General features: G+C 37.4%; 1 protein-coding gene across 1 annotated transcript; it reads left to right on the top strand.

The window, feature by feature from the left end:
• The first annotated feature begins 63,248 nt into the window (after nt 1-63,248).
• On the top strand, nt 63,249-263,465 carry LUZP2 (leucine zipper protein 2). Its single transcript, XM_075094953.1, has 12 exons — nt 63,249-63,414; nt 156,160-156,277; nt 157,710-157,780; nt 158,630-158,711; nt 165,725-165,787; nt 194,752-194,814; nt 197,964-198,026; nt 217,446-217,520; nt 221,395-221,559; nt 249,715-249,801; nt 262,076-262,153; nt 262,840-263,465. Exons 1-12 carry the CDS (start codon nt 63,353-63,355, stop codon nt 262,942-262,944), a joined length of 1,032 nt encoding a protein of 343 aa, XP_074951054.1. The 5' UTR covers nt 63,249-63,352; the 3' UTR covers nt 262,945-263,465.
• The last annotated feature ends 24,893 nt before the right edge of the window (nt 263,466-288,358 follow it).

Below are 288,358 nucleotides of genomic sequence, written 5' to 3'. Positions count from 1 at the left end.
TACGCCAGTCTTTTTAGATGTGTTGTGATCCTGGAAAACTTGAGCCAACAAAGAGCAGGAGCTGGGGCAGGAGAGGCTGAAATAATTGCTGTTTAGGTTCTCCACAAAAGGGCAACAGAAACTCTATTGTTATTTTTGCCTCCCCATGAGGAAAGAAATACCTTAAGCATACATCTCTTTCAAAGTTAGGATATAAGATGGTTAGTATCTGGGACTGTAGTGGCCTAAAGCAATGTGAGGAAAGCAGGATTCAGTGGGTTATGTGGATATTTTAGTCCTCTGGTTTTTAGTATGGTAATTTTTTAAAGAGCATGGGTTGCAGAATGTGGCAAGCAGGAAGAGCCCTGTGAATTGTTTCAGCTAATTGTAAAGGCAACTCAAGTCTGAATGTGTGAATGTAATCTAACAGTGGCCCCGGGTTAGAGGATGTTGCAGTGACATAATCTAGAGGTCACAAGCAAGGCAGTTCCAAAGTGAACCTGTGTCACAAAATATATTCTGAAAGACAATCCTGAAGGCTTAATCTAGCACTTGTCTTGTAACAGTGACCTCTGAAAGGAGCTATATGCGATAACGGTGTGGTAGATGGCTGTAGCCATTCAGTGAAATGCTTCTGCACCTGTGATAGAGAACATCAAAGAGTTTCTTGCAGCTTTCAAGGTCTTTGTAGAGCAGATGTGAATTTTCAGACAGTCTGTTTAGTTTAATAACCCCAGCACATCTTTCACCTAATCATGCCTTGACTGGCTTTTAGCTCTGCTCAGCTAATTTAAACTGCTACAGTTTAAGGGCACAGCCTTGTAGTCTCCATTAAATAAGAAGTCTGCAAGCTGAGGATCTGGAGCTAGCAGTTACATTATCCTAACTAGCAAGTGAGCAAATTTATAAAATCTAATCAACCCCACTGCATCTGCTATTGCTCACGATCAACACACTGTAAACAAATAAGATTTTGGCAAATTGCTGTTGGCAGAAAATCTATCAGGGTGTGTGGTGTGTGTATGTACATATTTTTTTCGGGAGGAGTGAACTGTACATGTGTGCTGATTCCACTTACTCTGTGGCCGGCTTGTTGATACTTTACACTTTGTAGAATCTTTAAAAAAAAAAAAAGGCTGCTTATTTTTCAGCCATTATTTCATTACCACAGTTATTGGTTTATAAGGCAATTCACATATGAAGAACAGTCATGGCTGTAACTGCATCGTGTGCTGGAATCGAAGCAGACTGCTTCACAGTGCTTTGCTCATTCTGCTGCTTCTCTCTGAACATGCCATTTTTACTAAGCTTCTAGTGTGATTTTTTTTTTTTTTTCCCCTTGACAAAGAACAAAACCCTTCCTGAGAGTAGTTGAGTGTGAAGTCTTAAAATGTTGTTAAATTTAAAATGTTCTGGATTTTCTAGTAACAGCTCTATTACACTGGTTCATGTGCATGGTTAACAAGATGGAAGAGCTTTGATATCTAATCAGATATCATTAGATACTTGCTGTTACTTACCCAAAACAAAATGTATTCAAATCCATCGGCAGTGGTGAAAATTGTTGCTGCTAACATAGGGTAGGAACTGACATAACAAGAAGTAAAAGGAACTAATGCTTTATTAGAGGAGGGTCTAAACAGAGACCATGCAGTCTTAGCCAGATATATATTTAGTCAAGTAAATGTTATGAAGCAAATATTTTACATACTTAGATTCCCTTTGTTATTATAAAACGTGTATATATATTTCCACCTACCTAGCTGCATAGTAAATAACACGTGTTCATAAAATATCACTCTAATTTTATAAAAATTGTATGGGAAGATGATATATTGCATGGTCTTTTATCTAGACCAGTCTCAGTGGGCTGCAAGGGCATCATAATGGAGCGTACATGCCGATATCCTTACCAAATTTGGGAGAAAACTTTCTCCAATGTTCTTCAGTTTTCAAAAAGTGCACTGTTTTGTGATGGCTTTGAATTATCTATTGTCCAAATCTTAGTGTCAAATAGAAGCATATGATTTTTGTGAGGTGTAGGCCAAGTTCTTTTTGCATGGAAGGACTTCAAGGTGGCCAATTTTCTGGCTGTTGAAGCCTAGATGACTCCATACAGGTATCCACAAAAGAGGGGGGGGAAGGTGTATTGTATAAAGAAGTTGTATTACAAAATACACCATTGCATTGAAGGAGGCTAAATGGTCTTCTGTGCTGTAGTAGGAGGAGTGTTGCCAGGAGGCTGAAAGAGGTGATTTTTTTTCCCCTCTACTCAGACTGCAAAGGCTGAGTAGTTTCCAGTTCTGGGCTTCCCAGTACAGCAGTGATAAGGAGCTACTGTAGAGAGTCTAAGTCAGGTGCTATCAGGATTGTTAAAGGATTGGAGCATCTCTTGTATGAGGAAAGGCCAAGAGGGCTGTGACTGAGTCTAAAGAAGAGAAGGCTTGGGGAGGTCTTGTCAATGTGTACATGTATTTGAAGGGAGTGTGTAAAGAAGATGGAGCCAGGCCAGTTCTGCTAGAACAATTTGATAAAGCCAGTAATTTCAGGTGCAATCATAACTCTGCTTGAAATTCCAACAGTGTCCTGAGATTAGCATTCTCCAGAGAAAGTCATAGGATCACTAATGAAAATGGCCAATACCATTTTTAGATATGGAAAATATTGGTATCATGCTAGTCACTAATGTCCTCTTGATCATTGGATAATGAATCTCAAGGGGAAGGAGAGCAAGACTTCACTGAAACACAAAATGCATACTAAACTTTGAGGGTTCCCACATGATTCGTGGTTTGGAAGTTGTGGCAGGATCACACTGTTGCTGTGTAGTTGCAGCTCATTCTGATGCATTTTTATTTTCTGCCCAAAATATCTGAGTTTTCCTAATAGATGAAGAATATTTTCCCTGGCCCTCAAGAACAGTTGTAAGCAGGACGTACAAGGCAAAAAAACCCAAGGTCATACTTGCTGGATATTTTTTGAACGTAGCTTTGGGAAGATAAAAAAAAATGGTATTACTTGAGCTCCTCTGTGAAGAGCTAACATTTTTGCGGAGTAAACTTTCATTTTGGAAAAAAACTAACAAGAGCAAGTATGTGATTTTCTGGAATGACTTCTGTGTTACATAGAACATGATATATGAAGTAGCATGGCAATAAAATTCACTTGAATTGGCCCACCAATGTGGGTTGAAGTCTAATATTTTGGTCATAGTGCCCATTCATTGACAAGGTCTGCAGACCACTGATGCTTTCTCCTGAAGGCATAAGACTTTTTTGTGAACTAAGACTTGCACCACAAAAAAGAACACAATTTGTTGATCTACTAACCGGGAATAACAAGTGTATCTTGATGCAAAGGAAGGCATGCTTTATTTTTCCATAAGAAATATGTAGATGAAAATATAAATTAAAAGCTGTTAAATTGCATTAAGATGCAGAAACATTGCTAAAAATTCTGTTTTTACAAGTGGCTCTTTCACTTAATAACAGAAGTGTCTAAAGCAGAGTTGGCCTTTGAGCCAGCCAACCTTCCTGCTGTGATAATGTAATTTTTCACTGGTTGAGTATATAACCTCAACCTTCAATCTGTTTTCTATATGAATATTTTTCTTGTGTCAGACTTCTTCAAAAGAATTAACCTACTCTGATTTACACTTGACATTACAGCTGAGATTCTGGCCTTTGCCTTTTGACATATAAATTAATAAGAAACCAGAATAAGGAAAGTGACTTCTGAGTAACTCTACAAAAACTGTGGGATAGCGAATCTTTTCATTTAATAACCATGGAAGATAGTTAATATATACTACTTCTGGTTTATATATGTATCTATATATAAGTAAAAATCTACCAATCTTTGAGGGACACTTGGATATTTACTGGCTTAGTGTTTAAATGCTCTCTCTATTTCAATACCTGGGATAGTTTTTACAAGCTAATGTCACTGAGCAGTAAATCTGAGTGGGTAATTCAGCGGCTAAATTACTTGCTACACATAGCTAGTCAAAATATCCCAAAGGGTATTATTTTCTTTCTTAATTGCTCTGTGGCTTTCCTTCAGATGAATTTTTTTTTTAAATCTATGTGTTAGCTGCTCTTCAATATCCTCTGCTCTGTGCTCAAATTTAGTTTCGGCTGTTGTGTTCCATCAAATGACCTGTTATGACTGTTCAAATGAGTAATGACTGCCACTTGTTATTGTTACGCTTGATGTGCATCTCAGATTAGGTTTAGTTTAACGGTAGCAAATAATGAAATGAGTAAATTTTAGAAACGCCTTTGCTGAACCATAAACAAAAAAATAAAAACTCTGAGCTATATGGTCAAACCCTATAGCCAAATCCATTTGTGCCAGCTAAAGGTCTTGATCATTGCCTCAGTAGTGGTCAGAAGGTAACTGTAAGATATGTTTCCTTTGTCTCATGCTTATTCCACTACAGTTAGGAAATAATCATTAATACTTGTTTGTGGGTATGTTCATTGACCAGGTAATACATGGTTCTGCTTGACCACTGCTTTGACTGGGCCTTGGCAAAACAATTGCCAGCTCCACTGTATTAATCCCTTTCATACCGTTGTCCTGGTTTCAGCTGGGATAGAGTTAAATTTCTTTGTAGTAGCTAGTATGGGACTATGTTTTGGATTTTTGCTGGAAACAGCGGTGATAATGTGGAGATGTTTTAGTTGTTGCTAAGTAGCATTTACATGGGTCAAGGACTATTTCAGCTCCCCGTGCTCCGCCGGGGGCACAAGAAGCTGGGAGGGGACACAGCCAGGACAGCTGACCCCAACTGACCAATGGGATATTCCATACCATATGATGTCATGCCCAGTATATAAAGCTGGGGGAAGGAGGAGGAAGGGGGGGGGACTTTTGGAGTAATGGTATTTGTCTTCCCAAGTCACCGTTATGCGTGATGGAGCCCTGCTTTCCTGGAGACGTCTGAACTGCCTGCCTGCCCATGGGAAGTGGTGAATGAATTCCTTGTTTTGCTTTGCTTCCGTGCGCAGCTTTTGCTTTACCTGTTAAATTGTCGTTATCTCAAACCACGAGTTGCCTCACTTTTACTCTTCCAATTCTCTCCCCCGTTCCACCAGGGGGGAGCGAGCGAGCGGCTGTGTGGGGCTTGGCTGCTGACTGGGGCTAAACCATGACAATCATGCAGGTGAGTTTTAGTGTGAATATGCCCGACTTCTTTCTCTTCTATCAGAATGACTTATGTTCACTTACCACTCAAATTATAAAGGGACAAAAGCTCAGCCAGTGTTATTTAACTGTTAAAATTTGATCAAAGGCTTGAGAGAAGTGCACTCTTCTCCCAACTCTGTGGGGAGATAAAAAGACCTGGGGCTGCTGGTGAACTGTGTTTTGCATCAACTCTTTTGAAGTCTGTGGTCTCGCTGAAGGAATAAAGCCCCTTTGCCAAAGCTGGGGTTGTTGTGACAGCGAGCCCCCCCTTTCTCAGCTCCTCAGACTCCTGGGCAGATGGTGCCTGGGAGGAAACCTGCTGATAGTGCAGGGCTGGGACTCCAAAGGGACACTGGTGAGCTCCTACCCTGCTTCTCCTTGTGAGAGCATATCTAAAAGCAGCTTATAGCCAAACTGAGGGAGATAGTGAGCCTCATCTTTCAAAATTGTTATCCCCCAAGACCCAAGGATCAAAAGACAAATGGTGTTTTATTTAGGGTTAAAAACAGGGCATGGGATATTAGTGCATGGCGATTTAAAAAATAAATAAAACCCTGTAACAGAACGGCTTTGTATATGGTACTTTTGTACATGTTACTATTACTTTGAGTAGGAGGGATGAGTAAATTTTCCTCAAGACTGTTATGCAATATGCCTGTTAGTGTTACTATAGGTAATAATGTTACTTTGCAGCCAGGCGTGGTATGGTTTTTAGGGTTGGTTTCTGCTTCCTCAAATGCAGAAAAAGCCATGGCTTGAATGGTTGTGTGCTCAGAGTGGATTTAAGCATAGCAAGGAAGATGATTTACTTCCTAAATGTGTACTGGCATGGGAAAACCAGTTACAGTTCTGGCATGATATGTGTGCCCTGTGGTACTTTATTTAGATCTTGTGAGTATAACCATATACTTCACTAAAGCTTATTAAAAATGCTTTCTTCAAGTGAAGAAAGTGCCTGTTCCTCTAAAAGGAATTAAAATGCTGAGTTAAACACTTCCTTAGTGCCTAATGACAAATTGAAACTACTACTTATAATGCAGCACCTCTCCATCCCATATTTGGCTAGAGTTTATCAAGTATTCTTTCATTGCTGTAGGTTCTGCTATGAATGAAGGGTGGTATGTATTTTGTAGTTGTTGGGTTTTTTATTTTTTTTTTCTGCTGACTTCATAAGGCAGATTCTTAAACATCAAAATACCAGCATATAGGACCAAAATAGGGATGAAAATATTTGTATTTCTTATAACCAGGTTAGGAAATGAGAAAATTACTGTTTGTGGAACCTTCCTTATGACTAAATATCAAAATAGTTTCTGAGATACAGTGCTGTAATAAAAAGATAATTTTGAAGAATACCATGTTCAGAGCACGTTTCCTTAAACTCTTCTGAAATTCAAGTGCAAGCAACAAGAACAAGAAGCCCCATCAGCAGCCAGTTCTTATTGGATGTAAATCAGTAAGATGGTTTTGAGGTCAAGAAGCCATGCTACTTCATGCCAGCCAAGAAAGCAGCTCGAGATGCCTTCAAAATACCATTGCGTTTCATTTGGGCACCTAAATGAAATATGCTAGGTATAGCGTACTCTGTAGTTTACAGCTTCTGCACGTATCTTGAGGTTTTTATCTCTAAAAGCTGTGTTTGCCTGTGGCATGTTTGGCAAGCAGCAATGCTCCTACATTCCCCTGAGGTTGCAATCGGGTATAGAGTTCTCTTTCATTTCTTTTCCTGTAGGCATTTAGTGGGACATGACAGGACTGCTGGTGCCCGCTTAAAGGAAGCTGGGGCTACATTGATGTCATTTCCATATAAACAGGATTAAGATATTTTTGTGGTATCTTGGTACTGAATGTGGTTTGCAAGTAGTGAGAATATTTTTTATAAAGCAGAACTTTGCAGAAAATTTATTCCATGTGTCTCAGGATGGTGCTGAGTGGGACTCTGCATATATTATGGTTTTACTTGCTGAGGTAAAGTAAATTTATTTTGGATCATAGGAAGGGAAGGGCTTAACAGGATGTTTGCCATGAAGATTATATCCTTATTAGGTACCTCTTTTATTACACTTACTTGCAGGATGTTCGATCTGTAGCTACTCAAGCAACTACAGAGCAGGGAGAAGATAGTTTGTTATGGTCGGTAGAATAAAGTGATATAATGAGAATGCTAAAGGTCTGCGATGTGATTTAAGCAGCAGAGTAGAAATCTTTGCTTGTGAGTTTGACACCTCAAATTTTCATGGTTCTTGGCCCTAAACAAAATTCCAGGATCATTTTTCATTCAATAGAAGTAGCACAGTAATTTTGGCAAAATAAATTTGGGGTAAGTAGGAAAGAGTGATGCAACTTTAATTTTAAATGTTTTTTGTACACGTCTTGTCCGGGAGGCAGCTTAGGTTATTACAGAATAAGAGATTTTGAGTCCGGAAGGAATTTCACAGCAAGAAAAGGGCACTTCAGTAGATAAGCTCATATCATCCACAAAGTTTATCATAAAGTTCATGTTACAACATATCTATATTAGATTGACGATGATGGCCAGAACTGTTCATATCAAGAAATAACTGAGGACAACTGGAATGCTCAGGGAGGAAAGTGGAGATGATGGGAGAAAGAAGTAGGGAAAAAGCTACTGCAGTTGGACTGGGTGCTAAGGAACATCCCAAGAAGCTGGAAAGATCACACAATTTCTCCTGTACACTGAAGAGACATGACTTGAGCTATGATCATATTAGTGTTTATAAACAAAACACACCTCTAAGCATTGTTTTCTTTTATTAGGAGTGGGGGTGCTGAAGGAATATGTAAAACTGGCTTTGCAGGGAATTGAAATAGTGTTTTTCTAGATGGTGCTCCTTGAGCTCGATTTTTGTTATATGAAAGTGCTGATGTGGGTCTAGGGAGGACTCTGATGCTGGAGAAAGTGTATGATTATACTTAATCAGAGAGGGGATTTTTCTTTCCATTCTTGCTTTACACCATCTGAACTATGAATGAATATGTGAATTAAAAGACCCGTAATTCACATATAAGAAGGGGGAGTTCCTCAGTGGCAAAAATGACTGCTTAGGCTTGAACAGCAGGGAGCTGAATCAAAGTTGTAACATGCTAATTGGACACAGTGGAAATTCCTGGGATTTGCAAGTGGATCATTTGAAAATGCATGGAGTGATAATTGGAGGCAAATTAGCAATTTGGACACCAGGTGTTCTGAATTTGATCAACAGAGAGAGGAGACAAGTATCTTTCTGTTCAGAAAAAAATAGTTGGAAGTGCCAGACTACAAAACTCTCACAGATGAAGCTTACTTGTGATGAGTCTTAAGTTAATGAAGAAAACTTGCTCACTTGGTGGAATAGTACCTGGTGTTTTTATTGTAACAATAATTCCAAAAGATTTTCTTTTGTTAAACTTAGTATTTATGGATGCAGCTATTGCCTATGTTATTGACCAACCTGCATAGAAACTGCTGTTGGTTTTATATCACCTGCAGAAGAAATGCAAACCCATGTGCTTTTTCCTCATTTTTCAGTTATGTGGCTGTATACAAGGGTAAGTACGAAGGAACCTAGTGAGTTGAAGATACAGGTTGTTTTTTTTTTTCCTCACAAGATTTCTCTTAAAATCATGGCAGAACTGTCTTTTGCAGAACACTGTAGCGAACAATAGCGCAATGTAGTCTTAAGAGGCTCTTGTGCTCTTAACTTCTGGAAGGTCTGTTGCTTTTTTCAAGGGGCTTTTATACATCTTTTTTTCAAAATACATATAGCTTTTGATCTTTTTGCAACAAAGTGAAAGTTTTTGTGAAGAACAACAAGGGAAAGAGAAAGAACAGGTCGTAGACCATTATTTACTACTTTGTGGTTTTTGCTTGTATGTGGTTTTTGTTTCAATGTGGTTAGTCGTGGTTGAGTTCTAAACATTGTCAAGTAATGTCGCCTTTGATATACCTAAAATGTTGAATTTTTTTCTGATTGAGTGCCCAGATCCTAAGCTTTAACAGTCTAAGTGCATTTCCATCTGCATAATTCTGAGCACTACTTGGCATGCTTACGATGAATATAAGAGGGGTTTGAATAATACAAGTATTTTTGTTCTATTAAATTGTTTTCATTTGTGCCTCTGCTTCCCTTCTGTATAGATCAAAATGAAGTTAGTGATTGCCATGAGCCTGATGAATCTTATTTGGGGACTTTTGCTTAAATGTTGAGAGGAAAAACTAAGAGACGTGCTGTTGGTTTTAAACTGTTTCATACCAAGCCAGATTATTCCTGTAGCATTGCTTTATGAATAGCAATTGTGAATTAGGGCAAAGCATAAATCTGCTAATGTGCATTTAATCACAGAGATGCCTGAACTATATTCTGTAATGTTTGTGTAATGGTACCCATTGAATGCAAATGAAACAGAAGGAGGATGATCATATTTGGATCTCCTCTGGTTCTGATTAAGCTAAAACCTTATTTGTGACACAGTGGCTGTCTGTCCTCTGACTGTTTCAGTGCTCAGACTTCAGCTCTCCTGCTGTTCTAATATTTATTAATGGCGTTCCATTATGAGAAACATAGTGATTGACCTAGGCTGATTTCACAGCCTGACTGTATAAATCATACGCAGTTTGATTTATTTTAAAGTATTTTAACATTTTTCTCAGATTATCTATGTTAAGTGGACACATCGATCAAGGAATGCATGCTAATAGAGAATTGGTATTGCCACTGAGTATTTTTTGAAATAAATACTTGTGCAGAGCTGGGTCTGAGCCATTTGTTAAGCAAATTGCAAAACTAGATCATAAGCAGGAGTCCATCTCTATGTGATCAGCGTAGGCATTGCTTATTTTCCTCCCCGCTCTAAGCTTTGGTAATTTGAAAATTTGTTCCTAAGTTTAAGAACACCCAAGGCAAGTCAGCTGGCAAGTCTTGAAACAGTTTGAAAGTGGAGAAGCAAAACAGCTGATTTACTGAAAGCTTTCTTGCTTTTATCTATCTTCTCGGTTTTAAATTTAGTGTTCTTTGGATAGATTTTTGTTGTCTCCAGTTACTTTGCAGTGAGGACCTGGGCTTACATCCCTTTCTCTCCCTCAAGTGTAGTGTAAACTCTAAGTCCTTCCAGTTTGCATTTTGGACCTGAAGACCTCTTGGTTAAATTGCTTGGCTTCTATCTTGGTCAGGAGCAACTGAAAAAAAAAAATATTATAAATTGGGTGTAGCATTTCATTGGTCATAAGGAACTGCAGACTATAAACCATGCTGTACAGAATAAACCAATACACTCAGTACAGAATAACGTCATCTGTTGTAGATGACCCTTTGCATTAAAACCTTGGAGTACTACCAACCTATTATCAGCCCTCATGTGATAGAGGTGGCTCAGGTAGGAACTGCAGAAGAACTGAAGTATGTCAGGGTCAAACTTGAAAACAACTGAGGGTGTGTGTTCTTTAGATGAGAGCTGGATCTCTCCACTAAACAAAAATATTCCAACACTACTGATAGTAACACGCCCATACCTCTTGAAATCCTCTCATACCTGTTAATATTTGCATAGCAATATTGGCGGCATGCAGTCTGTATCTCAGAATACCATTTCCATCTAATTTTATTCAGGTTCATCGTTAATTTTAGTCCTTTTCAGAGGTCAGTATTACTTTTTTCTTTCTTCATCCTTTTCCTTTCCATTCGGTTAAAATGTATCCTTGCTTTACTGCCTATCCTCTCAGAGGAGTGTGGTCTCTAATTTGCTAATCCTGGCAACACTCCTGCAGGGCGCTATGTTTCCACGTATGTCACGTTACATGCCTTCACACCATATGCAATCTGTTTGTCCCATGAAGACATCTTTCTGACCCTTCTTTATCAGGTTTTATTTTTATTTTATTTGCCTGGTTTTCCTTTGTTGTTTTCAAGTTATGTTTCACATTAGGTAAGCACTTTTTCTGCCTGGAAATTATCGTAGGCAAATCTTGTCAGGTTTGGGTAATTTTGAAGCTTGTATTATTATGCCCACTGACAGGGTAATAGATGTCTATACCAATTTGTTTAGAGTAACATGGCAGTTCGTAGTTTTTAATTATCTATTAAATAAGTCATAGATTTAATAATTTTAATTTTCATAATCATGTCTAAAAATGAAAATCCAAGCAACTTAATTCTCCTTCATTTTTAGTAATGCTTAAATCTATTATGAATGAGATGCAACATATTTCCATGGGTAATAAATAATAATTGGAGGGAAAATGAAGTTAGTGTTTTAATAGCAACATTTCAAAACTAAATGAAGGCAAATAAGCTTTTCATCTGAAGAAAGCTAAACACGAATTCTTACTGACTGTTTTGTTGTTTTTTGATTGTTTTCTTATGTTTTGACTTTGACTGTCTAGCATATTAGAATAATGTTTTCTACCTGTTATGCATTGTTTTTGCCCAGATGATATAATTTTGCTACAGTCCTGTCATGAGATAATATGGAGATGCTGAGTGAGGTGTAGAGCTTGGAGGTAATTATTCCTGAGGCTCAGCAAGCTTTGGGGTAATAATTGGCTCTTATGTTTGCAGCATGTTGAAAACTTACTAGGCTGAAATAGGTATTCCTTCCAATTTCCGCTTGATTTCCAGCAGGTATTTGGCTCATAGAGATGGAAGGGAGAGATACAAATAGGGGAGAGGAAAAATGTGAGGGGAAGAGATGCACAGTGTGAATTGGATTTTTTCATCTGCTTTAAAAAATTATTAGTGGGAGGGGAAGAAACAACTTAGATAAGGCACTGACAGAGATACTTAACCCAGCTGCATAGACTGCTAACATACATTCGTAGATTAAAATTAAGACACTCTGACCTGTCTTTCAACTGTTAATTTAGCCCATTGTTACTGGAGTACCTAAGGATTTGGCCAAGCTTTTTTAGAGTGTCCATATGAAGATGCAAATTCATCCTATTGACTTTAGCAAGATTATTTATTGTAGGCCATTAGGGAAAACTCTTTTTTCAATTCCTCTGATTTTCTAGCATACGGCGAGTTAAGTTTAGACTGAACTAGCAATAGATTAGTGGAGATACTGACTCTCTACAACAGAAAGAAGTTAAAGGGAAGAGAAGCCCCTCAATAAGAACATAGAGAACTTCTGATGTGAACATCCATACTGTTAGGGGATTTGATGCTAATATTTTAACTCCTGCTGAGTTTTCAGCTGGCTGGTTCTCTATGTGGGAGTTCATGACAGAAGGTCAAACTTTGACCTTTATGTTTGGAAGTCTGCACAGGTCTAATTGCACAGGTCTTATTGCACAGGGCAGAAGATTATAGCATAATTTTGCTAATCACAATGTGAGCCCCCTCCCCTTTGAATGTATTGCTGTCCAAAAAATATTTCTGTTGTCTTATACTTAAAGCACGATGCTATCTTTTGTATATCTTTTGAAGATTGGTTATTTCTGAAACCAATGAAAACTTTGACATTTTACCCTGTATTATGATCTGTCTCTGTGGACTTAGAGACTCATACAGGTCCATATGCAGAACTAAAGGAAGCCTGAAGTTTTTAACTTTTTTTTTCATTTTTCATGTAGCCCAAAGTTCAAATACACCTGTCTCAAACTTCTTCCAACTAGCTTTCCTTTCATCCAAGATGAAATATTGATCTCTTTAGCAAAGGATTTCAGGAAAAGGCATGAAATAATCCCCAGATAGACATAGAGATTTATAATGGAAATACCATGTCAAATACCACAATTGACCACAAATATTCTACTGTAGACTAAGGAATAGTGTGCTAATGTATATGCAAGTATTGAAATATCAAACTTCAATTTAAAGGGCATATTTAAACCTCAGAAGACCTTTTAAGTATTATCAACCCTTACGTAATATGTGCTTCCAAAATAGGAATGTGCTGAAATGGTCAGTTTCGCATAGTTTGCATATTATCTATTAGTCATAGTTAATGTGCTTAAGGCATATTGGTGTGGTCACTTATTAGCTTGAGTTGCTTGATCTGTTTCAAGGGTCTTTAAGCAAATAAAAACTCTTATCTTGCAACAGAAACACTTATCTTCTAATGCATGAAGAATTTACCAGCCTATGAAATATGTTCACATTTGATTCGATTGGTATCCAACCAGGCTTGCACAGGCTTACGTTTTAAAGTATCTTTGTAGTGAACTTTCAGTAAGTGTTTCTTACCATTGAAGTCAGACATCTTGCTGAAGCATTGGCATCCTTTATATGGAAAGTGCCATTGTGGATCATAAGAGCATATTTGTATTATTTATGGTACTTTTAAGTTGCTGAATTCTCAAATAATAAAAAAATCAGTACATGTAATTTGAGCTATTTGTAGCTGTAAATCATTTTTGCAGCCCAAGGACGTGTGTTCTGGGTTTTTATCAGGTATGACTGTCTGAGAATCTAGCCTACTAGCTCTCAATGTATTGACAAACTGCACTATTGCACTGAAGGAATGTTCTTTGTTGGTTTGACTGCTGCTCTAAAAAACGATCGTTCCTCATTTAAAATCCTTTTTGTTTTAATTAAAAAAAAAAACAACAACACGCCCCAAATCCTAACAGCATAACCATTGAAGCCTAGTAATTGTGTTCAATAGTCAAAGACTGAGCTGGTTATAAAAGAATGCAGAACAGAAAAATTTGAATTTTTTTAATTTTTAAAGGCTGTGATTCTGGCTTGTCCTGTAGCAGTGAAGCTGGGTTGAACTCCTGCTCTTTAGCCTGTGTTTTGTCTTCTCAAGCTATCGTGATACAACTGTTTGCGGGCTCAGCCATATTCACTAAAATTAACTTGATTCTTAATGATTTCTCTGAAATAGTTTAGCTGTGCTGACATAACTGATTTCTTTAATTACTCTGTAGCCTCAACCTGCAGAACAGGGCAAGTAGTAGGGATTTCCTCAGCTTTGCTTTCAAAGAAATCATGTCATGAATCTGCCAGAGTCTGTACCTGTCAGTAATTTACAAACTATTTCTACATCTACTTGGAAGTGAATCTGTATCCATGCCCTGTTCCAAAACAAATTGGATAAATTTGACATTTTCTCGTTGTTGAGAGATGACACTAATTTCATACAAATGGGGTCTCTTTGGTTACTGTGCAAAAGGAAATGTGTTTTGTCCCCAGATGACAACTGGGTTAACAGATGCAATTTAAATGTCATTTGCAGCCGCTAATGAAATAATTTAAATTGCACTTGTGTATATAAATTACTGCTGTATCTCTGGGGAAAATGAGGAAATCATGGGCAAAGCTGACTAAAAGGCAATTTTTTTTTTCCCTTAAGAGACTTTACCTTTTCAGCATCTCTTCACAAATCAGAATAAGCAGCTACCATCTTATAGCTAAATTATGAGAAATTTTAAAATATCACAGAAAAAAAAATGATTTACAGGGGAAGAAGGAAGAGTTGGAAGTGTCAAACTGTTGTGAGAAATGCTGTAGCTGCAGAACAGCCTTTCCTAGAGATAAGGAACAGCTGTGGAGTGAAGTCTGCCAGGGTGGAATCGAGCCACAAATTGCCAGAAATAGACTTTCATGAAGCATCAGGTGGATCTGATACAACGTTTTTGTTGTATAGCCTGTATTTCCTTGGAGAGGGCACCCATTTTACTCTCCCCAATCTCAAAAACGGGTATATTTTCCCTGAATCTGTTTTGCTTTGTGTTTGGGGATTTTTTGGGTTTGTTTTTTTTTTGTTTGGTGTTTTTTAATCTGCTGGGAAAGCCATTAAAGATCATTTCCATTGAACTTATATTTGGGTGGGCGACTACATGAGCCACATAAGAAATGTTATGCAATACTTACAAAAGTCTGATGTCAAACACTGAAACAATGAACATTTTACCTCTTTATGGATTTAGTATGAAGGAAGTTCTGTTAATGAATAGAAGTGAGTATCTGTGTTCTCTCTTCTAAGAGAAGAAATGTGGAGCAGGTTTTGCTGCTGTTACTCTTGAGTGTTCAGAGAAGGGCCTAAATGTTTGGGGTTTTTTTCTGCTGTATTCTCCTCCTTAGAACTGTTTTGTGAAATGGGGTTTTCTGGTCTGCTGAGAAGCAGATATGTTGCTACTCCTTTCCCCACTCTCCAGCCCTTTTATTTCTGGCGTAGAGAGGGGATATAGCACACTCAATAAGTGAACAACTGATGTTTCAACAGCATAATTCAGTAATTGGGGGATGGTTCAGTTTGTTTTTTGGCTCTTTTACAAGAGTAGGAAACACTAAAAGTTAATTTCTTAATATTTAGAATATTTAGATTTACAGTATTGCATTACAACACAAATCCACCAGAAAATATTCTGGTTAATCTGCAATTAAAATCTAGATTTATGTTATTAAAGTATGTCTGCTTTTCTTTCACAAAACCTTTGAGTGATATGACCAGCTTGGCTGAGGATTTGGTGGGGGGGGGAAATGTGTGTGCAATGTATAGATGATGCCCAAATACATCTGCTTACTACAGCCCATTCTTCTAAAGCAGAATAGTTGTTTGTATATAAAGAATTAAGTATATGAAAGCAGCCAGCTGTTGTAAACTCACATAAGATTTGTTGTTAGGCTATAGGAAACTGGGTGAATAGTTGGTTAAATCGATATTTGCATCACACTGATAACACTAGTGGTGGTTGAAGTCAGCAGCTGTTTGTTGAGTATGGTGCGTGCTTTGTTTCTTCAAAACAGAAGGTTAAACGAAGTTAGGGCAGCTACTAGATGGTCTAGTTTACTCCACCTCTGTTCAGAGGAAAGTGAGGTGTGCGTAATCTTGCTCAACCTACCTTTATTTTCAAACTACAGATCTGCAATAGGTTGTTTTTAAAGTCAATTCACAAGCAATTATAGAGTATGGCAGTCTGCTTCTTGAGCATGTTTTATATTGACAGCAAATGTCACTAGTTGTGTTAAATGTAAAGTGCTTTTTAAATTATAGCCTAAATGCCTTTACCTTAATTTCAGGGTTTGACTGCATTGTAAATCTGAAAGTGCTCTGGTTGGTTTATCTATTGGGTGACTGTTCAATAATAAACAGAGAGGCAGTTTTGCAGAAAGGTGGGAGGCTGAGGGGATTAGGAAGAGGAATAGGAAAACATGACTATTGAATTGTGGCACTTTGTCCTTTTTTAATTTGTCAGAGCCTGTATTAAGTTCAAAAATAAGTTGCAAAACACATAATCTTCCTTTTCCCCTTTTCTGTGCTGGCTGAAGCTTACCTCAGCTTCCTTTCTGATTCCCATCAAATACACATTTGATGTATGGACTGTCTCACAGTTGTAAGGATAACGCTTCTTATGAGCCTCCTCCTTTTTGTGTCAATAGGGAATTTTATAGCTTCCATGACATTGGTGCTAAGCTAGAAATGAACACTTGAGTTGCAAGTGGTATGAGAATTTTTTTGCGTTTTGAAGACATAAGGTGTTGTGTTTCAGCGTGTTTGGTGTCCTTACTTTCTACTAACAACAGAAAGCATGGATGTGCAGCATCTGTATCTCTGCTTTGCTTTTGCTTTAGAAGTTTTCTTACTTGATGGAAGAGTTTATAGGTAAGGAAGGAAGGGGTAGAAGAAGAGATTTCACAGGTTTATTTTTCTTCAGGTTGTTTTCAGTTACAAAGCAAAATATACACCTTTCAGTGATGCAAAAACAATCACAGTAGCAGGCATCCTATTTCCACTGTTAAACACTCTGAGACGTGATGATGATTTCTGTCTTAAATCTCAATTACTGGGTAGAGAGAGTAAAACCTTGTGCTGCAGCTGCTGATGCCTGGCTGAGATTGTGTATGTAGAGCTGCAAGTTCCGAGTCCCTGATGTTAGAGCTGACTAGGAACTTTTTTCCCCTGAGGTCTTGTACAGTTTATCTGTGAATTAGAGACTGATTTGCAATGCAAAAAGCAGCTAAAGATGGAGAAGCTGACAGGGAACTTGAACTTCCTGAAAAGAAGTTTCCACTTCTGGAAAATCCATAGATGGAGATTTAGGTTTTCTTTGCAGGGATCACTCAAATCTGTGATCAAGGATCCAGTCAAGGGTGTTCCCCAAATGGACTTGAAATTCAGTTCAACATTAGAGTTTTAGGTAGTGCCACTAACTAAACAGTATCATTAACAGTATCAGAGTTTTACATCCATCCTGTACTTCACAGATGACTGAAAATCAATGACTCTCACTACTCAAGGGACTGGAAGAATGAAGAACTCTGCAGTCACAAGTAGATAGTTTTATGGAGACTGTACAAACTGTAAAATAAACTTGACTTCTCCTTCAGTGATTTGATTACAGTTTTCCATTATAACATGAATATATATTTGTTTGAGCACCAGCTGAATGTAAAGTACCATTGAAGCGCTTAAAAAATGAAAGTTCACTGTTTGAACAGTGAAAGACACAAGGTGTTGCATGTATTAACTTCGAGAGTCTAGTCATATTATGACTTGTCAAACTCATAGTTAGGTATCTGCTTGATTACTCAGAAGACCTAGCCACGTCGTACAAAAATAAATCATGTAAAATTTCAACACAGCAAGGAAATACATGTACTGTGTGCAGCTTCTTACCCAGAGTAATTTGCAAGCAAATGTAGAAACACTGTACTATATTGTAGGGTTTTATAAATAGTTTTTCAGTTTTTCATGTATTCAGGTGTAGTAGTGTGCCAAAAGCTGCCTTCTCTGAATATCAGATTTAGTCTTCCTGTATCTAGAAATATAAATATGCAGTTAGAAGCTTAGTTCTGTGGACCTGCTTAAGTCACCTTATATTTACTCATAAATTTTGTAACCTCTTTCTTTTAACAAATGAAACTGGGATTGTTCTAGGATATCTATTTGCTTTTAAAACTTGAGTGTTGGCTCTTGGGTTTCAATATGTATGACAACTCTTTCCTTCCCCACTCTTGCCTAGGTGTGGGCAAGCTTGACTATTTTTAAGATCTGAATAAATCCAGGCCAAGACTGTTTCAGTTACAGCAGAAAGTTTTTTTTGGCTTTCTCTTTTTTATTCCGCCCCCCACCTCTCCCCCCCTCCCCATGATTCCCCACTATGAATATCATCCTTAGAGTGTTTTCCAAAGAAGCCCATCTTCTAACACTGGCCTTACGATAGAAAGCTTCTAAATGGTTACAGAGCTGTCAAGTATCTATGGTAAGAAGTGAAATTACAGAATAAACTTACATCCAGGGAAGACTCCTGGAATCCTACTGCTAATGTATGCACGAAGAGCATCATAGCTCTGTTAAACACAAAAAATCCAAAAAGCAACCCCTGACACACACACACACACACACACACACACACACACACACACACTTTTCTGACAATCTGTGAGGCTCTAGTTGAACAAGCACTATGATAGAGGAGCCACCTATAAGAACTTTTGAATCTCTGTTAGAAGCAGGATGAAGGTAAAATAAAGCACCAAAGTCAATTACCTGCCCAAGCTATTCATCCAGCGAGGAGATTCACACAAAGTTAATTAGCTTTTTTTATAAGTGTTCATTATTTTAGGAGGAGTACAAATATCTGCATTGATTAGTCCTCAGAACTGGCGGATTAGAATCCTGTTTAGTTGACAAAACTTAATCTATTTGCTGCAACTTCAGACATAATAATCTTTTTTGTTTAACCTTACACCTGTTTAGAGAAAAAAGAAATTTACTTGTGCTACTGACTAAATGAAGTGCTAGAAAAAGAAAGTAAGGTTCTTGCATGCATACTTTGAACCAGAGCTACAAGATGAACAAATGAAAGCTTTGGATGGAAAAAGCTGTTCAGCAATGCTAAGCAATTGACAGAAGTTAATAGCCAACTTCTGGCCTCACTTTCAAAAAGGAGGTTTAAATCAGCATACCTGAGCTTACATAAGTGCTACCGTACACTATGGTAGAGTCAAGAGGAAGGCTTTTACCTGCAAACATGCAGTAGACTCCAGGGTACTTTACATAATATTTTGTCACCAAGTATGAAGCTGAATACTTCTAGTGACTGTTAGTGTGCTCATAGTTCTATAATAATCATGTATAATATAAAATGGACATAACTGAAAGAGCACTTCTTCCACGACTGATATGGCAGAATATTGTACCTCCTGTATAAACCGCAAAATGCAGAATTCACCACCCCCTCTGCACCTTAAAGGTCTAAAACTAATTGAATTTTGAGTGATTCTTGATCACTTCTAAGGGGAAAAAATCCTGATTTCCAGGCATCACAGTACCTGTAGTTTTTATGACCCTGGGATATTGTAGAGTATACTTATCTAGGTGCTATATGTAATTGAGGTATTTTGTGAGAAATATATACCTACTGATTCAAAAATATCTGTTTACTGTATGGAAATATAGAACAGGTTAATATTTAGATGTGTTCAAGTGTAGTTTAAGAAGGATGTGGAACTGCCTGAGCAAGTCCAGCAGAGAGCTACCAAGACAGTCAGGGGACTGGAGCATCTCCCTTGTGAGGAAAGGCTGAGAGACCTGGGTTTGTTCAGCCTGGGCAAGAGAAGACTGAGGGGGGATTTCATCAATGCCTATAAATATCTAAAGGGTGGGTGTCAGGATGATGGGACTAGGCTCTTTTCAGTCATGCCCAAGGACAGGCCAAGGGGCAATGGGCACAAGCTGGAACACAGAAAGTTCCACCTCAATATGAGAAAAAACCCCTTCCCTGTGCGGGTGCCAGAGCAGCGGTACAGGCTGCCCAGGGAGGGTGTGGGGTCCCTTCCCTGGAGACATTCATGCCCCGCCTGGACGTGGTCCTGTGCCCCTGCTCTGGGTGTGCCTGCTCAAGCAGGGGGGTGGACAAGGTGATCTCCAGGGGTCCCTCCCAACCCCCACCGTTCTGATTCTCTGTGATTCTGTGTTTCAGAGCAGAGTATATTGTGTCAAAATAAATTGAAGAGATAAATTTTCTCCAAAAGAATTTACAAACTAAACCTATCTGTTCCCTTTCCCTGTAAGGAGAGGAAAGAACAGGTATCAGAGGCTAAGCGAATGAAATCAGTTTGCTGAAGATCCAGGTCTGCAGTCAGGGCAGGAATTGAACCTTAATCTGAGTTTATTGCTTTACTGTCAGAGCATCTGCACTCTCAATCCCAGATAGCTATTTTCTCAGATTATTTAATGAATTATTTCATTGATTTCCTTCAGTATTTTCACTATTTGTTGCTTTGAATAGGCTTCAAGAAACTTTGAAGGCAAACTTAAATTACTGTTCAATTAAGTATGGCAATAACCCCTGGAAACTTGCACAGGATGTATGTAAATATGCATGGCACATACAGTCCTGTTTTTTGTGACTGGTACAGAGTTCAGAAGCTGGAGTAGATGACCTCTACAGATCTGTTGCAAGCTAAATTATGTTTGAGACTCTTTTGACAAATATTGACAGTATTAGTTGAAAAACCTGAGTAATTGTGGCAGTTAGTAACTTTCTTTAATGTTTAGATGATTTACAAAAGCCTGTCTTTGAGAGCAAAATCCCATAATGTGGCACTGCACATGTATTGTACCATGTGAAGTTTGCATAATTGCTTGGCTAATTTATAATTTTTTTTTTAATTTTAATTTGGACTAAGTTGCTTTGTGGTCTATTAATCTTTCTAAATTTGCTTGAAAAGACCTGTAGATACAGCCGTACTGGGGTAGTCTGAGAAAACAACTAACTTGCCTTGGAGGCAGATAAATAGTTTTGGGGAAAATCTGAACTAAAGACTGGTCTTGAAAGTACGAGTTAGGTGTGAGAGTGCTACGCTTACCTGTAGGAATTATTTTGGTACCAAGTTCAGAAACAAGAGTGAACTAATTAGGACTGTGGATTGCATGAGTGGGAGAAGGATATGACAGGTACAATTTTTAAAATCATAAAGGTTCATTTAAGATACTTTTCTTATCAAAACTAATGGGTGAAACTTTTGTGCTCACCCTGGAAATGGAGTTTGTCAAGACCGCTGTTATGAGCCAGCTTTGGGCCTGTGACACTGAGTGCTGCATATCCCAGCATTTTTGATGACATAATGCTACTTAGCACTATTTGGAAGCTGCTCCTTGAGAATCTGACGTGAATAGAGATTGTTGTGTATTTCTTCAGCTTCTAGGAGTTTAGAAGACATGGAAGGATGTGTAAATACATGTTAAAATATTCTTGCAGTGTCCTTGCTTGGTTTGCAAAATGTTTCATGGTCTTCTGGTAAAAAGTTGAGCTCTTGGCTGCTGGATTTTCTATATGTTGCCAGTTCAGTAGGAATTTACTTTTGTGACTGAACAGCAATGCAGATATCCTTGATAGTCGATGAGCTAATTAAGTTGGCTATTTCCGTAATGAGTCTCCTTTCAAATACAATGTAAAGAAAGAGTGATGGTGCAGAAATCCATAAAATTGATGTGAGTTATTGTAGTGATCAAGCCTCTTCATCAAAAAAAGGGCTGCTCTGACTGTGCTTATATATTACGACGTCACCTCATTTGCATAAGGAAAGCATCTCTAATTTCTGGCTTTCCTCAGCACTCAGTCCTTTTCTCAACCCATTTGTTACTCAGCACTCTGTGCTTCTCCACTAGAGATACAAGCTGCAATGAGAAAGGAACAGACTACATGGTGGGAGCTCTGACCTCTGAACACTGAATATATTTTTCTATGTTCCATCTTATAATTTTTTTGGTGGGGCAATAAAAGGCTATAAGTAAATGGTGTGATCAGTGTCTGGTCCTCCTCCCAGTCAGTTATACAGTTAGTTCCCATTTTCCACTTTGCGAGTTTAACAAAAACTTTCAAGGCAAATTTCTGATTATGCAACTTGTCAGATAAATAAAAGAAGATGTCTGAGACTTGTGGCAGTTTTATGGAGAGCCTAGACTCTCCAAAACAAAACCAGATAAATAAAAAATAGCTGTAACAAGGTATTTTGAGTTGTTTTCATTCTAATGCTTGAATTTTGAGTGAATTAGGATGAAATTAAATGTAGAAAGGGGTATGCAGTTAAAATCCTTTAGGTAAGGGGATCTTTTAGTGTAGCTGGCTAGTGTGCTGTCAAATTCACACAGACCTAAAGACAGTGAGCCATATTTCAGCTTTGACCCTCAACTTCACCTTCGCTGTGTGAGGGTGTTTTTTTAGGTTGGCAAAGCTAGCCAGAGCTCTGTGATGGAGATGGAAAATGGGTGGGGAGCAAGTAGCAGGCTTCTCTCACAAGTTATAATTAAGGGGGAGGTACATGAACCAAGACGCCCCTAGCACAGTTTCATTTCCTTTTGTAGCAGCTCTTTTACTGTGTACAAGGAGAACTGCCTAGATTTTTTTTTTTGTAATTCAGCAGGTTTATTCTGAGCTCTTCTAAAGGGCTCCTGGACTCCCTTGCATACTTCCATCCTAAATCCAAAACAGCACTCTACCAGCTGCTAGGAAGAACATTAACTCTCCCCCAGCCAAAACAGGGACAGTCACCATATTGATGGTTTTCCAATTGGATAAAACTTAATGAAATGCTGAGAATGGATAGCAACAGGGCAGAAGGGTTTGGATTAGTATATGCCGTGCAACAGGAAATAATGGTAAACAAAGGAATGGTGTTTTAACTGGAAGAAAAGCATTTATTTTTAATGTTATAGAGCCTTCCTGAGAAATAGGGGATCCATTTGGGGAATTATAAATAAGACTAAACAGCCAATAGAAGGTATTATTTAAAGAGAAGTTGCAAATGAGCATCACTTAAGTATTTTCTCTGGTTAATTTGTGGATTGATTTTTTTTTTTTAACTGCATTTCATCTTGACATTGGTCAGTGAATTGTGCTGTTGGTTTGGAAAAATACTGTTAGTATACCATGGTTCTCAGTCTCAGCAGTGCCCCATATTTAACCAAAGAGTACATTTTGATCTCATATGATTAATATATTTCAGGTATCTGAATAAATTTAGTAAGGTGGTAATTAACATGATTAGTGTACAAGGGTGAATTCTGTAACGTCAGGTGCAGGTATGGTTTACCAAATATGCAAACATACAGCATGTGTGTAACTATTTTCAGACGTGCTTAAAATGGACTCTTCATAAAAAGTGTTTGGTTGAAGAAAGGTACCGTGTCAAGCCACACAAGTTCAGTGGCACTTCAGAGGCTTTTGTGAAGTTGATGGTATAGAGAAATATGAGCACTGTATCTCCTGACTCTGAATCCTGAGCTTTAAGTACTGTCAAACCCTGATTAAATATGAATGCATCTTCAGCAGGCGAGTTAAGACTGATCTTTAATTGCCCTGCAGGCTTTTGTGAACCAACGTTATATTTGCTGTTGTTTACTTGGTTTTTCAGATTCTGGGCCCTTCCTATTAATGGTTCTTTTCCTTAGCTTAAGATCTTCAAGCTAGTGAGGAGAATCCAGTAAACTGAAATGTGGTTGGAAAAACAAAACAAATCAAAGCCCAAGAGCTTTTAAACCTACATCAGGTCCTTCTGTTATCAGCTGTCTTCATCATAGCTTGATATTTTCTGTAGAAATTATATTTGTTGTGATCTTGGTAAGCAGAATAAATATTTCAAGCTATGCATTTTGTTACATTATGCATATACCCTACTATCATCTTATTTGCAAAAATCATTTAATATACATAAAGAGTACTATGATCTCAAAATATATACTTAATTATAAAAAGTAACAATTGAAAAATTCCCAGTGAGGTATTTTTGCATTTGTTCAGACAGTCGTTGTCCCTGCAGTAACTGAGCATATGTTGCTGGAATAGCTGATTCTTGTCAGGGCAGCTGTGTGAGAGACAAAGGAGGAGAAATGTGGTTTTATCTCTTGGGCGAGCAGAGGGGTAGCGATTTTATTTCAATTTAAAACTAGTCTTGCTGCCATTATGCTAATAAGCATGGCAGTGCTAAATTACAGCTTCATTCAGTTTCGCTGAAACATTTTTGGTGTTACTTAAGTCATTAATAAATATACATAGATGAGGTCGCATAAAATATCAGTCCTGACTCCCAAGGTCTTGACGTTAGTTTTGATGTCTAATTGTATAAGATGTAAAAATGGGTTATCCTACTTGTGCTAGTTATCTGAGATTGTATTCAGGTCAGCTGCTGCCTCTCATACAGCACTGAAATCGAAGCACATATGCAGCAGATCAAAAGGTGGAGGTTAGTAGAAAGCTCTTGTATCTGTTCAAGAAACTTCTTCATACAGTGGGTAGCTCTTATTCAGGTGGATTTTATAAAGATATGTTTACATAAATTGTGAAGTTTAATGCAGTTGCTATTGCCTGGTTGTATGGTCGTTAGGGTCTTGAATCTGCTCTGAAAACACAAAGCACAGTAAGTTTCTAAACAACAGTAAAACTGATGTTCTTGCACCAATGCCTTGGCCAAGTGTTATTTTTTGGCTAATCAGTACTTTTTATGACCACAGCTATTAAAGTTCTGGAGTTCGTCACTGCTCACGAGTTGCTTCATCTGTGTATGAGGCTTGGTTTCTTTTTTAAACCCAGGTAGCGTGGTGGTGATAACCCCTTTAAGAAAAAGGGTAGGGGGAGGGAAGCCTGTGGGCCCTTAATTCTGCTGGATTGCAGTTGGAACTTGAGGTTCTGTAAGATTTTTCAGGCCTTTCAGTCTTTTGACAGTTGATACTGGAAAAATTCTGATGCTTAGAATCTATTTAGTGTACAGATAATCAGTTATTTGTATGCAAGACAAGTCCTGAATATAACAGGGTCTAAATTAAAAAATAATTAAAAAAAATCTCAACAGTGGAACTAGCATGTGCAATCAGCTCCAAGAGAAGTGTGTGCCAGTAAAAGGGGATTATAAGAGCAGATTTATCTATGAATTACTTTGTGTAGGAGATTAAATAGGACATAAAGATACACTGGTATGGAAAGAAGGAATAACTCTAGAAGAAAATGATCCTGCAGAGTCATATTTTTATGATCGAAATGCAACCAAATAACACAGAACATAAATACTTACCCAAGAATGAGAGAAGAGTTATATATTGTGAAGGTAGGTGACTGATTGTTGCTGTAGATCTAAACAGCTCAGGATCAGTTGGGGTGTGGTAGCTTGCCTATTTCCTCCACCCTATTTTTTAGCATGTTTGAGTTGAACATCATCTTATCACAACCTACGTGGCAAATGAAAATTACTTGCGTTTATCTGTGAAAAGTTAAACAAAATAGCTAAAAATGCAATATTTTAAACTCTATTGGCAGTGGCAGGCTTTGTTTTCATTATTTGCACTTTATTGCTTGTGTTTGGAAGATATTTTAGCTGTCTAGATGGTTTTGTGGCTCTTCTTGGACCTTCTGACAGATGTACAGTTGCCAGCAACTGTGAGGGATACAGTGCAGTTGTAACAGACCATTCGAGTTTTGTGCTTCTGGTCTCTTGTAGGTGACTACCTACTTACAAACAGTGCTAATAGCTGTCAAGAAAAATAGTAGGCTTAACTATCAGCACCAGAACCGATATTTATATGGAGGTCTAGTTCTGCCCTCACTTACACTCTTTCTACAGTAGGACATATTTTGAATAATACCAGAGACCCAATTCTCAGATTGTCATAGAATTTCAGCCTACATATAAAACTTGGATGTTTCTTCTCTTTGACCACAGTTTAAGGCACTAAAATAGTCTGGAGTGTGCTGTGTTGGGGTACAACAGGATTATTGAATGTGAAAGTACCCTTGACCAGGAACAAATTTCAGTTATGATTAAAACATATTTTGCCCTTTACTCTTGGTCAGTCTATTGCCATGCTCTGAGCTTTCAAGTGAGCTGAGCAAGTAATAAATTCTATATACACACGCGAATGCCTGTATTAAAAAAAAAAAAAATACCCAACAAAACAAAAGAATCCAAAGAAACAAAACTCAGAAGCATCAAATGGATGGTATAAAAGAGCAACTAAAGAGGACTTAAAAATTGCAGGCTCAGAAGACTCAAAGGGAAAATAAAAATACAGAAAGTAAAGGTGAAAGATGAAGGTTGCACAAAAGGTTATGGTAAAGAATAAGAAATTTATAAGCAACCAGAGGTCAGTGAAGGAGACAGCTAGGCCTCTGTTCAAAAGCAGTAGTAAGTTATTGACAAAAGAAAGAAGAGTGCTAAGAAATAAAATGAATTCTGTTTCAGTGCTTGCAAAGGAGAATCAGAGTGAGATGCCAGAACCAGTCATAAATTCCCCCAGAGTGAAAAGTAGTAGTGAATAAAATAGGGGTTGTGCCAAAACAAGTGCTCTAGAAATTAGAGGGTCTGAACTTGAGAGCTAACTAGATTGCACAGCTAAGGCTTGTGAGTCTTCCTCAGAGCTGTGCTTAGCACAGCTGGGGGAACCTTTGTCTGTTTCTTGATTATTTTTATTTATTTTTCCCTCCCCTGGAGGCAGCATCACTCTGATAATAGAGAGGAGGTTTTTCAGGGTCCTCTCTGTCTCTTTGAGTGGAGTAGCAGGAAGGAATGTTTTTATCTTCCCCTGTTTTCAGTCAAAAGCTGATCTTCATTTTTCTTTTTTTTTTTTTTCCCTTCCCTGAATCACTAGTTTTTAGTGGCTTGAAGACAGAATAAGACAAGTACTGTCTCAAAGACTAAGGATAGTTGTAGGGACAATGATGGAAACGTGAAAATATGGGAAAATCTTGGCAAATAGGAAACTGAGGAAGAGTCAGCATAGGGGAAGGCTTTTTTGAGAGAAAATTGTACAAATTATGGGAGATATGATAGAACCTTCTGGGATTAGGATGTTGAAGGACAAGCATGGGCATCATCTAATCCTTAGTGTCTTGGCTGGGTTTGGCTGTGATGGGAGAATACCCAATGGACAGTGGAAATCCATCTTGCAGAAAAAAAAATTGACAACGGAATGTGTAAGTAACCCTCTTCAGCAATTATACTAATCAATGCCTTTACATACTGGATTTGGAGAGCTTCACAGCTGAGGGAAGGATTATTTGCACTCCATGTAGTCATTTGTTTTGAGACAGAGTATCTGTAGTTATAATCTCAATGCTACTGAATAGAAAGGTTGCAATATGAAGGTATCTTATATGAAGGTTATTTCATGTGGGTTTTTTTTCTACTACAATAGTTGTGACAACTGTGTTATTGCTGTAGACCTGCCATACTTGGTGGGTCCTTTGGACTTTGTGGGCTTGACAGCAGTTAGAGAACAGAGTAATCTCTCCAGTGAAGTAAAGAAAACATGACTCTCTATCTGAGAGAGAAATAGGGTAGATGATGATGAATAACTGAGTGGGGAGCGTGACTGTGTTGAAAACAGAACAAGAAAGCTGGAGTAAAAATTAAGTAGAACTTCAGAGAGGTAGAAAATGAGCTGACAAGTTAGGGGAGGGTAGAAGGTTTTTCTAAGATAACTGGCTTCCTTAAAAGGGGGAAACACGAAACACACGGAATGCTTTAGCAACATATCACAGGTGCCTGCTGCAAGTTCAGAGGCAGGCTCTTCACTACCATTAGCTGTCACCCTTCTTGTTCTTGAACTAAAACAGAACTGCTCAGGCTTAGGAGACATTCTGGTGATCTGAAGCTGCTCATCAGTAGCTTTCCAAGCATACTGCTTCCCACGAGTGGCTGTGGAGAAGTCTAATGAAGCTTGTAGCACTACCAGCTGTGGTGGAAAGAACTTACCAAAGGACTAAGTACACTCATCATAGACTAGGTTTATGAATGAAGCAATCCTAATTCACCTTGTATCCTCTTCTGTAAAGCAGATATTTTTTAAGGTATCTATCTGTGCAAACAAAATGTACAATACTTTAAAATTGTTTCCCACCTGAGTAACAATACACAAATTTATTAATAAACTTGATCACATGTTTGTGATCAAATGTGATAGCTTTGAAAAAAACGTACGTAATTTTGTCTCTGGAGCAGACACAGCTTCATCTGAAGAAGTTGATCCATGCTTTGATAAGACATTTAGAGGGGAAAATATTATGCAAATTATTTGGCATTTGCCTGTACTCAGGAGCTTCCAAAGCTTCTCTTAAACTTCAAGTGCAATTTGCTATATAAGGAACAAAAAAAAAAAAACCCTCCATACGTCTTTTAGACAGTCTTGAAATTATTTGATCCGTCCTGATATCTGATAGCTCTCTTCAGTTAGTGAACTCGCAAAGGAAATATATTTGGCTTTTTGGGAGAGATCTGTGGGAGGGGAAGGGGGGTATCTCTCTTTCAGCAAGAGACCTCTGAATTCCTTGCGACACTAGAAATATAAGCTATGGCCAGGTAAAACCTTACTCCACAGAATATTAAATAAAATATATGAAGGTAGGCTGACCTTAATTATAAGTTTTGGGTTTTTTGATAGTGGAAAAAGTCAAAGTGGTGTCATGCTATTGTTAAACACTTAAAACTGTATCACCAGACAGTCTTTTGTAGTGTGTAATAGCACATGCATCTACGTTATCAGCAGACTGAACAGGTTGTGTGTTTTTACCACTGTTAGTATCACATTGTGTGAATATTATATGTACACACATTTTTTTATATATATATATGTATCGAACCTCTTGTTTTTGACAGGAACAGCGCCAATCTTTGGTTAAAAGCCCTGGACAGTGTTGGTTCTTATTATCCATTGTTTTGATAGGTAATATAAACGCTACTCTTCAGTGAAGGAAATCAGACCGTATGTTGGAAAGCGGAACTTGATGGGAATGTGATGGGAACTTGTATTCTGTCTTGCTGATGCTGAACTGCTTTTTTTTTTATTAAAAAAAAAAAAAAAGTTGTCTAAGTTTAAAATTTTGACCTCTGCAATGTAAAGAATGGTGTTCATGCCAGTCATCTAATTGATTATACCTGATGCAGGGCTAGGGACACTCTAGAAAACCTCTTGTCCTGAGTCAGTGTCTTATGTGCGAAAGAGCCATTCTGTATAGACACTTATTTTCATTGACTGCATTAATTACAGGGAGTGTTTAGACTCACCCTCGGTGCTTATAGTGTAGATGCCTCCATTGAGCTAATATATGTGTCGCAATAACAGCTTGCCTCTTTGGGATAGGAAGAACAGAGTTGACCGTGCCATTATAACTAAGACTTTCCTGATGGCTACCTCACAATCATTAAACATTACCAATGTGAAGCTAAATAGATATAGATACGGGAGACTATACCAGATGAGGATTTTTTTCTTCATGATGAGTAGCACTTAATAGTTTTTTTTCCTCTCATTATGAAAGAAAATTATTTTTGTTTTCACTGTTTTGTCATCTGTCTTAGATAATTTTTTTTTTAATCTGTCTTGGTTTAGTTTTCTTCCCGTACTGTTCTTTTCTGCTTTACCCTTTTTCTCTACTTTTTTATTTTTTTCCTGTCCTGATAGCTGGAACATCCAAATTGGTGTTGTGGATGAACTTAAGAACTGCTAAGTAAATCACAGGCTTCTACCCTGCAAAATTAGCTATGTGTATGTGCCATGGAGGAGAATGTTGGGAAGAGTGTGGATAATGTTTCAGTTGCTGTTTAATAAATGCAACTTTGTGTGCAGCTAACAATTGCTTGGGTTTCCTTCTGGGCATCAAGAGGAGAGGGAGTTCCATGTGCAGTGTTTCCTTCCCCAAGAACAGCTGGAAGATCACAGTATTTAATATTTCAATTTTCCCAGCACAGATGCCTGAAAGCTCTTATATTGGTGTTATGTTATTTTGGACATAATTTTCTATGTAGGAAGACTTATTCCATTTGTTTTCTGAAACATTTTTTAGTTCTGGCAACTGAGCTTGTAGCTTCAATTTTCTTTTCACAGCATTGATTGGGAAGCTGCTGCCCCTACCACATACTAATGTCTGTCAAACACTTGATTCATTCTGCAGTATGAGAAAGTTTGAGCTCTGCGTTCTGCCAGCATTCCCAGAGTGCTGTGGACTCTCATTCCAAGGAACTGTCATGCCATATATCACGCACGGCTCTTGCATATCCAGCCGCTTCCCATGTGATCCTCTCCTTAGAGGGAGCTTCCAGTTGGTAGCACCTGGTCCTTAGCACCAGAGATGCCACTGAAAGAAAACAGGCAGTGAAACATTTGCCAAAAGTTTTAAATAAGAGAGCCATAACTGAATTGACCAGTGGAGCTATGCTTGGGTAACAAATAAACCATTTCATTCAAATGCAAAACTTATTGCCTTATGCAATTCGTTAATGAAGATGATGTGTGATACTTAACTCAATTGAAATGAAGTATGGTATACGTCAGCTGAAATAGAGGAACTGGGAGGATGGCTGTAATTTTGCAGTGTTACAGGTGACATCTTCTGATATGCAACCAGGGTATACACTCGGGGGAGCTGGGCAATAAGAAAGGAGAAATGTCCTCAACAGTGGCCAAAATCCGTAGTATTGTGATGTAAACTTCTCATCACTGGAAAAAGAACCAACCCACCCAGAGGTTCCTAATGTTTAGTATATTTTAAGCTGTCACAGTATAGAGTATTGTTCACGTAGTGCATTACTTCTGCGTTGTCAAAGTTTTTCAGAGGTTGTTGCAATCACTGGTGGGGAGAATCATCCTGCTACCCTTTTAATCTTCAGCGCATATTTGTAAGACCTAATTAATAATTTTTTAAGGCCAGATCCCTTGCAATAATTGGTATTTTGCTGATTCAGGTGTTGACCATATTAGTGAATAACTTCCTTAGCCTTTGTAAAGACTATCTCAATGTTCTTCTCAATAAAGCTGTTGCGGAAGTGTTAAAAATACTGTTGCATAATAATGGAAATATTCTTAAAAGGTAATCCTATGTTTGCAGCCTTCAGTAATGGTATTTTCTACCTGCGTAATAAGAGAGTTCAGGTCCATTTATCTCCAAAATTTACATTTTGGTGACAGTATGCAGAAGGGCAGGGAAGGAATGTCAAAATTGTCAACAGTTTCTGGATAGCCCTTAGGGGAACTCTAGTTCCCAAATTACCTCTGGTGATGAAGAGGGGTATTTTCTGTTTCCCGCAACATGTTTTCCTATTATAATGACTTAAATATGAGCTACAAAATTTAAAATCTATAGGGCCAAGCTGCCTGGTGTGAATTAGTTGTGTATGTGTTTTGAAGGACTTGAAATATGGCATCTATATTTTGTCTTGGATAACTTAGGTCTAAAAATAGTACTTATGTTGCCAGATTATGTCTGGAAGGACATGACTTGGTCTAAAAAGAAAAGGTTTGTAAGGGTGTCACTGTGGTAAATTCACTGTGAGAAGATTCAGGGAAAACTTGTTGGGTAAGTCAGGCATTTCAATGTCATTACGATAGTGTTTTTTTTGTCTCTGTATAAGGACTTAAAGGAAGAATGTTTCCTGGGAGTCAATTTGAGCTTAGGGAGTGCTCAGCCTCTGGACGTGGATGTGGCAAAAAGTCCATCTTCAGTGTTTATAAAATATAAGGTTCTAAATATGAATATAATAAATATGAAGTTCTGATGATTGAGTGAAGTGCTCCACTTGCTGAGACCTTCAGAAATAGTCCTCGATTTAGGTGGCATAATTTTAATCTAAATTTTGCTGTTGGCATTTCTTTCTAACTAGATCTGCCTTTCATCTATTAGAGAGCTACATCTAATAATTGGAATTAGGCCTATTGATTTTTTAAAATAGGTTTTGAACAACCCCAAGCAACTCTGAGAACATCAGTTAAATTGGAGAGCTGCTTTCAACTATAATTTGTACTAATCATATTATTCACACTGAAATGGTATCAATATGCAGCTGTCTGGTTGAGTGGCTTGCTAGTTGTATGTCTCAAGTTCTTCCTCTGTCAGTAAATTCTAAGAACCGTACAACAGAGAAGTACTGCATTTGTTGTTCACTCCACGTAATAAAATAATGTTTTCTAAGAGTTGTTATGTGTTGCCTTCCAGCATCTTTGTGATTTACAATCTTTTCTCAGCAGGCTTATCCCAAGTGGGCTAGGACTAGGAACACCAGTATGCTTAGGAGGCATTGTTTGATTAATGAACACCTATTGTGAGTTATGCATTAGACTTCCTGCCTTTAAGACTGTCTTAATTAGCTAAATGCAAAGGCTCTCCTATCAGTACACAGACAGATTGTGATATTTTAAAATCAAAAATATGATAAAAAGGATGTTAATCGTGTTCAAATAACTAGCAAAAGGATGGCAGATTGTTCAGGGTGTTATTCTTTGGGGACTTTTTGGTCCACATAGCTCTTGCTTTTTTGCATAGCTTACATATAAGAGGGGTTAGGGGTATTTGAAGCTTGTCCTAGAAGGCTGGTGGAAAAAATGGGGTGTACTTGAAATGCATGGCAGTTTTCCAAAGGTGGGACCAAATCTTAAACCCTAACCTAAGGACAGACAGGTGAATCTGACAGAGAGTGCTTACTATTATCGTGTTTTTCAATACTGTCTTAAGGAGAAGGGAATCAAAATCCAATCTAACTCATAACCACCTTAACTTTATGAGAAATACCAGGGCTGCTTTGGCATTAGACAATTTTATTTGCTAACTTAGTTTGATTAAGAATCTAGTCTCTAGTTCTTCTAAATAGAGTTAAGTAAAGTAAGTTTTATACTTTGTTAACTGCTCTGTGCACCTCTCATTTTGAGGGCAGAAGTTCTCTTTCCTAATGCACAAGGGAAAACCTGCAGGAGCGTTGAAGTATCCCAGAATTTCTAGAGTAATCCTACACAATCCTGGTTGCAAACCAGGAGCATTTGGGCAGCAGTTCTTGCCAAAATGATTTCTGGGCATTCACAAGAATGTGTGCGCCTTCATGTAAGACTTTATCTGCTAGAAGAACTATTCGCCCTGACTCGGGTTGGTGTTTGGTTTTTGTTTGTTTGTTTTTTGGCTTTGTTTTGTTATCCATATACATATTATGTAAATTCTTTGTATTGAATAATCTGTAGTTCACTGCAGTTCATACATCGCTCGCTATTCCCTCTGTCACATTTCATTTTTCTAATATATTGGGTTTGAGCTCTATCAATCAGTCAAAGTGGGGTAGAAATTTCAAACAAGTTTAGTAGTTGCTAAAAGTGGTACACAACATGAATATTCCTCTTTACTCAAATTAGTTTTCTGTTGTGAATGTAAGTATGCCAGAAACTTGAATAATGCTTCTGGGAAGCTTACAATTTATAACTGCATTTGAACACTTTTCTGAAATCAAAGGCTTGGAAATAATTATCATCAGAATTGAGAGCAAAGCATTTTCTGCTTTGCTCTTCATTAGATTGAAGAAGCTAATCTCCTTTTAATGACTTATCTCCTTAGTTTGATCTCTATTTGAAGCTGGAAGAAAGCTAAGCTGTTAGATTTTTGAGGTGTTATCTACCACCTTTTTACCAGTAATGTTGCAAAAATAGTTCAGTTCATGGCTGTACTAAATAGGATTAGAAGAAGAGCAGAGAACTTCCATTTCAGCTTTTTTGTATTACTTGTATTGAAGCGCTGAATAGATATATATATTCCAGAAATACTTTAACAGTCTCTAGAACAGCCGAGAAGCAGGGGAGTGAAGGAGTAGCTGTGAAGCATTCAAAATCAAACTTCAGTTCTCCATTATAAACAATAAAAAAGCCTAGTGAAACCACCTTTAATCTGGACTAGTAAAATATTACAACTAACAGAAATGTGTTGATAGTTGTAAACATGCACTGATAAGGTCTTGCATCCTCAGTATTGGGTTTTTTTGGCTCCAGTGTATTACTAACAAAAAGGGTAACACTGCTTTTAATTGGAGAGCTTTCTGATTCAATATTTCTTTTTTTATGGAGTAATTATTGAGATTTTCAGCCTGATGAATGTCTCTATTCAAAGTATGTCCAGACCTGCTTTCCTCAATTCCTTCTTAATCATGAAGTGCGTGCTTGCTTGTTTCATGATTTTCAGGTCCGGTGCCGAGTGCCCTGTCTCAGTATATGCGCTGTCCATCTCACGTATGTTGTTAATGTCTAAACCTCAAAGGAATAAAGAAACTCATACCAAGACTTTAGGAGGAGTTTGTCTGCCTTGGCCTGTACTGCAGAGGAGCACTTCAATAGCGTTCAGCTTCCTATAAACTGGAGAGTACTGAGTCATGGAAAATATGCTTCTGAGGTGAGAAACGATTTGAACAGGAGTGACCCACTGCCTGGTCAAGCGCTCTGGCCTTTAATTTGCTTCACAGGGGTTGTGGAGGGGAAGCTTCAACATCACTGTATTGTTTGCCATCCTACAAGAGGATTTTAAGCCTGTTTGGCTCCTTTAAAAAGCCCATTTCCATAGCCAAGTTGCAGTCTTTCTTGAGTGGATAGTGGTGCATCTTCTTAGGCTGAAGAACTAGGAAGCATTTTATACCTTTCTGTGTTTAAGTTGTTTGCAAAGACTGTAAATATTTTTTTTAGTTCATTAGTTTCCTGGGGTACAACTTTGAGGAATATATCCTTTTCTATTATTATTTATTACTCTTTTGTTAGGTATGTCTATCTCTTTTAGGAATACGGAAAATAAAGATCAGTAGGTATGTCCTCACTTACATGTAAAGCACCATGCAATAAATATAGTCCAGGCTTGATTATCAGAATTTGAAGTCTTGCCTATACTGGATTTTTGGGTTATCTAAATGAAAATCTTAACCGGCATGTCTTTACCTTGCCGTTCCATCAGTTCTTCAACACTGAGCAAAAAAACCCCCAACTGTAACCTTGGAACACTTTTGCAGAAATTTTTGAATCCATATCACTATGATAATGCTAATTATGTGGTGCTGATAGCTGCCCTTGGTGACCGCAGCAACTGTCAGGCAGACTGGGTAAGCTGGTTCCCCTTTTATGGGTCTCTCCCTGTGTGAGGAAAGATGACATGACTAATGAACTAATTCACACCTTTCCTCTCATTTCATATCATGGGTTTTGATCTGCTACGGTTAAGGGTGTAAGGAGTCTGTATGATGTTAGCTTGGAAATTCAGGAATACTTTAACGGAACAACAGTACAGCTCTCTGAAGCTATTTTTTTAAAGTGTGCTCTTAAGAGAGAAAATATATGCAAAACCCTTAAAATTTTTGTCATTCTTATGAAATGATAGGGAAAGAAATGTTTTGGATGGGATATTGAATTAATTTCCTGTTAAAATTCTTGATCCTGAATACTTTGTGTTGTTATGTCTCTTTGAGGAGTGGAAGAAAATCATCTGTTTCTCAGATTCACGCTATATTTTCCATCTCAGTTAATAATTTCTCAATGTTCCTAACACTGTGCTGGGTAACCGTGACAGTTGCTCATCAGTCCTCATACATTTTACATTGTAATGGGTCTGTTACCCTCAAGTATTAATTTGCATTCAGAAACCTGGATACATGTTATTATTGTTTTCCTTTGATGCAGTACATTGCTAATGAAAATCAGATCATTAGTTGGTTTTATGGACCATCAGCTCTATCTCTTAAGGCCAGAAATAAATCTTTCCACTTGCTCTTTTGAAACTGGTTCTCTTTGAGCAATTTGAGTACACTCAACTAACACCAGCAATGGAGGTGACTCGTCATCAAGCATCTGGTTTAGTTTTGGGGGTTGTTACTGAAGTAGATAAAACAGACTGAGAAAGCATTTCAGTAGTCCATTGCTAATACAGCAGTTATTTAAGTAAAATTCATGGTGGCAGCTTCCTATAAATTAATGACTCCTACATGTATATTTTAAAATGAGTTGAAGGTCTTGTCCAAAGCACAAAAAAAAGTATAAGAGAAGGAAGCTTTTCTTCCTCATCTGTAGTTTGTCCTCAGCACATCACGAATAACAGGCCAAAATTTTTTATTGTTACTAAAGGAGTAAAGATGCAAGTGTTTAGGAGGACTACGTGCTGAACGTGAATCCTTTAACTGTGTCATGGGAGGGCTCTTAGGGTAATAAGGAAAAAAAAGTCGTCTTGCCCACTTGCATGCTTTCGTCAGTGGAAAAGCCGAGAGTAGATTTCATAAGGAGTTCTCCTACATGACTGTTTTCTGTGAGATCATTCTGATGGGATGTTACTGAAAAGCTGCTTGTTTTAGAGGTTGTCAACAACACAAGCTAGCCCAAAGTCAATGCAGTTCTGAATAAATAGCTGCATAAATTAGACACTGATCTAGCTATATACAGATGGTAAATGATGCTGGAGACACAGTTTTATTATGGATACTGGTCCACGGGCAATCTGGATTCATCTGCAGTCAGCCTTGAAGACAAAATTAAGGTTTTTCTCTTAAGTTCTTCAACGTTAAGATTAAATATTATAATTCTTGAAATGCCACAGGTATGCGTGCCAAAATAAACTATTTAGATGTTACAGAGGAAAGGCAGGATTGCAATGAGGTGTTTGTCGGCTTATAATAAGCAGCGGCAGTGGCTTGTGGCATAAGTTGGCGGGGCAGTGAATTAACCCCTAGATTGTTGAGCCCTGCGCAGCATGATGATGACAATGCTTTTGGAAAGTTGCCTTTGCTATTAGCGAAGTGTATTGTTAAAGTTAAGTTTTCCACACACAAGAATAAGTAGATTTGTATGATAACTTGGAAGAAAAAAGTTAGCCATAGGCAGACTGAAAAAGCTCCTAGTATCCTTATACTTATGACTTCTGAGGGAAATAGCAACGGTTATCCAGGCTGTAAGGAAGTTAAGTGACTGGGGTTGTCTATCTGCTTTTTGCTTACCAATGCATCTAAAGAAGTAACTGCAAGATGGAGATAACTGGATGGCATGGCGATGATATTCATATAGACACCTGACAGATCAGAACACGTAGTAAATACCATAGAGCTGGTATTCGTCACCTGCTCCGGTAAGCAGATCACTGACTCTTTTGAACAGTATTCTGATTTAACATGACCATCACTGTAGGTAAATAAGGTGAGGATAGAATTATTACAACCACCAATTTAAAAGATACACCGTGGACTATCACAGCTGTCTAGTGTTATTTGTTTCTGTATTCTTAAAGTAACAGAAGCAGAAAATCTTAATTTATTTCAAAATTCAGCTAAACTGATAATATGCCGTATGATATCAGCCAGAATAAAATGTTAACGATAGAATTCCTCTATATTAAAACTCTTGCTTCTGTCTAGAAAGACAAAGTCTAGAATAAGGCAAATGACTTACATTAACATTGTGAGAAGTCTATGCCTAATCAAATGTAAGATAACATAAAACCTGCGTGTACCAGTTTTTTTGCATGTAAAAGAGGCTTTTATAAAACGATCTTTACAGGATCTGAGAGAAATTATTAAATTGCAACCTGGATGTTTTAAAGGTCTAATCTCTAGGCGTTAAGAATTGTAATATTACACAAGGAAAGTAGCCCTACATCTTATTCTGTCACTTAAGCCTCTGTGTAATACATCAGCAAGTATTCTGGCACTTCTTGCAAAAGAATTCACACTGAATTGGTGAGAACTGGTGCAAAAATGGGAAATTCAGCTCATTGGTTTAATTTAAAATAATGTAGGACTGATGCATAGCGCCTCCCTTTTTTTTTTTGGGTGTGAAATGCTGTTATTACTAAAATAATGAACAAAGAATGGACAGCCCAGACAGTTGAAAGGAATTTGTGAGAACCACTATTTCATGATGCATCTTTAATGCATGAACGTTATAAGCCACATTACTGACATGGTCACTAACAAAAAATGACAGAAAGTTGCTCTGAGCATAAGGTGAAGTGATGTTCCAAGCAATACCAAGCATCTCCTGAGTTCTTCAAAAACGCTTTCATTATTGCTCCAATACTCGAATAACTATGAACCAATAAGGTTGAAGGAGGAAAGCAGAACTAAGATGTATCCACTTCACAGATGGGTAGGCAGAGCACTAAAGACTAAGTGATGTACTGGAGAACCCTGTACAAGCTGGTACCCAGACAAAATGGTTATATTTGGGTTGCTAAACATGCTGCATCTCAGAACTACTTGTTCCCAGTGTGGGTTTGTTCTCTGCATGTTTTTGTTTTAAAAATGATATGGTCTTCCAGTCCTTTTTAAATAGTTGTAGCAGGATTATACCCTCTAAAGGTTCTTCATAACGATCTATATTAGCTTTTCATTATTGCTAGCTGTCAGTGGTTTTTTGGTTTGGTTTTTTGTCCATGTAGCTATTACACTAGGAATCTGACATAGTGTAGGAGCTTTAGAGTTGTTATTGTTATGTGGTAGTATGTAGATTTGGTGTCATGTACTGTACTTAATATTTGTTATTGACTATGTCTTTAAAAAACGCTAAAATTATCTCTATAATTAAATATAAACAACTGTATTAAAGAGTAATAGAACCTGACAATGTAAAATTCCTTCTTCCTGACTGAAATACTTTATCAAATTGTCTGTAAGAGAAACAAATATCATCCTGTTGTTACTGCACTGTATAGTGAGGGAGGAATGACTAAAACTGGGAATGTCTAAGAGTGGTTTTGCCAGCACAAAGTACTTGTTTGCTGTGATGGTATGTACTGCATACAGTGCAAGGTACTTGACAGAAACAGTAGGAAATGTACTATACAGTTCTGTATTAGTTTGCTCTGGATGCGTCTTAGGGAACAGTACTACGAAAGCAGCTTCTGTCAACAGAAATGAAGCGAAGCTGAGGGACAAGTGTGGGCCCAAGTAACACCAAGCAAAGGTCATGGATGTAGCTGAAAGCAGGGTAAGGTGGGCCTTGTGTCTGCTGCGTGTTTGTGTAGCTAGCAGCTCCTCTATTTGATGGGTAGTCTGGGTCAGTTCTGCAATAGGTGACTGCAGCAGAACTCAAACAGATGTGTGAGCAATATCCGTCTGGTTGGAAAATCTATCCAACTAGGATGAAAGTCTGTGGGTCCAGGGAAGCCCTGGAAAAGCTGTTGAAAGAGAAATCCAGTGAGGGCTGCATAAAGATCTAGGAAGTCTGTTCTTCCAAGCTTTCAGTGGCTTGCACTTCTGTTGGGGGAAGTTCTTAAGTGGTCCTTCCTCTGGTGTCCTTTTGCAATTATTGTCAGAAGCAGGGATGGGCCGCGTGTCTGTGGAACTATTCCTGTGTCCTTGTGACTTGTTTTGTGTGCTGGATTACTGTGGTGTTTAATAAACGGAAGCAAAACCCAGCTACCCTAATACTGAATAGAGTAACTCATGGAAATGTAGAAGCAATTTAGATCTGTGAAAAGGCAGTTACTGCAGTACTGCAATCATTGCACTAAGAGTGAAACTACCTTCGGATTTAATGGAAGAGAAGCTAATGGTTTCTTTAATCAGTGTAATGAAGTGATTTGTAGCAATTTTGCAAGAGTTAATTGTTGTCGCCTACTGTGTTGTACACTAAGGTTTCTTGGGGAAAAATGAATACATCTAGATAGAGTATATTTAAATATACATTAAATATATATATTGATTTACAGTTCAAACGCTCCATACAAACATGTTATAGAAGTAGTTGTGCTCTATTGTTATAAAAATTTTTTTGCTTTCTGTTCACTTTTAACAAAATGAGGTCTTCTATACGTTTCTTTGATCAGCACAACTTACCAAGTTCTAATCTTAACTGACACCATTAGTAAGTCAGACATTTATAGTGAAGAACCATTTGGCTTTCTTAATGACAGAAAAAATAAACTTCCTCTTAATTGTGGAAAAAGTCATTAACATATCTGTGCAGTATAGAATCAGCCAAAAGCACAAATTTGATCAACGGACACAGTATACAACGGGGGTGTTGATGAACAGTACAGGGGTTGATTCTGGGGAGGGTTGAACTTTTCTTTTTCTTTTCATGTTATTGAATATGTAAATTCTTCACTTGTATTTTGTTGGGGTTTTAGCTAAATCTAATTTAAATAGCTTTGAAGAAAAGATACAACTAAACTATCCACACTTTTTGAAGAACTGTCAATGGAAATGTATAACTTGTTTCTGGTTTAGTGGAAAATTTTTGCCATGGACTAGAAACAGTGTAGGAAAGACATTTAAATTCTTACTGTCATATTAGGGATGGGAAAATTGTTTGCAAGGCAGCTGTGCTGAAGTACTCTATAATAATATTTCTCAGAACTATAAGTAAAAGGATGACTGAAGTGGCAAAATTACAGCATTTTTAATGCATAGATCTCAATGTCTATAAAGAAATCTGCTTTGAAAGAAATTAAATGTAAAGCAAGTCGTGCTCAAAGATGTACAGAATGGAAATTATGGGCTTTTCTCAGTCTCGAAAAATCACATCTACTGAGTATCTGCTGAATTAACTCTCTAAAGGACTTGATTCTGCACGCAGACCCTTAACTGCACCAAGATACTACCCAGAAATTTTAATTAAGCCCCATCCCTGTCCTAGGCAAGTTTGCCACTTCTACATCTGATGACTCATCTACATTATGTGGAATAACGCATCTGATGATGATGCATGCATCCGGTGACGTAGCTGCATTACTTGAGTGTCTCCATTGTGTAATAGCAGACTCGACGTGGTTGCCTCCAGCCGTAGAATTTTGGAGTTGCAAATTCCCTGAGCATCCTGGTAATGATTCATGCAGTTAATGTTTGTACCCTCTTATAGAACTTAATTTCTAGTGTCTAGCAGACTAATATTTGTATCGCTGGCAGCGAGGGGGGAATGACTAAAATCACAACACCTTCTTTCATATCAAGTGTTCAAACATAAAGATTAGTCCCTTCCTGAAAACTTGACATATATGTAAAGAAAGTTTTGGACTTCTCCTATCAACCTTAGTTCTCTCAAGGCAAGCTCATCCTTGTTTTATTTGTGGATTAGTCAGCAGGCATTTTATTGAAGATCTGCTACCTAGTTACATGAAACAAAAGATACCAAGAGCCATAACTGAGGAAAAAGTATTTTACTTTTCCCTTCCTTCTCTGTGGAAATAGTAAAGGGATTAAGACTCTGAGGTAAAGAGAACATGTTGAAAATAGCGTTTCATTTTTTTCCTTTTTCTTCTTGTGAAAATCTGACTATTGTACCTTCAAATTGCAGTTTGCAGAGTTTTAAGTTGTAGACAGCTTATGAGATTTGGACAGGAATTTAGCATTGTCACATATGGTTCACACTGTTTTAAATTAAATAAACTTCAGGTCTGCAGTCATCAGCAATTTAATCTAGTTCTCAGGGCAGGTAAAGTGGATGAGCAGAGCTTCAAAGCATTCTTGTTGGCACTACTTCAACCTGATCCTGCATGATAACTTTAACAAAAAATAGTACTGAAACAAACAAGCAAAAAATATCTAAGGACGTATCAGCTTGGAGCTAGTGCTCCCTTAAGCAAGGAGGCTCTTTTGAAAAACTCCCCATGTCCCCCCACCCTTTCTAAGGCGGCAATGATAAATTTCAAATCATCAAAACCAACTTTGTAATTTTAGATTTTCTCTTACCTTTTGGAATATAAATACCCTGAGCAATGGCTACTTCCGTAAGTCTCTGACTGTGATTTCCTTAGGCCTATTTATTTATTTATTTATATTTATTTATTTTAGTGTGGTTTTTTTTTTTAACCTGATGACTGGGCTTGCTCCCCCAGAAAAGGGATGTATACATGGAGAAAGAGGAAGAGCTTGATTAAAGCAAAGAAATTCCTCCGTGATGTTTTAGGACACATAATTGAACTAGTAATGTGTATTTATTTTTCAGTATAGTAATTCAGGTGTAACTTATCTTCCAAATATCTGTCCTGAATATTGGAGAACAATTGAAAGTCTGTAGTCCTTTTTGGTCACTTATTCAGCTGTTGTGTTAGCTGTTTGCAAGAGACTGACAACTGCTGGAGCCGTTGAGAGCCTGTTCCTTAATTGCTTTAGACTGCACATTAGAAAGATTAATCACTAACTTGAACAAACTGCTTTTGGAAGAGAAGCTGCTTATCATGTCTTATGCAACAACACAGTAATCAATAGTGATATATGCTGTTTAAATAAAGCCAATTAGAACCCATTAAAATATCATTTTACAAGGAAAATCCTATCAGTATTTAAGTGACAATTGGATGTTTCTTTCTTAACTGGAGCATTATTATTCACAAGGAACAGCAATGTATGAACATAGTTCCCTTTAAAGCCTTCAACACATGCATGCACTAAACACTCACTTGTATTGGAATGGAGGTGTAGATTTCTACACCTGAATCTACTAAACATTTCTATTTTACAGGTATACAATAGAATCACACAAATGAATCTGTAAATTGGTTGGCTTTCAAATTCTTGTAAAGAACTTGATTTCTACCAAGTCTTCAGGCTACATGACTTTCATAGAAGTTGCATGCTATGTGGAGGTTCGGGTCACCTGGGAGTGGTGCTTTTGTTTCAGTGTGGCAGGTAAATGCTGCAGGTAGTTTGCAAAACAAGGAATCTTGCATAGAGAGTCATGCTTCTAAGAGTGGTATGTGCTCCCACAGCAAGATAGGTTTTGGAACCAAAACTTGTTTACACAGACTGCTCTGCATGTGGATCTGAATAGATTTGAAATTGAACCTGGGTCAAGTTTCTGGAGACTGTGGAACATGTGAATTGATATGTTTGTGTGTGTTCTAAAAGTCAAACTTCCCACAGACATTTGGAAAGTCTCAGTGTAGGGAGCGACGTGCCTCTGCTGTGATCTAAATCTAAATGGTCTTGCCTATCCACTGCTTGACAATATATCACTGAGAATCTTTCAGCTTCAGACAGTGTGTAGTTAGCCTTCTACTCTCCTCCCCTCCATGAGGAGATGAGTAAGGACATAAATTTGTCACAGTGAATAATCTAGTAATTGCAGAGGAGAACTGGCTGAACATTTTAGCCAGCCAGTATTGCCTCAAGATAAGTTAACTGAGGTGCATGCTACTTCCTTCCGTGAATAAAATTTAGCGAGTGGTTTTGTGATTCTGTGTCTTTGACCTGGCCCACTGCTGAATAAATTGTGTATACATGTGTGATTCCATCAAAGAGACATAAATACCCATATGAAAAGGCTAAAAAACTTAAAATGAGTGAATAAATTATTTGACCTCATAATGAAAGGAACTCATTACTTTGTTACTTATTTTTCCTTTGCTGCTGTTGTCTGATCTGTGATTTATTGGAGGTGTAGCACTTACCTGTTTTGATGGGTAGATGTGAACTTATCTCCTCAAATGGTCAAAAATGAGAAATGGGAATGTACTTTTGCTCTTGTGTACAGAGAACAAATAGAGATGAGACAAAATCCAGTGCACTGTGACTACCACTGTAAGGCATGATGAAACAGTAATCTCTGAAATAAAACTTGTACTCTAACATATAATATCTTTTAGATCAATATTGGAAACTATAAAAAGCATAAGATCACTTATAATAATGGGACTATTGCTCTGCGTTTACAGTGAGAAGAATTCTCATGCTTAGCTTTTGTTGCCTTTGCCAAAATGATACCTCGGTTATTTTGTTAGTTTAATTTCAGCAAGAATCAATATGGGGACAGAATAGCCTGAGATCAGCCAGTTCTGCCTCGAGAACTTCCCGTCGGCTTTACAATAGGTAACCGTGCAAATGCTTAGTCTAGCTCGTGATGGCTTTTATAGGCACAACCAATTAATTTATTTGGATAAGTCTATTGAAAACAAAACTTTTGTTCCTCCTTCTGTTTAAGGAGCACCAGTTAGTCTTAGTCATGTTGACAATAAATGCAGACACAAGATTAAAAATAAGACATCTGATGTTTAAAGGGAAGAACTGACATGAGGAAAAAGTCAGCACATCTGTTAGGAGAGAAAGGAACAAAAGGAGAGGGAGGAGGGGTGGTAAGAGGGAAATATAGATTAAAAAAATTGATATGCTTTTAAAAATAGAGCCAAAACACTTTTGTTAGGATGGAGGAAAGTTATTTGTAAGTCTGAACTCCTAACTTGGAGAGTAGTATTAGATTTGGGGGTATTTGAAGGTGAGAGCTGAGTTGTCTTGCAAAAATGACTCAAGGATAAAATATACTTTACGTATCTCTCCTAATCAGACAATGAGAGTCCAGATGGACTTGATTACAAGGAGACTATAAGGTGGTTCTTTTTCTTAACAATCCACAATGAGCAATAGCTGCTCTGTCACCTTTCCATGCAGTCATGCATATCTGTAAATGCATGCATGCATTTCTATCTACAGATAAAAATGTAGACACATTAATAAATAATTTAGAGATATCACCCAACCATTCTTTCAAAAAGAATTAAATTTTCCTGGGGTTAACAGGTGTATACTGCAATACCTCAAAGCAAGATACAAGCTAGAAAATGGTTTCATATACCTGTAACATAACAGATCAGTAAGCTTTTGAATTAAAGTATAGTTGCAGCAGAAAGTAATCACAATTGCTCTGATTATTGAAGTATTGATTGTAGAGTTTTTATATTGTAAAAGCATTTGGTAAAGCTCTTATGAATTAACTTCAGGGAGACCAGACAGATTGTTGCTCTCAGTTAACCACAGAATTTGGAAATGATTAGCTTTCTTTTTGTTTTTGCACAAGATGTCTGAGACCAATAAAGCACAGAGGAAGAAAATATGTCCCTAAGTGTCAAAGGACTTGAAAATAAATGAAGAAGAAATAAAAAATACAAAAATGATAATGTGCTGAAACCGAAGCATGACAGCAAACCCACAGTGGTTTATGTAACCGTGAAAGAAATATACTGACTGTCAGAATCTACATTCCTTTAGGAAGAAAAAATATGGTACAAAATAGAGAAGTCACTAATAAGCTAGGAAGCTTGCAATTGCTTTCCATTGACCTTCGTGAAGTCCACTTGATTTCCATATAGGAATTGAGAGGGAAAGGTATCTCAGACAGCTAAGTTTCAGAGGTTCTTTGTTTATTTGACACTTAAGTCATTTCCCCTATAGAATGGATGTTGGGTTACTGTATTCTCTTTAGCTCTTTTAGGTGAGTAATATAGACTAAGTCAATGGTAATGTTTACGTTTATTATGATCCTGGCCCACAGCAGCTTTTCTGCATTAGGTATCAGAGGAGCCAACACAGCGCACCTACAGGGCCTTTCAATCCTGTAAGAAAATCCAAATCAAGGATGAAGTAAATTGGTGGTGTAGTATTGACACTTAGTCTAATGTTCTCTATGCTTAACCTTATGAATAGGTAGCTGAAAGTATTTTGAGAGCAAGACCAAACACTTGAAAACTAGAGGTTAAAGATGAATTTTCTATAGACACTTTTTTCCCCTCACAAGTTCCCTTTGTGTTTTGATCACAAATTCTCCATTAATTTCAGTAGGCTTAGCTTCTTAGGGCTGCCTTCTGCTGCCTTTTCCTTTTTAGTAACTTCCTGGCTAAGGAATACAAGACCTGTTGGTTACTGTTGCGCTCAAAAAACCCTTCACTTGAGATCCTGGCATTAATCGTATATTTTAAAAGAAGACTTTCCTGAAAATCTTATTTACAAAATCTTTAAAAAATATTTTAGAGATTAAAGCTACTGAAATATTACTATGAAGAATTTTCTCCTCTCTCAGGCAATTTATTGTTGAAAGAAATAAAGTTTGAGGTTTTCAAGTGAACTTTAAGGTAGGTACTTACTTTAACCTAAATTTTTTGTATCATTGGAGCAATCGCCTCCTCTAAACTGCTAACAGAGTCCCAGTGTAAACAGAAATGATGAGACCCTTAAACCCTCAAAGTCTCCTCTGGGCTAGGACTATAGATTTTCAGGGATAGTGTGAAGCCAGCTACTTTGCAGAGTTAGTAGCATGGAGTGCAATAGGATGGTAACAAAAAAGCACTAAACCTATTTTCCTGAAATTGTTTCTGGTAAGGCCAAGCACTGTGTCAGTCCAAGCTACCTAAATTACAGTTTCTGTAAATGTGTCACTTAACAGCACTCACTGACCGTACATAGCGGTCCGGCTACCTCCCCAGCTGCAGGCATCCCAAAAATGTAAGCGGACTCACCAAAAGCTAAGCCCAAATTTTTGGTCCAAAGTACTCTAGAGTGTTTCAGGGGCAGCACCCTTCCCCTTCCTTCTTTGAACTTCAAGATGAAATTTTCTTTCAGACATAATGATTAGTTTCTGCTTCCTGTTATAATTTTTTCACATGCATATAAATTGAGGCTGTCTACCTAGGTTTCTAACCAGCAAAACGTAAGAATTGGTTTTTGTTTGGGGTTTTTTGGGGGGTGGGGTTTTGTTTTGTGGTTTGGGGCTTCTTTTGGTGTGTGTTTTTGGTTTGTTTGGTTGGTTTTGGTTTTGTTTTTTTTCTCGCCTTTTGCCCAAATCCATGGGAAAGATTCCCCAGCACTCCTCTTTGCAGCATGACGGTAATATGTGTAAGGCAGGCCATCAAATGGTGATCAAAATTGTATTTTGAATACCGTAAGTATGTAACATTCTCTCCAGTGTGCCAGTCTGTGCTTGAAAAACATGTACCTAATCACGAAGTCTAATAAGATGCATAATGGTTATGTTTGTATTGTGGTGCAAGGCTCAAACTAGCCTGTGAATTTGTGATCCTGGCAGAAATAATAACCAATTAAATTCTCTATAACATCTTGTAGATGAAGCATGTTGAACTAATAATAAAGAAGCCTACCTACTTCAAAAATGCTAGATATCTTTCAGTGTAAACATAAGTCATATTAACCTTCTAATTCACATGCTGTGGTTTACTGATCTATTGTCCCTGTACCTAAGAGTGGGAAAAGTACTTTATTATTGGGTTTGAGAATTGCTAGAATAATCGAGAAAATACCTTTTCACGTATCTTGATGACTTAAGTTGGACTGAGAATCAAGGTTATGGAAATGTCGGGCACAAACTTATCCTACTTTCCTTTCGCTGAATAGCTGTGGCTCATGAATACAGATGACTGATGCTACTGGAATCTTATCCTGTGAGGCTAAATATCCAGAACTGCTGCTAGTCACTGCAGCTTCACGAAATCCTGATGTATGCTTCTACAAAGAAGAATGCTTTTAAGCACAAAAGGTGTGTTTTGAATTAATTTTCAGGGGTTTTCATTATTAGAAAGTTAGGAATGTTTTATAACTAGGGTTTTTTGTCTTGTGTTTGTAGGAAGGCATCTGCAAATCCTAATATGATAGTTCATGCTAGGATTCCAGGGTGAAATTTTGTATGGTTGTCAGTCTAGGCATTTTAAGCAATGTCAAATTTTGCAGGCTATTTTTTTATGTGACTCAAGGGCCTGGATCCTTGAGGGTCCATATAAAGGATGATCATCCCCAGAAGAAGTATTGTGAGGGTGTGGAGGCAGATTTCCATCTTCCTCCCAGCACCTCTTGCAGCTGATACAGAGAACATGGCCACGAGGGTCTGCCTCAGCCCTAGCTCTTGAGTTCCTTTAAATTACATTGGTTCAGCCTCAGGATCTCTAGGTAGAGAAGTCATCTTGGCATTCTCCCCCTGTCCTGAGCCATTCTGTATATTGTCAAGCCACAGCATTATGCAATTTTGTCTATTAAAATAAATATATAAAAAAACCCCAGTAGATAAAGTAGACAATATATCAGTTTCCTAAAAGTGTTTGGTGAAATCCCTCTAAGTAGCTTTAAAGGGGGAGAAAAAATAAATTGGCTTTGAGTAGTAGGGAGCTTTCATGGATCAAAAACAAGTTAAGAGAAGACGACTTCTAAAAAAATATACAAACGGTTACAGCATAGGGAAAATATGTTGGAATAAGACAAAGATAAATTTATTAATGATGTAGGAAGGTGTATTAATGGGCGGTAGAAAAATTGTCACAGTAGGTGACAGACTATTTGAAAAGAGCAAGGAAGCTATCCCAGAAGAACTCAACAGAAGCAGATTTAGGGGTGAAAACTGAGATCAAAACCTGCATGGTAAAATTTTATAAACTCTTAACTAGTAGGTCTGCAACAAACTCGGGAAAAGGACTTACTGCTGCTGTAAGAGAGCAGTAATCATATCAACGGCTCAACAATGCCTCCAGAAAGCAAGGTTACCAATACAAACGGAAAAAGAAAATTGCTTAAATCATGGAAGTTACTTTATAAGAACTATAGTGGGAGTACACCTATGCTACTCTTTGACATAACATAAGAATAGTAAATCAACTAAATTGAAAATTAATGAGTTGAGATGAGTTTTAATGCTCCATTAAATGAGATTTTTTCTTATACAACCTTTTTTTCATGGAACTCATTTCTGAAGAACATCAGATTTTAGGAATTGATTAGGGAAAAAAGCTGAGCATGAATGAATATAGCTGTTATTAGAATATGTTAAGAAAAATAAATACAGGTTTTCAAGTTTGTTTTACTCTGACATAAACAGTAAGACCCAGACAGGAAATCAACTGTTAACTGAAATTAACCTGCCTAGGAGACCTACATGGGGATTCCTGAATATCCCTCTGAAATAATCAAAACAAGCAACTATCCAATGGTTATTCTATACCAGTCTTAACTAAACAATGTTTTTACGCTCATGTATTAGGAGCTGTTGTCTTGTAGTTTCTAGCTTTGAGAACACATATGAAAGATGATGCTCTGAAGTGTATCACTTCTAGGACTAGTCCATATCTGAGGCTAAGCATGTTCCTAAGTATTTGCTGCAGTGGTACCTATGGTTTAAAGTTCTATAACAGCAGATTATTTTCTACTACAATTTCAAGATTGCAAAATCCTGGAATAATTGGGCCAATTTGATTTGCATCCTGCGTGCGTTAATATTTGACCATTGTAAGATGACAAAGCAGAGATGATATATAACAATACATCTTTTAGATTTATATATAGACCATATTTACATACATATATTGAAGTCTCACTAATGTTTTTTTTTCCCCCCCCCTGAAGTAATAGATGCTTTCTGTACGTTTTGTAAAGTTATCAAGGAAATGTGTACTTTGCAAAAATCTTCCTGGGAATTATTTATCTGCTGGGGAACGGGTGGGGAGGTGGAACAGGACACACATGGACAGGATGAATGGAAGAGGAGGAGAGAAGAACTGACAGTCAATTACACTGACATTTGATGAAGCTGTATTTGTGTTAGTACAGCCTGAAAATGCTAAATTGGACTGTGGGGGGACAAAACCTGTATGCTATCCCAATAGTTTAGTTACACTAAACATCCGTCTCTTGCTTAGATGCTATTTACAATGAGGTTTTTGTGCAGATGACTGGTACAGAGCTATGCCTCTTCCAAGGAAGTTATGCAGCAGTGTTTATTCATCACCACCTGCTGCTTTGTGAGCAGCAAGACATATAGCTGGTACGTGGCTGAGGAGAATAAATAGCCAAAAGAGAGAATGACTAAAGAAGGGGGAGGAAAAAAAAAGCATAAATCACAGACAGAATTATCTTCTGTCATCAGTATCCTGTCAGGTGGGTTTGGAAGGTATACTGCAAGGCTGTATGAAAAATATAAGCAGTATTGCCTTGTTTAAAACCAAGTTAAGCTAACTTCTTCAATCTGTATTTCTATAAAGAACTTAATAAGTTAAGGCAAAAAGTGCCAAGGTTTTAATACATAATTTAACAACGGTTATGTACGAAGATCACTGGGCTTCTCCACAGATCGCTTTGTCTTTTTCGTTTTTGTTTGGTTTATTTTTTTTTTTAAGACCTTACTTCAAAACTTATTGCTTTCTTGACGTTTTCCTCTGTACTGTTATGTTAATGTCCCCATTCCCCCATTAATTAGACAGCTTCTGATCATTGGAAAAGTTGATGTGCTCTTATTACAAGAGAGATACAGTTAAAATTGTTTGAATCTGATGTATGGCATAATCCTGCCAATAGTTTTGTTTGGGATTGGGACTGCTAGTTCAATGGATGCCACATAGTACTGTTTCTCTGAGTAAAGTACATATACACGCTTTAGATGCTGCATATGTACTAGACTTTGGATATGCTCAGCCCTGTTTGCTTCCAGCAAGAGCTATTAACAGAAATGCCGCGGTGAGTACCTGAAGTTCAACAAGGTACTATTCTTCATGTGATGGGAAAATAGTGCTTAGAAAACGTTAATTTATAGGAACTTGAGCCAAGTGGGTAGATGCCTTCAGAAAGCACTTTCAAACTGGATAAAAGTATGCAGGGATATCAAACCTAAATTACAAACACTTGCGTTATAAGCAACGGTTACCTGTGTGTCCTGCCTGTGACCACCTTTGCAGAGGGCTAGGTAACGTGTCACTGTAGATAGGCTTCAAAGTTAAGAACAGTCAGACTACTGAGGATATCAAAGAGCTACCCAATGGAGCTTAGTTTATCGCATTTTTACATCAGTTTATTTTTCTCACTTGCTTCATAAGAAAAATAGTGACTTTAACGCACAAAATGATACTTCTTATTGGAGTGGAATTAAGTGCTTTTCTAAAGGAGGATAGCATAATAGCAGGGTTGAGGTGTTTTGTTTTTAAGACACCGTAATTACCCTTATTGTGAGTATATTTAAATGGAATGGAAAATGGAATGAGTATACTAGTTCTGTCTCCTGTTACCTAAAAGTCACTGTGGTTACCTCAGTTATCTAATATTTACTTGCCTGAGAGCATTTCTGCAATCAGGATCAGTCAAGCCTACTGAAATTATAGTCCCAAAGGCTTGCCCGAAATTGGGGAGAAACAATAACATTGTATTGCATATTGAAGATAATATCTAAGTGTAAAAAATACGGCTTGAAGGCTTCTGTGTTCAGTACTGTTAATGATTCTGAAGCAGGCTGAGTAGTTCCTCTGTGGAAGGATGCAAACAGGGAAAAGTCCGTGATGGCTTTGAGGAGTTTAAAGGTCAGTACAGTGATATCTGGAAGACTTTGGTAAAGGAAGGCATCTTCCTCAGAGGATGGCAAACAACAAAACCAAAGCTAACTACCCTAAATTCTATACACCGTGGTTCTCACTCATGTAGCCTGTTATCAAATTAACTTTTTCGTGGGCTTCACCTTGCACTTGCGCTGCCATATCAGATTGTGCAATTAACATTTTTTGTGTGACAGGCAGTTGTCAGACAGCTGGGGGTAGCAGGGAAAAGCAGATAATTATGTGCCTCGTTTGTGACCTGCAAAACCTCTTTTTTTTCTGTTAAAATCTATGACAGAATCAAGCCCAAATTAAGGAACTATAATAAGGAAGTCTTCAACCATCAAATATTAAAGGTCATTTAGTACAAAACTGTACCAGTCAAGGAAAATACAGGAAAGTTGGTTGGAGAGGATTTAACTACTTAATGTGGAACGTTATAAGTTGTGATGTTTCTTAGAGGAATGAGTAAACTAAAGAACACAAAGCATTTATTTGCATTTTGTAGATACATACCAAATTTTTAAGTTAGTCCTAGCATTTTGGAACTTTCCATGGATAAACATTGATTTTAAAAAAAAAATTAGCAGTTTTATACATTAGCCTTCGCTAGCTAACAAGGGATTATATAAAAAATTATTCGTAATTAAATAGATTTCACAGGGTAGCCAGGGTGAAGATTTAAAATGTCATGGTTTGTCCTAGATTAATAACAAATCTCAATAGAAATGCTCTATAATGTATTGAGTGAGTTAATCTTTGTCACGCCTGTTCTGTTATAGGTAAAAATCACCAGCCAAGAAGGTCTCTTTACAGTACAAATTACATGCTGATAATTCTTTTATACTTCAGAAATGGTAAACAAACACTTTCATCACTTTCCTTTTATTGGACGATATTAAAATTTTGTACATTGCTTCATACTATGATTTGCATGATCTTGATAATAGACTTATGCTTTGGAAAGTCACAAAATAAAAATCAGTTCTGATGACAGTTTAGCTGTAAGTTTTTGATATTTGCAAAGGGATACAAAGACTGCGTTTTTTGATGTTACTGTAGCCTTAAAATTATAGTTCAACCTTACTCTCCAAAAGGCTAAGCCATTTCCTTCCTTAACTGCTATTTTATTTAAAAAGCAAAACAAAACACTCCATTATACCTTCCAGCATAGACAGAATACAAGACTAGAAGATGAGCAGAAACACGTTCCAGTAGGTTTGCAGACAATGTCATTGTCCACATACTCTTTTTTTAATAAAATCTTTTAAAAAAATAAAATGACCTGCTACTGTTGGGTGTTTTTCCTGCTTTCCTTAATTTAATTTTCCCAGTTCAGTCCTCCTCATATAGCCCAGCCTTACACTGGGTACCTTGGCTACAAAAAAATGAGCCCCATTTGAAGTATGCATCTTGTTTTACTGATCTCTCAGCAGCTTATTTAAAAATATGAAACAATATGCTGCCCTCAACTGAGAGTGATCTGCCCTCTGAGAACGATGCAGAACACAACTTCAGAAGGATGGAGCTAGAAATTATGTCTGAGAAATTATTGGTTTCTTTTGGTGTCCTTTTAGTGAAGGTGATGTTAAAAAGTGAGTAAAACCACAAATTCAGGTGAAAAAGGAGGAGTGGATGGTTCTGAATACATGATATAATTGTATACTATGTATTTAATATGTGCAGAAGCTGAAATGTGTCTTTAAGCAGACCTTTAGGAAGCTCAATATCAGTGGGTCTAGCAATGTATTGTCACATTTGAAGTTCTGTCTAAATGCATTCTGTCTCTATTTTAGACAGAGGCGGCTTAAGTATCTCAAGTGCCCTTAATGTATAGTTCTTTATATCATCATAGGTACTCACTGGTTTTTCTCAGCTTAGGCCAGAATGAAGACTCAGTTTTTCTAGTGAATTATACTGTAAAATGCTTTTTCTAGAGGTTTTCATTGAAATGCCAATGCGCTTAGGGCCACATCATCCTACCTCATGCAGAGTTCAAATAAATGACTTTTCCACAGAACCTGTTGTGGTTAAAGAATGGGATTTGAAAGCTGCATAGTTATGTGTGTAGATGCCATGTTGCATGCTGTGCTTTAATGCTGACCTTCTTTGCATGAGCTTTTTGTGACCCAGTTCATTGCTATGACAAAAAAATATCATATCCCTTCTCCAACTTTCCAGCCAGTGGTTATTCAACAAGAATACTTGTTCGATGTATTCCCCGTTGCAAGAATGCACGTTTCTTGAAAGAAAAGCAGTAATGCAGTCAGCCTTAAGGTGAATAAACAGAGGTTGGCTGGTAGCTCTGTGCCCTGCCAGGCAGCGTCTCATGTCGATCTTTGGTTCTCCAGCTGAGCTTTCTGGCCATTAGTACCGGTACATCTTCCTTTTACTTCCATTGGTAGAAAATTAGATTAGAGGAGGGACACGGGAATGGACAAAAGATCTCTATAGATAAGGATTGTTGCTCTGTTACTGCTCAGTGATTCACCTGTGAATGTTCTGATAGATATTAGTATTAAAATCTGAAAAGACAGCTCATGAATGAATGAAAATTCATATTTTTAAATGGAAGTAGTAAAGCAAAAAGTTTGTTCCTGTGGAAAAAACATGTATCTATCTAGAAGAAAAAAAAAAAATCTATATATCTATATAGTTGGTTATCACAGGGTTTATGTTGCTATCACTTTAGCATCCATTTAAGTGCAGAAATTAATTCTAGCTGGATTTGGAAAATGTATCTGAACTCTGCTCTTGATATCTTGTCTACTTTGCTTGTTTAAATTTTCACAAAATGAGTGTGCATGGGATGGTGCCTTCCGCTCTCCTGAGTGTGTTTCCCTTCTGTCCTGCAGCCGCCTCCATGTGGCAGGAGAAGGCTCTTCTCTTTGCCTTTTTCAGTATGTTGGTCTTCTGAAAAAAATTTGTTAAATTTTCTTTTAAAATTACTTTTCTGCATTTATAACAGGTTTTGTATTTATGTGAACATAATTTTATATTCTGTTTCATCCAAAGAAAAGAAATTGGGAAACATGGCTTGGAAGCATGTTCAAAACTCCCATATTGCTTTGGTGGCAAAGTGAGCTGGAAGACGGAGAGCTTTAAGGGCTGCAGTTTTAGCCTCTGGGCTCTGCAGAAATCCATTCACTGAATCAAGGTCTATTAGGTACTAGACCTCATAGGTGACATATGGCACACCCTATGCTTGACCAGATTCCTAGTAACATGATGATAAAATGCTGCATGCTATGAAATTTAGCAATCACATGAAAAGGTGAATAGAACAAGAAATCTTATGTTATATGTTATACCACTGCTTGGAAATCCTTTGAAATAGGCTTTTTTTTTTGTGGTGTTGAAAAATTGCACCAGTGGAAGATTCTTAAACAATCTTAATGTTGTTTGGAAAAAAAACCAAACCAAAACAAGACCAAACACAAAACCATATGAATTAAATAATAGAGTGCTCATTTTTTGTTCAATCTGAAATCAATTTTTTCAAACTGAAAATTTTATTCAATTTTTTGTACTAGTACTTTTTAAGGTATGGCTAGTGTTTGCTACTTAGGTGCCTAATTTGATATACACACTGGCTTTAATGTGAAACTGCAGATCAGTGAAGAAAACATGAGATAATTCTTAAGTGTTATGAAATCTTTTAAGGCCATATTTTAAGGAAATATAAAGTAGTGGTTTCTCTGAGGTCAGTGGAATCGTAAGGGTTTTCACGAGCTCAGTATCTCTGCTCTGAGCTTAATTGTTTTTTATTGTGTGGTTCAGTTTTCACTGTAGATAGGATCGCAGGTAGCTGTGGAGAAGTACAGATGCTGTTTTCCTACTGTGATTCCCAGCACTGGATGGGGACACAAAATCAATGAGTTAGCGTCCGAAGTTTTCCAGGTAAACAGAACAGAAGTGTCCTGGTCAGACTTGTTTGGTCCCCTTGACAGAAAGTTTACTCTGTTTGGTACCATGCATTTGTGTGGACTGCATGTTTTAGACCATGAATGAGACATGCGATAAGTGTACATACAACGAATATGAAAAACAATAGTGACATGGTAGTCTGATGTGACTGCTTCAGACCTTATTTGCTTATTCAGTGCTTATTTTGTGTTTTAAAGAAAGTGTAGTTGTTCCATGACAATGCAGAGATCTACACGATTTCTTAACTGTGCAATTATAACGTAATTTCAGTGTGACAATCTTACTGTTGATATAAAGTAGCAATTTTGACTAAGTTCCCATTAATTCTGTATTAATGACATTTTGATATGATCTTGATAGTATAACCCTAATGCATGTCATATCTAATAAGTGTTGAATTAGAGCTCCATTCCTGCTAGCTTTTCAAAAATCTGGTCTTTAATAGGGTGTAACAGAAAACAATTCAAAATATTAGGAAATTCTCATTATTTCATCAAGGAAATCCAGTTATCAGTTAAAGCCTTACATTCCTACTTTATTAAGAGAAGCTATGCAGACTTCTTTATGGGGATGGGAAGGGGTAGATATATATAAGATCACTGGTGTAAATAAAAGCACACAGCATGTTCTATTTGTAGCTTTGTAAAGAAACTGTGGAACATACTCCTTTGCTTGCAGCCTATTACTGTAACCTTTATTTGGCCATAAAAACACAGTAACAACTTTTATATTATGAAACAACACAGTAAAGCAAGCCAAGTGTAGAATGAAGTGAAAAACATATCTATGCCCGTCATAAAGAGCTAGAGCAGTTTCAGAATGACGTGGCACTGGTATGGGTTATGTGTGTATCTGCTACACTGCTAGTCATTATATTGCATGTTATCGACTCTCCATTTATACTTTTGAGACCCTACTCCTGATATTATTTACCATGAGGTCAGAAATACTTATTATACTGCAAGATTCCTTGAGAGGCTTTTCAAAAGTAACTTCTCTGTGTGATTTCCACACACCACCACCCCCCTCCCCCACCTGCCCCAAGGGTCTCAAATTATTTCACACAATAGGTTCCCAACAGGTAAATGGTGATCAAATTATATATGAATTTCATGAAAATGCTTAAGTACTTTGTGTGCAGGAGTCTGAGTAGTACGGATACCAGCTCTGATACTTGGATCATCTATTTGAGATGTTTGTAAGGTTCAAGGCTGAAACATCCTAATGACTTTGTAATAATTTTCTCTTGGATCACATTCAATCTCATTATAGCTGTAGAAGTCCAAATGCTTTACTGATTTAATTAGATTTAATTTCTTTCTACACATGGCTCCTTTTTCTTTCTTTTTTTTTTTTGTTTGGTTTTGTTTTGTTTTTTGTTAAAACTGGTGGTCAGTTAGGATCCAAATATACTGGGAGAGATCATCTGCCCTACATCTAAGCGTAGGCACCAGCCTACCTTTAAATTAAGGAAGGGGGAAGGGAACAGTGAGAAAAGTAAAGAAAAACTTCTGTTAGGCTTTTCAAGGCACTATTCATTTGTGTCTTATTTTCTAAGTGAAAATTTTTGGATGCTCTAATGAATTGATGTAAAAAGAATTGGTGCTAAATATGCTAAATTCTGACTAAGGGGAGACAATTCTTTAAAGACTTTTCTTCCATAATAAAAATCCTAGTTTGTTATCAGACAATTTCAGTCTTATTTGATGTTCCAAAAAAGCCTTAGAAAAGTGCTCTCAAAATCCAAGCTGATTTTAAATTAAAATATATGTAATTGAAAATGAAAATATGTTCTTAAAGCAATTTTTAGCATACTTCTGAGGTCTGTTGAACCTGATACCCAGAATAAATTCCATCCACTGTGAAACCAATGATTCCTGATCTCGCCAGGGCTACTGAGATGTGACTGAAATTTGTTATTCTTTCCTTGTTGTGTTAAAAGCATTGCTAAAATACTGTTGCCTAGCCTTTTTAGTTTTTAAACCAATTAGTCACAGAAACGGAAAAACCTGTTTTTTCTGATACTTGATTTTTATTTTGTCTGGAAGGATTATCAAGTAGCTCTTTTTTATAGAAATCAAATTTAAGCAACCTAACACAACATTTATTAAATTAAACAAGAAATTATTTCAGAGTTAAACAATAAATAATGGACCTGTATGTAGATTGTCAAACAACCTTGGTATGCACATATTCTTTCTGCCTTCAGTTCTGAATGAATGCTGACTTCAACAGCATCAATTTCAGTATGAGAAGACAGATTTGCCCTGAGATGTCTGCTGGATATAAGGAAACTTGAGCTTTAAGGTGCTCAAAAAGGAGTTTTAAAGTCAATGACTGCTGACTGAAACACTCTGTTGCTGAAGGTATCATGACTCCTTCTTTCTGTGACCTGGGTGAACCTGGTGGCATGTTTGATTTAGGTCTCCATTCACGTAGCTACAAAATGAGAGAGGTATCTGTGAAATCTTGGACTACAAGTGCATCATAGTCAAGTCCAAATAAACACCACACATGACAGCATCAACAGGTTATCAGGGATGACTTGTTTTAGATGTATAAGGAGAGACATTTGTAACAGCTTCTGAAGAAGAAGCTTCCACAAAAAAAATTGTTTCAAGTTTCCTAATACCAAGTAATATACTGCAGGTCATCTGTAGATTTTGGGGGTTGATCTAGTTCTTGTACTTGCACAATTTATGCAGCAAGAAGTAGAGGACTGGATTTCCCTCGTACAGTTTTCTTCTCCTCTCTTCCCTCCACCACATACAAATTTAAATGTAAATTTATGGATGAAGAGGCTCAGCACTGCTCCCTCTGTGGTCAACATAGGTTAGTCCAGAAATTCCCAAGTGAGTTGGTTTTGATGTTCTGTTTTCTGAGGTCCTAGAACTGCTTCTTATCATGTATGGAGTGGGTGGATCAAGTCTTGTCAATACCAGAACTACTGCAGTTGTAATATTACATGAAATGTAGGCCTTCAGTGTGGAATGAAAGTAGGTAGCCCAGATATGTTAAACGTTAAATACATAATCACTGCTGTTTTGGATAGTGGGAAAAAAGAGGTGTTTCACGGTAAGAAATCAAACTTGTTTTTACTGTAATCACATGCTTATGAAATTGCTGATTTCTCTGTACTTTAACAGCAAACCTATGTGGGCTGTATGTATTTCCCAAAGGTACGAATGATAATTTCAGTTGGAAGTCTAACCTGCTAAAAGCAGGGTTAACAATGAGGTTAAATTTACTTAAATCTACTTCTTTATTATTTTAATGAACTTGCTTCTGAATTGGCTGGTTCTTAGATTTAAAAGGGGTTACCTTGGAAATCTCTTACGAAGTGTAAATGACCTCCAAGAGACCTTTGCAGCAGCTTTTACTGAACTCTGACGTTTAAACTATAATTCCAGTACTGTGGTAGCAAGAATTTTTCTCCTTTTTTTTTCTGGGTACTGAAGTTAGGAACCTATATAACAGTTGCATCATTTCATATTTTTTTTTTTTTTCAGCTGAGTACAAATGAAGTTGATATATCAGTGTGTTGTAGGCTGGTATTCTAACCACTCTTTTGTTATGTGATATGGATTTTAAAAAACTTATTGCTGAAAGTTTATTTTTAATAACTAAGAAAATTGAGATAACAGCACATCAGACTCCCTCTGAGATGCTGTGAAAGTTGGATTAGCAACTGTGTGATTCTGAATATTTCTGCTGTGTGTGTACTTGTAAGAGGTAATAAATATCCTGTCTCGCCTGAAATATATACTTTTAAATGGAAGTGTAATATACAGTTCGACAGAAGAAACTGCTAGGAACTTTTCCACACTTTTTACACATTTTCGTCCCTCGTGAACCTTCCTTTGCCACGCAAGCAAGTCTCCAGGGTTCACCATCCAGAGCAAGTGGATTACTGCAGTGTTTATAAAAGCGTGCATGTTGAAGATTGTGTTGGGAATCAGTCACCCCAAACCTATTATCTCACAACATGCTATTGTTAATGTGTCAGGTTTCAATCAAGAGCAATAATAAGCTGCATGCATTAATTCTTTGTATGTATTTATGGTGATTGTGTTTAAACCTGTGGTTATGAACTGTTAGGCCAGGTATATTGAAATACTTCACCCTGAGACTTACGCTTTGCCTTCCTACTTTGGTAAGAATGTTTTACCCTCTGGTAGCTTAACAGATTAGTAAAGAGTTTAGTTAAATCAAGGAGGTTTTCCAAAGGCAGAGGAGGGCATGGAGGGGGAAGGAAGGAATGAGAAGATGGAGTACAAAAAGCAGGAGAAAAATCGGGAAAGGGAATGACAAATCTATTTTCTAAGGTAAAGAGAAATCTTTCTTTGAGGGGACAGAGAAATGTGAGTAAGAGCTGAAGAAGTGTCTCCTGTTACTCTTGTCTCTTCTACTCCTGCTCAACCAGTACTGTTGTCTCAGACCTACACTTGCACTCATCTTGCATCACTGAGGTCTGCAGTGTGAACTAGTTCACAAAAATTATCCTTAAGAAAAGAGTGCTGATGTCTCTGGTTTTGTACTCCTTCCATTATTTACCATGTTGTTTAGCATACTGTATTTCAGATTATATTATTGGGAACTCATTGTGTCTGGCTAGTCTTTTTAAGACACAGAAATGCAGTATACAGTGCAGAGCATAAAAATGTGCCAAGTTACTGTTCTAGTTATCTATAATGGTGCTACAATTCAAGAAAAAATATATATACACGCCTGTACATTTGTATGTATGTCTATGTGTATACACACACTTACAAAAATATATTTAAAAGCTGGCATTCTCTGCACTGCAGTGGCGATAGGATATCTACATCTTAAAGCAGTCTGCTTCACACAGCACTGGACATGAAATTGGGATAGTTGAGTTCTACCTGTAGCTTTGCCTCAATTGTAGGGGCTTTGTGGTTTTTTGTTCTTTTTTTTTTTTTATACGAAGGTATTTACCAATTGCATTTGTAATGTATTATATTTTTTTCCAACAGTTGTGCCCTTATTCTTCTAAAAGTCTTTTGTGCAAAGTCTTGTGAAGGCTTCAACATCTACAATTTTGGTGTTTGACAGAAAGATACGTTAATGGTCTGCTTTGTTAAGTATATTCTTAGAATTTTCTCCCTATTATAACACATACGCATTCAAAATAACTGAATATAATATGCCACCATTTCATGATTCCTTTTTTATTACCATTATTTCCAAAGAATGAAAACAAAATTGGGACCCCTGCTGTAGTAGTTACTATATAAATACAGGCGTAAGGGGGTATCTTTCTGCTCTGGCAAGCGTAAGCTTGTGCTGCATTTTGCAGAGGGAGACAGTTGATGCATTTTCCTCTCTAAAGCAGGCAGTGATGTTCCTACATTATCAGTGTATTTAGCCAAACTTGCAAGAACCTGTGTGACAACTGGTGTTTGAAATGCTTTGGAATTTTCCAGTAATTTCCTTTGTTTTCTTCTTGTATTTTCTCTGTATGGTTAATTGTAAAAGGGCATGTATAGTCACCTTACTTCTGCTTGCGAAACTAGGAGTAATTATTTACTTAGTAAAAGTGTCAATAAATTTGGGCCAAGAAATGGAAAGTCTTTAATTAGAAGAGTGAAAAAATATTTAAGTGTTCCGCACGTCTAATATATGAATATTTCTATCCAGGGTCTTTGAAGCTGTTATACATTAATATTTGATCTCACTTTAAGTGTATGCAGCACGAAACAAATTGACTGTATAGTCTAAGTCTACAAAAATCTGCAAACAATTCTCTCCCATTTTTTGGTATAAATGTATTACTTTTCTTCTTAAGATGCACGTGGCTCTGTTAAAATACGTCTTTAAAACATAAAACAAAAAAGTCCCAAACCCTTCAAAACAATAGAAAGCTCCATATATCAAGGTCAGTTAGTTAAATATGAGGGGGCATAAAGATGCTTTTTTTTTTTTTGTCTTCAAGCAAACAGCTTGAGCCCAATCAAGTCTGACAACAGTAACATTCAAGATTAAGTGCCCAGTCCTTAATTATAGAAGTTTGCCCCTAAACATACAGCTTCTTCTTTTCTCCTGACTGTATTTGCTGCTGAGCGTTTCTCTTCACAGTAATACAGTTTTATCTGTGCATATCTCAACATTGTGGATTGTAATTGCTGCAGTCCCTGCTTAGCCACTCCTGCCCTCTTCTAATGACCTGGCTTCGAGCAGGCTGTGCCCAAGCGGAGTGGGAGCCCCTGCTCCCATGTTCTGAGATGGGAAATCCTTTATACTGAGCCCTTTAGGTGTTCATAGGCTGAAACTGAGCTGTGACAACCTTTATAGGATATTTGCATCAGATCAGGACTAAAGCAGCAGTATTGGTAAGCATGAAAGCTTCCTAATTGTTCAATCAATTCTGATCAAGATGGAGAAATTATGTAAAGAATGATGATATGCTGTCTGGGTGGTATAGCACTAATATAGCTGCAGGTACCTGTACTGGAGCCACTCGACCACTTGTGGAGATGTTCTGCCATGCAAGCATGGTACAGCCCTTGAGAGGAAACCAAAGATTTAGCAGTAGGCCCGTCTCTTCCACCTCCCGTCCTCCAAAAAAGAGGCAGAGCCATAACAGAATTGAAAAAGAATTCCTCAAGTTGCAAAATTTCATTATTTTTCTTAAGCTCACTCAGCATTACCAGGCATAATTTACTCCCTTGATGTACCAGTGCCTCCCCCCGCCCCTGTATTTCCATACTTCTATCTGTATGTCTGCACATAAAAGGAAGATGGGAGAACTATCAGCTGCTGTTACATGGCTGTGAGGTGCCTGGTAGCCTGGGAAGGATACTTTTTTCTGGAAGAGAAAATGACAAGCTGACTGCACTTTTTATGACCTTTTTACCGTTCTATCATAAGTATCCATGGTAACATGACTGTTTCTTTCATGCTGGTATGTAGCATCAAAGAAACAATTAATGCCGATTATAAATTAATGTAGTTGAATAGAACTTGCTGCCAGGTGTTCTAATAAAAAAATCCTACAGTTGGGACACAAGGAAGAAGAGTCAGAAATACATTAATTTATTCTTCTTGGCTATGTTTGTTGCCTTTTCTTTTTCTTATTTTTCTCTCCCCTCCCTCCCTCTCACTTTTTTTACAGAGGAATGTAACAAATAATTTATTAATTCTCTTTGCATGCCATGTGAATGTCTTATTAAGGGTCAATAGTGAGTTCAGAAAAGTTTCCGTTCATTTCAAAGAATGAGTTTCTATTTGCCTTGAAGGAATCCAAACTTACTCCTCAATAAATAGTTGAATCCAATGACACACCAGCTCAAAGTATGGAAACTATTTTATGCATGTAATGTACAGTGTCATTTTTTGATGCCTTTCATATGACCGGGGAGCACAGAGATTACCACAACTCATTCTTGTAACTATCACGCTTCATTCACTTGTAGACAAGTCTGGGGTTTGTGTTTTGGTGTGGGTTTGTTTTTTGGTTTTGGGTTTGGTTTTTTAATTATTGTTATTCTTTGGTATTGCATAGAGAGATGTTTCTTGTTTCAATGTTATGCTTTGGTATGGTTTGCTATCAGATGAGCTTAACTTCTGGCAAGGTAGGAAACAGATTCTGAAAACATCTTTAACCAACACTGTCTCACTTAAATCAATATTAGGATCAGGTGAAATACAAATGTGGAAAGCAGGAAAAACAGGCTTAATGGCTCTGACGCTCTTAACAGTTGCTCGAGGTGATGAAGGGCTTCTGGAGATGGCATCAGTGTTTCAAAATACCATTTGGGAAGCTGTTTCTCCTCTTAACTTCAACTTGATGTGGTACTGGGGGGAATGAATACCTGATTGAAATAGTAACTTGTGCATTCGTGCTCTGAAGAAATTATACCTTTCTAGATGTAGGGGCAGGAGAATCTGTAACTTGGCACCTACTTGAAACAATTCCTGCCTCGGTATTTTCAATCTGGTCTAGACTGACTTCAAATAAAGACACTGATTGCAAATATGGGTGGTGTTTTCCCTGTAGTTTTTTTGTTTTGCTGTGTGATATTTTTGTGTGTGTGTGTGTTGTTTTTTCTTTCTCCTCCCCCTTTCCTTCCAGGAAGACTTTCTCAGCTATGTTCTGCCCTACCTTAGAGCGAGGTGCCAGGCATCGTGTGCCCATCCCTCCCTGCCGCCACCTGGGCGGCGAGGACCGGCGCATCCTCCCGGACGCGGCTGGCAGGGAAGGCTGGCGGGGAGGCAGGAGGCAGGCAGGATCCCCGGCAGGGAGGCTGGCAGATCCCAGGCTCGCAGGCGGCCGGGCTGCGATCTTGCGGCGGCAGCAGCAGCTCCCTGTGCCTCGTGACATCACTCCTGGAGCTCAAATCCCCCTGGGAGATCCCTTCCCCGCTCGGTCTGTTGGTCCGTCTGCTCTGGCGGAGCCAGGACCCTCCCGCAGCGGGGCGGGCCGCTCCCCAGGCGAGGCGAGGCTCCGGAGCTGCTGGAGGCAGAGACGAAGAGAGGGGAAAGAGTCGGTGCGAAGGGGTAGTGAGGAACGGAGCAACATAGAGGAGCTCCAGAATGAAATTCATTTCTGCTTATTACTTGCTGCCTCTCTTTCCTGCGCTGGTCTTCAGCACTAGGTGAGTACCGAGAGCTATTTTGCTTAGAGTTCTCCCGTTTTGCTCGCTTTTTTTTTTTTTGTAGGTTTAGTGCTCTCAAGAGGAATAATACAGATTTCAGCTTTTACTGGGGTAGTAAGTTTAGAGCAGATAATCTTCTCTGATTCTTATCTCTCCCCCTCCCCCTCCCGATCCTCTGAAAGATACTGAGTCTTGTCTTGGTCTCTCTAGGCTTTTTTTATGATGTAAAAGAACTGCTCCTGTATAAGTTGACCCACAGCTCGTGTGATGTAGCAATACGGTAACAAATATAAGCTTTATATAGAGAGCAGTAATAGCAGATAGACTCTGCTTCACTGGAAATAAGGAAGCCAAACAGCTGAAACTGAGAACATGCTAATGTTTTCTGTTAGAGAGTGCAAAAAATAAATACTTGAACAATCTCATCTGAGTTTACGTTTCTATATCTGAACGTAGACCTAGGGCTTACTTATTTTTCAGTGTGAAATGCAGGTGAGATGTTGCAGTGTTACCTCAATGCCCAGAAACCTGGTAAAAAGTTGCTGCAATCTAGAAGCATTCCTTTCTGTGCAAGTATGATAAATCAGTGATGAAAATATGAACAAAATCTATTGCAGCTTAAAAATAAAACCTGTTCTGATCGTGCAGTGTTCTGATAAGATAATCTGTACTGCTCAGTTGCTCAGAGATAGTATAGTCTCTATGCTGTAGACATAACATGTTTAGCTAAGAAAAGATAAAGCTGAGGCACTTTATCCCGTTGTCTTGATGTACACAGATGGAAAGTTAATGCTGGGTACAGAGCAGATCTGTTGTTATAACACTGCTTGCAGTTGAGGCTTCTTAACTTCCAGTCCCTTATCAGAAAATCAAGCCCAGATATGACCGTGGTATTTCCCTTCTGTGTTAGAAGTTTATAGAGCACTCGGTAATAACCCTGTGAAGCGCCTTAGCAGAGGATAAGTGCATGTGCATTTATCAGGGAAATGTGTCTTTTCCCTTATTCTTGCTCTCTTCCTGTAAAATCAGCATTGAAGCAGTTTTTGCAGCAGTACTGCATGTTTTAAGCCTTTATTTTTTTACTGAGACTTAAAAGAAGTGCGTGCCTAAGTACTCTAAGTCAGGTACAGCAGGAGCAGCACATCTCTGTATGTTCCCAAACACAGGCAAATAATAACTGAAAATCTCTGAGTGGGAAAAGGCCCGAATGAATGGGGAAATCAGGACTATCAAAATGCTTCAGTTACTCGATTACTTCACTCCTTTGGAGGGGGTTATTGGCGAGGGTGGGGTACCTTTTTTTTTTTTCCTAATACTTCTGAGTTAGGGACTCTGTGGTGCTAGTCCGTGTGAAGCGCTGTAGTGCTCCCTGAAATGTAAAACTTGGAGGACAATTATAATAAAATGCAATTCAGCAATTATCCCTTCTGATTTAATAAGTGGTCTAAGGAAACTTTCACTAGCAGTTCAGTGTGAAACTTCTTGTCAGTCAGATCAATAATTTTGCCCTCGTTTAAGAGTGATGCGTTCTTGGCTAAATTATGCCAGACTTAAAAAGGGGAGGAAGAACCAAGCCAGCTTTTGCAAATGTAGCTTTGTATCTCACATAAGCTTCTGCAGATTAAACTGTAGTGAAAAGAGATGTAGAAAACTATTCTAAATTTTCATGTTTGGTTGTTTTTATGAAGTGTCTCATAAACTACTTGAACGTTCAGGGAACTAAACTGGGACGAGGTATCTAGTGTGAAGCCCTAAAAGCAGGTGCCTTGTCTTCTTGGAGAAAATTGTTACCTGTATGAAAAATGAACTGTGGCTTATTCTTGATAACTGTAAAAAAAGAAAAGTCCCTCCCTACCTTTTAAAAAATAGTTGGAAAGGGTACGGAGAAGTCGGCATGTGAATACGAGTTATGAACAGTACGACCCTGAGGAGCGGATATACTTTCATATGAGTAAAATTTTGTAATACTTGATGATTTAGGCTTTTATGTAATTGAGGGACGAAAATGATCAATGTGAGATAAATTCCACCCAAGTACAGTACGTATTGCAAAGTGAAGTTTTCCTTTTAATACCAGATTGGTCATCCTGTTAAAAAGGAGAGTGAAACGCTACATTGCATTGGGAGATTTATAGAAGTCCTGGACTGCTCTGTTCAGCATTTGCTTTCAGTCACTTGATTTTTAACTGGCTGCATAGAAGATAGAGTAATTTCTCAACAGCACATGATGGAATTTTTAAAAATGATATGGTGCTATCAATGTGCCATCTACTGGAAAGAGATTATGCTTTAATCTTCTTCAGCAGAAGGTAATTCTGTCTGTGGCAGTTAGTATTTCTTGTAAACATATGGTCAATTCATTGGCTGGACCCAAACAGAGCAGGCTTGCAGGAGCAGTTTTGTTTGCAAAAAGCAGGGTCTAATATCCTGCTGTGTGAAATAGCTTAGCTAAGGTAAAGTGTCAGCCTTGCAGGGCAGAAAGTTTTCTATCATGAGGATTTATTTATTTTTTTTAAGTTTGTACAGAAGCACAGTATCTCCGTTTCCTACATTGGTGCAGAAATCAGTGAGCACAGCAGAGGTGGACAGCTGCTGCTTTTTGTTCCTTGCCATGTGGTGATGCCATCTTCTTTGCATCATGTCATGGTGATAGTTTTGGAAGACCTCAGCATGTCTCCAAGCCTAATTGTAAACAAATATGAATTGATGAGCTCAACTATGTTAACACAGCATGTCGAGTTTTCTTGTTTTACAGTATTATTAGGAAGAGGAAAGTACACAGCTATCAATTTTAAAATTGCATTCGTTATTAACTTCTGATTTTTCAGAACTGTATGCAGCTAACTTCTCTGCATGGTCTAAAACCATACGCATGAATCAAACTCCTATCAAATTACAGAAAGTTCATGATTTGGAAATATATTTTCTGTATCACCTAAACTCTGTTTTGGTGGGGCCTTGAGACACAACGATTGCTCTTAATCGCATTTCCAATTAGCTGTAGTGCCAAAGAGGTAACGCGATTGAGGCGTATTTGCCTGTCTGGTTAACTACGTATATTTTGATGAAATAAGTAAAAATTACGCTCTAAAAATTAGTCTCATAAAAAGGTAAGGAGAACAAATTTTTGAAGGTGAATTTAACTTGGTAATAATATTTTGAAGTTTGTGATTCCTGACCACTTTTGTATTTCCTCGGACGTCTTGGTTTTGGCACATCTCATGTGACAGTTGAGTATGTTGCTTTTTTCATACTATGCTGAAGAGACCATAGTTGTTTCATATGACTTCAGAAATGAGTCCCACCGTACTGAGTGCTCAGCGAGTACACATAGTGTATAATAGGCTCAGGGTCTGGTTCTGGAGCCACCCGCATGCTTTTGTGACTCCAGACACCTAAACATTCTGCCTGGAAAACTACCTGTAGAAGGGAATGCTTACATGAAGTCAGTCACTGGCGTCAGTAACTAAGGTCTGATGTCCAGATTACATTGGCGCTTGCTTTTAGCTAAAAGGAGAGTTTTCTGAATATTACTTCAACATTACTATTGAACAGCTGGATACTTTAATCTCTGCTCGCTGACAAATTTGTTTTGTTCAAATTACAAAAATTTGACTCCTTAGAAGAGGCTTGATGTGAAACAAAGCTTTCCTCTTTTTTTCTATGACACCAAGTTCCTTTCTGTCCACGCATGAAATGTGACAAAGATGAGAGACATTGAATAGTTTGATTGAAGCAGAATGTTTCATAGCTGAGAACGGAACCATAAACCCAACAAAGTGCGCTTACTACTACAGCAACTCGTTAAATGGATGTACAAATAACAGGGCTGTAAAAGGCTAAGCTTATATTATTTTAATGACAGAGAAATGGCTGGTGGTTGTTTTATCTAAAGTGCAGTTCAGTGGCATTCTTACTACTCTGACGTTACAAAGCAATCTGAAATTCATTGGCTTCAGAAGAATCCCACCTCTGTGTTTATAGCAGGATAAAAGTAGCGTGCTCATTTCTGGGAGGTGGATGCTGCTTGATGAAGGTATGGGTTTTGATCTGGTGTAGATCTATTGTTGGGAGCAATAGAAATATAATGAATTTGCTTACCTTATTAAACATGAAGACGTGACTTAAATACTTTTTCCCTGGATGTATTTTCAAGGTTCTCTATTTTCTTTGTTTGTTGGGTTTGGTGATTATTTCTTAGGAAATATGAAAATACTAATATCTTTTTGTCCTCTCTGATAAAGGTGTGTGAAGGATTTAGTCTGAGACTTGAGGAAGGGTAAAGGGGAACATCTTTGACATTATTATTCTCGTGGCAGCGCGGCAAATGTTGAAAATACTTGTTTCTAGTTCTTAAGATCTTTCCCATCTTAGAAACACTGCTTAAGCTATAATGATGTTGAAAGAAGCTGCTTTTCATTTAGACTGATATGACACTGGAGGGAACCCTGCCCCTTCCTAGATTTCCAGGTGGAAGAAAGAGCCTCACTGTGTGCTCTTACCCTTGGCTGTAGCCTCACCGTCGTTACATGTAGCAGGTAGCCAAAAGTGGTTCTCACTCTTGAGATCTCAGGCTGAGGTCCAGCAGCATCTTTCCTTTTCCCCATGATTGAAGGTGAACTCTGTGGTACAGTAGTAGGCTGCTTCTTTGGCAGGAAAGAGGATGGGTTTTTGCTGTGGGTTTGGTGGATAACAGACTGCCTTAATGTGCTTTCTGAATTCTTCTGGAAATGTGGGGGCATTAACTCTGTCATTTGCCTCCTGCTTAGAATTCTTTTCATACTTATGTTTGCCGTGAAAGCTTTCTGATTTCTATCAATGAGATGATGATGATGCATGCTTTTGTTAATGGTTTGTAAGGACTTACGTTTGCGGTAGAGAAGTGGCATTTAGCATATGACTTGTGACCTTACTGTACCTGAATAAGCATGTGTTTTGTTGTGGACTGTGCTTAAACACAATGGGACAACTTTACCAGTAGCATAACTCCATGATTTCAAGGAATGTGTTTGGCCTGATGGCTTTATTTTGATGACTTATAAGCAAGTGCCTAATATAGCGAACTAGAAGCCACTTGGTGAAACAAAGCCTTTTCCTTCTTCTATGAGAAAATTTTTGAGCTCCAGTGATATATTTAAATAGAATAAAACCCGAAAAACTCCACAACCACCACTCCTCCAAACAAAAATAAAAATCCAAACCCAAACAAACAAAAAAAACCGCAAACCAACCAACCAACAAAAACCAAGCTGCCAGATGTGTAGGCAGGAGGAGCTACATCTGTTTCTCCTTCTCCCCCCTGCATGAAGCCCATGGCCTCAGGGATGCAGGTGCTGGACTCCAAAACTGGCAATGGCAAAATGACGAGACTTCTTACTTGGCACAAGCGCGGTCGCCAGCCATACTGCCTTAGCGTATGCAGCCACGCTGAATCTGCAGGCTGCAGCACAACGCAGAGATTTTCAACGTAGCTTTTCGGCAGGGGAGGTAGGGTACCTCTATCTTGTGTAGAAAACTTAACAAGTGCCTGCTGTAGGTGGACTTCTTTGACATCAAAATGAGATTGCTTAAAGCTAATTTGGGAACCCTTGTGCTTGAACTGTGCTATATGTGCATATAAGAATATGTGTGTGTATATACACATCTATTCTTAATGCCGGCTTCACATAATAGACAACCTTCTCCGTGTTTGCAGCCCTTCTGCAATAGGGCAGCCACACATTGATTCTACCTGTTTGTCTTGCAGTTGGAGGAACATGTGATCTCAGGTAAATCCGGAGGGTCTCTAGAATTCAGTTTTAATGTAACAGAAGAGTTGGAATTACGCTGGTTATGCTATGTGTAATACATTTCTGATCAGGAGACTTGCTGTGGAGTTATTTTTGACATTTGAATGTATTCTTTGTGGTTAGAGAAATGATCATGCTGATGCTTTCCTGTTTCTTTCTCATTTATTAATTTATAGCTAGGGCAGAATATAAGGATATCTTAACCTAAACTTGTAGTCCCTCTTTCTGTGAGATTGTGGGTTCAATATTATTTTATCTATTTAACAGAAACCTGTTCACAGATAGCGATCCTTACGATGTACCACTCTGCAGACAAATAAATCTCACTTATGCCACTTGTCAAAAACAGCGTTTCTTCTCATTGTCTGGTTTTGCACAGGGGTGCGCCAGCTGTCTTGTAAGGGTCAGATCTGTAAATATTCTGTGTATGTAAGACAAGTAATGTGTTTGTCAGAAAGAATAAAGAAGTTTCATAGCATCCTTCAATCTTAATATTGTGCAAAGGTTTAAGGTGTCTATTTTTATATTTGCTATTTCAAACACATTGGAGTGGCAAGTACTTTTCAGAAGTGCTGAAGAATAGATATGACATTGCATCAAATAGCAGGTTTTGTGTGCCACTATAGATTTTTCTCCCTTTTTCTTTGTGCTCTTCCTTACTCATCTTACTCCTTACCTCATATCACTCCATGTAGTATGTACAACATACATGTTACATTAATGCAACAAGCCACACTGTTTATTAATATTTACTTTTATTACATATTATCTTAGCAATGCTTTTTGTAATGTTCCCTCTGAAATCTCCGCTGTATTTCTTGAAACAATACTTTGTTGAATCATGAGAGAAATCAATGTGAATGACCCTTACAGGCTGAAGAAATAGGTGTGTATGGAATTTCTCAGTATCTTACTTGTCGATATTGATTGATAGCTGGTATGGAAAGGAGTAGAGAAATGTCAAATTCTGGTGTGTTTTGTCTCCCCATGCTATCTTAGGAAAGAAAGGCTAGTATGCTGCCAGCTGGTGTGTTTTACCCAAATTGTTAATTTTTCCAGCCATTTATGAATGCTCATATTTTGTCAAGTTATGGTCACAGTTTCCTTGTGGGAAATAGGTAGGTTTGCACCTCATTTGCTGAATAGGAAAGTGGAAGCTGGTAAAGAACATATTTACCCATTGTCAGCCAAATTGCAGCACTTGGAAAGCGAGCGCATATTTGCTGAATCCCATCTAATCACTGAGCTAACTCTTTGCCCTTTTAGTTGGAGATGGAGCTGTAGCATAACAGCCTTCTAACTTCTCCATACGAACTTGTTCCTGGCCACCACACTTTTACTGAGCAACGTGTGTTATCACTGACTTTGCTACTATCTTCTCTCCTAGAGAGCATCAAAACACCTTCTGTGAAAGGACAGGCAAACAGAGGTTTATGATGGGATACAGTCTCTGTAATTTCACTATAATATAACCCTTTAACACATTTTCAGTAGGTGTTAGGGGGCTTTATAAAACTTGGTAGTGGGAAGGGGGGGGGGAAACAAATTACGTAGTGCTATAATTGGTAAATAAGATGTGGTTGGCTACTAGTACCATATAGTTGTTGGATTCTCAATACTTGGCACTGCTTTTCAGACATTTCTGTGATTTTGCGGATGTGGAATGGCTGCAGAAGGAGGAGCTGTGACTTGGTTACCTCAGAATTGCTTGGGAAATTGGGGGACCTAGAGTGACAACAACCACAGTGAGACACTTTGGCCACTTGATATATGCCATCCTCATCATGTCTGAAAGATTTTGCAGTCATGTGTTTGTTTCAGACTAGCCTGTGGCAACAAACAAGGAGACAAAAAAAAAAAGTGAGATTTTACTGAAATGTGGAAAAGAAAAAAATGTGTGGAAAAATTGAACTGACAAGACTGAAAAGCAGCTGTGCCCTGAGTGGCATGAGATTGTTGAGGAAGTTTCTTCCTCCTGATGAAGCGTAATGAAATGTGTGCTCAATGTGCAAAGAGAGAATATCTCTCTTGAAAATGGAGAAATAAAATCGATTTTACTACTGCTTCGCTTACAGCTTTTTTGTAAAGAAATGTTTTTCAGGGCGGGGTGAAGCTCAGCCGGGGTGCCAGGCAAACAACTGTGTTCAATAAGCGGCTGAACCTTTGAGTTGCTTTGTTGAAACCAATCAGTTTATGATCAACTCTTAGGTTCTGTCCCAAATTACACAACATAGCCATTGCATTCTTACTACTTCTTAGAGACTGTCAGAGTCCATCAGCCCGCTGCAGATGTACCCCTCTATTCTACAGAGAGTACACGAGTTCCTGGCGTGTGCTCCTCTGAAAACAGGCACTGTGGCTTTTTTGTTGATTTTGTTTCCTTCTTCCTTCCATGAAGGGAGCCAAGGTTTGCCCAGGGGCCAGACATTTTACAAAGGCTTAATACCTATAATCTGCAGTGGATTTTCTTTAAGTGAGCTGAACGAGTTTAAACTGATGCCTTTTGAATTTCAAAAAGGGACAGCATGTTGGCTGCACTAACCTTGTGAAAATTTGAACATAAGCAAGAGCTGTATGCTTTGAAAATTAGACTGTTATTTAGCTGCTGTTCTATATGGGGGATACCAAATAGTTGTGATTGTTAGCAATCCATCTTGACCTCTTTTAGAAAGTCTAGCCTTGCAGCTTTCTTTGTTTCACTCTCAGTTGAGGAATAAGGTTATTTGGCTTAATGCAAATGGTAAGGCTTGGGAAATGAATCTGTAACCATGGTGCCTAGATGACAATGGGGCGAGGGGGGGTCAGAACCCACCGCAGTGTGGCTGCTTCCCTTCTGTTTCCCTCATTAAGCATTTCTAACTTTGCATTCAGTGCAGCCTGTGCTATTTAATTTGGTGAAAAATCAGCCTCAGATACTGCTTTTTGTGAAATCTCTGCATTCATACATGAATGATGTATGAAAAAATACACTCCTCAAGTGCACAGAGAGTGAATAGAGACTTCTCTGCAGTTGCCTTTTTTTATTTACTTGTAAGACAACTGTCTGCTGTTCAGTATACACAGATATGTTGTATTTAGCTCAGGAAAGCTTATGAAAGCAGACAGTTAATTTAATATCATTCTTTAATTGATACCCCTTTCTCTTTTCTTGTTTCAAACATCCTAACTCCTTCCCTAATTTCTACTCAGCTGGAGCTCTTTTGGCTCAAGGGAAGATTGTTATCTGTTCCTGGAAGTAGAAAGAATTAAATTGTTGTAAAAACTAAATAGTAAAATCTGTTTTAAAGAAATACTAATCACCTTCAAAATGGACTCAGAAAAACTTGCATTTCTATGTATTTTAATGGGATAGTATATGGTATCGCCTGTTTCATCTGTCCCTTGACTGACAAAATTTAAGAAGCTTCTGAAATAGCTAGGAAGAAATACAGGACATGTATACAAGAACTTCGTGTTTAAAGAATGTACATTCCCTTTGTATGATATGAATCCCCCATCTACTGGCTTGTAAAATGGAATCGAAAAGGCTCAACCCATTTCCATCAAATAGGTGATGCACAGAAGCTGATAGTGCAGTCAGGGTTAAATATTATAGCATTCACTCTTCTTTACTCTAGGGACATCATATGTTTCTTTGCTTAAGCTTGATGATTATATCACATGTTAAATGGTACTTTAATGGTACACTTAAATGTGTAATGGAAAACCTTTCCCAACAATACTTAGTCATTACCGGATCATGAAGTTTTTGTTGCAGTGGATTAAACCTGTAGAACAACCTGCTGTCGAAAAGAGTGGTTGCTACCAGAGGGACATGAAAGACATTGGAAGAAGCAGTATGGAATAATTTCATCTGCCTTAAATCTTTCCACGTTCTAGGGAATGAAATGATCCTTAAGCTAGCATGAGCCATTCCTGTAGAAGAATCTTCAGACAGGTAACAGAATCTTTGTTCTTGTGACTATTTGCAAGGACCCATCTGGAGAAGTAAGTAGATTTGTTTTCAGCAGTTCTGTTGGTGACTGAACTGGAAGCAAACATATGAATCCAAGCAATCCCCCCCAGCCAGCTGATGTGCAGGGAAACAGTTGGGAAGCTTCACTATATGAAGTCAGAACTGAGAAATTGCCATAGCCATTCTGCGACCTAATAGGATGAGATAGGATGTCAGAGGGAGAGGATGGGAAAACAGGCTAATTTTTATATCTGTTAGAAGGAGGTTGATAAAAAGGAGCATAAAGTGGTGAACGAATGAGTTGGAGCATTGATACTCTTCTGGAGATAAGCTATTCACCTATATCTTACCAGAGGCTGCCTACATCCAGATGCTGCTTTTTCTATACAAAGATGAAAAAAAGATGCTCTGTATGTAGGGCGTGAGACAACGTTGGACGGGAGATGTCTTATTCTGTTCTGCTTGTAACTGCTCATGACCTAGAAATTATGGTATTGGTGTAGGTTTAGTTCTTTCAAATGATTTAAAAATGTGGCTTAAAAGTCTTCTAATAAGAAAGCAGTAAAAAGCTAGCACTTTCACCTGAATTCTAAGGCAATGGAACAGATTCCTCCAGTGCTATGGATACCTATGCTCCATATACTTTAAACCTCATAAATGATGTACACCTAGTGCTAACTTAAGGGTAAATCTTTCAGTTTTCTACAGATAACACTGTTTTATAAATAGTGTGTGCATGTGGGGAAATCCCCTTGGTGCTCATTACTTACCACACATTAATGAGGATGGAGAGAATTCGTACCTGTTTCTTGTTAATTTAATGAAAAAAAAGTGGCAGTGGGAAAGTCTCCGCATCTGGAGTAGATGCTAAAACATCATTGTGGGTGCTGATAAAAAGAAACTAAAGGCTGCAAAATCATATCCAATTCCATAGTGTATTTTTTTGAATGTAAAAGGTCTCCTTTGCTCGAGGGAAAATACATAAATATGTATAGTGTATGGGCCTCTGTGTAAAGGATTTCTAGTTGTAGACACATAATGAAGTATGAAAAATTGATTTTTGGCTATCTTTTCTGTGGCTTGAACAGATATGTATGCTTCTGCTTGTATAGAATGAGATGATTCAAAACAGCTTAATTTTTTTTTTTCAACAGCTAAGGCATCAAATTTGGATACAAGTTTTGCAGATAAAAATATTAAATTATTCCTACAGATACTATTGGGCTTTAATTTTTTTATATCTTGCTACTTCCTTCAAATGCAAGAAATTATACTGTAGACAAGCATTGTTTCTGGGAAATAATGATAATCTCGATTTTTTTTCTGGTAGCTTCCACTTTTGCAGTCTTTTGGTTGGGCAGTCTTGCACTTCAGTTAAAAAAAAAATAATAAATTGCTGTAGACTCCTTGTATGTCAATGGAATATTATATCTATGTTGGTAATGCCCGTTAGTTGCTGCCATTATGGCATATGTCTAATGCTACTGAAAAAGTAAGTTGAGAATTTGGTGTTTGTGTTAAATGCTTACTCAGCAATCTGTTATCTCGGCGGGTTTTTCCTAGCGAGGCGGGGTTATTACTGTAATCGCCTGTTGCAGTAGCATCGGACACATCCTCACAGCTGTTCCAAAAAACTCATATGTGTGAAACAGCAGGTGCTTTTGCATGCTCTCTTCTTTAACTGGCTCTGAAGCTTCTGCAAAGTTTACATGGCAAGTACCCCTTCAAGTCTACTTTAGGGAAAGATCTGAACCTTTTCAGGCCTCAGATCCTTCTATGAACTGGCAGCATTTCATATAACCTCTAAATCCATCCTAAGAAAAAGTTAGTTGCGCTTTTGAAAATGGCTAGGCTTGTAAAATTGGATTTCAAGCATCATTAGACCAATAGGTGAGATAAGCAGAATCCTTCGGTGGCTTTTGAGTAGTAGTAAAAAGAAATAAACTGAGGCGAAAGATCAAAAACAAACAAAAAATCATGCTTACGCTACTTGGGGTGTCTGTGCTTCCAGGTTATCTCTGTATTACCTTTGATAATGAATGAAAATGTCAGTCCGCGCTATTTCTACATACAGAGATGACAAGGCACTGAAAAAAGCAATCTGTGATCACAGACACAGAACTACATAAATGACAAGACAATGATATTATTGGAAAAAATTGTTATGAAAGTTTAGGCAGACTACTTCCTTTGGACAGATATCCGTTGTTATAAACTGGTACCTCTACATTTAATCGATATGCATTTCAGTACTTATTTACTTTCTTGAGAGTTGCTGCTTTTACTGTACTGTAATCATATAAGAACTAGAGAAATAGTAGAAAAAGTAATAACCTATGATTAATATGTTTGTATTTATACTGATTTACAGTGGCTGAGGATATAACACTGTCTTTTGAATGGTTATTCAATGATTATTTTCTCATTCCAGTACTCTAGCCTTTTGACCCATGTTACAGCACACTGTTCCTCAAAGGAAGAGAGTAAAGTAATGGAAGCTTTCAGTCATCAGTGAGGATATATACTTACAGAAACCACTGGGATTAGAAGATATTGATCTATAAAATTGTATCAAACAATCGTAGCATTAACTTCTGGAAGGCAGGTGACTGCAGCCAAGAACGGTGTTCATTCTTTTACCAACATTACTATGCCTTGCAGCATCGTTTTCAATTGAGGTAATTTGCAATTGATGAAGTGGTCTGTGTTAGGCTTCACATTTTTATTTGTGTGGAGGAGAAAAGTGGGAAGATTTTGTTTTCTATTTGCTTTCCTTTATTCTCTTCCTCCAAAAGCCTGTGTGGGAATTAAGACATAAAACTTGATTTAAGTGGAAAAATGGATGAAGTCCTGCCTTCATAAAAAGCAGCTGTGGGTGGTTTTGGACAAGGTTAGGGTCACTACTGCTTCATTTGGCCTGGGTTTTCATCTTGGCACTAGTGTAAGGATCATTCTTAATATGCTTGTGTAAATACCTATTTCTTAAAATACCTGGATGGTCTGGATTTCCATTACAGCTTCATTTGGAGTATTGGAAAGAATGGATGGTATAGAACAAAATTGGTGGTTTTGGTACATTTCTGGCTGCTAAAATAAACTGAAAATCTCCTTGGTTAAACCTGGATAATGAATGTGTTGTTGCTACAACCTAGGATATGTATAAGGAGTGGAGGTTGGGTTTGGAGGTTCAGTTGTCTTCCAGATGTTGAAACAGGAATAAGACAAGAAAATAACTCTTTCAGTAATACATGAAAATATGTATGTATATATTCATAGTGAACATCAAGATGCAATATTTTACAGATTAATCTTAAGAGAAGGAAAAAAAAAAGAAAACAAAACCCAAACAACAAAACCAAACCAAACCCAAAAAGAACCCCCAAGAACTCACAAAGTGATTACGTAAATGGGTATTACAGTGTTAGAAACGTGTTTGGCCTCACCCTTAATCTCTGTTTGCTTAACAATTGCTTAGACATTTTAAAACTTCAGGCCATGTTCGCAATATCACTCTGTTCACAACTATAGACATCCTCCCATGTGACCATGGGCTACTTCAGTGAAATTGATTTCAGGGTAAATAGACTTTCAGTGAGTCCATTTATATACCCTCACACCGCAGCAGTCCTTTGCCCACCTTCGGTTTGAATTACTATTTTTGTGATACTGAGTAAGGGACTTCCTTTTATATACAGAAACCATTCTCAGCAGCTAAAGTGTCTGTATTACAGCGCATGTAAGGCTGCGTTTGATACCTGGTTTCAAAATGCTAGTGGAACAAAAAAATATAGAACTTTCTCTGTTACAAGAAATAGCAATAGATTGTAAGTGTATCTTACAAATGAGGGAGGACCCTGGACTAAGATATTTTATCTTAAAACAAACAAAAAACCAAACAAAAGAAAACCCCTAAAACAAACACCAAAACTCTACTGTTTTGCAGTCTCTATGGGTCAAGGTTGTAGAAGTTTGCCTTGTTCAGCAGGCATGGGAATATTAACTGGCTTGGAAGGATTCAACTGGAGTAAAACTTGTAACAGACTGTAGCTTCAAATCAGTTATTTGCTCACCTTCAGTAATTACTGACAAAACCACCCATTTGGCACCTTTGGAGTCATTGTACCGTTCACTGAATCACTGTGACCGCCTATGGCTCCCAGGGGCATTCTCCTAGTACCTGTGAAAAGAGAACAAGAAAAGAATAAGAAATTGGCACGCAGTTTAGCAAAGATAGAACGGAGACAGCACTAAAAGATTTTTTTGGATGGAGGTTCTTCTCTTATTTATATACAAGACAGTTACAGATTATTTTTTCAATTCAGCCCTGGCTATTTTGTTCTGATTTCTCCAAAATAGAAAATCTCACTGGATTAAGGCTTCTTGTGTAAGAGATGGTTGACTTTTTAATTCTTGTTGTTTTCACTTATCCCCACTAGAAGAATTTAAGTATTAGGTTTTACTTGAATTTGCTTCATGATTTAGATCCTTGAAATACTGACATACAGTGAATCCTTGTTCTTATTTCTTTCTTTCAAGCTTTTTTTTGCTAATGCACACCTGATTTATTACTCACTTTAAAGTCTATGGAACCACAGTAAAGGTGGAATGCATAATATACAGATCTGCCTCCTTTTTTGTTCAACAAGTTTCTTGTGTTACAGCTTGCTAGCATTACTCTGCTGTTCTTGGTTCAGGACCTATGGAAAAAGTTCACGCCTCTTGACTCGATTCTGGGGCTATGATGAGAAAAGGCAGACTCCTGAAACAGACCGGAGTGACTGCCACTTGTGTCACGGGAGTAATCTTTCAGGCTTTGCCCACTTCTCCTATTACTTTTGGTATGTTTGGTACCCTGAAGGGCACTGTTCTTCAGCAGTTTTATAACTTCCTATTTGAATGAAAAGTACAGGAATTAACTGTGTGTCCTCACTGTCACAACTTTATGGCATCCTGCTGCCAGACACACAAGGGCGCTCAGGTATACAAAGCAGTCAGACTCAGCTTCCTTTTATCTTTCTCCAAGAGCCATCTCATTCCATAAAATAAAAACCATTCTGCCTTCAAGTTTGTGGGGTTTCTTTTTATTTTCTGAACATTTATGACTATCTGAAATGTTTGCCCTTAATGGATATTGAATGGATATTATAGTAATTGTGAGAAAACTGAAATCTACAGTGTCCCAGATAAATCTTTAACAACTCTAGTTTGTTTGTCACTTGAATATTTCAAGCCTTTGATGCTTTGAAAGTTGTTTTCCTTTAGTTTTTTCTTAATGTTTGCTACTGAGAGTGGTTAATAGCTTATTGCTCATCCTCTGCATAACATGCGTAGTGAAAATGATGATTGAGAGAATGTTCCAGTGCTCATCAAATTAGTACTGATCAACTTAATAATGTGCCTTCTAACGTGCAAAAGTGAAGAATACAGGCATGGCAAGCCTGTACTTCAATTTATCTTAGAATTCAATAGGCAGCTCAAAAGAAATAAAGTGTGTATCTGTAAGTAATTGGACACTGCGTGTCAACAGGAAGAGTTGTACTTCATAGCTGAAGGATAGCTCTGTTGAAAACCGAATCTGGATATTTTAATGTTTAAATTGTGGCTGGATCTGTGCCACTGCGAAAAGAAGAAAACAATACTCCCATTTAAGAGTCTCTATCTGAGGTCAGTGACTACACTACAATGTAAGAATTGCTGTAGTTCCTGTGTAAGAAAGAAATGCAGTACTGTGTTTCAGAGTGGAACTGGCTCAGATCATCAGCTGGCATCTGCAACTTGATTCCAGCTATGGATCTGGCCACTAACCAAATGGAGACATCTTCTAATTGTGAGCATTGTATCTTTGCCAGTTCAGTTAGCACTTTCAACATTTTGATTCAAATCGGTCTTTAAGACTTGATTCTTAGGCTGAGTTGTGTAAGAACAGCCAGTATTTAATGTCAAACATGAAAAAGAATAGTGTTAGATGACCTCTTGTTTCCAAAGCTAAACTAGCCCCTTTGAGAAAACTGCAACATATTTTAAATGGAGCTGCCTCCAGACTCCTCATGCAGGAACATGCCTGCGTGCAGGTTTCTGCCCTTCCAGACTGTATTCACTGTGTGTGATATCAATCAGTCTAGTGCCTACCTGCCTTCTTTCTTACTCACCTGCATAGATGCTTCCAAAAGGTTCCATATTTCTTCTGCAGCAGGCAGAAGGGATGGAGATGAAGGGGAAGGCAGGTGTTTATGTGGGATATAACAATATCTAATACTCTTTCTGATCACTCACTCTCTTTCACTAATAGATAAAACTTGGGTGAAGAGTAGGCTGTTCTGAGTCTGCTTTTGTGAGTGATGCTTTTTTTCCTTTACGTCCTTAAGTATTTTCAGAATCTGGAAACATGTTCAGACTGTCGGGATTAGTCCCTGAGGTTAAATCAGTGGTGTAAGGGTGGTGGAGAGCACTACGAGCAAGTATTTATCTTGAAAACTTCAAGGTGATTTGGGTGGAAATCCATTTCTGTTTGTTCCAGAAAATGGTATGAAGACTCTGAAATAAAGAGTAATTTACTTTATAATCTATTATTGCTGTCATCATTTTTAATATCTTGAGAACTAAAAGATAGTCTTCAGTGTTTTGTGAACTTACTTTACATGCTGTATGGAATGCTTCATGCCTGCTGCTAAAGAAGCAGTGACTAAATGAGTAGGGCTGTAGGGCTCTGTATTGAACATGGTCTGAAGGTAGAAGCGAGGCTCTGTTTTACCCCATACTGTTTTACTCCCATACTCTGGTGACAAGTGAGATCTCTCTCAGGACTCATATCTTTTAGGTTTGCTATCTTTTTTAAATTTTTAATTAACATAGTTCCTGCGTAAAGGAGCTAATAGCATGTGTTTCTTTAAGTGAATTGTGCGTGCTTAAGCTTATGGGTATTGCCATCAGTTGGCTTATGCCATCTTTCTTTTTGCTTGTAATGTTATCATTGATGCTGTGTTAGTTTTTAGTCTGATGTACTTGTAATTTTTACCATGCCTCCCTTCTGAGCGTCAGGAAAGAAAGCATACTCTTCTAATTAAAAACATGGCTTTATATTGCAGTGTGAAAATAACAATTCTCAGATTTCCCCTAGCCGTGTCAGAATGGATACAGATATATCTGGGATAGTGGAATGTAAATATAAGATGCAGTGCTTGAGGGGAAGTGTAAGGTAGGATGGAGGTAGTTGAGATGTCATATATAGTAAAAACGCTACAGTGCACTGGTACTACAGTACCACCTTTGTGCTGCCTTGCAGTCCTGGCCTAGCTCCATTCTGTATCACTGAGATTCAGTGTGCATGCCTTTGCCTTCAAACCCAGCATTGGCTAGGAGGAAAGTGGTTTTGGACTTCTACTTTATTTTTTTTTTTCTGTGCCCCCAATGTAGTAGGCAATATTGTACGCTGCACGTCCACGAGTCTCAGAAATGTACAGGAAAGAACTGTATCACTGAATTATCTTATGTTCAGGGAACTGAGTTGAAAACATTTCTGGTTTAGCTTTCATTATAGGATGAGAGGAACAGGGGTAGGAAATCAGTTCAGCTTTAGAAGAAGGAGGACAGAAGACAGGTAATGGAGTGAGAAAGAGAAACAGTATTTCAATCTCAGTCTAACAGTCCTATGATACTCAGTGATGTCATATGTATTAAATACTAGTGTCAGGAAAAAGTCACATGGTTTCACTAGATGACTAACATATGTCGGACACACCGCAATAAGAGAGAAACAAATGTTTTTCTCTGAAGCTAAGACTGTAACTTTGATTGTAATTCCTGCATGAGCTGAAGCATGAATTGTTGAAGAACTCAGTAAATGCAGCACGACTCAAACAGTGCAGGTGCAGAGGAATGTGTCCTGTTTGTTGCTCTCCCATGGTTTAAGCTTCATGGTTTATGCAACGTGTCTAGGACCTCTGCATTTGATGATTCTCATGGTGAGTGTGAAAGATCGGCTCAGATGCTGCCTGGAGAAGGAAGCGGTGCTGACAAGGTAACTTGTAGAAATAGAGCTGTCTTGTGCAGTGGAATAACTTCCAACAGGTAACAGCGACAAAGTGCAGTAGCACTTCTGGAGGAACTGATAAGTAGTGAAGGATGAAGAGGAACATTGCTTGACAGGAAAATAGAGATCTGGAAAGAAGTGACTGAGTCATAGTATTGGAGTTTTCTTTGAGAGTGACCAATTACATTTATAGGAAGAGTTGTAAAAATAAGAAAGAATGGAAACATGAAGCCGTAAGCATGTGTTTCTCTATTTCAAATAGTAAAGGAATATAAATGCCTTGAGTTTTCCCATAAAATGGCAGAAGAGCCAGTTTACTACTTAATTATACTTTACCTTGATAGTGTTCAAGTATTAGGTGAGAAATGTAGCTGTCATAGCTATAGACCATTGTCTGGATGGATTTCAACCCATGATCAGAGTCAAGCAAATGTAACTGATCCAAGGGAACTGGTTCCTGTACCAATAGATTTGTTTTGCCTTGCTCCAACTTGTCAGATGTCTGTCTGCACTAGAATCCCTGTTAGCCTTGCAGAATTTAATGTCGTGCTGCTATTCTTCCCTCCAAAGGAACTCATGGAAAGAGGATGAGGGAGAAAGGCTTTGGATGAGCAGAACGTGTGATGGAAATTATGGACTCTATCATAAAAATGTTGAGAAGGATTCACTGATGAAAAAGAATCCTTGTTTTCGTCTTGGATTATTCCACTGGCCTTAGAAAATTACCTTTCTACATGTTTTTTGATAAATGCTGACATAATAATCTGAGCAGTTTCATTAGAGCTGTGCTTTGAAGGATAATGAGCAAAACTTGTAGAGAGCAAGGCATCATAAGTTTGGGTATTTAGAAGCAGAAAAAGAAGAAAATTATGCCCTCGGTTTTGAGATAGAAACATTAGGGAGATACGATCTGCAGGAATTAACTAAGAAGCAGAGAGATGCTGCATTTTAAATGCATCTTGGCTCAAACCTATGTGAAATATCATTCTGGACTAGTTGTTACTGCGTGACGTTTTCAACAGTTGGCAGTACTGTCCAAGTAACGCCTGCCTGGGTGAAACCAGAAAGAAGTTATTTGCGTTATTGAAGGTGGTCAGTGTGTATTTTCCTGCCTATTGCATTTCTCAGCATTATGCTGAAGTCAAAATCCCTCCAGCTGCAGTTCCCCCCTACTTTTGCACCCCCTCACCTGCAAAAATCCAACTCAGTCAGAATCCCACTATGACAAAACAGTGAGGAAGCTGTTACGCTTGACTCACTTTGCCATGAAAGCCTGTACTACAACTGAAGGACATAGCTTTACTGTGGATGCTGTCCTTTTTAGAAAGCCTTTGCACCAGTTGAGTCAGGATTTTTGGAGAGTGTTTCAGCAGTAATGGGGGAAATGGTATGGCTGAAATGGTGCCTTCTAGATACTGATGTGTCTTTGTAGGAAATCTCCCCAGAAAACCTGTTTCTTCATCTTTATGAGGCCTTAACTATGCTTAGCTAAAATAATGGAAAGCGTTGCTGGTGGTGCTGATGGAAGTACAATTGGTCACCTGGTGCTTTTCATTGGCCTTCCTCTTGAAGGGCTGAGCACGCTGAAGTTAATACTTCTATCATGTCAAGTAAAAAATTGCAGACACTGAAAACAAACTGTGGTCTCCAACCAATAAATTTTTAGATACTGGTTAGTTAAAACTTATTCTACGGGGGGGAAAAAAAATATTACTAGCTTAGAAATTTTAGCAGTATTGAGAGTCTCTTATTTTGCAAGTATAAAAGGTACTATGAATATAATCATTAGCTATTCCTTAAGATCAGCATTCTTCATGGGATATTTCCTTTGAGTTACAAAGAAGAATTGTAATGGAGAACTAAAATGCATTTTGAATAGCCCTTTTTCTTCCTGAAGAACATTAGTAGACTCTGGATAGAAATTATGGGGATCTTTCTGAAATATATACTGCTTACCTCATCTTTGTCTCTTTATGTCATTTTATATATACACAAGATAGCATAGTATTTGTAGCTTTGTATCGTAATTTATATTACAGGGTAATGATGTTTAAGTAACCAGGTGTTTTAAATGAAAAATCAATAGCTAGCTCTTCTACGTTAGCTTTTGATAATCTGATTGCACTGTAGCAGGTGATAATGAAATAGCAGCTAATTTACATTTCAAAACAAACCGCCTTTTTCCTTCAGCCCTAAGGGTGTTTTCTCTTGAGGTATTTCTTTTTGGAGATTCAATAGGAAGCTGCAGCATGATGGACATATAGTGACTTGCAGCCTGGTGTAAAACCCAGAAAGGACTGGCGCCCACCTCTTCTAATCACTCACAAATGTTTAATTGTTCACTAGTTTATTCCTGAAGCCTCCAGTTTAAATCAGTACATTGAAATAGTTTAATCATATGTACCTTTATAAAATACAACATGTTTTAGTGAAACATACTTTCTAATACAATTCAGTGGTAGTAGGTTACTGTTGTACTCTTTAACAAAAAAACATGGGAAATATTTCTTAGAAGGGCAGTAATTTTGCATCAATTAACATGCAGTGACATAATGTAAATTTTCTGCAGCTCATCAGTTGGAATTTAGAGACATTTTAGAATAAGCATATAATTTTCAGGACAAAATATTGTGTTAGAAAGAATCCTGTTGTGAATGAAAATTACATAATTATTTTTACTTAGCTGGTATATTTGTAGAGATTGGTAACATATTAGCTGCTGCTTCCACTGTTTTAAAATTATCCCTGGAGTTTTGTAGTTTAAAATCGTGTTTCTTTTAAGTGGCTATGACCCTAGTATAAAAAAGAAAATACCCTTCTTGTCAAGTTACTGTACTCGATTGCTAACAATTAAATATTTCATTAAACAAGAGATGGTCTCTAATAATTCAAGTAATGGAAACTTGGAAATATAAAATAAATGAGGTTAGGAAAGTCTAGGAAAAGGTGGGACCTGATTTTGTACAGAACATGGATTTGTTCCCCCTTAGTTTGTTAAATATGATCTGTTTGTACTTTTAAAGAGAGGTGTTGCAGTTGTGCATCTTTTAATTTTCTGTTTACAGGCCCTATGGTGAAACACTTATGTTGTTACTACAGAAACAGGAGATCGTGAAGTATTAAACTATCATATTGGGACAACTTTTAAGACTTCATCTCTTGTTTCTTTTCTGTTGCGTGATTACTTGACTTGGTAATAGTGGGCACACTATTTCCTGGGAAGAAGGGGAAAGAAAAAAAGGCACAAAACACGCCCCCTCTGCAAACAGACAGAAAGGTTTGGAAGATAATTTGGAAGATAATAGGTAATGTTTTGAATCTGGCAAATTAATAGTTTTTAGAGGGACACTTAAGCCTGTAATGTAAGCCCCCATATATGCATAAGTAAAGCTAACACAAATAATGAAACTATGCTATTACAGTAATACTTTGTTTTTGCATTTTGTGGACTGAACGGTGGTCTTGCTTGAAATCAGAAAGAAACCATGTCATTTACTTGACTGAAATGAGAACTTGTTGCTCTTATTAAGAACTGTGTGTTAACATTTATCGGACAAATCCTTCCTGACGACACTTGAGAGAGTAATAGCAAAATAGAAGCTTGTTTCTTGTTTTACTGAAGACAAAACAAGGTTTCAGCTTCTGTGATCGAGTTACATTTCAGACAGTGAAATTAGATTTTTCCATCAACTTTCCTGTTGTGAATTAACATCTAGATGTTTTGGAACTTGGTGGTTTATACATAAGTAATCTCAAAGGAAATGTTCAAAATTTCCTTTGAGAATCTGCTTTCAAAACCAGCAAAATATGGTTAAGTTTGATAAACAAAAAAGCAAGCACATAGGTAAGAAGTAGAAATACCGCTGTGCAAATTAATGTTTAACTGCATTCTGATGCAAGTCATGAGGAAAGTTGAAATGTAAACTTTAACACATGTAAGACTCTTAGCACAGTTGGGATAAACCCCGTTATGGTAGCAGAGTTCTAACTGAAGAATATTTGCAACGACTCCTAGTGAAAATGGGGGGGGGGGGGGGGAATCTTTACCCAATATTGGTAGTTCAAGAAGCCTGGGGACCCTTGAGTGCAAATATTAGAAAGGTGCCAAGCCTTGATAACTCTTGATGTGAGGTCCGGGTGTTACCTACAAAGTGTGAGCATATCTGGTAGAGAAAGTTTCATCCAACTGACTAAAAAGAGAGGTATAGCAGGTCTTACTTGTAACTCCACTCGCTTGAACTGCTTGTATCTCAAACAAGAGTAGACTTATGTCAAAGATCTGTAGTCACCCTCAGTGTCTCCTGTTATATCGAGCTCATAAGGTGTTCTCTGAAGATGATGGCATCAAGAGAGATTTGGCTGTTTGGAGTCTTGCAGGGTTTTTTGGCTACTACTGGTATGTAGTCTCTGAGCAGGCAGAGGTCAGGTCTGCTGAGATAAAGGTTTATTTTTTGACTCATGTTATTGAGAAAATCATTATGTTCCTGAAGGGGAGAAAGTTATCTTAACGCCTTTGTCTCTTCTGTCTGTAGTATGTAGCAACCCAAGATCGTTTCCAGGCTTCTCTGAGCAATCGTCTGCTAAAAATCCTAACCAAATATAATTTTTCCTTTTTAAGAGATTCTATCTATGGCTGTGAGCAATTCATCTGCTCTGTTACTCATTTTTCTGACAATAAAATGATGGTACAGAATCATAGCATGTCCTGAGCTGGAAGGGACCCCACAAGGATCATCGAGTCCAACTCCTGTCCCTGCACAGGAGAGCTCCAAATTCACACCATGTCTCTGAGGGCCTTGTCCAAGTGCTTCTTGAATATCGCCAGGCTGGTGCCGTGATGCCTCCCTGGGGAGCCTGTTCCAGGGCTCCACCACCCTCTGGGGGAAGAACCTTTCCCTAACGCCCAACCCAAACCTCCCCTGGAACGTTTTCCTGCCGTTCCCTCGGGTCCTGTCACTGGTCACCAGAGAGAAGAGATCAGCGCCTACCCCTCTTCCTCCCCTTGTGAGGAAGCTGCAGACCACGATAAAGTATCTCTCCTTCTCTGTATCTCTTAGATGATAAAAATCTATGTCTAGTAAACTTTTTGAAAAGTGATATTTATTCTGGTTCCACAGGGCAGAGACCAAAAACTCTCATATCACATGTAGTTCTATGTACTCTAGAATGATGTGAAATATGTTCATAAGGTGGTATTTAGAATGCTTACAGTTCAAAAAAACCATTTTTTTAACTTTAATTGGATACTTTGAGGATAACCAAATGGTTGATGGTCCCATAGTGTAGTCTTTATGACTTAATATATATCTAGTTTTGATGGAAGTACAAAACTCACTTTAGTCTTTTATACGTGTATTCTCTATCATGTAGTTTGGCTACAAATCTTTTACAAAGTTATTCTTTCAAAAAAACAACAGTAAATATAGTTCAGAAATCAGCATTAGATGAAAGACCTTACTGTTTGAAAGAAGAAAAAAAATTGACAGCAAACCAACGAAGTCTGCAGAGGCAATTGTCAAAGTTACGCATATAGCCTGTATGATTTTTCATTAATGGTATAGATTTAGACCTGTGAAATTGCTACAGAGTTCAGATTGAGGAAAAAGGTAGTAAATCAGTTGAACTACTACTTTTGCTGTGCATTTAACCTGCAAGGAATTCATGCCCTAATGAGGACGGGTAAGCCTTTGAAGGGAGTTCACCATGGAAAAGTCTGCCTTTTGAACTCAGGAGTCCAACAATTTTTAAATCACTCACTCTCCTGGTTGATTTTAATGCAGACACATGCCAGCAAAATAGTCAGCAGTCAGAAAGGAAGTATTTTCAAGTTCAATTACTGTTAATACTGCATGCACAACAGCGTACATTAAACGGTTTCTCCTACAACAAGTAAATAGAAAAACTGAGTGACAAAAGCAGAATTGGTCACTGTGAAGGTTCAGGCTGCTATGATACAGAAGAGTCGCTCAGACCTGCCTTCTTGGGTTTTCGGCATTAATTAGGAGCCCTTTGGTTTTGTCTTGGAGTATGGTTAATGATTTTCGATGTTAGCAAATTAGCTTTGGATTTACTATGTGCAGTGCAAGTAATTGGAAGATTTTTTCTAATGAGCGGAATAATTCCTTTTCTTACAAATTTAAAATTATGACATAGGTGTCCATCCAATGGAAAGAAAGGAATGACTAAATATGAGTCATTTGTTCCCTCTTTGTTCCTTTCTAATGTCACATCAAAGCTATTTTTCATTTCTTTCTTTCCAGAGGTAAGTCAGAGCTGTAGTTAAATTTGGCTTGAAAAAAACATTAGGGGAAATGTATTTGTATTTTGGCAAGTAATATGCCATTAGACTGACAAGTTATATTTGGTCAGTAGAAATATATAGTTACTATATAAAGGACTGTATGGATTGGGCTTTCTTGCTGCTTGCCGTTTCAGCGTGGTCTTAAATGATATTGTACAATATCGTACATGTTACAGACAAACCTATTTGGTCACAAAGATACCCAGCTGATAATTGGGCAGGGGTTTGGCTGTAAAATTGAAGTAAAATTTGGGGTAAGACTTCAGGTTAACAATTCGTGGCAAGGAAAAGTATTTGATTGTTGTTTCAACTTCCTTTTTTGATAGAATACACAGTATAGCAGAATACCCTTCTTGTTATTTTTACTTGGTATCTTAGAAGTGTGTGCCTAAATCTATTGTATCCACCTATATTATTGATGAAAAAGAAATTGATTTTTCTTCTATGCAGAAACTCTGTTCCCATTTTAGAAAAGAAGTTTTGACCAATTGAAATTAATAGTTACCTTTTACCAAAGAGTGTAGGTGGCTTTTCTGTGCTGATCAAAATTTTGAAGTATGTCTAGCATGAAGGGTCTAATGTGAAGGTCTAGTGAATTAGGAAATAGAAAACAATTAAAGCTAGTATGGATTGTTTCAATATCTTTCAAATGTGCACAGTTCTTTTTAACAGTAACCTGTTGGATGCAAGTATACCAGATGACAGTTCTAAAAGGATTGCTCTTTATTGATTGCCAGCAACACTAGCAAATAAAACAAATAGCGTAATTTTATTGCCTTTTATACTTCTATGAAACCCTATCATTGTAGCTTTAGAAAACAGGTAGAGTGTGATACCATACCATACCAGTGACTGTTTGCTTGGCTTTATCTACTGAAAAACACTAACTTCAGGGAAGGCTAATTTTAGTGAGTGATAAATGACCTTAAAAACAAACTTTCTGTTTGGGACCTAACCACAGCCTTCTGTGCCTGCTCTTTAGGAGTTTAGTCACACGTAATAGCTTTAGTGGCTCATACAGTTAAAGGAGAGATGACTGCATTCTCTTTCGTTCAGTGCATTATTCTCTGTGGCCTCTTCCACTGACAGTTGAATCATTTAAAGGCCTTTTTCCTAACTGCAATTGCACAGTCACATGTATTGTAATCAAAGGTGTTCAAATCATATCACTGAGACCGATTGGGCCTCACATACTTCTGTACAAGGTTCATAATAGCCTTTGGGGAACAGTGGGAAGAAGATCTAACTTGATTTCAGCTCCCGACAGGAGAACTTGACTGGCACCTGAAATACATCAGATAAGAATACTCTTCCTTCACATCAGTAAGAAATGATAAATACAAATATTTGCAATATGATTTTTACTCCCTATGGTTTCATTTATGATTGGACACAGCCCCTTAAACACACACATATCATTCTGTGACTTGTTAATTTAACTTTCATTGGTCATAATTATTGACAATGCCCTTATTTTGTAGAAGTATTTTTACTAGTACTGTTGCTTGTGTAAAAACAAAAGTCACAGAGGAAGTAAATAAAAAATGTATTCTTCATGAGCATTTGCAGCAGAGAATAAGAGTAAGAATTATTCTAATGAGGTCAGAAGGAAAGCCATAACATGAATGGGCTGAACTGTAAACATACTAGTGTATTTACTGTATGGAAAAAAAATGGAGCGATGGTGGTGTATTAAATGGGTCTTACTACCTCTGAGAAATAAATGGACATAGTGGAGACAAGCTTTCAGCAATCCCTGAGGGGTCCTCTCACATGCCTGTGACTGTGAAGGAGAAGGTAAAAGTGAGAGATGGTTGGATTGTACAGGACTGTGGAGGCTCTGCGCAGTGTTGTATGTTGCTATTGTGAAAGCGTGCATTAGTGGGGATCCCAAGAGATCGGAATTATGCTGGAGACTCCACTAGTTCATGGAAGAGGAGTAATTAAGGAAAGTAGGACTCTTTCAAATCATTTATGTGGGTCAACCACGCTTCTGTAATAGGGTTAAAATTTTATATTGCAGACTTTAGAGTGTATGCAAGCATGAAACAAAGCAAACAACCTTTTATTGATAAAAGGAATGATGATGACATAGCTTTCTTTTTCTCCACGTAAGAACAGAGTAATAGTTGGAAAATGCTATATGTATAGATCTACGTCCATTTCATGTATTCCAGACTGTGATAGGTATTGTCATGATGTGAGTATTGATGGGATTCTGTAATATCTCAGAGAGGTACTGGTAGTTTTGTGCTGCTGAAGTCTAACAGTGGTCTTCTGTAGCTGCTACTTTCCATATCAGGTAAAGGTTTGTTCAGACTCTTTGTTATTTTCACTGCTTTCCTCTTCTGCTGCTTGTCTGCTTCTCTTGTGATGCCTCTGTTAAGTTGTTCACTAGTTAAGAATAATAAGGAAAGCTTACTTTTACAACAGTAGTCAGCTCCATTGAAGGGCTCATAACACACACAAGACAGAAGTCCAGACAGGAACAGTTATGTGTAGACAAGCATGTAGAAACCACAGATAAAGACAGCTGACAGATTGGATGGTTTTGATAAAGACAATTCATAGAATCATTAAACAAAACGTTTAATCATAAAACATCAATTAGATGTTTTATTTTCCTCGGTTTGGCCTTCAATAGTCGATTTGGAATTGCTTCTGAAGAAGTATGGCATGAATTAACATTCTCCTGATGTTTTTAATATCAAAGATGTCTTGTAAACCATAATTCCAGAATCATATAGGGTGTTACAAGCTATTTGTACAGACTTAGGTGACTTATAACTTGATATGCTGAAGTTGAGATCAAATGAACTAGAACTTTTTTCTAAATCTATTGTGGTGTAGGCTTTGAACTTTGACTCTTGTGCTATCCATGCTATTGTATAGGAACGCCATGTGATGTGCACATGTAGTTCCTCTAAACTGCTAAAAGTCAATAGAACTAATAAAAGATATTAAAAATGCAAAAATACGTTCCTTACGCTTAATAAGACTCCTTTGCATTAAGGATCCTTTAGGAGCAGTTTCAATACTATGTGGGAATCAAAAAATTATTAAAAGTTAGTAGTGTGCATTTTATTAAACTCTAGTTACGATTTTAAGAGCTAGATTTTTATTAAGTTCTATCTAGAAAAGCTTTGTATAGATCCATTCTCACATAAATAGCCACTGGAATTTTTACTCTTGCTTTGCTGTAACCATTTGCCTGTCTCAGTAGCTGTGACATCTTCCTTCAGCCCTGCTCTGTACTGCCTCTAACCTACCAGTATTATGTACTGTGAGTACTGGTAGGTCACATAAATGTTACACGAGGGTTGCAAATAAACATGACTAAACATGTCACAATATTTAATGTTGATTTTCTAGTAAAACTGTTAACCACCCAAAAGCCAGGGACAACAAATCTTCAGAACATTAATATGTATTTATCATTGTGCCGTTTAATGCAGAACACAAGGGTTTTGGCTTATGTGCACAGGATAAACTAATTCTCAGGTTTGAAGGCACATCATTGCCGTTACGATATTTGGTATTGACTAAGCAGTTACATTACCTGCCTTTTCAGCATCAAGCAGAATCAACTTGCTAGACTTAAATGTGTGTATCTCAGTCAATTTTTGTTTAATATTTTTAATATTAAGCAATTATCAAGATTACAGTCTTTGAAGCATACCATGAGAGTATGCCTTACTTTGAAATTTGATTTAGACTGGTAGACCCATATTTACAAAAACAAATTATTCAGGAAGATGGGTTTTTTCTTCTCCCCCATACTGTTTTGATAGTCATTTCCTATTTTTCAAGCCTTTGCATCAGAGCCAACTGACCAACAGATGATTTTTGTCATTTCTAGGGACATGTTTAAAGGGGAAAGGGTTAAATATATGGAAAATCTTGAAAAGAGATTATGGAAAGAATGTAAAAAGTTCAAGAGAGGACATATAAAGGCTACATAAAGATTTTAAGTTCTTTGTTGCTGTTGGATGCTTGGTTATTTTGGTCAGTACCTCACTTGCCTCAAATCAAAATGTTGCTCCTTCTGCTCCACGGGCGATTTGGCTGCTGCTTTTAAGGATCACTTCTTAATCACTTCTTTGTTTTGTTCTGAAGCAGAAGAAAAATTTTATCTTTAATTTTGTCTGAGTGTATCCATATTGAAGCTTTGTGTTAAGAATTTTTAAAAAATTCTTTGAACTACATGAACAGTTGATAACTGTGTGGATTTGTTCCCCTTGTAAGGTTTTGTTAATGCTTTTATCTGTAATGGGAGTAGAGATATTGACCTGAAAGTGAGGGTAGATGTGCAGAAGTTTTGTATGCATTAGAAAGCATTTATATTAATTATATATTAATAAGAGTATTAACTTTCACTGGATACTTAGTAGTTTTTGTGTATTTTTTTATAAGTAGGTAATGCAGATTGTGGTTGCCATGGTGTAGAAATGCATCAGTGCTGTTTTCCTTCTTTGCAAAAATGGGTCAGCTCTAATTCTTTTCCCGTCAAAGTTGTAGAAGAGACTGAGTTTTGCAAATAACACGCACCATATTCTTCTGTTCCTATGTTTATTAAATAACCAACCAGTTTTGGAGGAGAGAGGGCAAGAGAAGGGGCTCGATTATCAAATTGTTTCCATATATAAGCTATGAAGGTAACGAAAGTTTAAGTGAGGATTCTGACTTGGCATAAGAGGCATCGTGTAGATAAACAGCTTTTTTCAAGCCGCCTTCCTCCTTTCCACTTAGTGCTTAGTCATTTGGTTGAATAAGTCTTGCTTCTTTTCACAGAAGTGTATCCTAGTTACTATTAAGATTTTTTTTTTTCTAAAAGAAAGAAGGCAATCTTTTCTGGGTTAATGAACTTTCCTGGGATGAAAATGCATTCACTTCAGAATTAAAAAAAAAAAAAAAGCCCCAAAACTTGGAAGAAGCTTATTCTCTGGTGGGTGAGTGGGGTTTTTTTGGCAGGTTTGCCAGTGAGTGGTTTTTTGTTTGGTTGGTGGTTGGTTTTTGATGTTTTTTCTTTGAAGAGGCTTGTGCTGTTTCTGGCTGTCTTGGGTTTGTTTGGAGGGAACTTCTGCTGCTGTATGGAGGGAGGGCTTGTTGTCTGGAGGAATTTTGTTGTTAAGGAATTATTATATAATGAATGGCTAACAAAGATAGTGAAGCCCTGAAAGGTGAATATTTTTTTTTTTCCTTCCTTCCTGTTTTTCAAAGGTATTACTACAAGTGGTTTCTGGAGGTAACGTAGTTCTCTGAAAGTACGTTTGTGAGTTAGTATAAGGCTGAGTAGATTTAGGGCCATCACTGAAAGATTAAGTAACTTGACTCTTTTGAATTGGTGAAATTATGCTAGAAAATTGAATTGAAACAGTTCAGGTACTTGTGTTGTTTTGGTGCATTGGAAGTACCAGAAGTGTTCAGCAGTACATTTGCCGTGGTTTTCTGCTGGCATCTGCTATTTCTTTGGCTTTCCATGTGACATTTCATCTTGTTTGTCTTTCACATTAGCTTTAACTTTACTCTAAGAATACTCTATTAGTGCAAAATGTGCTTAGGCTTTCAAATTCATATATGAGAAATAATAGAAGACCAGCCAGCCAGCTTTGTTTTCACCTGTTCCCTTCAGTATGCTTTTCTTCTGGACTTCTTTTCAGAAAACCACCTTGGCTAAAATTAACTGCATAAAGGACTGCAGGCATTTTAATCTCCTGAGAGAATAACACAGTACAGGAAAAATATCGGAGAGTACAGAAAACAAGAGTTCAAACATGCTGGGTTTATTCCCAGTTCTGCGTTGTTGGTTGTTTTTTTTTTTTCTATGGTCTTAGTAACGTCACTTTTTTTATATTTCTCCTCTCTTTTCTTCAATACTTTAGACTACGTTTCTGAAAAATGCTTGAGGGTTCAACAGTATTAATAAAACTAGATGAAGTGCTTCACAGAGGAGAGGACGTCTGTGTTACAGAGGTAAAATGTGAGTTTAGCAGGCCACTTGAAAAATGAGCTATAAAACTACTTGAAAGATAGTAGGCTAATTGCAGAACTGGAATGAAGTTGCTCTTTGGTTCAGGGTTAATCTGAAATATCTCTATTTTACTCCAGAAAAACTGTAGTTTCTGGCCCAGAATCCATTCCCGGTTCTTGTGGAATTTATTTGGATTGAAATATTAGTGAGAACATAACGCACCTGAGCAGAATGGTCAGTCATTTTCTTCATACAGAATGAAGTACGCACAATTACCCACCTTGTATAAAACTCAGGATTATGCAAGCAGTTTGCTTAAAAAAATTAGGCCTATAATATTTTCCATACAAATGTGTTTTAAAGACCTTCATAAAATCAGTTTGCTGAGTAGGCGGAATTATTGCTCAACACTATATAGAGTCTTAAAATTTAGACCTTATTTTATATTCAACAGACTGTTCAAAAATTCAGTTTTGGAACCCAGAGTGATTTTGGTTAAACATGAAAAATGAAGTTTTAGGTTTTTTTTATAATGAGTGTAGGGAATCAAATTATTTATGCTTTCTTAGGCCAGTACACAAAGCCATACAATGGTTAGATTACTTTGTATATGTATATTATACGCTTGTTATAAATGAAAACACCAGACCTCCAGAAACTTATTTCACTCTACCCATAACAGCTGGTGTAATGCTTTTTACATTAGTAGAAATATATGACATACCCAAATGAAAACCTGAAATGAGAAAGACCTTGGATTTTTTGTTTTGTCTGAAAATTGACATATGGAGTACAAATTTACTTGTGGAAGCCAGTGAATTGTTTTGAGTCAAAAAAAAAAAAAGTGCAACCTCATGCTTTACCATTGTCTTAGAAGAAAACTCCTTGTCAAACTGAAGGTGTCACCAAGTTGGTCACAGCTGGTGCGTGTTTGCAGGGATTCATCTTGGCACTGTCCTCAACCAGTGCACATGGTCAAGAGATTAAGGCAGAATGAGGAGACGTGAAGATCATCAATGCAGGCAGTGGAAGACTAATAACTAGGTCGGTCTTGAGTCTGAAGGTGAAGCGTGCATTGCTTTGAGAAGTGAAAAGCTATTTCCAAGCATTTTTGGTTCTAGACAAGCCACTTCAGTTTCCTGGTGTTGATTTGTTGAAACTACATTGTGAAGCAGTTGGAAATATTTAAAATATGCAACGGTACTGCTGTCAAAACCAATGGATATCACCAAACCATCCCATGAAGTACGCAAATTGCAAGGTTTCTTCCACAGTTCTACCAGCGAAAGGATATTTAGGTAGCTTCTATGTTATATGAATAATGTATCCCCACCCCATGCTAGAAAAAAATGCTAAAGCATAGCAAAACTAGTTAATTATAAGTGACAGTGCAGCAATCAAAGTAGAAGTAACTCTCACAGTTGTTGCTGTTGACAACAGAAAGCCTTGACGAAATAGAACAGACTGCTTTCTAAACTCTTCTTGAATAGCTTAAATTCTGTAGAGTCAAACACGTTGGAAATATACGAATAAGATTTACATGGCAATATTTGGCAATAACTCTCTATGAAGTACAAAAAACATGAAGTGTAAAGATATGACATTGACAGTTTGAGGGAGAAGAAAGTCATTAACTACCTAAAATCAATAATGCAATGGAACTTGTTTCATTTATTAATGAGCACATCAAGCCAGATGGCATGAGTAATGACTCCAAATGTAAATGTATTGGTCACACACATGCTAAATTAGAGACATTCACCTTGAATGTTTTCTTTGATTATGATTTAAAAAAATAGAAAACCAGTGATGTTTAAAATTCAGCATGCACTTGAGAATTTTGACAAAAGAAATTGGCAAATGAAGCTAAAAGTACTTAGTAAGATGAAAAATGTTGAGAATGTGTACTGTAGAACACAGTAATTTGAATGTTTATGCTTAGAGAAGTGATTAATGCAAAGTAAAAACAAAACCTCAAACCCCCAAATCTATTACTTTTTAAAATTTAATTCCTGCTTAGTGTCAAGCTGCATTCTGAAATCTTCACTATATGAAACCTCAGGTAATGCAGAAAGCTAGTTAGAGATCTGACCAATGTAAGTATGCAAAAACCCCTCTTTACTCTGATCATTGTTCTTCAAACAGAAATTTTGTACCTATAAATTTTATAAACTTTTAGTGTAGGTAAATGTTAAGATTTAAGTTTTACTTTCTGTAACCGGATGTGAATGACTGAAAGTAAGTTTTGACAGCTCATTTTGACACATTAATCACTGTGTATTTGTAAGAAACTGAAAAAAGAAGTTGGTTGGAAATACAGAGATTTGGTAACTATGTGGTTCTATGCAGGGAAGTGACCGGATTTGCTGTGATTGAAGTGCATGTGGTCACTGGACCCAGAGCTTTCTGAAGTGGTTGTATGGCTCTTAAAAAAAATAAAATTACAGCGTGCTATCTGTTCTAGCAATGTACTTCTAAAATGATATTTAGGCTTTCATGTGCAAATGGATTATGTTCTGAAAAAATTCCTGAAAGGTGAAAGTCCCTCAGTTGTTTGCTGTACGATATCCATCTATGGTGACTTCAGCATTGGGATATTACATTTGTAGAGCAGAAATACCACTTTTTCTGGTATTTCTCAAATCAGAAAATACACTTCCTTGATGCACGAACACTTTCTGTCTCTTTTTGCCCTTTCTCCTCAATGAGCAATTAGAAAAAGTGTATTTGTAGGTTAGATGGAGCAAATATTTGAGAGCAGCATGTCTGGGTCACAGGTCCGTATGCTACAGGAAGCATTTATTCTAGCCATTCAGCCAGCTTATCTAGAAGCTGCAGCCAGTCTGGAATCTGGAAAATAGCCAGGATTTTGTGATTTAGTCTGAGTTAAAAGAATAACTTAATTTTTTTTTTCCTAGCACAGCTTTCAGTTAGAACTTCTGAACAGCTACAAGTTACTTTCTGATCCAGATATCTACAGTGAGGGCATGTTTGACCCTCGAGCGATTGTTGTTCATAAACTATTAAGGGGGGAAAAAACCCAACAGCAAAATAAAAACACACAAAAGCCAACCCAAAACAAAACAAAAAACCAAAGCAAACCCAACCAACCAAAAAAAAAAAAAGCAAGCAGAGGAATTAATGAAAACTATATATTTTTTTTTTTCCTGGAGTATTTTCAGATACCAGCTAAACTTCCTTGTTAATGTTAATATATAAGCTTGTTTTTCAAGTGCAGTGTTAAAAATATTGTGGTCTGACTGGTGACTTCAAACATCTCATCTTTTGGAAAGGCACTTCTTATTTATATACCTTAGTAGTGTGTTAATATATTTTTGTTCACCCAGGAGGTGTCAGATGTTGTGGCTGTACTTTAGTAACTGGTATTAGCGTATTGAGCAGTTTAATTAGGGCTCTGTGTGTGTGTATATATTCATATATTTTTGTACTAGATGGGGTTTTGTTCACATGTACCCTCTATCGGTTTCCAGCTCTTTATGGCTGCTATGGTTCACTTTACTAGCAAAAGATATTGCATGGCTAATAAGGAGGGTCTTTAAGGTGTTACCGAGTTTTCTGATGATAGAAAGTCACAAATGAGAAGGATGTACTGATGGGAGAAATCATTACAAAAATGACATGAGGCTCTATGTACTTGTGGAATTTCCTGTGCTTGTGCTTTTGCTTCCTGTGTGAATGCGGAAGACGTTAGTGAACAGCAAAGATGTCAAAGTAAACCATGTGCAAATGCTTACCTAGTGAGCCACTCTATTTTGGGGACCAAGACCTTTAGATTGTGTGACACTGTAGAGCTAAATAATGACACACAAAATATGCAAGTATGGCAGATCTTTTAGCAGAATTATTTTATATCTGTGCAGTACCTGCATAGGTTTTATCTTTGTCTACAAGTGTGAGTAGACCTTTAAACCAAGTTGAGCACAACTTGTCAGAAAAGAGCTGGCTGTGGATGGCTGCCACACGACTAACCAACCAAAGCCCTACGCTAGCTATTTGTACAAGGAGGAGGAGGAGTAGAGATCACAGAATCCCAGACTGGTGGGGGTTGGAAGGGACCCCTGGAGACCATCTTGTCCAACCCTCTGCTTGAGCAGGCACACCCAGAGCAGGGGCACAGGACCGCGTCCAGGTGGGGTTTGAGTGTCTCCAGGGCAGGGACTCCACACCCTCCCTGGGCAGCCTGTGCCCCTGCTCTGGCACCCGCACAGGGAAGGGGTTTTTTCTCATATTTAAGTGGAACTTCCTGTGTTCCAGCTTGTGCCCGTTGACCCTTGTCCTGTCGTTGGACACTATCAAAAAGAGCCCAGTCCCATCATCCTGACACCCACCCTTTAGATTTTTACAGGTATTGATGAAATCCCCCCTCAGTCTTCTCTTGTCCAGGCTGAACAAACCCAGGTCTCTCAGCCTTTCCTTATAAGGGAGATACTCCAGTCCTAGATGTTCTGTATCTTTAGAGCACACATCTAGTAAGATTGTGCAGCTCTAAGTAAATGAATCTTTTAAACACAAAAATCCCAGCCTGCTTGTCCCCTAGCACATCTCAGATGATGGAGTTCTTTGTCTCCATGTGGTCAGATCGGAGGCTGTTAGGGGTTACAGGAGTTGTACTCTGTTTTGTAATAAATACAACTGCAACCTAATTCTAACAGTGTTACGTAGAGAAGTGAAAGTGCTTTGCATTCCAATGACTCTCCAGCATACAGGAAAGTGAGTGTCACTGAAACGAGCATGCAAGTGGTAGAAAAATCCACACGCAGCCTGCCTATTCAGCGCTGCTCTGTAGGAAGGAATGAATAACGCTAGTCTTTGGCATAATGAAGTAGGTTCCTAAATCATGTGCTGTTTAGGATAGCAGACAAAACAAGAACTGTGGAAGGAAAATAGACATTTGAACAAAAATACTAGTGAGTTGATACCAAGGGTTTTTTGTTTTGTTTTGTTTTGTTTTTTCTTTATTTTAAAGGACTCTGCAGTGGGTTTGTATGCTGTTTAGGTTTTTTTAAAAAACTTGTTATTTCCTGGCAGGCATTCTCAAAGGAAAAGATAATATGTTATTTCATCTGTTGTAGTGAGAAATCTGTGTGGTGTGATTAACAAACATGAACCTGTAATTAAGTAGAAGAGAAAATATTTTCCTTGGTGTAGAATAAAATAGGAAATAAAAAATGGTCTGACTCTACTTTCCTTTGCTCCAGTTTGCTCTTACTAATGTCAGTGGAATTGTCCCCCTCTATAGGGATCTACATCTCTTTATCTAGTACCTGTGCTATAGATGTGAAGAAACATTAGGACTTTGATTATTTTTATTCCAGGCTCAGTGAAGCAGAGAGGAATGCCTTTACAAATACAAATCATAACTAAGAGACTGTAATGTAAAAACCTATACATAATGTTTGCACATCCATTTTTCATTTTATGTTTTAACCTTTGTAGGGGGAGTAGACTCTCAGAACTATACAGGTAGGTAGGGCTATAAATCAAACAAGGGCTAGGAAAGAACATTCTCAGAAATGCTCAAAATCTCAGAATCTATTCTGGGATGACTCTAAAGCAGTTGTCAGGACATCCATTACTCCTAGATTATATAGCCACTACCCGTAAAAGCTCAAACCATGATCTGCACATAAGGCATTTGGGTACGTGTGTAGTTGGGCCACACAAACTCTTTTTGGGTAGATACGGAGACTTTTAAAGGTACACTTAACCCCCGTATAGAAATGTGCCCTCTTAAATATGAAGTTGGCTGTGTCATACATAAATTACAGTTTTATGTTAGCGTAGAGGATTTCTCTAAGTACCTTCCACCAGTAAAACTACCCTGAGCAAGCAGCTGTGCTGGCTGCGACCCTAAACCTCATTTCACCTGGATGAAGAAGAATAATAGAAGAGCAATATAGGTAATCTGGGCTTCCAGAAAGCTTGCCCAGATTAAATTTAACTCCTTTCTCCATATTTGCTTTAACTTCCCTGTCTCAGATAAAACTTCAGTAACTATTAATACGGATGTTAGCTTTCTGGCAGGTAGTACCCCTCTGCAACTGAGGTAATTTATTCCTCTGTTAAGCTTCTGATCTCAGTGGAGTAGAAATACTCGTAGGTACTAGTGCAGCATCTGGGGAAACCTTGATCTTGGGTATTAATAGCGTGCAAGATTACCATAAATAGTAGTAGTAATATGTGGGGTTGAGAGAGAGAACAGAATAGCTGTGCATGGAACTTGACTTTTATAGATTGTTGCATATTTTTGTTTATAATTGACATGCACTCAAAGAGGACAATTTACCTTCCCTTTATAACGCTAAGGTCTAATTCTTACAAACCCTCCAAATAAAAAGTTTGGTACACAGGGGAATACTGAATTTTATAGCAAGACACTTTCTTTGGAAACGCTGTTAGAGAAGAGACCACCCCACATTTTCATCACTCCCAATATCACTTTGGGATAGAACTTCAGTTGTAGCTATATGTTATGTACACTATATAGGAAAGATTAAAGTCTTCTGTAGGTTTAAATCCTCTACTTCACAGCAATGGGGGCAACCTTTTTGAAAAAAGAAAGGAAGTGCAGGACACTGTATTTTGAGGTGGAATATGCTCTGCAGTGATATGATAAAACCATAACACAAAATGTGTGTGTGTTTGTAGCTATAACGCAAATCAAAATTTCTGTATGCAGTTGCAAACCTGGAATTCTCTTTAGAATCTGTTCCTGTCTGATAATTTTATATGAGAATATCCCGGTTGCTTGACAATTCATAATTTCTGATTGAGGGTTCTCAGTCATTTGTCGTGGCTGTGGTTTACAAGGATTGTTTATGACGGTGGTGCTGGTTTTTGGTGGGCTTTTTGTTGTTTGTTTGCGAGTTTGGTGATTTTTTTTGGTGGTTAAACTAACTCCTAATAAAAATGAAGGCATTTTTTGAATTGAAATTATAATCGGGTAATATCCTCTACTGAAAAGCACTAGAAATGTTAGTCTATTAAAATAGCGTCCCCTGTAATACTAGTAGACAGGAAAACATAAAGCTTGAGAATTAAGCAGTGCCATTCAGTAAGAACAATGCATGGGTTTTGGAGGCCAGGGTTACAAATTACTAGCCTTCCTCAGTGAAATTATTTTAGAAGTTAATGGACTTTCATATGCAAAAACTGTAATTTTTGTACCTGCTTCATGAAAGACTTCTTGTCTAGTGGACCTCTCGTGCCATCAGCTTTCAAAGGCTGCAGAAAGACAGACTGCTAATTGTGAACATACTGTTGAATTGTTTATCTGTTTACCAATAATTTCATTTTAAAAAGGACATATCCTTTTTATCACACTTGATCAGCTTATTTTAGTAAATAGGGTACTCCACTGATACCAAGAGACCTGATTCCTATTCTTAGCTTTGCTATGGACCTGTTGTTTGACCTTGAGCAAGTCACTGCATTTGTGCATGCCTGCCTCTCTTGCCCCACTTGTGATTTGTGATTTATGTGTTAAGCAACGTAGGGCAGAAATAGTTACTTTTCATAGTATTTAGATTGTGCCTTTTACATAAGGGACTCGATATTAATGTCAGTGTTTCAGTCCTCTGGGTGCTGCTGCTGCACAAATAAATAATAGACTAAAATAATAATTGGGTTTTAGATGGTAAAGCAGAAGGAATACCTGAGCTGTTAATTTTTAACAACAAAAAATAATGGAGCCTTTATCTTGCTTTTACTGTGTGTATTAGAAATGGTTCTCCTCCACCTGTTTATCTGCAGACTTTGATTATAGGGAAAAAAACTCAGAAATGAAAAGCTTAATCTCTAAGGCCTGGAATTAACAATACGTTTGTCAATGGGACACCTTATTCCATTGATGATAGTGCTGCATTTGTCCAATTAGCTTTTACTTATCTCTTGAAACAATACAAACTTTGCTTATCTTAACTCATAGACTAGACAAGCTCAGCTCTAGTTATAACTGCTCCTTTTTCTCAGCTTTATGAAACACAAACTCATTAAAAGAGATTAAACTGAGACTATCTTTTCAGTGTACACTGAATGTTTCTTGCTATATGTGTCTTAAACAGAGTACCTTAAAAATCCTAGTTTTAAATAAAAATGTTGGGTCCGTAAAACTAATGCAATAATTGTAGTGTGAAATGGTTAATCATGGTATTTCCTTAGTGAGAAATTTGGAGAGACTTTATCTAGCCTACACATTAATGTCACTTCTTTATGGATTTGTCCCAATTTAAGTTCCACCTCTATTTTTCCAACGTCTAAATATTTGCACATTACTATAGGTAGAGCTGTTTCCCAAATAGTAGAATAACACTGATCCGGTCACAGTTATAAAAATAGGTTTAGTTCTACAAGTGTGTAATAATGTAGAATTATACTGTAAAGTCTTCTTAAACTCAAGGTCTGTCCTATTTCCTATTTATTCTACTGCATACTCTATACTGCCTGCATCAAACTATTCATATGAAAATTCCTTAGAAAAAGTGGTGAGTGACAGGACGTACTTGTTTACGCTGAGGTGGTCTCTGATGTGTATTGTCTCTCTCTGCGGGATATCATTAGACACCTTCAGCATGAGCACACCAAGACTGCAAAGTCTTTGGTCACTTTGTTCTTGATTTTCTTGAGTGAGAGCACAGGGAAATAACATAAGCCATCAAAATGCAACGTGGTGGTGAAGACTCTAAGTCCATGCTACCTGTCACTTAGGTGACGGAAAACCTCAGCTGAATCCAGTGAAAGCATGAAACCCATGCAACACAAAGAAAAGATTTTGCCATTCATGATCAAGATGATCTCGATAGGAGGCTGAGACTGCTATATGGGTTTTTTTAAATCTAGGATGGATTTTAAAATGAAAAAAAAAAAAAAAGAGAAAAACAAATTTAATGTGATGAGGAATAGCTGCAAACCCCCCCACATAACTAGTTCGTAATGCTGAGTTGTCAGTGATGTGGAGTCAGTGAGTTTGAAACGGTGGTGGTTTGCTGATGCAAGTAGAAGTTATGCGATTGTACCCTGAGTCACAGGCCTAAAGCACTGAAAACTTCAACAAATTTTGGAAGTTAAGAGCAATAGTCTGAGTAGCAGAGGTCAAGAAAGAAGAGATGAAGATGAGAGCTCAGAATGTGGTGTTTCAGGAACAGGAAGCAATTAATAATCGTGATGGGCTTCTAAGAAGAAAGCTGCCTGAGCACGTTATGACAATGTCAGAATAGTACATCCAGGACCAGTCGCTGCCAAAAGTGACAAACGCAGGCGTTAAATTGCATTAGCCATCTGAAGAAGGTGTCTGAAGAGAAATTACAATTCTTATATTATACCACCAACCTCCAATGGAAGAGAGAAGACATCAGTTTATTCCTGTAAAAGGATTAAAGGGAGCTACAGATCTTTGTCATATGTATTATTTAATGGAGGTAATATATTCTAGTTAGGGATAATAATGTGAAATTCCTGAAAGGTGGTCACTTGCTGAAAGTCAGACAATCTGAATTTAAAAGCATATTGCTTTTTCCTTTTTTTTTTTTTTTTTTTTTTTTCCTGAAGGATAATGAAATTAAGTTTGATCAAAAGTTAGTAGTACGCTAACATTACCAGCGTCTTAATTTATTTTTGTTTCAGGATTTTCGAAACTGAATAACATGAGCAAAGGGAAAAACAAAATGAAAGGAGAAGTCTGTCCTACTAATCATCATACACTTCTGTACACAAGGATCAGGCAAACCGATATTGTGGAAAACAGAGATAAAACTGTACGCATGAATAACTATGGTGCTAAATAACTGTAAAAAGCATAAATACCGCTAGGGAATTTATACCAAACTAGCACGTAAATTTTGCAATGTGTCATCCTTTCAGTCTGAAGATTTGTCTTGTGCATGTTTTGGGGGGGGGTTAGGGGTTTTTTTGTTTGTTTGCTCTTTTGCCTTCGTGGGTCAGGGTCCCCTGCAAGGGATTCTGTCAGAACCCAGTTTCTGGAAGTGCACATATTTTGGGAACTTCAGTGGTTGTTCATGGCACAATAAACCTTCAAGATTTCTTCAAGGGAAAAATTTTCTCTAAATTTCCAGCAGAAGAATGACATAAAGGCGTAGTGTCAGTTTTAGCGCACATAATGTCAACTTTGAAAAAGCATCAACTCTTCATTTTTGCTTGAATGCTTATTAGTCTCTGAAAAACCTCACTCACTTGGTGAAATCCAACAATAACATTTTAATCACTTCTGCAAATTATAACGTTTTTTCTTATTACTTCTCATGCCTACTGCGAAATGCAGCTTACGGAGAGTAAGCAAAGCGGAATATTTCTCCAAATGCTGGATCTCTTCCAAAGGTCCAATTTATTTAATTTCAAGGCATGTTTGAAGATCTCTTCTTACAGGAATGCCTTAGCATCCTCAAAAAGCTATTCTAAGAAAAGGGTTGGACACCCTGTCTCTCTCTATGATGCATGGTAAAAGTTTTCTGTGGGTAGTGTAAAAGGGAGAGGAAGCTTTGGGAGATTTTCCAGGCTAACAGCATTTTCCCAATGCCCAGTGTTCTGCCTATACTCCATCTGAAAGCTGGAATCGCTGTTGTCCCATAACAAGTTTGCATAAAGCCCGCAAAAACTTAGTAATTTTGTAGTTTCAAAAGTAATAAGTGCGTTCATGTGCAGTTAACATTTAGCAGGTATTGATTTAGTTGATTTTGAAAGGAGTTGGAGGACTGACCTGTTTGGAAGATATTTTTAGTGGTGAGGGTGGCTTTCAAGTATTGTCCAGCTGATATCAATAATAACGAGTAATTATTGCAAGGTAAATCAGTCAACCAAGACAAGAGTTTTAAGTATTTATAAACCTGAAAACTAGGCAAGCAGCAGTTTATCCCTGGGTATTAGTTTCTCATGAAATATGAATTCTCAAGTTTAGCACAATAATATATTTTAATTTTCATTGTGAATCTGGTCTTGAGAAGGTCTGTGACCTTTCTTGAAAATCTATACTGCGTTCTTAGCCAAATAACATTTTTTTTTTTCCTTGCTCATAAGCAAACATACAATTGGTTTTACCTTCTGCTGATAACGCTTTTTGGAGTGTATTGGGAGCACCTCATGTGGAAGTTTGGAGATACTTTCAAAAAATTAATCTTTAAATATTGACCTTGAATAATTCAGAAGCCTGTAGGCTTTCTGTATTGACTGATACTGATACTGCAGCTGATAGAGCAAACATGTATGAGATTACACCTGGCATCAATATCATAAAATATAGGCAAAATTTAATGATCATGTGTTATTAATCTCAGATAGAGATTCTTAACTAATTTTTGGTCTTAATGATATGATACTAACATCATTACTAATATCTGCTCTCGATCTAAGACCACTGTTGGTCTTTTGATCTTCTTTTCCTTCCAGTCATTTGGAAGGAGAGTGAGGAGAGCAAGACATTTTATTATAAAAAAGCTTGACCTTTTTCATATACTCTAAACTGACAGCTCTTGTTTTTACCTAGTTGGGGTTTTGTTGTGGGTTTCTTTTTTTTGCTTGGTTGTTGGTTTTGGGTTTTTTTGGGGGGGCGTGGGGTTTTTTGGTGAGAGGAGGGATTGATTTTTCCATTGAAAGGACAGCTATTTTGAATGAAATTACTTAGGTAGTAGCAGTGCTTCTCCTTTGATTCAGCAATTCTGTGAGCAGCCAGCACTTAATCTGGTATCAAAATAGCATCATAGTGCCATGCTTCTCCTGTTTTTGGATGTGCTTTTTCTTATGTATGCATTATTGCACTTGCTTATGAGGTGTATCAAGGAAGTGATCTCGCTAAAGCTTTATCCAAGCCCTGATCCTCTCTCTCTATGTGAATGATTATTCGTGATCATTGGTGCTGGCATGAACAAGGACAGAGGGTCACATGTGACTGTCTTAGACTTACTACACGGGAAAAAGGAAAGGAAAAGATGCCCCTTGCTGTTGTCTTCAATTCACTAATCCAGCCAACTCGACAATGTTCTATGTATGGAGCGGGCATAAAAAATTCCAAATGTTTCCAGTGCTGCATGTTGTGATGTGTTTTATCTGAACTGAGAGAGGCAAAATCTTTCAAGGCATGTTTAGTGAATTGTAGCTACTGGGGCATACTCGTGTGTAATATTACATTCCTCCTTTCCATACCTGCTGCTGTGGTGACACGTGGGATCTCTGTGCATAGCAGTGTGATGCCTGATGCTGGCTGAGTCTTGGCGGAGCTACCCCTTTGCATCTGTGCACGTGAGACTTTGGTCTAAAACCAGGTCTGTGCTGGTGGCCACAGCTAAACTGTTGTGGGGGGGGTTTCCTGACGGTGTGATGGTCGCGAGCTTCTCTGGTGGCTCTGCTCAATTACAGTAAAGGGTGTTGGCAGTCTGCACTGGTGAAGCAGTTTTACTTTCCTGGATATCTCTTTACACGGGATTTGGAGCTCCAGTGGAGTAGTCTAAGTAGAATTTCTAGAGCTATATTATTAAATGACTTGATAATTTTTCATATTGATAACTTTGAAAACAGAATGACATTTAGGAGTGCCAAGAAACTCGGAAAACTAAAGGAATATGTAACTGAGTTCATGAAACCTGTAGGCTTTACACTAACTGAATACCACCATCTAGATGATAATGCCTAGATAATAAAGATTCATGTAGAGATAAGTTTTCATTTAGATACTATACAGCCAATCTCTTTAGTTTTATTAACACTCTCCAGACCACGGTTTCTAAACTTAAATGGATTTTTGAGTTTCTTACTTGCTAACAGTCAGCCTATCAACATAGAAATATGTGCAGATCTTTGGACTGATACTGTCACATAAGCAAAGTATTAGCTAGAGTGACTTTATTCTTCTCATTTCAAACTGAAAGCAACATTATTAAGACTTTCTAATTGTTCAGAAACCTGTGAAGCTACAGTTAGTAGTAAAAGACCTGTGTGTCTGTCACACACAACACTGTAAAGATTCATTTTTCTCCTCCATTATCTGTCAGCTCGAATTAACAGGCTGTTAGTTTATCTATGATAAATGCACTATATTTAATGCAATGGGACAGTCCCTTAATTTGAGCATCTAGCATGGTGTCAGCCTAATTCTCCTTCAGCTGATTTAATTAGCAAAGCTCCATGTTAATCAATTTGCAATTAAACTTTCAGACTTGTGCTAGGAAAAGAGAATCCCTTCACAAAACAAAAAATTAGAATTAGGCCAGTGATAAAAGTAATTTACATGGGTTTTTTTAGTAAATGTATTAAACAGTTAATGAATTATTCAACACTAGGTGTCTGTAACAGATTTGCAGATTTTAATGAGCTTTCCTAATTTGACTTCCCATACTAAATTGCACTATTTCTTGCATATTTATTAATTGCAAAGTATTATTTTGCAAAATATATTCATTGATACATAATCTCTTACTAATAATGACACTATTTTTTTCCATATTCAATGATTTATTACCTCAGTGGTGCAGAAAAAAACTTTTTCTCTTCTATGGGCTAAAGTTATTTAACCAGTTTGCTTATTTCTTTCTGAGGATTAAAAATGGGATTATTTTGACTCCTATTTGCAAAGTTCTTGTCTGGAAATGTTTAATGTTTGTGAACATGGGAGCCCGTTGTAGATGCTTCCTCTTGGTTGCTGCTCTTTCAGCTTGAAGATACCAAGTTCTTCATATTGCTGCATTGATAAATTTGCGAGGGGACAGAAGCCCTTACCAGGGATGCTACTTCCCCAACGTAGCGGAAGTACCATTTTCTCAAAACCTGCCTTAACTTTCTCAGTGAGACCCTCTGGGCCCTTATTGTAACATCTAGGGACTACAGAGAGTGCATTCACGGGGTGGATTTATGTTCCTGCACAATATTCAGTGCTTTACTTAAAGTCCTTTTACAAATCCTTGAAGCGCTTTACTTTGCCCCAGGCAAATTCCCTGGCAGACTGGAAATGGTATTTGCTGGCTTATCAATTTTTTTTCTTTTTATTTCAATCTTTTCAAATTCTTCCATAGGTGGGTTTTTGTTGCTTTTTGAGTTTTTTGCTACCTATTGAGTAACTTGAATCTCTCTTGACTGATGTGTGCAAAGGAAACGAATTACATTCCTCTTCTGGAGATTCTTTTCTTTTTTTCTTCAGGCATATGGTGCATAAGTCGTACGTCCTCATATAGTTCAGGTTAGAAAATGCCCATTTTAAAACGTAAGTTATTTGTAACGTTGGAAAGGTTAGTGTTGCTTTAATCTTAAAGTAAATCTGTACTTTTAAGCTTCTGTCAGCTTCAGTAGAAAAAATTCAAGAAACTTGCTCCCATTACTACCTCTAGAAGAAGATCAGCTGCAAAATCCTTGCATTGTATGTAATTACACATGTTCATGGAAAGATGAGATATCCAACTTATAACATAGGATAGCTTTTCCATGTTCCATTTTGATGTTCCAGTTTAAGTGAACATGTGAAATAATCCAACCCATATATTATTGCACAAATTTGTCTCAGTAAACCAGTTAGGTTTTTTTAAACTCTCCATGTGTTTTTAAATGGTGGGAAAGGAGATGAGTAAAGGAAAGTAACTCACAGGAATTAGTAGAGAGAGATGGGAACAGAACTACATTTCCTCTCACTGTGATAGACACCCTCTGTCTGATGTAGCCTGTCTTTTTTCAGCATATGTTTTCCTAACATTAGGGCAGTCATTACTGGGACGTGCTACATGGGAGATATGAATTTGAGGCAAGCTTGTCACATGCAAAGCACCCTGACATTTGGTAAAAGCACAACTAAGCTGGGAAGTCCCAGCAGATTAACCGTATGTGTATTATTTTCCTGATCTGAGATTTCCTGTGAATTGTTTAATTGGGGATTTGAACATAATGTTGTTTACAGTCAAAATAAATCCACCCCACTGTAAAAATTGCATGTACAGAAGAAATGTTTTATATTTCCATAAGGGATGACTGTATTTGTCTGAAATGTGAAGAAACAGTCGAAGGGTACACAGGTGTGAAGATTCTTTGTGTAGCTCGTATAGCTGTACTTGCTCAGGTTTCTTTGCTTTCTTTGGGTGTATACAAATCAAAGTAGGAGCTTGCTTGTGAATCAGCAGTGAGAATCAAAATCAAATTAAGTATTTCTAAGATTTCCTGTCATCTCACATTTCACTGCATTACTCAAGTAAACAGAAGATTTCCTCATTTAGGTGTTTTTTTTTTCCTCTAGTTTGTTGTTGTTCTAAATCCAGGGTTCCCCACTTACTGATGTTTCATCGTGAGTTTCCATGATTGTTGTCTCCTTCTGTAGATATTGTCTTTTTTAAAAAAAATTTTTCTATTGGCAGGGAAGTGGAATGGTGGGTCTTAGACACATGAATATGTTGATATTGTTAAGCAATGCCTTCAAAATAGCTTATTCACACTAATTCAGGGAAAGAAGAACAGGAGCTCAACCCTTTTCTGAAGAGTAACGAGCCCTGTTTAGAAACTCCTTTCCAGCCTTTTACAGCCACATGGGTACTTCAGGGGCATCTTTCCCCTCCCCACCTCACTCCCCCCTTTTTTCCATCTGTTGTCTCATATCCGTTTATCACAACGGAAGATTTTAACAATTTGCAAAATACTTAATGTTCTTCCCTTTTCTGGAATTAATGGGTTTACCAAACAGCATGGGTGGATAGGGAAGAGAAATAGTAAGCTAAACAATGATTTTTGGTAATGGAAGTACTGTAGGTGCAAGTTCTTAAAAATTCAATCCTGTGTTCTTCCTATATTTACTTTAATCATTATCTGAAGTTCTTGTTCCTCCTCATAAATATTTTAAAGCTACTGGGGCTGTTTAATTTCTTGATCCCATTTGTATGGCATGAGATTAGGTGTCACCTTCATTGAACACCTAGCTTCAAGCTTTATTGTAAAACCCAATGATTTCCTGTCTTTTTTTTTTTAATTAAAAGATCTAAACATCTCCTATAATATTCTCATCAATGTAGCTTGCTTCATCCTATTCCCAGTATCATGCCTGAAGTTCAAGAGTGTTGCGCATTACGATTACAGCTGCTTATGAAATACTCCCAAACCAGTCCCGCTTCTTGCCTATGAAGAGATGTTATGTATTCACAGAACTATTTGCATACTGTTTTGCTATGTGAGATACACATCAACAGTCCCAGCGCTACATTTACAATGCTCAAATTGTAATGCTTTATTAGTCTGAGCATTTATCTTTCTAGGAATTGTGTCTCCTTGCTCATTGTAAAAGGTCCTGGAAAGTTAAGATTTTCTATTTGCTTTTTGGGTTGTCCAACCTTTGTTCTGTGTGTGATTGCTTATTTAAAACATGTGGGTTTTGTTCCCAGGTTGCACGGCACCTTCAGGGTAAAGAACAGAATAATTAACTGTGACTAACAAATTACACCATTTTCTATATAAATTTTGAGATAAGTGAACTGTTTCAAAATCGTCTTTCATTTCAGAAAATGTTGTTCTTTGAAAATATTTGTACCTGCAGCCTCCACGTGTACAGGTTTTAGAAGAGGAAATGACACAAACTTTATCAAGAAATTAAATATATTATCTTAAAGCAGAAAATGAACAAAATCCTTCAAATTGTAATAAAACAGAATAATCAAAACATGCCCACCTTTCTTCAGCCAAATATATACTACTACTCCTTGCATTAAAATAATACACTTCAGATGTCAAGAGCTCTGAGACTTTTTTTTTAATATAAATATAAGTCCTTTTCACAGAGCAGTAGTACTTTTCAAGGCCACTTTTTTTATAGTTTGGCATGAAATTTTTTTTAGATGACCTAAGCCTTTTTTCTGAGGTTCAGCATTATTTTGGGGGGTTTTTAAGCTAATAGATGAATGGGACACTTCTACACTAATGGAAAAGCTCTTACTACATCTCAGTGCAGTCCTTCAGAAAGAAGATGGATACTCAAGCGTGCGGGGGAGGAACTGCTTTCAAGTTTTCTTGAAAGATATGGGACAATCAACTTCACCAAAGTGTCCGGACATTAGTATTTAGGAGAAGAAATGTTTTTCCCCTGGAGTTAGCCCCTTGGAATGGATGAAATCCAAGCTGAATATAAAGCAGTACCTACTTCAGCAAAACCTGAAGTTCTACTGGTTGTTCTGGTACCATAGTCAAAGACCATCTTGGGCAGTTTTAGATAAAGGCATGGGGTCAAAGTGTTGAGGTAAAATAGCCCAGGTGTCAGAGCCATTTCTCTGAAATGCAGATCCATTGTCCTGTTCAGAGGGCACCATTGTTTCCTCTTCTTCCTTGAATTTACTCTTGCTTTTCCATTTTTTATTCACTTGCACACAATCAGACAAAAAAATGAAAGCAAAATTCTGAAACTGAGACTCCCAGAAAAATATTATTTTTCTGAGATTAAAAACACTAACTTCTGAGTAAACTTGCTCTTCTGCAGTTCACAGACAAGGAAAAAGAAAATATGAAAAACAAATCCCTGGGAATCAGAATATAACTCTCTCTCATGTAATGAAAACTAATCCTGTTCAGCTCCGAGTGCCACGTGGCCTCACTCTACCGAATTTGCATTGAGTGCAGGCAGGACACGGGGAACTTCCAGTCCCATCTTTGCTCTCTTCAGAATGCAGAGCACATGCTGAGGCATCTCTTATTTCTAGTGCTCTTTAGATAGTAACTATCTAGGAGAAGCCTGTGGATTTGCTTCACGTCATCACAGTTTGCTGGTTACTTTTTTTTTCTTGCCTATGCTGTATATGACTTGGATGAGAAAGTGATACAATGTAGTCACCAAGGCCACTTTTCCCATTTTTCCACACAGTTCAGATTTCTCAGAGTCAGTTTTTCAGAAGAGCTCAGACAGAGCTATCGCTCTGTTCAGTAATGCTCAGTATGCAGTTATAGAGGAGGAAAGCTGTTGGATGCTGGCAGCCAAACGGGGTGGGGAAAGTCCCAAATAGTGACGCAGAGACTCATCTTGTGGTGGGTAGCAAGGTATGGTTTCTCCTGCAGTAGGCTTGCATGCTAAACTAAAAATGACAGTGTTTTTATCTTTTTTTTTTTTCCTCAAAATGATTACTCGCAAATTCTTTAGCTGAAGTTCACTCAAACGGTTTCTTTTTTAATCTCAAAAAAGAACCAAAACATCCATCTAGTATTATATATATCATGTACTACTGAAATTGCTGAAACTTTGTTAGAGAGTCATCACTAAAACCCGGAGATAATAACAGCAAGCACCATAAGTGACTTTTTGGCTATATATCTGTGATGATAAAGAAATAAAGCAGATGATTTATCTGCTCACAGGATGCACAAGGGAAGCCATGAACTAGGAAGCTCTGGTACCATCCCCTTTTTCACTCACTGAGTGGCAACAGCCTGTGCTGTGACTCAGCATTGTGCATACACTGAGAAATGTCGGTTGCTATCAGAGCAATTTGATAGGGTATGCTTCTATAGGTAGTAATAATATTTTTATCTTAGTAATAATGTTTTTATATTACTTAAAATCCTGACTAGAGCACAGTCAGAATAAAGTCCCATTGGTGCTAACCACTGTGCAAACACCAAGTAGTAGCGTCTTCATTTGTCTACTGCAAAGAGAAATGACGGAAGGAGAAGAGGCGTAGCAGCCAGCAGGATGGTAATATCATGCCAAAAGTCAATTCTGTGGTTTTCTTGGAGGAGAGGGGATAATTTACTTAAGTGATATAAGAAGTCAAAGAGACTGTGTACCGCAGAAGATGAGAGGTAGAAATGATGTTAGAAATCTAGGAATGTTTTATGTGTGTTTTTGTACAAATTATTCTGGATAACAGGAACGGCTCCCTGGAACTGTTCATGCACAAGAAAGTCAGTACAGTTTTAATGATCAGGAAGTGTTTAGGAATTTTTAATAGGTGCAGGAAAATTTGTGACACTGCCAGAATGTCTTTCCTGTATAAAACTCGTTATTTGTATTCACTTAGTGGAAGAGCAATGGGAAGTCTGAACCCTGCAGTTTGTGGTTAAAACAAACAAACAAAAGCTCCATCAAAACCAACCTAATATTAAAAAAAAAAAAACAAAAAACAAAAACCCCCAAAACCCAAACAAACACAACCTATAACAAAAGACAAGAAGCGGCAAGTGATAATCTGCTATTTCTCTCACTTGCTTTTCATTTTCTTCTCAGATATTAGAACAAGGAGAAGGGAACTGAGGAACTGGTTCTGAATCGAGGATATGCTCTAAGTATGAAACTGTATTGAGGCAGTAAGAATATCCTGGAAAAAGCAGTTGGCGTGGTATGCTTAGGTGTTGACCAGCAAGCGCGCTGAAAATAACACAATATTCCTGATCATGTGTTTGTATCTACTAGGTAGGACCAAAGTACAGCTCCCAGCTGTGGTCATATAGCTGAGCAACCACTTAGCAGATGGAAAGTTTTGGCTATTCCTGCTGTAATTTGAAACTATTTTAATGAGACAGAAAATCATTTTACTCTCCTGAACTGCACCCCCGCTAACACCTCTGCCATTCTTTTCCCCATTTCTTAAAGCTGTAGCTTTTGAGGACTATGATATCTCCACAAAACAAGATCCAAACCAACAGGAGATAATCAAGACAACCTGAGGGAGAATTAATGCACCTTTTTGCTACGTGATAAAATAGCAAATAGATTTCTAGGGGAACTTTGGAACTTGTTTGAGAGGCAGGGCTGCTGACTAAGGTGCCATGCTTTGGAAACCACAGTCTTTATGTTTGCAGGGTGCTGTGTACTGTTGGAGGAGGCCTGTATTCAGAGCTTATCTGGCCGTACGGATCTGGGCAAATCTTTTGAAGTCCTGTCGATTACATGTTACTTGTCTTGCTTCTACCCTCAGGGACTAGTAACCTGCTGTCTTCCCTACGGAAAGCAAGAGAGTTTGTGCTCTCATGGTAGAAGTATTGGCTTTGACAGATCTCTGTCTGGGTGCCAGAGTCCAATACTTTGACCAGGTTTTTCTAGATACTCTACATGCAGAGGGTATGCTGTTTAATATCAAATTTGCTTATGTGAAGATATTTTTGATGTTACACAGAATTTTTGGTTTGGCAGAATGATACAGCAATATACAGAAACCACAATACAAGTGTAAGTTATACTTAGCAAAATATAGCAATTGCAAGGTACAGATTAACCACAATACTGATGTGATTACCCATCTCTATAATATGCTCACTGTCATGATGCTGGCTGTCCCACCACTGGGAAGAAATATGCGGGTTGAAGCTAGCTCAAGCCCATTGCTCTCTTTGAAATTCTTGTGTTAATTGCTCAGTTTTTATACTCTGTGCTGGACTGAGCCACACATTCGCTGCCCCAGTGCTGGTCTGGCTGACTCAGGGAGAAACATTTGTGCCGCCAGTTGATCCGCTCAACTGTAGATAGCTGTTTATCTAAAACAGATGACCCCCCTCTGGTCCCCTTGGTGCTACGACAGCCAGCTCTCTTTGCCACAGCTGTGGTCAGTCGTACCCTGTACTATTCCCTGAGCTTTATGGGTGAATCACCCTTACCCATCTCCTCTGGGCCTTCTCTTTTTGTGGGGGTTTACCGGACAGTCACGCTGGGTCAAGAACCATTTTCAACCTGAACTCTTAAACCTTATTAACAAGTAGTAGTATGTGGTTTTTTTCCCCTCTCCCTGTTTGGTTTAGCTACAGTGGTTTAATGAATGTTAATGATTGAAGAAGTTGATTTCATATGTTACATAGTGTTTCTGTTGCTGTTCTCTAGGAGAAGGAGGAAATTCTGCTCTCATTTATATGGCTAGTGATAGAGGTGAGGTCGAGCTGTAGTAAAACTTGATTTGAAATTTCCCTAGACTGTAACTCCTCATTTAAATGAATCGAGCCATGAAAAGCACAACCTTTTGCTCCTCTAAATTATATTAATGTAACTGAAGAAAAGGCATTAATTTGCTCAAAAGGTTTTAAAACCTATCTTCCTTTGTACTTTATAGACTTAATGTATTTTAATTATCCGTTATTAATGTTTTAAATTCACTTATTTTCAAAATTACCTACATATTGTGCAATTGCATTACTTTTCCATCTCTTTGAGGAAGGTTATACTTAGATGATAATACAATTTTTCCGAACTGTTCAGGGGAAAAAGAAAGTCCTTAAATTGCAGAGAAAGGTCGGTTAGAGTGTAAAGTTTACAACACTCTGACATAGTATTCCATTTTTTCCACTTGTGGTAAATGGTACTGGGAAAAGAAGGTTAAAGGAGATGCCTGAAGTTGTTATAGCTTACATGGTGGTAAGTGTTTTAGGGACATCTTTGTGCAGAGGGAAGTAGATCTGTTGCATCCAAGTGGCTTCTGCAGATGAAAAGACTGGCTCTCCTGGAGTTTCATGTGTTTTGGTGGAGTTTTCTAGTAGTACCTAGAGACCAAGTATATGAGCCAACACTTCTGGGCATATTTTCCCATTTTTACTCCCTTGTACACTGTTGACTGGCTTTATATCAGTATTAATTAGATTTTTGTTATATGCACTTTTGCTTGAATAGCTTGGAAATGTTAATGGAAACATGTCATGTTGGGGTAAAGGCTAGGTGCAAGTTACCATCACTGACAAAGCAGCTGCTATAGAACTCCAAATTGCCAAAGTGGTATACCAATGAAGACTCTTTTTAATGCTTTGTTCTATTTATTTTTCTCTGTCTTTATCTTTAAACACATTTTTTTCATGAAGATTTGACATTTTAAAATAATTCCTCTATTCCTGTAATTGTTTCCTGTTTCATTTGGGGTCAGTTGTATTTGTATCATCATAACCTGCTTTGGTAGCCAGCCAAAAAATGAGATGTGATTAGTAAGAGAGAACAGCGCTGCACATTCCTGCCTGGAAGGAAGAATAATCTTCAGTATTTTCAGGGTGCTCCAGACCTTTTCTGAGCTGCTTCTCTTCTGTGCTTCTCCTCCTTTATCGTTGGGGGCTTTTTGTTTATTTGGGTTTTTTTCCCCACATAGTTCAGTATCTGTGGCAGAAATCAACCAACTAAAGTGTGCTGTTCATGCCGATTTCCACTGTAATTAGCTGTGTAGCAATACAAATAACTTTGCCTTTGTTTTGGCTTATGCAGTCACTTTTCTTCTTTCATTCTCTCTGTAGTCTTTTTATTGTTTCATTACCTCTCAGTCTTTTCTCTAGTACAAGTTGTTTTACTTCTCCCAGGACGTGTAGGTCATGTTAGCATCCAATACCATGCTCTGTATCGTTGGCACCAGGGCTCTGTTCTTTTGGCACACCTGGGTACCACGTGGTCTGTGTCCGGGGACTCGTGGGAACATTGTTACTTGCTTACAGACAGGTACGTGAACAGGCACCCAGCCCATCGGTCGAAAGCCTTGGACAATCCCATTCCAGAGCAATAGAATCCAAGTGCTGCTGCTTTTATAAAGGAGCTGATAATGGGAATGTATGTTTTTGTACACATTTTCTTACAGGAATGATTATTACTGGTGGGGATACCCTGTCTTGAGTTCAAAAACGACATTGAGGTGCCTCCTACTTTCAGTATTTTTATTTATGTCAATCAAACACAAACCATTTAAATATGAAATTTTACCAGAAACTGCATAGAGAAGTAATTATTAAGTGCAAGAGTATAAAAAAAGAACACCCTCAGAAACCTCCCTCCCTCATTTTGTTCATTTGGCTCTAAAACATACGAACATTCATCATTCATGTAGATAAAAAAGTGTGTTTAAAACCTAGGATCTGCATACACTAGGCAGCTCAGTATTTCTGTTTTAGCTTTGTCATAATTTCTGGGGCAACAATAAATCAAACTGGACTAATTGAACTAAGAAGTATCGTGAAAGGCTGAATCAGAAATGCCAAAAATTTAACTTCAGTATATTTGATCAAAATGAAAGGCTTTGTTCAGTTAAGATTAACATTTAATACGTGTGGCTTCCTTGCTCTGATACCTTTGAGAAATGAGGTGCTATTTTCTTTTTTAATTCTTGTAAGCGCTATTCTCTTGTTAGCCCAATTAGCTACTCACCCAGAACGATTAATTCTGGGTATATAATTAATTTATAAAAAAACGTAATAGTTAAAAGCAGCAGAGTGAATGAGATGTCTCATTTCATCTGTTGATGTTGGTATTATACTTTAGATTGTGTTTTCTAGAGGAGACTACAGCTACTGTTTTAGTTTTAAATGAATCACAGAAAAACGTCCATCATCTATAGCAACTCTGCTGCTGTACATTGCTCCAATGCACTCCTTGAATTAATTTTATATGAAAAGGGTTAAAAAAAAAAAGAGAACAGCAAAAGCTACTCCATAGGTCATCTGTAAGGTTGATAGATCATATGTTGGAAGAGAGGCAATGCTGCTATGCTTGGACAAACACTATTCTTTCTCTTTCTAGACAGTTAAAACAGTAGTTATGAGCTCCTCAGATAAGAAGTTTTAAGTGAAGATCTTATCTAGATGAAAGATTTTTAAAATATTTTTTACCACTTTTTTATGGTGGTGTGTATTGGAAGGAATAATGATTAAAAAAGTTCTATGGAAAAAGAATCTGTACTTCAGGAAAGAGTTTTTCACTTACACGGTGCAATGAGGTGAGAAAATGTCTGTGCCTTGAGTTAGTTGGAAAACTTGTATCTTAGATTTTATGCTAAACTCTTTTTTTGTGGGGTCTGTTTTCATTTTAATCCCTTCATGACAATGAAGGAAGAATTCAAGACAAAGTGAATGCATGGAAGAGGGAAATACTTTTATGTCTAGGACTAATAGGTTTTATATATAACAATATGAGCCACAACTCTTGGGTTTTCTCTCAGCTCAAAGTAAGTATTAATCTAGGCTGATTAAAAAGCATGGAAATTCTCCTTGTACAGGTATATAACTGATTACACAAGGTAGGGAACAGTGGAGATTTTCCTTCTCATTTATTTCCCAGCAATTTACTGAGATGTTTTTAGTAACCTTCCATTTCCAATGTGGCATCCCAGTGCCACAGAAGTGGTATCTGTCTGCAGAAGACACGTAAGCCGTTTCAGACCCATACCCAAGGAGTCTCTTCAGAAGATAAAATATACAGTGCTGTGCATTCCTGTCACTTAGCTTCAAAAAGTATGAGCAAGTATGCCTTTTGTTAAAGTTCACGTTTAGGCTGTATACCTTTAGAGTGGGAGAAAATTGTTATCAACCAAAAAACCTTTCATGAAGCATTCAAACAAACTTAAAATGTCTACTAATTTTCAGTGATATGTGAAAGTGAAAACAAGCTCATGAGTCTGTTTACTTCCAGTGTTTTGGGTTTTTTTTATCCTGTTCTGTGGAAAAGTTTCTTGGAAGTAATCTCGGAGATGTGAGTGTTCGCTGAGAGTGGAAATAAAAATACAGCTCTATGGAATATTTTCAGAGCCTTCCATTTGAATCAGAAATGTTGCTTTCTTGATTTATTTTCTTATCCTAGTTTTCTGTCTTGCGTATTTCCTGGAATGACCAAATGTTGAAGACAGCTATTTTTGAGACAAACCCTATTTTGTAGTGTTTGCATAGGAAAACAGGTTTCAAACCCACAAAACCCACAAGAACCCCTCAAATTTGTCCTCTAGAATGGAGCACATCATCTGTGCCTCTGTTTTTATTCTCCTACAGCACTCGTCATACTGCTCGATATGTGTTACCATATGTGTATTAGCTCACTGGCTGTCATTTAAGTGGCAATCCTAATCAAAGATGAGATTTAATTTTTATAGCTTCTGAAAAGTCAAGATGTCTCTCTTTATGGAGATGATTTCTGTACTTATAGGCTCCCTGTCCCTTAGAGTTTACCTTTTAGTTATAGAGTGGTCAAATGTATCGGAGTATTTAACTTCTACTTATTTGTGTGTGAAACATCTGGTACTTTACAGCTCTGACCTACATTTTTGATACTGGGTCATGGATTGTTGCTGCAGCTATGCAGCTCATTCATGTGTATGATATAAAAATAGTTGCAAGGTATTGCCAGCTATGTCTTTTTTTTTTTTTTTTGCACTAGAAAGAATGGCATTTCATATATATTGTTGTTCAGTAACTTGGGTGTAGAAGATCTTTATTTTGACAGATAAAGAGTGTCAAAGATCTCTTCTGTTTCTCCAGGTAATAATTTGAAAATATTTTTTTATTTTCCTGTATGTATCTTAATTTCAATAAGAATTTAATAAATATCATTATGAAGTTCTCAGGTTATGATTAAGAAGTTAACCAATTAAAATTAAAGACACTTGGAAAGCTTTTTCTTCTATTTTTTTATAAAAGATAATTCAGTGGGCTTTTTTTCTTTGTAATGCTATTTTCAATACAGTCCTGAAACTAAAAAAGTGTTTCTGTTTTATTTAGTATAACCACAAATATTCTGACTTTAGTTGTTCATAAAATATATCAAATTTTGAATTCCACTGTACAACTTTCTATTGCACATAATCCTAGATGGTGCTTTTCTAAAATTCCTTTTTAAAATAATACAAAGATATGCAACCATCATCATTGGCTGAGGGACGTTTGTATACATGCATCCTCATACTACAAACTCAATATCCAGCTTTTAATTTAAAAAGCCTTTACAAGAGCTCTTCACGTGGCAGGGTTTTCCTTCTTCTGTCTCTCAGGTACCCATCACTGTGCAAATAATGTGCAGACCATTTCCTTTTTAGGCCAACAGACTTATTTTTATTAAGAGTAACTTCCAATTAATATTCAGGGTAGGTATGTCACTAGAAGTGCAAACACTGTTCTCTGTAAGGTGGTATTTTGCCCTGCTGTTGTTGAAGTTCTGTCGAGACCAACACGAGAAGACTGTGAAGTGTCAGAGCAGTAACGGATTACATTAGTGCTTCTGAAATCATATCATGTACAACCTGACATCACTCTGGCGTGACTAGATGCAGAGTTAGATGTTAAGTTACAGACATCCAGAGATGTAGATGTTAATCTAGATATTTTTATGGTATGATCGTTGAGCACCTCACTGTAGGTCGTTACTGAGGTGATGAGCGTAATTCTGTACTGAGACCTCCTGAGTGTCTAGAGACAGCAAATATATTCAGTTCACAGGATTTCATAGTAAGCAGGGCTTTACAATTTAATGTTTGCTTTTAGATGGATGCTCAGTTTAAAAACAATGAAAATTTAAACAAAAAACCTACAATACTTGTGATACTTAGTGATATTTTCTTAAAAGCTATGCTTCCACTGGGAAGCTGCAGCAGAATACTCTTGTTATAGTATTGTCCATGTACATGATTAAAAGATCTGCAGAAAAAGGGATCTATTACATTAGTCAAGTGTATTAGACTAGTAGCAGGAAAACATGTCTTAATGTATTTTTGTTTTATTCATTTAAGTGTTACATATACTACTATTTTTAGTTTTTCTTATTTTTTGAAAGCCAGGATCATTTAACCATTACTGAAGTCACAAACTTGGAACATTTGCATTTACTTTTTATTGTAAATTATATTTAGTATTAAAAATGTATATGTAACTTGATTCTATAAGTTGTTATACATATTTCTGTTGCTGATGTTTGCAATTAAAGTTTTGGCAAATATGATTATGGTCCAATGCTGGTGCTTCGGTTGTGCATACGTACTTTTTAATACATGAAAACCCGCAACAGCAAAACCTAGGGATTTATGGCTTTTTGGGAATGCCATTATTAAACACAAGGACTTAATTCCATTCTGTTATTGAAGTTTTATCTGTGACATTCCTTCCATCTTTGCTTTTCTGTTGACCCACTTAAGTTACTTTTATGAAAATGGGAAGAACATCATTTCAATCTTAACATAGCCTACAGAGTCAATATTCACTTGTGCCTGTAACAGCTTTTGATGGAAATTCCTCAGAGGATAACCTTATTTCTTGGCGTTGTCAAATGTTTTCACTGCTTTTGCATTGTACAAATAATAGGTTGATGCCTTTCTTGAAAATGGAAGGAAACTGATTTTGAGCCTGGTTGTACTTATATAGCATTGACTATGTCCCCTAATGATGTTGTGTTAATAGAACAGCACTGAGATATGTAAAATAGGAGACACAAGTTGTAACTCTTAGAAATATACTTTTCCTACAGGAATTGTTCTCATGAGAGTTAAAAGATTGCTTCACCTATTTTTTCCTTAAAATGGAAAAGTAAGTATTAATTTTTCAAAGGTTATTCATTTTCAAGAACTTACGATGGGTGAATGCATCTAACTTAAAGGGCTAATGTCACAGATGGAAAATAATCAGCCAGAATGGTAACATAATTACTTAGAGTTATAAGGAATCCAAATAAATGTCTGGACTGTAGCATTCTCTAGGCTTGTCACCTAGCAATTTTATGTTTTGAGGAGCAGTTTGCACGATGATCTCAAGAATTCTCACACATCTTTAACCCATAGTGTTACAAGCTATATAGTATGTTGAACAAAGGGTGGCACGTGTTGAGATGATCGTAAGCTTAGCAAGGTTAAAGTTTGATCAAATGCCTGCTGAAGTCAGATAAGTAACCCAGTGAGCACTGAAACTCTGGCTAGCTTACTGTGTGACTGAAGTATCTTAATTATTTACAAAGAATATTGCTTAAACTCTTCCTGAATGTTAATAGCAAAACTATCAAAGCACTCTTACTCCAGGCAGCTCTTTTTCTGTGTTTGCTTTATCCAGCACGTATTCAAAAATGTATTGCTGCTTTCAGAGGCATTAAGAAATTAATAATGCCAACTAGTAAATGATGCAACTGGTTTTGTGCGCTGGTAGTTCATAGTACAGGAGGGAGATATGAGCCAAAACAATTAACTCTCAAAGCAGATGTAGCTTTATACTGACTGCATTTGTGTAATATAAATAATGAAATGCTACCTAACGGATGAAGTAGCTGCATTTTAAATAAAATGTTAACTACAGCAGGAAATATGTCTACTGTTGATACACAAAATGCTGGAATAATACAATACATGGTACTTGGGTTTTTATTTGATGAAAAGGTGGACGTCATGATCTCTTAGCTTTGTTTATCTGGGAAAAATACAAAATACTCCATGAAGAAAGGAGGAGTAGCAAGGACTTAAGTGCATGTTCACAGTCCTTGTAAATGTGAAAACTGTAGGGACTTGAGAGGCTCAAAAGTTTATGGGTATTCATTATGATGATATTTGGAAATGTTTGTTTAAAAGAAGCAAAAAACCTGAAGTTCTTAACAGGAGACAAAAAAAAGGAAGTTGAAACTTCCATTCTAAAGATATTCTACTACATATCTGTTGTATTTCAGTATAATAGCAAAAGTTTAACTCTGCAGAGGACTTAGTTATGAAAGCAATGTCATTAAGACATTGAGAGCCATCTGCCATTTAATAAAAAATAGCAGAAACTTCTTGAGGAGTCACCTGCATCTTATTTTTAGAAAGAATCTATTTTTCAGAGCGACTGGGACAAGCCTAGGGAACTAGAAACAAGCCTCCAGGCTGTAGGATCTGTATGTGGAAATGTGTGCACTTAGGTGTATATACAAGCTCTAAGATAATCGAATTACTTGAGTGAAATTCTCAATGTGCTTTGCCATCCAGCCATTTAGGTATTTTTTGGAAATAATAGAAGTATCCTTTCTTTGCTTAATAATACAGTTGCAGTAAGTACTAGACTGAATTCACACAACCCTTTAATTAGTCAAACCACACTAGATTTTAAGTTGCTTGAAATGGACCATTGGCTTTTAGGATGTCAGGATGTTCTGATTAACTTTGGTCGTTTCCTTGGTAAGAGGCACCAACCAGCTCAAATATAACCTTGGCACAGAGCTTGAGAGCGTGCTGCAGCTCGGTCATGTGCTTGATGAGCATTCTAAGAAAGGATCACGGTTTATAAATAGATCTAGGTATAATTAGCACACCTTTGCTTCCCGAAGGGGAGGAAGCAGCAGACGTGTAAGCTAGTATTGTTGGTCATGTGGTATAAGGCTTTGGTCCATTAAGGTTGTCACTTGCCAAAGCATCAAAGAAAAATTATTGGAATCATGTGAAAGTTGTCCTATATATTCTATGTTCTGAGACTTGCTGGTGTATTAGGTTGGATAGCTGTACTGAAATGTATATGAGAATGTAGACTAACTCTAGGAAAAATATGTTTAAAGACATATATGTACAGTCTTGCTTTAAAAAACATCCAACCCCCCAGCCCCTGCCCAATGCTACCACTTCTGGGGGGCTCTTAGTTTAGTTCCAGGGTTTGCTTCAGTCCCTCCATTTTCTTTCATTTCTTTATCTGTTTTGGACAAATAGCCTTGTTACTGAAAAGATTTTTGTTTGTTCTTAATCTTAGTTCAGGTTTTCATGATACAGAGCTTGGCTGAAGATTTTCATAGGCCTTTCTCTTCCTCTTGCCTTTAGCAAGTCCTTTAAAACTTGAAAAATATGAATTCTTCTCTCAGATAAAATATGACATGTCAAGTGCAACTTCATAAATCACACTTCTAAAAGACTGAAAGGAGGAGGAAAGCTTGAAATTAGAATCAGTTACTCTAGTTATTTGTATCTGCAATTTGTTTCTCCACATACATGTTAGAATTCTTTGAGGATTTCTGAGATTAATATAAATAGTTGCAAATACTCTGTGTAAAGAAGTCTTTCTCCCTCGTGCTCACATTATTTTTAAATTGCTATTAGAATAGGGGCTAGTACTTAACTGGAGAAACACTGGGTCCAGCACAAAAATTCTGATTTGGAAATAGTTATGGCTTTGCTTAGCTTGCTTGATGAGTTTGAATAGTGAGGGTGATACCTACAACCACCAGCGTACTTTCCTTAGACCCCCTGTCAAAGAGGCATACTGAGCCAAAGCAAAGTTGCCTTAAAGTATTTGGTGGTGCTTATATCTGGGGAGCAAGCAAAGACAATTAAAACATACATGAAATTTCTAACTTCTTAAAAGTCAATGATCCATTTAAATAGGTGAAAATGTAGTGCACTAGGACAATTACTCTGAAGAATTATGTAAATGCAATTCTTAGTGTAACTGTATCATGAAGAAAGAAAAGATATTGTCATTGTTTGAATAATATGGAATAAATTAGTATACTGATTTACAGTGTGTGTATTCTAGGTGATAACTGCAAGCTATTATATGAACATGGTTGGCTTATATTTGCAGTGAAGTCAATCACTGGTGGAAAGTCTCTTTCAAATGACCAAGGGCTGGCATTTCTATATATTTTTCCTTCTCCCAAGTGTTGCAGGAAGATTAATATATCTTTTCTTAACTAAATTGTCATATGCAAGAAAATGTCATATTTTTTTTCTCTCCAAGTGAGGAAGAATGCCCAGGGTTTTTTCAGCTTTCTCTGCAAAATTACGTTTTTTTCCTTTAGGTCAGGAAAGTGTCTGTTTCCGTACAGATTTAAAAAAAAAAAAAAGGCAAATGAAAACTTTACATGCACACCCCCCTTTTTCTTTTTTTTTACTTCCTCAAATATCTAATTGTTTTCTCTGTCTGTATTTTGTGTTTCATATCTTGGCTCTGGACTTTTTGTTGTTTTTTTTTTAATATGAGTGAAAATCAAGTGTAGTCTCATCATGTCAAATTCCATCAAAGTTGTCTAAGACGCTGATTTCCTACTGCAGTAGAAATACAATTTTAACAAAGTATCTTAAGCCTCTTTCACTTGCCTTTTTGAAAGTATAGCTCCTTAGTGGAACAATGCATAAAAATGAAATGAGTGTGGGAACCCTTAAGGTAAGGCTCCATGCACAGAAATTCATGGAGGAAGGTACCTATTCTGTCAGCACTATTTCAAACTCTGTACGTGTGTGGAAAAAAACAGGGTGCATAGCAGTAGAAAATCTTTTCTTGAATTTGTCTGATGAGGTGCTGGGGTGAATTCTGTAAAATCTTAGGAAAGCTAATAAAATCTTTATCTCCTTGAGACTATTTACAGAATCACAGAGCAGCTGATGTTGGAAGGGACCTCTGGTGATGGCCTTAGTCCAACCCCTTGCTCAAAGCAAAGCCAGCTGAAGCAGGTTGCTCAGGGCTGGTGTGAATATATCCAAGGATGGAGACTCCACAAGCTCTCTGGCAACCTGATCTCTCTCACTATTAAAAAAGCTTTTACTTATGTTCAGTTGGAGTTTCCTGTATTTCAATCTGTGCCCATTGCCACTTGTCCTGCTGCTGGATAACAATGAGAAAAGCTCGGTGGCCTTTACACCTTTCCATCAGGTATTAACATGCATTGGTAAGGTGAGCCTTCTCCAGGCTAGACAGTCCCGGCTCTCTCATCTTCTCCTTCTATGTCACAAGATCCAATCCAGTGGAACCCTTCTTTGGATGTTCTCTAGTATGACCATGTCACTCCTCTACTGGGGAGTCCAGAACTGGACCCAGCACTCTGGTTGCATCTCAGCTGTGCTGAGTAGCATCACCCTATTGGTGGCGTTCATCCTAGTGCCACTCAGGATACTGCTAGCTATCTTTGCCTCCAGGCACATTGCTGGCTCATGATCAGCTTGGTGTCCACCAGGACTCCTAGGCCTTGTTTTGCAAAACTGCTTACCAGCTGGCTATTTCTCAACCTTCTTCATAGAAGAAAGGAAGTCCTAAAATTTTCATGTTTCCTTTTCACATAACTTATTTTGTTAAGGATAATTTGATCATGCTATGAGATTATTAATCTAAAGTGCCGCTATCAAATCCTGAAGAGGCTATTTCTCTGTTCAGACACACAAGCCTGGGTTATCCTGCATGGATTCCTTTGCAGAACTGGTGACATTTTCTTTGAGTTAACTTTAGCTGCCAGTTCTGCGAATCAGCTTCCTCAGTAAAACAGTACAAATGTTCAATTTATCAGCAAGTCTTAGAAGATGACAAGAATTGTGAAAGGAAGTTGGAAGCTTTGTTACATTCTTTCCAATGTTAAGCATGCTGGCTGAACTACTTTTTAATTATAATAAATCTCGTTAATTCTTGCATTATATGAAGTGTGTTTAAAAGTATCTCAAAGGTTTTCTAAGGTATTTTTCTGAAATAATTTATTTTTATCTGTTTTCTTGTTATAACTGCCATATAGTTGCTGACCTGTATTCTTCCTAGTGAGTGAAAAATGATTCCTGCAAAGGGCTGAAATACCGACTAAAATGAGGTTTGGTATTATTAATAAGCATATGATTTATGCTGTACTTGTCAGAGGTGTCCCTTTTAATACCATGTCTGAACACTTGTCAGTTATGATTACTTCCTCAAGGGGGCCCTGTAAGACATTTAACTGGCAGCTGGGAATCCTGAAGTACTTGCCTGCGTACTTTTAGGGCTGCCCCAGCATGAGCGCTCTGCTAGGTCTTGTGATAGTGTTTCCTCTTTTCAGCTCTTGTAGAGAATCAAAGATGATGCCATCCAAAGTTTGTTCTGGCATTTCTAACCACCTTCATATCTGAATATCATCAGTATATGATTATGCATCATGGAATTTAACATTATATATTATAAAATATTATTGTTGTCCAGGTATCTCTATTTCATTTAGCTACTTTGTTGGTAATTTATAGCGCTTTCTTTAGGGAAGGCAAGTATAAAGAAGTGCACTTCGGTTCTTAACTCCATATAAGCAAGAAATTAAATCACATACCAGTAAATCAGCTTTTCTTTGAAAAAAATAGCTAAGTATGTTTTATACATTCTTGACCTCTTCTACAATTGCTGTAACTATTGCTAGGTTATGACGGCAGTGACGCTGATAACAAATGTTACGTATTGACATATTAGGAAATGTTAATTGCTAATTTTTAGTTGTTGTTTTAATTGTTGTAGAATAATTATACCCTCGAGAGAGAAAGAATATGATGAAAACAGACGCTTGCAGGGTTCTGAGTAAAAGATCCCTTTTCCACTCATTGAATATTACACACTTGTTCCTTAAAGCATGCTGAACCCGCCTAGAACAATGCTACCTTTTTCTCTAGCTTTCGGTTTGAAGGCAGGTGAAATACAGAGAATAAGCAGTCATTTACCTGTTAGTTATGCAACTATTGTAACTGAATGAGCCAAAGATGATCTTGCTGACATATACTCATGGAATAAATGGTGGAAGGGGCAGGGGGAGGGAAACAAGAGGAATCTTAATTTCCTTTGAAATCTAGAAGGATTTTATCTTTCAGAGAACCTCTTCCTGCCCCTCTCCATGCCCCTGGCAAGAGGAGAGGGAAGGGAAAAAAAAAAGAGAGATAGGGGATTTGGGGAGTTCAAAAGAATATGTACTAGGCTTAAACATTACTTTCTTAATTGAGGCTGGCATGATGCCTTGCCTACTGGGGAATGTGAATGACTACAGCAAGCTCTGCCCAGTGCCTCTTATTGCTTTAACTGGTGGGGTGGCATGACTTTGGTTTGCAGCCACTGCCTGTAACTTCTGTTGAACCTCCATAAACCAAAGTAGCAAGATGCACATTATCTTATTATTTTATATTTAGTCTGCTTCAGAGAGACGTTATGTGTGCATACGTTTAAGCAAATTGCAGACCAGTTTTTAGTGGATATTTATTAAACTCTTCCCAAATTCTCTGGGCAAATTTGGCAGGGTTTTGGTAAAAGGACTCTGCAGGGGTGCCCTGCATGGGAGGGGGCCATGAACTCATGTGTGCTGCTTTCGCTGGTTCCAGTTATCTCCAAGACTGGTGTAAACACCCCACCACATGCCAATACTGCAGCCTGTTAGGGGAGTACGTGGTGTCCCTGTTTAGGCATATTTAAGGAAGAGGGGCACAAGGAGGAGGTTGAAGATGTGGAGGAGATGGTCTTGGAAGTTCACTGTTGAAGATGCGCTGTTGTAAAGATGGCTGGAAACATGCCCTTGGAAGAATGTTAAATGCCAAAGTGGGTCACTTCTGAAGGGGCTGTAGCCTTGCATCACCCACAGTTAGGGCAGGGACACCCCAAAGGGATTGCAGCTTGTGGGCCACATGTGCCAGAGCAGGGACACCCCTGAGTGACTGCAACCCATGGAGAACTGATGCTGGACCAGAGAAAAAGCACCAAGAAGCAAAGAACAGCAGAGGAAAACTGCAATGTGCCGCCGCCAGTCTCCTGTGATGCCTGGGATGGCTCAAGAATAACCTGTCGTGTACATAAGGAAAGTTGAGATGAAGTGTGGGGGAAAGAAGGTGTTTCATGTAGGAGGAGTGTGGGAAAGAGGAAGAAAGAGTATTTACTGAATTAATTGCTTGGTTTTTTTCATGCTCCCCACTTTTCCCAATACCCAAATCAGTGATCAGAAGTTGGTGTTGGTTAACAATAAATCAAATACAGTAAAAATTTCCCAAGCTGAGATGGTTTTGTCCTTGACAGCCCCTAGCAAAAGGAACAGCAATTCTTTGATTCAGTTACTTCAGTGATGCAGTTCCCAGATTCTCTGCTGTGAACATGCAGGTATTCCTGACTTAGTTATATCTAAGCAAGAAAATTATTGATACTATGGCACCTTTGAGAGCTGTAGTAATGAAAAGCCAACCTCAAGGTCAAGCTTTCAGTTCAATTTCTGATTCTATTTATTTATTTAACCTGAAGAAAACTCATGAGATGTAAAACATTTAACTTCTAATGTGATTCTTGAAAGAGGTGATACGTTTATACTTGTACAAAAACATTCAATATAAAGGGCAGCTGTCAAAAAACTATTATATAATGAAACCACATTTAAGGGGAAAATTCTGAGTTCAAATCCAAGATCCCAGTCCAGGTAAATAGTAAATGACAAATGCCCTTGAAATAAATGGTATTTTCACTCAAGTGACCTTTGTGGAATTTCTTAATTTTGATGATGAAACACACGTATGAAGTGATGCTCAGAAGTACAAAAAGATTTTGCATAATTCAAATTTTTCATTCAGTGTATGTAATATTTCTACATTGTACATTTTATTCCTGCGTTAAGTATCCTTTCAATAATGGTGGATCAATAAAAATATTGGATATTTTTATTGAAAGGGGGGCTGTTTGCAGGAATTTGTCTCATTTCAGAATTGCAAACAGAACATCTGAAAGAAGTATTTGTAGCTAATAGGAAAGTCAGTCAGGTTCAGGTGTATCAAAATGTTTCTTCTAAGTAAAATTGTATTGCCTGTATTCAGTCTAGACGCGTGTTTGGTGTTCACTACATCTTTTAAGGCAAATGTTAAGAAACAGATTTCACTTCAATAGGTAACCTCCGTTAAAAATCTGGTCTGTTGCTTGTTTCCGCCCTCCCTACAAATTGGGTTTTCAAGGAAGGAGTGAGTCATCAGGGCTTGTGAGAGCATTTTCTGGTACATGAGGATGTTCACATATTTCCAAAAAGGTAAATAGGTGTATAGAAACGACTGTGTAACATAAGCAAATACTGAATGGTTGCTTACTGGAAACTGCCAATATGGTAGTTTCTCTATTTTTTTAAACTGCAGAGAGATGTGCAGGAATACTAGGGTTATAGAAAAACCCTTAGCAGTACACAGTCTTCTCTGGCAGAAGACAGGGAACTGATTTTTCTCATATCTGCAGGTACACAGCTAAAATACTTTTACCTTGGCTTGGTTCTACTTTAAAGACTGAGAGATGCTTCCTCAAATACTGTAGTGGTTTTTTCTTCTTTTCTAAATGCAGAGTGAGTGTTTAAAAGCCAGATCTTGTTCTCCTGTCAGCAAAATATGAACGGAGAATACTCATGAGGTGAGTAGCAGGGTAGTAACTGAAACCAGCAGAACTTTATAAGAACTGATACAGTAAAAATACAAAGAGCTCTGAGGGATTCTATGATGTACCTAAAAACCAATGCAGAAACAAGAAAAATGTTTAAGATAGTTGTATGGGAAGTATGTGAGAGCAATGATGGCACTTCAAAAATACTTTAAAATCCTTTGATATTGATGTTCATGTACACGCAGTTATTTGTCGTTTTATCTGTTGTATATGTATACACATATATACATACATTATATGTGTTGCCTTGTAGGGAAAAAATTAGGAATTATAGGAAACATCAGTGCTTTTGAAGAGGCTGTGTGAAATATCATACATTAAATGTTCAGAAAATGTACTGGCTGATGAATGGGTGAGACAGTTCAGAATAAAAATAAGAAAAGTTGGATTTTCTTTGTATATAATTTTATAAGCAAATCCCAGTCATCCACTATTTATGAAATATTTGGAAACATTTTTGTGTTCACTTCCAGGTATTATGAGGCCAGTTCTTGGGCTCGTGAAGATGACTATCTTAATTTTTTTTTTTAGTGCCATTTTGAATTTTAGTCCATTGAAATTACTATTCAAGGTTTAGAGTGATTAATCTTTTAAACTGAGTTTGGTCTTTAAACCCTTCAAAAGTTTGCCCAATATACTTTCTTGTTATTGAATTTCAAAGAGGGTTTAAAACTGGTGATTGCAGCATTTGAGGGGAACGCTGGCATGACTATAGGGTCACACTGGGGCTTAAGGGCTGGAGGCAGGTCTATTTTGGTGGCTCCAGCGGGGCGCACAGGATCTTATAGCATACAACAATATTCTGAGATTCTATTGCAGGAAAAAGGCTGATTATAATTTTTATTATGACCTTGATACTCAATAAATTTGACTGTCATCATTTTATATTTTGGGGTTTTATTGGGAAAACATTTCCTACTTTCAGAAAATATGTATAACTTTTACATTTTATAAGAAATAAAGTGTGTCCTAGCAAAAATATAACTGTCATGAATACATACTAGTGCCTGAATGTTTATCAGTCTTAGTAGCCTTATGAAAGTCAGTGAAGGTAAGTCATAGCTATATATATCAGGTGAAGATTTGGTGGTGGTGAACTCAGTCAAGACTTGATTTCAACAAGGTTTTAGCATCCACCATATGAAAGAAAAGGGATCCCATCAGAATTATGGGATATTTGTAATAGGATAACTAACATTTAGTCACACTCACCTCCATTAGCAGTGGTATCATGGTTCCAGGTGTTTTAGAGATACAGATGAGAGTCCCTGTTGTAAAGTGTTTGCCTTTCATGCAACCCTGTCAGGCAATTGCCAAGTGTAAGGGCAGCCTTTCTAAAGACTTAAGAAAAATGAAAAGTCTTCTTAACATTTGTAATTGATGATTTCTGACTGATTTTTATCTTGTTTTGTTTCTGTACTAAACTGTATAAGTGCTGTTAAGTAGTGGTGAAAGATGCTGTTCCTTTATGTGGCAGTGATGAGAGCAGAAGTCCACGAGACAAATGGAACTTTTGAGGGGGGACGAAAGACACAGGTAATTTGGTATTTAGTGAACACATTATGGGCTTTTCAGCATTAAAGAGCGTCAACAACACAATGATTCTTGCTCATGCTTTACAGTTAAACCTGAGTCTGTAAACTTTTTGCTAAAGTAGAATTTCAAAGCTTATTAAAGCAATTATTTATTAGTGTATGTATTTTTCTCTTGGCATCCTGCAGAACGCCCTTCCTAGAGGTTGGCAATAGGTTGTCATGTTGAATTCAGATTGTCAGTGTACTCTAAGAAAGGAAAATCAATGAGATGGACTAAGTACTTGAAACAAGATGCTTCTGTGGAAAGCCAGGATATACATAAGTAGTGTATCCTGTAAATCAAATCAGACTAACAGAAGAACTGCAGCTGTTTTATGCATATCCAAATGTTATATTCATAAGTGAGAATCAACATAGGTGAATTTCAGTGCTCCTGAAAATGTTTTCAGTATTGAATTTGAGAGTACCTCTGCTTCAGTGTGTTCTTGAATCACCCAAAGAGACTTCAGTTTCCAGGGGCCAAGTGCTGTATGAAATCTGGCTTTCTTTGTTTTTTTTTTTTTAAAGCTGCATTCTTTAACAATCTGTACAATAGGTCCAGGTTGTTTCATAGCTCCTAACTTCACAGCTATTTTCAAAAAAGGTATTGCTGGTGAACTAATGCTCAGCCCCTTAACCTCCTCTTACTGTTGCAGAAATCTGGAAGGATGGTTGTATGGGAAAAAGTTACTGTTCATATACATCTAATATTGATAATGGACTCATGCCAAGAAGAGAAATGGAGGAACGGGATATGATAATGTGACTTAAGCATGGGTGACTTAAATTTTTCTTATTTTTTGTTTTAAGCGGTTATCAATTTAAGCCTTGAGAGCACATACATGCTGGTTTACATAGGTTTGTAGATTAAACTTCTCTGTGATGATTTGGTGGGCTTAATGATTGTATTTACAAAAAGCAGATGTCACTCTTGTATATAGTCTAGTCCTGATTATCTCGTACATCAGTTTAGTTCTAGTGCAGTCACTAACTTAGTAACTGCTTATTTCATTCCAGCATAGAGCAGATCAGAATCAGGACAGACTTTTTCCTTTACAGCTTGCTAAAAGAATGTGATATCAGTATTTTGGCATTTCCAGTGGCATGTCAGTTCTTCTGTACCTGAATGTAGCTCATGAATAACTACCATTCTGGCTACTTACTGAGGTTAAAAAAAAAAAGTAAAAATAGATTACCTGATCAAATAATTCCTGGTTAAAAATGGATAAATTGAGCAAATACTTATTGACCTTGCAACTTTGTTCCAGTTTTCTGACAGATGTTTCCCGTCACTGTTCAATTGAGAGAAACCAGGAACATAAGTGACATCGTGTGGGTGTTATAAGCATCCAACTGATTTTAGGGTGAAAAATGTTATGAAAATAAATGATTAGTGTTTTGCAGAGAATTTTAAAACAAAAATATTTTTAGTAGGTGAAAGAGGAAAAATATGATAGTGGGAAGGGGAGATTAATAGGGTTTCGGTTAGAATTCATTAAATTAAACCTTATATACGTCAGTTCTGTATAATTTCTAGACCAATTGAATTTAGAAGCTAACAAAAATCTGTTCATTTGTCCTAACAGTTCTAGCGCAATCCCTGAGGGTTGGAGGCTTGGGGCAGAGTATAGTGCTGGATGTCAAACTTGGTACACTTCATCTGATTCTCTTTGCAGTTTATCATATTGATAATGAGATCTACTCATTAGGAATAGAAAAGGTAGGTAGTATTTGAAAGAAATTGATAAAGTCCTGTGTTTGTAAAGGCAACTTCTTACTGTGGCATTTGGCAAAGCTTGGAAAAGATTGGCAAGGTAGGTTGCCTCATCTGATTCTAACAAACTTCTTGAGCTAACTAATCAAACCTCAGTGTTTTCTGTGTTGTGGGTTTCGGTGGGTGGTTTGTTTTTGTGGTTGGTGGTTTGTTTGGGTTTCTTTGTTGGTGTCCGTCGTCCCCGTCCCCCCGCCCCGTATTTCTCCGTTTTAGACTTTCCATACTTTCTTGCATGTGAATCCCTGCCATATGAACTTTAGTGTCCCATTACAAGTTGGAGGGTGTGCAAGGAAAGCCTGACAGCAGGCAGCAGAGTGCCCTTGAACAGAATTTGCTGTAACACTGCCAGTAGTTGTCTTAGATATTTTAATAAACAAAGGTTTCCTTTGTCTCTTGCTCAAACACAAGGATGAAAATACTATGAATAAGGGGGATATCGGTATTCTCCTTAAAAAATATTCTTCAGTTCAGAGACTTTGCAATAAATTGGAATATTTTGGGGGGAGATGAAACACTCTTCCTTTTAACTAGGTGTTAAACCTGTTATTCTGCTCCTGCTTCTGCCTTCTTTTAGTTTGCTTTCTCTTTCTTGATTACCTGACAGATGTTGCTCCTCTTTGCAGTTAGTAAGTACTATGTGTATTCAGTATGGAGTAGAAAATAAAGATTCGATTGGAAGATAGATGATACTTTATATAAAAGCTTCTAGGTCAATACTGGAATGGAGATGGTTTTTGCTACAGTTTCCAGATCTATAACAGAGTAATTGACAAATCTACTCTCTCCTTAGTTCAGAGTTCAGGTATGTTTTAGAAATCTGCTGTGTTTCAGTAAAATTTGTGCTTTCCTTCATCAGCGTTAGGGCTGAGTATGACTGTCGTTTTAGTGGTGCTTGCCATTTTCTTTGTTAGATCTTGCTTCCCTTTTATTTGGAAACAAACAGATTATACCAGTGTTTTTCAGATACTGAAATAATACTGCCTGAATTTCTTCCTGCTGCTGGTCTATGGTTTTCCAAGTTAAATTAAAAAAAAGAGAGAGATTGAGAATGATACGGATTTATATTTCATATTTTTGTCCCCACCATAATCGTTTGATCTTAAAGCAGGCTTATAGATTCATAATTTGCATGGTATCTTTGATTATGTTTTAATATTTCTCTGAAGGTATAATTCATTACCACGGAAATGAGAACATAGCCTGTTTTCAAGCTAATTGCTATATAGAACATGAAAATCAGTTCCTTGAGGTTTAAATTGCTCATACAATTCATATTGGATGTCAATCTATGTTTGCCCAGCGTACCTGAAATACTAATAATAACAGTAATAAAAATGATCTGCTCATAAGTTAGGAAACAAGCTGCTTGACTACCAGGAACCTGCAGACTGAGAACGCCTGGAGTAGGTTTATGTACAAAATATTAGACAACCAGCATCTGGATCATTAAATAACAGATTACAGCTTAAAAAAATTAACCTTTGAACCTTTCAGCATAAAGATAATAAATTCCTAGCTCCTGGGCAGAATGCATTTGTATTTTCTGCTTAGCTTCTGGAAACCTGAGAAAACTAATTGCTATATACATTCCTTAGTAGTGTTATGTACCTTCGTGAGTGGGCTGTGGACAGCAGAGCATGTGTATGGACTGAGTGGAACAAAAATAAAGTGCAGAAAACCTGGTTAGCATAATATTAGATCATTTATCAGTCTTTAAATGTAACTTTGGGATTGACAACAGCACTGCACTCTAGGGATTATAAAAGTAAAATGGACCATATTTCAAAAAAGAGTCAGACATTGCATTGTTTGTTAGATGAGGGTTCATTTTTCTGTTTCTTCCGTGGTGTTTACATCAGGGATTTGCCTGGGTACTCACAGATCTGCTCCACTGGTGTGTAAAGAGAGTAGCTGTAAAAAAGGCCCTCAGGCCTTAGAAATCCTCTTTCTGTATATATCATCCTTCTGTGTACTTTAAATATGATGCTTTCCCTACCACTTGGCAGTTTTCAACTTTCAGAGAAAGCATTTGAAAAGAGGAGGATAGGAAACCATGGGTGGGCTTACCTGGCACTGGCTGCTTCGCTGGCTTTGGACTACTGTGGAGGTCCTGGAGTTTTGTACGGAAAAAATATGCATTGTAAGCTTAACAAGAGATTATAGGACCAGGGGTAGGTTCTGTCTTGCATTGGATATCTAGATGACAGGGCAAGGGAAGCTTGCTCTTTGAGTTCTATTAAACAAAAGAAATTTCTGTGAAAGATACGCTTTGTTAATATTTCAGTGTTAAAGCCATCAGATCCAGATGCCTCTCTTTTTTTTTTTTTTCACTCAGTTTTGTCTGTTTAATGTAAATATTTTCCATGCTGTTCTAATCAAAACCCTACACTCCATAAGGTAAATAGACAGCTTTGCCAAAGATAGCTTAAGCATAAGTTGTAAACAGGCTTTACAGGGCAAAGCTTAAATCTGTAGAGGAGGATATCACAGCTATCAGGGAGAGTTTCAGTTAACTAGACAACTAGATTGGGGTTCTCTAGGAATAATTTAAAGCATAGCTCCCTGCCTTCCCCCAGAAAAAAAAAAAAACAAACAGTACAAGTACTGCTTTTTCCTTTTCTTTTCTTTCTTTCCTCTGAACCATGTTTGCTGAAGAGCTTTAGCTTCACAGGTCATTTCAGACTATGCAGTAGAAAATGATGATTTCAACATCAGGTTTTGAGCCACTGTGGTGCAGTGATCATAATTTCTTCAGCCTGGCTACGTTAAAAATAGTGGCATAAAAATACTTGAACGAGGCTATATGAACTTAATACTGGACTTTAAAAACTCACTCTAATGTGTATGATAATGGATGAGAATTTAATATATCCTTGGAAACTTCCAACTATTCAAAGATGTCTGAAGGAAGCATATAAGCTTTCTGAATACAGCACTAAAGTAAAGCTTATAAGACTTGGAAAAAATACACAAGAAGCTAAAATAGAAATGTCCTCCTTATAGCTTAAAAACAAGACACTCTCCTGCATGCCTTCTCTAATTCTTGTATGTGTGATACTAGCCAAAGGTACCTTGAGAGTGTTATGCTATGAAAAGTTGATAATAGCCAATCCCTTTTGTACAATCTTTATTTAAAAATGCTAGCGTATCGCTGGGAGCAGAGTGCTTATGTCAGTGTCAGCCTTTCCTTCCCCAAAGAAGCTTTATAAATTATGTTGGAGGAGCTGTCTAAGAAAACATGTGTGAGAGACTCATTCAGAATCTTTTACAGAAGACGAAAGTCACTACAATTTTGAACTAACCAAAATCCAGGTTGCAGATTTTGTGACAGACATCAGCTTCAAATATTGCTCTGCTGTAGCTGTTAATTAATGAAACAGAGCAATTTGATTTCTAATTTGTAGATCTGAGTATAGAATAGATCCTTTTGAACCTAAACACTTTATTTCCTGATGTAGGAGAGAACTCTATGTCACTGGGAAGCTTAGCAGAAGCTTGGAGTGTCCTGGTTTACTCTTCTGATTCTCTCCCCCGTCCCACCAAGGGGGAGCGAGCGAGCGGCTGCGTGGTGCTTGGTTGTTGACTGGGGCTAAACCACGACATGGAGGTGTCCCACAATTGAAATCCAGACATAAATGTGTTGCATTTCGTTCATTCTCAGAATCCCCTTGTCTTTCAGGGGTAAATGCATGTCTGGAGCATCTTCAGTATGGAGCTCATCGATACCTCCAAAAGTTAGGAATAAAATAATTTTTAAAAAAAAAAAAGGTTTAAGATGGACAGAAAAATAATATTTACCAAATGTAATTTTCTTTTAAAGTTGTTACCAATATTTCATGGTTTTGCAAAGGTTTGTCATAGTAAAGATGGGTAATAAGAAACCTTTGAAGTGACCCCATAAAAGCAGTGCGTACCAAGAAATCAGCTGCATTTAAGGAAGAATTCTTGCTTCAGGCTTGTGAGCAGAGATGGACATTAGGCTGCAAACACAAAATAATTGACGGCTCCCAGGCCACCTGTCTTTTCTCCTGCTTAATCTTCTCTAGCTAAACAGCAAAGGTGAACTCATTTGCAAAGAAGCTAAAACATTACTTATCTTCAACACAGAACTTTTTTTTCAAATTAATTATCTGACTGCAGACAAACAGGTGTGCTGCGTGTCAAACATGTTGCCTTCAACAGAACTGTGCTGTCTTATGCTAGTGGATAGTCTCGCCTTAGGGCTGATGTAAAACACTAGCACAAAATGCCAGAGCAACCATTCTCCCAGCGGTGCCTAGCCAGGGTCCTGAGGAGGAATTACTATTACTACTACACTTGTTTTTCAAAGCAATGTCAGCAGGGCTGTGCATACCAATACTGACTGCCATTTTAACAAATGTGGTTTTAGGGATCTAAGGCTTCTTTCTCCTTTCCTCAGAATTATTGTGCAGGATATGTTGCGAGTTAGCTGTTGATTTCATAAAACTTCTGTCCCACTCTTACTTGCCCGCAGAAAGAAAGGTAATTGAGCCCAATTATTTATCAACGAAAAGGTGACACACGTTTTTCTTACCCTAAAGGTATGTTGGACTTTTGGTGTTACCACATGCAATTAAATTAATACATCAAAACAAAGTAAGCAATCTCAAGAGCCAGAAAGGAAACTCTACCTCCTTTCTAGGGTTAGGGATTTTTTTACAACTCATAAGATGTATTAAAAATGGTTATTTTTAAACATAAACTTTTGAATATGGGTTAAAAGTGGTGAGGTAGAATGAATAATTATTTTTGATTCAGTTGCCAAACAACAACATTCAAATAAATTATATTTCCTTTTTCCTAACATCCCCCTCTCCGCTATTATAAAATCCTTCAAGTGTTCTCTGTATTATAAAGGCTGTGGATTTGTGCTACCTTTGAAGTTTAATACCTAAAATATGAGGCTAATTAGTTGCTCCGATAGGCGAGAAGGTGAAGTACCCAACAATCCCATTTATTTACAGCTGGTTTACTTTGTATAAAATAGACTAATATATTGAGAATGGATTTCTTTTCCTTTTTGAAATAATCATTCACATGAGGGATAGGACTGTAGTACTCCTACCATTATGAACATATAATTCTCTATAAAGTGTGACCAACGTGAACAAGAACTGCAGTGTCACCTCTAAGTGCTTTAACACCTGGTTGCTTTATATGGTTGTCTGAGAGAAAAGCTAAAGTAGTTAAAAATATGTACCAAACTCTCCTATGTACTAATAACTCAGCTGTTCAATATGGGGGGTGTAGCTCTTCCTGCTTTGCTCCTGTAGATTCATTGCTTCTTTTTCCTTCCAGCAAGAGACACTTCATGAATCAGATCAAATTAAAACAATTTGGAAATTACTAAAACTGCATCATTCAGTGTTAGGCTCTCTCTCCTCTCATACTTTTCCAGCCTGAAGTAAAAATCTAGGTACCGTCAGAAGGTGATCTATGGAGTGCAGTGTATAGTCCTCTTTGGAAAACTTCTAGTGATGCAGCATGACAGAATGTTGTATTGGTCCCTGGTTTCATTTGGACATGCAGCTCTAGTAATAGTGAGACTGGCTTTAGTAACAATAAGACTACTTCAGATATAAACAGTTAGAAATTATTAATTGTCCCTTTAAGAAAAGACATTGATGTTTAGGCCTAACATGCATTAGTTTAGTAGGCTGTGTAGGGAAAGCAAGTGAAACGCCATCGTATTTGGGTTCATAAAGTCAAACCTGTGTAGCTGATAGAAGAAGGCACTTTCTAAAGATTATTTCATGTTATGAGGTGCTGTGAGTAAAAAAGTGAATGAATATTTAATTTGCTACTCTTTTCATAGAATCATAGAATCAGTAAGGTTGGAAAAGACCTCGAAGATCATCAAGTCCAACCATCAACCCAACACCCCCAGGCCTCCTAAACCATGCCCACTAGTCCCACATCTACATGTCTTTTAAGTTCCTCCAGGGATGGTGACTCCCCCACCTCTCTGGGCAGCCTGTGCCAATGCCTGACCACTCTTTCAGTAAAGACATTTTTCCTAATATACAGTCTAAACCTCCTCTGACATAACTTGAAGCTGTTTCCTCTCGTTCTATCACTAGTGACGTGGGAGAAGAGACCAGCCTCCCCCTCGCTCCAGCCCCTCTCAGGCAGTTGCAGAGAGCGATAAGGGCTCCCCTCAGCCTCCTCTTCTCCAGGCTAAACACCCCCAGCTCCCTCAGATGCTCCCCATCACACTTGTTCTCCAGACCCTTCCCCAGCTTCCTTTTTCCCCTTCCTTTCATAAAATTAATCACAAAAGAAGCATAACCATAAGAATTCCAAAACTTTTATTTATAATATAAAAAAAAATAAAGAGCAAGGAGTTATGTAATGACTACGTAATTCTTGGTGAGTTTGCTACTAGGTTTATATCATAAATACCAAACGTTATGCTACCAAACATTTGGATCTGTTTCACTGAAGTAGATTTCAAGAGATACTGTCCTTTAAAGTCTGCAAGATGCGTATATAAAATTCGCTTTGTCTAATTTTGTTACTAGAGAGTTTGTTACTGGAAAAATAGAGGGGTTTACACAGAGCGTAATTTCTGTAGAGCTCCATTAAATTTTTAGAATCCTATTGCTCTTAATGTGCTGAATCATCCACGATTGGATGGATAGGATGGAGAATGGAAGCTCATGACTGATATCAAAGAGTTTCCATTACAATGATTGCCACAAGTTATTTATTACAAGGGTGTGTTACCCTTCTAAATTTCAGCCTTACTTTCAGTATTAATTAATAACCACTTTTAATATTAAGTGAACACAAATGATTGACACTGAAGTATTAATGCAAACAGGAAGACATAGATTATTATATAGCTCCTAATGCAGCTTCCACTGAGGTCAATGTCAACCACTCTGTTGACGTAATAGGTAAGTTGGCCTCTCTGCTGTAATTAATGTGCTGCAACTCCCTTTCCTATTTTCGCTTTTGCATAGTCTTTGAAAACCTGACCTATGGGTAAGGATGTATGCAAATGAAAATAATCTCTGGTTGTCCCGCTGGTCTGAGATGGTCTGCCACCTCTTTTTGCTACTGTTGTGCTTCAGTTATGTGATCTTAATAACAGTCTCAGTAATTGAACTGCGTGGCATAAGTAAGCTCTGGCAGACAAGCGCTGTGATTACTTCCTGAAAAATGTGGATATCGGCCAAGTCTTGCAACAAGAACAGGGAACAAAAAATGCAGGTGAAAGACATGTTGGTCTTTGAGCAAGCTTGTAAGAATTGGATTCTTCAAGTTTTTATCTTAATGATACTTTTGAGTTGATTTGGCAATTCTGCACATGCATGAGGGCACTATTGTAGTGGGTGTTGCATGTAGCACAGATAGATGTATGAAGCATGGGAGTTTGAGGTATGACTATCCAAGTCTTTTATCTCAAACATCACTTTTAATTTCTGAGCTACATAGGAATGTGTAATGGTGTACGTGCAGTCATTTTTTTTTTCTAAATTCTCCCAACTGGGAGTGTGTAAATACATCATCAAGGCTCTATGTTACTTCTGCTTCTCCAAAGTTACTGAAATAAAACCAAGATTCTTCCCATGATAATGAATAGTACATTTAACTAGAAAAGCATGTTTTTTTTAGATTTCAAGTGTTTTCAATTTGGTCCCTAAGAAAAAGAAATATAGAGATAAATACCTTGTGTTTTGGCTCAGTGCTTTTTTAGATCTAAATACGTAGGTGCAAAGGCTTTTTCCCCTATGTACAATTCCTTTGTTGGTTTTATGGAAGAAAGTGTGCCAGATGGAAGGAGCAATTGGTCTGAAAATGCAGCTGTCACTTTCTGATTTTTTTTTGTTATTTTCAGAATAGGAAACCACTCACTGCAGGAGGGAGGGAACAATGATAGAATTATCAGAAAGTCAATACCCCAGATTTTGTAGTCAGTACAAATCATAAAATGGCTATGTTAAATACAACTCTCACCCTGTAAGCAACTAATCCTTTCTCATATCTAATAATACCATAATTCAGTATAGTTAAAATCTTTAATGCATATTTGCTTTAGTTAAACAACTGGGTATAAATACTCTAAGGCAAAATACATCACTCTGAAAAAGAGTGGACTTGTCCTTGATAAGAGATCTCATATTGTAATTCCCCTTGAGAAAACCATTCTACAGTTCAGGTACAAGCTAAATCAATAAACCCTTTAAATTGCTGTTGGGTTATATAGTTTATACTCATTTTCTAACCTTCTTGGAGTGTGTAGTGGTAAATAGAAGTGTCTCCTTTACAGCCTCTTGAAAGACTGACTACTGTTCACTTTGATTGTGGAAATTTGTAACTAATCTCTTCTAAAGCTTGGATTGTTTCTCACAGTCAGACTGCTCTTCAGCGATACTTCCAAGTGCAGTAGGAAAGGTTTTTTTAAACCAAGTGCTTATACTGGGGGATAGGATCTTCCCCAAGACTCTGTCTGCATTATCTGAGGTCCAGCAACAGTAAAAAAGCTCAGTGTTTTAAGTTCTCAGTGTTTCCAGAAAACCGATTAACATTTTTAGCTCCTTCAAGACTAAGCTATTATCACAGAGGAGATGAGTATAGGTTCAAACTAACCAATGTAAGTTAAGTTACTTAACTGGCAGAGATATTTAAGTGCAGTTTGACCTTCACAGTTTTTCATAATGTACGTAAATCCTTGCACACTTACTGCACAAGAGCACAATTTTCAGAGAGAGGAAAATATATTCAGGCTAGCTGGCTCAGATATTTCCATTATCTTTCTTTTTCTTGGGTAAGGAATTAGGATTATTTTTAAGTTGTGCCTGGAGTTGTTCAAGTGTTACCTTAATTCCTGAACAGTTTTTGAATGGAACTCTTTACTTTTCATTATATTAACTTCATATGTGAAGACAAATGCTCATCTGAATTAAATTATGAAATCTGATGTTTTGGACATTTCGGAAAATTGAAATCCTGCAGTAATATTTGTAGACTAGAGGTTGCACAGCCTACATGTATTAATATACCGATAACTTGGGAAATATCTCCAGCAGGAGATGTATGAATTTACATGATCACAGCATTGGTATATTAGTGCTACAGCCTGTTCTTTCCACTTTTAATATCGTTTTGGAGATCACTTGAGTGAGGATCACAGAAGACAATGCAAATGTGTGACAGTCATGCTACGGAAAATTACTGGTGTAGACAATTTCATGAAGTTATGTCTGGCTCAGTTCTGATCTAGTAAAAATTGGCTAAATACAGAGCGAAGGAAGCTTTAGGATTTTTAGGAGAGAAACGATACCCAGTATATTGAACCACCCTCCTTGGTTTGGATATATGGTGACTTTCAGATATGTTCATGTACCATTATTGGAAAGAAACTTGATCTCACAAAGTGGATTGATGAAGACGTTAGCCATGGAGCATTTTCTTCCTTTGAATCTGCAATGGAAAGGTCATTCAAACCAGGTATGGAATGAAAGGAAAAAAACTAATGCATGGTCACAAGTGTTCCGTGTCAGTTCGGTATTCTCTGAGCATGTTTGGTTCCCATAGTTCTTCATGCAGCTGAAGAAGTGCCTGTATTGCTGGGAAGCCAACCAAAATAAAAACTTTTGAGTTAAGAGGTACATTTTGTTCCACCTAGAAGACATACTAGGTACTGGCTGCTGATGGAGGCATATGCTGAGAGAAGAGTTAGTGTCTGAGAAAAGGAAAGTCTGTAGGAAGTGAGATGGGTATTTCTTTTCAGCATTTGCTTTTTATATCTGCTTATTAACATAGCTGCATTTTAGCAATCCAGAAGGATTTTCTCAATAGCAAACACAAATTTGCATGAAACTTGGTAAGAACATTGTTCTTTAGCTCTTGGTTTACATATTGTATGTGGTAAATTTAGCTGTTTCTTCCCTCCCCATGTAATTCTCATTATGATGTATTCAGAAAATAAGTGTTTTAAATGGATTAAAAAGATTACAGTGGGAAGGCATAGAAACTTATAGAAACTTATACATTTGCAGTTGATAATGCTTTCTATTATAAATTATGCTGTGACCTTTGAAAAACCTCTCAGGTATCTGTAGTTCCCACATAGTCTCTGAAAAGCAAAGGGAAAAGTTGTAAAGCTAGTGATATTTTTAAACTGTTCCAAGCCATTTCAAGGTGAAGCTGCTATGGAATCACTGTCCAATTAAAAGTATTGACGTTCCCCTGTAGTTTATCTTCAGTTTTTCCTTCCTCCATGTCACGGGAGCATCATGACCTTGACTTGATCAAGAGTTGAGCAACTGAGTGTAGTGAGCCCTGGCAAAGAGGCTGATGCAAACAGGAACTGAGTGTGATGAGCCTTGGTATGGTCCGTGGATCAACAAAAAACTGCCAAATAATCCCTGAACCTGGTGGAAGGTATACCCACAGGATCATCAAGGGCCGATTTGATTGTTGGCTTGTACTGACACCTGGATATAAAACCAAACCAGTAGCAGAGATCAGGGAGGGACAATGTGAAAAAGGAATCAGGGGGGTGGGACCATCATGTGTTGGTGCTCATCAGCCACCCAGCGCACATCGCTGAGACCCTTTGGAGAAAGTGCTGCATTTCCCCAGGCTTGACTGTGCCAACTCACTGGAGTGGCAATTAGGGTGCGTCTCAGGCAAATGTATGGGGTGTAGGTAGGTGTGGCTGTAGTGTGAGGCTTGTCCTGACACAGTTGGTCCCTTGCTTAGTTCACCTAATAGATTGAGGCTAGCAGTGCCTCATTACCTGGTATTCCTTTTCCTCCCGTGGCATTCTTGTCTGTTCACTAAGGAAGTTTACTCCAACGACAAAAATGACCCAGTCGTGATTCTGGATCACTCAGATACTAAAATGATAGATGAAAATAAAAAATAAAAAAAAAAGGCAATGAAAACCATCAAAGATTTCATTAAGAATTGATCCGAATCTCAACAAAGTCCTACATGCTGGTAATATAAGTTTCAGAGTGGATGGACAAGGTGATTACTAAGTGTAATTCCTACTAACCTAAAATTTCTGTTAAACATAAAACTTTATATCCAAGTTTTTGGAAATAGAAAAACTTTTTGGAAATACAACTTTGTCTTAGAAGAAAATATATAAAGAATCCTAATGTAAAAAAAAGTGAAGCATGCCTGTTTTGCTGATCTGTTCTATCATCTCTTGGACCCTATCCATTCACACATTATTCTGTTTTTTTAGGTATATTACTGATGAATCGTTAAGCTATAAATATCACAGGCAGTTTTTATTAGACAATTACATTTTATTAAGCTTAATTGTATGAAGACTAACTTCCTGCAGACTCTGTAAAGAGAAAAATCAATATGGTTTTAGGTATTGGTCCAATGGGAATAGTAGCTGTTACTTAACTTTTTTATGTATCACTTTTTTCTTTTTCAAAATGAGTTTCAGTACATTTTTGAGGGAAACAGAAAGAAACATTTCACAAGATAAAGAAGTGTTGAAAACATATACATAGCTCTACATGTCATCTGTTGAAAGGAGAGCCACAAAATAGACAGATACTGTGATACATTGCAATGTTTTCTGCATACAGCTATTTCTGGGTAGGTTTCTGTGGTTGAATTTAAGAGGACTATATTGCTGGTGCAGAAACTTGCAATATTTTGGCAAGCGTTAAATAGAGAACTAATTTAGCTTTTTATGTCCCTTTCATTTATTTTGCATTTTTGTTCTTTAAAATCCCCCTGACTTCTTTTTTGTTTGTTTTTAGTGTTTAATGTTTCAGAAGTTAACATCTTTTTGAAATTGGAAGTTCTCTTGCTTCCCAGGTACTTGTGCCTATTCCTCATAATTTGTATTCACCAGTTGTTTTACGTTTTGCTACTCTAAATTTCCCCGACGTAAATTATGCTGAAAGGAGTATTTCGTTGTTAAGGAGTCAGAGACACAGCAGTGGACCTCAGGTTGTTTATTTAGCCCTCTTAATTTCTTACCCAGGACTTGCCAATTCTTTTGAGCTGTTCAGATGTTTCAGACTCTCACTTAAAGTTCAGTTTGCTCTTCAGAGCTTCATATTTATTTTCTGTTGCTTCTATATCTTCCTTCCCACTCGATGACTTTTCTCCTGTTTCTGTCTTTCTACAATCCACGTTCTCCCCCATGGGACCATACCTTGATCCTTAGCAGATACAGCCGTATTTTTCTCTTCAGCTTGCTTGTCTTTTTTGTCTTTATTTTTCTTTTTTACCCTGATGGTCATATCACACTGAGTAATACAACTGAAGTGATGTTATGGCTAAAGTCAAGATACCAGTTTTGGCTGGTTGGTCAATATATGACCCTAAGAAGCAAAGTATTATGGGGCTATTAATTAACTGTATTTAAAATAGAAATTCAGTATACCTGTACAATTCAATAAAAATGCCCAATATAGTAGTAACAAAACCAAATTCAGTTGTTCTCAATAGTCTAGCCCCCCCCCAGTTAAGCAGAGCTTATACATGGTTTTTTTTCCAGAACAGAACTTACTATATGATTGGGCTTTTTGAATATTTTAAGCAAGTGTTTGAAGTTTAGGAAGGACACAGTTCAAGATGTTGAGAATAATTTTTGTAACTTCTGTAATCAGAAGTGAAAAAGACATCCTAGATATGTCAGTGGAACAGCATCATCATTGTGCCAATACAAACAAAAAAGTAACAGAGAGTTATTTCAATTATTTTTTAAATATATTAAAGATCCTGAAGAAATGACTCGCAGCATTTCATGGCCCTGTGTTTTGTACAAGCACAGGGTAATAGTATCTCGACATAATCTGTTTTCACAGTGGAGTGAACAAAGTTAAAGGTTGTGTGGTACCATAAAGACAAATTTAGCGGTAAATTGTTCAAAGTTGTCTGGCAGAAAATGAACTATACAATTGCTTCTGTCTATTCTGCTTATTGTTCTAATGCCACTATAAAGGGGTGAAGAGCAGGTGCAAGGACAGACCTGCTAGCAGAATCGCTGAGCAGGTGACCTGTGCATTACAGGGAGCTTGGGTTTCACTTTTCTTATTTTGTGCCAGTTTGAGTGAAACAGATATCTAGAAATCCTGCTGCTAGGTAGAACAGAATAATCCTACTGTGATTCCTTTAAAAAGTAGTATTCTGAAGGGATTTGAAGGATTTTTCTTTTGAAGAATTATCAAACAGATGGATTAAAAAAAGAAAGAGGAGGATAACTGCAGGCAAGCGACCCCCAGATATTTCTGAAAAGTTTACCAAGAGTCCAAAACAGATTCTCGTGTTCCCCTGGATGAAGTTTTAATATTGTCAGACCAAGGAAATGATGTCAGAAGAGTCAAAACTGACAAATTTTCAACTGATGTCTGGGAGACAGCATAAGAACTTTTATATATTTCTTATATTATGTGGCCAAAGAAGGGCAATGAAGCTGGTGAAGAGTCTGGAGAGCAGGTCTTATGAGGAGAGGTTGAGGGAACTGGGGTTGTTTAGCCTGGAGAAGAAGAGGCTGAGGGGAGACCTTATCGCTCTCTGCAACTACCTGAGAGGAGGTTGTAGCAAGGTGGGGTGGGTGTTGGCCTCTTCCCCCAGGTCACTAGTGATAGAACAAGAGAAAGTGGCTTCAAGCTGCATTAGGGTAGGTTTAGACTGTATATTAGGAAAAATGTCTTTATTGAAAGAGTGGTCAGGCAATGGAACAGGCTGCCCAGAGAGGTGGTAGAGTCACCATCCCTGGAGGTATTTAAAAGACGTGTAGACGTGGCACTTGAGGGCATGGTTTAGGAGACATGGTGGTGTTGAGTTGACGGTTGGACCTGATCCTAGAGGTCTTTTTCCAACCTTTATGATTCTGTGATTCTATTTTGTAACAGCTTCTATACAGAAAAAGTGGGTTTCATCAGGTTATCAATATTGCCTGTTTCCGAGAGACTCATGCTTGCTCTGCCACCAGTCTAAGCTAGTAAGAAGACTGTCTAACATAGCGCCAAATGTGAGGTGATGAGAGTCAGACCTTAGAAGCTTGGACTCAATGGCGTGCAATGATGCCTTTTTTTTGATTTTGCCGACAATGTGTTGATAATATCTATGCTAGTTTTATCTTTTATTTTATCCTGTTAGTTTAGTAGAACCAATTATACAAGTTTGCTTCATGCTTTTGATGCTGGGCTCTTTTTTATTTTTCCCTTTTTACAGTTGTGGAACATCCACAGTGTAGCACGCTTTACACCCTATCATCTGGGAATCCCCTAATCAATATGCATCTATTAATTAGTATTTTGTGGTAATAATGGTTTGGTGATCTATCGAAGTAATACTTCAGAGTTAGCTGTCTAGACTGATTTGAAAATTGAATGAAAATTAAGAAATGGTGCAGATACCTCTTCTATAAGTCCTGAAGCAGAGTAAGCATTTTGGAAATCTGTAACTAAAGTTATGTTCAACGGTGATGCCTTTCTAAAAAGCCACTAGGTTTTGGCAGCGGGAGCTGCTCGTCGTGAGCGCGCCCGTGTTGGCAGCCCTGGGCAGTCTGCCGGTCTCTATGGGTATCACTACTGTCAGTGCAACAGCTATGTTTGTCGGTTTACTGTTGTGATCTGGGTATTTGTGCAACTGGTACTGTACAGGTGGAATTCAGTTGTTATATTCAGCAGCTTTGGTCAGTCTTCAGTCTTTCACAGAAAATGTTACCCTGATGATGCTTCTCACTCCGCTTCCTCTGCAGTGAGTGAGAGAGACAAACCTTGCTAGAGTGTGATTCAGTCCTGAGTCACTGCGTTCCCTGTCTGAAGGGGTTGTTCCTCTCCTTCAGGTGTCACAGAATATAATGGGATTAGCCCATGTCAGGCTGGTGTTAACTTTTGTGAGTAAGCTGTGTAAATGGAGCGCCCTTGTGCTGAAGGACCCTAGAGGCAGCTGGTCTGGGCTGCCTTGTTTGGGAATCCTTGTGGCATTCACTTCAGTGAAGGGACTTGTGGTTTCTGCTAAGGGAATCTAAACTATTTTCTTATTACAGTTTATATTATCAGCACAACTTCCAGGCCCACCGAGGTCTGTGTAAGTGCAGAAGAACACTAATTTTCACACTGCTCATTGCTTTGGCTATGAAAATAAATACTAATAAGATCAGCATTTAACTTGCATTTTCCATAAACCAGATACATGCTTGGTCACCAGACTATGGTTTCAGTGCCTCCTTGTTCTTTTCTTGGTGTGTCTGAGCAATTCAGCAGTGTCAGGATTTAATTTCTTCTAACACAGAAGATGCTTAGGTGCTCGTGGTGCTGGGTAGCAACTGGTGAGGAATTTAGGATCTTGGTGGTAAATGAAGGCCTTAGTCAATCACATGAGATCCTTAGTTACCAGTATCACCTTTATCCTGACTTCTTAAGATGCTAATTTAAACAATTAGTTACTCATATATTTAAAAAAATCATGGTATGCTTTATTATTGCAATAAATCTGATTTAGTAGCAATAGATATTTGAGAAGTGCCCCATAACATAAAGCGGGCAGCTTATCATTAAGACAAGTCACATTTATTTTTTAAAAATAGAGTAGGGGAAGTTAATTTGACTACATAACCTTATATCACATTGTTTGTCCTTCCACAGCCAATAGGGATGTTGAGTGGACTTTGGCAAATCTAGATCATACTGCCAGCTGATCTCACCGTGCACATTCCTAGCGTGATTATAGGATTCTAGCTTGAATTGAAAAAGAATGTGGCATGTCTCTTCCTAGAAATGCATTAGCCCTAGGTTTATAAATCTGTCTCTGTGCTCGTTTACATATGTATACGTTGTGTATGTGTTTGCATGGATATGTATATAGAATCAAATGATCTGGGACTAACTTCTCATCTTGTTGCTTCTGGGTTAATAAAAAAAAGCTTTAAAAGATCTATTTTTAAAACTTGATTATACCTGATCAATGAACTTTAGTAAACTAAGTTATTAAACAGTGAAATAAACTTTCAGAGGATACTCATCGACAGTTTGGTCAGGTAAAGTAGGATTTCAATTTTATATCAGCTGAGATAACAGCTTAGACAGAAAGACGGTAAAATTTCCTATAGATATCATGATGTTAGTAGGTTATTTTTTTTAGTAAACAGCAGAATTAAATGTAAAATTCTGAAACCAACTATAAGATTAAATTACCCAGCTAGCTGAGACAGAAATGTTAACCTGCCGGTATCTTAAAAGATGTTGGAAAAAAGCATTGCTGGTTGTCTGAGGACACCAGTGTAACAGTGCTCTATTTAAGGGTAATAACATTGAGGTCACAGTCAAATGTTTTAGATATGCAGTAAAAAATCAGACCAAAGGCAGTATTATGGACATAAATGATGAAGGGCATCAGAACTGAGAAGGGTACTGTTAGCTATCAGAAAAGGAATGGTTGTGTATGAATGGATTTCCTATTAAGGAATAAATCCTGTAGAGCTGATGTGAAAGTCAACTCTGCATACAGGGGGCAAGTCCATAGTTATGCAGTCTCTATTTGAATAGTTGCAAAGAGTTTAATAACTTCCTTTTCAGAAGATGTCTGTTCCATATTGCAAGTGTATAAATCCGGTGCGGATTCATTGCTCTAGGGGAAGTGCCTGCTGACTGATAGCTGGAAGGAGAAAAAAGGCTCATGACATCTATTTCTATGTTTGGGAGGAGGTGTTATTTTTCTGTGGGGTCAGTCACAGGGTTTTGTACAGTCCTTCCTCACGATGATAATTCCTTGCTTCTGTGGTCGGTGCATTGTTCAGTGGATAAATACAAGTTGTTTTTTTTCTTTTTTTTCCTTTGGGTCACTATTTTCAGTATCGCGTTATACATGGTGATTCAACTCGCTGTGTCATTTCCTGGGGCCAGGTGTCTAAGCCAGCTGCAAGTTTCAGAAATCTCCTTTTCCTCCTTTACTCATTGACGAGAACTGACAGTTGCATCTTTTCCCTGATGAGTCACTGATTCTACACAGAGAATAATCTGCCAAAAAGACACTAGATTGTTTTGGTTTATTTACGATGAGTGCATTAAAAAGTAAGAGGAAATAGATGCGAAGGGCCTGATTCTCTGGCTGCTAGCTGCCTAGAAACCAAATAAAATGCACCAGCACTGCTGACATTGTGTGGGCTATTAAAGTTAGAAAAGGTCGAGCACTTAAGTCTACTTAGGTGGTCACAGCCTACTATAGTCATATAAGTACGGACAATGTGATTCTTGTTTGAACTGTTAATAAATAAAGCCTGGGCCATAAGATCATACATTATTTTCAGTAGGTGGGAGTGAAATATTCCACCAAATATTTTGCACAAATTATGAAGGTCAGATAAATAAAAATTTTACTCAGGTTGCCCTAAATCCGCAAGTTTTTGTGTTCATTGCTCCCCTTCCTGAGTCTGAAACACTGTGTTTTGTATTTGGGCATTATCTAAACACTTAATGAAAATACCGTTTGAGTACAGAGAATGGTTGTATCTGATGAAGGCTGGATTTCAACAAGAGCTTATCTGCTGATCAACTTAATGGTTATATGATTTTTTTCCAAATGTCATTGTTAATTCAGAATTGACTGAAATCAGAAAAAATTAGGTTAGATACTATTAAAGTATATTATGTATTACGTATAACATATATTGCATACTTTATTTAGATAACCTGATCATTTTTTTGATCATTAATAAATTACATCCCTCTCTCTGAATTGCAAGATAAAAAATGCTCATGTTTAGAGAGGGAGAAAAAGCAGCACTGCAATGCTCCATTATCATTGTCAGCAATTTCTGTCTTGTTTGCCTATTTTACAGTTTTAAAGATTTTTACCTTCAACTTCTAGATATGTTGATTTAGAATTGTGATTAATCTTTTTCTCACTTGAATATAGACCCCATTCATGTGTGCACATCTGCCACCTGGAAAATCTTTAAAGGATTGCTTTAGCAACATGTGGGCAATCATGCACTTTGCAAGTGTACTTTGTAAGCAGTATTTACTGTTTATGAGGCATAAAAAAGGAATACAGTCTACTCTTCTCACAACTATTGTTGCTTTAAAAAAACAGTCAAACCCATGAGGCTTTGACCTTCTCATCACCAGACCTAATCTTCCTAGAACTTACAGTAGGATGCCCTAAGATATTAACTGCAATTATAGCAGGAAAGATATAAAAGAAGCATGAATGGCTTGAGGAATGTAACTTGACAACAGATTTGCTGAAAGAGACATCTATCTAAGAATGTCTTAATCTGCAGACTGTGTTTCAATTTTCTCTTTGTTTTAAGGGTTGGGTTCCTTTCAGTCAGGGACGTTTATGTACCATAAATAATTGAAATCTTCATAAAAGTTTTATTTCAAAGACAGGCTTTGTAAACCTAGTGGGAAAATAAAATGAATTTTACTTTGTCCTGACATAGTAAATATTATTCAGTGAGAAATAAACTCAGTCCTTATTTTGAAGACTAAAAGCTTAACTTCTAATATTTAAGGAAATAACAGTCAGAGGTGGAGTGATCTCTGGGGGGCAAGTCTTTCTAGTTACTAGGCTTTTGTCTCTGTTGCATAATGAAAATTAGAATATGTTGAAATGTTTACTATAATCTATTAAATCATGTCAGTAAGAATAATAGAAGAGCCAAAATAGCTGACTAAGCTTAAAACTATCAGTGAATATCACTCCCTGAAAACAAATTATATTGGAATGTACACTGACAGTACATCAATAGGCTGATAATAAAGCGAAACATACAGAGCAGTGCTAAATTGTTCTGTTTCGCAATGGACATTTATAAAAGCACATTTGTCGGCTAAAATGATAAATATTCATTTTAAGCCCAGGTGGATATGCTGCTAATGACACTTTATTTAGCAGAACGGTGTAACCTAATATTTGGAGAACAGATTTAATCTGTATATAATTACTTAGTGGAGTTTCCTAGGAATGGGTTTAACTTACTTTGGCCACATTAATTATACTTGTAGACTGATGAGTACAGAGCGAGTAGAGAGAATGAATAGAGAACCCTGCTGGTTTTTGAGGATTGGAAGATTTCAGAAAGTTGCTGGGATCTCATGATGGGTTTTTTTCCCAAAAGTGGGTTCATTCACCTGCTGTGCAGTATGCCAAAATACACACAGAGCAGAGCTATTTTATTCATTTCATATTTGCACAAAGATGGGCACTAGGTGGTAACTCCACAAAGCTAGCACACAGCACAAAGAAAGGTATTTATCTTGTTACATGACTAGTAAAAATGCACCTAAATTCATATTAATGGGTTAGTAATTATTATCTCATCTGCTATTGGTTAGCTGTATTTTAATTAACCTCACTAGCTATGCAAATTATCACGCATGCTTCTTACAGGAGTAGGGGGACAAGTCTTCTCAGTCCTGAATTGAGTTGGTGGTCATGAACTCCCCTTGCTGCCTTTACCTTTGCCCTAGTTACCGTAGTTTTGACTGACTACAATTTCTCACGCAGCTTTCAGTGTCTTCTGAGGTGGGATGTTCCCTTTTATCAGTCTCTCTTCTTCTTCAAGGATATAGTCATAAAACAAATCGTGGAATCATAAAGGTTGGAAAAGACCTCTAAGATCATTAAGTCCAACCATCAACCCAACACCCCCAGGCCTCCTAAACCATGCCCACTAGTGCCACATCTAAGTGTCTTTTGAACACATCCAGGGATAGTGACTCTCCCACCTCTCTGGGCAGCCTGTTCCAGTGCTTAATAACTGTTTCAGTGAATAAATTTTTCCTAATATCCAATCTAAACCTACCCTGATACAACTTGAGGTCATTTCCTCTCATCCTATCACTTCTTTCTTGTTAAAAGAGACCAACACCCACCTTGCTACAGCCTCCTCTCAGTTGCTGAGACCGATAAGGTCTCCCCTCAGCCTCCTCTTCTCCAGGCTAAACCCCACCAGCTCCCTCAGCCCCTTCTCCTCAGACTTGTTCTCCAGACCCTTCCCCAGCTCCGTTGCCCTTCTCTGGACACGCTCCAGCACCTCAATTTTCTTGTTAGTTAATCAGATTCCGAGGAGTTTGCTGATGTTAAGCAGGATGAAAATCTGTATTTGTGATTATATATTTTGTGATTCATATGTTTTCACATATGAAAAAAATCTTAGTATGTCTTGATGGAAATAATGTTTTCTAACATTAGCTTCAGAAGAAAACACTGTTCTTTTCATATAATAGCACAGCTGCAGAGTGTGGGCATGCTGATGTGGAAACGTGATTTTACTTCTTCTAGAATGGCCTGTTTATCCACACTTACAATTATATTTCATATATGTGTGTTAAACCTTCCAAAGAGTGCTTATCAAATTTTGAGTCTCCCAAATTTTGGTCAAAGGGAAGAATAAGAAAAACAATTAACCATGGACCTTTTCTTAATATTAACAAGGTTCTCTAGACTGGGTTTAAATAAAATGTAAAAGTGAAGACACATTCAGTTTTGTGGAAGAAGGTGAGAGTGTTTGAATAATCTAAGTGGTTCATGATTAGACCACCAATTTTCACCTGAGTTCTGTTTTGTTGGTCTAAATGATATGAGTTTACTATGGGGAAATTGAGGTCACCAAAAGAGATGAGCTAATCTGAGGGTTTGTTTGCTTTCACACAGGTGCGTAGTTGAATTTTACTGTCTTCAAATACATGGACACTATTTTTGGACACAGTGCTAAGAGTCAAAGCTTGATATGAGAGAGAATATTGTCCAGAATTTAAAACTTTTGAGGATCTGAGAGTTAATAGATCTGATAGATCTGGCTTGGATCTTCACTCTTCTTTCCTTTTTCAAAATTGTCGTCTAAGAGTTCTGAGGGTTTCGTTTATTTTGTGGCTCACTATGTTAAGTTCTTGGCTTTTAGGCTGCTCCTTCCTGCCTAGTGTCTCATAAAATACAATATGAAGGAAAGTATAAGTGCAGGCATGGTTTATATTAAATTTAAGTTTAAAATTTGGGAAATGTTCTAGTGTATGCTAATTGGTATGTATCAGTACTTACAAGACAACAGAGTGAAATTTGTGCCAACTGAACATCCATGGGGCAGCAAAATCTTCTGCTTGGGCCAGATGGCCTTTAAATGCTCAAGGTAAACTGGAATTGGTGGGGGGGGTACTTTAAAGTGATCATTAAGAGAGTGTTATCACTTGCAGGTAATTTTTTTAAATGCAGGGTTTAACTTTAATCAAAAGCACGGCATTTCAATGGCAAAAGAGACCATTAAGTCGAGCACACTTTTCATGGCGCTTAAAGCAGAATGGAAGTGATGACCATACTGAAACTACCTGATTACTTTTAGCAGGAGGAAATTCCTCCTTGACCTCTGTTCATCAGCAAATTAAAACAGGAGTATTCTCTGAAGCTTGTCAGGCTGATTACACATAATGTTCTTACTACCGCTGAGGTGAGCCAGCTCTTTTACAGTGATGTATACCTGGTTTAAAATCACCCATAGCTGGAATGGTAACAAAAAGGTTTTTCTATATAAAACTTAATGTAGGAGATTTTATTTACATTTCATGTAACAACCAGAATGCTAATATTTATCAGGTATTCTAGCACTGGATAGATTTAATGCATATATCAGTAGGTTCTTTCATTCAACTTGAAAGAAAAATTTGAACCAAACTCTCCATGTAAATAATGTTAAATTCTGGAAGGTTCAAAATCTTGGCATATGGATTTTCTTGTAAATGCGTGATGAGTTTGACTACATGACCTCTATTTGAGATCATTTATTTTTGGTAACGTTAGAAATCCATACCAAGTATAACCAAAATACGTAAGTGTGCTGTGCTGTTTAGTTACTAGTAGGTACTCATAGCTGAGTCCTGGCATTATCTCCTTAGACTGACTTTGCCCTGTGTCTCTTGAAGTTGTTCTCAGAGGCACTTTTTTTTCTCCCACTGCATCTGCAGTTTTTCCTTTCCTCTGGTAGAGTAACACAGTCAAAATTGTCTGAAACCACAGTTTCTTGAAATAAAGTTAATCCACAAATTTAAAGAAAAAAATTTGTAAAGGGAAAAAAAAAATACTTAGAGCTGGTCTTTTTATCTACCAGCTATGGAACGATTTAGAAAGATTGTAGTTTTTATATTACCATCCTTGGAAAGCTTAACATTTTTTGGTGTTGGGGTGTGTGTATGTCTCTCTCTCCTCTTTTCCTTTTCAACTTTCCTCTAAAAGAGAACTTTTACTGTAAAGTGAAACAGTCGACCTAGCAATTGTGCTGAAGGTCTTCACTGAAAATGTTGGGTGTTACAGTGCAGACCAAAACATCTCAGTTCGTATTTTGCAGCAACAAGCAGAAATTGGAAATGTTTTGTGTTTCATTAGAGATGCAAACTCAAAGAACTCTACCGTTTTTAATTTGCAACATTCTATCAAAGCTGAATATAATTGTTGCTGAAACTTCAATATAATGTTAAGATTCTTTGCCTAAAGTCTTGTGTTGATGAAGGAGACATTTGATTCACTTTAATGTCTCCTAGGAATCTAAAGTATCTTTTACTGTAGAATAATTTTATCTTTTTCATATATCTAGCATATTTTGTGGGCTGTCTATTGCTAAAATAAACAAGAGCGATATGAGATAGCATATTTAATTTGCTTTACTGAGTTTCTTGCTAACTTGTGTATTCAAAATCCATTAAGGGAGCCTTAAGATTCCCGTTTAACTTCAAGGTCGTGGGTCCAATAATAAAAGAGTACTGATGTGTTACAGAGTTGACGTTCCTTTTTCCCCCCTCAGAACCAGAGGTACAGCAAGGGCAAAAAAAAAGAAAATTATTTTAAAGTGAAGTTTTAGAAGGAATGGATGTTTCAATTCACTGATCAGTCTTCCTCAAAATGACAAATTTAAATGAAAAAGTATGTTGTTTTAGAATTAACTGTAATGTTTGCTTTTTTTTTCCTGAAATAGGGTATGAGAGTTGAATCTGTATTTCATTCAACCTAAACCAATATGCATTGGATTTATTTCATTGTGGGTTTTATAGAAACTTTAAAATGTATACTTACATTCCAAGTAAGAATTACCATTTTGAAAAGGATAGAATATTTTGACTTCTCCATTAACTGATAATTAGGTTTGATTCTTTTAGCATATTGTCAGTTCTAGTTTGTACTGTGAGGAGGTTTAAACGGGGAAATTATGGAGTGAAATAAACTCTATAAAGTTCAAATAGATCTGAATCATCCTTCCCTCAGATTATTGGGTGTCACAAAACTTAATACTTTCAAATTTTTTCTTCGTTTCTTGCATGGAACATCTTTTAAATAAGAGAAATCCCACGCTATGTACCATCATTCGTGTTAAATACATCTCCTGTTCATCACAGACAATACACCATTCACAGTGTTTCAGTCTGATAATTTGCATACTCAGATGCAGCACATCATTTTGACATATAAAACATTTATCTACACTAGGAGAAATCAAGTTGTTATATAGAGGAACAGGGACATACTCCAGTTTGGAACCTATAAAGCGTGTTGGAATTAGTTCAATTTGGATGAATTAAGACTGTTTTTAAATGTATTGAGTAATGTTTTGAGAAGATCTTATGCTTTCATTTTCTGTGTTAGACAGGGCTATGAAGAACTGGAAAGACAGCTGAAAGAAGTCTTTAAGGAAAGGAGCAATATCCTTCGTCAACTCTCGAAGACGTCTAAAGAACTTGAGGGAATTAAAGTAAATCTCCAGGTTAGGCTATGTCTCGGTTTCTGTAGGATTAATTACCTTGATTTTTTTTCATATTGATATCTATTTATTACAAAATATCGTGTGGTGTTTTTTTTAATATGTGAATAATTACTGTTTTGTTTTCTTGTACTTAACATAAAACTGATGTTTTTGTGGAAAAAGTAAGCCTAATGTGGTGAGCCCTTGGGTCAGTCAAAAAAAAAAGGAAGTATGAAAATAGAGGGAAGGGAAGGAAAAACAATAAGCTGTCTTAGTGGACGTACCATACATTTGTCCTGGCACCTACTATAAAGGATTTCCTTTGCTGTTGCAGGTTGCATCCTTGCTGATGAGTTACGTATACTCGGTGTAGTTTAGCTGCTCACTTGACATACCTGATGTGCCATATATATTGACTGACTGGATTTACCACTGGGCATTACTTTACAAATTTAGCTGACCCATTGCGTTAGATGAGCCTGCAACTAGAGCTGACACACCTCTCCATTTCACTTTTGGGTGTCATGGGTAGGCTGAAAGGGCAATAGTCAGATTAGCTCTGGAGTAAAATTAGTTCCTTAGAGCTAAAAACAGATTAAAAGTCCTCCTCTGGATTTGAGGTCCTCAAATCACCAGGTGTTCATTTAAGAGTCTTTTCCAGATGTAGTCTGTTGGTCTGGTAAAAACATTCAGACTCATTATCAGTTGAGATTTGTCTATGTCACGCCATTTTAAATGACAATATTTTCCTGATATTGCATTTTTATTGATAAGTTGATATAAGATGGATGTGGAAAAATATAAGGAGCAGCATCCCTATATCTGTTTACAGGAGAATGCTGGTACTGTGTCTCAATGCTGTGCTATATTATAGTATTATATTATCTTATATTTCAAACTTCTCTGGTTGTAATTAAGATGAACTGTGGCCTGTTGAACCTTCTCTCTTTTTTTTCTTTTTGAGTGCTTTATCATTCTTTATTATTGTAGGTGTTTAGGTTTTTTTTATTTTGAGAAATGTGCTTCTCCTTATAACAAAGTTATTTGAGAATGGGATTTGTTATGCAGCACAGCTGAAGCTAGTACTCAACAAAATTATGAGTTATTTTAGACTAAACACTGCTGAGATCCAGATACAAGTAAAGAGCTATAGTATCATCTTCTGTATATACACATTTATCTTTGTCATACGATCCTACTGCTTTTAGTCATTTGCTTGTCTCTAAATCTACTTATTTGAGCAGATGTTATTGAATATTTGAAAACCAGCTGTATACAGTTAGCTGTTCTGAGTTATGATAACAGAAAAGTCAGGCTATTCCTCCGTTTTTTCACAAGTAGTAATATCTGTAATTTACTGGGAGCATTTTATGAACAAGGACCAAATTAATCATTTCACAGATGAATAGCATCAAAGATCTGTTTGGTAATAGATTTATTCCTTTTCTATCAGTCTTTGAAAAATGATGAAGCATCAGCCAAAAATGATGTGCAGAAACTTCTGGAACTGGGCCAAAAGCAAAGGTAAGACCCCACCTCCTCCCTTCTCTTTCTGTTTCCAGACTGAAAACTGTCAGACTAGGAAATTCCATCTTTCCTTTTACTTTGATCTACAAACACCAGTGTCTGTATTCCAGAGCCTGCTCGTTATAACAGTAAAATAAGGACAGGGAATGTTATTTTAGGATTTTTTTGAAACAAATGATGTATTAGCTAATATTGGACAGCCACAGCTCCAAGATGTGTCATATGCTGTTGGGTTAGAAAGAGGTGGCCAGCAGTGGAGCTCAGCCCGCTGCAGTTCTTGCAATTTGAAGAAATTCTCTAACTGCATGAAAATGCAAAAGGCTTTTTTTGTTGAAAGGAAGCTCAACCCAAACGACTATCCTACTGGGTTTTTTTCTTGTCCAGTTTTATGCCAGAATCTTCTACTGACTTTTGTGTGTCTTGTCTCCAGAAACAGCCAGGTGAAGGCTGAATTTTATCAGACCATTTACTTACATATTTTAAAGCAGTTATAAATTAGTTCTTATTGATACTGGCATGGTTGCATTTTGGTGTGTTTTCAGTAGCCAGCTTTCCTGATGTTTTCGGTGCCAATCCTTTTAGCTAAAAATTATACACTGGCAGATGTTTTGCACAGCAGGCTACTGAGTAGATAGAAAAGGTGGCCAATTTTGATCATGGGTAATTTTTGTCTCGTGTTGGCACTATTGTTCATGAGGTCATTATGATTAAATTAGCAAGACTCATAGACACAGGATATCTATCTGTTACTCTGAATAATTAAAGGTGCCTTTTCTTGAATCTGAAGAATTATTTCTTTATGGACACTTGTGATGAATTTTGTGTTCTGTGTTTTCAAAAAACTAGGGAAGAAATGAAATCTCTCCAGGAAGCCTTTCAAAAGCAACTTAATGAGGCAACTGAGAAAGCAGAAAAGCAGCAGGCTACTGTGAGTGATTCCTTGTCCTTCTTTCATTATTTTCATTTGTTTCTTCCAGCTTTCTTCTAATCCTTCTGCCTTGAGACTTTGTCATTAGCTCAAATAACTTTGTATGTAAAAAACTTCAATGTCAAGTGTGTGTTAGAACTCTGCAAGCTTCAGAAGAGAGGAGCTGAAAAAAAGCTTGTATGTTCAAAAGCACTGAGATCCCTGTCTTCATTAATTTCTGCAGGATTTAGGTGTGTGTATACGCTTGTGGAGATTTGGGCCTGGAGACATGGACATAAGACCTTTCCCTGATGAATTAATCTTTATGGACCTTCATGTCTGATGTATACCAATGTACCCTGTCATACATCCATTGACTTTTTTGAATATATACCAACTTTCAGCATCAAAATAGAATCATAGTAGAGTGTCCAATTTCAACCACAGTAGATCTATGTATAAGAATGTATTAGGTCCCAGTAAGATTTCATGCTTAATGAATGTTTCTGGAAAAACTGTACGATTGGTTGGATTTTTGTGTGGCACTGGAATACTGTGGGCCATAAATAGCTGCATTTTTCTACTGCAGGAAAAAAAAAGTAGAATCACATTTTCTCTTTAATTCTAGCGTGTAAAGAGGAAATGTTTCCTATGTTGGTTAGTAGTAGTCCTATAACATGAGTACTACTGAGCATAAGTTGACTAAATAATATCCAGAGGTCTTTTCAAACCTCAAGTATTCTGTGATTCTAACTCTAGACTTGAAAGCAAGCTGCTAGAAGGATTTATAGAATATCTGCACTCTTTAAGATGGTTTTGTACTGAAGCAAGATATATTGTCCTGAAATAAGAAAACAAACGAGAACCTAGTCTTCACAGCTGAGTACTCAGAACAAGCTGGTCATAAGTTGTCTTCTTCCAGGTGCACAGACACATTCCTACTAGCTTTATCAGCACAACGAATTCCAGTCCTACAAATTAAAAGCAGAAAACATATATCATTATTTAATCTCTTAGATTTTGATATTCAAGACTAATTCAGCTGTGGGTTAACTAAATCTCGGATGTAGTGAATGGGTTATTGGCTCAGTTGTTCTTTGTGATACAGCGTACTTTCAACTTAAGCAGTAGTGCCTTGTGTGAATTCAGTCAGCACCCTAGCACTGGGAAAGAGCATAAGATATGTTCTACACAAGTCAAACAAAATCTACTGTTAACTGTTAGAAAAAACGTGCAGAAAGTGCAGGGAAAACCCCTCTGAGTTTATAACAGGACTTGGTTTGGAGTCTTGTCAGCTGATGGGAGAAACTGAATTCTTGAGCTGTAATCTAAAATTTGCCTATAATAGAATATAAAATTTACCACCGATTTTAAGGAAAGCAGAACTGTGTCCTTGGTTTGTGACATTTCTTTATGCCTCAGAGCATAATGTACTTAATGGAGCTCACCAATACAGTGAGACTGCACGAATATTCAAAAAGTGCTTTAGCATCCTTGGATGAAAGCTGCAATAGAAATTGAAATAAATATTACTGTCGCGCAGGGTTACTTTACACCTGGTTTCTCATGTGTTTCATGTTTTTCTGACAGCAATGTGAATGCTGTGAAAGAAAGTCTAGGTACTTTGAGGCAAGCCTAGCTAGAGGATGGGAGCTTGAATTTAATTCTAATTTAATGAATTGTGGGTCTTGTTTCTAATCCAATTTAAGCACATTTTATTCTACAGGATTTGTTAAAGTAAATCTTGATTTTCATCAGAGTAAATAAGAATAGAATTACATTTCTCAGAGCCACATGAATAAAGCACTGGAGGGGGGTTAGAAATACATATTTCTTTTCCGCACTTACTGAGGAGGCAGAGTGCAATGCTTACTCTATGTTAATTGGCTGTATACATTCAACAGGGAACACCTGCCTGAAGGGGTTCTTTATTTGGTAAATGCAAAAGCGTAAGTAAGAATTTACAAGAATTAAGTCAAATTACATGACCAATAACCTGGAAAGTATTCAAGGACTCTGACAAAACCAAAAGAGCAAGGGAGGCGCCGCAGCAATACGTGACACTTTGCATCCACGTCTTGCGCAATGAAAGGCACAACTCTTCACTATCAGTTGCACAAACGATTCATCAGAAACAGCGTTATCAACAGTATTGTGCATGCTTATCTTTTTTTTTTTTTTTTTTTTGACCTTTAAGGCTAGAGAAGCCAAGAATGGTAGGCAGCTAAAAAGTTGCCGTCCTGAGGATCTGCTGAAGTGCTGGTGGGTACGGTTCCTCAGAGAGCAGCCAGTAGAGCTGCTGCTAGGTAGTAACAACCTCCTGAGGGGAGAGGCAGCAACTCAGGCTTGAGGAAACAAAAATGAGGAGTCCTTTACACTACTGAGTACACTGGGGACTGACCTGGGGGCCCTTAGCAGGAGGGAGCACTCCCTTTCTGGGTCCTTTGTCTTCTGCATCTGTAACACTGACATAGAAAGAACAGCAGCAGTTTGTCTTGGGAGAGGTCTTTTCCTGAAAATATATGGCAGACCTGAGATAAATTTATGCCTCTTGTTTCAGCTGCTCTGTCTGGGATAGTAAAATGTGCAGAGGAATAGTAGTTATAATGATGGTTTACATTTTAGAGTAGTCCTATGTTGCCAAGTTCAAGGTCAAATACGGTCTTGCAGAAAGCCTTGGGTTGTCAGGGAGCTTCTCTACAGACCATCTCACACTAGAACTATGGATTATTTGTACATCAAAAAGCATTCCTTAAATAGAGAAAGCTTGTTAGTCAGAAGCACCATACCATGTTTAGGTATACAATATGTACGTAAAATGTGAAAAACAAAATTCCAAAAAACACTTTGTCCTCTAACAATTGATGAAGCTTGACAGAATTTTTTGGTCTGCATTTAATATAAAATACCTAAGCAATTTATCATAGGTTGTTATGCAGTGAAAAATGTTATTGATAATGTAAAGCTATGTCTCTGAATATGAAGTGGAACCTCTTCTTCCAGAAACAGGATTAGGAACCATGGATTAATTTTCACTTTTGTTAACAGAGGCAGAGGACAAATGACATGTGTAACTTGAAAGTGGTTTTTTTTCCACTGAATTTGAATAAATAGGGTAAATAGTAATTCTGTATCTCTGCATTAAGTTAACAGGCTCTTAGAACTTGTTGGAGAAGGACCCTTCGCTTGACTATGACTCATGCTAACTGCTTGTATCTTAACAAATGGGTTTTTTTAAGAAGTGACCTTGAGGTTTGTAAAGTTGTGTCCTGTGAACTGTAATTAAAGTGTATGAAAAGAGCTGGACAGCTCTGGATGAGAGAGAAAGAAAAGAAGGGAACAAGGAAATACCCAAAAATAGTTTGGCTAAATAGACTACGCTTAGTCTGATTTTATGTTCTGTTCCTGTTGTTTTATATCGTGCTAACAATTTTTAAAAAGACGTGGTGGTGGTGTTTGACAATACAATTCTAGTACAGTCTGTCAAAATAAAGAGGAAAATATGACTGTGTAAACTCCTTTTCCCACTTGCTCAGTGTTTACTAGGAAAAATGAGAAGTAACACATTATGCATGTGATGACTTGTAAAAGTAAACAATATTTTGAAAACAGTAGGGTTTTTCTTAGTAATAACAGACTAAGAGTACGGGAAATTTAATTCAGATATTCACCACTAAACAAGAATCTTAAGAACCATCACAAACTTATGCCTACAGTATTTTTAATAAAAAGATCAGATGTTCATTTCACTTCAGAAATATTTATTTAGCTTAGTAACAGCCCTTATAACAGGTCCTAAAGTCCTAAATATCTCTTTGACAAAAATCTGATTTAATAATTAAAATATAACATACAGCTTGAAAGCTACATTCATCTAAGAAATTCTAGTAGGTAAAAAATATATTTAGGTTTGCTTTTAGAAGTATATAACTCTTTGTAGAGCTCTTTTCTCCAAAGATAAGAATATTTCCTCTGTTTTAGGTAATAGCCTAACCAGTTCTTTCTGGCTTTTGGAGTCAACTCCTACAAAATAACTTGAAAATTAGACCATGAAAATCAACACTGAGTACGTTAGGTTTTCCAGATTTTGCCAAAATAGTTAGGTGTTAACGAATGTATTCCAAACACATCTGAACTGCTCATGTCTTAGTCCTGAGCAAGATACAAGAAGTCTGGAGGTAAGCAAATAAACACACAGCTGAGCTTCGACTGTGTGGTAATGATGTTATATTGGTATTCTTCCATCCTTCATCTGTAGTGAATAACTAACTATTGTCTGACTCTTAGAATTAGATCACTGCCATCTGCTAAAGCATTCTGTATTTCAATGGGGGGAAATTTAATTTGAACATTTCAAGGTCACAAACTGCTGTGCATAAAGGCCACTGGATAGAAGCTGTTGCCTTTAATAAACGTAATGAGCTCTGAAACACACAAAGCTCTGAGTACCTTGGATGTCTGTCTCCAGGAGACAGAAGCAGTGTCCTTGCTTAATATTGCAAAGCTCAGCCTTAGAACAATATATTTTCCTTATGTATTTTCATAATTACAGCTAGATAGTAATTAAAGGCAGCCAAGATTTGGAAAGAGGTGAATGTCAAACAAGAACAAAGCGTGGGTAGAAAGGAAGAAGAGGTGGAGAAAGTTTTAGTTTCAATTTCTCGGTTTCTGTGCCTTTTAATTTAGATTTGGGTATAAAAGTCAATTCTTGTTTATTATGCTGTTGGGATTTGGTGACTGAAAGTAGAATTTTTACATGTCTTCTGGAAAACGGTATTATGCGTTGTCCTTGGGACTGTCTAAAAGCATCGTGAAAATGGTCTGATACAGACCAATCTGCCTTAAAGCATGAAATTATAGGCAAAGATGCATTTAAATGGTAATCTCTGTATTAGCTCCAGTAGCCAAGCCATATAAATCCCTCCTATGTAGCTCTCTATAGCTGTACTTATGACTAAGTGGCTGTTCAGCTGTAAGACATTTAGTAGAAGCACTTTAAAAATGTGTTATAATATGAAAGCAAGAATGAATGACTTTTTAATTAATACTGGTATTGTTTTTAAAAAAGGGATTTAAATTTTTTAAAAATTATTCAGGTACACTAAAACAGTAAGTTTGCACTATTTAAGACGTCCTTATCAGTGATATCAGAGGCACGTGTGCATAAATAGTAATTAAAAAAAATTACTGGTTTTACTAACATAGATTGCTGATTAAATTAACAGTTCTGTGGTGTCTTAAATATCTCTCCATTAGAAGATCCAAGCTGATACTTACAGACTATGTATAGAGAGCACACAGATGATAATTTTAGTATCATATCTCTTTAACTATTTCATATATATTTAGATTTCGAAGTGAAGTGTTTTGAAGGAATATTAATATTCTCTTGAGAATTACGACTAAGAAAGGGAACGCTCTTTAACGAAGGTCAGGATATTATTTTTATCAGTATTTAGTGGTAGCTGGTAAATCTTTTGAACAGCCAAAAATCCAAAACACACCATGTGAATAGTTACCTTTTTCTTCAGTTAATCCTGTTCTCATATCTTGATTGTGACCTTTATTTATTGTTGTGCAAAATCTTCATATTTATTATACAATATACATGTCCCTATTTGGGGACGTGATTGCTAGGCAAGTGCTAAATATATTCATCTTCTGATGAAACATCACCTTCAGTGGTAGCTGGATGTGCAGTTGGTATTTCTACAACTAAACCACTCAGACAAATTTAGGAAGTTTGCAAAAGAAGTAACGCTCATACGTGTCAGTTGGCACTGGTCGCATGGACCCCCTGCCTACCTTTCTCTCTTAAGTGATGATATTGTTCTCTGACTTCACTTTCATCTGTATCAAAAGAGGTGTCAAGTCCAGTGGCTTTTAAATTACTGACATCTGTCTACTTGAGTGTGGACATGATTCTAAGAAGAGCTGTCAAATCATGCAGATTCATTGTCATTTTTTATCTGTGTGACATCCAAACCATTAATCTCTAGGTCAATGCCTCCATAATCTAAACCTGTTTTCTTACAGAGGTTTTGTTTTTCCTTAACAAGTCTGCTGCAATGTCAGATGAACTGTAGTTTCCTATGAACTGAGGTAGGCTTTTGTATCAATGGGGGAGAGAATGCGGCATGGGGCACTGGGGATATAGGGGTGAGTATTTTGCTAATTAAGGTATCCAAGAGCATCTTCCTTCAAAGTGAAAGATGTGTTCTTTTAATCCCAGTTGTTATGATTACGTCCTTCTTTCTCTCATTATGTTCCATACACCAGGAGGAAAGCTCAGTCCTGAAAGGAACTTAGACTGATTTGTAAAAACAATCTTTTAAACAGTGTTTGATTAGATTAAATCTTAGTTTTAAGATAGGAATATCTACTTTCCAAGGCAAGTCATTAAAATAAATAGGAACTAAAGATCAGACCTGAATGCTCTTGCATATAATACACTTTATTCTACAGGTGAGTCTGATCAGAATCGAGGGGTTTATCTCATTAGGACCAGTACCATAGCATTCATATCAAACAACTGTGTTAGAAACCTGCTATGATAGATGCCATTTTCTTAGGGGGTTAAAAAAATTTTAGATCATAAAATCATTTGAGATTGTTACAAAAATCCTTAGTTCTCTAAAGATCATGCGGGACTTCATTGTGGGAAATAACCACTATCTATTGATGCAAAAGCCAAGTCAGCCTATTTACCTACAGCGATTTTCTTCTCTTGATTATAAGTGTTCTAGTAAATATCATGGTAAATGTTTATAGATTTACCAAACACCTAACTGCAGCCTATACCAAATTGGTATGTAAGCAGAAGTTTTCAAAGATAACTTATTGCTAGAAACATATGTAAGGTGGGGGTTTTGGCTTTGTTTTAGGTGGTTTTATTGGTGGTTTGGGGTTTTTTTGGTTTGGGTTTTCTTTTTATTTTTCAAAGATGCAAGTAGAGTAAAAAAAATATTTAATGGTTAAACTGATGCTAATGTACATCTCAACAGCTCACACTCAATGTTTCTTTAAACTTGTAGATTAACTTTCTGAAGACTGAAATGGAAAGGAAGAGCAAAATGATCCGTGACCTCCAAAACGAGGTAAGAGAAACATTTAATTGTCATCTCCATTCAGAGTTTACCCTGAAAGAGATTATTATTTGGCTTCATGTTTAAAACACATGTTGTTGTAGTAGAAAGATAAAGCTCCAGTGATATAATTCAAACACAAAAGCACACAAAAATGACGGTGTGCATTTAGAAATAATATTTTACGGAATGCAACTATTGACTCCTTGCTACTGGTGCATAGGTCCGTAGTACACCGCTGTAACTTTTGCTGTACTTACGAGTTGTGCTTTTTCAGAAAGGAATACTTAATTCAGTTCTATAGATTATTGATACACAGTGGAAGTTTATCCACCGTGTTATTACCTGCTTTAAAAACAAACAGCAAGAGGAGGATGAAAGGAAATGCAATCTCAGAAATGAGATTCTTAATAAAATTTTAAAAAACCACATTCATACAATGTTTTCTTAAGCTTTATATATCATGAATATTAATCCCAAAATGATCCCCAAATCCCAAATAAAACACAAACCATATTTTATTTAACTTTTGTTAGTATTAAACTGAATTTATTTTGAAATTTTATCTTGGGATAGAATTTAAAATATTTGAGCAGCATCATATTTTCTTCTCCTTATCTTTTACTCCCCAAACAATTGTTCTAAATCAGGATATAGTTTCCCTTTCCATATCTTCATTTTGCAAAGACCTTTGCACTTGAAATAATTTTATTCAGGTGATCTCTTGTTCTCTTACCAACCAGGCTTCTTGTCTTTATCTGTTCTGTTCAATTGTTACATTTCGCTCTTCTAAGTTATTCTGAGTTTGATGTGTATGAAAACTTGATCTACCTAAAGCACTGATTTAAACAGTGAGCTTTGATGTCTTTGGTCTATGAGAGTGTATATATACGGTCAGTCTGGAAAAAAGTGCACATTACTTTTTAACTTGCAAAGGAAACATTATCTGTTTCAGTTGTACGTGTTATTTAAGCCACATTCTCAGTTTTCGCCATCTACAGTTGCAACTGCCTTGCTTTCTTTTCCCACTCGTGATCACCAGATGTTTTGCAGTTGAGCCTGTTAATTCTAATAAATCATATCAGTCCGATCGTATTGACCAGCTGTAAAAAATCCTGTCTCTCATCACACACAAATACTACATTAGTCAATGTTCAAACTGCCTGCCTGCTAATGATTTTCTTAGGTAGTTTAGTAGACTTCTGTAATATTCAGTGTATCTATAGGACAATTTAGGAAATCTGCTTTGAAAGGAATCTTTCTTTTTGGCACCAACAGTATTTGTTTCTCAATGTAAGGACAGACTGTTTCGGCAACATTTTATTTCCTGCTACCCTCCTGCCTGAATTTGCAAACACTGGCTGTGTAAACTGGATGTACGGATGTTGCAAGTGTTTGAGGCCTATCATAGGGCCTTTCAAAGAAGCATCAAAATGTGTGTTCCTGCAGTTTTATGTTTCTAGTGTGTGTCAGTCTGCAGAGTGACTAAGCATCTCCATCACTACCAAAAATAAATGGGCAATTAAGGATGCTCAACATTCCTTCGATTCAAACCATAGATAAGTTGACTTGGATACCCACAGATGCACCAATTCACACACATTTTACATCTGTGTTTCTTTATTTCTATTAGAGGAAAAAAAAAAAGGAGGTCATATGAAATTCTGGGGTACCTGAGATCAGTGAAGGTACATCAGAAATAATTTCAGGCCAGTGGCAAACCCCAGGAGTCACCATGATCTGGTGGGAGAGCTCTGGGTGTAGCGCAGTAGTATGACTTCTCTCGTCTTTTGAGTTACAGGAATGTAAGAAATGTTCAATACTCCATCAATCTCAGTATCTTCCCTGTGACAACGGCAATAACAAACACTGTTAAGGCAGAGCGTGTGAGCCTGCCTCACATCCCACAGCAGCTGCAGGTGCTGGGTTTGGGATGTTAGATGTATCCCTGTCTATTCCCTGTAGTACATGTTTATAAACCTGCTGTCCATTAATTTCTCTAAATCCATTTTTGATATCAGGTACCTCCACAGCTTCTTACACCATCAAATTCCTTCTTGCTTCGCTATTTATGTATAACTTTTTGTTTTTATGCACTTTCCTGTTCTCCTCCCTTTAGCAAGTTTTTCTAAATTCTGAGTTGTTCCCTGTGTAGCCCTCTTAGCTTTATAGTAATTCAAGGTTTCAGGGGCTTCTAACACAGCAGTTTTTAACAGCTTCTAGGCAATTTGTATGTTTTTTTCATAATTTGACCTTTCCTTTCAGAATTTCTTGCTATTTGCCTTATTTATACATAGTACTCTTTCGTGAGATTGAATATCTGTGTGCTGGGTTTATGTGTGTGTTGATGTCCAGCCGCAGTAGTATCTGTTATTGCACTTTGTTAGCAGTTGCAAATAGTCTGCTGTTAGTTCCTCCTGAACTCCCCCGAAGGAAACCCTTGAGAACAAACCAGAATAATGTCTTTCCTTGGGGGCTGTGGGGTGGCTGCAGTCATTTACTGTCTAGCTTATTTCTGTCACATTGCAAATATCTGGCACTAAATGAAGCTTCAGTCTGGTTGGTTTCTCTACGCTGTATGAAGAATGAAAAAGGTTATGATTTCTTTTTTAATATCTTGGCAAATCCTTACAGAATAGATAAATGCACAGGGGAAAATTATGAAAGTATAAAAAAAATAAAGCATAAACTTTTAATATAAAAGTGTAAAAGCATAAAATTTTACTCATAAAAATAAAATTGTAAACAAAGTGACTGACCTAGATAAGATCACAAATATTTAAGGAGTTGTTTTCATACGTATCTCCACTATTGTGCCACACCTGTTTGTGATTGCCTCTGAATTTTCAGGCAAATTCTTTGACTACAAAACAGCAGAGATGATGGGTGGGGTTTTGTGGGTCACTGAGTGAACATTTTCTGAAGTACTGTATAAATGTTGTTTGGGGCATCTGTGACTGAGGCTTCTCAAAAAGGCAAAAAAGAGATGGCATATTGAAAAAAGATAATTATTCTTAGAGGTAGAGCAATAATTAAACTAGAGATATTGGTTTAGGTGGGAAGTAGAACACATCAAATAAATAGAATTTCCAGTTTCCTGAGGTCTTCAGTGAAGAGAGTTCTAGTCTAGCTCACCTACTTCTCCTTCCTCCTCCATATGTCCAAATTACATAAGATTTAACTTTCATTCGAATGTTTCTGGAATTATTCAAAAAGATCCATCTGATTTGTGTTACTTATCTCTTTTAGGTCATAACATTAAAAACTGTGTGTGTGTGTGTGTTACTGAGGAGAAGAAAAAAGCCATGTTCTTCTCTAGGGAATTAGTGAATTAATGTCTAGATGCTCTAGAGAGAACTATAGAACCTTCCAGTACTTTCTACAAATGTTTCAAACTCAATGTGGGAATAAAAGCATTAAATCTTCCAGAAGGAGTGTAATAACAAAGACATAACTACGGAAAAGAGACTTAATATCATATGCAGCAAAGAGGAAATGAGATGTAGGAAAAAATGCAATAAAGATTTGGCCTTCTGTGTTTTCAAAATTGTATGAGAAGTAGTAAAGGCTTGTTTCCTCCCCACCCCCTGTACCCACCCAAATGAACCCCTCCCCAAGACACAGGGTTTTGCACACCTAGATATTTAAGGGCAGCAATGATATGTAGCTTAAAAAAAAAAAAAAGGCAAGGAAGAACTTGATGCAAGTACTTTACAGTGCATGCATTCAGGCATTCAGGTGATGTATCCGCCGTTCTTTTATTACTGCGCTATCCAAACACGTTCACCTAGATAAATACTGGAAAAGTCTGCCCAAGTGATCTGCTTTGTGTTTGTTTCTAATTTAATCAAATTACCTGAAATATTTCCATTTTTTTAATGTTGTCAGGTTACAAAGATGTTCCAAGAGCTGTAGGAAAAGATTGTGGTCACTGTTTTGCACTTATTTAAGGACAAAACACAGAATAGTACTTCTGCTTAAAGCAGCAATATGGTCCTAGAGTGCCCTGGAAATCAGAAGCTCCAGCATTCTATTCTTGGCTCAGGGAACTAAACTTGCCTTAAGAGAAATTTGATTTGAGAGCATTGCTTGGTCCTTCGGCGCATCAGCTATTTTGTGGAAAAGGAACCAATAGCTATACCTACCCAACATCTTTCTTTTAAACTTATATACTATGTTTGCCAGTTCCCTAAACTTAAGTCCACTGATATCAGGTTTTCTGGAATTTCAGTAATTGATTTTTAAGGTCTCAATAAGGACTTCATATTCTGACAGAGAGTTGACTGAATTTAAATGGTGTGATTTTGAGGGAATACATTATCTAGGTCCTGCCTCCTATCACTTGAATATAGAGTATGTTTTTAAAAAATCTTGTTTGTAAGATTTAGAATGCTATATATTTAAATAATTGATTGCATTTTATATGTACTTTTTAAAAGTGTTATCTGCATAAAGATATATAGAGACAGTTGACGAAAATGGAATTCCTTTCATAGTTACTTTTGTCCTTTCAAATATCACCCTCAGTTTGTATTGGCAAATTGTGAGTTTTGCAGTCTTGGGCTCTTGAATGACTAAAAATAATTCCCTATTTAGTTCTGTTCTTTCAGCGCCTGCCCTACTGTCATTCAACTTTGCAATTCAGAGATAGGAATAGACAACAACAGCCTTCCACTGAATGCAGCAGCTGTGATGTAGCATTCAAGGAGAGGATGGTGTCCAGAAAGGCAATTTTCAGGCTATTCGAGGCTTTGGAAAAAAAGAGATAACAACAAAAATAGTCCCTGGTGTGAAGGGAAAAAGGTGCCAGATACAGCTCATAGGGATTATGTGTCTCAAAATCCCATTGGTTTTAGAGGTCTCTAAGTGCTTCCTGCAATATCTGTCAGACTTCCAGCTGTAACATCGTGTGGATTGTGTTAATGTAGTCTAATAAAGGACGGTACCTGTAAACAGATAAACTCTTATTGTGAGAAGTTTCTCTTATTGAAAAAGAAACCGAGAGGTTTTGGCGGAGCTAAGAAACTTGGCAAAAATGTAGCCTAAAATAGAGTATGTATGAAATACTTTGAAAACTTTCACTTTTGGAGACAGCATGTTACAGAGTGAGCCTCTCGCTTCTACCACGTCAGTCATGTATCCATTATGGAAAATGATGCCAAAACTGCTCTAAAAACGAAGCTAAAGCAGGGTTCTGTGTTCACCCTTGTTTATATCAGCAAAATCATGGGTCTTAACAATTGCGATTTGGCATTCTTAGCTGATTGTTTTGGGTCAACTCTGGATGTGCATGATGGATTAATTACTTAAATGAATGTCTTTTCTGCATTGATGTGTGTTGTGCCTTTTGTTAGTTTGTCATTTATTTCCTACCGGTACACTTATAAAAGCCATCTTCAGTTAAGGGAAGTGTCCTAGCTGACGTACACTTATATGCAACTTCCTTGAGATAAATTAGCCAGGAATGTTCCCTAAAAGTTAATAAATTGTGTATATTCTGTACTGAAAGGTAATGAAATCTTATTCAGCTTTGTCACATGGACACTATAGTTGCCTAACATTAGTCTTAGGAGTGTGTATGAAAAAAAAAAAAAAGATTCTCTTATTTAAACCATTTGATTAGATGAGAAATGACTGTCCAGCTCCTCATATCACCTTTGGGCAAAGTGTTTTACAATATCTCTCTGTATACCTACATTAAGGTATATTAATGTCTTTACAGATTCTATTTACAACAATCCCATGTATTTATAAAAGTTCATCTAGTGGTTTATACCAAGCAATATATGTCTTTGCTCTTTAGGCTGTGGCAGAACTTTTTAAAACATGAATTACATAGATGAAGTATAGTAGTACAGGCAATACAAAGTAAACGGGGAGTGGGAAATGAATTTGACCATAGCTCTCAGGATTATGTGTTCTTTTTGTTAAGAAGCACAGTTTTAAGTAACTACCTTGTAAACAATACTTTTGCTCTATTCATGTATAAATTGTCGTTATAGCTTTAGCGTCAAGTAAATCATCCCAAAACAGAATTTTCTCCAATCTCTCTGTGCTTAGCTGCACTAATGAAAGGTAAAGTCGCAGCAGTTTAAAGTCTCACCTGTTTAAAGTCTCAAAAACCTGTTGTTTGAGGTTTTATACTGAAAATGATAAGGAAAGGGTGGAAATGCAGTTTAGTCAGTTGAAAATGGTTCTTGGGGGGCAGTATATGAGATCATACAGAAAACAGATCCTACTGCATCAAAAATGTCAATGAGATATATTTATAGTAATACAGTAGCAACTGCAGTGAATGTTAGAATAAGCTTTTGTTTTTAAAAGTATTGTCTTCCTGACCTTGTAGACCCAGCGGTGTCTCAGTTCTGCTGAGTGATAATCAGAAACAGAGCATCAATTAAGGAAATGTAATGGATCTGCTATGTCTGGACCCCTCTCTCCGAGGGACCACCACAGTTTTTTGGATTCTTCATTCATTCTTTAAATCTAGAGCCAAGGATAGGAGAACCTGATTTACAGCCATTAACTACTAGAAAGTTTAAATGTTTAAATAAGAATGTTTAGGTAAAATGTATCCTTAATGAATGAGAACATTAAAAATAAAATGTATACCTACTAGGGCTCCCGTTCAACCCGCACTTAGCCACGATGTTTAGAAAACTGTCTGCTTGGATTTTGCCCAATATTCTTTGTCTGTCATCTTTTCAATTAACTGAACTATTGAAAATCATAGCGGCGTTCTTTTGTAATCTTACTGAAGTTATTCTGATGTCTTTACTCAGTTTTCCCATGCTGCTTAGGACACTATTAAACTCTTATTTCTGACATCCTACTTCATTAAGTCCAGAGGTCCAAAATGGGTCTGAATTCTTTACATTTCTTACTCACCTAGTCTCAATAACAGGCTTTGTAGCCCTGAAGCTTAGTCTTTTGCAATTGTCATTTGTAGCACAATATCATCAATGGAGAAAAGAAAGAGTAATTTCCAATCTGTGCCTTCATTTCCTTTCATAGGAAGTTGATGCTGGTAATCAGTGCTCCTGGATACTGGTGCTGTGTAATACAGTAGTGTGTAAGGTAAACTATAAGCATTTGAAAGACCACATTGTATAGGCCTTTGGGATAAGGGAGGTGCTAGAGTTCTCCGATGATCCATTTAAGTTTGTTTTTATGCAAGTATGATCAGTAAGTTTGAAACTTAAGGGTTAAGAATAAAAAGTCCTAGGGGTTCCTTCACTACATGTTACTTCAAAAAGGCAGCAAAACATGAAGTATGAGAGATTGTCTTGAAAAATAAAGTTTAAAAGAGCTGGATTCTGTCATTTGCACACACAACTCTCCGTGACCTCTGTTGCAGCTTCACCACACAACAGGGGCAGCGTGAAACCTGATCAAAATCTTTGATCTTTGAACTTGTACGGAGAGTTTTGTCAATGTTAGTGTTATGCAGGTCAGTGTTTTCCAGCATTACAGATCTCAAAGGCAAGGTGGCTCAGAGCCAAGCTCCAGAGAACTGTAAGCATAGGTGAATTTTTATAATTAATGTAAAACTTTCCCAAAAGCTAGCGTAAATTTTGCCAAACAGGAAAAGGAAAGTGCTGATCAAATTTATTCATGTTATTCAGACAAGTGGGAAAGTGTGTTGTTAGTACCAAAATGTTAAAATTACCTGCTGGAAAGACGACTTAAAAGGAAGTAACAATGTTATATGTGGGTAAAAAGAAGAATGTAAATCGATGCTTCAAAATCTTGAGTAGACACGATTGATTCTTATCCTTAGATGAAATACTAAAAGAGCACTTGATAATCAAATTTCCATGGTTCATTAAAAAAAAAAAAGAGAAGGCAAGCTGTTTATTTCATCATTACAAATAATGTTATCAATTACTGATGTTTGTCACTTAGGAACAAATAAGAGGGATCACCCCTGAGGAGCTTGGATTTTGCTCAAAAATAAATTTGGATTATTTGAGTCATCCAAAGTCAGTATCAGAGTATTCTTTGCCTCTGAAAACACCACACGGTACATAATAGCATAAGAATTTATAAACGTATATATGACATGAAAATGCACTTGGCTTATTAATTTAAAACATTGCTTGATAAAGTCATGTTGCACCTGGAATGCTCCTGTCCTGGCCTAAGAGCTCTCCAGGGGCAATGAAGCTCATACTACTAGATTAGTTGGCAGGGACATGGCTCTTGTACTTATCACTAGATTTCCATGAAAGTCAATAAGAATTTAGAGAAAAAAAGACCCGCAAACCCCAAATTGATCATATTATGGTACACAACACAAAACTTCCATTGATTTCAAGGGAGAAGGTTTAGAGTGTTTGCATTTTCTTTAGGATCATACTGTTGAATACAGATGTTTATTTGCCAAGGTCAGTGGGAGAGAAAGTGATTTTCTAAAAATATTTGTTATTTAGAGATTTAAAATAAACTGGACTGTTGTTATTTTCTAATTTTTAATCAAGATGAAGTGTATCTGGAAAATGTCAATTTTTTATGGTGAGGTATTTTTTGACTGTGGGTTGATAGCCTATTATAAAGTCCTCTCCTGAGACTCATCATCCTCTAGTCTTAATTGATCAAACTGAATACAGTATTTGGAATTATAATTCTAATTATGTATAGGTATTCAAAGAGGATAAGAAGATAACAGTAATAAAATACTTCACTGATATTCATGTTAGACTTATTCTAGAAAAATCTCACATAAAATTCCTGGGTTTTCGGTCATGTTACTACCTGAGTTAAGGTGTCATAGAATCACAGAATGGTTTGGGTTGGAGGGACCTTTAGAGCCCATCCAGCCCAACCCCCCTGCAGTGAGCAGGGACATCCCCAACTAGATCAGGCTGCTCAGAGCCCCGTCCAGCCTGACCTGGAACGTTTCCAGGGATGGGCATTGACCGCCTCTCTGGGCAACCTGGGCCAGAGTTTCACCACCCTCACTGTAAAAAAAAATTTCCTGATATCCAGTCTGACTCTACCCTCCTTTAGCTTGAAACCGTCACCCCTTGTCCTGCCACAACAGGCCTTGCTAAAGAGACTGTCCCCATCTTTCCTACAGCCCCCCTTTAAGCACTGTGAGGCTGCAATAAGGTCTCCCCGCAGCCTTCTCCTCCCCAGGCTGAACAACCCCAGCTCTCCCAGCCCGGCCTCGCAGCAGAGGGGCTCCAGCCCTCGGAGCATTTCTGTGCCCCATCTGGCCCCGCTCCAACAGCTCCACGTCCTTGTCTGTACAAGCTGTTTGGCTGTAATGTGACCTCACCATGTTGTTCTAAAAGAAGCAGAATCACATGAAACTGGCTTTTCATGGCAGCAAAAACAATTTATTCTCTTCTACTTTGCATTTATTTCAGCCTGAAACCCTGGAATATTTTCGTATGCAGACATTTTTGTCTCTGCAAAATAATTCAGCAGTCTTAGGAGGGATGTTCAAAGTTTGTTCTACTCCAGTACTTATGTATCACTTTTCCTAATGGATGCCTCAGCCTTGCTAGCGAATTGCTTGCCTTAAAAATGTGAAAATATTGATTGTGCAGTGCAGTGGGAATGAAACACTCTCAAATTTGACTGGCCTCTTCCTATAAAATCACTGCAGCAGTTCACTATGTATTACTCTAGTGATAGGAAATAGTTCACCCTCAGTGTCTAGTCAACCTCATACTGAGTCTTAAATGTAGGAATTGTGCTATTCTTGTCCCAAACTTCCAATTTTCTCTTATCCAGAAACATTTTAAGCCATTAGTTCTGGAGTCTTCTCTCTTTAAGCATGTCATAAAACAAAAATTGTAAAAATGCCAGGTTCGTATGGTTCACCCACAAGCTGTGCTGTCCTTTAATGTACTGTGATTATTTTCTTTCAAATGTAAAAATGTGTTTTATTTAAGACTATAAGTTTAGTTCTGTGTATCAGGTGTCCCCTTCCTGGTCGTGTGCATGGGTGTTTGTGCATATGTATGTATTTGTGTGTACTTTTAAGTAAAAAAGACATTCTTTACATATAGATTCAATACATATTTATGCGTGTACAAGAACATAATGTGATGTTAAAAAATAGCTTAAAGGTATGAAAATGCCGTTGATTCACTGAAAACTGTAACGGCTCAGTTTCTCTTGATGTGCCCAGGAAAATTTTCTCTTTCTAGTATTGATCCACAGATCTTATTTCTTATATCAGAACTTTAGATCTTTCCATGTAGCTCTTAAATTATTCTGTTTGTGGCAGATTTTTTAGTCCTTATGTAAGATAATTTTTCAGTTGATTTCAGTGGAGTGTTGCTCGCTTACTGAAGGAGATATTTTGATCTTAAATTCAAAGTACTTTGGCATAGCACCGAGCTAGAAGATCCGTGCTTTCCAAATCAGACTCAACCATTGTCTCAAGTACTAATCTATGGAAATGCATCCCTTCAGTCTTTTTTGAAATGGTATCTGCCTGCCATCCTTAATTTTGGCAACGGATGGCTGGTATTCTGCAAGAATAAGTGCCTGTAAATGTGAAGGATTTTATGCCAGGGTCCATACTGAGAGGCAGGCTACCAGGACAGAATTCTACTTGCCCAGTAAAATAACTTTCTGGTGGAAGACCATGGGATGTGCTGTGCACCAGTGGGCATGGTACACTTCAGCTGTATGGGCGCTGTGCCACTGGGGGACATGAAAAGGGGTTGGGGAGGGTTTCCTATGTAGAAAAATCCCCCGATATAATAAAAAGCCAAAAAATAAAGTGTCTTTGTAAGAAATAGAATAGACACCAACAACTTCCTTCTGTTTGGATACGTGTTCTTTTTCGCTGTGTACTTGTGTTTTAAAGGCTGTATTTCGTAACATGCGAGACTGTAGAAAAAATTGTGATAAAAAAGGATGTTTTCCTTTTGGGATAAATGCAGGTGGTAGGATTATCTTTCCTTAATTTCCACTTTGTTGATTTCCGATAAGAAATAGCTTTCCATTTGAGCTGATGGACAGCAAGAAATAATGGATATTAGAGACAGAAAAAGAGTTGTGTAAAATAAAATTCCCAGGAGACATGGGGTGATGCCTCACTTGATGGCTAGCTATGGCTTCAGCTTGGCCTAAATGAATGAGCAGTAGACGGATGGTCATCCGACCTCTCTGCTTGTATGCTGCTGTGCTGCTTCGGTAATCACAGAGGCCAGATGAACCCGATTAAGTTTCTGAGCTAATTCCCATGTATTGTCTGTATTAAATCAAATGCTTGCTGTGCTGTAAATATATCTTTTTTTTTTTTTTTTTCTGCTGCATAGAGTCTGTAGGCAGATTAAATTTAATGGACTTTTCTTTTCTCCCTGAATTCCCAACAGCATAATTGGTGCTTTTAGAAAATCTTTTCTTGCTGTGCATTTGAGTGTTACAACCATGAGCTTTGTGTATTTGGTTTGGCCGATGCTAGGCGCTTGGCATTTAAACTGTAGATTTTATGCTGATGAACTCCAAGTCTTAGGAGAAAAGAAGTGAAGATCTGGAACCTGAGAGTTTGCCAAAAAATGGACCAAACTAGATCAAGGAAATAGGAGCACCCAGGCATGAAATTGATATCCTGTAGCTGTTCAATGGATGCTGGTTAATTTTGGGTAAAACATGTAACCTGCTATTTACCAATGCTTCCTTCCTATAGTTGATGTCTGTCTTGTTGAATCAGGGTGGGGATTCACTAAGATCTCTGTTGGGGCAGCAATTAATTCTTATTATAAAATCCATTTTTTGGTCTTTTTTACAATGCTGTCACCTTATTTTAATTTTACAAGACGATAAAATGTGACATGGAAATTCATTGTGAAGAGCACATTATTTTTAGCAAAAATGTAAATATGACATATCAAAGAACCAGTCCAACCTAGAACTGCTGAGGTAGATATAAGGATGTAGTGATTCAACACTCTTCATGAACTAGTTCTGCAAGGTCCCCCTGCCTGTAAAGTGTGCCTCCTTGGTACATTCCACAGAATCAGATTTTATTTTTTGTTAAGCTTCTTGCTGCTCCTTTAAGCATCATTTCAACAACACACAAGGCTCACTGAACTGGCTCATATGATTTTAGTTAATTGCATCCTTTTCTGGGTCACAGGGTGGCTGTTTTTCTGTGGCTGCAAAAAGAGAAAAAATAAAATTTCTTGAACTTCCTATTGTTGCAACAAGCAAAAGCAGATCTAGTTTGATTGCTAAATGTGCACAGGTAAATCAGAAGCAGTATTATGGCATTGCATTTGACCAAAACGCTTGCTTAGGTGGAAAACACATTGTAAATATTTTTCTCTTAATTGATGCAGATTCCTAGTGACTATTGCCGAGTCTTGTTTTCATCATTTGGGTAAAGTCCCAATTTATTTACATTTGAAAGAGGCAAGTGTGTATGTGCAGTCCATAGGAATATTATTTGCATTACATTGCTTACTACGACTTACATCCTCTGCACAGAGCAAGTACAGTGTAGAAAACAATCAGCTGGGTAGCACTTTGTCTACTACAGATTGCAGGGTTGCTATGTGCTCTTTAAAATTGTTCTAAAATAACCCAATTGTTGTGTTGGTTTAAGCTTAATGAATGATTTAGGAATCAGTAATTCTAAGTTAATTATTTTTAATCATTAATCAGCCCACACTTTTTCCTTTGGAGAACATTTGATTTTCCTTTAGTCGTTCTAGTCTTTCTCATGTAACTAGAAGTAGTTCTGCAAATGTTAAAAGGAAGGAAATTAAAATGTAACTTTGCCCTAACCTTTGGGGTTTTTCCTCTGTTATTGTTAGTGATGCTTTAGAGTCTATGTTTCCAGATCTAATTTGGATTTCTTTTAAAGAAATATACATGTTTTTTTTAATAAGCTCAGGAACAGGTGGTCTTATTTTACAAATATCAGTCTAAAAACTGTATTAGTACCTACTAATTTTAATAAGCCACTAGTCAAATCTGCAGCTGTATAACTATTCCACTCTCAGGCTGCAGCAGAGGTGATTCAGCCACCTTGAAGTCCCAACAGAAGTTTGTGAAGTATTTGGACAGTGAGACCAATTCAGTTTCATCTGTTGAGCTTTGCTTCAGGATCTCTAAAGTACACAAGTGTTTGCTGATTCTCTTACCTGGTTAAGCCGTGGTATCAGCATCTCCTCTGGGATGGATGCCTTTGCTGCAGCGTGGGTGATGATAGCTCGGTTGGCTAGTCTTTGCTAGCCCTGGTCACGATGCTGATTCTTCTCTGCTTTATTTTCCCCTTTCCTTACTTGCCAAGTACCTTACTTCTCTGGTTAATCAATTATTCCAAAGAACAATCAGCAGGACCAATTCTTCTTAAACAATGTAAAGTGAGATGTTATCCTTTGTGTTAAATATAACAAGTATAACTGGGAACAGGACCACATACCTGCCTGGCTTGGCAGATTTGATATCTACATCATAATTATGTCATGTCTTGGCTGTTAGTATTTCAAAGCGTAGTTACTCATATTTGCCAGAAATATGAGTCTATGAATCTATGAATTTAAATCCTCAACTTGTGGGAATTTGGAATGACCCAGCTTTATCATCGATGTGGGATTCGGATTTTGAGAAATAATTATGGATTCCAAGACACTTAGCTGTTGAGCAGTAAGTTCATTGCTCCTCTGAAAATCCAGCTGTGTTCAGAAATATTGAAATATATTTTGCAGATAACATACCACTGTTAAACAGTAGGTGTAGTGAGCTGTAGCTTTAAGAAGCACTCGGGAGAAATACACCTTCCATGACCTAGAGCCAGATCTCTAAGATAGCTCTGAAAAGTATATGAGTATAAAAGTTATTAGATTTGCGGGGCAGATGCATTACTTAGATTGTCTGCCTATGACTGACAGGCCAATATTCTATTGATAACATCGGATTGGGTAAATTACATTTTTACATCCTTTCTTTTCCAAGACAACTATTAATGTGAAATCTGCTGAATGTCAAATTTGCTGTCTTGTCCAAACCTATTAACACTTAGTTTCAACTACAATAAAAAAGAAAAAAGCTAATAGGTATTGAAACATAAAGTATGGTTGAATAAAAAAAAGATGAAAAATTAATCCTGCACAGATTTTTGTGGGTACTCTCTTAGCAGTAAGCATCCTGAATGTTTATGCATTTGGTGCAAAGCGGAAAACCTTTTATAGAGGGGATTCAAATTTCTATACTTTTTCTTTCATGACCCTAAAATACCAAAAATTCCAGGATTATAGCACCCCTTTGAAAAGATGGCTATGTGAGTATTGGGTCTGCACTCATTAAGAAAGAAGCCAAGCTTAGATCTTCCACAATCTCAGTGGGATGTGACACGACAGCTCTCATTTTGTGAGTCTGTGAGGTAACGGTGAGCTGCTGAACCACTGAACGCAGGGGAGGCTGAGACCTGCCCAGAAGCACTGTGTTAGTAATACAAGGTTTTAATACCATGGATTGAAGGGCTAGAGAGCAGAGAGAGAGAAGATGAACAAATGTTTATGTATTTAACGCATTTGAAATATTTACCTGCGTGGTTGTAGCTTTTTGTGTGTGACTCGTTTACAACTTAGATTTTATACAATGTTGAAAACCACAAACCCTAATAAGACCTGTTCTCTGATACTTGCTTAGCATTAAGCCAGTGTAATTCATTTAAGTAGTTTCAGTTAAACTATCTGACTTTACAGCTGCTATTTGGATTCATATTGAAGAAAATACAGACCTCTTGCACTGGTTTTGTGGTTATTGTTTTTTCTCAACTCTTAATAGCATATTTCGCTGTTTTCATGTCACTCCAGAATCTGCACCTAAAGAGCACATAGTTGACACACTTGGTCTCTTGCTTTCTGTGTAAGCCTTTTCCTCTTACGGTGGCAGTAAACAGTACCGGTATGTTTTACATCATTTACCTCTCCTTGCTTTTGTAGAGGAGGTGTCACGCATATCTCTTGCTTCTGCGTGCACGCACACCTTTTTTTTTTAATGTATCGTAGGGATAAATAATGTGTATTGGTCATTTACTCTGCTTTGCTGCTTTTTCTGCTACTTTATTCGGATAGCAGAGCCCTTTAGGATTGTGAAGCCTTTGATGTTGGGGGAATGCTACAACAACGTTCTCCATGGTTATAGCTGCATTTGCCAGCTCCCGGAGTTGAAATCTCAAGGCTGAGTTACAAATTTCATGCAGCTGCATGAAAATTTCAGTGTATGTTAATTCAAGGCTCTCCACAGGAGTGATGGACCTGGTGCATAGTTGTCTTCAATCACCAGATGGACGAATTAGTTACTTCCTCTCTCCTCCTTTTGGTCTTACAGCTTTGTTTTGGTTTATACATAGCTTTGTCATCACTTGTCATGTCAGTGTGTACTTGGTGAGGTTTGCCAGCACTAACTGATGTCTGGGGGCAGGGGATGTGTTCAGTTCAAGGGTGGCATTGCACGTACTGATGCAGTCCTCAAAGGTAGAATATCTGGCTGAGTCTCTCTTGGTTTTCCTGGTTCTCTTCTGGTTTTCTTGGTCTTTCTTAGGATAGATTTGCCTTCTTTTTATTTTGGGATATTCAATATTTTAGTCCCAACCAGATGAGTTTTTTAAAGCTTACGTGATAGTTCTCCAGATGCATCAACGTTCTTAAATGTTTCCAATCCGTCAGCACATCGAGTTTTCTCATCTTAGCTCTGAATCCAGAAGGAATCTGGAGGAAGTGCAACTAGGCATTAATTCTGACGTAGTTTTATGCATCAGTTACAACATTCAGCAAAATATTTTGCATCATGATAATTTCAGGCAGGAACATAAACTTTCCTTATGCACTTTCATAGTCCTCTGAATATTTTAGTGGCTTTGATGTTGAGATGGGACAAGTGGAGAGCTATCTCTTTCTTACTCCACAGATTATTTTTTTTTGTTCTATTTTTAACATGAAATGTCTTTTGAAGGTTTAGTTGAATCAATATCAAAATAATTGCTATTGTGATTAATATGCCTATATTGCATACAGCAAAATAACACAGATCATAAATCTAGAAAATGGCAAGCCTCTGTTTCTCATAAAGCGTGTTTCCAGTCCTAAAAATACATTGCCAATGTACATAGACTGCACTTAGGCAACAGAAAACACAGCCAAACAAATTTTGTAAATACCATTTATCAAACTATTGACTTAAATAAAATTTTGAGTGATAACATATTGGCAGTTGATAGTGATTTTCGTGCAATGATTAAAGTAAGGAAAAGCAGAATTATAAGAAGTTTCCATCCTCAAACCACTCTCCTGTGCTTAAAAGACAGAGGGGTCTCTAGCCTGGAAGGTAAGAGTGTAGCGTTCTTTTACTGGTTGTATTTTTTACCAAAGTATGCTTTGTGCACTAAATATTTTAAACTGTGATGCTATTCAAGGACAGATGTAAAATCATGCAGTTCAATTCAAACTTATTCAGAGAAGATTTAAAATACTTTGGTAACACAGCTTTCAAGGTCAGGCCTCGAAAGCAAGGTCTTTTCATTTCTAGCTGATATAGAAGGAATAACTCCTTAGTCCTCCTTTGCAGATACTGGCTGCTGTCAGGAGGTGAACACTCAGTAAATCCTACAATTACCATTGACATGCATGTTCTGTTCTCTTTTATTAGGTCTTGCCGGTCTTGCCATGCTTTCCAAATAGCTTTCACTTAGATATGTAAAGCAAGGGGGGAAAAAACAACCCAGTAGTCTCAGCAGGAAATCTATACTCCTCCCCATGGCCACCATGAGCAGCTGTATACATGGGCCATCATTGGTAGATGCAGTATCTGGGAATATTCAGCAGTCCATTTGTCTAGGTGATGGCTCCCATCCGAAATATCTGGATCTTCCGCTCTTGAAATAATCACTTGGAAATAACGTGTGATTTATATGACCTGTACAACATTACCATGTAATTGCAAGACTGCAGATTCAACCTCAGATTATTCACGGCTATGTTTGCTGTCTATTTAAAAACACATTTTGTCTTGACACATTTTGACTGTACGGATCGTGACGTCTGTCAGATGACTAACACGTGGTCTGTGAGGTTAAGGTAGGCAAAGCATTTCCCGTCTAGCCTTTTCTTCTGTGTTTGTATAGAGTTGAATGCGTACAGTTTAGCATTGATATCACAAGCTTGTTCTTTCTTGTTATTCATCGTTTGTCTTTATTATACCATTTGCAGTGTAACTATACACATTGTTATTTACAAAATGCAACATGTACATTTACACTTGACATGTTGCCAGAGTAAAGCTAGTCTATTAGACTGGCTGAAACATGGTATTTCTATTTTTAAAATTTACCTAAAAATTTAAGGGTTTTGGTCTTATCAAGACTCTTCAAAGATGCTCAAAGGATGGTTAAAATAGATCAAAATTAAATATATTCTGTTGTTTCTCCTCTCCTTGGGAACGTGAAAGTATGGCAAAGAAAGGCAAGGTGCTGTTTTAGGGATGCTAATGCAACATGCTAAGCATTGCAAAATAGCTGACTCATGGCTGAGGTTCTGACATAAAATGCTAATAGTAACTTGAGCTGAATGGGTTATGACCTAATTTAGGAAAATATGTTTAGAGGAAATGTTGGTATCAAGCAGTCTGAAACTTGTTGCAGAAGCAGCATGGAACAAAATATTAAGTTAATCAAGAATTACAGAATGTTTCTTTTGACATTTAAATACAGTAAATGGCTCCAGTACTTTGAGGCAAATTACTTTTTGCAGCTTGCACATCAATGCAGCTGTTCAGAGAACGTTATCAATAATAGATGAATTTTGGAATGTGCACAAAAGCAGGATGCCAGGAGATAACAGTAAAGACTAACAGGTTGGTTAGAGAGGAAACGACTTCTTCGGATATTGCCTTGCTTTTCAGTGTATATTAAAAGATATAGCAAAGTACCAATAATCTATTTTTCTGAAAAAGGAAGCACGTGCTGTGCTTGTGTAGGTGCAGTTCATTGCCAAATTTTGGAGGTATGTCTTTGCCAAATGTTATAGCCTGTTGGGCAGAGATTCAGAGCGGAAAACAACACATGTGCTTTGATGCTTTAAATATTTGGGGTTTTGTCCTTCTTAATATGATTCGGAATTGCACTCTGTGTAATTTTACAGTTACATAGTACAACCATTGTCGTTTATTCTATATTGTCTGAGGTAAGAATTCCCCTTGGCCTTTGCTGAACATCAATACTGAATTGAGTCATCAACATGAAAAAAAGTGATAGTTTATCTAAAAGGAAATATGTTTTGTGGGAATAATTTCAAAGAACTTTGCATTGTCACATAAAATACTTCTAAAAATGGCTATTGTGTTAGCATTGTCATAAGAAAATATTTATTTTATAGTATTAAATTGCGACCATTTTAGGGCATGACCCCAAGTCTTGCAGAAGCTCTCCCGTGACTCTGAGATATTCACTCAAGTTCCACATTCGTGGCAGCATTGATGAAAAGGAGATATTCCTGCCAGAAATAGGAATTGATTAGCAGATGACCAGGCAGATCACCTTCTATTCCAGATGTTCTTAGAGGAAGGATGTCCCATACCCTCTTGATTGATTAAGCTGTCTTAGAGGCACTAAGAAATGTTGGCTTCAACTTTTTTTTTATGATGGTTTTTAACTGCTGGAGTTTTTCACTGAAATATTATCTATTTTTGGTTTGGTTTTTTTTTTTCATGAAAATATTTGGTTGGTTTATAGATATGTCATTTACTCTGAGAAACCAAAGAAGTCTAAGCTGCACTCAGAGCCTTTTTTTATTTTTTCATAAGAATGCTTAGCAGTCCATTATAAAATATCTACATCTCATGTTACTGTACTGAGCTTGAATAGGGGGAATTGCTTTTCAATAACCTAGAAAAATAGCTCAGTTTAAGCTTAGGATATACTCCTTTCCTCATCCCTTCCCAAGAGAAGGAATCCTGGCATAAAAAGGTAGGTTAACTATCATGGGTAGGTCAATGATTCCTGAAGAAATAGTGTTAATGGCTCAAAAAATGTTTGTCAGGTCCTCTGAATTAGATTCTACTCCTGACTTCTCTTCATTGTGCTGAATGACCTTTAGGAAATAAGTAAAGATCAATGATGATTGCAGTAGACTTCTGTGCCATTATAGGAAGAATACCCCTGATTACCTATGCAAACTGTCCTGTGCCTACGCTTGCATTAAGTGAGATATTTTTAGTAATTTACTCCATGCTACTTTTAGATGGCAGAGTCTTCCTGCTAATGCAGCCAGGCTGCTTCAAGGCTGAAGATATCTCATCTCCTGCCAGCTTCAAACACAGGTAGAGCTTGTGTTTTTACCTGCACTTGATATAGTAGGGCAGTGGATGGTGTTTAGCTTACGCTTCTGATGTTTTGAAGATACATGGATGTGGCTTATGGTTTTGCTGCACATGCTGGCTGTGGTAAACTATGGCCATGATTTGCTTAACAAGATATAAAAGAATGTGAACTTGTTTCTGCTTCATCTGTTCCAAAGATGAAGGCAGCATTGCATAGCCTCCTGATATGAACTCTACCCTTACAGAAGTCTCATCTTTCAAAACTTGTAGCACTGGTGACAGTGGCTGCATACAATTTGTGAATTAAAAATAATATTGTAGAAAGTGCTCAAATATCTGAACATGGAAATGATTGTGTTCCTGGAAATCACTTTGTGTTCTGTAAGTGGGGAAAGACCCATACCAGGACAGAGGCAAGAAGAAGGTATTACCCAGTACCTGTTATGCAGGTACTTGTTGCTCAGTATATTGAATGAGCACAGCGTGATGGAAATACGTTTAATATGTGAATCGGTCCGGTAAAACTGCATCAGGAAACAGATATCCCTGAGGCAGTATCAGCTCTTTTGAAGAAGCTACTACAGATTTCAGATGTCTGTAGATCGTGTATGCAAAACTTTTTTTTTTTTAATTAAATACATTGGCCAAAAAGTTCTGTAACAACAAATACTCAGTGCCCTGCTACTGAAAGAATTCAGGAGACAGAGCTTATTAATATTAAAGTGAACTTGAGTGATATGACTCCACAGAGAGCAGCATAAATATATTCCTTAGTCATCTCCTGCCCTTCTCCTTTCATAACTATGCCATTTATGTTTTATGACAGACGTTGACAATTCTGGGATGCAAATGTGCAAGGATCTAAAATACGCTTAATGCAGCATTTCATCCCCTGCTGCTGGTACAGCAGAAAAAGTGAAGTTGTAGAGCCGAATGTAACCATTATGACTCTTCGCTCTTCTAGTGATACCGGAACTTGGTTTTTTGGAAGTCAGAAATCCATATTATATTTAAATTATTTTTATTTACATGTTTGGTCACATTCAGAATGCTTTTCCTTTCTGTCACCTTGCCTTAACAGAGCTCTCGCTGAGAAATTTTTTTTTTAAAGCCTAACCCACAGCTTGCAGCAGCACCAGCTTCTTTTCACCATCCTGTTCACAAATGTTGAACAAATGAAAAGAAGGAGCTTCAGGCGAATATCCGCCTAACTAGGTGTTCTGCTTTATTGATCCCACAAACCATCCCCAGGGCACGCTGCCGTGCCTGCCAAAGGGAAAGATCAAGAGTTGTTAGGTTTCTTCTCTAGATAATCTTGCATGGCACAGGCAATTACCCATCATTTCAGATACACATTCTGTAAAATGGGATTCTGTATTTAATATGCTGCTATGTTTTTAATTAGAATATCTGACACAGAAAGAATTATAAAATCACGTTTGCTTTCCTGTAACTAAGTGCTGTTGAAATGACTGAAAGGTGTAATTGAAAATTTAATCAAGCCAATAAATATTTTTGTGCATTATTTTCCCATCATGAGCTATCTTTACTCAATAGATAAGGAAAATAAATGGCCCCAACCCCTTACAATCCAAAAGAAAAAACACCATGGGAAAAAAGAGGTGGAGGACATCTTGTGCTTCAGAGGCACAGAAACATTAGAAAGTTGAAATATATGAAGAGATTCTGAAAAAAGAGCATGTGCGTAAGGACGGCTAGATCAAAGATGACTGACTCTTTATTTGCATAATGATATTGTTATGCAAGAGATGAAATGCATTTTTTAGCTCTAGAACAACTTCTGACTGCCTCTAAGGAGCCGTTGTAGGCAGGCTCACATTTACACCCCGATCAGGTCCGTATTTAGGATGGAGACAAATCTCAACATGTGCTACAATTTTTTCCTGTGTTATACTTCCCAGGTTTTTTGCAGGATCAGGTAAGAACGTGACTAAAAATTTACTGTCTGTAATGGATCCAATCCAACATGCTGCAATGTCTTACCTCGTTATGACTTTAAATATATATATATTTTTAATCACCTCCCATTTAATTTTAGAGAAAGAGATTGGAAATAGAACCCAACCAAATATGCAAAATGTGTACTTCTATTATTGTTATTCTATATCTCCTTACTCTGGTTAATTTAACATTGGGCTGCCATTGTTACAGCAACTGTTTTATGATGCAGCAATACAGTGGTTCTAGCCATGGCTAAGAGATGTCTTCAGACAGCCTCATGCCGCTTCACTAGTGCAAAGCAAATGAACCTTCCTTAATGGAGAGATCCGGAGGTGATGCACAGCAGTAGTAGAGGCTACCTGCAACAAATTTTGAGGAAGGCAGGACTTGAGTAGCAATGGTGCATATGGAAGCAGTTGTCTGGAGTTATCGGTGTTTTCCGCTGGCAAGTGTTAGCTGATAATGTACAGATAGAAGAAAGTGGCATTGCATTTCAGTTTCACACAATGGGATTATATGGGGCACAACTGCAGGACATACTGTGTCTCAGACATCAGGAATTGCTTATTTGCTAGAGAGGAGACTTCGTATAAATTTGGGCTATCGCTGTGCATAATTGTCATGTATGCATAGAGATGAAGGGGTACTAACAAAATCAGTTCTTCTCTGGAGGGAGCTCTGTGTGCCTGGGTATATTTATATTTCCTGACTTCCTTTTTTCTGTCTGCTTCCTTGGAGCACAAATTAATCCAGGTTAATGTTTTGAAGAAGTTGTGGACAGAGCACTTCTCAAATGAACAACAAAAATACGTGCTCCATTCGCTAGATGTGTTGGTGTCTGGGCTTCCCCTGCATGCCTGGGGACTCATGGAAGCAGTGTGTTTCTAAACAGTTGTACCTGTTACCTGTGGCACCAAACACAAAACTCTTGCAAAAAACTCAAATAGAAGAATTTTGTGTGTTGCTTATCAATTCCTTCAGCTCAGCTGGACTACCTGAAATTTAGGAGAAAAAATAGCAGGGAGGGGATAGGTATGTAGAGAAGAAGAAATGTATGCTGTTTGTTTGGCGGAGTTTGCTCTTATGTGCCTTTGTCTGAATTGTAAGAGCGTAAGACAGGGGGAGAGGTTACAGAAAAAGAAAAACCCAAAAAAAGAGGACATTAAAAGTCCAAATATGTCTAAGCTGACAACAGCAGCAGTGTGATGTGTTTGCCGGGGTTACCCAGTTCGGCTGTCATCTTCTGGGTGTTGCATGTGCCTCCTAAATACAGCTCAGGCAGAGGGGCTGGAGGGCATTTCTGGGTGTGGAGAGGCTGAAGCCTGGCCATGGTGAAAGTGGGCTCTTGCCAGCAATTCAGAGCTAGGACAATGGTGCTTTCTGAGTTTGGATCCAGACAGATCTGAAAAATGTGTCGTTCATAAACTCATCATCAATACTAAAATACACTGAGCCCTTCAGCTGTTTGGCACGCTTGACCACTGAAGAACTGTGGGCAAAAGAGACTCAAACATCCTCAAAAATATCAAGGCAAACTTGTTCTCTTACAAAAAGTCGTAATGTCTTCACAGGCTGTAAAGGAAAGGTAGAACTGCAGTACTTAAGGTCTTATCTGAAAAACCTCACATAGTAGAGTGCAGGAAATTCAATTTATCTGTCTCAGAAAGATGAAGGGCTGAGCCAACCCTGCTGGGATTAAAGCAGTCACACCATTTCATGCTATATAAAACATTTTTCATCTATGTGAAATACAAAGCTAATATCCAAAACAAAACGGGTACCAATACATTGTGATATCGGATAAGTCCAGATGCTTTATTCTGGTCTGTTGCTGTCTTCTGATTTCCCTCCTAGGGGTGCAGTGAACCACGTTGGTTTAACAGGAGATGGAAAACTGTTCATCTTGGCAGTTGGCCCTGACACTCCTGCTGAGCAGAGTCTGGGGTTTTTTGTTGTTCTTGAGGTGTTGGGTTTTTGGTTAGGTTTTTTTTTTTTCCCTTAATAGGATGTCCATAAGAGAGAAATGTTCCAATGATGAGCAGGGGCTCAGCATGGTTTGATTTGCGCTATTCATCAAGGGGAGGCAGAGCCATATTTATCTTGTAAACAACAAACAACTGCTGTCAGACCTCAGATAAAATGTCTGAATTGAAGCTGATTGCTGGGAATAATTTTCTGAGAGAGAAAGTGATTTTCTTTCCTTGAACATACTTTGTGTTCTCGTGCTTTCAAAGGCTAGCAGGCAAACTAAACTTGTTTTGCACTTACAATGTCTACATTGTATAGTTTGTTCATTCTGGGTTGAGATCTTGATGGTGTTTCAAAGAGATAATACAGGTGTTTCAAATGATGAAACATAAATATAAGAGTATTAAAGCACTCATCTGTGTGGCCAGAGGTCTGTGTAAGCTAACTTCAAGAAACGACATCTGAAAATCTGGGCCTTTTACATCAGTGGCATAATTTTGCCCTTCTTTGAGTAGAGTATATGATACATCAGATAAATGTTAGTCCCCATAACATCAGATTTACAATGATGATAAATCCCTTTAAACTGGACCCAGCGGTAGTTTGTCACATTTAACAATGCCTATAAACTGTGATCTTGCCTTGTGAGGTGTTTATTGTATATGTTAAATGAGGAGGGTATATTACGAAAAAATACAATATGTAGCTATATAATTAATGGTTTTAATGAAATGGGTTTGCAGAAAAGGTAAAAAAACTTAAAATGCAACTGTAGAAGTTTGTTTAATGAGCTTTTAAGTGCATAATTTGTGCTGTTCTTACATCTTTGCCCAAATTTTCTAACAGGGAGATGGGAAATAAATAAATAAATATTTTTAAAAAAAACTTATTGAAGGAGATATGGATGGAAGGAGACCTGAATTTTATAGAACTATGAGTTAGTAAAATTCTCTAACAATATGAAAAGAAAGGACCTTTGACATCATGGTTATTGTTTTGTAAGAATGCTAAGGTGGTCATATTTCTGTATTTTTCTCCCCTCTCTCCCCGTTCTCTGGGGAGGTGATATGCTCAGTCTGTCATGGTAGGGACTGCAGCTTTTGTAGTAATGTCCAGGTGCACCTTTTGAGATAATTATTCACTCTTCAGGTGATTATTTTGGCTGGCTACTGGTCTTTGATTCAGGAGAATAAATGACAGAAGTGAAGGGATTATTTTCAAAAGTTAGGAATAGAAAGGAATATATACCTGTCTAGACAGCAAGCAAGGGTTTTTTTCCTTGCAGGCTCCAAAGGGCCAGTGGCAAAGTAACTATGACACTACAGCTTCTTCTGTGTGCTTTTATATCAGTGGGAGATCTTTAGGCAACCTAAATATAGGGCTATTGTCAATATTCATATGGTGCATTCAGCTTCTGTTAAGCCTGGTAGTATTTGTTGAAAATAAAATCAGAACTCAAAAAAATATGCAAATGTTATGTAAGTATAAGAGGAAAGGGGGAAAAAAAAGCAAGGGACTGACTGACAAATCGATTTAGGAATGAGGCAGAAAGCTTTTTATCTTCAGTATGGAAGCGCTGTGAAGAATATGTTAAATGTGACGAGTTGTCATTTAAGAGCTCTCACTTTTTTGGAGGACACCGACAGACACTGTGCTCACGTGTGGAACTATTTCTTGAGTGTAGGTACCAGGACAGTCAGAATCAACTGCGTGGGAAGCAGCAACAGGATTCTTCCACATGTGGCAACCACTGATAGCAGTTTTCTGCACCTGAATTTGGGGATGTGCTGTAACTACTGGTGCAAATGAGTTAAAATATTTAGTACATTAAGAATTAGATTACACAGTAAGTTGGCTTAATGATATGATTACTCCAGCTAACAGTGTGTGCTATAAGCTTTCCAAGATGTTCAATAAATTAAAATACCTATTTAGTTTGAATATAATGGTACCCTTTCTCTAAATCGAAAGGGCCATATCTAATTAAAATAATTTTTCTATACAATTTTAAGAGATTATTAGACATGTTTACAGATACTTAATTCATTCCTCAAACTGTTATTGTTTTTTAAACTTGAAATGTCCAAGACCTTTTCTATTCAAGTACTTCATAACTAATAAAATGTTTGAAATAAAAACTGCATAAAATTCTGATTAAACTTATTTGTACTTTGAAGGATGCTTAATAGGAAAATGAGAAGCATCTTCTTGAATCCCTATCTAAGACTTAGAAGTCAGAATTTCTGTCCTGATGTGATGTCGTGCCAGGGAAGGGGGAGAGGTGACTCAGATTCGCAGATCCTCTTGGTGTGAATTAAGGTGAAATGACACTCAAGGTCCATACACACACATTATTTTTACTATTTATAATCTTAATTGTGTTGACAGGGGCCCAACAATATTGTAAAGGTTACTTCTTAGCTAAAGTCTTGTGTTATCTAATTAGTTCAAGTCTTATGTTACTTATTTGTCCCAAGCCTTGTGTTACTTATTAAGAAACGGTGAAAGAATGAGGGAAGGGGGGGAGAGAGGGAGGAAGAGAGATTGACCACCGTCCGGGTTCCAGAGCTGGTGCAGCCAACAGGGGGTGTCTGGTCAGTAGGCGCACTTATTCAGGAGTCCCCCCAGTGGCACTTGCCTTCCCCCTTTTATGTCCTCCGGGCACTACTGTTCCCCAGGGGTTTCTGCATCTTGCGAGCGTCTGAGACATTCCTTGGAAAGGCTCAAGGAACCTCCACCCCTGTCCCCTTATCGAGTTCATCTGGTGCAGATTGTTTAGCTCTCCCCGCTAGCTATCTACATTAGCAGGCTTGCTCCTTACCGGCGTAGGGGCAAGCCTTCTCCGTCCTGAATTGAGTCGGTGGTCGTGAACTCCCCCTGCTGTCTTTACCCTTCCCCTAGTTAGAGCAGTTTCTGACTGACTTCACAATTTCACACGCGGCTGAGGTGGGAGGTTCCCTTTTATCAGTCTCTCAGTCCTTCTCCAAGGATATAGTTGTAAAACAAATGCCGCCTCCTCTCTCAGCTCCCTCCTCTGCCTGCCAAATTCTGTTTTGCAAAGCTCACATGGTTCAAACAGTTCTTTGTTCCAGGGGGTTACAAGTCAGCCTTGGTGTTAAATTGCTTTTTCTTCCAGTTGGTTTCCTTCTCCTGACTCAACAAGCACTTGTAACCTAAAAATCTTATTGATTAATTGATCTGATTTTGAATAGCCCCTTTCTAGTGAACTTACAGAATGTGTACCTGATGAGACTTTTCATTTTGAAACGTTTAATTCAGAATCCCAATCAAATCAGGTTCTGCTATACTTCACGTGTTTTTACTGGTATACTTCATATTCTGCTATAGAAAATTATCGCTGTTAGTCAGGATGTAAAGCTATACTTGACAGTGACACGTGATTTGTCAAGTAACATAAACACTCAAACTCTAAGCAAGAAGTTGTCATCTGCCTCTGACAAGCTCCTGCTTATTATCCTCTTAGTAATTGTAACCTTTAATGCTTGCTTTTATTTCTAAAAATATTAAGTACAGATTGAATCATGACTGTTTTGCCTACATTCTGGTAAACCTGGGGTTTTTCTGTTGCTAGTAGATGGGATAATGAGACAGTATTTGGTAAATCCTGTTAAACCTAGATAAATCTCCAAAATAGAGTCCATCTCCTAACTTAAAATATTTACATCAAGTTTTGTTTTTGAACTATATTCTTTGCCAGGCTACTGTGGCACAAAATGTGGAAATTGCAACAACCATCTAACACAGCGTGTGTCATTTCGAGGTGGTAGGCATTCAGTTCTTCGCTTTCTGGGTTACTACGGGGCTTTCTCAAACCAGCACGTGTAGAAGTTACTTGTGAACTGCTAATGTATTAATAGAAGGTATTTCTTATACTAGCTTATGCTTGGAAAAAAGGAGATAAATGAATAAAAATGTAAGGATTATAACTCATTCTTTCTTTGGTTCTGAAATGTGGTTAGAGTCTGTTACCTAAACCAACCATCGCCAGGCTGTAGGGGGACTGGAGGATAACGAACCTGGTTAGTCAAAACAAAGTGCAAAGTACAATTCTGTAATGAAGCAGTGCCTGTGGCACATCTCTTTGGCCGTCACCCCAAGAGGTGATGCTGATCTTTTATGTGAAACCAATCACATCTACTGTGTGATCACAGTCCAACATAGCTCTTCAGATGCACCCCGGTGAGCAATAGATGTGTTGGGTGTGTTTCATCTCTTTCGTTTCTATTTGGTTTATCTTTGTTCATCTTGTATCTGCTACTCAGTTCCCTTTGTGCAGAGCTGGTTGTCTTGTTCTGTGTTTCTGCAGTGGCTAGTCCAACAAGGCGCTGCTCGGTCATGATCTACAACATAATTCTCAAATAAAGAACAAAAAGTAATCAACTGTGAGACTTATGAGAATAACATTTGTCCTCCCTCCCCACACCCAGCCCTTTGTAAGTCACATTTTGTGAGGCAGAATCTGGGTTGTTGCATTCAAAGTAACATCCAGGTTCCTTTTTATTGCGTTACAGAGCTGTGGGTGCCTGTGTCTAACAGCTGGAAAGGATTTATTGTTTCCGCACTGATGTGTATTTGTGCCCGGTAGATAACAACAGTGAAACGTGTGAAATTATGTCATATCTTCTCCTTAGTTTGGGGTCGCGTAAAGGAGATTTCAAAGGGAATTTTAGTTTCTTTGCATTCGCTTTAATAAGAAAGTTTTTTTTCAATAAAAACTCCAAGCTTCTAATTGTGGAAATAAAGATTTCAGTGTCTCAGTGAGATTTGGACCTAAATGTGAATGGATGTCCTGGATGGAATTACCCTTTTTTATCTAATGTCAGCTTGTTCTTGTGTACAATATTCAAGAAAGCTGTTGCTATTCAGTAATAAATATACACTCCTGAACTGTGATGGGCTGGGTTTCTGTAGGCATGTTTAGTTCGTTAACACAGAAGAAGGTGGTTTTGGTGTATTTTTCATTTCTTTTTAGTGTAAGCATCTTAAGTCCAGCACTCGAAGATCTGCTTATCAAATACTTATGTTTCTGAACAGTGTTGAAAGAAGTCCACACTGCAGAGAAACCTTTACCCTTGACTGTCAATTATGGGGTAATATGAGTGAGGAGTGCAGAAAGAATTACCAGGCTATTGGAAATTCATTTTATCAAGGTTTATTAATTTCCCTGAAAATGAGAAGAAATACATTTAAAACTCCTATATGAAAAAACATATTGAGTTGGCAAAATGCTGTCAGGTAGTTAACCTTCTGAAGTTTTTGATTACTTGCAGTTTTGAATTATGAAATTTAGCAAAAAGACCCCATGAATTTGATCATCAAGGTCGCGTGATGAGATCTTGGCCCTATTATGCAGTTGTTACAGTGATTTACTGAAAATGATATTGAGCTATGCAGCTGACACCAGATAAGGATTTAGAGGGTTTTTCGTTCCTTTTCTACCTCAGCATATTCAATCTAAATTGCTTTCAGTTGCCTAGAGTGTTTTGGAAGGTTTCTATACATGTCCTGTTCCTGTGAAAGCAGGTTTTAATGCAAAGTCATAGTCTTTTAGAATTCTGTAAGAGAGGATATTGTGCCATGATGCATCTATCATGTCTTCTTATCTGTGTCTTTGCTGGTGACTTGAAGGTGTTATCCATGTCTAAAATAAAACTAGTATGATCAAATATTTAAAGGGTCACTTAATATTTCAATAATTCCAAGTAATAAACCTTTTTTTTTCCCCTCCTTCTCAGAACAAAAGCCTCAAAAACAAGCTCCTGTCAGGAAACAAGCTTTGTGGTATTCATGCAGAAGAGGTAAGTAAGGTTCTTCTCTATTCTAAATCTAACATACCCAAAAGAAGCTTGCTTCAAAGTCCTTTCTGGTGAGGTTCTCATATGTAATCTATATTACGTGTGTATGGTGAGTGTTCCTAAAGCACTCTCATCTCAACTTATTTCTGTGACTTCACTACAAGGAACTCTAATGTCTTAGAAAGTAAGGTGCAAACTCAAGTTTCAGACAAATAAAATAAAGGCTTGCTTAGGAAAAGTATCTATAGCTCTGTAGATGTATATTATACATCTATAATGTGTATAAAATGGACTTCCTTTCCCCAATTTCCATGCCTATAATAAGGCAGGAACAGCTAAATGCCTTTAAAAAATAATTTATAGATACAGGAAAGATTTATTATTGTTGATTCCTAGAATGTTTCATTATTTCAAGGAAAAAAAGGTCACTTTATAAATGCAGGGAAAGAAATCTCCCTCTACTGAAGAGTGAGCTAGCAAAGATAGTTTGTGATACAAAAGCCCTATTTTTTTGCAATTACATAAATGTACAAGTAACTGTATTTATGTGAGCAGTCTCTTTAGCTATTTAATTTTTCATGAAAGAGGATATTACTATATATAAATCTGATTTACTCATTTACATGACTTTAGTCATGTTTTTTGCAACTATAACTTCTGCGAAAGTCATTGCACGTTGCCAGAATGAAACAGAAGCATAACACTTTTCATCTTGACTAAAGTTTTCAAAATTATGGTTGAACATGTTTTCTTCATTGAAGACTCTACTTTTTAACTTAGAGGTCAAAACTTATGAGATCAAAATAGTGATTTCTAGTCATATTAGCTATTTGGCCTAACTAAAGGTCTGCAACCAGTGCTTCCGAGAAATTGTCAATGGTAGGAAACAATAGGATTTTGGGGTTGGGTTTTTTTGCTAGCTTGTCAAAATCTATGTTATCTTCCGGTGTCACTGGAGATGTGTTCAAACATGTTACAGTATATGAATACAAATATATTTTCTTCCCTTGTTTACTGCTAAAAATTGGCAGTGTCTGCCACATAGATCTTGGTTTTCCTCTCTTTTTCAAGTTTGTTTTTCCTAGCTGCATAACATCTTAAATGTTTGGTAATTAACTTGAAGATCTTTTCCCTGATGATGTCTCCTTTAATATTTGCAACATAAATGTCTTTAAATATAAGAGTGAAGCCTAAGATTAAATTAAATTTAGTGTAGTGTGACAAGCCTCGCTGTCAAGCGAACTCTAAAGGCAGCAGATTGTGAGTGTATTTTAAACCTTAAGAATCTCAAACTTTATGAATCATCCTGCGAATTTGTTGCTTTTAAGTGGGTTAGTGCTATTAGAATAAGCAAACATGCTACATGACCATACTTTTTTGTTGTTGTTTTGCCAGTTAGGGGTGTCAGCCAGAGAAACACAGTATTTTCTGCTCTTTAATTAAGTACTGTGCTCACCAAGCATAACGATTGTGTGAAATCAGTATCCTTTCAGTTATTAGATCAAATGCCCTTCATGGATAGAATTGTTGTAGTTGCATAGATGGGAGAATGCTTGTGATCCTACACAGTTTATGTGGCTGGCTTTTCTTCTGCAGGAATTCAGAGTCCTGGAGAGAGGAGGGCAGGGTGGTGCAGGCCTTGGGCTTTCCAAGAAGCAGAAAGGGGAACCTGCCAGGACAATATTGCCGGATGGTGTGGTTTAGAGTTTGTTATCCTCCAGCATCTAATGGTGCTCTGATCTGGCTGACTGCACTAAAGCATTTTGTATGTCCTCTCCCTAGAAGCCCAGAAAACCCACAAAACCACCAAATTTTAACACAAAGAATTACAGGTCATATACATGCTTACATTACACACTCTTAACTTCACCACAGGTTTGTGATTTAGCAAATGAGTGATACCTTCACTGTAACTCTTAGATTCCTCTATAGCCATTTTGAATCCTTTGTATGTCACAGAGACTGCAATTCTTAAGCACAACTCCTGAACAATTGAAGTTGGTTGAGGTTTTCTCATCGATCTTCAGTTGGTGTGGAATATATTCCATAGCTCTGCCGATTGCACTGTTTAGAGCAGAGGACAGGGCTGTTGAGTGTAGGCAATTGGCACGTTCTGCTGTGTAGGTGAAATCATGGCAGATATAGTTACAGAAGAAATGAGTGACCTGAACTGATCCTGGCTATTTGTTTCAGATTTTACAGAATGCATAACCAAGTTGGCCTTACTTCTTAAATATTTAAAGCAAGTTCTAACATTTTATTTTTAGATTCATTCATCCTTCCCAAAAGTCTGTCACTGAATTTGACTGCACTAGTTGGACAGACATCAAATCTTTCTAAAAGCTCTAATTTATGCAGGATATACTACCATCTGTATAATGTTATATTTATGGATGTGCTGTTTCAGTAAATGTGGAATAGACTTCTAATCCATCCCAAGGAATTCTAAACATTTGTTATTAACTAATGCGAGCAAACTTATTGAATAGTTGTTGAGACTGTGTTTTTTATTAAATAGAAATTATTTTGACAGAATTCTTAGATAAAGAGTGAAATACTTGGGTGTAGGATAAAAAAAAACATTTCTGTAATATTTTGTTAAAGAAAAGAATGGATAGACCATTACTTAAAGTTATTTTAAGGGTAAATTTAACAATGTTGAAAATAAATATCGGCCTAAGATGATATAAATCAGTAGAACGTTGCCTATTTTAGAGGACACGGTCACAAACTGAGAACTTAGTTTATTTGGATACGCCCTGGTCATTACAAAGAAGAACATATGCAACATTGTGGAAAGCTTTTTCCTCTAAAGAAAAAGAAGATTCTTTACTTTGAAGGTGATGCCTTCAGTTATGCTTTATGGAAAGTATTAATAATACCTCATATCTAAAATGTGTAAGCTAAACGGTTATTCACAACAGTATCGACTCATGTATGCTCTTCAGGTGAGTGCTGTTTTACATTTTCCTTGATACTTTTGCCTGGTTTAGACATCCTTCCCTGGAAAAGCAATTGACTTTAATTATTTTTCTGCCTTTTAAAGCTGATCTATTACCTGTTGTTGTCGGGACTTGCTAACTTTTTTTTCTGATCTTAAAATTAAATATTTAAAATGAAAAACCCCTTGATTTTATTATCCTTACTTTCAGTCAAAAAAGATCCAAGCCCAGCTGAAAGAGCTTCGTTATGGGAAAAAGGATTTGATTTTTAAGGTAAGTTTTATTTCACTAGAGTTAGCCAAAGTAATAGAGTTAATACGGCATTGAAGTAATGTAGGAGTATTATAGCTGCCTTTATTACTGTGGTTCTAAGGAATTATTGCCTTATCATCATACCAAAAAAGCTCACAACACTGAGGACAGACGTAATAGCATAATACAATTTCAGAAATATCATCTATTTTGGTTGGTTTGTTTTTGTTTTTTTTCTGCAAACCACTCTAACAGGGACAGTGCTTTTTATTAAATTGCTTTTTCAGGCAAGGAAGAGAAGATTCAGAGCCTAAAAAGTTGTCTGGTGTCTTTGTTTTTAAATAGACAAAAGCAGTGGAAAGTGTTTAGATTATGAATATCTGTATTTACACATTCACATAAAGCAATGTTCTAGTTTCCTGCTGGTGAAATGTGCTGTAACACATTTTTCATCTTTCTTACTGAACAATAGAGTATTTTACAGATGACTCCTGTTTTGTCTTGGGTTAGCAGTCCTCTACGGCAACGTCAGTTATTGTTAACACTAAAAGCAAATCTTTGTGTTTGTGATAAGCTTGAGCAATAGAATGTTCCTTAGCATTCAAATTCCTGTTATGGGACGAAACATCTTTGCCAAAACTGAAGCTTGTAGGAAAAAAATGAAACGTCTGTGGCTGATGCAATTCAAATGAATAGCCTGTCTAGGTAACACATTTAAAAAAGAAAGAAAAAAGGTGAGGGAAGGACAAAGCATGCAACATTTTGCTGAAGGGCATCAGGTCCTTGTTAACACAGGGAGAAGTTAATCCCTGTTGAAGAAGGAGAAAGATTCGGGTCACCTGACTGGAGGCTGCTAATTGAGTAGTGCTTTTATTCCCAGCATCAAGGGTGAAGATAAGTTGTCAACTTCAAAGTGACTGAGCTCGAATTACTTACTAAGTAATTCATCTCAATACGAAGTCCAGGTTGCCTTCTGGAAGTATTTAACTCTCTCTACTGTTTTTCTATTGTATGCATAGTACTGTACAGATGGAATAAGGTAGGCCATTTAAAATGTGCAGGGTGATTTGTATGTGGGGTGGGGTTCTTTTCCTTTTTTTTTTTTCCTTTCTTTTTATTTTTTCATTCACAGGTTGATTCCAAGGTTTCTTAGGAACATTTTTTTTTTCTGTTCATCATAAGACCCAAACCAGGGGAATAGATTTAGAGATAAAACCTAGGCATATTGTACATCTAGGCAGTTAAATTTTAATACCAGCTAGCATTAAAAAAAAACACCTATGATTTTTTTCCAAATTCAGTTTAGCAATAATTGAGAGCTTGAACAGAGGAAAAGATTACAGTTTCTAAACTTGCGTGGGTGTGAAAGCTTGTTTTCTTTGCTGAGGCAGAAGGTTTGTTCAGTACTACTCTCTACTTGTTGTTTTCATTATGCTAATATGCGGTCATCCTGAAAATGGATCTGAATTATTAGGTCGTGCAGTAATGCTCAGCAGGGGAGCACTCCTACCCTAAGCTGCCCACCTGAAAACAGCTTACAGAAGCGGGGAAGGAAAACATGAGCACGAAGTAAACAAATGGGAAAGACTGTCTGGCAAGTCACTGTCATACATAAAATGAAATCCACCTTCCCTCGATCCTAGTTCAGTGAGCTCTTTAGAGGGCTTTTCCTCAGGAACGATGATTTAGTGGTTAAGGTATAGGTGTTAAGATCAGGGGTTTGTGGTGGAGGAGAGGGAGTTTACTTGTGTTACAATGGACGCAATGCATCTAGTGTGAATGGGAATAGAAGTGGGTCTCATCTGACTGGAGATGGATGTCTGCATTGTAGACAGCTCTTCTAATCCTTGGAGAGCTATTCAGTCCTGCTGCAGGAGTCTGGGAAATACATCCTCTCGTGAAGAGTATATCTACATCTGACCACATGAATTATGCCTGAAACTCCTTGACCTACATTGAATAGATATAGGTTTGGATTATGAAGCAATACTAGGGCCACCAGCTCGGATGTAGGTCCCAGGTTACATAAGGGGAGTTCTGCTCTGAGTGCACATACCTGCGAAATAGTGAAAATGTTACTTGCTTTTTAGGGAAATTATGAACTAATGGAAGTAAAACGCTTTGAGAACCTTAGATGGATGATGTTAATGAATTGCGGAATGGATTCCAAAGTCCCACATACTGGGAACTAAATGTGCGAATACATGAAATCTCTCCTCACCGTGTGCAATTCTGTATGTGACTGACTGCCTGATTTGTTACTTTGGTATATCTTTTATGTGTAGTCAGATATATTTTTGCCAGGTTTATTTGTCGGTCTTTTTCCTGACTAAAGGAAATTTGATTTATGAAGAAAATAGAACAGCAAACATATGCTACCCTCCTAAATAATCATGTGAGATGTGGTTCAGTGCACAGTTCTGTGTGTCTTTCAGATCTGAAGACAGGCGTGCTGAATAGACTAGAAGCCATTTGGTATAGGGCAGAAAGCTTTTTAAATAGCTGTCTGAACAGAGAGAGGCTGCTAGGTTTGGGCAAGAACAGGTGGTATTTCATTTCTAATTGCTTTCATACTAGCAACTAAACAGATTTCTTGTTATCATTGCTGTTGAGGCTGTTTTGTGAAGCTCTGATTCTTTTTGATAAAAGACCAAAACGGTGGATGCCAGCACAGGGCACGAATGGCATGTGTGATAATCTCCTGGCTGCCAGTTACTGTCATGTTACAGGGCTTCGACCCTTTCCCCCTCCCACCACGTTCCCACCCCGTTAAACCTTGTTTTCTGTGTGCTTTACTGAGGACTTTAGGGCATTATGTCCTTTGTGTAGCTCTGAGCGTTGCAAGCTTCTCACAGCAGTTCACCAGAATGATATAAACTTCATATTAGATTTCTAAAGGGCACGAGGGAATGCTCCAGTCCGTGCCCGTTAAACTATTGCTTTCTGTGGTGGAATTAGTGAGAGGATATCTGAGAAGCTGACCGTGGGGCGGGGGGTGGTTTGCTTTTTGTTTTGTATCATCAACAATGAGAAACTAGTTCTTAAATTCTGGTAACTGCTATTGAAAATGACCCTGTACTGACTGGAGCTCTGGGGATGAAGTGGGAGAGGAAGATGAAGTAGGGAGGGAGGCAGCTTTCTCCTTTAATACTCTAGTGAATTGGTAAATCATATCAACTTTTAAACTGTGTGACAGTAACTTAACAGGTGATAGTAAATATAACCCGAGTTCATCATATTTGGCATTTATTTACTCTTATATTTTCAAAGTGTTTTCTAATCTAGATTATTATGTGGCGTGTATATGTGTATTTATCTATCTCTGTATACGGGATGTAACGCCATATGACAGATAAGCAGTGAGAGTCACAGAAACTAAGCGATGACTCTAGATGACAAAGAAACTAAGGCTACATTTAATTTTCTTCTTAATTTTATAGCTTCTTAATTTTATAGCTGTCATTGTAATTAGGTACTTACTAGTTCTGAATGAGCCCGCTCTTAATTACAATTATTTAATTATGGACCCTGATTCAGTGAAGTACTCTTAAGTTTAAATGCTTTGCTAAATTGAGGTCTGCATTTGTTTTAGGCATTCATAAACACTTGTTTTCAAATTACTCCTTCATTAACTCTTCCCAACATTTGACTGCACTGTCCTAGGAGCTGTCACATGTTTTACTAAGTTAGAAAAGAATTTAAATAATGTGGGTTTTTTGTTCATGCAATGCAAACATATGTGGGTGTCTGATAGGAATATGGGATGAAGGAAAATAAATTCAGCAATAACTTTCATTGTCAGTATTGCAGGTGTCTTGTTTTTCTGAAATAGTTGTTCCTTTAATCGTACAAGGTAAGAATGCTTCACCCTTATGGCTTGAGTATCTCTCTTTACTTTTTTGTGATGAATTTCTAAGGATTCTGCTTCAGTCTTAGAAAGATGAATTTCATCTACTGCTTAATCTGTTTTCCCTTCTTTTATTTATAGTCTGAGACACAATATACCGATAGACAGCCCCAAAAATCCAAAAGTTGTTAAAATGTAAGCAACAACTAAGCGTAGCCTACCGACGTATTTAATCATTGTTCCATAATATAATTTACATTTAAATAAGCAAGTAAATAGCATCTGCCTTACCCAAATAGGTGATTGCTAATGGGTGTTCTGTATATGGTCTTATCGCGAGCAGGATGGTTTATAACCTGCATCTTCCTCTGAAGAGCAAACATGTTTGCTGTGGTGGGGCACACGGCTGTGGCCAGTTACTGAAGTGGAGCTGTGAAGGTGGCTATTTACGCTGACGAACTGCTTGCCTGTGGCCCTGGGGGCTCCACAAACCTCTCCACATGTTTAGACCCACCAGGTGCTCAGGCAACAGAGTCAAACTAGAGGATGTCTGAGAAGACAAATGCGGGGCTGGGAGATGAGAAGCGTCAGGAAGCAGCAGAGACAGAGGTGCTCGAACAGAGAGGGAAAGGAGAAGGCAGGCAGGGAGGTTAGTGGTGGTGTCTGGGAGAGAGGAACGGGGTAGGGAAGAGGGAGGAAGGAGGAGAACCTTGCTCCCAATGCTTGGCAGCCTCTGCTGCTCCTCACGATGTCTAGCTTGTTTTGTGATGGTACTCTTGAGCCCACATGTTTCTGTGAAGTGCAGTGTCACAAGTTAAGATCTACAATGTCATTTACCTTCAGTTCTCTGTTATGCTCCTAAATAGCATTTGAGGTACAGAGCGCTCAATACCTCTAAGGGACTAAGCAGTACCACACCAACATTTCCACGTTAGGCTTGTCTTAGAACCACTTTACATAGACATATAAGAAAGAGAAGGCAGGCTTAAAAATAATGGGTTGTTTTTTTTCTTTCAAGGACTTGTTTCAAGGAAGTATTTCATTCTGGGAAACACCTGAATTGACTTTATATGTAAGGGGCAAAGGATGTGTTTTAAAGATTTGCCTAACTAAACATGTACTTAAAAGTCTGACATTTATAGTCAAAACCATTTTCCAAATTCTTTGCAGCACATACTGCTACACCAATCAATTCATTATTTGGATGTGTGAAAATAATTTTAAATCATGCATTTGATATCATAAACAGAGTCAAAGAGAAGCAAAATTATGTGAAATTGTTTTCACATCATACCGACTGGATGTTGTAAATATTTATACCATTCCTCCCTCTAAAATAAAACTGATGCCACCATACGTGTTTTCGTCCTTATTAGCAGTAGTTAATTACATGCCACAGTAAACCTGTTTCCCAGAGTTGCAAGGTATTTATTTCTGTGACGCAGGCTATGAGATTCTGCATTCCCTACGGAGAAAGAGGTGAAATGATTAAAGAAAACAAACCGCCACAAAACCACTGAAGACCTGACTTAGCAGAGAACTTGTGTTAGACATTGAAATATAAATGACTTTGTTGTCTGGGCTTGAAATAATTGATGACATAATTTTAAATCTTTGCTAACCTTTTACAGAAGTGCTTTGTGTGCTTGCAGGTGTATGAAGATGCAGAAGTTTCAGGTTTGCCAATACAATTCTAACTGTTTGTGTACAGTTGGTGGCCAGGCTTGACCTAAATCCAGCCATTCCATGAATGTACATTCACTTCACCCATGATTTGCACCTGCTTGTATTAAAATTATTATCAGGTGCAGAATTCGTCTGACCTTGCATGTTTGAAAAATTAGTCCATTTTACACGTTTTAAAAGATTCATTATGTCCACAGTCCCATAAAAGAACTCCTTTCCTTGAAGAAAGTTTTTCAAAATAGCAACATTGTTTTCCTTAAACCTTATTTATACACTGATTTATTTAGCACAAAAATAATGTTCTTATCTTTGGTGTTGCTTTACATTGCCCTGTAATGTTAAATGTAACTTCTGTTGCTCAATGTGAAAAGGAGATGATAAGAGAAAACTGAGGACAGTTTCCTATGGGCCTGTCATATCAACTTCCCTGAGAGTATACAACAATTTGTCTCACTTTCAGACAGGATCTCTACCCTGCAGTGTGTTTATTCATCCAGTGTGTTTCCTCAGCAGCTGGACCTTCTGCAGCATCCCTTGGGAAATTTTGCGATGCTGCTTAGGAGAAACAAAACGACAAAAAAAAGCTCTGATAAAATATCACTTATCAAGAAAAATGTAAAGCAAAATATTAGATTTTTTTTTTCCAGAGACCTTGAACTGGTGACTTTAGTAGGGATAAGAGATTCTATGAGCTGCAAGCTGACTTCCGCACATTGCATAACAACTGAAAAGAGTCTGAAAAAGGAGGCTTATTACACATTTAATATATAGCATTTTTAAGCATATTATTTTAAGAGAACAACTATCAAAGACTTCAGACCAGAAAATGTGGTCTAAACTGTCTTTTGGAGGTCATTGCTGGACTTTGCCAGAAATGACACAATGAATGAAAGTAGCAAACTGAACTTCCTCTTAGGTATATTTTTATTTATTTTATGATGTTTTCTATTTGATAAATTCAATCTCAGTGGTCTACTGTGGCTTGTATATTATTCTCTGATGATTTTATTAGCAAAAAAGAGGCTGTTTTTCTTTGGATTGAGTTTGTTTTCTACAAGCCTTTGCTTTTCTTACACACGATGAACATGAAATGAAAAGTGCCCACAATACAAGCAGAGTCTGATAGATGATGAAATGAAAAGCCTGAAAATATTATAATGACTTTTCCTTTTAATTGCATGAATAAGAAAGGTTACTTCATATTTATTGAGATAAGATTTTTATACATATGTGGCAATCCCATCGGCAGTGGTTCAGTTTTGGCAAAAGCTGTTTTCTTAGGAGACTGTGGAAAATAGAAAGGATGTTCCATATTCTCTGACTCCACAGAAGGTTCAGGTATATCTGTGTTATTCTTTCCAATGCTAATCTAATTTTTCTTTTTGAGAAACCTGCTGCAGTTCAAACTCCATGTATTTATGCTGCTTTGGACTATTCTAGTCTCTTAGTCTTTGTAGTAGAAAATGTTTTCTTGTATCTCTTGAATTTTCCATACTGAAATTAAAGCCAATTAGTTATCATAGACTTGGAAAGTAGATTTTTTTGTTCGTTTGTTTTTTATACCCTTCCTTTAAAGCAATATTTCGCATACTTTGAGATTATTATCCTATGTCTCTCACAGTGTTCTCAGATTAACATGTGTGGAATATTTTTTCCAGCCTTGCTTCTCAGTACCTGTTTGCATACCACCAATGCTTCATGTTAGTAACATCTGCACTTGTTTTTCTTGGTCTGTGTCCATTTGCAGCGCCCTGAATGGACACTGATGTCCGGCTGGACGTTTCACTGATACAGAGCAGAGCAAAAGGTTTTCTGCAGTCTGTACCCACAGAGTTCTTTGCCTTTTCTACAAAAACGTGACTTACTCAGTGGTGATATCATCCTGAGTCATTCATCCCCACTGTTCTGTAGTCTATATTTGTTTTATTGATTATTCCTGTCTGTATTTAGCATCTTATACTTGTCTTTAGTGAATGTCATCCTATTTTTTTCCAGTTTGTCAGGATAAATTTAGATATATCCCATCTTCTGTGACACACAGAGTTCTGGTTTGATGTCACTGGAATATTTAATGAGTATACGTTTAGTTCACAGTTCAGTTCATGAATGGTACATATACCAAATAAAACTGTCCCCTGGAGAGCTAGTCTGATTATTCTTTTCAGTACTTTTCCAAAAATTAATATTGTACTATGGATCTGAGAGTCATGACCTCTTCAGTTTCTGTCCTTCAGAAGATGGGTATCACATGTATGCTCTTCCAGTCTTCAGGTTTTTCATCTACTCTGCTGAGTCTGTAACAAACTTAGAGCCTAATATCACTTCCTAAAGCAATAAAAGTGGTGATGCACAAACATGACTAACAGAAAACAATCAAGTGAAAACTCTTATCAGTCTGTAATTGGACAGTCATATCAGAGAAAAAAATGTTTTGTCTAAAACATTGTGTCTAAAAATTTAGGACTACACCTAAAATAAGCGGTACTGTGTACCAGTGTTAAAATTTGGCTGAAAAGGGGTGGAGGTGGTGGTGGAAATAAATCGTATATCAACCCACCAAAAAAAATTTAAGATAATTTGGGGAAGAAAGGCTTAAGTAATGCTTTGTGTCAAAGATACAACATGGAATTTCCACCAGACCTTGAGAGATGACTCAGTAGGATTATTTTGGATAATTATTTCAAACTAGGATTTGTTCTTTTGTAGCAAAGATCTTTGAGTGAAGGAGACAACATCATGGCTGCAAGTATTGCAAATTGCTTTTCTTCATCTTTAGCTCAGGAATTATCACTCTTGTGCTAATATTACTAAACATTTGTGAGTAATAGATCTGCTGCTTTGACAGTGAGACATGCAGATCAGCCCAGGACTTATGCAGTGGTTTGCATTTCATGCTCTGGTTCCATTTGTATACATTGGTTTGTGCAAAGCCAGATAGAAAGATTGATGACATTTTTCTTTCAAGGCATTTTCAATACCAGGTGATTACAAAATTGGTAAACTTACATGTTTAATAGCTTAATCAGTAATTAATGCTCTTTCACAGAAGTTGCTGTATCTGGGGATATGTGGTACCTGGATATGGTGACAGCTAGGAGCACATTGCTAGGGAGAGCTGAATTTTCATGTTGCAGTGTGGTAATGTGCATCTATTACTTTGATGGCTTGCTTGAAAATTGCAGTGTTTTCTTCAAGGATTATTCCTGTTTGTCAAAAGTCATCACGATGGCAGGAAGAAAATTGTATGTATATTCCTCAAAGCAATTGCATCGATTGCTGAGGGAATGGAAGCGTAGTGTAGATTTTATTCATGTTAGAAGCTGTTGTTATATGAATATTGTTCTATTTATCTGTGGATTTCTAGAATGTGATAATTTTACAGAATTCTGTTTTGCTGTTTTGATGATAATAGGATTGAATATGAATTTTGTGCCAGGTTCCGAGGTGCGTCCTGGGGTGGATGACTGATGGGGTAGGCTGTGCAGGATTTTGTGGGTTAGTACGTCATGAGTGAGAACTGGTGTTCTCTCCGAGTCCAAAGACAAGAGATTGTGGGATCTTCCTTGAGGTATTTCTGCTCTGTAGTATAATGAGTGTTGGACTTAGTCTTCATGGTTTAGGATCCCTGTAGCTCTTGTTGCATGTGGTAGTTCAGTCTTAGAAATGGCTAGATTTTGGTTTTTCTTTCCAAGTGAGGCAGCTTGTGATGCTTTTTCTTTGTTTGTTCTTATAATGCTTCTGTTGATTATTCACTTTGGTATTTTTTTTTCTCAATCAAGTCAATATTTTTTACGCTTTTAGATATGTATTTGGATGTTGACTACTGTTGGATGTATAATTTTGGTTTTCAGGTTATCAATTATTTGTGATTAGATCTGGCTACTTATTGGATATAGAACAATGCTTTAAGGCAGGATATTATTGTTTTTCTCAGTAGAAGCTGAGGCCCCTGGAAGAGGCAGGAAATTGAAATTTGCTCCGTTGATTTTTGTAAAATATATTAGGGCTGTTGCATAAATATCTGTGGTTGTTGTTTGGACGGTAAAAGGTGGCATGATTACTTCTCAGATAGCTAATTTGTTGAGATAAAATAACTAGCATAGGGACCGTTTCCTCATCTTCTGTTACGTGGTCTTTTATCATTGTATGGTAAATGAGTACTTCTTGTTTTCATGAAGCACAAGATTTTATTCTTTAATTTGATGGCCTCTGTAGTAAGTTTGGGGTTCGGGGTTTTGGGGGTTTTTTGTTTGTTTCCACCCCCCCCCTGCCCCGAATGGTGGTATGGTGTATTTTCACAACATCAACAAAATTGTATGTAGAAAATATTATCTAGAGTATCTGTGTGTTGCTTAGGAAGTAGACGTCACTGTTTACTTTGGCATCTTTTTGTTGGTGCATATTTTCCATTTCAAATGCCATATTTTAACATTTTGTATACTGTTGCAATGATGCTATAATCATTACTAATGTGTTGTGTTAATGTTAGCACATTATGTTAGCATCACAGGAGGGGCCTAAAGATCTAGACAGAATTGGCTGCTGAAAAATACTTACAAGATATTTGCAGACAGACATAGGAATTCTTTTTAATGTAAAGAGATAAGTGACATACAAGAATCACAGAACGGTAGGGGTTGGAAAAGATGTCTGGTGAAGGGATGTTATCATATGTATTTCCCAGTGAAGACACTGGAATATGTATTAACATAGTTCATTGATATCCTTATCAAAACAAATTTCTTTCTACGATTCTGGGTTTTTTTAGAGGTTTCACACAGTTTTGGCAATTACAGATTTGTGAAATGTGAATATTATTTACAAATTCAGGTCTATTAGTTTACTGTCAGTACATTTTTTACAACTCAGTTTTGAGCATGAAAGATTAACATTTTTAATTAACTGAAAAATCCAATTTTAAAAGTTTCTATATGGCCCTGAGGATGTGGCCTTAAGGATATGGACTTGCATTAGATGGTAACACAGTCTTAAATAGCTGGTCTGAGTTACTGTGTGAGACAAAGCGAGTCAATAGCCACTGTGAGACAAAGTCACTTAAATCTAGCAGCAGCAGCTCCAAATTTAACTGGCAGCATGCAGCTATTCAGTCAGCCTGAAGACCTGGTCTAACTCCTGCTAAAATGAGGAGAGGTTTACTATTGATATAAAATTGAAATTGCTTGGGACTTTGACTGACATTTTCCAAATGGTTTATTTGTAATCACGATTTTGAGTGTGCCCAGTAGGGTTGAAACATTTAAAAACTTTGTCACATTAAGTATTGAAAAAATTTCAAACTGCCCAAAGTTCAGAGGAAAAACAGGACTGAGGAAAGGACATAGAAGAAGCTAAAAGATGAAACAAAATCTCACCTTGTATAAACACTTAGCAGGTAAAATGGGGAATGTTTCCTATGAAAACTAGGGACCTGGATGCACGTGTGCTTTATGTCAACAAGGGGCAGGATGTTGGATGAGTAATGCCGATGGCGGAAGTAAGCTTTGAGAGCAACTGCTTTGGCACAATCATTTATCTTCAACATTTAAGTTTCTGCAGTGATAGGTGCTGTAGAGATTGCCGAGAATAATGTCTTTTTCTGAAATATTAGAACTGAAGACTTTTTATGCTGAGGATGTTGAGACATGATGTGCTGTCAGCCTCCGTGCAGTAAAGGAGGGAATGGTCAGACACAAACAAGAAATTGTGACTACGAAGAGCAGGCACCAGCCATGGTGCCCACACGGATTGGGTTTCCCTGGAACTGGAGAGACTGGGGGAGGCACCAAGGTGGTGCATTGGTGTCATGGTTTTAGCTGGGATAGAGTTACTTTTCTTCACCATAGCTGGCGCAGTGCTGTGCTTTGGACTCAGGATGAAGACAATGTTGATAACACACAGATGTTTCAGTTGTTGCTGGGTAGTGCTTGTACTAGTGAAGGATTAGTTAGTTGCTGACTGGGGCAGAACCATGACAGTTGGCCACCGCGTCCTTGGCGGCACCTGGCACGCATTGAAATCCAGAACCAGCTGCTCTCCTAGTCCTGGGGCTCCTCAACGAACCATGCTGTGGGGCGACCGCTTGGGAGATCACCCAGCTCCAGGCAATCAGCATCTGGAGCACAGTGATGTGTATGTCCTAAATTGGGTGTTCTTCCTAGCAGAGGCAATTTTTAATACCTTGGCACTTGTTCAAAATCAGACAGAAATATTGATTTGAGAGGATACTTCTGCATCACTGTTTCCCCCTTGCTTGATCCTGTTTTCTGGGATGTTGCTGACAGCAAATTCAGAGCCATCTACGTGATGATCTGTGGCATTAAATTCCCAGAATAAATACAATAAATTTTATCTGCATTTTGGGAGGGTTTTTGAGATTTCTCTGTTACTCATTGTTGGCTGATTCGGAGCCATTTTGTAATAATGAATCTGTTGATGTTGATGAATATTCTGTGTGTTGGATGTTTTAGGTTTTACTTTATTTATCAGCTGAATAGGAGGTAATGTTTTCAAAATTGAAAGTTTTAAGGTAGTTATCTCTTGACAAACACATTTAAGTTAAGTGATATTGCCAGATGTACTAGCTCTGTCTTCTTTGTTTGGTATTTTCCTGGCTGAATTATGCTCTTGACTGGAACGGTCAAATCTTAGAAAGAAGTCCCCAAACCAAAAAGTTGAAGCTTTGGGCAAGATGTGAACTAATCATCCCTTAAGAAAAGAGGAAGTAAATGTTTCCAGCTCACTACTGACAGAGAGGTCTAGAGCATTCTGGTATGCCCAACATGAATTTTAAAATGCTTACTCCCCTGGTGTTTGTTCTCTTACTGCTAAAATAAGGAATACAGTTATTTAAAGAAGAATAACTTAGAAAAGAAAGAGTGTCAGGTTGTTGTAATCATGTGGATCGGTTATCCATTAGAAATAACAACTGGTGCTAAAACCTAAGGTGGTCTGGCCTGATCTGAAGGGAAGAAAATCCCCTAAGGGAGGTAAAAAGGCAGACCAGGAACAAAAGTGAGTGATGTGGATCTTCTCTTCATGTGCGTCCTCTGAGCATGTTTCTGCAGAGAAACAGGTATTTTCCTTTAGTCAGAGGTCGAGTACTTCACTAAAACCCTAGTGAACTGCTCTTTTACTTTCATCATAAAGAGTTTTACGTGAAGGAAAAGCATGAGGGTTGGGGGAGGAAAAGTGAAATTTCAGCTAATAAAAAAGCAGAAAGGTCTTATTTCCTTTTTTTTGGTGGTTTTTTTTTTTTTTTTTTTAAACGTACATGCAGAATAGTCACAAATGAGAGAGAAAAGCATTGTGGCAGTAATGAGCATTAAGAAAATGTACAAGCTGCGAGACTTTGCAGAAATCATGTTTTTAACGGGCTTTTCTTCTTGTTTTAAGTGCTTGAAAAATAATTCAGATGTTGCTGAATGACTGGTTTTTGCTGCACGTCTGATTAAATGGAATAGCTGCCAAAAAGTGTTATTCTCGGTTACATTTAACACCTTGTGCTACAGTAAACAGTACAATTTAGAAGCACAGGTCTGTTTTTCTAAGATACAAATAACACTTACAGAATAAGCACAGTAGAATACTGTTTACCAGATAATTTATTAGAATTTCCGGTTAAGTGGTTTCCAATTAAAAAGTTGTCCTGGTTGGAAAATGTAATAATTTTTAGAGTAAAAAATTGTGCAGTAAATATTTTAACTTTTTTCTTAAATATTTACTTAAGACATGTGGAAAAAAATAGAGTTCAGAATATCCATTTATTTACTGTGTGGTTGAACATCTCTTGGACAATCACGTTTTCTAATTAAGCAGAATGTGTGATAATTCTGTCCTCAATAAACAGCAATCCTTGTTATGAAATACAATGTCTTTAAAAGTTTTGTAATAACCACATAAAATCCCAATTTATCATGTCCAGAAGTGAAGCGAACCCTGTCATGACTATGCTTATCTCTGCACGTGTGAGTAATCCTCCTAACGTGAAGCCATAACCTAGACTTTTCTGGCAAAAAACAAACAAACAAAAAACCCCAAACCTTTGAAATTTTGTATACAGAAAAAATAAAGGGAATGGAGTAATTTTTTTTCCCTGACTATTTTAAGCAGTTGCAAGTTAAAAAACAAAACAATAACAAACAATACACCAAAACCCACCCAACCCACCCCCCCCCCCAAAAAAAAAAAACAACAAAACAACAAAAAGCAAAACCACCCACCCCTCTGCAAAACCCCCCCAGAAAAATCCAACTGCAACAACAATAAATGCTGTCACCATTTATCTTGGATTCCACATTGACATGCTGTATAATGTTTCCAGGAAAGAAACGCTAAAAAGCTTTTTGAAAAATGTTTTTTGGCTGTGCTAACAAGCATGCAGTATTTGTAATAGCTGTACAACCGTGCAGCTCCGTCACCCACCTGACCTGAAACGTGACCCTTAATTATTCTGGTGGTGGAATTCATATCCTGCTATTAATGTGGAACAGGTCTGGGATCAAATAAGACTGAAAAGTTAAGGTGAGCACCACTCCCTCTGTCATCCCTCTGACCCACGCAGCACACACAGTGTTTGATCATAGTGAGGGGTCTTGTTTCTGGGGCTTTTCAGAAGCAAATAGGATTTTTTTTTCCAGCGAGTCATTTGCTATTGGCTTTGTTAAATCATACATGGAAATAGGATCATAGCCTGGATTTGCTGCCCTGTACCTTCAGGAAAGGTCTAGTAACTCACCTCATGGGTGAGAATCATTAGGTTTTGTCTGACTCTTTTCTGAGAATAAGTGGGAGGACTTGGAGGAGATCTCTGTGGAAAAGCCTATGGACTAGCCAGGACTGGGAAGAAAGGTCAGATCTGATCTACCTTTTCAGAATAAAAAAACCAACAAGAGCACTTAACTAAGCTGTATTTGGAGCTTATTTGTAAAGCACCACATTGTTATCAACAGTATGGTGTGGGTTGGATGAGTGGACAGTGAGGTGCACAGAGAACTGGCTGGACAGCAGAGCTCAGAGGGTCATGATCAATGGGGCAGAGTCTGGCTGGAGGCCTGTCACTAGTGGTGTTCCCCAGGGGTCTGTGCTGGGTCCATCCTGTTCAACATATTTATTCATCAGTGACCTGGATGAAGGGACAGAGTGTAACCTCAGCAAGTTCACTGATGATACCAAGCTGGGAGGAGCGGCTGATACACCAGAAGGCTGTGCTGCCGTCCAGCGAGACCTGGACAGGCTGGAGAGCTGGGCCAAGGGGAACCTCATGGAATTCAGTGGGAGCAAGTGCAAGGTCCTGCCCCTGGGGAGGAACAACCCCCCGCACCAGCACAGGCTGGGGGCTGAACTGCTGGGAAGTGGCTCTGTGAGAAGGACCTGGGAGTGCTGGTGGGCAGCCAGGTGACCCTGAGCCAGCACCGGGCCCTTGTGGCCAAGAAGGCCAATGGTATCCTGGTGTGCATTAAAAGGAGTGTGGGCAGCAGGTCGAGGGAGGCTATCCTCCCCCTCTGCTCTGCCCTAGTGAGGCCACATCTGGAGTGCTGTGTCCAGTTTGGGCCTCCCAGTTTAAGAAGGACAAGGAACTGCCTGAGCAAGTCCAGCAGAGAGCTGCCAGGATGATCAGGGGGCTGGAGCATCTCCCTTATGAGGAAAGGCTGAGAGACTTGGGTTTGTTCAGCCTGGAGAAGAGAAGGCTGAGGGGGGATTTCATCAATACCTGTAAAAATCTAAAGGGTGGGTGTCAAGAGGATGGGACTGGACTCTTTTCATTAGTGCCCAACGCCAGGCCAAGGGGCAACGGGCACAAGCTGGAACCAGGAAGTTCCACTTTAAATATCAGAAAAAACCCCTTCCCTGTGCGGGTGCCGGAGCAGGGGCACAGGCTGCCCAGGGAGGGTGTGGAGTCCCTTCCCTGGAGACATTCACACCCCGCCTGGACGCGGCCCTGTGCCCCTGCTCTGGGTGTGCCTGCTCACGCAGGGGGGTTGGACGAGATGGTCTCCAGGGGTCCCTTCCAACCCCCACCGTTCTGTGAATATGTAATCCAGCAGTAATTTTTTCATTGTATTTATGTCAGTATGTTTGTCCCAAGAAAGGTCATTGAAAGGATTAACAAAATTTATAACTTCTCCAAAGGTACATAAAAGACCACTAGTGAATGGGGTTTTTTTTCTTCTAATGTGACTAAGGAAGTGAGAAGCTTCTAGCCACTGTTTTTCAGATTACAAAACTTCTGCCTTGCCCACCCTGTTTTGTTGCTTTTGTGTGACTTTGAGGAACATGAACAACTCAACTAAATATATTTTATTGCTATGATGTTTACAAATTCTTGACATTCAAAGCCATCATCCCAAAGACAAGTAGGCATTGCCTTCACTTTATTTACATGCAGAAATTCTTTCTGGTCTGAATTACTCATTATAAAAACATTCTATGTCAATTTGGATTTCTTTCTGTCTACTTGAAATCAGACCAATCCTTTTGCTTTTTATATTTATGCCTGGAAGAATTTAAATATGGGCATTTTGTGTAATGAAATTCACAATGAGTAAAGGTAAGTACATTGATTTAAGTGAGCTAGAAAAGTGTACTCACTGACAGTAATTGCTCAGTGCACTCTATCAGAGGATGAAAAAATGATTTATCTCACTGTTTCCTCTATAAGACCTGATTCTACAGGAATGCCTGAGAGAAACTTAATACTTCTAATTTTTTCCATGCTTTTTAAAGGCACTTTCGTCGTTATCAGAAATGGCCTGTGTAGTCCTACTGGTATTTTGTCCTTTTTCTTTATTCTGTATCCAAGCTACAGTAATTGAATTAAGCTCCCTTAAAAACTTCTAAATTTGAACAGCAGTGAAACTATTGCAATATTAATTCAGCCGTGACAGACAAAAATTTTCAGGAAAAAAATTGATTATTCTACAGTTTTGGGACTTAGACGTAAATAAATATCACTACTTTCAAGTGAGTGGTTCCACAAAAATTCATTTTTAATGACAGGATTTTAGTCTCACTTTACGTCCGTTGGATTGATATCACTGGCCTCTTGGCTCAGTAATCTGTGAAGTAAAATAAATACACGTGAAAGTTGCAGAAAAATTTAGTCTATCAAAATATGACAAAATTACCAAAAATAAGACTGTCTTGATAAGTGATGCATTCAGAAAGATTTTATTAGTACATATGATCCTGTCCTGTGGAAGAATACTTTTTTGCCATCGAGGAAAATACCTTCAGTTTATGTGAGCAATGTTATTACAATATATTAACTCTTTCTAATGGTAGCAATTAAAGAAAGTAAACGCTTTTCCTCCAACCTGAGTTTCATTGACTAAAATTATTTAGCACCAGACATTCCCCTGCAAGGAAGAAAGCAGCAGTCACCTGTAGCCACCATTACCTGCTTTCTATCAACTACCCAGATTTGCAGATGCCTACATAATGCATGCGTTGAGGGAAACCAGACATCCTGAACTTCATAACTTTAGGTCTGGTATTCCACTGACTCAACTGTAACAGAGATGGTGCTGAACGGAGAAGTTGCCTGGTTCTCTGGCCCACACCGTGTGGCAATCCATCATCTTCCATGTGGTTCTGATCCCTTAGCAATGCACACCATCTGAGACGCTATCCCGGCCCTCATTTATCACCTAAACGTTACTTTGTATAGTTTCGTTTTTAATGCCAATTCAGATGATTTAATTATATGTCCTGTTTTTCAAATCTTCCTCCTCATTAATTGAAAACGTATTAATTCCTATAACTATAATGTAAAATTATATTAATAAGAAGCAATAATTAAAATGTTAATGATGAGAGAAATTACTTGGTCTAGTAATTCTAGTATCTAATGAGAACTGTCTCTGTACCTGACAGAGCCAGGCTTAATGTTCAGTCTTTCAAATGTTGACTGGGACCATGTTGATTGCGAGTGATATTATGTACCATATTTAGTAACAAATGCAAATGTTATGGAACAGTAGACAAAGTCTTATATGGTAATGTTTTTTTCTCTAATGAGCCAATAATAAGGATGGTTAAATTTTGCAAGTTCTGATGAAGTGGAAGGCTGCTTTCTGCATGCTCTGTTGCCAGACTGAGAAACCAAACCATTGGTCTGATCTGTGTGTGATAGTGACTGGTATCAGGTGTAAGAAATGGGATGCAGTGGAAATTGGGGACTGCGTTCACAAGAGCCTTCCCCGCCTCTGAGGAAGCAGTTGACTTCTGTTTTGAAGCCAGATTGTCTAATCGTGCATGGTTTTGACTAATGAAACTGTGTGGCTGCTCTGATAAATCTGCAGATAAACGCCTAATCCTGTTTTTAAATGCGACTAAGTAGGTCTTTACATGAGCACAGAACTGAAAATGCCAGGCTTTTGTCATTTTATCAGCCAGTACAGCCTATGCCTAATGCTAATAAATAATAAATATGACTTGAGGTATCTGCTGAGGACCACAGGCTTGCCTAAGATAATACATGTCACCTTTGAAATGTGCTGGAAGTACTGTCATTGCCCCAACACAGAGACCAAGTTAACCAAGTTTTGTGGGGTTTATGCTAAACAGCATTTAGGTTGTGTAGCTATACATTAAGGTATGCTATGGTCAGCAGAGTCTTGAAAAGTCTGGCAGGAAAATAATATCTGGCTGGGATGAACTCCTGAAACCTGGTAAGCATGGGGTGCTGCTGAGGGGAAGGGTGCTTGCAAATATTTGGTCAAAATGAAAATGTGTTGCTCTTTAAATGAGAAATAAGAACTTGATCCAATTATTCTGTATGCACAAAATGTACATGACCTAATCAGAATCTCAGAGAGAAAGAACAACTGGTTAGTCCAGTGTCGTTCTCTATGGTTCCTTTCATAAACAAGGAAAACTACTGGGCAATTTTTGCAAATACAATGGTAAAAGAAAACTGTACCTTATTGCTTTTGATTGCATGGTAATGGGCTGTTAATGACAGGGCTGAGAACTGCTGGGATCTGGGAGCTCCTGCTTCCCTAAAATGGAAAGTTTTTGCAGACAATAGATTTCCCTAAAGCGAGCAGTCTGTGAGTGTGTCTGGCTCCTAGGCAAGGGGAGAGAAAAATCATTGTCTTTATTTGCTGAGGATTTAAAAGCATCTCCTGAACCCCAGCACTCAATACATTGCATATACATCGTAAAAAAGCCAGATCTCCTCCTGAAGGCCTCTACAGGAGAATAACGTTATGTCATATAAAACGCCAGCACTGCTTCCACATAGGGAGCAGACTGCTTGCCTGACCCTGACTTCAGATGCAAATCTCCCAAAATGCCTTCGCACTATGTAGTTGCATAACTAGCTATTCTTGGGAATTTTCCTCTCATATCTCCAGGGAAGGAGGTGGTGAAATAAATCTGGAGTTAACCCCTTGTACACCAGCAGAGAGTAGCATTTCATAATGTGTCTACATGCATGAACGTTTGGGTGTTTTCTGATTTCTCTGTTTATGGCATGTTACCTTATTGTCAGCATCTCAGTGTTTAGAACTACAAAGTAGTGTTTCAAATTACAAACAGAGGTCAGATGAATGAACAAAATAATAAAAACTGTTTGAATACTTTGAATTTTCCAGAAGGATATTGTTGTATAATTCTAAATATTTTATAGTATGGAATTACTTTTGCTACTGACATTGAAATTAGAGTAAACTTGCATTCACATAAATGGAGCAGATTTGAGCTCAGTTCCCACATAAAAATACACTTTTTCTCAGGAAAAAAGCAATCCCTTGAGGCCTGGTCTTTTTGCAAGCAATTCTGACCCAATTCATGTATATTACTGGTAAAAATTATATCCTTTCCTCTCTCACAGGCACTGCATGATAAATTATGGGAAAAAAATGCATTGTAGTTTGCATCAGCTTTTTTCTTCTTTATTCCCACAGGCACAACAGCTAACAGATCTGGAGCAAAAACTAGCAGTTGCAAAAGATGAATTGGAAAAGGCAGCCCTTGACAAAGTAAGAAGTGTAACATAATGTAAGCATGTGTATCTCTATCAGCTGTGAATGTTTCAGTGTAATTTGACAGAAACAAATTAAAGTCTTGAAAAGATTTAGGTGCATACTTAATTGCATGTACCTGGGTGTAACGCCACTGAAGTCAGTGGAACTAATTGTGATGCATGAAGTTAAGTACAGCTGCAAAGTCATTTAAGAGAAGGGCAATCAAATTAGAAAGAAACATCTCAAAAACCCACAGAAAGCCAAACGCTACAATTCTTTATGTGCAAAAGTACACTAATGGGAATATGCCTGTAACGATACCATCCTGAGCTGAGGTTTAGTCGTAGTTCCAAGTAGGGTGCAGCATGGAAATGTGTCAGTCGCTTGTTAGGGTAGGACTGATGTGACGGAGCTAACTTCTGTGGGCAGAGGTGCCCACTCAGGACAGGGGAGCTGTGGGGAGTCCCAGGAAGGGGACAAAGCAGGACACGTTCACACCAGTCACCTGTGCAATAGGGGAACTTTCTTCTAGATTTAAGGTAGCTGAGAAGAAAACACTGTGTGATAGAGAAGCAGTTTATCAGAAAGGAGAGGCTTTAATATGCTGTCAAAGACTACTTTTTTGGTTTGGTGTTCTAGTATTTTCAGATTCAATTAGACATCAAAAAAAAAGAGTATGTCCCTTGCACCGAAGCATTTTTATTTAATCTTCAATATTGTAATCACAGAAATCATCCTTTTGACTGAGGATTTGCATCCAGCACTGCAAAACGTCATCTATATAAGCAATGCTCACAATAGCATTATCCAAACCTGTGTCTGCTTCTTGTGATATACCACATGTTTCTTGTTAGTACACTGGACTGAGTGGCTCCACATATTAATTGAAAAATTAAGCATGTTCCCCCCTTTGCATGTATAACACTGAGATGTGGTCTCTCACTAGTGCTAGCATACTGCCTGTGGCAGTGGCAAGAGAGCAACTGTTGCAGCACATATCTTCTAAATGCAATTATTCATTATAGTGCAGACAGCAGTGAAGGAGAAAGCAAAGAACATTTGAGATAGGGAACTTTTAATGAGAATGCTATTAAGGGATTTGGTCTGCAAATTAAAAGAGGATTTGCAGCACACCCAACTGATTTCCCTGACCCTCTGTTTCTTTCCTATTAAATATTATAGAATTTTAATTTAGGGTTCATTTATGGTTCTGCAGGCTTACCAGAAGCCTGGTGTCATCTTCTTGCAAGTTACCATTGAGAGCCTTTGGATGGCATCGTTGCTTACATGCTGCAAAAGTGCCGTGGAAATTGCAAGCAGGCGTTAAAAACGCAGCGCAGGTGAAGGAAAAAGGCAAAGTTCATAGCAGTGAGAATTGTGAGACAGTCGTATGAGACTAGAAATACCTGTGTTTGACTAGTTCTAACTGCAGAGTGATAAACCCATTTAAGTTGCAGGTACATTTTTCCCCTGGTTAGGAGCTTTTCTGTGCGAACTATGAACTTAAAAGGGTTAGAGATGGCCTATAGTCCATCCATGTCTTCAGTGAAGACTTGGCCTTAACTGTCTTGACAACGTTAGCGCACATAGTTTCAGCTAAAGGAATGGAAGCAATGTGTAAAGCAATACACATTTTTGGAACGTGAGCTGTACTTGAAATGAATAATTGAGTGACTGAATCTCAGACTGTGCCTATAAATAGGTATTAAAATGTATTTCTCTTTTGGGAGGGTATCAGACTTTTCTATTAAATATTAGTTCATGCTGACAGTGGACTTAGTGTCTCTCATAAGTCTATTTACACTACAGCACTTTTCTAGTTCCCATGATGGACCCTTGAAAGACTGAGAATTTTTGCATTACCACAGCCCAGATTGTTCTGTACTGAATCCAACCACATGACAAGAGTATAAACAGATCTGGGAAGTCGGAAGACATGCCTCATATGCTGGTAATATTTTGACTGGCACACAGCCTGCTTTGACCACAATCACATCTACGCAAGATTATAGAGAACTTTGTCAAATGAAATCCTTGGTTCCGATAGTGTTTCCTTAGGTTGTACTCTCTTCCTGCCCATTTATAGATCTCCTATCAGGAAAGTCAAAACTGAATTTTGCTACCCACGGGACGAAGACAAAATATTCTGCTTTTACTTTTGGAATGGCAAAATGTCTGGCTGTAGGCAAGGCAGAACAAGCGCTGGATGGCAGGGGCAGGAGATGAGGACAATAAATTTTCCAGAGGGATTTCTGGGTGGGAGGAGTGTGGTTTCACAGCAGTGTGATTTGCAGGGACCCCGTGGGTCATATAGTGCTATAATGGCTGAGTCCGTATGTTCAAGCACAATTAGACAGCATGCTACCTCTGCCGGTTTGGTGTCTGAGCTTATTTTGACTATGTCAAATAGTGATTTATGTTCACTGTTCAGTCACTTATTGAAAAGGTAGGGCAAAAGACACATCACACAAAAAGAAGTATGCTAAGATCTTCTGTTGTCATTTAGAAATTAAAAGATCCCCAAGTCAGATGGATAAAGGAATCCTTCCCCTTTTACACTGCCATTAGGTCAGAGACGTATTAGTCTGACTTGAGGTTCATACATTTTAATAAGTAGTAATTCATACGAAGTACTGTCCTCTCTGATGACAATCTAGCATTCCTCCTCACTGCACACATCTTAAGGGAAAGACATTTAATTTTGTCTGTTTGCAAACCAAACAAACTCCATTCCATCTCCTATTTCTTTGATTTTCCTATTTGTGTTGTGCATTAATAGTCTTTTTATGGTTGTCTTTGATCCTACCATTGAAATGTAGCCTGCTAAACTGGTTCTGTCTGTTTATTTTTAAAGAATCACTCAGATTTCCCAGTTATGAGATACATTCCCAGGTTCCAGTTCAGTGCAAGTTTGTTATCTGATGTAAAACATGGAGTATTTGTTGGGTTCTAAAAAACACTTATTCCACAAATAAACTAAAATAAGGTGGTGTATACTGAATGCCATTGCTTGGGATCCATATAACTGAAATGTTTTTATATTGTATAGATAATATTTCGTATATGTAGTATGTAGTGTGTAACATGTTGCATATACATATATTTTTCCATCAACTTTTTCACACAATCCTTGATTTATGTATCTTCAAAAAAAAACCCAAACCAACAAACAAAAAAACCCAACTTTGACGGTCAAAATAGTGCTGATGTAGCCTGTATTTATAGGCACATTCTTAAAGAATAAGAACAAGTTTGTTTTTGCTTTTTTTTTTTTTTTTTTGGAGGCCAAACACTGCCTAACTCAACCTGAAATTAAGATAAGGAAGTTCCCTCAATATCTAACATTTGAGTCTAAGTGACTTGCTGTGATGGAGCGAAGATTTAAAATGAGATTTCCTCAGTGCCATAAGTTATCTCACTGTTCTTACTGTCTCAGCTTATTTCACTGACAGGCTGTTATTTTCATTAACACATCCATTTCTGTGAGTCACATGTCCATGTTCTAACACGAGTTGCAGCACTTCACTGCTTAAAAGTTTTATTTAGCTTGATGGACAGTAATGGATCCGGAAAATCATATTCTTAACAGACAGAAAGATCTATGGTTTATTTACTATACAGTGCAGCAGCATAATATACACAGGTATGTTCATGAGGGAAGTCATCTTTCTGTTGGTTTAAAATCAATATTTATAACCTGTGGAAATACACTAATTATTCTGAACATTATAAACAGCAAAGTCTGTGTCTCTGTAATGGCCTTAATTTCTTCCATTAATAAGAAAAAACAGCAGCTCTGCATAAATGTTTGGTTTGATGCAGAGAGAGGAAGCAAGCAATTCTGTTCATAACACATCTTACAGAACTGATGATTTCTTATTTTCCCCAGGAGTCGCAGCTGAAAGCTCTGAAGGAAACCGTGCAGCTTTGCCTGTCTTCCGTTCTGCACAGCCGGCCTCCTGCTACAAATCTAATCCCTTCGAAACCAGCTGAGAAGCTGATATCCCCAGTTACAAAGGGCTCAAAAGTTCCATTTCAAGTGACAAGCACCAAGGTACGGTTTCTCTCTTGGTTTTCTTTGTTAAATGTCTTTGAAAGTTTGTCCTGTAAGAGCATCCATCTGGAACTAAGGAGAGTTTACAATTCGTTGAAAGATTAGGATCGACTTCAAGGATAATTCTACATCTGTTTCTGATGTCAATAAACTTTTAAAGTTGGGAAGCAGCTACTTTTTTTGCTGAGGAACAAAATTATGCCTATCACTTGCCAGATAGACCATGTCTGCATAACAAACCTACAAGGAAGATGGATTTACATCTAGAAAAAGTGAGGCTGTTAATTCATAGGATTATTTACCTGTCAGGTGCTGATAGTGAGTTTGTGGTAATATAGCACTAAAGAGTAAGACAGTTTTTGCTTATTGTGGTTTTTATTTCTTTTAGCGAAAAAGGCTGATATAAAAATGTAAAATAGTCTGGGACACCCAAATCAAACTTGCCAGAAGCGATCTGTAGAATTGATAATAGGGCATAGGGAATATTCCAGTCATGCAAGATGGGAAGGGCAGTTTAGGAGAAATCATGAGGAAAAAAAATTATGAAAAGTGTTTTGATTCCTTAGATTCAAGCATTTCAATACAGCCAAGATCTACAGTGGTAACAACTGTCCTGATAACTTTCATCTCTAGGGTTGCATTTTGCTCATGTGTCCAATAGATCTAGAAGAAATCTGTGATTTCAAATAAAAAGGAAGTTTTACAGAAGAATGACCGAAGGACGCTTTAATGTCTTCCTCAAATTCCAAATCTCTTTCCTGAAATGTAAATAGGAATTGCTAACTCACATAGCCAGTTTGTAATTTTTAGACTGCAGCTGTTGATATTCACTATTAGTACAGAGGCTGAAGCCAAAAATTAGTAATATTTCCATATGTAACTAAAATTTAAATATAATTTCAGAAAGCAGAATATAACTATAAAACCAGATCTTACATTGTTGTGATTGTTGGCTCCTTAATAACTGATAAGAAGAAACCTTCATTCCCAAAAATTATTACCTCTGGAAACAAAGCACTGTATTAATTAATAGCAGCACACAGGGATATTAGTGCTCATGTAGATTAAGATCACCAGTTCTATGATCTGCAGGAAAGTGGACGCTTCTATTGTGGGTCACGCAGACTGAGCTTCACCCTGGGATCTCAGGAGCATATTTCTCCTCTTTAATGTGGCTCTAGAATTGTCTGTCTCGTTCTTATTGTCCTTCGCTTCAAGTTGGAAGTGTTTGTGCCTCTGTCAAGAAAGCAGAGGTGTACTGAAGGACAAGGTCGAACAAGCCACTGTGTCTGTGTTTAAGATTGGTATAGGGTCAGAGCCTTGGAAGCATTTGAGGTTTCATTGGTTTTACAGGTATTGCTATAGTGCAACAAAGGAAATGGGAATACAGTGTTGAGATTAAAATTAGATTTTTGATATCTCACTGAAACACAGACTACTCCTCCTTCTTTTTGCTGTGATCCTATAGATTTTGTTTAATGTTCCTGTTTGTAAAATGAATCAGTATTTCTGTGCTCCAGCCTTTTGAGAACCAGCACTTAGTCCTCTGTATCCAAAAGTGCTTGAATAAGCTATACTGCCTCTTTAATAGACATTGCTCACATTTCTCTGCACTTGGCATATGCCATGAAAATGTCTGAGAAAATAATGGTCTGCAATCCTCTTCTTCCACACATTGACACCTCATTATTACAAAACTGTGCATTATCTGTGATTATAAACCACTGAAATCTCCTACTGTGAAATAGGTTGTCAAAGAATCATAGTCAGTACAGAATTATACCCTCTGCACTTCAGCTGTATTACAGAAGGCTTTTTTTATGATGACATCCATTCTTACGTATCTTTTTCTTGGCTTGTTCTTCCTTTTACAAACCAACTAACTCTTAACTACAGATGTATAGCTTTATTTTTTATTAGATTTACATTAACATTTTGATATAGCAGGCTAGTATTTTTAGGTGAATATAAATGTGTGTGATTTCTTAAAAACGTTTTTGTACGTAAAAATGGGAACTTCAGATGAGCAGCGCTTACGCATCTTGTCTGATAAGCAGCAGTTTCACCTTCAGGAAAGAAATTGTGATTCATCTGGTAAACATCTTTTTTCAAAGATATTCTCATCCCGCTTAAAAAATTGCTTTCTGAAAATGTCAAATTTATTCTAAACCCATTGGAGGGTACATAATACAGTGTATGATACCTGTATCACTTGGGGACAATCACCCCTGGGACTGGGGTGATTCCTGCTTTAAAAAAAAAAACCAAAGATGCAGGTAAGTAGATTGTATATTTGTCTTCATAATAGGTAACTGTAATACCCGAGTACTCGTTAGAAATGGTATTTAACACAAGAACATGGTGTAGAAAGGATAATTAGGAAAGCAAATTGCCGAATTTCTTGGCAAGGTTCATTTTAATAATTGATGCCCTAGTGAGGTTTTCTGGTCTTTCTAGAGAATGTGATATAAAGAAGCATAAATCAGGTTTAAAAAAATCAGTGCAAAGCAGTGACTGAATCAGTGCAAAAAAGTTGTTGTTCAGGAGAGCTCCGTAGTTTGGAAGAGTGGTAGAAACGGGAAATTCTTACATGTAAATTATAGAAAATGTTCCCTTGAAGTGATCAAAAGCAGTATCGGTCTGAGGTGCAGTTTGTGACGTGCTTTAAAGTAGTTAATGTTTACAATGTGCAAGAATGTGAAACAGAATTTACCATTTGAATTGGCACTAATATTGCAGACGAAAACCATTTTACCTGTCACGTACCTGTCATAACACCGATACTGGTGCTGAAAGCATTGACCATTACAAATGGATTTAGGGTTCTGTGCCTACAAGTTCAGTGACAATAATTAAAACCAAGCGTAACCAGAAGGCTGATCATTAGTCCTGAACGATGAGGTCTTTAACTTTCTGGATTGTTGACAATTATTTTTATTATATAGCTTATTTTGCACTCTAATGTCACAGCAATAACCATTCCGTGCTCTGCCAATGGAAAATGCTCCCAGACTAGTTGGGAGTTGTCAGATCTGGCTTTCGTTGTATCAGTTTCCTTGCTTCATTCCCATTACAGAGGTGATGAGGAAAGAGAAAAATGAAGAGAAAGGAGGAGGACCTGAACTGCGCTTTCCTTTTTAATCTCTAGAACAGTGCTTAGGGACCTGGGTACTTAGTATTGTTAATGGATGGGAACTGTAACATTTACTAGGCTACCTGCTGTGGGAAATGTGGGTTGGTATCATTCACGAATCAGAGCACTGGTACTGACTTCCTACTGAGGCATTTTCTGCGCTTACAGTATCTCAGCATAATAAATGTGAATTTATATGGAGGCAGTAGAGGGAATGCATTCTTACTCCATTTGTTTTAAATCCTCTTTCTGAAAAAGGTTGACTTTTTTATTTTTTATAAGGTATATCGTGATAATAGCTATTATTCTAGTATGTTTGGCCGTGCAATATAAAGATACCCGCGCTCCAGACGCAACAAAATGAGCTTTAGTAACACTGCGGAAAATTAATGGCAAACCAAATAAAAGTGAAACAGAAGAAAAGTCTGTTTCCAGTAGTGAAGTTGAATACACAAATGGTGGGGTATACAGCGACACAAATAACAGAATAATAGTGACTGGTTTGTTCCATAGTGTTTTTGCCTAATGCAAAAAACCTTGTTTCATGCATTCCCCAGATGAATTCCTTCATTATAAATGCCCTGTGGTTATTGTGTATTTTGTGAACTGCACTATTTTAAGAATGGAAATGCACATGAATTTCAAACTGTGAGCATAACACCCCCTCCCATATTTTACAGACCGTAGGTGGAAAGACTACCTATGAATGCCATTTCAGTGTCCCAGTCTTGATGGAGGAAATACAGGCTGAGTAAGAACGAGAACTATTCTTCTGTAGAAATGTCTAGTACAGACTGAAAGGGGAACTCCACTCCATTTTTAAAAGATTTAAAGATCTAGCAACAAAATGCATCACTTTTGTGGTAAAAACTGCTGCAAGGAGCCATTGCCTCTGCCTCACATATATTTTGAACGTTGTAGTCTCAAGCATACATTGATCAGTGTAAAAGATCAGAAAAATGCAAGTACTGTGGGCCATCCTCCTTTTATTTGGCAATAAGTACATCATTCATCACCCACCAAAGTAAGCTTGGGGAACTTTATATCTTTATTAAGGCTAAGAAAGTGGTCTTGTCGGAGCAGGAATGAGGATAGCTTATGAGACTGTTCAGAGACCGTACAAGTCTGGAAAGTTGGTCAAGAACAAAGGTAGACTATGAAAAGGCTTTTGACATGGCCATATAGGAATTTAAGAGTCTGAGTTTTCTGTGTTAGTACAGAAAGAATGTATTTAGGCTAAATTTAAGCTCACAGTTTTTTCTGAGTGCATAGGTACTGAGCATCTTATACAGACACAGAACAAGGGTGCTGAAAAAATAAGATGATCGTAGTGTCAAGAGTCTTGGCTTCTTCACTAATTTAATCAGGTGGTTTGATTTTTTTTTGAAAAAAAAAAAAAAAAAAACAAAACAACTCTTTATAAAGGTTCTATGTTATATCTAGGAAGCCAGAGTATTTCTTAGGCTCTAGACCTCATCCGTTTCATTCTACAAAAGTAGAAATTATTGATATAACTATTTATGTAAAATAATACTATAATAGTTAATTAGTTTTGCCAAATATTAGTTATAAAATTATTATCATATTACTGATAATACTTTGGATGTTATAATTATATAATTGACTAGAAATTTGAAAAACATTGTAGATGTATGTGTACATTTCTTTAAAATATACATATATGCTCTGACGGAATGAAGGAATGTTTGGAACGTGTAGGCAGGACACAATCCATATTTCTGAAGAATGAACAAAGTTTGGTGTTTTTTTTTCTAACTGTCTTTTAAGAGGGTTTTTGTAGATCCCAGAAAGTTAACAGAATAGCTTAAGATCAATGTAAAATTAACCAGCTGAAAGTAGCAATATGTTGTCTCATCTTTCTCCCTTTGTAGGTTTAGAAACCTAAATCAGAACACATTACTTAAAGAATAATTTCTCTTTTCTAAGATCAGAGCTATTACTGTTCATATAATTTATCATAATAGTCCAGTATCAATGAAGGTTCTGAACCTTTAAACAAAACAAGTGCCAATTCTTTGCTCAAGAACCTATGAAACACACAAATATAATTATGGACATATTTTTGTCCTTACAGGAGATATTAAGATGTTGAAACCTTTTCTAACATGTCTGCTTAGCTTTACTCGGGGTGATCTCTGTATAAGATGCTGAAAACTTATCTTGGAAGTTATTCTTTGATTTAGGCATTACATTTCAAGCTGACATTATAGCATTATGCCAGGAAGCACACCAAATCTCGTCCGTAATAACCCTGCTCCAGAGACTGAAAGACGGGCAAATGGACTTCTAGAAAATAAAAGATGCTAGACTGGATTTTAAAGATATTAATGAAATTAATCAGATATCTGAAATTTACGACGTGTGTACACCTTTCGGTAACGTAGTCTTCAATTTGTGGATTTGGAAAACCAAAGCTTTAAAACGTAAACTCTTTGTGACTGTTCTTTTCCAATTTTCAATTGCTATGTACGTCCTCGCTGTTGCCTGAATCGTTCTCTGCATCCCTCTGGTGTTTCAGACCATGAGGGTAGAGAAAGGCTTTAGCAGTCATGTGTTTTCCTCTGTCCTTTGTTGCTAAATACTCGTCATTTCTCCTAACTTACTACTTTTCAACATTAGTCTCATTCTCTCTAAGTATTCCCTTCCAACATCTACGCCTTCCTTAAACTTAAGAATAATAGACGTCACTAGGCTGTTTCTTCTCCTATAAAATAAGCATTCGGGTCTCAGAGAGCAGTGGGTCCAGTGTTGTCTGAGACAGCTTTGTGAAAGGGTCTGTTTCTAAAAGATGGTAAAATATAAGCTTAGAATTGAAAAAATGACAGGTTTTAAACAAAAAATTAAGTCTGTTTTGTTTCCTGTGAGGGTGAATGAAAATTCTATGTAATTATGGAAAACACAGAGCAAAACATTTTATTTAATTGAACTCCAGGATAATACAAACCATTACAGATATAGCACGGCGTGCTTGGATTGACCTGGAGATCGTGTGCTCACAACTGAGGAACAAAAAGTAGTCTGTATCCTCTTAACTTTATCAGAGGAAACAGAGGTTGACCCTAAGAGCAAAAAAAGTAATATATGTGGTCAGCTATAAGTAAACAGCAAGAGAGTGAGGGCAGGGAATAGATGTGCGCTCCATTAAAGCCTTAGCAGTCTGCCTCTGTCGTACCTCAGTGCTTTTCTACTGCTGTTGCCTCAAACTTTGCTTCTGCCAGAGTTAATGAGATATCACTGACACCTGCAGTTTTGGTGACCTGTAGATCATTGCATTCAGCACAGGGATTGGTAAACCGTAATTAAAAAAAGAAAAAGGCAATTACTAAGTGCAGTGTCAGCCACATTTTGTAATACACAGTAATGACATACAGTCATATAACCCTTTCCTAATACATAAATATTATGAGAATAAAATAGCATTGAAAAATGACACTATCCATTGTTTTGGAATTTAATTTCAAAGACAGTAAGGAATGTGCGTCTCCTACGGTATTTGCCATGGAAAACTCAGGTATTATGAGTATCTGTAAGGTTAATGTAGTAAGAAATTTGTTTTTAAAAAGATAAAAGGTAATTTAATTGCAGAAACATGACTAGCATGACTTATTTCTTTATGTAAGTCTCTCCTGTTCTGCTTTTTATAGCTCTCTTTGGGCTTATAGACTTTTATTCTCATTATGATCAACTAGATGCTAACTATAGTCTTATATTATCGTTAATGATTCATAAGAGTATGGCAACTCTTCCTCATATGTTTTATTTCCAGAATTTGCTTTAGATTTACTATGTTTTCGCTGTTGCCTTAGAAAGCTTCCATGGAACTTTTTCTACAGCACTGTTTCTTCACTGACTAATTTTTAATAAAATTTTATTGCATGCTGGAAAATGTTTAACACCAGAGATCATTAAATTGAAAGCTGAAGCTCTTTGCTTTTATTACTTACTTTAAAGACATCTTCATTATTAGCACATTATCTTGATAGTAAATTAGTTTTAGTGGTTTTTTTCCAACTGGATACTATCAAAGGAAATTGGAAAAAAAGCACCTGGCATCTCTTATTTAGTCCATAACCCAAAACTAATATCTTACTCCTTCAAGTTTTAGTGGCACGATCTTTACAATTGTCTTCATTAACTACTTGACCTCACTCCTCTTTGTTAGAGTATAAGTAGCTGGACTGGTCCATTACCCCAGGGTTCAACTCTGAAATTAGCGCTGGGCTAAAGAGGTAACTCCAAATATCCTCTTTTTTAATTAATGTCTTTACTTATCAGATGTCTCTGTAAAGTGTCCCATAATCTAGTACACAATATGTCCCAAAAATACTGTGGGCTACTGCTTGACAGTGGTTGGAAATAGATATAAGTGTATCACACTTAAGTTTCTTAAGGGATGTTTAAATAACATCAGAAACCCAGACTGTTAGGTATGGCTAATGGTCTCGTGTGGGCCTGGGGATTAGCACGGACAGCTGACATCCATTTTCTGAAGTTCTGCTTCAGTCTAGAACCAGGCCCCCATGCTAGAGTGGCCCCAGGCTTGCTGTGACATTCAGCAGCTTTCTGGAGAAGCTTACTTGTCTTTTTCTCTATCGAAAGGGAGAAAGAGAAGGAAGATCCCCTTAACTGCTTTCCAGATGTTGTTATTTTAGAGATATCTTTCCTCACCTACTCATATCTCATATCAAGTGATTTTTTTTTTTTTAATGTTTCTCTCTCTTCCCCTGCCTCGGTGACAGTGGACATGACTGGGGAAAAGTACAGTATTTATAATTTTAGGTAAACATATGTTTAGCAGAAAAACAGTGGCACATTATTTTATCTGCTGACTTTCCTGGCTGATGTATTTGTCACATGTTCTGTCAAATAATAGGTCTATGTGAGAAATGAAAGCAAAACTAAATTTATGTGCCTTTGCAGTTGTAAACTGCATTAGTAAACCTATTTTAAGATTCGTTAGTACTAGCACTTTTTTCTACTGATGTTACATGTAAAAGAAGGCACTAAATGAGCAGAGGATCTAATTAATCATTTTAAGTGGCTTACAAACTTGAATGTCATTGTGAAAGTACTCCCAAAGGAATTTTGTTACCCAAGGATATATTAAAGATTTATTTCAAAATTATTAATGCGGGTATTCTGTATACAATATCTATGATAAATCTATTGTTGCAAAGTTTCACTTCGTATGTGTACATGGAGCCAAGTGGGAAACATTAGAGATAGTTAAGTGATCTTTTTCTTTAATTTGAGCAAAGACACGATTTGGAAAATATTCACAAAGGAAATATTGATTGACTCTGGGCGTTTTGGCCATTAATAGGAATTTTCTAGCAATTTGATTAAAAACATTGCAATGAATCATGAAGTGTAAGAAAAGCAGAAAAATAATTAAAAAAAAAATGTTATTTTATTTTCAATGAGAAAATAACACAGTGCGAAGGAATGTTCTCTTATATAATGGAAAAGCAGACATTCAATTAAAACAAAAAACCTTTTCGTATCTAGCCTATATTTGTTCAAATCCTTAAAAGTTAAATGGATGGTGTTTAAATTGAATGTTTGAAGCAGTGAAAAATGGAGTCATACAATAAATGACTATTAAATCTTTTTTATTACTGAATATTTTGAGGTAGTTTACAGCTTATTTATGGAATCCTATTTTCTCATATCTTTTGAAAAAAAATAGTCCTTATCATTGTTGATGGACGTATGATCATTGTTGATGGCATTGTCAGGTTGGGTTTGAGATTTTGGGTTTTTGTTTTGTTTTTATAAGAACAACTGTCTTTGTAAGATGGGACTAACAACAATAAGTTGGAACAAAGACCAGATTTATTTTAGAAAAACTTCCTCTACCAGGATTCCTAAATCAATAAGCCTCTTTTAAGGCATGACTGGGGAGAAAAACGTCTAAGTCTCAAAAGGAAAATCATTTCTCCAAGTGATCTCAGTTATGAAACTCAGCGTGTGGTTCAGAAGGGTTCCAGCTGCACAGAGTTGGTCCTCCTGGGATCTGTAACTCTGCTGGGGTTGGGCATCTTTGGCTTCATCTTCCTGAAAATACAGAAGTTCACATCTGTGGCTGTAACTTCAGTAGTTGCTTTGTTCATCTGGGAAGACTGTAATTGCCTATAAAGCATATTCTGGTGGAGCATATTAATCCTGCCCTGAAATGTAAGAAGTGGTATACAATGCTCATTATCCCACAGCTAATTGTGTTTTCCCCTGTGATGGCTGTAGAAAATCAAGACTGTTATTGAAGGAATGTGTGTGTTTGGTTCTTTCAGTTTCTTAAGTATTATAACATCAAAAAAACGCCTCTTTAAGACGCTTAAGTATCTTGACAGTTTTATGAAAGAAAGTTTTGATATTTTGTCCTCTGCAGTGAAGGACAGCCTGTTTTAAAACTTTAGAATTGGTGGAAAAATGAAGAGCAGTAGAAGGTGTATTTATACATGAAATAGAATGTGTATTTATACACATAGTTGTACCCCTGAGTATATACCCATCCCTCTAGCCATCCTTGAACTTTGCATACTACAAAATCTTAGATATTCAAACTTGCCTGCTCTATAAGAAAAAAATGATGGTAAAATTTAGCTGTTAATAAGGGAATGTGAAATTATAGGTTTAGATACAATTTAATATAGGTAATTGACTGGTATAAACTTATTAACAAGTTTTTTCTCTAATAATTCTTATTATATGTATGATGTTCCAACAAAAACTGGTTTTGAAACCTAATTAATTCTATTTTTTCTTGTTGTTTTAGCTACAGACACATTTACAATAGACATTGAGAGTTACTGCTAAACAAACGGTTATTAGAAGAAGTTTGAAGTGAAATGATCCACATCAAGTGAGCTAATTGTGTTCTGGCATTAGACATAAGTGTTCACGAGTAAGTAGGCAACTCAAGCAATGGACTTCTGCTGTCTACCTCCAGTCTTTGATATCATGTTGGAGTAATATATTGGCATCGATGAAAGCTGCTTTACACTGGGAATTTATTATATCGTCATAGATACTAAGGACATAATAAACCCTGTGGACATCTAGTCTTACTGGGCATAATATTTGCCACAAAGTCTTTCTATACAAATTTCGATGTATACCTTGAAAATTTTATTCTACTGCTTGTATAAAGACTCCTTAATAATGCTATCATCCATGTCCTCAGTACCAGAAATTCAGCAAAAAGGCATTATAAACACATAATTCAGACCTTTCCTATCTTGCATGCTGTGATCCAGCATAACCGAAGTCCAGGTTGTGCCTGTTCCTACACTGACATTCATGAGAAGGAAAAAAAACCCTAGGTAGCTCTCCCTCTCCCTCACAATCTAGTTCAGCTAGGCAGAATTATAACCACCCCTTATTCTCTACTACCCTTAAGCATATTTCGGTTTTTAGATATTAGATAAAAGAGCTGAGCAGGCAAAATCTAGACCAGGACAGTAAATTTCCTGTACACTAATTTAGCAACTGACATATTGTGTCATCATTGCCGAGTGCCCCAAGAAGCATTGTACTGCTCTGAGGAAAATGCCATCTGACCTTGCTGTCCAGCCCATTATTATTTATTATTTGAATTGGATTAATGTGAATTGATCTCTTTCCAAACACATGAAATTGTGTTTTGTACTTTTAAAAACCTGCATGAAAATGTCTTTCCCTGTCAAGCCAATAGATTGCAACTGAGTCCAGTGCAGCTGCAGCAAATTACATGCTGGCATATAATCCAGCAAAATGATGAAGAAAAAGGACACAGATAAGCACATGACGTACTACAAAGTCAAAAGTTACTAGGAAGAAATGTGATTCAAGAAATGATGTGGAAACAAATTAACACATTAGTAAACAGGATGTCCAACAGCTGCCTCTCCCCCTTGTAAATCCTGCCTGTTCTTCATTATGAAGATTGCCACTATCTTGATGAAGTTTGGGGTTAGACTACCTTTCATTATTCTAAATTAGCTGCCACAGGAATAGTTTGCCATAGGATCAAGAATTATGGAAAACTTTGGAAGGTAGGGATGTTAAAACTCAAGCTCTTCTAATTATGGTCCTATTTTTATTTTAGTTTTCTTCTTTAATTTCAGATTATATAATTACAACTACCTGCTTAATATTTCACCGATCACTTAATGCAAAGGGTCCTAGGAGTGCTGGGTGATTATGTGTATTTTGCAAAATGGCTTTACAAACACTTTGTATTTATGGGAATACAAATATACATCTAAGATATTAATAATTTGTCAGAAAATACACTTACCCTCCAGAACAGGACTGCTATAAGCTACAGATAATGGCATTTGTCATGGCTGAATTTATGTACAAGTACTACTATGCTGTTTATTCAGGCATCATAATACTAACATGACCGTGTAACAGTCAGTTTGGAAATATGTGGTGGCATTCTAGCAGGAATGCATTTTCTGCAGTTTTAGTACCCTTCAAATGTTGAGTAGAAGGGGACTGAAATGTATAATTCTTAGTACACTGGAGGAACTGCAGAGGGAATAGTAAGGAGCTTAATATTTTCATTTTTTCTCTCCATAAATTTATGTTTCTGTTACAGTAATAACTTACAAACAGTAACACCAGCTGCCTTAAATTTAGCTGTCCTGAGCATCCAGAGCAGTCCAGCTTTAGCTGATAGAAAATGCAGCTGAAAGAGCTGAAGAACAGCTAGCAGCCTAGCTGGTTTAAAGCTACCTCTGTCTCGCCCCAGTGACGTGTCACTCAGTACTTTGTGACTCTCTTTGCTTTGCAGCCTTTGCTCTTTCTTCTTTTTTTTTTTTTCTTTTTTGTTGGTTGGTTTTGTTTTTGTTTGGTTGTTTTGTAAGGACTATTTTAGCTTTCTCCATTAGTTAGTTGCTTGATTAGAAGAACTCTCAAGAGGATGTAAGTGAATGTTTGTGATACGAGCAGATCTGTGAGGGACATATGGCCCTGTTTGCCAGGAACAGGTGATAAACTGCTTGTAAGTACAACTAAAGAGCTCACAGGCAATAAAGGGATGAATTCCTTTTAGGCAGGAAAGCTTACATATATTTTAATTAAACTGCAATAAAAAAACTTGGCACATTTCTAAAATGTACATTCTTTGATAGAAGCACACATGTATCAGGCAGACCTGGGAGTTCTAATGCAAAAAACAACAGTACAACATCCTTTTCCTCTGTTTCCCCCACTATATTTGCCATTGCTTCCTCCACCTTTGGTATCACAAATGTTGTTGTTAGTGCTTCTACTCTCTTTAAAGAACTCAATAAAAATACAGCTGCAAAGTGCATCTACAACCTCTACACCCATCCCCAAACATCTGTGAAGTAAAAAGTTTTTTGCCTAATACCTTTAGTTCCTTCACTCCATTTCACGGTGAGGTAACTTTAAGTGCATTAAGTATTGGCTCATTTAATTATTTGAACTTTTTCTTTATCACCTCTCCTATACTGTATCTCCTGATATATAGTCCAGAAGTATTTATCATATTTCTTCACTGTTTATTCTTGAAAATACAGGATTTCTGCTACAATTTCTTGTCACAAATTCTGCCGTGAAGGAATGGCTGTAATTGAAATATTGACCACTAGGTTAAACTGAAATTATTTAGGCTTTGAACAGACAGCTGATTCTTTATTTTTGTACTGCAAGGTCGTATTCTTTGTCCAAAGTAAGGACTGTGTATTCATCGAGTTACCCAGATCTGTCACCAGTCAAGTACTGTTAGAATGAAGATACCAATGGTTGTATGTGTGTTTATACAGAGATAAGATTATTACCATACGCATTTATCTGTAGTGATTTTATATGATTTTCTCTTTTCTGATCAAATAGTCTGCCTTTCAGTAACCACTGAAGGGTCACAATCCATTCCTCTGAGCTTGTGTACAAGCAGGTTCTTCTGTGCCTGTCCAGTAAGAAACGTCTGTGAGTTGCACAGCACAAAGAAAATCTCTCCCGCTGCCAACAACAAACTTGTCATGAGTTTTTGCTCATAGCTTATCTGGCAGAAAAAGTTAATGAGAGGAAAATTTGTTCCGTCATTGTTACTAATGTTCATATTGCAAAACTCTCTTGATCTATGAACGTTAGAGGTGCCTCGTCTCTGGGTCAGGATTCCATTAGCTGCTCATTGAATCCAACACAGAAGAGCAATAAAATGTATTTGCAGATGGTTCTGTGGTTGTTCATACAGGCAATTGCTCAAATTCGTTCAGTTACCTGAAGAAAATCTGCATTCATATTTAGCAGATACTCTAGGCACAACAAAAAAGTGATAAACAGATGAACAGATTGTATTTCATCTGACACATCTCCAAATCTAAACTTTGCTTAATCTTGGTTTCCTATGAAAAGCCTGGGCTGAATGAAAAAGGGATGGGTGATTCGGGGTATTAAAAAAACGCCAATGTAGAAGTGTGGAAATAAGTGAAATAATCTTGATAATTTAACACTGGGAGAGAAACCTTTTAGCTTTAACAATGTCTTTGAATTCAGGTGCCTAAGAATTGCGTGTAATTCAGAAGAAAGCTTATATGAAAGCTTGGGTTTACTATTTGTGAACTATTTTGCTAATGAAACAATCAATATGGGGCTATGGAATACCTCATCACTGAAAAATGAGAATAGGATAAGGAGTAAATCCTTCATGATTGTACGGCAGTGCACTAGTACCATCTGACAACTTGGCCTAAATTGTCACAGATCTAGCATGGGTGTATTATCTGCAGAGAGAAAAGAGCTGTTCTCTCCTTGTGCTTTGTGCTGTGAGTTGTGCCCTTGCTCCTGCCATTCAGTGCTTCTGAGGGGGTAGCCAGTAACCGAAGGAAACCTGCTCCCCCCTGTTCTTACAAGAGTAGGAAAATAAAAATTTAAGGCAGTCCTTTCTGTCATTTAACATCTTTATTCTGTCAAATATTGGCAGAATATTTGTGGAGAAGCTCTGAAGTAGTCACTTGTGCGTATCACGTACATTTCCAATGTGGTTTCTTTAACCAGTGCCCCTCTGTATTTTGTGTATTAAGGTGTATAGCACCGGTTTGAAGAAATAAGAAAACCTTTTGGATTAAATCTAGTTTCATAACACAGGATTCTGACGTGTTGCAGCACATCCATATACACCTAAAAATGCTCTCCCTACGAAAAGAAATGCAACCAAAATCCACCATATCTATTCTTAAACTTTGAGAATGCTACTCTTCACTCGCGAGTTTTCTCATGGAGGAAGGGTATAGATGACTATGGTATGTTTTTAGAAGTCCAAGTCTTCACCTTGTGGTCATTATTTACCAAGGAAACATGCTAAAAATTGGTTACAGCCCTCAAGATTTTTTTCTCTTGTTGACAGCACAACTTGCAATGTTCCTTTCCCAAGTACTCCACTGCCCTTTGAAAGTGAGGGATTCCTCGAATGATTTACACTAAACCCAGAAATAGTCTGACAGCACTTGGAAGCATCTTATATGCAGTCAAAACTGCAGGTGTGTTTTACCCACGTGGAAGTTTTACCTTTCTGACATTTTATTCCTTTATTTTAAAAATTCAGTGAGTGGTTTTAGAATAGCTCCAATTGGTTGGGTCTTATGTTGTGGTTTTGGATAATTTTCTGATTTTAGACTAATTCTGAAGATGCATTAGAACTGTACAGCCCTTGGATATTGTCTTTTCATGATAACTGATCTTACAGAAACACAGTCTAGTTTCTCATCTGCTTTGTACCTATATTGATTCAGTACCTGTATTGATGCATATCATTATTTCCCTGTTTAGGTGACTGGTTATTTCTTTATTAATAATAAGGATCTGAGTCTGAATGCCACGATTCTTCCAACTCTCAAATAATTGTGCAGATTCATGTCTTACTGAAAACATAGTGAAAAAACTATTACATTTCTGACACCGATCAGCTGAAAGTGTGGGTGCAGAAACACTCGATTTGTGTGTCCTTAAGATGACTTTATAGCTGCTGTTGTTTCCCTTTAAAAGTTTGAAGGGAGATGTTTAGTATCCTTAGTAGCATGTCACTCTCATCAGTTTTTGCAGAGTTTAGCCAATTGTTTTCCATTGTTTGTTTATTTTTTATTTTCAATTGCTGTACTGTTGAATGAATGCCAAAGGCGCACAGGGCGATACAGTGACTATAGAGTACCTTACAAATTAATTATTTACATGCTGGCATCGTCTGCTGTCCAGTAAATTACAGATGCCAGAGTACAGAGAGGTACTCTGAGCTGGAGTACTTCTAGCTCAGTACTTGGGCTAGAACTTGAGCTCAGTTTTGCAAATGTTAACCTTGAGGGAACCAACAGCTTTCTTCTCAGTTTCCAGTTGTAAATGTGATATCATAGTTTGGACCGTCATGACGTTCAGCATGGCTGTAGTTCCAAATATGAGGCATTTGAAAAAAATATATGTGATTCGGTGATATCATGGTTCATCTTCCTTCGTGTTTCTGTCGCCATGTGGCAAAGTGCTGGCCTAGAGAACTGCAAAGATAGAAAGAAAAGGTTAATGTCTAACTCCCGCTGCAAATCAAATGAGAGAAAAAAGTGAAAAAACATCATCTCAAATGTATGATTTTATGATTAGACTAGCCTCAGTAGAGTTGCATAAAATTGTTTCAATGTGAATTTAGAGCCAAAAATAGCAGAAGCACATCAGCTAGCTTTTGTTTGGAGTAATCTACAAAACAGAGTTAGTGACTTGCATAAAAATTCTCTTGAAAGGCTGTAAAGTGGTTATGTAAGTGCCAAAAGCGATTAAACTTGGTCAAGGTGACCCTTCATCCTCGAACAATAACATTGTGCCTAGATATTTACAGTATATTCAGCGTACTATATCACACGTAGCTGATCTGAGATCTTCAATCACAGCAAGCAAGCCTAAATCTCTGTTAGGAAGACATTAAAAAACCCAGCTTATCTCCAGATTCATAATTTAGAGATTACAATGTATATATTATTTATTGAAGGAAGTTTTGGCGGCTGGTTTCCTTCTTTTTTCTCAGAGTGCTAGGAGCTCTAGGGAAATGTGGAATACTGATGTGGTAGATATCTTAGCACATAACACAAATGAAACTCCAGACTTGCTCTGCTATGCAGTATAGTACTTGTACAAATGATGTGCAACCTGTGCTCTGCAGTTGGATAGCTTTAGCTTTTTAACACTTTTAATATAGCATATTTCTAAAGCTTTGATATTCCTATGCAGAATGTAAACTGCCGTTTACCTGCCATCCTGATTTATCTCTGTTCCCATCTTTATATTTTAAATGCATGTGAAGTCTCAGAAGCCTAAAATGTATTCACTTACTTCATAACTTTAGGGCCTGAAAGAATACTTGTATTTGTTTGGAGAAGGAATTATTTCTATATTTTACCACAATATTCTTCATATTGATGGACTACTGTTCCATTATTGTCCCTGTGTGGGGTAAGCTGTGTAAAATGCAGCACGGGCAACTGAATGAAACAATGTTCTATTCCTATTATTTCTACTAATTGATCCTGCAGTTTGCTATGCAGTACTTCTGGTTTCTCATCTATGGAATAAGGAGCACTGAATACTGCAAAACACTGTAGGAGAGCTACATTGAGCATGCTGTTTGTTATCAGGTCTGCACTTTTTCATTGTTCCAAATAAGTCTGCATTTATGATGTGACAAGCAAGAACTGAAAATAGGGAGACGAGATGGAGACAACCTCATGTGAATAATTCTGTCTGCTGTTGTTGGTGACATGCAGACATATTATCAAAATATACTGTGTTTGCTCTTTTTTACTTATCATTTGTCTCCAATGCCTTTCTTTTTATTTTTTTTACTACTACACTGGTTGCCTTTTTCTTTATATGGCTTCTGACATCTTGCCTTTGATTTCTGGGCTTTGTTGGGGGGCAGGGGGTGGTTTTGGCCTTAGGCGGGGGTGGGGCTTGTTTGCTTTTGGTTTTGAATGAGCAGCACTATCTAGGTGATGAATTTTCAGCTACCCTAATGCTCTGTTTTGCATAGGTCACTCAGATATTGGTCTGTATCTCTCTGCCTTTGTAATCCTTCGCTACTCTGACTGCTAAATTGCTTATGAATCCCGGTTGCTCTTTGCAGGTGACAGTACAAGTAGGTCAAAAGTATAATATCCAGAAATGGAGCGAGTGTCATGGCAGTGATGAGAGGAGCTGTAGGAGATGCTGCGGTCTCAAGTTACCACACAGGACTATTGTCTTCAAGGTGCTCTGGGGAAAAATATTTTTAAATCTACTGTTTATACTTATACTGCCTTTTAAAAAAATATGAGAAAAATACTGATATCCAAGTGCTTTGTATCAAGTCTGTAGCATAGGTAATATTCCACAGAACAGATCCTTTAAATAATTACAGGGTATGAAAGGTAGATACAGCTTTTACTATGTTCAAACCCAGTTATTTCTCAAGTTGCCCCTAATCCTTTTGCATGACCTAGAGAAACAACAAATCAAAACTTTATAATTAAAATACGTATGATTAATGACACGGATGCTGGAAGTCTATTACTAAGTCCTTTAATGACACAATAATTCAAGAAAGTCTTAATGTGCTACATGGTAAATCCAGTCATATTTCTAGGCCAACTGCATAGAGCCTTCAGTAATAAATGTACTTCTTGGCCAATTTAGAGATTATTCTATTTTTCCTTTTATATAGGAATTATAGGTTTAGGTGTACTGGGTGCAATAAAGTGCCTGGAAAGCAGTTTAGCAATGATATTTTTATGCTCTTAAATATATCCAATGACATATACATGCCTATATAACATAAATAAAGGTTTTAGGATCTACTTCTCTTGATATATTTAGGCAAAGGCTGCCTGTGGACCTTAACAACACACTATCAGATGAATTATAAAAATGTCTGCAGCATAACTTTATAGTAACCCAGTGACCTAACTGTAGTGCCACAAGCTCTCAACTCAGGACTGAAATCCTGAAGTACCACACAAACTTTATCTTTAAAATTTGTGACAGAGTAAGAACTTAATCTAAGGGAAATCTCAGAACAGAAAGGGCAAGGAAAAAGGCTGCATTTGGGGATTAAAAAATAGAGAGGCAAAGGATGTCTTATAGGAATCGCACCCTTTTTTGAAGGCACTGTGGCTGCTCACCTTCCACTGAAATGGCTATGGTGGCGCCTAGGACTTTGCAGCACCAAGCCCCTAGCGGGTTATCAACAGCTGTCCTACGGCAGTCAGCTGTCCTGAAAATGTTCGCAGCTCACACTTCACTACATCACTCGAGGCAGCAGTAGCCTTCAGAAAGTGTTTGTGTCGTTAGCCCAGTTGACTTCAAAGAAAGTAAACTGTATAGCAATAGAGCATTTCTGTCACCTATGAAAGTCAGGGTTAACAAAAGCTGCACCTACAGATGGAGTAGAAGAGATCTAACAGGACTTGTTAAATTTCCTAACTGGAATATATTAAATGTAACTTAGTTTTCTGTTCTTTCACACACAAACTTTCATATATTGGCATACCCTCATAAAATAGATGTTTTTCAAAAGATATTTTTCTTCTCTTTACATATCAGCCAATTGATTAAAGCAAGACAGAAGCTGTAAACAGCTGTGGGAACACCTACCTGGTTACAAACAAAATCCCAGCAGATGATAATTAAAGCAAATTTTTTACCAATTCCACTGGCTTCTCTTATGGCATGCAGTGTCACGTGCTGATGATAATACTGAAATCTTGTATTGCTTATTACTGACGAGATGTAATTTCCATTTCCATGCGCTCATTTTACAGATTCTTACATATATACGAACAGTAGCCTGGTATTTGTGTTAGCATACTTTGTTTAAGTTTGCTATATGAATAACAAGTTTGGATAGTTTTAGCAAAGGAAGACCTGTGTGGTTTTGGCAGAATGTAAGCCAAGTGTCCTTAAAGTTCACTTTGCAATTATGTCCTCTACTAAAATAGAAGGGGTAAACAATAGGCTAAATTTCTAAAGGTAATAAACGAGAAATTATATAGACTCATGACTCTAAATAGGTTGCATTTTTCATTGGATTAGCAAAAAATTACTGGGCACAGGTGCTTTTGTAATTGGGATTTATTTGGAAAACATTAGCATTCAGTGACCCTCAAATAGCTGTTTTTTGTGGTGGTGTGATATGCAGTGTCATTTCAGGCAATGTCAGAATGCCATCTGTCCTCACATTTCAGTAGGTTTTTTTACATTACAGAAGACTTCTGTATGTATTTGGCTGCAGATCTCAGTTCTCTTATCTGCAGAAAATTAGAAATGTCTTTTTTTATTAAGAATCTTTCTGCACAAGTTCTTATCACCCAAAAGTGTATGGCAGTAGAAGAATTGCCCTGTACACAGAATGTGCTTGAATATCCTGCGTAGTAAACTCTTAATAAATTTCAGGCTTATACAGATTAGGTCTCTTATCACTGGAATCAAGCTGAACTTTGAATGATTTTTTTTGTTTGTTTAGTTTGGTATTAAGACATAAGGAGACACACTGAAAAATCGCAAGCTAGAAAAACCTGGCAGCCAGAATGTTCTTATAGAGCAAATTTACCTTTTCAGAATGTACCCAAAATGAAATTTTTCTGGGTTATTATTAGGTCTTATATAGAACTAATGGTAGTGATTAAAGTTTTCCATGGCTGTAAGAGCCTTAAGGAATTGTTGTCTGATTAGTTCCAGACTTCGGCTGTTCTTTGGCCAGTTGTGATTTTCTCCACCCTATTAATGTAAAGAAGAAGTAAAATTAGTCTAAGCATAAGCTGTTTAGGACCAACAATGCTTTGGAGGGAGGTGGTGTATGGAGGTATTTAAAACCTTAGAATAGTAACAGATGTAAACTGCAATACACCCTTTTACTGAAGGTTAAAATACCTTTACTTTTTTTAACTTTCTAATTTTTTTCATACCAATTCTTTTCTACTAATAGAATAATGAAACATAAAACAAGAGCACATAGAATTGCTCCAGTAAACCAGTAAAGACTAAAAAAGTTGTGCGTAGTCAAATAGCTTTTAATGATCTGCTTTCAGATTATTACACGTATATACAAACTCAAAAATATCGGTGTCAATCCTATCGTTCCAGCCTCTGCAAAGAGGGGAGTAGAATTGTCATTCTTTTCTCTTTATTTCTATTTAGACCAGTTGATAGCCTGATTATAAAAATTTACTTTGGAAACTACTGAATAGGATATTTAAGACATGAACAACTTCAGAACAGAACGAGTGCTTCTCAGTGAATAGTTTATTTGATTAATATTTCTTTTTTTTCCTCCTGTAAGCCATCATGAGCCATCTGCAAGTAGTTTTTTTTTTTTCTTGCTACTATTATTATTATTCTTATTATTAGGAAATATTCTAAGACATAAGGACCATTCAACCTCTGTTAAAATATATAATGGGTCCTGTCAAAAGAACCCCCAAACCCAACACAAAAGAGTAATGCATGCTCCAGAGAACTTGCATTGACCTTCAAATCCAAATACTGGCAAGTGTAATAACAGTTTGTTCAACATTAACTGTGTCTTCTGGAAGAAAACAGGAAAATACATACAAAAAAAGAACAAACCCATCACTTCCTCTGATTCTCATGAAATTGTCACCTTTTGGGACTTACAAAAGGTTCAGATTGTTTTTTCCTTAAATACTGAAACATACCTTTTAATATCCTAGTTCATTGAATTTTCTTTTTATCTTGTCAGTTAGGAGGAAAGAATAAGAACCAGGACATTAGAAGGACCGGATTAAAAAATGAATTTTGTAATTAGACTGGTGATATATCATCTCAATCCTGTGCTATCTCTTTTTTCTCTCACATTTGCACATACATGTACACACACATGCAGTTATGTCTAAATTAATATATTATTTATATCAAGATCATATATCAAGCTCTATATTGATATAAATTATATAAAATTATGTAGAATTCTATATGCACACATGTGAGGTATGTGTGCACTAAGCAATACTTAGAACTACTTAGATTCTTTTATGGTGGTCATTATTGATTAAAATATAATTAGGACTGTAAATGTTTAGCCTCACTGGGTTCCAAAATTGTGATATATGGGGTTCTCGTCAGTGTTTAATTTTCCTGAACAGCCTACCTAACAACTGATGCCAATAACCTTAGTTTTCCATTGTCTCATATGTTTTGTACAAGCATATACATGTGATGTTTTATACCCAGCTCGATGTAGATTATTACTTATGGGTTTCACAAGTTCTGTACAAGGAAGAGTATTTCTAGGGTTTCTTTTCAGTTAACTCAGGTAATTTTAGCCCTCTCATAATCTTACCAGAATTTTATTTTGTTTACTTTTCCTTAATCTTCTCAGTGTATGTGACTTAGATATCCTCTATCTTGTTTGCAGTATAAAATAAGTAAATACATCATTTTGACTCTGAGAACTGAGGTACAATGAATCATCACAAAGCTGCTCTTATTGATCACGAGAAAACTGATTGGATACATTTTCATGAGGGATTTTCCCCCTCTCAACTGCATGGAAATATAAATAAGAAACTGCAGTTGTTACAAATAAGTGAGGCAACTGAAAATGTTGGTTTAAGATTCTACTAGAAAACACGTATATAAATTGTTTCAAATATGCAATGTTTTCAAAACAAGCTGCATTAGAAAAGAACAGCAGAATTTTGAGCATAACGATAAACAGGTGCAGTTTCTTTTTGTTTGTGCTTAGCTAGGTAATTTGGGAATTGCTTTAAATTGGCATCCACTGCCTGTTTAGATGCCCTAGAACAGTTCTCCAGCTATTTCTGTAGAAGGGCACTGCGCTCCCGCAAGTCCTGCCTCCTTTACCAGCACCTTGCAGCTGTCTTGGAGGCATTTGGGTAACAACTTAGATGTCTGAGTGTAGGTCATGGAGTTCCACTCCATATTGTAAATGCAAGTACATTTTATATGTTACCAGAGGAAGGTGACCTATTATTATTTTCATTTTCTGTTTCTGTGCTTCATTTGTGAGTTTGCCAGACATGGTGCTGGACTCCCATGGAGAGGGTGCTTTGCTCTGGTCTCTGACTGTAGACTATCATCGTCCAGCTCTCTGGAGTTCAGGGACCACTGTACTGGCTCTCACGTAGCAAGGATATTCAAGTTAGAGATGAGTTCCGCTGGTCTGTGGTGGTTAGGAGCTAGTTTTTCCCCAGGGAGGCTGACTTTAACTGGAAGAATTACATAGTGGGAAATACTACAAACAACACTTGAAAACTTCAAGATATCTTCCCTAACTCTTGACAAATGAGACTTTTTGAATTTGTTTTTTCTTTTAGAATAGGTTTTTTCAAGAGAGGAAGGACCCCAGAACACTTAACAAAGACTTAAAGCATTAATGTCCATATTATATCCAACATACTGTACTGCTGGGAGGCAGCTGTGTGTGTGATGGAAAATTCTGCACTCATAATAATGTTGGATGATTCAGGAAATTAACATCTAAATATGTCATCTATCATCCCAAATGATCTATTTGAAAGAACAAGTCCTTTCCCTCTGATGGATGTTCAGCCATCTGAGGTTATTGTGAACGTTCATCTTGGAGAAATTCCATTACAACCAACAGAAATGCATGTGAAATGTGCAGCAAAGAAACTGTGGACTTTTGGTATCTATGTTAAAAATGTCCTAACAATTTTCACTTTTAATGGGAGTGAGGTTGTCCTAAGTGAGTTGAAAAACTTCTGATTGTTGTGCTTGATGATCAGTGCTGGCATAATGTATACCAGTAAGTAACTATTTTTCACCTTAAAGATATCTGAATATATTGCAATATTTTTAAAATAAAATATCAAGGGCTTAAGAAACAGTATGTAGAAGTTTAAAGGTTTAGTACATTGTAGGGTTTGCCATCCTTTGAGAATTGCCCTGTATAAATGTAAATCTGTAGATGTGCATTAAATAGAAATGACAACTGAGCTACGCCTCTCCCACTTGCTGTTGAGTAATACTGACTGTACAATAGAGAAAAGCTACCTACACAGACAAATATATGTATATACATATACAATGACTATCACTGTCATAGAAATATATAGGGTGATCACTGTTACTAGGATTGGACTACTAATGTCTTTCTGCATGTTAGTAGAACTGTGGAAGATTTTGAAGTCAGGATATAATGAAATGCAATACAATTTCCTTTATACTATATGCAGATATTAATACATCTTTATCTGTGATTTATGAGGTGGAAAATATAATAGATACTCTGTTTCTTTAAAATGTCTGAAATTTGTAGGGCTAGAGGATAGAGTCAAGAGTCTACAACACAATCCAAAAAGCAACTATGAACTTCTGTAATTGCAAATGGTGCTACTTAAAAAAGAGGGGGGAAGGAAAAGGTGATAGGATTGACAGCTTTTGCTTGACCAAAATAAATACATGAGGCATTATGTGGCAGTTGGCCTGTGTGTGCACGTGATATACAGACAAATTCCCTGGTTTCCACGAGCAGTCAGACAGAACTGACTTTGGAAAGGAGATATTTCTGGCTCTTGCACAATGCACCTTGCCCAGAAAAACTCTGACAACTTCATCCACCTGCTACATACAAAACTGTACTGGTTTTTCACAGTAAGTGGTACAAATCCTTGAGCAATTTTGGATTTCCTAGACATGACAATAAGCCATTTCAATCCCAAAGGAAAAAGACATGTCCCAGAAGAATACAAACTGAATGCTCTGAGAGGCGGGACAACTCAGGCTGTTTCCTATATGTAGCCCCTTTGCAGCCCATCTGTTTAGCAACCTCACTAGAGTTAGGTGAATAGAAGCAACCCCCAGCCAGGCTCTGAGACTGGCCTCACTCAGTGTGCCAGACGGATGTCACAAAGTGCAGCCAGGCGCAGCAGGCATGCCAAAGTCAGGCTAGCAAGTCTTTGCTGTGGGTAGTTTTTGAATGTTTGTAGATTGGGCCAGTGAAGCCTTTGGTAGCAAAAAACCCTGTGTTCCTGGGCAAAATCCTATGATTTCGGCATTTAAAGTTTATCAAAAGAGGCTATGAATATGCATACCAGGATGTTGCCCATCATTAGAGGAAAATCATCATGGCTCTCATAGAACTGGGTTGGTTTTTTGTGGTCCTTGGGTGTTATGAACTTGCACTGTGCCAGAAATTGCTTGGTTGGTTTGCTTACATTCAAAATGCCGTGCAAGCTTCTTATTAGATTGGTATGAGTATCCTTAAGTATTTTTTATAACCTAGAAACTGAATATCACTTGAAACCCTTAGTGTAGTAAAGAGTAATCTGTGAGAGTCTAAGTAACAGGAAATAAATGTCTTGATGGAACCGTATTTGTGTTGGCAGGTCATCTGGCAAGCAGTCCTGTCAATAGCACTCTGGCATCTCACATGAACAAATGCCGACTAGCGAGAGTAAGAGTGTGCAGTCATGCCAAAAAGCCGAGCAGGAAAAAGAAAGATCTGATAAGACTATTTCCAATAAGAAAAGAATTGAACTACATATCAAAGTCAAAAGACGTTATGAAAGACGGAATTCAGTTTGCCTGGCTTTGCAGTTTTATTTAGCAGTTAAGATGAGGCTGTTATAATAACAATGCACGCTTTGCGAAGAAAATTTCTATGATGTTAGAAATGACAAATATATAAAGCATAACTGAAGGAAATTTCAAAGGCATGAAGCAGAATTCAGCTCTTGCCATTTATTCCAGAGCAGACTTTGGAAGAGAACTCAAAGAAAAAACGAGTTTGGCTTGCTTCTCCGTCATAAGTATTCTGCAAGTTTTGCTGCAAGTAAAACGCACACCAATGGAGTCTAGTTTCGTCTGCAAGCATATACATTAAATACATTGAAAGCAATGTTGTTTATTTCAAGTATCTGAACTGCAAAGTCTGGCTTTTAGTCAAGCTTGTAAGGTCTCACCAGGAAGATGCTGTAATTTCTAAATTATTTCAAACAAAAAGAGATAAAAGGGTTGATGATCCTTGAAAAAGTGTTCACATGTGAAATCCTGTATTGAAAAGCTTTGAGGAGGGTTCAGAAAGCTTTAAGCAAATTGGGAAGGAGTTCAGAAACTGTTTCCAAGCCGTTTCACTCAGGAATACTTGACGGCATTTTTATTAGGTAAGCTGTCAGTCTAGTAAATAGACTTCATTCAGACAAATAATAGCATATTCATTTTTTTTTATTAGGAGAGATTATTTTTAATAACAAAGGATGTTGTTTGCAAAGTCTACCTCAAAGACTCACACATCATGAGCAAACAGATAAGCCTTCAAAAACACTAATTTTTATTTTCCATGTAAGAAGTCAGTCTTTGTCTCAAAACATTATAGACGAAAAGTACCTACGTAAGACGTGAGAAAGCCCTGTGGCGATCTGGACATGAGGGCAGAACTCAAATCTAAAGGACCCAGCCAGGGCCTGGCAAGACACCTTCTTGCCCTCTGTTCTGCTGTCCTCCTTTGGCCCCTCTGAGAAGCATGGTGGTGTTTTAAACTAGCACTCAAGACGCGCAGATCAAAGTCAGCCTAGGGTAACAATATAAAAAATAATTGGAGATGATGGTTATGCAATAGCTGAAGTGATGCAATGTTTATCAGCTAGAAACCAGGCAGCTAATGAAGCTGACCCATCGCTGCTCTCTAGCTGGGCCAGCATCTGAGCAGTACAGCTGTGGCAAGTGATTTTTAAAGGCTATTAAAGAATCTGGTCTTACTGGTTAAGGCAATTGTATGGAAACTGAAACATCTCAAAAAAATGTTATTCTTTGTTTTGGGAAAGAAAAAAGGGGGAAAATTCTCAGATGTAATACTGCACTTCACTATTTTGAATATTAAAAAGGGTGAGAATTGGAAATTTTCCTATTTTCCATTTTCCTAGAGTTAGGAAATGCCATAAACACTTGAAAACGTGACACTGGGAAAGTGTTTTCTTGACGATAGCCTCATCTAAATATCCCGACTTCTGCTTGTTCTGTAGAAATGAGTACAACGTGCTGAGAAATTGGATATATATGCTGTGTGTATAATTTGCTGAGGTAAATTTTGAGCAGGAATGAGATTCTGAAACTAGAGGCACCACACGCAGACATTTATTCTCCTGAGTTAATAAGGCTTCAAGCTGGCTGCTTTTCCTGGCATCCCGTGTGGATTTACTGGTTCAGGTCATCAAGAAATCAGGTGAATGTGTGTGCTATCATTCACTGTACCTATGCGGGAAGAAATTGAAGTTTGCAGAACTGTATTCATTCTTTCAGTTCAAACAGGCAAATCACTCAATACAGGTATGAAATGACACTCATTATTTAACAAAACAATTATTTCTATTGGTATTTTTAATCTGTTCTCCTCCTAATCCCTTTTTCTAGTAGTCAATTGCTGTATAAAACTAACAGTTCCCCACTGAAGAGCTGTTAACCAGAGACTGTGTTGCAAATAGTAACCAGCTAGGTTTGTGTTCTCCTCTTCTCCATAATTTTTGAAAACTTTGTGTTTGTTAGTAAATCAATGCAGTATAAATGACATGAGGAAAGGATGGTTCCAGCTTTCAGGACTGGCGTCTGAAGTTCTAAATTTTCATTGCAGAGAAATTAATTTGATTTGTTCCCCATCCCCATTCCCCTGAAGAGTTTCAAGATGTCTTGCAGACAATTTGATGGAAGCCACATCCCTAGGGGTAGTTACAAACTCTTCATGATCCGAAACTTATAACAAAAAGAGATGATCATCAATGCTATTTTTAAAATTTTATTATTTTCATAGAATATATTGTATCAGAGTAAGAAAAAGTCATTAAATTTTGATTTGGGTTTTGGGGTGGTGGTGGTGTTGGTTTGGGGTTTTGTTTTTAGCAAAGGCATATTTCAGAAACACTTATAAATCTTATGTGATTTACATTCCTTTTGTGAATTTCAAAGGACTTCAAATTAGACACTGGAAGATGAATGCTTTTTCCACAAATAATTCTGCAGAAATAAGAATAACAAGGTGGTCATAATGATCATCTCATGACTATCAGCAAATTATGGTGCTGTTTTGGTTACTTTATACCTCGGCAGAGTATGCAGTTGTGGTGCACAGGCAATGATACGCATAACAGGATACCCAGTTAATTTAGTAATACGTTTTACAGATTTACGTATCATTTATTTTTGAAATAATTCCTTGTCATGTCATGCCATGGTCTCTTATTTAAGGCTACAAAATTATGACGTTATCAAGCTAAATTAAAAAATACTGAGGTATAAATACAGTGCAAGCTTTGTGTAAAAAAAGCAGTGCATATTCTTCCTGCTCATGTCTGAACCTTAAAAGTTTCAGGAAGTAAGGAAAAACATGCCTAAAATGGCCAGTATTTCAGGGGAAGGAGAGTTACTGCTTATATAAAGCGATAGCCTGGATTGTAGAGTAACTGCCCCATATAGCAGTCCATTTGCAGGGTAAGGAGGTAAGTGAAAGGCATGAAATGGGACACTTTGCCAGCTTGCAATGACATGAGGTCCCAGCAGGGAGAGACGGTAGACAGCTGAAGTTAGCTAAAGCAGTTCATAAATGGCTTCAACTTGGGGACTAAATCTTTCCCAGAATCCACAAGAGTCAGAGAAATAGGAGTTTTGAAAATGCTTTTTCTTCCTCCATTACCCACCCATCCAAATACCTGCACACAAGAAAATGTAGTTTAATTTGTACTTCATTTGATTTTGCTTAACATGAAAGAATAAAAATACCAACAAATCACTTTGTGTGGTTAGTTTTCAGGCAAAAAGTCTTGATTACTTATATGGAAGTAATCCATTACTAGGGAGTGCTTTAATGAGAGTGAATGTTAAACTATTCCCTTTAAAAATATTGCTGAAAATGCCATGTATAAAGTAGTTAACAGTTTGCAGTATCTGACCTCTTGATTTCTTGCTGTTATCCTGATTTTTAAAATGTGTTTTTTTCTGAAATTCTTGCTACATTAACTGTTTATTTTTTTATTTCCCATGTCCAGCGAAATGCCTCATCAGAGAAAGAGAATCTTCACGTGGCCTCAAGAAAGGAAGAAAATCAGAGCACCCAGGAGTGCGACTCTCAAGATGTAAGCTTAGCTCACCTGGAAATCAGGGACTAATCTAGATTGTATGATTAGCTATGTGACTTACTTTTCCTAGTCAAGCTGGTACATATATTTTATAAGCCAGCTATATTCTGCATTAAAGTGCTGAGGAGCAAATGCCCTTCACTGTCAATCTTTGCAGTTATACTCTCTGGGTTTCTTTTAAAGGCTACTTAATAGAACTTGTGGAACTGTTGTGGGAAGAAGGGCAGTGGAAAAGATGCTTCAATGTTTAACCATTTCAAGAATTTGCTTGTTCCTGGTTGAAAAGCTGCTGCATTACAGTGAGACGCAGAACCTTGTTTACATAACATGTTCACTAATAATCAGGCACAGCTGTCACAGATGCATCATTCGATAAAACAAAACCTTCAGGGAGATTTAAGAGGTGACAGCGTAATAGCTGTAAGTATGTAATCTCGTCCACTGCCAGTCTAGGAAAGCAGAAAACTGTGTTTTTCTTGTGACACGTCGGACAGAAATGTAAATCTGAGGCTTTTACTGAGGAAAAACTCTCATTCAAACAGCATGGTGGGAGCTGTTAAGAGAGATCCCAAATGCATGTGTTGTGGCTGCAATTATAATGATACAAATGAAACAGGAAATACCAGAAAGAGTGTGAGGGACAAAATTTGTTGAGAGAGTGTATTGTCTGCTCAATAGTCCAAAAAGTATAGTGCTACCTTGACTAAATTGCAGGTGAAATATAGAAGACAGCAGGAGCAAACCTGTCATGACGGCTCTTGAATGAGCTACTTGTTCACACTTCCTACCTCCAACTACAACAAACTCCTATGGAGGTAGCTGGGTGGCTCGCTGGTAGCCATCATAGCACTGTGTAGCAATGTGAAGAAAAAGTTGGGAAACAAATCTTAGATAATTCAGTATCCAAGCAATTGTAAAAAAAACTCTATATATCATGTATTTATCACAAATATGTTACAAGTTTATTCAGCTGTAAGCGACTTCCCCTCTGCCGCATCCTCTAGAGGGGGGCAGACAAGGAGAAATTCTGTATCCAGATGAGTGCATAGTTTGCTGTTTCACCTTTCTTAATGTCTAAAAACAAAGGAAACTTCATTTCTTACTAATAAAAATGGAAGAAGGAGAAGAATAAGATGTAAAGTTCTGAAGTCGGAGTGAGCTCTATTTAGAGTTATGACTAGAGGTTGGTTCCCACCTGGGAAAGTTTTTAAAAGTTTGATAGAATATAGGTTATTTAGGTAGAGGCTGAATTTATTTAGGCTGAATATTTGTGGTTCAAGCAACTTTTTTTACACACGTGGATACATTAAAGCAGAGATTAAAAACAGTTGTTAACACATTTCACAAATCAAGACTATTTCTTTTCTGTATCAAGTAAGGAAATGATAGATACCTCAGAGATGCAATTTTCCTTAAAATCAAGGATTTAGGTTTTTTTTATTAGGGGGTGGTGGTAGCTTTTCGTGCTTCCTAGTGTATTTAGCCATTTACTCAGCATGGTATACTCATCGGTATGAAATATCTGTCGGAGAAAGCAGAAGACGACTCCAACTGGAGTTAGAAGTCTTGAGGAGTTGAACTATTTTTCATGATTCAAATTAAAATCTAACTCTCTTCCCTGCCTTCGTCTAACAGGGACATAGCATTATAATTAAAAGAAAAAAGAAATTAGGCTATATATCTAAATTTGAGTAATAGCATTAAGTTTTATATCATTTAATCTCTAAATTATCATATTTTAAGAGCAATTCTATATTCTATGAGACTCACGTTTCCTTTGAATTTTGAATCTTTAAGCTTGGTTAAGTCTGTATGTGACAAAACCTCCTGCATGGAGGAAAAGGGAGTAAAATTAGAGAAAGCATACCATATGGGTGTTCAGATTCACTGTGCCTTGCTAGATACTGTTCCTAACTGGAAAATTAAGCAGGCAATAGTTTTATCAGTCTTATCTTGCTTTTAAACATGTTGCTGCTATAAATTCATTTTCCAGCTGAACAATGGGTATTATGTGATATTCATAGCTCCATTCTGTTCACATTTTAAAAAAAAAAAATCAATCTAGGATTCACGCTAACAAACAAAGATTTCACTGCGCTGTGCTTACAGTGTCTGTTGGAGGAATGGCTTTGGGAGCCAAGTTACAAAAAAGATTGTTAGGACAGCCACACCTTCAAGCAAGGAAGCCATAAATTTAAATTGTGTGGTATTTATCCTGATCAGAAATGGAATCTCCAGTGTAATTAAAAAACTTAAAGATCCAGCAAGACATGTTCTCTTTACGTTAAGTGGGATTTCTAATGCATATATTTTTTTTTTATTTATTTCCATGTTCAGTTGCAAATAAAAATTGTTCGGTTTGCTTTTTGTTAAAATAAACCCAATTGCTTGGTGTGATTCAAAGAGAATTCCAGGAGTTAGCTCTTTGTGCAGAGAGCGGCAAAGCAATACGCCGCCGGGAGATATTTTGAAGAGCAGCAACCTGCATAGCACAGCAGCATGGCCTCTGGCATGCAGGACAAACTGCAACAGTCCAGACCTAGAAGTGATGAAGGAGTAGATCTGCGGATATGGCTCAAATAGCACACAATATACAAAATGTTTTAGAGAAATACTTATTTTCAAAGTGTGGCTGCACTCAAAGTACTGGATTTTATTGCCAGAGAGGCATTAAATAACTCTTTCTCAGAGAAGTTTCTCCCTTTCTATACTACCATCCCCACACTGACCCGTAAAGTTTTATGAGAAATCCTTCTGCACCTGAAGGATTCCACACCTGCATTTTTAATAATGGCTCATTTGGAGCCCATCATGGGAGAAAAAAATATCTCAGTTTGTCAGAATCCCCTGATTTCACTCTAAATACCACACAAACGTCAGTTATGAAAATGGCAAGGTTTTCTTGTAAACCCAAGGACTGATTAAAGAAAGGCAGTAACATTTTCAAAGAGAACTAATGTATTAAAATACATTTTTCATCACCAGTTCCAACTATTTCACAAGTCTGAGGACCTACCATGACCACTTTTTGTCCTGTGGGTTGCTCACAGTGATGAGTAAAGTACTTCTCCTGGTTGTTGTTTAAGTTGAAACATTTTTTTTCTTTCTCTTACATGCACTGTCTATCTGAACGTGGCCTGCATGGCACATAACAACATTGCAGATGATGATATTGGGCTAGCAACCTCTTCCCACCTTTTATTATTATTTTTTATATCTTATGTTAACAGACACATATTTTTTTAGAGTCAAGAATTCAAATTAATTAGTTTTGACAAATGAAATTAAAATGTCTTTCCACAGTTAGTCCTTTTAAGGTAGTATCTCTAAAGTCATCATATATCCTGAAAGAACTAGAAGCAATTTATTTTCCTAAAGGGTCATATTACTTCAGCAGTACAAAGCTGTGATTTGTACCTGTGAATACTCTCACGCTGAGAAAATTCCTGACTTGGGAATATATTAGAGTTTTTCTCATAATTTTGTTGATATTCGGTTGTGCGTGTTTGTTTGTGTTTCTATCAGAAGTTTTTACAGCTGATAAAGTCCCAGTGAGGGAAGTATAGGCTGGATGAAAGGTTCTCATGTGCCATTTGTTTAAGAAAAATAAATGAGGGTTGGTGCCAAGATAAAAGACCAGGACCTTAAAGAATACGCTTAAAATGAAGATGTTGCTTAGAAACCTAATATTTCAGCAACCGTTTCCCAGAGCTTTGCAAAGCAGTTTGTCTCTCTGATAAACAGAATGTGATTTATGCTTTGGAAGAATTACTGTAGTAAAGACTGACTAGAGTCAGAGTGACTGGAGAAAGATGCAATGTTTCAGTTTTTAAGGCAAGAAGTAAAGGGAAATCGCTAGTTGCCGTCTCGATCAATATTTTTTAGTCTCCATGGCTAAGCGTCCCCCTCCCTCAAATTTGTAATCCCACTGCAATTTTTTTCCTATTGGTTTTATGCATGCTCAGAATAATTGATGTAGGTTACATTAGAATGCATACAAAAGAAATTTTCTTTAAAATGGGATACAGGCAGGCCAAATTATAATAGCTGATTTTGAAATTAGATAATTGAATAATTGATAATTCTGACACCTTTGTTGTCATGAAATTGGACATGGGATGTGTAGCAGCCAGAAGTAGGTAGAATATCCTGTAACACAACATCTTGATTATTCCAAATCATCTGAAGTTTGTCAAAGACCAAAAAAATCTTAGCTTCAGTTTTCTTTTAAAAATTTCTATTATTATTATTATTATTTTACTAGAGGAATCTTGTCAATACTACTTTTTCTTAGTCTTGTCCGGAGATGTTTTCTCTATGACTGGCTCCTGAAAGTCTCTGTGCAGAACTAGAGTTCTGCAGAGCTCTTTTCCCTGTCTTGTTTCCCTTTTCCCTCTTCCCAAAAGCTTCTTTGGGCTTTTACACCAGAATGTGCTTTGTCCCGTTTTCATATAAAATAATTTTTATGCATGTAATAAGTCATTTTAAACCACCTATTTGGTAGTGCTAAAACATCAAACAATTCATAAAATGATTCTTTGTTCTCTGTTCTCATCTTAGATTTCTTGCTCTTTGTCCTTGTAGAGCCTTCTCTGATAAATAAAAGTGATAGTGCTTTTATTTACTACCTTAATTTCCTGCAGTAAACAAACACTGTATGTTCATTAATCATTCGGTGACAAAGGACACTGAGTATTGGAGAAAAACTTGTACATGTTTCTAAGCAACCACTGCATTTTGCTACATTTTTCTCTATCAGCTTCAATTGCAGAGGTTTGATTGCGTTGTACTCTCCCATGGCTTTCCCAAGGGAGTAATGAGAGAAAAAAAGAAATAATCATTATAACAAAATTTCAACCTGATAAAATTCTTGAAGTGAATTCAGTAATTCGGTTCCCTAAATGACATCTATGAAGGTCATAAGAAGTTGCATCATCTTACTTTAACCACCCAGTCTGTGCACTGTGCTCTAAAAGAGGAGAAGGATATGGAAAACTGCAGGGGTGTCTTATGAAAACGTATATGCACACTTAACGTACATCTGGCTCCACATCTTGCTGCTAAACAGTGAGCGTCAAAGGACACTGAAATACAGATCTGTAATAAACTAATGAGCAAATCTGATAAAACATGTCTGTGAATAAACTGTGGTCCTAACCTGGCTAATGACGACTAAGATATCTATTTTGTTAGTTGACCTAATAGTACCATCCTTTTCTCCCGTACCTGGTTTAGTTTCTTCAGAACTAGCTCAGTACTTTCTCCTCCATTGTGCTCTACAAACATCCTGCATATCTGCTTTAGTGCCCACTGAAGCCAAAAGGAGGGCTGTAGTGATGTGAAGGAATGCTGAAGCGGTGGTGTTCAGTCTGCTACGTCTGTACGATACCCTTTAGCAGCGGTGGGATTATTTTCTTACTGTAAAAGCTGGATATAATATTGCTTATTTAAACTTCTTGATTTCCCGTCCAGTTGTAGTATGTTGGAGGATTATTTGAGCAATAAAACCAGTTCTTATTTGCTGTGTTGATGCAGTGGAATGCCCTTCTAATTACATTGCTTAGCGATTTGCAGATCAAATTGCAAAGGCTGATAGCCAAGGGACACGCTGAATTGTAACTGGCTTTTTGAAAATTCTTCTTAAACGAAGATGCACGCTTGGCTGATCCACCTTTGTAATTTATACATCCAGCTGTGAACCTCTCCAGCTCTGCTGTATAATTCACTAGGTGAACTGAATACCATAACTTCTGAAATTTTGTGTACTTTGCTGATCACACTGCATATTTTATAACCAGAATTTCACACAAAGATACATTATTAATCAAACTGCACACTAAACTGAAAAAGGCAGCAAGGTACTTCAAGACATATGCGCCACCTCAATTTTCCCATCTTGTTGAATTTCTCCCTGTTCTAGATATTTTTTTTTTCCTCTCGTATACTCAAAATGTATTGCTTAAGGCAAAATGCAATTGCTCTATGATGTTTTTACTTTACAAACTCAAATAGATGGTTAAGGTGTTTCTTAAAGTTTATGTAGAGCAAGTAACAAGCATTCAATTGGGTCTAACTCTTTCTCTACCATGTTGAAGAAAATCATAATAAGAATTCTGCTGTGCTTAGTCATAAAAATTGCAAGCGTTGGCCAAACTAAATTTAAAGGAGATGTTTAAGAAGCCATGCAATTAAAAAAGAGTTAATAACAGTGAAAACAGTGAAAAGGCATGTCCAACTGTCAAACACACTTAAAAAAAGTTTCCAGAATTTCTTTTCCTGAAGTCTTTTCCCCTGGAAAGGTTTAGCTTTCACTACTTGGAAGTCTGACTGCTGTGTGTTAGAGCTTTTCAAGATAAATCTTCATATATTAGATCCTTTTTTGTGTTTTGTGATAAAAATACAGCATATGTGATTTAATGTATATAATGTTTGTCCGACAAATATGCCAGTAGTTACAAAATGCATGGCAGATGTACTGGAAATATCACTGAGGGCAACTTAATGGCAAGGTAAAGAATGTTTCCATACATGAAATATAGAGATTATTCTAGAAAATTAATTAATTCATGGCTGAAATTCTGGGATCTGTTACTATGGTTAGATACAACGCTTTTTTTTTTTTAATTAAAATAAGGAAATATTAGGGAAAGGAGAAAAGATTAGACAGGACTCTCAGCTTCAGAGAAATCCATCCTTCTGCCTTGTTTCACTGCTCTGAGTCATAAAAATATTTCAAGGTTTGGTCATCATTTATTTAATAACCGTTTACTTGGATAAATACTGGCTGTGGTTATAAGTATTGAAGGTTTGCTTCCTGAATCTAGAAGAAGGGGGTTGCCTGTGTGGGCACATGCTAACGAAGCTAGGATGAAATGTACTTGATTGAGAAGTCTGTAGGAGCTGAACAAAATACCTGCAGCAGAATCCATCTTCATCTTTGATGACCCTATAAATATGACTGTTGCTCTTAAAGCTTTAACAAATGTTAAGCTTCACTGGGTGAGGAAAACAACAAAATAGTCCAAATGCTCCTTCCAACCTAGTGAGGTAAACTTTGTTTGTGGCCAATGAATAGAGCAAATACAAACTGAATCTCCAAAACATCAGTTTAACATATAACGGGAAATTGGAGAATCGAGAATTCAGTGTAAAAATGCATTTGGCTTGCATTGTGTTTAAATGCCTGAACACCACATGTGCTTTTTGTGAAATATTTGTGAATGCAGTAGTGCATTGATATAGGGAACATGGGGATTGTGCTTCTGAATCCACCATCCCCCCTCCCTTTGAAACTGCCAACCTCAGGCTCCATAAGGGGTGGCAGAAGGCGGCACAGAACCTAGTTAACGATACACTGCCTGTTCTGTTCTAAATGCCATTGACAGGAAATAAACTTAGGTAATATATGTGGAATTTGAGAATATTATTAGCTTTTTTGCTGTCCGTTTCATAAATGCAAAACAGTATGCTGAATTTTATTACAATCTTGTGTGAAAAGACATCCTTTCACCATGCTAACAATAATTTGCACTTAAAATGTTGCAAGATTTTGGTCACCCGGTGCTCTTCAGCTAGATCAAAGCATGTGTGTTGAATTATCTTCTCCTTACTTTATAGCTTCCCAGGTGTCTGGTCTTGTCCACCTCTGCCATGTCCGCTGCTTTTTGATTTGTATTCTTTATCCACCTGTCACTTCAGGCACAAACAAGAAAATAACCAACATTATTAAGTTGTATTATTGTGTTGACCCTAGAGCCACATAGCACACTTCTGAATCCCTGGAAAGACATTAGCTAAGGGACAAAAAGCAATTGTCTAGATACGGTGCCTTCAATTTTCCCCTGGGTAGCAGAATTTTTTTTTATTATTATTTTTATTTTTGGCCTGTAGCTTAAGAACCTGACTGAACTTCTATGGAAGCACTAAAAAGGGGGACAGGCAAAAAAATAATTTTGTGTTTATTCCAAACTTTAAATCATTACACTGAGGTTGCGTTATGAGATTGCATTGCCTGCTGAGTTACATGGGACTTATTCAGATGGCGACAGAACAGTTTCCTGCCCTCCCATGAAGCCAGCACAGGTTTAAAACTTACCTGTGACCAACGGAGGTTTTGTGCAGACAAAACTCTCTCACCTTCTGTGCGGCGTTGCCACTCCTCTCCATACGGCTGGGGAAACGGTCCATGCTGTGAAATGCCATGTTACGCTTGGCGTGAAAACCAGAGCGTCCTCGAGGTATCACTGACAAGGTTTAAATTACAACTTGCTTTGTTATGATGGTACAAGAGGAGTCAGTGGAGTTGCATTAAAGTAACAGGACTGTCTTGAGACCTTTTTTTCTGGGACTTATTGCCTTCCTTTTCTTTAACCTTCTGGATGTTGTTTCTACTTGGATGTTTTTAGTCTTTTCTGATAGTGCTAGCATTTTATTAGCTCTTCTAGTAATAACCTTTCCAATAAATGTTCATTCTTTGGAAGAAAAGCAATTGATCTTCTCTGAGAGAAATAGGGAAAGTTGCTTTTTGCTCAGGTATATGCATCTCTGCACAAGCACACCTTGCGGGGGGGGCATCATTTTGTACCAGACTTCCTCCTCCCTGGCGGTGCAAGGAGTGAAGATGGTGGGTTATGAGGGATAAGGGTGTGCTCTGCTGTATTCTGTTGTGTTTGAGGGCTTGTACGTGAGCTGGAAACATAACTGTCCTGCAGAGAGGCTTTCAGAGTTGGTATCTTGCCTTTCCTGTCTCCAACAGGGCAGCAGGAATGCCCGCTTTTGTGGGAGAATCACACGGGTATAAGCTCGCCCTCACGCCCCTGGTGTGCCGAAAACTTGATTCAAAGCTTGGCAAAACCCCAGTATCTCTTCCTGCAGGCACTTCTAAAATCTCATCTTCATAAAATAGAAAAACCGTGCTGACAACATTTCAACCCCTTTATTTTCCAAAAGCAATTATTATTGCTTTTTGCTAGTTTCCACCGTGTCAAGCTCTCATTCTGTGGTTTTGTAATTAGTGTACCTCTCACAGGAGTGAACCTGACAGAGAGAGAGACTTGCACAGAAGAGCAAACAAAACCATCTTTCAACCACTTGGCACAGAGGGAACTAGCAAAAAAATTTAAAAATTTAATATTTGGCTTTCTTTTTTTGTCTGTATGTCAGTCGTGGCTGTGAAAGGTATTCTAGTGCATTGGTTTTATATTTCCTTATTCATCTGAGATGGTCTTTAGCTGAGAAAAAGGGTGTGGGTGTGTTTCTATATTTATGTGTTTATTCATACATATATCTGCACGTATGTACACACACCTCTGTGTGTGTATGTATACATAAGCACAGAAATATACACATGGGGGGGGTGTGTGTGTGTGTTTGTAGAAGTGCATGAGGGTATATCTGTAGGGGATTCAGTTTAGGTTGTTTAAAACCAGTTTACACTGATAGGAGCAGGTGCTGTTATGCCCATCTGTCTCAGCTTTAGGAACTGAACTGAGTTAAAGCCGAGAGCCAGTGGATGCGTACAGCTCATCCGCCGTGACTGGTTACAGTTCTGGTATTGAATTGCTGTTGTCTGATGGCATATTGAAAGCCATTGCTGGTGTTCAATCTGTAATTTATTTGTTAATCATATATAAGGTTTCACTGTGACAAGGAATCAATAATGAATGCTTTATGCTTTAACAACTTAAAGACATACAGGTTGCCTTCTTTAGAAAAATGTCCTATTCTACTGTCTTTCTCCAGCAGCGATCCGTATGGTGTGTTACTAAAAAGGAAAGCAACTGTGAGTGAAAAAATATTAAATACTGCAGACATAAATCTTTCCTTCTGTTTTCCTACCAAGATGGCCTTTGTTATCTGGTCTATGAAAAGAGTATGAAAGATTAGTCACTTATAAAGCATTGGTTTTATCATTACCTTTAATTTTCTCTTTTTTTTTGCCTCCTTCTATATACGTCCTAAATGGTTGACCTATATTTTTATTAGTTTAAATTAATATTTTTTAATTCCTATCTCCTATGTATTGTCTTGGTGAAATAGATTACCTGAAATTTTCTATTATATACAGTTAGAGTAAATTATGGATTTGTAAATGGTTTTATATTTTATTAGCGTTATTTCTGTCACATTACACAACCTGAAATGCTGCTGGGTTTTTTTTGACCTATAACATCTTTTGTCCTCAACCTGATCACCTGGAAGTCTCTGACACTCTCAAATTTTTCTAAACATGACTAAGCCAAAACCATTTTTTTAATCTGGCTTACTAGTAAATATGCTAAATACAAGTTCTGCTGGGACCACATTTTTGAGCTTTTGGAGTATTGAAAGTCTATTAAAAATTTCTACTCTTTGTCTTCTCATTCTTTAGTCTTTGTCTAGAATGTAAGCCACCTGTTGTTATTTCATTTTTTTATAAGAGGAGGAGTAGGTGCTCTATCAGTAGATTTTTTTTTTACTATCCTTATTATTCCCTATAATGTAATATTAATCCAGCTTTTATTAGCTATTGTGTATAGTGGGAAAAATCGGAAAAAGAGTCCCCGCCATTAATCACTTCAATTACACCATCTCAGAGGCTCACTTCAGTAGCTTAAATATGACTAAAACCCCCCTGAAGTACTATAAAATTCTTGGCAGTACCACCATCTCTCCAGAAGCTTTCAGAAGGGAGGCAGCCATTTCCTCTCCAAGTAGTTTTCCTAATAACATGTTTCATTTTCGTATCCACACCTGTTCGTAGATCAACTTTGTTACAGGCGAGGGACCAACAGAATTTCTCAAGTGCAAAAACTTAATTAATTTTCTTCCCCCTTGTCAATCTCTTGCTTTTTAATTAACTCCATTCTAATGTCAGTTCTACTGAAATGATATTTATAAAATTTCTTTATATTTACTTTGCATGTGAGGGTGTTTATTTTCAGTGTTCTTTGCTGAATGAAGTAATTTTTATCATGTCGTGATTTAAGCTGCTATAGGATGAATTCAGATTTACTTTCCATTTTCTTAAGAAAGTGTGCCTAAAAAAAGCCTCAAAACGTACCATTTAGAGATTTTGTTCACGATTCCTTTACTCTTCTAGACACAGAGAGCTTACTGTACCCTAGGCCAATGTTATCAACAAAAATATATATAGAAAAAAAAAAAAAGTTGCAGAAATGCCAGCGAGCCTTGTAGTGGATGTTATTGGGAGTTTCTTGTTGGAGGCACGTTTGCATTCATATTCCCATGAGCAAAGCTCATGTCCATATACTAATGATTTTTTCACCATTTTTTATTAATATGTTGGATTATGTCTGATGTGTAAAAAATATTCTATCTAGGCTTGACATAGCTTCAGAAGTCTTCAAGGGTTTCTGCTAAAGAGGAAACATTTCAGAGGAAGAGTTACGTTAAAATTTAAAATAAAACTACTGTTATGTTAGACTCTTGATGACTTAAAACAAACCCTTACTTATTTTCACTCCATTTAAATGTATCAGTTTTAATACCAAAGCAAGTAGAGAAATTCCAATGTGAACACATTTTAAAGTAATGACCAAAGATTATCAATATTTTACTGTATTTCACATTTTAGTTTCTTTGCCTATGGCATCATTAATCCCACTTCTGAAGGGACTTTAATTTAATTACAGCAGAAGTTGTAGTGTTGGGTAAATCCCTACTTAAGACTTGTAACACAAGATCTTTTTGGTTCAGAAACCTACTGTGTAATTAATTTTATTTGTGCTGTTCAACTCTGTACTCCCTCATATTTAAAAGCATATTGGCAAAAAAAAAAATTATATTATTGCTAGAATAGCAATGAATCTAACAAGCTTTTCCGTATCTTGAGAGTCATCTGAATTCCCCATTCAGGGAATTATTATACATATCCCCACTCAGGGATTATTATATGTAAGAGATCTAGTAGTTTAGACAAGGGAATAGTAACAGACAACTCCTAACTGTAAGGCTAGTTTTCATCTGTTTGTTACTATTTCCTCACCCATAACAGACAATTAATTACTTATCTGTTCCATGGGACCACTGTAGGAACAAACTTCACTATCTGTGATGAGAAAAAAAGCTAACTCTGTTCAGTTGTTAGGTTTTCAGCCACATTAGAGTACTACAGGGATGATGGGAGTATGGGATTCACTTAGCTATGATAACTTTGTTCTGTTCCATTTCATCAACTAGGCTAAAAAACACACTAAATTTTTTTTTAAGAAAACCATTAATATTTTAGGAAAAAATATGAAGTAGTTATCTCTGACATCTGTATTGACAGGTTGGCAAGACATGTTTGGGGAATCGCAATAATTCAACATCTCCTTTGAAGACAGCAGAAACAGAGGCAAGCTTTCAGGTATTCTGTTTCTGAGGAATTCTCACGTTTTTATTAAAAGGTCTTGTAAAGCATGCAATTACCTTAAGTATATTTATGCATTCTACGCTAATGCTTTTGAAACAGAAATGCTTACCCAGTTCAGACTTTGACTGCACCTGATTGCAATTCATCTGCTCAAAATGGCTTCCGGATGGTAACAAACTGCAAAACTATTTAATACTTGAAGAACTGCACTTTCCTAGTAGTCAAATGACTTAATTTGATAACGTGACGTCCATAGCACTGGGAAGAAGTGAAGGGAGAGATCTCTGAAATAATTATATGCCTGCAATTACGGGAAGCTGTATTGAGCCATGTTATCAACAGAAGGGTCTTAAGCCAGTTGTATGCCCGAATACTTCATTTGATAGGCCAAGAGAAAAAGATAAAAATCACTGTGATTATAAAGCAGCATCAGACTTGTATGGTTTTGCACTGTCAAAGATTGTTAAATATGCTTCCTTTAGTAGAGATCAGAACCCTTTCCTAGAGGCAGTTGACGAATATCATATTCTGTTACATTAGTTTAAGACTGGTACACTAGTTGAACAGAAATACAGGTCTGTGCACAATCGCCATTGATTTTTAACATACTTTTTATTTGCTTATGTATGTGCATATCGTGTATGCAATGCTTACACTGATGTTATTTTCACCTTCAACAGAAGTTGCACAGCCCTCCATGGACTAAACCCGAAGATAAAAAATCACCTGAAAGAAATGAGAAAAAATTTGAAGAGTCCGTTAGTACAAAAGAAAAAAACCTCTAAACACTACTAATCTACATTAAAAATGCCCATCACTTGCTTCCATCTTCATATTCTTTTTAGTCCAGAGGCATGAAATGTACCAGGTTTCTAAAGCATGCATTTTTCACTATTTTATGAATGTTTATAAATTAGTCTAGAATAGACCAATTAGTACCTTCCAGCAATAATCCAAAATGGATGTTTGAAGAAATGCTTTGTAATACAGTTGGTTTTTGAACTCTTGTTCTACCTGATCAGTAATTGCATACTATAAATTAGTTTCTTTGTAAACAACAGCTATTCTCAAGTATTTTCTCAGTCTGTTCTACTTCATGTATCTTTATGGCAGATTAGGTTTTAAATCAAGTTAAGAATTAATGGGCAGTTAACGTGGGGAAAAAAACATATCTGTGCAAACATAGTTGAAGTACAGTACAACTCATAAAAGCAACTGTAAAAATGGAACAGTAGGGGTCCATTACCTTTCAGTAATATAACTTCAAATCTGCTTACTTCAACAATAAAAGATGTTTGGTTGGTTAGTTGTTTTTTTTTTTTTCCTAACTGTTATCACAACTAGTCCATTTTTGGGCACTGAAGCACTGACAGAAATGCAGAGTTAAAGGGATGGAGATAGAGTGGTGGCTTTTAGGACTCAAGCAAAAAATTTTCGCAGGTAGAACTGAGTTAAAATCTTAAAGTTTAGGTACTAGTCGTGGGAAGTCAGTTCCATCCTTGATATTTGCCCTGATCTCAACAGGATAAATATGCTTTAAAGGGTGGCCTACACTACAGGTGGCCCTTGGTCACTACAGCAGGGAGGAGCACTTTGGTTGGGGTAAGCTCTGTGACTCCTAGGGTTCCTCGAGTTTCTCGTGGGTTACATAGTCTATGACAAGAACGCAGAAAGGAAGGGAGAAGGAAGGGAGAATGCTTTTGCTTCTGTGTGTGCATGTCATTATTGGTCTCATTTAGGAATTCATATGCCTCATCTTGTTGAGATGCAAATCTTTCAAAAACTAGTGCCTTAGGAACAGTAAATTGCCCAATGGATTGCTTTTATGCTTTCCTCTTGCATGAAGTGTTTTAAGCAGCTGTACACTCCCACCTTCTTCTTACTACACACAGCAGCACATTACAACTTCTACTAGATTGAAAGCAATTATATTAGTTTGCTTTTCCTTGCTTTTGGCTCAGTCTGAAAAGCAAATAGACAAATCTTTTCTTTTGTTTGGTTGTGCTCTCTGCTTCAGTTTTAGCTTTTATGATTTTACCCATCCTTCAACAGTCCAATCCAATAGCTGTCTGTTCCTTGCTGGCATGAATAATATTTCACCCTCCTGTCTTTTGTTTGCTCCTCCACTCACAGGCAGATATTGCAGAATGGTAGGTTTCTCTGCCTGGAAGAATTACAACAATTTTAAAAAGAAAAGAACCTCATGAGCTGGCCAAATGATGGCAAAGCACTGCTCAACAAAGCCACGCTACTATCAAAGAAAAGTTTATCCATGTTAAGTGTCAAAAGAAGGGAAATCCTAGCCACAGAAATAACCAGAAAGGAAATGTGCCTTTTCACATCTGATCCTAAAATCAATCATCATCAAATCGTACCTATCAAATACTATATGAATTTATTTCAGGCAAATGCAGGCTACATAGCTGACGTTTGCTCCATTTCAGTTATAGCCACAGCAAACCCGGCTGAAGACAGTCTGCTGTATTTCAAAACTTTCAGTGAGCAAAAGACTTGTGATCCTGTCATACCTACAGCTGGTGCTAGTTTCTAGTTATGTCAAAACCAACATTTCTTTGCATATGACACACCTTAACTGAAATATCTGAAGGATGGGCTGGAAAGGTCACAGAAACCGTTTCAGTCATCTCTTTGGAAAGGACAAGAGCCTTCACATACACGTCCCAGAGGGATGAGGTAAGCTGTCCTACCTGCCGTGCGTTTCACCTTTCTGAAGAACTCTGCAGCACTGACAGCATATCTGCTGTCGTTATAACTGCTTATTACTGCTGTGCCAAGGGATGGCTTGGAGTTGGTGTCCACAACATGAAAGAACTGTACCTTGTAATTCAGCAACAATCTAGCTTGCTTTTTTTTCCTTTTTTCTTTTTTTTTCAGCATACGCAAAACCACTGAATGGTTGAGCAGCCCTCTGCTTTCTGGGAATGTGCATCATTTAACTGGTATTTCACCACCAGGAAGATAATGTAATAGATCTGTTTACCATCAGAAAAACAGCACAAAATGTTGAGACGGGTGGGGTGTTGTGAGGTTATTTTGTGTTTTGTTTCCAGAAGGTTTATTGTTAGAAGCTTTCCTCTAGCCATGGGGTCATGATCTAGGGTATGTTTGCATGCATGTATGCTTTGACTAGCGTGTGTCCGTTTTCCTAGGTGATGGTGAAGATCAGGTGAGACAGAACTGAATAAAGCCATGTGGGTGTGGAGAATTAATCCTCTTGCTTTGATTAAAGCTGTAGAAATCAGGTATGTCTGGTCTGAGGATTACCTGACCACCTCCAGATGGGACATTGATGCCACTCATTCTCAGTGTGATTAACAGTTTCACTTCTTGAAGATGACTGCTTATCTTCATACCTACTATTTTTAGAATAATCCACATAATGATGCAGAATTGAGAAAAATAATGATGGCTAAAGTAATCTTTTCTCTGTATATAGTGTAGGTATATCTGATATATTTTGTAGGTATGGCTTAAGAAATATTGCTATTCTGAAGATTCTAGTCTTGTATCAAGAGGTTGGTACACATCTAAAGTGAAATGTATCCTTGATGGTTCTGTCTCGGAGAACTACAGTTCCAAAGCCTATTAACCTCTTTTCAGTTTATGAGGAAACTGCTTTTCCATTTATACATGGAAAAAAAGAAAAAAAATATTTTAGGGAGGACATTGGAATGTGTAAGAGTTTGTGTGGTAAAAGTCAAGGATTTTGAGAACAAAGGAAAAAACCCTCATGATAATGCTTCTAAGCATTAACACTGCTTGTCACTAGTAAAGGTGTGTATATTTTCCCTCAGTGGATCAATAACCATTCTTCCATTCCAGCCATGAGAGTGAGTAGTTTCACATCCCACCACTGGGATGAAGCTAAACAGACCTTGCTATTTCCTCTGATTTATAGTTACTCAACATTATAAATAACATGGTCATAAAGGAACTTCATTTTATACAACTTAAGTCACAGTCACCCTTACTTGGTCTCTCTAGAATGCTCTAAAACTCTCTTACGAACGGGTTCAGAGCAAGCCGTGTCACTGGGTCTGTTTCCCTGGGCAGACTCATCATGCCACAGGGCAGCACATCTTCAGAAAATGTTTAGTAATTCCGTGCAGTTGCCTGGCAACCACGTCATGGACCGCATCCTCCTCTTTGCAAATAAGGATTACACATAGGGAGACAAAATGTTTTTCTATTAGATATTCCAAAGTTTAGCATTTAAAAGCAATTTAAATTGCCAAGAGAGGGCCAAGCATATTCTCTGGATGAGATGGATTTTTAGATTGTTTCAAACTTTAAACTTCTATTTCAGTTTTCCTTTGGCATAATAGACTTCTCTGAGTTAATCTCTCTTTCTATGCATCTGTGTCTATGTGCATATGTATTTGTAAGCATACGTGCATATTATATATACGTCGATACATAAATTTGTATGTAAATATGCATACACATGTATGAGTGTGTATGTAAATAAAAGTTCTGGAGTGAAATTTCATCCACGGTGAGATTTTCCTTTATAATATAAGATTTGTAACTAAGAGGTTTCTCTTCACCAAAATGATAAAGATCAAGGTGATACCTATTTACAAAAACAGAGCACTAAATTCCTCTAGTTTTCTTACTGAAAAGCTAAGAAAATGTTTAAGTTTGTTTCTGTTTCAAATAGGACATTCTGTGTGGTAGAACATGGTAGATCATTTTGCTTGAGGTAATTTCATTAGATTTGATAAAAATAAGTCTTGGTGCTTCCCTGCTTAAGAATTAAAGTAGTGCAATCCAGCCCATTACTGACCTTTCATACTGAATGTTATATACATAGGGTGGCTTTCATACAGTTATACAATAACCTCTGAAGGTTGTGGGGTTTTTTGTTGGTGTTTGGTTTTTGTTTTTTTTTTTTTTCCCCAGAAATAACGGACTATGCAAAGCCGAAAATTACAATGGCAGTCCAGTTCAGATGTATGTGTTACAAAGTGGTCAGAAGGACTGACTTTTTTCCATTTGAACAATTTTTCCAGTGTGAACGGAGGATGCTCTCACTGAGTCTTAGAATATTAAACTTAAGATACATTGAGTTCAGTGCCTCTGCCTGACCGTGTGGCTTTGGGAAATCTGTCTCACTCTCACTTCTGCAAGTACTTCAGTACAAATGATATGACACGCTACTTTCTATAATGTGAATATATCAATGTGGGATAAGATAGTTTAATTTTTTAAAGTCAGATCCTCAGACTTAAAAATTTTATAGCAGCATATGAAATATTAGCATATTTTCTTTGCTTGTTGAAAAATATTCAAATTTGATTTCTTAAAGGGAAGCTCCAGAAATGGGTGGGTTTCTGGAAAAAAATTCAAAACTGTTAATAATAGCTAGAAATACCTATTTTATTTGTCTGTCTTCCATTTTACATATTCTGAGTGTTCTTTTTTCTATATATGTTGACAAGGTGTCTATAAGAAAAATCCCCATTTTGGCTCCACTTAAAAACATGAAAGAAAATAATTTCTTGATGAAAATAGAGAGCAAAGTCTGCATTTGCAATCCTACTTGGTAGTTACCTTTTTATTTTACATCTACTGTTTCTTTTTAAAGGTGACCATGCAGGGAACAGCAGTTGGCACGCTTGTGATTGAAAATGTATTACAATGCACAGCTAATGCAGTAATTTAAATGAATATTTAAAAAAACCCAAGCAAACCTTAAATATTAGCCATACTCAGAGACCACCAATGTGTTCCTCCAAAATATTCTTAATGGTGCTGTGAGTCAAGACTACAAAAATTAAAGTTCTATAAAACAGTAACTTTACTCTAAAATTTGAAATTATTTTTTTTTTTTGCCTTAATTCAAGACATGAAACAACTCATGCCTAATGTAAATCTTGTATGTGAATTATCAGACCAACAAAACTCTTCTGACAGTCACTTACTGTGTTCTTTAACTGAAAATATTTTTCCTTACATTTCTCTGGCATTTTCAAGTACAATATTAGAGATTTACTTCAATGCTTTCACCTCGATTTGCACAGTAAAACAGGTGCCCCAAAATTCTTTATGCGCTGATTCAGAAAAGTAAGAAAAATAACAATAATTTTATTTTTCCACAACCCATTCAACCTTGTACTACAGCAATGACTTAGCGATCTCTCTGTACTTTATTGTGATTAATAGCTCAATTTTATAGATTTGCATACTGTAATTAACGCTAATTGCGAGAGATTAGAATTATGTATTGGTACCTAGTGACCAAGCTATGTTGAACTAAATGAAAGCAAACAAAAGTGACTGTTTGTTTGAAATAATTGTCAGAAATGTGCATAGTGGTGGGGTGGGGCGGGGGGAAAGCCTGTCGATTATGTACAGATACGGGACACTTCACAGACGGTCGGGGAAACCATTGACCAAAATTAGCAAAAAAGTACAGAAAATACAGAAAATCGTACCCCATAAACAACAGACAATGAGAAAGAGTTTGAAAACAAGCCTGTTTGCTGCTGCTGCGTCTCCTCCTTTGCACTTGTCCTCAGCCCAGCACTTTTCCATCGGTATGTGGGCAACGTGGAGATCTGGACAGCTGTCCTCTGCAGCTCGCCCAGAAAAGCCTTCCATTGTCCAGGAGCCGTGCTGCGGGCTGCTCCCTGTGTGTTGCAGCAGGCGTTTCCTGTGCTGCCCTGCAGACCGACTGCAAGCTCACTAGCTCTTTCTTCTCTTGCTTTCCCCCAGCTGGCACTACTGAAGCTTTACCGAGCTCCCTTCTCCTCTAGGAAAATGACGGCAGCCTTTATTTATTTCAGTAAATTGTTTTAACTCTGCATAATCTACGGTAGCGTCACAAAAGGTGAGCACAGACAAAATCCACTTTGGTGGACTTTGATCCCACCGGCCACAGATTTCAAAGGGTAAATTTTCCAGTCTTGCAGATATGGCAAAAAAAAAACCTCAAACAACAGATTCGTGGCAAAAATTTATATCCTTGGCATGCCTCCAGTTGTAACTAAGTTATAGAACTGAAAGGTCTTTAGGATTTTTAAATTATTATTATTATTTTTAAGTCTAGGGGAGAAAAAGATGTCTGTTTTCCCTGAGCTTCTATTAGACATGAGTTAAATTGTTTTGGCTGAAATTAAAGGAAAGGTTGTACCTGGGGTAGAAGTCCAAAATGGAAATGAATATCCAAATAATTAAAGCTAGGAGCTTTTAAAAACAGGGACTTATAATTGGAAGTGTTGAATGACCCTAAAACAGGCAGTTGTTCCACTCCCGAGGACTGGAGATTAAGTTAATATCAGGTCTGTTGATTCATTCATGCAGCCCTACCAGTTGACTGGTGCACCTGAGAAAGAGATGAACATCGTTCTAGATGTAATGTCGCACATAGGTGTACGTATGTGCATGCATGTTGCAAACATACTGCCTTACTCTGCACAATGCTGAATTGGAGAGTATTTAACTATATGTAGTAGTTAGCAGATACATAGAACCCTGGGTGTTTGTCATGTATATGTCTCAACTTTGTAGCTGTAACTTAATAGGTACACTTTTGATTAATGTGATGACAAGCAAATAATATTTTGGCATCTCAAGAAACACTTGGTTGAACATCTGTCTTTGTCAAATATTGAGCTGTAATATAAAGTGATGGAACGTTCAGAAGGATTTCATTTTATGCATCAGGTAATATCCTCTCACTTTCTTCTTCCTGTCTTTCTATCTTTTCTACTGTCAACCTGTCTGCTGAAGTGTCAGCTTCAAGGATCATGTTGCTATTAAATCCTGCTACAGGAGGTGCTAACACAACACAGCGGTCACGTCCCATTGACAAAACACATTTTCTGCAGGTACGTTTATTCATATTCCTCAGGTCACTGGACTTCGGCACAGATGGTTCTGGACGAGCATGTGACATCCTGGTGGAGGTATTGTGCCAAACTACTAGTGTTGAACCCCAGTGCTGTCCTGGGCGCGGTGGCAGGCGTACTTCTGGGCAAATACTGCTTTGCACTTGCTTTGCAATTAAATACAACATTAAAAAGAATTGGATGTGGTAAGCAGTAGTTACCACGTTGTTCTTTTCTGTGAAAGCCTTTAAATAACACATGTTTCAGAATTGTAAGCCTTGGCAAAGTTAACAAAAATTGTTTAACACGTTTTCTTTAGTACCTATTAAACAAGGAGAACTTATTTACATCTTTCCCGTGATATGGGAAAACAAGCTGTTTAAAAAGTATTATTGACTTATTCTTGGGTTTATGGGTTTGTAATTCTTCACAGCCTCGGTTGATGTTCAAACTAGTGAATTTTTGAGAAATGGAGTGGAAGATATCATCTAAAAGAATAAAAATTTAAAAATAGACCAAAATTAAACACGCAAAAAAGCCCCAAATAAAAATCTAGATTTACTGATGTCAAGGAAAGAGTTGATTACTGATTGAAATAGGACGCGCATAAAGTGGGTTTCAAAATTCAAGATTGTTTTAGGAGCCCTAGGCCAGATCATTTCTTAACTGTGTAATTTCAATGACACTTCTGGGAAGGGAAGGAGAAGCATTAGAATTAACATATTTATATTTATCTAACTAACAATAATTTATATTGTATATTATATATTAGTATATAGTAAAATTACATATCTACTACAATACGTAGCATTTATATAACACCCATAATTTAGATTATATTTATACATAAATGTGATATATTTATAATAATGCATAGTATATGTCCACCCATAATTTATATTATGTTATAGGCAGTATATTCTGTTATTGTACATATAACATATTCTTATACAGTGTGTAGCATCAATAATTCTTTTCTTTATATATTTGTATCTATATATATAATGGTATGTATATTACATGGATATGTACATAGATATACAGATATATGTACATAGAGATATAAAAAATTAGTTTAAATGCAGCTGTTAAGTAAAACAATAAAAAACATGCAGTGGTTATTTGTTCCTTATTATTTGGGAAAACTAATGCTAAGACTGGTTCAGAATTATTTCAAAGCTGCTAATTACGGGTGAGGACAAGTAGAGCCGGACACTTGGCATGCCGAGTTGTTTGATGATCATTTCTTTCACTTACATGAGTGAATGAGTAAATACATCTCTTCCACATTACATTCAAAGTCTGATTGGTCAGAATAAACAGGATAGGGCACAAACTAGGAACTGATTTCCAAGCATCATCTGAACTAATACTATTTTCACTGTGAAAAAGAATTCTAAATGGCGGATTGCTGTTGTAGCTATTGCAGAACCCTTGGTGGGAAACAACGACGTTTCCACTCCTTTGAAATTCACCGCTGAGATTTGGATGTTATATACCAAAAAACGAATTAAGATTAGTCTAATGGTTATTAATTAAGATAGCTACTGGGCAGAGTGCTAGTTTTTCAGTCTGAAAGATAGTTGGCAAATTTTTGGATGTTTTTAGTCATGCCCAGAATAAGTTGGTAACAGCTTACAGTCTTACAGTTTTTCAGAGTTGTAGTGCAAATGCAGAAAATTTCCTTTCGGAGTAAGCAGTACCTTTGAAGCAAATAGCATCCATAATGACAGTCATCCTGGATTTGGTGCTATTATACTTTTTTTCCTAAAGAAAAAGATTCCCAGTTCTCTGATTTCAGTAGAAACTTCAGGATTGTTTGGATAATTTGGAAGAGCATGCTCCTCTCACATTGGAGAGGAGCCCTCAAGAAAGCTGCCACTTTTCAAACACCTTTAGAAAAGAGAAGGGAAATTCCTCTGACTTCAAAAAGAAGTATTGCATCTCAAACATTCATGTTAGATTTACTCCTACATTACATATGGGTGAAACTGAGCAAAACTGGATCATATAAATGCAATTTCAAACTATTTTAAAACAATACTATGTGTATTAATACGTAACATTAAAAAAAAAGGGGGTGCTTTACTGTTACAGGTTAACACATATGGGTTTACAGAATTAAAAAGTAAAAAAAAAAAAAAAAGAAGAAAAACAACATTTAAACGTCTTAGATGTTTATATCCCTGCATAAGAGACATCTTTGATTTCAGAGATCTATATGTACTTGGAACCCTTCCTCATTTCTCTATTTTTCTTCATCATGGGTCATCAGAGACAGAACAGGATTTCCTGCGTGGGTATTCTTCTATGTCTTACTAATACAAGTGGCAGAATTTAAAACCTGAACACCAACTAACTCAAAAATTCAATGTGAATTTGGCAGGTAGAATTTACCTCCTGTTAATCAAGTTTCTAGTTTAGGTCCCTAAATTTAAAACCAAACAAATATGAGATTCCCACTTTGGCTATAGTTCTCTATTAACTATCACTTTCAAGACAGAATTCGTGAAGTAATGTTGATTAATAGAATTAATTAATACTCACAAAATAATCCCCAAACTGACCCCTTTTAATCTTAATTCCATTATGTCACTAATGAAAGAGATCACAATTTTGGTAGTTGTAATTAAAGTGTTTCTTAATCAATGAACGACGCTGAGCTAAAGAATGGCTTTGCAGCTCTGATAACATTTGTGGTTGCTAATAATAAAACATCCATTACTTCTACAAAGTTAACTCACTCAAATATATGTGCTATAGCTGCCGATAAACTGACCCATTTCTTAGAGTATTCACATGCAGAGTGAAGCCATTATAAGTTATTTGAGCAAAATCTAACACTTTAAAAAAATCTTGTGGTGTCATTGCTCTGCAGATGTGACAGGCAAAGGCTCACTGCAAGTAATGAAATTATATTGCTTTTACCTTTTGCGGTGCAGATGAGATGACTGCCATCTGTAAGAAATTCCCACATGGCCTAATGTTCAGCTAAATTTAGTGCTGCCAGCTGGGTCTTGTTCTCAGGGTATAATAACCTTAATATCATAGGACTGTCTTTGATGGGGCAAATGGCTCTGCATCAGAAATGAATTTTTCATTGCCAGTCCTTGGTGCACATATGACAGCTCTATAGTATAAAGTCTGTTAAAATAAGCCGGGTTTTTTAAGTTTGTATGTTGCTCTGCATTTGCATCTTACAATACCCTGAAGGTGCTTTCTTATGCCTTTCTACCTTTCGCTTCTCCTGATGGACCTGGGCGATCAAAAAGGAGGCTGAAGCTGGATTTATTGCATGCATAATATGTGAGAACTAATTTCTTTTATTCCTGAATCAGGACATAATGTATTTGTTGGAAATAATGCACTCAGTGCTCTTTAAAACTGTTCAGTGATTGATACATCTGTCTCGTTCCTTTCCTCATTTCCTCCTCCCTCTTTCAAATACCATTTTAACTAGGAAAAAATGTGCTTTAAAAAAGGAATGCACATCCTCCGGGAAACATACTGGTTTGAATTATTGCGTAGAGAAATATAATTCACTAACTCAGAAATGCCTGCCAGAGCAAAACCAAAAAAAAAAAAAAAAATGGCTGAGAAAATCTTTTTATTTCCCTGGGTTTGCAAAACTTTCACAGACTCAAATTTTAATTGCCGAATGAAGAACAGTAAAGGAGAGAAGATATAGACAATGGCTCAGTGGTACTATTTTTTTTAATGACTGAAATGCAAAATAATGAGTTTGAATTCATTTTATGGAGTTGTTTTGCCTTTTTTTTTTTTCCACAGCTGGAAGCAAGGAAAATAATTTGGGCAGTGACTTTTGAGAAAAAGGATGCGTTTTGTCAATGGATACGGGACTAGCCCTCCTGGCACGCAGCCAGGTAAGGGGAGTGCTGCATCACGACAATGAGGGAAGAATGGTTGTGTTGCTCCTCTCATAGCAGTTGGTAGCGGTGTCGTCGGCAGCTCAACACCCTTTTCAGAATACGCAGTTCTTAACACGACAAGAACACTTTGTTAAGTTTGTAAAGCGGTTTATTCATTTGGGAGTCAGGTAGGATGTAGTTTTTATAGCAATCAAAAAAAGCAGGAGAGCTTCAAATAATCCTATAATTGATGCCTGTAAGGACGGGTTAATTCATGGTGCCAAAGAGAAATTTTTTATGTTACATCTTTCAGTGTTAATCGATTTACCATCTCCCAGGAAGATGGAAAGACTATAGAAAAGAACTTTGAAACATAAGTGTAGGTATATACAAGTAAGTTAATAAACATTTCTTTTATACTTTGCAGCCTATTTTTCATTCATAAATATATTCATTGTCACATGTGCACTCTCACCCACCAACCTTTCCACGCTTCATACTTTAGAGAGAGTGCAAGTAGTGTAATAACACAGACTTAAACAGGTGATTGTAGGCCAAGAGTTAAGATCGTTATCTCTCAAAAATCAGCTTTTAAAGTGGGATTTGAAATATTTTCAATGACAAGCATATCTTAGTGATCTCACAGGAAAACAACCAACCAACCTGACACCACAGGAGAAAACGGTCTTGCCAGGCTTCAAATTCAATCAACAGCTATTACAGGAGCACTTGAAGGCTTTTCTCTAGTCATCAATTTTTTTACTGACACTGTTATTCCCCTTCCCAGGTTCTTGGATAGTGAAATATTTGTGCCCAGCCTTTAATCTGTGGAAACATCACTGTGCTGTGCTCTGATACTCATCAGAAGTATCCTGGCCTTCCGATTTTGCAGGCTTGGACCTCTCACGTTGGCTGCACGCCTTATCAGTAGGAGGTCTTGGATTCACTTCAAAATTAAAATATTTTCTTCCTTCAGAAAGGTAAAGCTCGAATGCACCAAAGTTTATGTGATGTGTGCACTTCTACGCTGCTTCCTTTTTCTGAGAGCTTAGCTGAAATCAAGAGAAACAAGCTTCAAAACACATAAAATGCTACTCATCCAAGGTGCATGTTGCTATGGGTGTGTATGTCCAATGATATGCTAATGGCCAACCAGTTCACTTCCATGGCTAATATTTCTTATTTCCCACTGTAGGGCACAGGAGCCTTAGTCATATACTGGAGATTTATTTTGCTGCAGGTCGTACCAAGACAAAATACAAAAGGGTTGTCACCAACACAGCCTGTGAAATATGTTTAGCAAGATGGTGTTTCTTGCATGTGTGTTGCAATGTCTATAGACAGAATGAGACTTTCCAGCAGTCTTGTGAAGTCCAAATAAAAAAGTAAAAGGAAGCCATTCGGGGTTTTTGGTTTTTGTTTTCCTGATCCTTTTTTCTTAAGTATTTGGGGGGGATGGGGACCAAAAAGGAACACCAAAAAAACCCCACACTGTGATGGGTTTGAAAGAGGAATCCGTTTGTATATTTTGGGTTCTTTTTTTTTTTTCCCAGGGAACTTCACTGTCTTCAGCTATGAGAGTTGGAACCCTTATGAAAGGTGTTGAGCGGGTTACGCTTGCGATGTGTTAGTCAGGAAGCAATAGATTTGATCTGCTGTAGGAGTAGGCTTGTTGTCAGTTGCACAGCAAAGAGGTAAGTCTTGGGGAGCATGCTGCACAAGGGCAGAATATAGAGAAGAGAAGGAAAAAAATCAAAATAAAAAATCTGTCGTCTCTGCATGGTAAAAAGAATGCCCCGCTTTTCTGTCTGATACTTATTATTATTGTTCAATGAGACATTAAAGCCAGGTGTCAAAGTATGGGCAATGTCTCTCTTCATATTCATTCTGCATCATTGAAGAACTGCTTTTATTCTTTTTTTTCATGTTTCTCAATCTGCAGAAGACCCACAAGGTGATTCACACTGTCATTCCCCAGTATGAACGTACGTCAGAAGCAGCTCCCCTGTCACTTTTTCAAGGTGGTTTTAGGCACACCCTGCTTCTCTCTTTATCGTTCATCTGTTGTAGTTGGGAAGAGCTGTTTTAAATTGGTTGCTGTCCTAGCATGTATCTCTCCAAATTAAAGGATGGCTCAGCTGGTGGGATACTGCCGCCCAGCATGCACGGGGCGCTGGCTTTCTTTTGCTTTCCACCAGCCCTGCGTTGGGGAGGAGGTGAGAACCTTTGAAATGGGCTGTATGTTTTGGGGGGCGGGTTAAGACAGCAGTGTGGAAAGCAACTTGTGACTGATCTTACAATGAAATATATTAAAAAGTCAAACCTGGTAATTTTGAGTTCCAACTTTTTCTCCTGTCACTTCCGATTGCATTGCTAGGCAAACATCCTTTGGGTCATCTTGAGCAGGAAAAGGAAAAAAACCCAAAATCATAGGTTACTGGAGAGGGCATAAAAGACAACCCTTCCTCTCTACTCAATCTGTTTCCTTTAATTAAAAATGGTTTTAATGTAAGCAGAAGAAAGCAGACATTGTCTCCCTGCCATTGTTCTAGCTGGCAAGGTTGAACAGCTCTAATCCATAATATCTGTAATATCTCATTAATTTAGGACTCATATTTCTTGTTTTTCTCCTTTCTTGCAGTCTCGTTAATTACAGTCTGATCTATAGAAGCAAAGAATATGCTCCAATAATGAAAAGGAACATCTTTTTCTTGTTAATTAAGCACAGGAATGGGGAAAGAATGGGAAATTGCCATGTGTTGCACATCCAGCGAGGAGAAAACCACACAGTTGAAGAGTGTACAGGCTGAGCGGTAATTCATGCACTCTCCCCTTTCTGATCCAACAACTTTTATGTTTTGAGGCAGATAAAGAGCCTGAAATTTGTTCTTTCTACTCCCCAAAATGGCATGTTAGGAGGGCTGAGCCTGTCTTGGTTTACATGGGATTTATGCAATATTAATAATGAAGTTTTATCCTGTCAGCACTTCAGAGTCTATAGTGCTTGGGACTGAATGTGAAATGCTTTTAAAGAGAATCTGTGACAATTATAATAACAGCCCATCTCGATTATATATTGGGAAATAAGCATTAAATCTGTTATGTTTATCCCTGTTTTCCTCTGAGCTCTAGGTATAAAAATAGCTGTATTTCTATAGTACGAATATTAACAAAAGGATGACAGCATGTTATCGGAGAGAACATGCACAGCTGTGGAGATATTCTATGCAATTTCCCAATGCATATATCAAATATTTCACAAGAGTTAATGTCTTGGCCACACTGGCTGGGCCAGAAGCACTGGCAGGGTGAGGAATTCTGAAAAGATACCTTTGATTTTTTTCAAGGTTGTATTTACTGTACCCACTGCAGGGAGGGAAATGAAATTTTAAGGAACGGAGAGCCACTATGGATTATCTTTTCAGCATCCTTTGTTATCACAAACTACTGCTGCTGTCAAAAGATCATAATCAGATGCTTCAAAGAACAGGGCAACAGATTTTTAGATAATACTTATTGCACTGTGAAAATTCCTACACTTTTAGATAATCCTCTGGTACCACTTGTCAAAAATTTGCTTGAACCTGGAAATAAGAGTTAATATTATTTCCAAAGCTCTCAGTTGCCTACTATCAACAGAAAATTGAACTAAATTCCCAGGGGAAAAGAGGATTTCTCTATTATGAGTATTTTGATTTTACTTAACGGTTTAATTGAAGGCAAAAGAATATCTGTTTGTAAATACCAGAATAAATCTTGGTTCAATTCCACTAAATATTTTTAGCTCACAGTCTGTCTATAAACTGTAAACATATTTATTTCTTTAAACTTTAAATTGTCTATGTTTCCATTTCATTAAATATTTGTGCTCCTGTTTTATGAGATAGGTAGTGAGAAGCTGTTTTCTTTAAGCTTGTTTTTGTTACTTGGCAATTTCTTAATATTAAAAAAAAAATGAAATTAAAGAGAGGGTGTTTTCAACATTCTTACTTCTGAGCTAAAGCATTTAAAAACAAAGAATTATTTATCTTTCTTATTTAAAAAAAAAAAAAAGGTTTTTAGGCAAGATAATCAAGAAGTATTCAGTTGCCAGGTATTTATCTTGTTCTTGTGAAGTATGCTTTTTCATCTTTGTATGTATCTGCTGAAGAGATTTTTGGTCCTGTTGGCCCATTTCAGCCATATTTCTTGGAGGACTCAGATATTCAAATCTTCTGTGTTAGGAAAATAATCTGTTGATACAAGAGAGAAAGTCTAAAACTGTTCAGAGGGCCTTGATGTGCTTCTTTCCCCCAAAATTTCTGCAGAATTCTTGTAAGTGCCCCAAAAGAAGAAGAGATTGAATGGGAGTTTGCACCTTCTTGTACTCAAAGGTCAATGAGCTTTCAAATTCAGACCCCAGAGCCACCAGGCTTTCTTGGATTTGATGCTCTAATGAATAATTTGTTTGTTCTTTTGAGCTGAGTTCTAGGGGTGGAAAGGGAAAGGAACATACAAAGAAGAGGAGAGAAGGCATGTGAAAGTCTAAAATAAACACATAAGAAGCACAAATGTTTTCCTTTCGATAATCCAAATTGCCAAACTTACAAGCTTGCTGTAGAAAGTGAATTCTTACACGGGGGGGGAAATATTTGTGCATTATTTTGAAACTACCTCTGTTGTTTGGATGCTCCCACTATAGTTAAACACCTTTGAATATTCTGGGAACATCGCCATAATTTGTCAGTTCGGTCTTGACCTGAAATAATGTTTTGGGGTTTCTCTTGCCAGGGTGAAATTAAGTTGGAAATATGACGGCAGTATTTTGTTTCTATTAGACATTTCCAGCAAGAGCAAAGAGGGTGAGAGCTGGGGATCAGTTGCATAATGGATTGTTTTTACTTCAGTGGCCAGGAAAGTCAGATGTTTTAGTCCAAATCCCTCATCCCTCACCCTGCCGTTCTTACCATCTTGACCCTAATCATTCTGTCGCCTTTCACAGTGTCTTTTCTTTGGTAATGTAAACATGGACGTCAAGCGGTTTGCTGCAGTATGGTCTGCAGATCAAAATTCATACCCATGGAAGAGTCCTATGGAAAGGATCTCAGAGAATGGCCTATACACTATACTGTCAAATCAATTACATGTCCATTGTTAATAGTGTAGCTGAAATGACAATTAAGTCTCTCCAAGCAATTTAAATTTTTTTCTTTTTATTAAATTACATTTTAAAACCAGAGGATGTGCATTTACTTGTCAGCTACCATGTTAATATAGATTTTTATTCACTGCATAACATTTTTTTTTTGTCTGAACAAATTTATAGTCATCAGTGAGCAAAGGAAGAGGATGAAATTTTTTATCCTACATTTCACTGGCTTATTACCAAATTGTTATGGTCTGTTAACGACTCAGTGCTTGTGAAAAAAACCCACTATATTTTTCACGTTTATGCAGACGACTTGGTATTCAGTCAGCTTTTGCAAGAACTTAATCATCAAAGGAAAATAATGAATATTTACATTACCTTACAAATTCTTCCCAATTTCCAAGCTTTGTTGTACTTTCTAATCATCTTGTTCTAAATTATAAAGTAAATTTTTTGCTTCAGACTTGTCTAAATATACCTCCCGCAGCCAGCCCTTGTCTCGTGCTCTGTGCCTTATGGATTCCAGTACATTCAGCTAGGAAACATACAACTCATTCATTGCTTATCCTCCGTAACCATGAGCTCCTACGGGCACTTTTCTTGAATTGGAGAGTTGGTAAATCTTGGAACAAATATTCCCCCTGCTTTCTCCATGCAAAAAATTTTATCCACTTCACCTGCAATTATGGGGTATGCTAATGCTGGAAAAACGCATGCACTGGCACCCTGTCCCTGCCCTCTCCATTAATGGGTGCAGCACACTTGGGCATAGAAGTCATCATTAGGGAATGTCACGGTCACAGGCAGGTCCATATCTACAATGAGAGACCTTGGGTGGATAATTCCTGGGGTCCAGTGAGAAATTCCTTATTCACCCTCTGAAGCGTTGGTACAAGCACGTGTCAAAGGCAAGAGTAGAGGTTACAGTGCCACTATTGGCATGACTTCATCCACTCTCAATGCATTTCAGGGACTTTATTTTGGATTATCTTTATCTGGTCATCTGGAGGGAATTCCCGTCAGCAGTTTGGGGCACAGTAGGTGCCTCCTTTGGAGAAATACTGTGATTTACTTTCATCCAAAATGAATCCAGCTGTGGCGGTTGGAGATGACACTGCTACCGTAAACTACACAGCGTGAAGGCAGGTGATTTGGAGATTCACATTAACAATATAGTCCTGATGTGAACTAAAATGCTTATGTAGATGTACCTAATGAGACATATCAGTTGGGTCCCACAGTAGGAGGCTTGCTATGTTCTTCAGAAAGTAATAGAGAATGAAAGCGTAAATGGTGAAACTTAAATCAGGCTTTTGAAAACTCTCTGGGAGTTTACAATCCAAAGATCTTTCCTCCTTCCAGTGAAGTAAATCTTTCTGTTTAATGAGAAAGTTAAGCTGTGAATATTCTGTCATCTGGATGTAGGTTATGTTTTTAAGATTTGCATCTACAATTAAGCAATATCTGTAGTGATGAAAAAAAAAAAAAGAAGCATATTTATGTCTTCAACTCATCTTCGCCAGCCAATAAAATGAGTTTATGAGTAGGTTCAATCTTATCAAATTTGGCATGTCGTCAGCATTGTAACAGCCTGCTTTGGAGCTTTAAAGAGACTTGGAATAGCATTGCTTATTTTGAAATGGAATGCATCAGTGTTGGACAAGAACTATTTTTGGTTCAAATGTTGTGTTTAGGCATAAAGTAAAGGGGAAGTTTGAATTGTATGAAAACTATTGTCCAAAATTTCAGGGCTGCATGCATAGCTAGTGTCTATATTTCATAGCTGATTTCTTTTCAATGCTCTGTACATTTTTTTATATTCTGCAAATTCTTCATCTAGTTACATGAAAGTTTATTCTATATTAAAATTATTAGCAGAGTTTTCCCCCTTATCACCTTCTGGAAGATCTTTAATTTGCATTACGTGCTTAATGAAAATGATTTTGCAACCCAACACAAGGGAAAGGGTGCAGACAAGTAGCATTAGGTTATCTTGGTTGAACCCTCATTTTAAGATACCTCAACTACTTCTATTTTCATAGTATTAAGTACAGGTGATCAAAATATTTTGTATTAGGGAACTTTCCTTTTAGCTTGTACGTTTTAAAAAGCAACATGCGGCTGAACTGTAAAATTCGGTATAGTTCACTCTGCCTTCAAAACAGAACAGACAGGTCTTTTGATCTGATGAACAATGGTGCAGAACAAGTAGTCTAACCTGAGTAATAAAGAAACGATCCGGCTTCAGGTGTTATTCAGTAGAGATTTCCACTGAAACGGCTGCAGCTGTTTCCATGAGAATCTGAAATAAATAACCTTCTGTTGCTGAGTGGCATACAAAGTAAAGATTCTGGTGAGTCAGGACTGATCTTTTAACTTAAGATTCACACAGCTAAACTAATGGAGAGTTTCCATTACAGTAAGTTGTATCCTTGTGCATGAAAGTGGGTGAGAGTTATACAACTGAAAGTGATTCAGAGAACCAGAAAATATCACAAATGAGAAAAACTGACCCAAAACACCAATGGACCAATTTTGATACGATTTATCATGATCAGAAGTAACTTCATGGAATTAAATTATTCCTCAGAGCAGTGCCAAATATATTCTGCGTGCCTTCACAAACACCTGAGGTAAGCTCACATCCAACCTTTGTATAGCTGGATGCGGGTGAAAGGAGAGAGGTGGAGTGAGCCAGGGACGCAAATGGTCTGTGCGGCCTGTGTGCAGAGCCAAGAGGCACACTAGCAGCTCCGGCCTGATGAGCTCTATGTGACTAAGGATTGTTATGTCTTCTCTGTGACTTGCAGAGCACTGTAAGAGACGCGAAAATTTTGTGAAAGGCAGGTTAAACTGGAAGGCATCTGCTAAATGAAGGGTAGCAGAAAGGGTTTTCAGAGGGGTTTGTTCCCCAAGGCAGGCCAGCCTTTTCTGAGTACGTGTTATGAACTTACAAATCACTGTGAAGGGGTCAGCTATATAGAGAGAGGTCTGTATATAGTATAGGGCTCACCGTGGGGTAGTCATGAAAACCCAAACCGTTGCTGTGTTGCATACTCGTGGCTCACGATAAGTTTTGAGAAGCTGGAAGGTGTCTTCAGACGAGGTGGTGGAAGGGACTCTCTGGAAGTGAGGTGATGAGTACTGACGAACAGCTGCTTCTCACAGAGGGGAGCTGTGGTGAAACGCTTGGAGCCCTTGCATGAAACTTATTTTTTATAAAGGGATCCTCCACCTAAAGGAAGTGAGATTCCAATTGGAGTTACCCTTTCAGCAGCCAACATATTTTCAAGTTTGCAGAACATCCTTTTTTAATGTGAGACACGATGCAATGGCATCTAAATCCAACTGGCCAGCATCAGCAGCTTTTCAGTACAGATACCTCCTGGTAGTGTGGCTCCGATCTTGCTCCTGCGCGCCCGGGTGCCCCCCACCTCTCTGTACCCCCTGACAGGTCTCTCATCACAGTTAATTGGGTCTCTGTTTCAAACTCAGGTTCTGAACGCTCTGCAAACCTAAAGGTCATTGTCTGATTTTTTTTTTCTTGGTGTAGTCTCTCCAAATAATCTGAGACAACAAATATAAACAACTTTTGACAGGTAATTTGGCCTTTAAAAACATCACAGATATTTCTCATATTCTCCACATGTAGCAAAAATCTTTGGTTTCATTGTAACCACATTCCTATCCCTCACCACTGATTTCAGTGTAATTTATTCTTATTCAGTGTAATCTTACCCTGGTCCAAGGCAGAAATTGGTTTTGATGGTTTCATCTTTATGTAGATCAGAATTAGCAGAACTTTATATAAATAGCATAGAATGTTGTACAAAGTTCTTCTGAAGTCAAACATTGACTAGATTATATACAGCAAATTATAAACTAATTTCAGACTGCAAAGTTGATATAAAAAGTGTGCTATGTTTGTTAGAGTGTAAAAAGCTCATTAAACAAATTTAGGAATAACCAGGTTTTGTAGCTTTTTCATTTAGAAATTCTTAATTCTTAATTCTTAACTAGAAATTCTTAAAAACAAATTGGAGAACATGCAGAGTGCTTTCAAATTATGTATGTAGACAGCATGGAGATATATGAAGACCTAGTGATAGAAAAGTATGCTCACGCAACATACGCAGCCATTAGGCTTCTCTGAACTTAAATCTGCATAGACACTGTTTCTTTTCAAAATAGTTGCATACAATTAGCTTAAATTCCAGTTTAAAACTGGTTAAAGAAATATTTGTGCATTTTTGAAACTTGTTTTTTATTTTCTTTGCTTTTAATAAACGAGAAGCTCTATTTTGAATCATGTTATGCTCAGCAATGAGCATTCAATGCTTGTAGGCAGGTCGCTTACAAGCACAGCAAGAAACAAGCTTCTGCCGAAAACTGTAAGAAGTTTCTTGCTCAGAAATTTTTATGCAACTACTTTGAGAGGGAGAAAGTACATTTTTGTAGCAACAGTTTTTATTTGTGAATGAGACAATTTCCTTCATAGTTTATACTACATTACAGTTCTACTTTACTATTTAAATATGCAAACAAAATGTATCACACCGGGTATGTTTTAAACATTTATTTTCAATAGCTGACCAGGGCTGGGCCATACCAGTTTACTGTACCAGTATTTTGAAGGTACTAGCGGTCACTGCAGCAACCAGCACACTCCGTGGGCCAGCCTCCAGCCTTAACATAAAAGGTAAATATTACTAAAACTGTGTATGTTTCTTCCATAACATAGAAATGAAAAATATCCCTTTTCTTATCAACTGTAATGCCTCCCAAATTTTCACTGAAATAACTGAACTTTTTTATTTATGTTAATAATCTAAACCTAACCCAGCATTTAAAGATTATACATACAGTGCAGTATCTCTCACTGCAGAGGTGGTCAAGCTATGGGAATGCCATATCATCGCCAGAGGTAAGAGTAATTGTTAATGGCAGCTTCCCACAGGAACTTAAGTATCACCACGTTCAGGGTTTTGCCCGAGACAAAGGTGGAGAGGGAAGACTTCAGAGGAAAACAAACCATCTCACATCACGGCTCAGAACTGCAGGCAAGTCAAGTCTTTCCCACCGTTAAAGTCACAGATTTTTCCCTGTTTCACATTTCTGACAAAGCCAGTGCTTTATGCTTATTTAATTTTTATCCAAAACTGAATTTTTTGATCCTGGTAGAAAATTGTAAATTATAAATGTGAGGGGACAATTCTGGCCCCGCGGGCCCAAGAAATGTGTGGGTTCCCAGGTGGAGAGAGCAGAGGTCCTTGGCAGGAAAACATCGGCAGTTCTCTTGGTGCACGGAGGTGCTGACTCTCGTTTTGAAGATTTTGCCTCAGAAACTGCTACCTCACTGAAAAAACAGGGAGGGGAGAGGCGGGAGCAGGTTTCTAAAGACCTAAAGGTAACTGGATATTTGCTGTGTATGTTCGTTCTAGAAAAAGGAGGGGTGAGATGAGTTATTTACAAGACTTCAAAGACACCTTGTGTTACTAGAGTCAGCAAAGGTTTGGAACAGTCTATTTTATGAACTCATGATTCTCAGACGTTTCTTTCTGGACACCTTTACAAAAGTCAGTTTGGCTGAGGTAGTCTGAGGAGTTGAGAGCTGTGAGCTGGTGACTTCAAAGGCAGATGGGGTGAGACTAAAATTTCGGGCTAGGGAGGAGAGGGGAGAGAAAAAGGGGAATAAGTAGAAAGGAGCTTGAGAAGAGGCAGAAAATGGATATAAAGGACATTGGGGGAAACAGTCATGTATTTGGAGGAGGCATAAAAGAGAGTTGAAGCAAATGGCTATTCACAATATGTTTACGAAAACAATTAGATTTCTTATCACCTAGTGACTGCCTAACTATTTCCACTGACTGCCATGTGCTGTTCCCTCTACCCATGAGATGAAAATTTATGTAAATTCAGTGTAAATCTAAACTGTTTATTGTATTGGCACACCTTGGCTTTTCCCATGGATGCATAAAACCCAAAATGACACTTCACCTGTAGGGCCTCCAGCACTCCCCAGGGGTAAGTGACATAATGATATAGCACCTTAACTTCCACCCCCTTGTTCTGTCTCATTAAATAAGGGCAAACTGAAAATAGGAAGGAGAAGAAAGGAGGAGCAAGGTAGATTTATGCACATCCAGGTGGAAAGTTTCCTTGAAATGCAAGGAAAGAGAAGAAAAAAAAAACGCCAGCGGCTATTTGCTTTGGTGCCTGATCCAGAGCATAAGATTTTGTCAGGTCTCGGTGGAGCAGAGAATACTTAAAACCAAAAAATCTGTAGAGCTGTCCTTTCCAGTAGATGGTTGGTGATAAATTGTCCTGCCACTGGCTGGAGGGTCTCCAGGTAAAATTGTTCTGGAAGACACCCTAACTGCAGAAGATGTGGCACTTCACTCTGTGTATTTTACTCTGCTTTGCAGCACTGTCCAGCTCATTTTGCTCATGTGCTTGTCCTCTAGAGAACAGCTTGTAGAATTATTCATGAATTGGTCAAATAGATTCAGTCTTCCCCTATTAGAGTCTGGCCTACAATCTTTACAAAACATTGCTCGGGAGCTGAAGCACATTTTAGTTCAAACTTTATTTAAAGAAAATAGTAAAACTAGCCTAAAAATAAACTAGATTCTAAAAGTAATGGTAAATCCACATGAGTTCTCATGCAGCCCACCCTTGGCAAAATCCCCTGGGTCCCAACTGCTGCTAAAAGGAGACCATGAATGTGACAGCCAGCTGTCTGGGAAAGCATCTGCCCAAAAGTCATCCTTTAAAAAGAGGAAGGTGAATGTCAACGAGTTTAAATGGGCATGAAGGAATAGCAGTTGGCTGAGTTTGACACAAAGAGGAGGTGTGGGTGTGGGTCAGGGGGCCGGTGCCAGTGAGTGGTATGGGCCCGTGCAATGCCACGTCCCCCATCTGCAGCCTGAGGGACCCAGCACTGCCGGTGGGGTTGCTGGTAACCCCCAGGTTCTGGGCTGTGTGTGCCAGCACAGCCTCTCCGACGAGGTGCTGAGGGGCACTGAGAAACTGGCAGGTGCGTATAAACTTTTTATAAAAAGTCTAGCAGTATGGATTTTCTGTTGTGTTGCTGATATGGATTGCAAATGTTTAGTTCCTTGGTTGTTGCTTAATTATGTCATTAATAAACTGCTTCAGTACTTAGCTTGTTTTTAAACCACAGGAATTGAGCAGATTTTACCTGTGATATAAATCCACACATCAGCCTTTCACGTTTGAGTTACGCAACACAATGTCATAAATTTTGATTTGCATAACTGCGTAAGGAATCATTCGCAAGTACCACCAAACATGCTGAGATGGACAACCAGAACGTTATTGAGTGACTATTTGTCGTGGTTTAGCCCCAGTCAGCAGCCAAGCCCCACGCAGCCGCTCGCTCACTCCCCCCTGGTGGGACGGGGGAGAGAAATGGAAGAGTAAAAGTGAGGCAACTCATGGTTTCAGATAAAGACAGTGTAACGGGTAAAGCAAAAGCTGTGCACGGAAGCAAAGCAAAACAAGGAATTCATTCACCGCTTCCCATGGGCAGGCAGGTATTCAGCTGTCTCCAGGAAAGCCGGGCTCTGTCACACGTAACGGTGACTTGGTAAGACAAACGCCAGCACTCCGAACATCCCCCTTCCTCCTTCTTCCCCCAGCTTTATATACCGAGCATGATGCCATATGGTATGGAATATCCCGTTGGTCAGTTGGGGTCAGCTGTCCTGGCTGTGCCCCCTCCCAGCTTCTTGTGCCCCCGGCGGAGCACGGGGAGCTGGAAAAGTCCTTGACCCATGTAAGCGCTACTTAGCAACAGCCAAAACATCTCCACATTATCACCGCTGTTTCCAGCAAAAATCCAAAACATAGTCCCATACTAGCTACTACAAAGAAATTTAACTCTATCCCAGCTGAAACCAGGACACTAATTTTTTGAGTTGATGTGAAACTAATTCAGAGTTTAAAGGAAGAAAAAAAAAAGAATGAGCTGTTCAATAGGTTAAAAAAAAAAAAATCTCAGCTCACATCCCAACGAAGGCTCTGAACGTCAGCCTGCCCTTCTTGGTGATCAAAGCAAGACCATCTAAATTCAGCAAAATACTGTCCAGATTATTTTTGGTAGAAAATTTGGTTTTGCATGCACAATTTTCTGGCAAACTTGTGTTGGAGTATGGGAGGCAATGGACGTTGCTGATGAATGTGCACTAAACGGGAAATCGAGTTATCTTCTCTCATAAGATGTTGGACTTCTGTAGGATACGGCAATGCTCAGTTTATGAAAGAGGAATTTCTTTCTGGCATTTGCACGCAGAGCCACAGGTCCAGTCAAAGGTAAAATCTGTGATGCTGAATGTCTGGTACTGTCCTTAGGAAAGCTTTAAATCAAATGTTTCAGATATTTGCTCTGCTTTTGCAAGAACTAAATTGTTTTTGTGTTTTAACTGGGTAGCATACAAGGCGAGGGACACAAGGAAGGTTAACCTTGAGTGGAAGAATGAGATCTTGCCACCCTTTTCTGTGTTGAATCAGCCCGTCCTAGAGAAGAGAAGTCAGTGTCAGACTCTGGCCTTCATCTGAAAGGTAATGTATGGATAATGAATTTACTTAAATTGTATTGGAGAACACAGTGCGGCAGTGAGGTTAAAATCAAGAAAAAAAAGGAAGGTCAGAAAGAGTAAATGTGAAATTCTGTTATATAGTGTAGACCTGTTACAAAATCAATTGCAAACTGTTTCAAACAAGGAAGAAAATAATGCTCATGCTGGTTTTAGTGAATTTCCCCTTTTCAAAATTTGATGCCTGTGCACTGCCGGGGAGGTAGGGAATTCCCAGAGGCAGTGTAGGTTGCTGCCTTCCTCTTACCTGCCCAACGCTTGCCCACTAAAGGCAGCTCTGCAAATGTCAGTGGGGAAAGTCCTGGAACCAAATGACACTTCAGCAATAACAGAGTTGATGGAGAAAAAAGATGCCTTTGCACGTCATGTTTGTTATATTTTACCATGTCCCCAGTGGGAAAATATGTTTATTCATTTTAGTATGTCTTCTTCTGAATAACAAGCAGAAAAGCTCTTTCATCACTGATGATGGCTATTGTATTTTTTTTCTCTGTGGTATGTCCTGACTCTAATGTCAGTTATCTCAGAGATGAAATTGCAGAAAATTGGGTCTGCAGCATAGGCAGTTTGCAGCGCATGTGCTGTCACTGCTTTCAAGGGCTGCATCTCAAGTGAAAGCTATGGTGTTTGCTCTCCCCAGAAAACTGGAGCAACTGCCTGTTGTTACACTCTAATCTCAGCATGTAGAGATTCATCCATTAAGCTCCTATCAAGGTTAATTACAGTTTTGA

Source organism: Phalacrocorax aristotelis, chromosome 5 (genome assembly GCF_949628215.1).
Source record: "Phalacrocorax aristotelis chromosome 5, bGulAri2.1, whole genome shotgun sequence".
Taxonomy (NCBI): domain Eukaryota; kingdom Metazoa; phylum Chordata; class Aves; order Suliformes; family Phalacrocoracidae; genus Phalacrocorax; species Phalacrocorax aristotelis.
Note: the sequence above shows the minus strand (reverse complement) of the source record. Positions and strands in the feature narration are given on the sequence as shown.

What these genes read in the sequence shown, in the direction of transcription:
- LUZP2 (XM_075094953.1), top strand. Translation starts at nt 63,353, where the DNA reads ATGAAATTCATTTCTGCTTATTACTTGCTGCCTCTCTTTCCTGCGCTG. An exon ending in GAATTAAAGTAAATCTCCAG is followed by an intron (nt 156,278 to 157,709) that starts GTTAGGCTATGT and finishes CTTTTCTATCAG; the next exon opens with TCTTTGAAAAATGATGAAGC. An exon ending in AAACAGAGGCAAGCTTTCAG is followed by an intron (nt 262,154 to 262,839) that starts GTATTCTGTTTC and finishes CACCTTCAACAG; the next exon opens with AAGTTGCACAGCCCTCCATG.